Source organism: Loxodonta africana, unplaced genomic scaffold, assembly GCF_030014295.1.
Source record: "Loxodonta africana isolate mLoxAfr1 unplaced genomic scaffold, mLoxAfr1.hap2 scaffold_185, whole genome shotgun sequence".
In the NCBI taxonomy this organism is placed as follows: Eukaryota; Metazoa; Chordata; class Mammalia; order Proboscidea; family Elephantidae; genus Loxodonta; species Loxodonta africana.
Window position 1 is genome coordinate 161,293 of NW_026974929.1, and position 288,358 is coordinate 449,650.

A 288,358-nucleotide genomic window follows, 5' to 3' on the forward strand; every position below is an offset into this window, starting at 1 on the left:
ATTTTTTCTTATGTGCTGTTGAGTCAATTCTGACTCATAGTGGCTATAGGATGGAGTAGAACTTCTCCAAAGGGTTTCTAAGGCTGTAATCTTTATGGAAGGAAACGGTCATATCTTTCTCCTGTGGAGTAGTTGGTGGATCAAATCAAAAGGTTTAACAGCTGAGTGCTTAACCACTGCACTACTGGGGCTCCTTTTGACATCATGCATCATAATAGATTTTTAACACACCCCCCAGAAACGTAGAAGTCCATAAATTATCAAGGATACAGAAGATTTAACATGTATAAAAATACCAAATTGATATATGTGTATGTGTGTGTATTATCTAACCATGAAAGAATATACATTCATCTCATGCAGAAAATACATAGTGTTTATAAAAATTGACTATATACTGTGTTATAAAGCAAGTCTCAACAAATTTCAAGAGTCTGCAATAATATAGAGGATACTATGTAAGTACACCATAATTTAAAAAAAACCATCTTAGAAAAAGAAAATACAAAATCTCCAAGTCCTTGTATATTTTAAAATACTATGAGTCAAAAAAGACATCATAACGAAAATTAGAATATATTTTGAAGTGAACAATTATGAACATAGTGCATATAAAAATTTGTGCAGTACAGACAATATAATACAGGAAACTTATAGCCTTAAAAATATAATTGGAAAGAAGAAATCTTGAAAAATAGGTGAGTTAAACATCCATTCAAAATGTTGGGAAAAAACCAGAAACAAACATTCATAGGAATTTTTGTTTCTATTAATGATTGAATACATGCAACAGACGATCAACAAAGACTAAAGTTGATTCTTAGAAAATGCTAGTAAAATTGACAAACTTCAGGCAAGATTGATTAAGTGAAAAAGAACGAAGGTATAAATAACAAATATCAGGAATTAGAAAGAAAATGACTAAAGATCTTGCAGAACAAAGATAATGTGAGAATGTTATGAACCATATTAGCCAATAAATTTGCAAATTTAGGTAAAGTAGGCAAACGTATCATACCATGTAGGTTAATAACAACGATTCAAGAAGAAACAGGAAGCAAAAGTAATTCCACAACTGTTCATAGAATTGAATTAGAGCTCAAACTATTTGCAAAAAGGAAACTTCATGTCAGATGGCTTTTCCTGCAAATTCTGCCAAATATTCAAGAAATATTTCACAAATTCTTCAATATAAAATGAAATATATACCCAAACTCATTTTATAAAGCTTGTAGAATGAATATTGATACCAAAACCTGACAAGAGCAGCACAAGATGGGAAAATTACAGGCCAATGTCACTGATGAACATAGATGCAAAATATAAAAGTAAATAGGCAAAAGAAATCCAGCAATACTATAAAGAAGAATATATTATGACCAAGTTGGGTCTATCCCAAGAATTCAAGGTTAGTTTAACATTCAAAAATGAATCAGTATAATTTGCTATATGTACAGGAAAAATAAATGTGATTATATTAATAAAAAAAATAAAATAAGTATTTGATAACCTTCAGCATCCACTCATGTTTTTTAAAAGAACATCTAGCATGCCATGAGACCAGAAGAACCAGAAGGTTCCCGGCTGCTGTCGCTGAACCTTTTGATCAAACAGTCCATAGAAAGGCCCTGATTAAAAGGGGGAAAATGCAGAACAGAATTTCTAATTCTCATGAACCCTGGACTTTTTGGAGCCGTTGAGGGTGAATGAACTCCTGAAACTATTGCCGTGAGATAATCTTTAAACATTACACCAAAAGCATTCCCTTGAATCATCTTAAAACCGAAGTATAAAAAAGAAAAAACCAAACTGTTGCTGTTGAGTTGATTCCGACTCAGAGACCCTGTAGGACAGAATAGCACTGCCCCATAGGGTTTCCAAGGTGCAGGTGGTGGATTCAAACTGCTCTTCTTTTGCTTGGCTACCGTATCACTTAACCACTGTGCCACGAGGGCTCCAGAACATTGGCTTACTTAACTAATACAAATGGTCTACCTTAAGCATATGCTCTTTTAAGAACTCTCTATGTGGCATCAGATTGACAACAGCTACTGAAAAGATTAGATAGGAACCTTAAGGAGCAGTGGGTTTATGTTAATGACAGAGGAACAACTCAGAAAAGGAGGGTAAGAATAGTTGCACAACTTGAATGTAATCGATGTCATTAAATTGTACAGGTAGGAACTGTTGAGTTGGTGTATGTTTTGCTGCATATATTCTCAACCACAAAAAATAAATTTACAGGTAATAATTAAACAAATGTCAAGGAGAGCTAAATATTTTGAAAATAAGAGTTGCATGTGAGGGAATGAGTGGGGTGAGCTCTTTTAGATTAATAGTCAGTAAAGGCTTATGGGAGTAGGATATTTGAGGAGATAACTGACCGATATCAAAGGAGAGAATAGCTGTATGAAGTTCTGGAGGGAGGATATTGCCAATAAAGGAAAGAGTTGTTTCTGAGGCCCTTAAATAACCAAGTGTTTTGGCATGTTTGAGGAAGCTCAGGAAATAAGTCATGGCTAGTGTGGAGTGAACTGAGGGAAGACTGTTAGGAAATGAGGTTAGTATGGTGGGCAAGCCCCGCATCATGAAAGACCATGGGAAGGATTTGGGAATTTTTCCTAATCGCCATGAGAAGCCACTGAGATGATGCTGTTATGTAGATTGTAAGAGAGAAGATTGGTGGCATGGAGTCCAGTTATAACCAAGAGATGATGGTGGCTGTAAGGTGGAGGTAGTGAGAAGTGGATAGAGTCGGGATTTATTTTAAAGTAGAGCCAAGAGTCCAGACTATGTATCAATGGATTGAATGCAAGATTTGAATAAAGGAGAGGAATCAAGGATGATTCCTAGGTTTTTGTCCTGAACAACCCAGAGGATAGTGAGAACACTTGCTGAGATAAGGAAGACTGGAAGGTAAATAAGACGCTTGGACCAAGAATTTTATTTGAACCACATTAAGTTTGAGATGCCTAGTAGACATTCAAGGGGAGATGTAGTCAGCCATGGGTAAACGAACAATAGGGCAGAGTATGTAAATGAGGGTATCCTAGGGCTCAGGTGGAATTGACTGCCCTGAATTAGCTCAAATAACCTAGGCAGTGAGAAGTGATGAGTGATGTTACTTAAGCAGGGCATGGAAATCAATGAAAAAGGTGTGGGAGTGGCAGGGAGGCTAAGGTAGAGAAGTTTCTCTCTTCCTAAACCTGATTGGCTGGATTTGAAGACATCATAAGTTCCTGTATGAGGAATATCCAGCAAATTACCAGTTGATTTAATAAATTGATAACAAAGTCCACCTTTCAGCCAAAGATTGAAAAACAAACAAACCAATTGCCATCTAGTGGATTCTGAATCTTAGCAACCCTATAGGACGGAGTAGAACTACCCCATAGAGTTTCTAAGGAGCAACTGGTGGATTCAAAAAGCAGAGCTTTTGTTTAGCAGCGGAGCTCTTAATCACTGCACCACTAGGGCTCAAACCAAGAATAACACATGTGAGGAACTTACTCCTTAGTTCAATCAAGTATGTAGAAATTCAAATTTGTAATTTTGGAGATTCCCCCTCTTTTTTTTCAAAATGGGGGGCATTGAGATGGAGGATTTTCCCATGCCCACCATCCTAAGGGATTTAATTAACCCATAGTTGAGACATTGTAAACATCTGAAGAAATTATTACCTTTGAGAAACTTGAGGGTGAGTAGGCATATCACCTGGCTCCTCTTAAACTCCTTTTAAAAACCTGACTTGAAGACTCACCTGCCTTTTTGAATAAGTGCCAGCTTGAATAGGCAGGGTTCAGGGAATTGCCAACCAAAGGTATGGTTTCTCCAGAGGCCTCCAAGGGGTGTACAAGAAGAGCGGAGCCAGACCCCGTGCTTGGGACACACCGTTGGTAGGAAATATTTGAGTGTGTGTGTGGTGAGGGGAGCACTGGGTGTGGGAGAGTGGGGTGGGTGGGTAATAGGGAAATGCCTGTTTGTTTTTTTTTTTTTCTGGTTTTAAGAAACAGTTTTTTACTTTTTTTTTTTTTTAATTACAATGAACAGTTCAGTGGAGACACATTCCTTATCTGCAGGGGCTAGTGCAAGTGCTGATAGCTGAGAATGTAGCCTGCTCCCCAAGTGCGAGTTGGCATTTTGGAGAGAAAACTTGATGTTTGGAGCACTGACTGGCCCTGCCTTTTCTAAATAATTAAGGGTGGTGGGGTGGTGGTAAGAGAAAGAGGATGGTCTATGAACACTGACCCTGGAAAATTAACTCCCGAGTGTGTGGGTTGTGGATAGCAGGAAAAGAACATCACCCGCAAATGACAGCAGTGCCTTTATTTATTTATTTATGCTTCTTTTTAGTTCTGAGTTGTTTTTAAGCCACAAATTAATGGGGCCACCATGAGTTTTCAGAGAATGAGTTTTACAAAAATCCAAGTGTTTTAAATATTGCAAGGATTTACTTATATATGCTGTATATGAGAAAAGTCCTTCCAGTTATAGGGAGGAGAAAGAAAGTATATTCAGGAATTAAATTTTCACAGTTCTCTGAATTCTTATATTTCTCCTGTTGTCCATTTTTCTTTTTTTGTCCTTCATCCACCCCTTCCACCTTGACCCACTGTCTTCATCATCTAGTGCAGCCATAACAGAAATACCATGAGTGGATGGCTTTAACCAAGAGAAATTTAATGCCTCACATTAAAGTAGGCTAATAGTCCACATTCAAGGCATCAGCTCTAAGGGAAAGCTTTCTCTCTCTTTCGGCTCTGGAAGAAGGTCCTTGTCCTTAGCCTTCCCATGGTCAAGGAGCTTCTCAGGTGCAGGGACCCTGGGTCCAGGAGACATGCTCTGCTCCTGGTGCTGCTTTCTTGATGGTATGAAGCCCCCAACTCTCCGCTTGCTTCCCTTTGGTTTTATCTCTGGAGAGATAAAAGGTGGTGCAGGCCACACCCCAGGGAAAGGTGACCTGAGTGAGGGTGGTGTTACAATCCCACCCTAATCCTCTTAAAGTAAAATTACAATCACAAAATGAAGGACAACTACACAATAGTGGGAATCATGACCTAACCAAGTTGAGACACACATTTTTTAGGGTCATAATTCAATCCATGACACCCACCAAACCAAACTTGTCACCATCAAGTTGATTCCAACCCCTAGAGACCCTAGGTGATTTGAACTCACAGAGACCCTATAGCATAGAGTAGAACTACCCCATAGAGTTTCCAAGGACTAGTTGGTGGATTCGAACTGCTGACCTTTTGGTTAGCAGCTGAGCTCTTAAGCACTATACCACCAGGGCTCTTCTTGATCCACAGTCCACCCTAATTCACCACTGTGTTAGAAAAAGGTTTTGCTACTCTGAAATAAGAACCTTTTACTATATTTTTGTGTTAGTGGTTGCTTTGGGTATGTCTTTAAGAACTGAACAGTTACCTCATACCCGTTAAAAACCCATTGCCACTGAGTCTATTCCAACTCATAGCAGCCCTACAGGGCAGAGCAGAACTGTGCCATAGACTTTCCAAGGAGCGCCTGGTGGATTTGAACTGATGACCTTTTGGTTAGCAGCCATAGCCCTTAAACAGTACACCACCAGTGTGGGAGGGGTTTAATTGATAACATGATGTCTGGGCTCCAAGGGAGATGGAATGGATGTGCAGGAGAAGGGCATGCAGAGTCTGCCTGTATAGTCCCCAGAACTCTGTTCAAGATCATAACACACCTCAGTAATCACTTGAATCTAAACATACAACTTTAACAGTTGATGTAAATGAGTTTAGACATGAATTTTGGAACTCAACTCTTTCTCAATGGAAGTTCCTTCAACCTAGTCGTTTGTTTGTATTCCCTTAATAATTATGAAAGCTAACATTTATTGTGTTCATTCTGTGTGTAAGGCCTTTTTCTAAGTGCCTTGTGTGTTTTATTTAACTTGCGTAACAACCTTTTGAATAAGATCCGTTTTAGAAATGGGAAACTGAGGCAGTGAGAGGTAATGTTCCCAGATCACCCAGGTGTTAAATTGAGTTAGGATTTAAACCCAGGCAGTTTGTTTCAGAATTTGCTTATGTAATCGCTGTGCATGACAGTAGTGAGCCCTAGTGGCTCTGTGGTTAAAGAACTTGGCTGCTAACTGGAAGGTCAGTGGTTCGAACCCACCGGCCTCTCTGTAGGAGACAGATGTGGCAGTCTGCTTCAGTGAAAACTTACAGCCTTGGAAACCCTATGGGGCAGTTTTACTCTGTCCTTTGGGGTCACTATGAGTTAGAATCGACTTGATGACAGTGGGTTTTGGCACATAATACTAATGTACAGTGTATTCTATATGCCGTATATATGTTCAGAAACTAATTTTCCGAAGATTTATGCCATATATAGATTACCAATCCAGTTCTCGTTGAGTAGATTTTCACTCATGACGACCCCGTGAGTTTTCAGAGTAGGACTGCCCTCCATACGGTTTTCAATAGCTGTGACCATTTGGAGGTAGATTGCCAGGCCTTTATTCCAAGGCAACTCTGAGTGGATTTAAACTGCCAACTTTTCAGTTAGTAGCTGAGCACTTAACTCTTTGTGCCACCTCATACATATATATACTAGGAGGTTTTCCTCCTTATTTGTACTTTAACATTTTTTAGACTGTTATGAATACGTGTTCCTGGCAGTTAACTAGATGCTAAAGAACAGAATAGGCACATGTAACCCTCTCTCACCTTCTCCCACCCCTCTTTCACAGAGATGAAATGAAAAGGAATTAATGAGGACAGATTATTGGATTAGGGCCCATACTCAGGGCTCTAACAGCATGGGGAGTTTCTCCTGTCACTTCAGTTCTTGTTCAGAAATTGGTACCTGCTTTTTGTGAATCACAAAGACCAGTGCTTTATATCAAGCCATTTAGATTTGGGGTATGGAGCAGTGATTTAAAAAAATTAAATTTTATTTTCAGAGATTTTTTTCTAATAATTGTTTACATTTATTTTAATTGTATATTCTAAAACCCCTAAAAAAGGCTGAATGAAGTTCTTCCCTGAAGGGTGCATATTTTGCAGTCCAGACATCCTGCTCCTCTCAGTTTAAGAGTCCTAGCACGTCTTCAGGCGCTTTCTCCTTTGACCTTGAGGCCATGCCTGCACCCTCTGCAGCCAGGTCTCCCACATGTGTAGCAGCACCAGTAGGTGTGGTAGCCTCTTCAGCCCCCGTCTCCTCCTCCAGATGCTCCTGGAGGTGCCTGGCTCTTCTTGCCAGGACTCCAGGATGCTGACCAGGAACTCAGTGTTGGTTAGACTGAGGGCAGACCTGATGGCACTCACTTTCTTCAAAAACTCAGCCTCAAGATCAGGGGCCTTTTGCTGACAGGGGTGCGAGATGTTTTGGTCTGGTCTGCCAGACCATGGCTAACCCCTTGACCTTACACACTTGGCTAAAATACTCAGACTTGACCTATTGATCTCTGGAGTAATTAGATGAGTGGGAATTCTGCCTAGTGGAAGCTGATGAAAAAGGCCTCGCTGATACTTGGGGAATCCTCCTGGGCTTGGAACTTGGGCTTTTTGTTCTCATGTTCTACCCTGAGTGACACTTTCCTCTTGGGTTGAGACTTGCACTAGTGGAGAGTTAATTTACATGAGCCGTCTGGGCTCTGGTGTCTCAACTGTGACCTAAGTCTCTGGTCTAGGGATCCCTGGAGACCTCTCCATCACCACCATCCTCCACTTCCACAGTCCCCATGGTTTCTTTCTTCTTCCCCAGGCACCGACCATACTTTAGGGAATTTACTCTGGGCAATAAAGTCTCCTCCAGAAAATTTCAGCGATGGTACTACCTTATAGCAAAAGTCTATCGTTTTTCAAAAAATTATAATACATTGATTTAAAAAAAAAAACTCCCAGTTTTCTTTTAGTAGATTCCAATTCATAGCAACCGTATAGGACAGAGTAGGACTCCCCATAGGGTTTCCAAGGAGCGGCTGGTGGATTCCAACTGCCAACCTTTTAGTTAGCAGCCAAAGGTTTATCCAGTGATAGTTTATAATATAAACAGAGGATCGCCACATTAAAAAAAAAATTTTTTTTTTTTTTTTTTTTTTTGCATTTGTTGGATGGAAGTGAATTTGCTCCTGTGGAATATGGAAATCACCTCATCCTCTGCACCTTCATGATAATACATGATTTCTCTAAAAGCTGTTTTCTATGAAAGTTATTTTTTTTAGTAAATTTAGAGTGTAAACATTGAAACAGGAGAATCGGTCTCCTCTTTGTAACTTGGTTTCATCCTACTTTTAAGGGAAGGCTTTTATAGAAGGAATTATACTTAAAGAGACAGCGTTATTTGTACTTTTCTGTATAATTGAAAACTTCTCCTCGTACCCTTAACTAGCCTACACCAGGAGATTAAAATTGCCTTTCTCTGAACACAAGCCCATTACCATGTCCTTCAGGGTGAGGCAGAAACAGATGTCCATATATGAGAGTCTGATGGCACAAACCTTAGTAGCCAAATCACAACCATGCCTCCTGTGGGGGGGGTCAGGGCTTGAATCTGTCAGCATAAGGCTCAGTATTTTTCTGAGTATGAGGGAAGGATTGGCGAGTTAAGGAAGAAAGAGAAGGAGTTTGGGAGGGGAGTGTAAACTCCAGTGACAGACAGAAGATGGGGTGGGGGATCTCTCAAAGGGTATTAGAGGCCAGTCAGAAAAGCAGGAAGCAGCAGGAAGCAGGGCCAGTGGAGGGCAGCACTGGGTGGAGGAGGACAGCAGAGGTAATAGTAGTGGGGAGGGCAACAAAACTGGCCTGAAAAGAGTGATACATGACAGGTCCTAGATGAAACTCAGGTTAAGAAAAGTAGGAAAATAAAAAATTCTGTCCATCTTTGTGGTTAGGGGTTGTTAGGCTCTTGAGGGAGGTGGGCAGGAGACACAGGAGGGGAAGGGGAGTTCCTGGATCTAGGAAGGAGTCTACAACCCTTCTGCCCTCAATGATGTGCATTCTGGGCTCTTCAACCTACCACTCCCAGAACCTCCTGAGAAATTTCCTTAGTTCTTCACATGGTATATTAATTCCATCTCATTAGAAAATATAATAATTAAGTACACTTCTTGCAACCCACCCTTTCCAGCATCCTATACTCTCTGCCCCAGTTGCCCACTGGCTTCCTTCCCTTCCATCATGTTCAGATCCAGAACAATAGAGTGCCTTGTCTGCAGCTATTCTGGAAAGCTCTGAAACTTACAATTGGATTCTTTCGTTTCATCCCTCATTTATTCCTACATTTCTTATTGACAAAATAAACTTCGGTTAATTATCTACTAAATGACAGAAAGTGCTTTCTCAGGAGAATCTTCCTTATGACCTTATCCATTCACCCCAAACCCTTCATCTTGTCCTACCATGGCTCTCTTTTCTGGTGGAAGTCAGACCTTTTGTTCTGTAGCTCTTATCAATCTGGGACAATTTTTCCTCATCTTTATCTAGAGTCTTAGAGAAAGGCCTTTTCCTCCTGTATCACTGTTTCATCCTGCCTGGGTGAAGATGTCCAAACATAATGGTCTTCTGAAGGACTTTTATCCCTTCTCCCAGCAGGAACCTTTGATAACCTGGGGACCCTGGCTTGCTCCTGAATTTCCTTGATTCAGTAGCTACGGTTTCTCTCCCACGAGACCTGAGGTTGGCACCCTTTTCAAAAAGCAGCTGAGATCTGAGTTAGCACCAAGGCTTCCGTAATCCTGTGTGACATCGTTGCTGACACTGCTGAGTTCCATGGGCCCAGTTTGAAGCTAAACACGGCAACCAGAAAAACATGAAACTGTCAGGTAGGTGCTTGAGAAGTGCTAGGGCCAATGTGGGAAGAAGGAGATTAGATATCAAAAATGAATTGCAACGTTTCCGTGCCCTGTAAGGGGTTACTATCCCTTGGTGGGTAATGAGAGCACAGGGAATGATAACAGTATCATGGGCAGCTGCTTTCTCCCAATCCTCTCATTTGACTCTGTTGGAATCATGTCTCTCCAGCTCTGGTTATAAAATGTCCAGTCTGAGCCCGACTTAGGTCTCCTTAGCCTCTGAGTCTTCACACAGGCTCTGCTCTCTGACTAGGAGATGTTCTCTCCCTTCCCATCTGCTGGCCTACTCTCCCTGGTGAAGCGTGGAGGTGAAGAAAACTGACCCCATTGAAACAGATTAGGCTTATGACTTACCAAAAAGCCCTAAGACTCAGGAGTTTTGTGGTCAGCCAGAATGGGAAGTTTGGGAGTTGACTTGGGGAAAGCCCATGACAGACTCTGCTTTTGTTTAGGATGCCATTTAGAAGAGAAACCAGCAAATGGGGAGACCATTTGAGGAAGAAATTAAGAAGGTTGGGGTGGTGATGTGGAAGGAGCAGACTTCTCCAAGGAAAATAAAAGTTTCCACATGGGGATGGTAGGGGCTTGTTTTGTGTGACCCCAAAGGACAGAAGAGGCAGGAATGGTAGGGAAACAATAGAACAAAAGATAATCTGTGCCTGTTCACAAATATAACAAATGTCCCAGTGTTTTCACCCTGTTTCCTCAGACTTTTCTCATCAAGACATCCTTCCCCTTTTACTGAAGCCTGTGGAAAATACCTGGGGCTTCCTGGATGCTCGGCCTTTTTTCACCCCTTAACTATTCAGTCATATTCCCAACTTGGTTCAGGCATGACTTCCTGGTTGTAGTCTTCCCTGAATCTTCTCCTGGTAGATGAGTCCACTTCTTGCTCTGTACTCCATTGTACCCAGGAAACCCTTTACCACAGCATAAAACACAATTGTATTTACTACACATTCTTCCCCTCTCTGTGCCCATGCCTTCTATGAGACTCCGGAGCACCTTTCATTAGCAGGAGGAGTCTTCTTCTACCTGTTGAAGGCCGACCTTACGGTTGCTTCAGCCATTGAAATAGTAGCAGAGATGATAGAAGGAGAGAATTGAAAAGATTTTACATTGAGTCTTGCCCCTTTGTTGCTCTTAAACCCTGAGAACCTGTGGGAATGACCCCAGGCCAGCCTGCTGAATGATGAGGGACCATTGGAAAGAGGATCCAGCGGTTTCACTGAGTTGATTTTATGCAACTGGCTCGCAGGTGACCTGGAATCAAACTGTAGACACATGAGTAAGCCCTGCTGCGAGCCACTGAGGCTGGGCCAGATCAGAAGAACCCCAAATTGACAACCTGAAAAATTGTGAGCTTAGTAAATGGTTGTTTTTTTAAGACACTACCTTTTGGAGTCATTTGTTACACAGCAATACGTGACTGATACACCTGTTAACTTGGCCGTTTCTCTTACCAGGCAGTGAGGCAACTTCTCTAAGTCATTTCATCACCAAGAGCATCTGGCCTAGGGTCTGACATGTAGCTGTTTATACAGGAAATCTTTGTTGACTTAATGCATGAATTAGTAATACGAATTGTATGTGCGAGTCTGCACAAAATCATGTATGAAAAAAAGCATGATTTTTTAAAAAATAAAATAAATTGAGGCTCAGAACTACCTGCTTACAAAATTGAGGGGAGTTTTTAACCTCACTTACTTTTAGGGTACTCCCTCGTCCAGATATGCAGTAATTCCCAGGGTCTAATGAAGGACCAGTGCTTGGAGAAGACCTTCAACACACCCATTGCCTCAGCCTATGTGGGTGATCTCTCTAGAAGCATTCGTTCTGCTGTTTCCATTCTCAGCTGGAGCATGAGAAGCTTGGTGGGGCTGTCAACAGCATAACAGGGTTTGTCTACTTATGTGCCTGCATCAGCCTTTGAGGTGCTGTAACCTACTCCAGGGCACTGTCAAGAAGGAGGTCCTACCCCTTCCCAATGTCTAGGACCCTACTATCTGACTGTCACTCTTCCCCTGGGCTCCAGTTCCCTCAGTGTGATCACCCCAGTGAGCTGAGGCTTTTACCACAGACTCTTCAGAGTCTTGAAGTTTCAGGGCTTCAACACTGTGAGTCCAGCTATCTCCTTGAAATGAGGTAGGGAAGGAGGAAAAATGTAGAAAGACTTTATTTTCCATTTAATGTTGCAATAAAATTTCTTGCCCTGCATTTTCGAAGGGTCCTGCCTAACAATTCCCTCTGTTCTCTTCCAAGATGTAGGACGATGAAGAGTGAATGTTTGTTGTGTCATAATCTGCAGAAGGCTGCAAAGTACACATGGGGTCCATTCCCCCGATGCTCACACTAGAGCACCCCACCCATGTGGAAATCTCTGCAAGTGTTACTGAGTCCCTCGCACATCCACAGTGAACAGCTTTCAGATTCTTATAAGAGGGAATTGTGTCCTAACACCAGCTGCTCCCTGGAAACCCTATGGGGCAGTTCTACTCTGTCGTATAGGGTCTCTGAGTCAGAATTGACTAGATGGCTACAGGTTTGGTTTTTTCTTTCAGGCGGGTGGTGAGAGTTTGATGTCAGCTCCATAATCGTGTTATTAAAAAGTAATGACAAGGTACCAGGTGAGAAAGTAACAAAACAAAACTGAAATGTAATGGCTTTTTCACATTTATTGGCCCCACAGAGTTCCTTCGAGGTGTTTACTTTTCACTAGATTCGGAGAAATGTTTGTGAGAGAGACACAGCTTGAGATAGCTCCAAAATTACGTTTCCCTCCTTAATGTTAGGTTACGTTAAGAGCTGGTTGGCTGGTTTATGATCTGCCTGCTTCAAAAAAATAGAAGGCCCATGCAGGCAGGAACTTGTCTGTTGTGTTTGTCAGAGCATCCTGGTACCTGGCGCCTAAGAAGTGCTAAAAAATGATTTGAGTGAATGTGGGTGGGTTTTTATAAAAAAACACTGTGTTGCTGTCTTTATTTAGTTAAATAGTGAAAACAGGGATAAGGAAAATGGAGACAATTATTTGTATAATTTAGAGTTACATAAGATGAGAATAGAACTTGAATAATGAAGAGATAAAAAAATAAGCTGTACGGATGGAATGTACCCCCTTCCCTTTGCTCTGGAGGGAGACATTTTAAAATTGGATTGTTTTTTCCCTACTGATTTATAGGTTCTATATGTGAATTGAAAAGTTAGTCTTTTAGGAATCACAAATACATCTATTGAGATACAATTCACCTGCCGTAACACTGCCTTTGAAAATATGCACAATACCTTGGCTTTTAGTATATGGGCAGACTTGGCACAACAGTCACCACTGTCTAGCTTCAGAATATTTTCAGTGCCCCGTAAATAAAGGCCCTTGTTAATAAAGGCGTATTAACAGTCACCCTCATTACTCCTTTCCTCCAAGCCATAGCAACCACTAATCTACTTCTGTCTGTGTTGGTTTGTCTGTTCTGGACATTTCATGTAAATGGAATCATACACGATGCGGTCATTTGTGTTTGGCTTCTTTCATTTAGCGTAATATTCTCAAGGTTCGTCCATGTTGTGGCATGTATCAGTACTTGGTGCCTTTTTGTGGCTGAGTAATATTCCAGTCTATGAATATACCACATCCTGTCTATCAGGTCATGACATTTGGGTTCTCTCCACAGTTTGGCTGTTACGAATAACACTACTAGGAATCCTCTGTGTAAGTTGTATGTGAACATGCTTTTGATTCTCCGGGTGCAGACCTAGGAGTGCAATTGCAGTGTTGTGTGGTAATTCTGTGTTTAACTTTCTGCAGAATAGCCAAACCATTTTCCAAAACAATTGGATCATTTTACATTTCCACCAGCGGTATTCCAGCTTCTCCACATCGTCGCCGACACTTGTTGTCCATCCTGTTGAGTTTAGCCATCTTACTGCTTTTGAAATAATAGTGCACTTTAGTTTAGATTTGCATTTCCCTGATAACTAATGAGGTTACGCTTCTTTTCCTGTGCTTGTTGAGAGTTTCTGTATCTGCTTTCGAGAAATCTCTATTCAAATCCTTAGCCTGCAAACTTTTTTCAGCTTTTTGCCTGTATTTTTACTCTCTTCATGTACTTTTTGATATGCCAAAGATCTATAGATCTTAACAGTTTTAGCCTTCATATTTTGGGATTTTTAAAAAGTCTTTCTCTTTTATCAATAAAAAGAAAATAAAAACTTCTAAAATTTTTATGGTTGCATATTTTAATTTTAAATATTCGATCCATCTGGAATTTTGTTTTGTGTAAGGTATGAGAAAAAGGATGAAAACGTTTTTACAGGTGGTCTGAGTGATTACCAAATTGCTACAAACGCGCCTTTTTCCATGACCCATATCTTAACTGCATTTTCCCGTAGTCTGTACAGAGAAGCCTTTTTACAAAGGGAGGCCCACCATTCCCAGCCATTTCATTTTAAGGTTTGTTTTCTGCAATTAAATCCCTTGTGTATCTTATCTACACACCTTTTCTTTTAAGCTAATACAAATTTTGTGTGAGTAGGACCTTGGCGAGTGTAAGATGGGCTTGAATTTCATAACTGGTTCCGTGTGGTGCACCCCAGCAGACGGACAGACAGAAGCAGGGGCTGCAGAGGCGACAGAAGCTATGAGAACATGAGCCTCTGGAGATATGCTGTGGAATTTCAGATAAAGATTCCATGTGCCAGGAATAGTCTACATCATGTGGACGCAGTGGTGAAAGTACACATTGTCCCTGCCATTGTGAAGGGGACACCCAGTGCGGGTGGGAGGGGGACTGGTAAAATGCAGTCCAAAGAAAGGACGGACCATGCTCCAGGAACCACACTGGACTTCAGAGAGCTTTGTTGGCTGCCGTTCATCTGTCCGGCTTCTAGATGTCAGAGTGCCCCCAGGCTCAGTGCTTAGTCCTCTCTCTCTATTGACACCCTCTCTCTAGGATGCTTCAGGGAGTCGGTTGCTGTCTGTCTGTAGCTGAGGATGTGATGTTTACACCTCCATCCATTTCAACTCCTCCTGGTTCATGACTTCTATTCAAATGTCAGCGTAACTCTCTGTACCGAGTTCTTCATCTGTAAAATGTGCCTTATAATGATAATTCCTCACATGGGTATCATGCAGAGCAAGTATCTTAAGAAAGGAGAAGCCCTCACAGGAGTCCTGGCACCAGTAAGTGTTAGCTGTCAGTATTATTACCTGCCATCTCCACGTAGATGTCTAACAGCTGTGCCATGTTATCAACGCCATGAAACAATTCTTGGTCCCAACCCCATTCCACCCTTATCGATGAATTTCTCAGGGCTTCAGTGATGGGAATGTGTGCGTTTTTCCACCTAATGGACATGGCTAATAAAGGTTGGCCTGGTCCTTCATAATAAGTTGCTCCAAAGTTTATATGGGTGGACTCAGACAAGTGATAGCCAACTAATATAGACAAAAAAATAGAACTCTCAGCTGCTCATATTTGTACTCTCAGCCTAGAATATCTGGTGAGGGTACTATATGGACTGAATTGTGTAACCCCAAAGGTACGTTGAAATCCTAACTACTGTACCTATAAAGGTGACCTGATTTGCAAATAGGGGATTTTTAAAATTACTTTAATGAGGCCATACCAGTGTAGGGTGGGTCCTAAACCTAATCCCTTCTGAGTTACAAAAAGAACAGAATAGACACAGACACAAACAGGGGAAGAGGGAGACAGACAAAGGGGAAGATAATCTACAAGGCCAGGAAGGCAAAGGGTGGCTGGAAGCTGCTAGAAGCTGAAGTAGACATGAGCCATGCCCTGAATTCCTACTTCTAGCCTCCCGAACTGTGAGAAAATAAATATCTGTTCTTTAAAGCCACCCAATTGTGTTATTTTTTTCTTATGGCAGCACTAGATGACTAACACATACCCATGGTTATACATGAAGCCTGGTGTAAAATAGTGTTCTCCCCTCCTTGTCTAGCCCACCCGAATCCTGCTATTTCCTTATCAGTGTCCTCTGCCTTCACTAAGAGCTACAACAGAGTTGGCTTGATGCTGATGCATAGAAATGCAGTTTATTTTTTAGTTTATATTTATGATTGACTAGCATTAATTTCAATGGTTTGTTAATTTTTCTGTGGAGGCATTTCTGTAATCTATGGGTAATAGCAGTTGCAGCTTTTCCTTCTTTTTGTTGTCATTTTGTTCTAGCTTGGGCCTCCAGTGTTAAATATTTAATATAAATAATGATAGAAAGCATCCTTATTTTTTAAATATTTTTTTGTGTGCTTTAAGTGAAAGTTTTCAAATCACACAAAAACGCATATACACCTTGCTACACACTCCCAATTACTCTCCCCCGAATGAGGCAGCCTGCTCTCTCCCTCCACTCTCTCTTTTCGTGTCCTTTTCGCCAGCTTCTAAACCCCCTCCACCCGCTCATCTCCCTTCCAGGCAGGAGATGCCAACACAGTCTCAAGTGTCCACCTGATCCAAGAAGCTCACTCCTCACCAGCATCCCTCTCCAACCCATTGTCCAGTCCAATCTATGTCTGAAGAGTTGGCTTCGGGAATGGTTCCTGTCCTGGGGCAACGGAAGGTCTGGGGGCCATGACCACTGGGATCCTTCCAGTCTCAGTAAGACCATTAAGTATGGTCTTATGAGAATTTGGGGTCTGCATCCCACTGTTCTCCTGCTCCCTCAGGGTTTCTCTGTTGTGTTCCCTGTCAGGGCAGTCATCAGTTGTAGCCGGGCACCATCTAGTTCTTCTGGTCTCAGGATGATGTAGTAGCTGATTCATGTGGCCCTTTCTGCCTCTTGGGCTCGTGATCACCTCGTGTCCTTGGTGTTCTTCATTCTCCTTTGATCCAGGTGGGTTGAGACCAATGGATGCACCTAAGATGGCTGCTTTCTAATGTTTAAGACGCCAGATGCCAGTCTTCAAATTGGGAAAGCATCCTTATTTTAATGCTAATTAATTTTAAAGAGAATGTCCCACATTTCACCATGAACTATCATGCCAGTTGTATTTTTCCAACTTAAGGAACTCCTTTTCTGGTCCATGATTGCTCAGAGTCCTTATCTCTCAGTGTGATTGGATTTTATCAACTGCCTTGTCCCCATCTCTTGAGGTGAGCATGTCTTTTCTTCTTCCATCTATGCTTATGGTGAATTAAATTATTCAATCTTTAATGTTCACTCAAGCTTGCATGCTGACGATAAACCCCCTTGATGATGGCGTATTACCTGGTTTATACTTTGCTGGATTTCCTTTGCCAGTATTTTATGTAGGTTTTTGCATCTCAGTTACTTGGTGTGCTTGCCCTGTAACTCTTCTTCTACGATCCTTGTCTAATTTGGTGTCAATATTAAACTAGCCTTAGGGATGAAGTAGAGGAGCATCTCATCTTTTTCTCTTCTTTTCTGACTTTGCACAAGATGAAAATGCTCTGTTTCTTGCCTGTTTGCTGCAACCTGAATGAAAGTGGTCTCGGCCTCCTATTTTCTTAGGGAGATCTTGAACTACTGACCCATTTTGTGTAGTGATTAAAGGTCTTTTCTGGTGCTACTTTGAAAAATTTCCACTGCATGTTCTAGGCTGCTAGGATTTCATCTTTGAATGTTATGTTGTTATCACGATTTTCAGTCTCATCCACGTCAATTAATCAATCCCAGATTTTCCCTCATTTTTCCAAAGTCAAACTCTACATCTATTCCTGGTACCAATTCCCTTATCTAAGACTTGTTTGCAAACAAAAATACAACCCAGCATCTTTGAGTCCATGATGTGAGAATACAGTCCCACATAAGTTTTTTTGTAACTGTTTTTCTTGTTAAGTGTTTCTCCCCTTTTTTTTTTTTTTTTTTTTGTTCATTTCCCACGTATCTAGCAGTTTCAAAGTTGTGCCCTTCAGGTTGAGGTCATTAGCTTGATTGACTCTGTGCAGGGCCATGGGGTGCCAGTTGCAAATGCGCATCAAAAGAGCACTCCTCTAGAACTAGGAGGCAGGAGGAGGTGGTTGGGCGGTTGTGGGGGGGGGGAGGGAACTGGGCAGGGCTGTGTGGAGAGGGGCGCCCAGGGGAGGTGCCAGGTCGGAGGCTGCCCCACCACAATCTCACGTGCATCAGGAAGGAGCTGGCTGCAGGAGCCTTTCGCGAGAGTCCCAGCCCACCCAGCCTTGCCCTGAACTCAGACCTGCTAGGCTCACAGGTCCCACCAGAACTAGGGGAAGCCTGAGGCTACCGATGTCAAGTCCCAGGGTACACCCCTGAGCCCAGTCACAGTGCTTATGCTGGAATAGGAGGGCAGAGGAGGCGTATGGGGACTTGGGTCCAGAGGGTGAACCAGAAAGGGTGGGAGAGTTGTGGTCACCCTCGGACTCTGGCTCCGCACGTGAAGGGCCCCAGGTTGCACTTCCAGGAGGAGAAGGTGAAGCCACAGAGGCCACACTGCTCACACAAACAATCCCCCACCCCCCTCTGCCCTTTCTCCAGGCGGGACGCCCCTCCTGTGCTGCACTCAGAAGGGCTCTCCAGGGACCGCACCCCTAGTTTGCGGAGCAGCAGAGCCTGCCCCAGTCTGGACTAGGGACTTTATTTCTTCCACTCTCACCACTGGCTGAAGGCAGACTCCTGTCTCCACAGACTAAAGAGGAATTATCAAAATGAGCTCAAAACTCTAGATTTGAGTTAAGGATCATAAATTAACACAGAGAAATACAACTTTAACAACAAAGACCTGTTTGGAGCCCCAGTTGGAATTAAAAAAAAAAAAACTTGAACAGAGGGAGTGATAAAGTCTTCCTTCTTTTGCCACCCTCTCTCGGTGGTCCCAAGCTTTCTCATCTCCCACCTCACAAGACTGTATCAACTGCTTTGAGACTTTTAGAATAAAGATCCCCAGGCATATCACTGCTGTCACCCTGTGAGGATTTCCCCAGTGCTGGGTTAGACTAAGACAGAATCCTTCCAAGGCTTCCAGGGCCTGTGTACTGGATGGTCAACACACGGAGCCTCAGAGCCCACTTTGTTTTTCCTGCAGTTGGGCACGACCCCAGGGACATGACCCTTGAGAGTGCTGACACTTCCTGAAGCCAGTGACCCTCCCCCTGGGCTTCTCCCTCCCTGGGTCTCAGAATCTTTGAGGCCAACTTGTACCCTCAGAAGTGTTTCTGCTGAAGGACACGTAAACAGCACTGTGGATTTGTGTCCCGCAGTCTGCAAAACTGCCTCCCCTGAGTGGGGTGAGGAGCTACTGAAATACTGAAATCATTGAAACTAACAGAAGCCACAGCTCATGGTGCTGGGAGAAAACTGGGAAGGACGGAGAGGTGAAGAGGCTATAAAGGCCCAGTCGTGAAGGCGACCATGAGCCAGGATGTCCTGAAGTCGCAAAGCTGACCAATGCTGAGTGCCCTAAAACCTGCCACTCCTGTGCCCATCTTTTCTTTCAATGGACAAAGTCTTCCCCTGCTCTTATGTGCCTGGCCTGGAAGGGCCTTTGACTTATAACATGAAGCAGCCTCCAGAGCCTCTTGGGGCAAGTGATGGTCAAGGAGGCTCTGCCTAACCCCACCCTGCCCTTCCCACTTGTCAGAGGACCAGGAATTTCAGTCTTCCAGCTCCTGGGCTGATCTAGTGACTTGTAACAGGATTTCGCTGGAACTGGAAGGTGTTGAAGACAGGAAGTACTCCTGGGTTTCTTCACCCAGCTGAATGCCTAGTTCCTGGTCTTATTACACGGCTTACATTCAGGATAAGAAGAGGCGTTTGGAGCTTTACGCATGACCTCTTAGCAGAGGTTTCTGTTCAGGAGCGAAGAGGTAAAAAGAAAGCAGTGTCTACTAAGTCCTTTTCCAAGAGTCTCAGGAAATTCTCATGAAGACCCTCTCAGGTAAGGACTGAGGGGAAATGCCTTGGTTTAATATTGAACTTTGCCCTTGACACTTTTCGTTTATGGAGGGCATATACATATTGTCTGCTCAAGGAAACACTGTAGTTCTTATCTAGACTTTATGTAGAATGAGTATATATAAAACCTAAACTTGGTCCTTAAGCAAGGGGTTACCTCTCAGAGAAGGCCTATGGGAAGGTTTCTACCAAATTCTGTGGTGCTGCCATTGCTCCAAGGATCCCAGGTGGTGCCAAGTTTGAGTACTCGGCTGTTAACCGAAGGTTAGTTTTTTGAACCCACCAACCTGGCGAACTGCTTCTGTTAAGATTACAAACCAGGAAACCCTATCGGGGCAGTTCTCCTTTTACACTGGGCCACAATGACTCAGAAACCCACTCAATGGCACCTAGCAATAACAACAGGAAGCCGTTGCCCCCCATGTGCTTGAAGTGCCTCTCTGGGGAAGGTTGGCCTTCAGAGCCAGCTCTTGGCCACACAGGAACTGAGGCTCATGTTTTGTTACCACACCTTAGTTTCAGTCAATAAATTTATTTTCCAGTTTATTCACGAGACTTAACTGCAGACATCTCTCAGGTATTGTCAAAATTAATTCCATTCTCTAATAATGATTTGCCAGGACATATTTCCAAGCGTTTCCAAGAGACTGGAAAAACTTTCCAAAGAGGCTTGTCCAGCGCCATGTTGTGCAGTAACTACAGTGTTGACGCAGTATATTAACCACATAGTTTCCACGTTTTCTGCTTTCCTTAAATAACAACTGAAGTTCCAAGTCTACCACCTGAAGTACTTCCCTTAGTGTTTCACTTAGAAGTCTGGTGGTGATGAATTCTCTCAGTTTTCTTTCCCCTAAGAATGGCATTATTTGTGCTTTACTCCTGAAGGTAATGATTGGACATAGAATTCTGGGTTAGTATTTCCATCTTTCAGCGCTGAAAAAATGTTGTTTCACAATTTATTTTTTTGGCTTCCTTGGCTTCTGATAGTGAATACAGAGTCATTCAAATTGTTTTTCTCAGGTGAAATGTGTTTTCTGTCTACCTCCTTCCTGAGTATTTTCTTGACCTTTGTTATTCCACAGTTGATTATGATGTATAGTATTTTTATGCAAGTAACCCATGTTCTATATATATATCTGTGTGTCAACACTTTTTCCCCTCCCGGGTATGTCTGTAACTACAGTATACTGTTTCTTTTCTTTTTACACGCTGCTGTTAAAAAAAAAAAAAAATTAGAGTAATGTACTTACAAATATACTTGGGATGTGGGGTAAGGCCCACTGGGTTGGCAAAAAACCCATAACCCGCAGAATATTTTTGTGCAAATTCAGTATTGGGGCATGGAATTCTTTAACTTGCTGTGCTTTGCTGAACTTCTTGAATCTGTAAGTTTATGTCTTTCACCACATTTGGAAAGTGTTCAGCCAGTATTTTTTCAAATACTATTTTCTTCACCACACATTTTGTCCACTTCTTCTGGAGTTCCAATAAATAGGCTTTTTGTCTAGTTCTTGAGGCACTGTCCATTTTTTTCCATATTTTCCTCTCTGTTTGCAGAATGGATATTTTCTACTGATCTATTTCAACTATTTAGTTTTTTTCTCTGTCATCACCATTCTGCTATTGTGAAAATATCAACTGAATTTTTGATTTCTACGGTTGTACTTTTAACATGTAAAATTTTCATTTGCAAATAGCACCTATTATCTTTCCATTTATTTAAAAAGTGTCCCTGTTATTTCTTGGATTAGAATAGCATTTTAAAATCTGTTTCTTACGATTTTGAGAGTACAAGTCCTGCTTAAATTTTATGGAGAATTTTTTTTGTTTTTAGCAGTCAATTGACCCAGTTATGTTCAGGCTCCAAGTTCTGTCCCATCTTCTGTATTCTGTGGTTCAAATGTTAGTTCAATTTTTGAAGGCTTTGCAGGTGTATTTAGGTCTAACCTATGTGAGCGCCACTCAGTATGGAACCTTGATGGCATTCTAACCCATAGTGCGGGTCTTAAAGGATTTGATAATGCTTCTTAGGGTCAGGGCAATGGATACGCACCTGGGGGGTGAACCAGGAGTTCATAGCAAGTCTGCAGAATCTCTTTCTTGCACAGCCTCCTCTTTCTCTTTCTCTTCTGCTCTCTGAGTTCAGAAGGAGTGCTTTCCTGGCCCACTGGCGGGAATGCTGGGGCTTTAATCTCCTCATTCTGTTGTGCACATCAGTGACTGGTTCTGCCTATGGGGCCAAAGCACTGGACAACCAGCCAAAAGGCTGGCACTTTGAACGTGTCAAGAAGCGCCTCAGAAGATAAGCCTGGCGATCAGCTTTTGAAAAGTCTCAGCCTTTGAGGTAGAATTGACTAGGTGTCAGTTAACAGCAGAGAGAGAAAATGTAATGGAGCTTTCTCTACAATATTTGGTTCTTCCATACTCTGGTCAGAGAGAAGGATTCTCCTCTGCCAGAGTTTCAGGTGTCTGCCCACCTGCCCAGCTGCCTGTTTCTCTCCTTTACGGACCTTCTATCCCATTTATATGAGAGAGGGCTTCTCTCGGGGCTGTTTCTGTCCACAATGGGTGTGCAGCTGTGAGATTTGGGCTCATTTAATTTCAGCCTCTAGAATGTTCATACTTTATGTTCTGGTTCCGCCCCGCCCCCATCCACCTTCAACACTTTCCTTTGCAGAGTCCTGAGATAGTGTCCCATGCATTTGTCCAGATACTTAGTTGTCAGATACCAGCATAGCCACCGGGGGCAGTGCTGTTGTGGTTGAGGGGGGAGGGACTGTACACTGAAGGAGCTGCAAGACCTGGCTGCCTTGTGTGAGCAGGACAGGGGTGTGCTGAGGAGTGTGTGCTGAAGGTGCTGAGTCAAGGGGCATTTAGTATAAAGTTGGGTCAAGGAGAGTTTGTTGACAAGGATTTATTGCTGTAGCAAGGGTTCTGGAAATGGGTTTAATATGCTGTGGGATTGCTTTTGGAAGCTTAGAAAAGGCAATGGCCCACATTCTCTGAAATCGAAATGCCAGACCTGCTGTGTCAGATGTTGGAAGAGGGATTAAAAGCCTCCAATATGTGGGCATGTCTGAGTTAGTCTTCTATAAGACCATTTCTTGGAGGTCCTGAAGGACACCCATTTCATCAAAAGAATAAGGAATGCGGACATGAGGGAGCACCAGCAACACAGAGCTTACCAATATGTATACTTTGTAGGGAGTCCCTGGGCGCCACAAACAGTTAAGTGCTTGACTATTATCTGAAAGTCTGGCAGTTTGAACATACTCAGAGGGTCCTTGGAAGACAGTCCTGGCCATCAACTACTAAAGGATGAAAGCCTTAAAAACACTATTGAACAGTTAGTTCTACTATGCCCACATGGGGTGGTCATGAGTCAGAAATGACTTGATGACAACTAACAGCAACAATCGTCTATAGGCTCAGGTTGTTAGTGGGAGCTGGGCTGCCTAGTAGCAATGCAAATCATGGGATCCCAGCTCCACAGAGGCCAGGTGGAAGTACTTAACCGTCAGAAACAAGTTGTGTGTGATTCCAATAATGGTCAGCAGGTCAGAGTTGTAGTTATCTATTGGGGCATAATAGATTTCCCCAAACTTAGCAGGTGTGAGATAAATGGAAAATTAATATTCAACTCATTCTGATAAATTTGGAACTAGACAAAAATTTTGGTATCACTCAACACTGTTTTAAGGTGAAGGAATAAACTAGAAAATTTAAATAACTAGTATAAGTATAATAAGAGATTTTTCAAAGAATGATGATATAATTGCATACCTGAATAAAAGACAAATACATCAAAATCAATGGTTTGTCTCCAGTATAGACATGAGGGTCTCAAATTGGCAAGGGTGAGAAGGGCAGACCGTTCTCTTTCCCCTACTACTTGACTGGATCAAACTGTGTTCAAAACTGTAAAATATTTAGGAAAACATTGTTTTGACCAGAGCAGCAAAGGACCTCTATGATGAAAACTAATGTACTAAAATACATAAAATGAAACCTGAATATATGCAAAAAATATGCCATATTTTCAAATGAGAAGTCTTGTCAATTAAATGGAGGTCCCTAAAACTAATATATAAGTGGAATGTATTTCCAGTCAGAATATTAAGATAGTTGTTTTTGAATTGTATACAGTAATCGTATGCTACAAATAGTACAGTAGATAGCAGAGGATGTTGCTGGTGTTAGGAGACTTGGAGTCCATTTCTGACTCATAGTGATCCCATTTCACTGCCCCATAGGGTTTTCTAGGCTGTGATCATTATGGGAGGAGAACAATAGGTCTTTCCCCTCAGTGCCCCCTGGTGGGTTCGACCTGCCAAACCTTCTTTGGATTAGCAGATGAGCACTTAATCACTGCAACACCACGGCTGCTTTAAAAGGTATAGAGAAGAAAAACATGAAAAAGCAGGATACTGACAGGTGTCTACCTCTTCAGGTAACAGAACAAATTGATATTACATAGCATAGAAACTGACAAGTCGACCAATGAAACAAAATCTGCTAAGAAGTCACAATAACCATTGATACAAAGGTGGTATTTTGAGAAAATTATATTTATTTAATAAACAGTGCTGACTCAAGTGATCGTTCTGGGGGACAAAGCTTGCAAAAATGTGATACACAAATGATAGATTTGGAAAATCATGTGAAATGGAGATGACAAGACTTAATAACAATTTCCATTTTACACAGAAGGATAAAAGTTAAGCACTTGAAAAATGAGCAGTGAATTCAAACAGATCGTTCACAGCAAATCCACATGCCCAATAAACATAGTCCAAGTTGCTCAAAAACACTGGTAGTTAAGAAAATATCAAAGTCCCAGTGAAACTGGCACAATTTAAAAATCAACACCATCTATGGCTGGCTGGGCTGTGGGGAGAAGGATACCCTGAGACATGGCTGGAAAGGTGCTTTAGGACAGCCTCTAGGGGAAAGACATGGCCATGGCTCTGTACTTTAAAAACATACTTTGAGCTGGAAATCTCACTCTATGGAGTCTATTCCACAGAAACAGATCCTGTAGTATACAACTGATAGTTATTATTAGTGTTGACCAAACATTAACTGTACATTGATAGTTGAATGATAGATAACTTATGGTAAAGCTACATCATCAATAAATGAGTTGTAGTAGTTGAGTGGGAGAAATCTCTGTGAAGTATTATTGAAGTATTACTGAAAAAATCAAGGTGCATGCAGAGAAGTGTATATAAAATGATCACATCTGGGTTAAACAATATCAATTGTTTGAATATGCTTGAATACCTGTTTATGTTTATGAGTGTGTATAAGTCCGTGTGCTTGTTTAAGCAAGGATAAGAGAGACTACTTACCACATTGTTAACCTGAATTATCTTGGATTCACTTGCAGGAAAGAACAGGGGGAGGAGAGGTAGAACACGCAGGAAGAATGGACTTAAAAAGCATGGATGATCATGTTTCCATTTTAGTAGTGTTATGTATGGATGAACAAATCTGTCTTAAAGGGAGAAAGCCAGAATGTTCCTTAGAAGCAAGGATGGCTTTGGCCATGTTATCAAGAGGGAGGGGCCAGTCCCTGGAAAAGGACATCATGCTTGGTAAAGCAGAGGTCCAGTGAAAAAGAGGAAGACCCTCAATGAGATTGATACAGTGGCTGCAACAGTGTGCTCAAATAGAGCAAAGATTATTAGGATTGCACGTGACCGGGTGGTGTTTTGTTCTGTGGTGCAAAGGGCCACTGTGAGTCAGAACTGACTTGATAGCTTCTGACAACAACATGTAGAAGTCCAGATAAAGTGTACTGAATTGATATCATCTATTTAAATTATTCATGTAAGTTAAAAGATCAAAAAATATAGTGTCAGTGCCATATCTAATGACTTAAAGAGAATCAAGGTAGAATATTAAGTGAAATAAGGGGCGAGAGCATTGTGGGTGGAGTGTGACCAGGCTTTCATAAAAGTAAACACCCCAGCAGATGTACTTGTGTACCTGTGACTGTGTGTATGCGTCCCTGCAGAGAGGTGTAGGGAAGGATACACGTGTGTCTATTACCATTGGATACCTTGTGGGAGCGGGACCAAATTACATATGAGGGTGGGACCCTGACATAAATTTTTTTGTCATACAAATCTGTGATCTTGCAAATGTGATAAAAAACAATTTCAGAGCTTTGGAAATTCATAAACATCATAGATATATGTATATTTTAACGTGTTTTGTTAGATATTTAAAATAGGTGAAAATTCTCCAGAATGACAGACAAAAGATTTGAATCACTGGAAGGACAGCACACCACAGAGAGTAATAATCAGATCCAGTGGATTTCTTGTTGTTCTTGGAGGCAGTGAGTTCTTCTGGTCTCTATAACTGGAAATGACCAAAAATAATTTTGGGAAGTCAGTAGAGTTACCCCTCAAACACGTCTTGCAAGCACACGTCTACAGCTAAATGTAGAAGGCTGGACGCCATGTGCAATTCACTAGGTAACTCATGCACCTCTAGAAGATTCTCTTTCCCGGATATGCTGCTTCCACCTCCTCCCTGCCTAGCCCCACTGGATAACCCGCCTTTGTGCATTCTAGGCCCCATTCAGGTCTGAGCCTAGATCATAGAGGACATCAACTGGGAAGGTAGCTTTTAAGAAGAAAGATGTTGATGAAAAGATTTCAGAAAGCAGCACCTCCCCAGCCAGCCTCTCCCCAGCCTGGGAATACCAACCCCTCCCACCCTGATACCTCTGAGAATCTCTGATTTTTCGTTTTGGATCCTTAGGAGACTGCAGAATTTACCTGGTCTGAACACCTTGGTTCTTCTCTGCCTGTGACCCTCTGCCTCGCAGGAGCCGTCTCTGTCACTCTGAGGAATACACACAGGACAGACTGTGGATGGAGGTGCCCATCCTAGAGGCCCTGCCCTCCATTCCTCTGCCCCTGGGGGGTTCCCTGTGATACTTGTGGTCTCATTTCCCAGAGAGATGGATACACCCCTATCATGTCCAGGGCTTCCCCAGACTTGGGATTTGATGTCGCGACTGAGACTGGGGCTTTGTTGTCCACTGTTGAGTCTGGCCCTGAATCTGCCCCTTCCCACCATTACCTCTGATCACCTGTGTTCTCGCTGTTCTCCCTGGGTTTGAAGCCTGTCCTCTCTTTTGGTTCTTTCACCTCAGAGGGCCTTTTTCTTCCAGTTCTTTGACCTCGCGACAGGTCAGATTTGACCACAGGAAAACAAAAAGAAAATTAGCAAGTTTGTTTGACATGTCAAGAACCGGAATGTACAGCTTGATTTAGGCGAAGAAAAAGTTCCAAAGCTCTACCCCTTCCCCTAGGACATGCTCTACAGGAAATATCCTGCAAGCCCTGGATCAACTCTTATCCAGAAACAGTTAACACCCAGGAGGATTTTTCTACACCACCTCCCATTTACATTCCCCTAATGTGGCAAAAAGGATGCATCCCAATCATAAACCCAAATTCACCCTAGGAGACCAGAAGACATGGCTGGGGTGAGTTCATTTTCCTTCAACCTGCCCTCCTCTCCTCCTACCAAGCCCTGCCTCTTTCTCTGCCTCTATAGTGCTGGGAAGGGACCCAGAGTTGTTTGTTTAGGGCTTTATGTCCACTGCTCACCTGCAGACATGTTTCCCACCAGCCTGACATCTCTCTTATTCCTTCTCCTCCAAAGAACTCAGTGACACCCCCTTCACCATCACACCTCAGCAGGGCCCCCCCCCAATCCTCCCAAGTCCCACTGAAATCCCATTTCCCTTTCCCTATTTATGCTGCGCTCATCCTTAGGGTCCCAAGATCTCACCATCCAGATGAGGCCTGTCCTGTCCTCTCCTGGGTCAGGGGAGCCTCTGAGGGGACCTGGTGTCTGTGGTCAGCTATCTGGGGCTTCTTCCATCCGGATCCCCCTTAGGGCTGGAGTTCTCTGTGCACTTGGGTTGGGAGGGTTGGGGTCACAGTGGAAGGAGGGTATGATCTTCCAGGGCGGCTGGGTTAAACGAACCTGAATGGAGGTCTCTCCTGAAGGGCCCACGTTTCCAGCCCAAAGGCCCTGCTCCTCCTATTCCTGGGGTTCTAGAACGTCTTCAGGCGCTTCCCCCTCTGGCCTCGGTGGTGTGCCTGCTCCTTCTGCAGCCTGGTCTCCTGCCTCTTCAGCCTGTCCAGCTGGTGCCTCAGCCTCTTCAGTTCTTCTCTCTGCTTCTCCAGCTGCTCCTCCAGGCGTCTGCAGACCGCTCTCTTCTCCCTCACCTCCCTCTTCTTGGCCGCCATCAGGCAACGCCTGGCCAGCTGGTGGCAGCGTCTGGGCCTGCGCTGCACTGAGCCTGGCAGCCGCCTCTCCAGCAGCTCTTCAAAGAAGACCCGGCAGCTGAAGCCCTGAGTCACACCATGCTCCACATGGGCCACGAGGGCCTCCCCGGACTCGAACACGCGGCAGCAGGCCATGCAGCGGAAGCCGCGCTCACGGGTCACCAGCCACTCCGGGGTGGTTGCGCGGGGTCTCTCCCCATGCTCCTCCCCTTGGTCGGTGGGCTCCTGGGTACAGGTCTGGGGCCCCTCCTGCCAGGGCTCCAGGGTGCTGACCAGGGACTCAGTGTTGGCCAGACTGGGGGCAGAGCCGATGGTGCTCTCCTCAGAGAGCTCGGCTTCAAAGACCTGGGGCATCTTGCCCACGGGGGCAAAGGAGGTTTTGGTCTGCCAGGAGACCGCCACCCCCTTGACCGTGCGCACCTTGGTGAAATATGCACACCTGACCCATGGCTTTCCTGGGGCTGCCCCGTAGCTGGAGGAGTGAGAGGTCTGCTCGGTGGAAGATGACAGAAAAGAGTTCTCAGATTGTTTTGGAATCTTCCTGGGCCTGGAGCTTCGACTTTTTTCATGGCATGTTGTTGACTGTTGCACATTTTCCTCTTGGATAGAGACCTCTGAGAATAGAGAGTCAATTTACTTGAGCTTTCAGGGTCCTTATTCTCACCTGTGACCTCAAATCTTTGGTCATAGGGACCCCTGGAGGCCTTTCCATCACCACATCCTCCACCTCTACAGACCCCATGGTTTCTTTCTTCTTCCCCAGAGACCCACCACCCTTGGGGGCACTGCTGTGGAAGACAAAGTCTCCATTGTAAAGTGGCACTGTTTATGGTAGTTCATTTTTTAAGAAGTTATTTTTCTTTAATTCCACATTTATTGAATTCCAATGAATTTGTTCCTTTGGAACTTAGAAATGACCTCATTCCCATGAAGCTTCATAATAAATGTGTGACTTGATGTTTTGTATGCGGGTGATATTCTTAGTAAATTTGGAGGGTAAACACTCCAGAGCAATGGTCACCTCTTTTCATCCTCTTTTTACTGAAAGGCTTTTTATAGAGGAGGTATACGTAAAGAGAAGAATGTGTATATTTAGTTATGATTCTTACATGTATACCTCTTCCTTGCACCCTTCTTAACCCAGCCACAGTAGAAGATGAAAATTGTTTTTCTCAGAATAGAAGCCCAGTCCTTAGTAGATGAAGTGAGGCAGAAAGAGATGGCCGTATCTGAGAACCTTGATGCGAGAACTTCAGATGGAGAACACACAGCCTTCTCCGCTGTGTATGTCTCAGTGGGTTGTCTGTGTCAACCTAAAGGTCTGTGTATGTTTCTGAATCTGTGGGAAGGACTGCAGAGTTCAGGATGCAGAAAGAGATGGAGCTAGGTCGGGTGCGTTGGATGGAGGGAAAGCTCGAGAGAGAGACAAGATTCAGAGATGGAACATGCCAGCAGTTGGTTAGAAGGATACAGAGATCAAGGAGGGAGCAGAAAGCAGGGCTCAGCCACTGAAGGGCAGAATGGGGCAGCAACCAAGAAGACAAAGGGGGGGCAGACTAGTCGGAGAAAGAATGGATAACTAAGAATGATAGCAGAAACTGAGGTTAGCTATAGTTGGAATTTTAAAATTCTTTCCTGCTAGACTTTGGAAATATAATGCTAAATGGAATAAGTTAGTATTTGCCCTAAGTATAGGGCAAATACGGTACGATCTGACTTACATGAAATAAGCAAATATATAGAAAGCAAGGATTATTGGTCGTTGCCAGGTGTGGGCAGGGGGAAGGGGAAGTTTTTCCACTGGGGCATTGAGGTTATGTTAATGGTTGTAGAAAAGTTTGGAGAAGGATATTGAGAATGGTTATATGACTTGAAGAATGTAATAAGTATCACTGACTCATACATTAGAAATTATTCAGTTATGTTTTATGTATATTTTCAAGACAATTTAAAAAAATAAAACTTTGCAGTTACAAGAGAAAAAAAAATGATCTATACTATAGCTGTCTTTACCTAGAAGAAATGTTAAACCCTTAGGTAAAGATGGTCAGGAGACCTTGGAGGAGAAGGGAAATCCCTAGAGCTAGAGGGGCAGGGCCTTCCTGGACCTTCTTCCGCCTGAGTCCAGGCTGAGGACTGTGGCAGCTTACATTGACTGGGAACTCTGAATGAACGTGTCGTACTGTGCTCCATCACACCACCCACTCCCAAAACCTCCTGATAAATTTGATATATTTTTTTAATTCGCATGATATATTAATTCATTCTCATGAAAAAATTAAGTAGAAGTCTCTGTAACCACCCTTCTCCCTGGTTCTATACCCACTGCCCCAGTTGCCCACCTGCGTTCTTTCCACTAACAAAGCAGGAGAGTTCACAAATCTGACTTGTCTGCTACTGTTACGGAAAGCCCCTCAGATGACAGTAGAATTCTATACTTCACTTACATATTTATTCCTTCGTTTATTTATTCACACTATAATTTCTTACTGTTTACTAATGGACAGGAAGTTTTTTCAGGTGAAAGCCTCGGTGATCCCTTGTGGTCCTTGTCTCCGGGGTGAATCAAACCCCTTGCTGCCCAACACCCATCGCACAGACTGAATTTTCCTCCAACCCTTACCTCGGGCCTTAGAGAAAGGCCTCTTCCTCACGTATTGCCGCTCCATTCTGGCTGGGTGAAGATGAACCACGAAGGATGGTCACTGGCAAGACGTTTCTCCTCCTCCCACGTAGAGATGATGTCCCAAACTCTCACAAGTTGGGGACCTTGATTTAGGCAGAACCGTTTGTAATTTGGTATCCAAAGTCGCTCTCCCACAGGAGACCTCAGAGCCACAACCTCTCCAAAGAGCAGTTGGGATCTGAGTGAGCACCAAGGTTTCCAGTAACTCTTGTGTGACATCATCGCTGACATCGCTCAGTTCCAAGGGCCCAGTTTGAATCTAAACAGCGCACTAGGAAAAAATATGGCAACTGTTGTGGGAGAGGCTAGGAGGCTGGGAGGAGGGAAATTATATCTTAAAAATGAATTGAAATGTTCACTTAAAGAAGTCAACATCTAAGAGGAAGGAAACTGTGAGTTGAGGAAATAGAAGAGTATAATGAGTCGCTATTTCTCCCAAACCTCTTCTCTGGCCCTGAATCAAATCTCTCCAGCCCTAGAAACACAATGTCCACTCTGAACACCTCTCAGGCCCCCTTTGCCACTTAGGCTTCACACAGGCTGTTCCCTCTGACTAGTAGACGTTCTCTCCCTTCCTGTTGACTGGTTCCTCCTCCAAGGTACCCAGTCTGTGCTTCTGGTTTATGTATTCAGAGGACCTAGTAATCTTTTAGTAATCCTCCATCATAGCACTGAGTCATAGGAGATGCTCAATTTCCCATTTGTGTCTTCCAAATGTGTTGTAAATAACTTGGGCACAAAGATGAGGTCTGCCTCATATTTGGCAGTCCCAGAAAGTGAGACAGAACCCCACCCATAGGAGATACCCAATATATATCTATTGATTAAATAAAAGAAAACTCTTCCAAAAGACTCACCCTTCGTAGCCATCCATGTACAATGGAGTTTTTGGTCTGTTGCCTGGAGGTACCATCACTCAGTGGTGGTGTCTAGGCCACTCTCTCTTGACCTCCTGACTCTAAACCCTGTGAAGCCTCTTGGCCTGTCCACACGCTTCTCCCTTGGAGCCACTAAAAAGGGTAGGATTACATCATCACAGAAAAGCACGGAGACTCCGGACGTCTATGGTCAACCTGCCTGGGAGGCTTAGGAGAGCCCTCGGGGAAAGGTCCACTGTCCTCTGCTTGATCTCCTTTTTTGTCCAGGGGGCAATTAGAAAAGGAACAAGCAAATTGTTGAAACATTTTAAGGCAGGGTTTGGGAAGTTGTGCTTGGTAGGTAGAGGAGAGCCTGAGGATTTGAAGGAAAATGAAAGATGTCAACATGGGAGCAGAGGGCTCGCTTTGTGTGACGACAGATGGTAGAATGTGGGCAAGTGGTTGGAAATATATAAAAAAAGAAAATCTCCTAACCATCCACTCGTATTTCAAAATTTAGGTCAAGCATCACTTCCTGGTGGAGCCTTTCCGACCGTACACCTGGTAGAATTTCCCAACCGTGCTCCCCACTCTATTGTATTTAAGAAACGCTTCTGCCACAACTAGGGACAAACTTGATTGCATTTACATGTTGTGATGGATAGCAAAAATGGCCACATGTTCTAATATGTATGTATCCATACATATTATATGACCTACAGCTCCCTTTCTGAAGAGCAAGATTCCTCCTCCAGTCCTTGAATTTGGACTGATCTATGATTCTTTTGGCCTTTGGGACAGTGTAAAGACCAATAGAAGCAGAGACCGAATATAATTAGACACATCGTGACTTGCTCTCTTACCAAAAATGAAACCCATCACTCTCAAGTATATTCTAACTCATAGTGACCCTGAAGGACAGAGTAGAACTGCCCCATAGGGTTTCCAAGGCTGTAATCTTTACAGAAGGAGAGTGCCATGTCTTTCTTCCGCAGAGCAGCTGGTGGGTACAAACTGATTACCTTTCCTTTAGCAACTGAGCCCTTAACCACTGCACCACCAGGGCTCCTCCTTGCCCTCTTGCTGCTCTTCAAACACTGAGAACCCATGGGAACAGCCCAGGCCACCCTAATAAATGACAAGAGACCATTAGAGAGAGAATCCAGCTGAGAAGATTTCAGGCCCTCTGCCCGCCAGCTGACATGGTGGCTGATTCCAGATACATGAGGGCGCCCAGCCGAGAGCGGCTGAGTCTGCGCCAGACCAGAAGAACCCCAAACTGCCAACCTGCAAAACTGTGAGCGAAGTAACTGCTTGTTCTTTTAAGGCACTTCATTTTTGGGTCATTTGTTATACAGCAATTGATAACTGATTTGTTAACTGGGCTGTTTCTCTCACCAGACTGCAAGGAATCTTTTCTTAATCATTTCTGTATCAACAGTATCTGGCAGAGGGTTGTTCAAGTGGTCATTAGACAGTAGAAATTTCTTCATTTACATAATTTAAAAGTTTCTATCATTATGTTTTAACTTTTATAAATAAGATATGGCTGGATTTGCAAGTCTAAGCTGAGTGTACATGTTTTTTCCTTAGGTATTAATCCCTTTTTCTTGCTATTACTCATACATTTAGACATAATTCCAATATTATACTTCATATTCACTGTTCTTTTTTATTATTATTATTATTCTGCCTTTCCTGTTTTTTTTTTTTATTGGAATGATGAAATTTCTCTTACTTTCTTTTTCCTTCTAGCGATTTGAAACTTGTATTTTCAATTCCTATTCTTTTATAGCAAACATGAGATCTTTGAACATTTTAATATTTGGTATATTGTATCAAGTTCATATCTCAGTTCTCCTCTCAAACAGTAATTTTTTGCTATCTGCCATTGAGGTGACTCCGACTAATGGTGAACTTAGGTAACACAGAACTAAAGTTTGCCAGGTCCTGTGTCATCCTCACAAGCGCCAGCAATTTAGATTCCATCATTATGGCTAATGTGCCAGTCCATCTCACCAAGGGTCTCCTACAGCCTTGTTGGCCTTCTTCTTCACCAACCACGATATTCTCCTCTAGGACTGATTAATCTGTCCTGATGACATGTCCAAAGCAAGTGAATTGGACAGTATTCTCTTGTGATCTGTAAGGGTTTAATTGTCCAAATTTCAGAAGTAAATCTCCAGGTCTTTCTTCCTAGTGTGTCTTAGTCTTGAAGCTCCACTGAAACCTGTCCACCATGGATAACCCTGTTGGTATTTAAAATACTGGTGGCCTAGCTTCCAGCATCATAGCAACATCCAAACCACCACAGTACAGCAAACTAAGAGACAGGCAGTGAGCCGAACAGGGTATTGTTGTTGTTAGGTGTCATCAGGTCAGTTCTAATTTATCGTGACACTATATACAGCAGAACAAAACACTAGCCAGTCTTGTGCCATTCTCACACTTGTTATTATGCTAGAGCCCATTGTTGCAGCCACTGTGTCAATCCATCTCACTGAGGGTCTTCCTCTTTTGCACTTTCTACTTTATCAAGCATAATGTCCTTCTCCAGCGCCTGGTCACCGCTGATAACATGTCCAAAGTATGTGAGACAAACACTCACCATCTGTGCTTGTAAGGAATATTCTGGCTGTACTTCTTCCAAGACAGATTTGTTTGTTCTTCTTGCAGTCTGTGGTATATTCAATATTGTTCACCAACACCATAATTCAAAGGCAGCATTTCTTCTTCGGTTTCCCTTATTCATTGTCCAGCTTTCACATGCGTATGAGGCATTTGAAAATGTCATGGCTTGTGTCAGGCACACCTTAGCCTTCCGAGTGACATCTGTGCTTGTCACCAGCTTAAAGAGTTCTTTTGCAGCAGATTTGCAATACATCATTTGATTCCTTGATTGATGCTTCCATGAGCGTGGACTGGGGAACCAAATAAAATGAGATCCTTGATAACTTCAATCTTTTCTCTGTTTATCATGATGTTGCTTATTGGTCCAGTTGTGAAGATTTTTGTTTTCTTTATGTTGAGGTGCAACCCATACTGAAGGTTGTAGTCTTTGATATTCACCACTAAGTGCTTCAGGTCCTCTTCACTTTCACCAAGTTTGTGTTATCTGCATATCGTAGGTTGTTAATGAATCTTCCTGTAAGCCTAATGCCACGTTCTTCTTCATAGAGTGCAGCTTTTTGGATTATTTGCTCAGCATACAGATTGAATAAATGTAATGAAAGGATAGAACCCTGACACAAACTATTCCTGATCTTAAACCACATAGTGCCCCTTGTTCTCTCTGAAAAACTGCCTCGTGGTCTATGTACAGGTTTCAAATGAGCAAACTTAAGTGTTCTAGAATTTCCATTCTTTGAAGAGTTACCCATAATTTGTTATGATTCACACAGTATAATGCCATTTCATAGTCAATAAAACACATGGAAACATCTTTCTGGTATTCTGGTATTCTCTGCTTTCAGCCCAGATCCATCAGACATCAGCAATGATATTCCTCATTCCATACCCTCTTCTGAATCTGACTTGAATTTCTGTTGCAACTTCTTTTTTTTTTTTTTAATAACTTTTATTAAGCTTCAAGTGAACGTTTACAAATCCAATCAGTCTGTCACATATAAGTTTACATACATCTCCCTACTCCCACTTGCTCTCCCCCTCTTGAGTCAGCCCTTTCAGTCTCTCCTTTCTTGACAATTTTTGCCTGCTTCCCTCTCTCTCTATCCTCCCATCCCCCCTCCAGACAAGTGTTGCCAACACAATCTCAAGTGTCCACCTGATATAATTAGCTCACTCTTCATCAACGTCTCTCTCCCACCCACTGACCAGTCCCTTTCATTTCTGATGAGTTGTCTTCAGGGATGGTTCCTGTCCTGTGTCAACAGAAGGTCTGGGGAGCATGGCCACCGGGATTCCTCCAGTCTCAGTCAGACCATTAAGTTTGGTCTTTTTATGAGAATTTGGAGTCTGTATCCCACTGATCTCCTGCTCCCTCAGGGGTCCTCTGCTGTGCTCCCTGTCAGGGCAGTCATCGATTGTGGCCGGGCAGCAACTAGTTCTTCTGGTCTCAGGATGATGTAGGTCTCTGGTTCATGTGGCCCTTTCTGTCTCTTGGGCTCTTAGTTGTCGTGTGGCCTTGGTGTTCTTCATTTTCCTTTGCTCCAGGTGGGTTGAGACCAATTGCTGCATCTTAGATGGCCGCTTGTTAGCATTTAAGTCCCCAGACGCCACATTTCAAAGTGGGATGCAGAATGATTTCATAATAGAATTATTTTGCCAATTGACTGCAACTTCTTTTTAATGATCTTCAGCAAAATATTACTGGGTTTTGATATTAATGATATTGTTTGATAGTTTCTTAATTTTGTTGAATCACTTTCTTTGGAATGTGCACAAACATGGATCTCTTCCAATCGGTTGGCTAAATTATTCGGCATAGACGATTGAGCACCTCCAGTGCTGCATCTGTTTGTTGAAACATCTCAACTGGTACCTGTCAGTTCTTGGAGTCTTGTTTTTTGCCAATGCCTTCAGTCAAGCTTGGACTTCTTCCTTCAATACCATCAGTTCTTGATGACATGCTACCTCCTGAAATGGTTGAACATCGACCCATGCTTTTGTGTGTGTGTGTGTGTTTGTGTGTGTGTGTCTGTGCAGTGACCCTGTGTATTCTTTCCATCTTATTTTGATGCTTCCTGTGTTGTTCAATATTTTGCCCGTACAATCCTTCACTATTGCATCTCGAGGCTTGGATTTTTTCTTCAGTTCCTTTAGCTTGAGAGATGCCAAGCATGTTCTTCCCTTTTGTTTTTCTAACGCCAAGTCTTTGCGCATGTCATTATCATACTTTGTCTTCTCGAGCCGCCCTTTGTAAATCTTCTCTTCAGCTCTTCTACTTCATCATTTCTTTCATTTCCTTTAGCTACTTTACGTTCAAGAGCAAGTTTCAGAGTATCTCTGACATTCATATTGGTCTTTTCTTTCAGTATAAGGGCTGTATTTGAGGGTACCATCATTTTTATAACTTGCAAGTATCCTCTGTCAGTGCAGTTATTGACTGTAGCTGCGCACCACCTAGTTCTTCTGGTTTCAGGCTGATGGCGTCTCTGGTTTATGTGGCCATTAAGGGAAGACCTGTTATTCAAGGAATTATACTTAGAGCAAAATTTGTATATTTATGTATAATTTAAAGCTTCTCCTTTAAGATTGCCTTTCCCTGAACAGAAAGCTCTCACCATGTCATTATGAGAAATACTCTTTCAGTGTGAGGCAGAAAGAGATGTCCATATTTGAAAGTCCGATGGTACAAATCTCAGTAGCCAAGACACAATCACATCAACTGTGTGTGTGGGTGGGTTGTATATGTCAACATAAGGGTCTGTATTTTTCTGAGTATGAAGGTAGGATTGGCGAGTTAAGGAAGAAAGATATGAAAGCATCTTGGGAGTGGAGTGCAAGCTCCGTGACAGAAGCTGCAGCAGGGGATCTCTCAAGAGGGTTTTAGAGGCCAGTTAGAAACCTAGGAAGCAAAAGGAAATAGGGCCAGTGGAGGGCAGCACTAGAGTAGTGGTGGGGGGTAGCAAAAATAATGGTAGTGAAGAGGGCAACAAAACTGCCCTGAAAGGAGTGGCAAATTAAAGATCCTAGACAAAATTCAGGTTAAGAAAAGTTGGAATGTAAAAAAATTCTATCCTTTAGCTCTCTTTGCTGTGAGGGTTTTTTAGGCCCTTCGGGAGATGTGGGGAGAAGACATAGGAGGAGAAGAGGAGTTCCTGAATCTAGGGGAGGAGTCTGCAAGCCATCTTCTGCCCTCAATGATGTGGGCTCTGGGCTCCTTCAACTTCTCACTCCCAGAACCTCCTGAAATATTTTCTTAATTCTTCACATAGTACATTAATATCATGTCATTAGAAAATATAATAAGTACGCTTCTCTCTAACCACCCTTTCCCCCATCGTATACTCTCTGCACTAGTTGTCCACTGGCTTCCTTCCTTTCCACCAGGTACAGAGCCTAAACAACAGAGTGCCTGGAAAGCTCTCGAACTCCCAGTGAATTCTGTAGCTTGATCCCTCACTTATTCCTACATTTCTTATTGATATAAAAATTTGGTTAATTGCCTACCAAATGACAGGAAATGCTTTCTCAGGGCGCTCCTCCTTATGACCTTATCCGTTCCCAATTCCTTCATCTTGTCCTATCATGGCTCTCTTTTCTGGTGGAAACCAGACCCTTTGTTCCGTAACACACATCAATCTGGGACAATTTTTCCTCTCACCCTTATCTAGAGTCTTAGAGAAAGGCCTCTTCCTTGTGTATCACTGTTTCATCCTCTCTGGGTGAAGATGTCCAATCATAATGATGTTCTGAAGGATCTTTATCCCTTTTCCCAGTTCTTCATGATGCATGACCGTTTGATGACTTGGGGACCCCGGTTTAGTCCAGAATTTCTGTGATAGAGTAGTTCCAGGTGCTCTCCCACAGGATCTCAGATCGACACCCTCTCCAAAAGAGTAGGTGAGATCAGCATGAACGGCATGGCTTCCATAACCCTGTGTGACATCATTCCTGACATTGCTCAGTTCCATGGGCCCACTTTAAATAGAAACACAGCAAAAAGAAAAATATGAAACAGTTCAAGTAGGAGCTTGAATACTGCCAGTCCCAGACTGGGAAAAGGGGGCTTAGATATAAAAAAGGAATTGCAACTTTTCTCTGCACTCCATTCGTTACTATCCCTTGGTGGGGAGAGAGAGAGTACAGGGAATCGTTACACTGTGACCAGGAGTTGATTTGTCCAAAACTTCTCATTTGACTCTCTTGGAATCATGTCTCTCCGGCCCTGGTCATACAATGTCCGCTCTGAACACCTCTCAGGTCTCCTTAGCCTCTGAGGCTTCACACAGGCTCTTCCCCGTGACTAGATTTTCTCTCCCATCACATCTGATGGCCTACTCTCTGGTGAAGCATGGTGGTTAAGAGAACTGACCCCATTGGAACAGATTGGGCTTCTGAGCTCACCATAAAATGCTAAGACTCAGGAATTTGTGGTCAGCCAGAATGGGAGGTTTAGGAGTTGACTTGGGGAAAGTCCATGACCTGTGCATCTTCCAGGCTCTGCTTTCACTCTGGAGCCCATTTAGAAAAGGAGCTGGTAAATGGAGACAGCATTTGAGGAAGCAATGAAGAACGTTGGGGTGGTGATGACTTCTCAGAGGAAAATAAAAGTTTCAACAGGGAAATGCTAGGGTCTACTCTTGTATGACTCCAAACTATAAATAGGGACGAGTGGTTGGAAAACAGTAGAACAAAAGATGATCTGCATCTGGTCACAAATGTTTCAAATGCCTCAGTGGCTTCAGCCTGTCTCCTCAGACTTCTCTCTGGAGAAGACATGGGGCTTCCTGGACCCGGGCCTTTTTTCACGCCTTAACTATCCAATCATATTCTCAACTTGGTTCAGACATCACTTCCCTAAATATCCTCCTGGTAGATTTGTTCACTTCTTGCTCCCTACTCCATTGTACCTGCAAAACCCTTTACCACAGCATAAAACACAATTGCATTTACTTTTTGTGGTTGATGTAAGAAATGTCTACACATTTATCCTCTCTCTGTGCCCATGCCTTCTATGAGACTCTGGAGCGCCTTTCATTAGCAGTAGGAGTCTTTCTCCATCCCTCAGTTGGGGCTGACGTTATTGTTTTGGACATTGGGATGGTAGAAAACCTGATAAAATGAGAGAGTTGGAAGACTTTACATTGAGACTTTCCCTTTTGTTGCTCTTAAACCCTGAGAACTCATGGGAACATCCTCAGGCCAGCCTGCTAGATGATGGAAGACCAATGGAGGGAGGATCTAGCGGTTTCACTGACTTGATGTTATGAACTGGCTCCCAGCTACCTGGAAGCAAATTGTAGACACATGAGGAAGCCGTGTTGTGAGCCACTGAGGCTGGCCCAGATCAGAAGAGCTCCAAACTGACAACTTGAAAAATTGTGAGCTGGTAAATTGTCGCTCTTTTAAGACACGACAATTTGGGGTCATTTGTAACACAGCAATACATGACTGATACAACTGTTAACTTGGCTGTTTCTCTCACCAGGCATTGAGGGAAATTCTCTGAGTCATTTCATCATCAAGAGCAACTGCCATAGGGTCTCACATATAGCTGTTATAGTGTAAATGTTTGCTGACTTCGTGGATAAATGAATAATATGAATTGTAAGTGAATCAGCACAAATTCATGTGTGCAAGAAAACTTGATATTTCTTTAAATAAACTGAATTCCAACTCAGAGCTCTCGGCTTACAAAATTGGGGTAAAATTTTAACCTTACTTCTTTGTAGGGGTATATTTGGTGTTGGTTTATTTTCTAGGTACCCCGGGGTCTAAAGAAGGACCAAGGTTTGGAGATCTTTAACACACCCATCGCCTCAGCCTATGTGGGTGATCTCTCTAGAAGCATTGTCTCTGCTGCTTCCATTCTCAGATGGAGCATGAGAACCTTGGCAGGGCTGGGAACACTGTAACGTGGTTTGTCTACTTGTGTGCCTGTATTACCCTTTGAAGTGCTGCCACCTACCCCAGGGCATTATCAAGAAGCAGGCCTCACCCCTTCCCAATGTGTAGGTGTCTGCTGTCTGACTCCCACTCTTCCCCTGGGTTCCAGTTCACTCAGTGTGATTACTCCAATGAGCTGAGACTCTTACAACAGACTCTTCAGAGTCTCGAAGTTTCAGGACTTTAACTGTGTGTCCAATTACCTCTTGAAATGAGGTAGGGAAGGTTGAAAAACATAGGAAGATTTTATTTTGAATTTAATGTTTCAATAAAATTTCTTGCCATGCATTTTCAAATGGTTCTGCCTAACAATTCCCTCTGTTCTCTTACAAGATGCAGGGCAATGAAGAGGGAATGTTTGTTGTGTCATAATCTCCAGAAGGATGCAAAGTGCACATGGGGTCCATTCCCCCCAGTGCTCACACTTGAGCACCACACCCACATGGACTCTCTGCAAGTGTTACTGAGTCCCTCACACATCCACAGTGAACAACTTTCAGATTCTCATAAGCAGGAATTATTTGTGTCCTAAGAGGAGGAACTCCTTGGAGACCCTACTGTGTCCTACAGGGTCACTGTGAGTCGGAATCGACTGCATGGCATCGGGTTTTGTTTTTGCTTTTTGGGGGGTTGGTTGATGTCAGCTGCAGGATAGAGTTTAAAAAAATGTTGACAGCATAGCAGGTAAAACCAACCAAATGAAACTGAAATGAAATGTCTTTTTCACACTTACTGACCTCACAGTTCCTTCAAAGTGTTTACTTTCCACTGGGTTCAGAGGCGAGAGACACAGCTTGGGACACCTCCAAAATGATACGTCTCCCTCCTGATGTTAGGTAACATTACATACTGTTTGGCTGGTTTATCATCTGACTGTTCCACAAAAATAGAAGGCCCATGCAGGCAGGACCTTTCTGCTGTGTTGGTCAGAGTATCCTGGTTCCTGGCACCTAAGAAGCTTCCAAAAATGATATGTCTGATTGAATGAGCGGGTGGGTTTTTATAAAAACCATGGAAGTGCTCTGTTTATGTAGTTACAATAGTGAAAACAGGCATAAGGAAATGGAGACTAGGACTCGTATAACTCAAAGTTATGTATAATGAAAACAGAACTTGTTAATGAAGAGATAAAAAAATAAGATGTATTAGTGGAATGTACCCCTTCACTTTGGCTGGAGAGAGATATGGTAAAATGGGTTCTTTTCGCCTACTGATTCATAGGTTGTATATATTTAATTGAAATGTTAGTCTTTCGGGAGTCACAAATATTTCTATTGAGATATAATTCACCGGCCATAACATTGCCTTTTATAATGTGCACAATTCTGTGGTTTCTAGTATATGGACAGAGTTGTGCAACAATCACCACTGTCTAGCTTCAGGATATTTTCAGTACCCTGTAAATAAACGCCCTGCATATTAGTAGTCATCTCATTACTCCTTTCCTCCAAGACGTACCAACTGCTAATCTACTTTCTGTCTGTGTTGGTTTGTCTGTTCTGGGTATTTCATGTAAATGGAATCATGCACCATGCGGTCATTTCTGTTTGGCTTCTTTCACTTAGCATAACGTTCTCAAGGTTTGTCCATGTTGTGCCATGTATTAGTACGTGATGCCTTTTAATGGCTGAGTAATATTCCATTTTACGAGTATACCACAGTTTATCTGTCAGTTCATGACTTGGGGATTCTCTCCACATTTTGGCTATTTATAAATAATTCTGCTATGAAAATTCTTTTGTAAGTTATTATGTGAACGTGCTTCAGTTGTCCTGGATGCATACCTAGGAGTGGGATTGCTATGTTGCATGCTAACTCTATATTTAACTTTCTGAGCAAGTACCTAACTGTTTTCCAAAGCGATTGGATCATGTTACATGTCCACCAGCAATGTATGAGGGTTCCAGTTTCTCCACATCCTCACCACTTGTGTTGTCCATCCTATTGATTTGAGCCATCTTAGTGGTTTTGAAATAATAGTGCGTTTTGGTTTTGATTCGCATTTCCCTAATGACTAATGAGGTTGAGCTTCTTTTCATGTGATTATTGACCATTTCTCTATCTTCTTTCGAGAAATGTCAATTCAAATCCTTAGCCTACGAATTTTTCTTCAGATTTTTACCTGTATTTTTGCTTTCTTCATATAGTTTTTGATATGCCTAACATCTATATCTGTATCTTACCAGTTTTAACCTTCACACCTTTGGGATTTTTAGAAAATCTTTCTCTTTTACCAATAAAAAGCAAAACAAAATCTCTCATAGTTTCTTCTGAAATTTCTATGGTGGCATATTTTACTTTTGAATATGTGATCCTTTTGGAATTTCGTTTCCTGAAAGCTGTGAGAAAAAGGATGAAAATATTTTTACAGGTGATCTAAATGATTACCAAATTGCTGCAAGCACTCCTTTTTGCCTTTTTGCATAAGCCATATCTTAACTGCATTTTCCCATATTCCATGTAGAAAAGCATTTTTACAGAAGGAGGCCCGCCATTTCCAGCCATTTCATTTTAAGGTTTTGCTTTGCTGGAATAGAAATCCCTTCGATACCTTTTCTACACACCTGTTCTCATAGCCAATAAAAATTTTGTGTGAGTAGGACTCCTGTGAATTTATAAGATGAAGTTGAATTTTATAACTGGTTCCATGTGGTGCAGCCCAGCAGAAGGACAGACAGAAGCAGTAGCTCCAGAGGGAACAGAAGCTATAAGAACATGAGCCTCTAGAGATTTGCTGCTGCATTTCACAGAAAGCTCTAGACTTTTCTTTATAAGCTTATCATTATATGTGAACATCACCTTAGAACAGATGAGAATAATGCTTTTTAAGTGAGGCATTCAGGACAGGACTGGAGAAAAATGTAGAACAAAATCCTAATTCAAAAAAAAAAAAAAAAAAACCAGAATTGCTAGCTTGACAGAGACTGGAGAAACCCTGAGAATATGACCCCCAGACATCCTTTTTTAGCTCAATAATGAAGTCACTCCTGAGGTTCACCCTTAACCAAAGATTAGACAGTCCCATAAAACAAAATGAGACTCCTGGGGCATACCAGCCCAGGAACAAGGACTAGAAGGCAGGAGAGGACAGGAAAGCTGGTAATAGGGAACCCAAGTTTAAGAAGAGAGGGTATTGACATATCTTGAAGTTGGTAAACAGTGTCGTAAAACAATATATGTCCTAACTGTTTAATGAGAAGCTACTTTGCTCAGTAAACCTTCATCCAAAGAACCCTTAAAAACAAAAGTTAGGCATTCAGAAGGAGGGTGTTCATTCCCTAGGAAATAGTTAGACTTATGTGTTCTGGTGAACATATGTACCCATTTCTATTGGGTATGTATCTAGAAGTAGAATTGCTTGGTCATAGAATATATGGATGTTCACAGCTTTAGTAGATATGGCCAAAGCATTTTTAAAGTGGTTGTACCAAATTACACTTTCACTAGCAGTAGAATAGAATTCCAGTTGCTCCATGTTCTACCAAATAGTTGGTGTTTCCATTTTTTTTTTTATTTTAGCCATTCTGGTGTGCAGGGTTAAGATCACATTGTGAGTTTTTATTAGAATTCCTCTGATAACTGATGTAGTCCCTTTCCGTATGTATGCTGGCCATACAGAAATCTTTTATAGAGCGTTCAAGTATTTACTTGGCTTTCTATTGAATTCTTTTTTTTTTTTCTTTATGAATCATCCTTTGTATATTCTAGAACCAAGTTTGTAGTAGGATGTATGTATTGCAAATAACTTCTGCTTCCACATGAATTCACCCTTGTAGCTTGTCATCATCTTTCAAATTAAAAAGCATGCCTTTTACAAAAACAGGCAAATGTATAGAGACGAAAGTTTATAAGGGTTCCCAGGGGCAGGAGGGAGGGAATAAAGGGGTGTTATTGCATATGGAAACTGAGTTTCTGTTTACAATGATTGAAAAATCACACTGATTAAGGGTAGGGTTGCACAACCGATTAATTCCTTTCAATAGTGTGTACACCTGTACAACTCGTTCACTTGGCAAAGGTTTGTGTTATATTTACATCAACAACAAAAATGTATAGCTGCTGAGGCAAAATGATAGTACTGAATTGATGAGATGTATTCTTTTATTATACTCTTCTCTATTTTCTCATTTGTTTTTATAAGAAGTTACTGTTAAAATCAAAGGAAATAAAACGTTTGCATGATGAAAGTGGACAGCAATGACTATTCCACCCATTGTGTCCCTCTGAAGTTTAAATGAGGAGCTACATGCCTCTAGCAGACGCCCAGCCTTACTTAGCACTCAGGAAATATTCATTTCTCCCTCTCCTCTGACTCATGGTCTTCTCCCCTTGTTTATTTGCTCTTTTCTGTTTCCAACTGGCTGCATATGACCACCAGGCTTCCTGACTCCATCATTCTGCTTTCCATACCAATGTTATTGTAACCTTGGGATCTTGGGCAGTGGTGAAAGTTACACACTGTCCCTGCTATTATGAAGCGGACAAGGCAGTGCAGGTGGGAGGGGCAGTGGGGAAATTCGGCCTAGAGAAAGGACAGACCACCTTCCAGGAACCACACTGACCTTCAGAGAGCTTTGTTGGCTGTGGTTCACCTGGCCAGCTTGTAGGCGTCAGGGTGCCCTAGGGCTCAGTGTTTAGTCCTCTCTCTCTATTGACACCCTCTGTCTGGAATGCCTCAGTGTGTCCACAGCCATTGGTCTGTAGCTGAGGACGTGAGATTTACACCTCCAGCCATTTCAGCTCCTCCTGGGTGCAGACTTATAGTGAAATATCAGCTTAAATCTCTGTATCGGCCTCTTCATGTATAAAATGTGCATTATAATGGTACATTCCTCATAGGGCTATCGTGCAGAACAAATATCTTAGGAAAGGAGAAGCCCTTACAAGAATCCCGGCACCAGCGCATGTACTCAGTAAGTGTTAGCTGTTAGTATTATTACCTGACATCTCCATGTGGATATCTAACAGCTATGCCATGTTATCAAGGCCACGAAACAATTCTGGTCCCAACTCCATTCCACACTTATCAATGAATTTCCCAAGGCTTCAGTGATGGGAGTCTGTGTGTTTTTCCACACAATGGACATGGGTGTGAAAGGTTGGCCAGGGTCTTCATAATAAGCTGCTCCAAAGTTCATATGAGTGGCCATTGAGACAAGTTACAACCAACTAATGCGGGAAAAAAATAGAACCACTCTCAGCTGCTCATGCTAGTATTCTCAGTCCAGAATATCTGGTGAGGGCACTATTATGGACTGAATTGTATAACCCCAAAAGGTATGTTGAAATCCTAACCGCCGTACCCGTAAATGTGACCTGATTTGGATATAGAGGATTTTAAAATTATATTAATGAGGCCATACCAGTGTAGGGTGGGTCCTAAACCTAGTCCCTTCTGAGTTATAAAAACAGCAGAATAGACACAGACACACTCAGTAGGAGAGGAAGACAGACAACGGAGCAGATGCACCATACGAGACCAGGAACACAAAGGGTGGCTGGAAGCTGCTAGAAGCTAGAGTAGACATGAGCCATACCCTGAACTGAGGCAGGTAGCCTCCTGAACTGCGAGAAAATAAATTTTTATTCTCTAAAGCCACCCAACTGTGTTATCTTTTTTTTGCCTACGGCAGCACTAGGTAACTAACACACATACCTGTGCTTATAAATCCAGCCCAGTGTAAAATAGTGCTCTCCCCTCCGTGGTCTAGCCCACCTGGATCCCGCTGTTTCCCTGTCAGTGTCCTCTGCTTTCACTGAGAGCTGTGACAGAGTTGTCTTGATGCCGCTGCATAGACATTAACTTTATTTTTTACTTGATTAACTAATATTAATTCTAATATTTTCTATGGTTTTTAAATTTTTCTGTGGAGACATTCCTATAATCTATGAATAATAAGAGTTATACGTTTTCTTTTTGTACTCCAGGGTTAAATATTTAATAGAAATAATGAGAGAAAGCATCCTTATTGCTAAGGAATATTAAAGAGAATGTCCCATATTTCACCAGGAACTATCATGCGAGTTGTAGTTTTCCACATTCGGGAACTCCTTTTCTGTTCCGTGTTTGCTCAGAGTTCTTATGTCTCAGTGTGGTTGGATTTTATCACTGCCTTTTCACCGTCTCTTGAGGTGAACCTATGTCTTTTCTTCCTTAACCTACACATGTGGTGAATTAAATTGTTAAACCTTTAATGTTCACTCAAGCTTGCATCCTTTAAATAAACCCCTTTGATCATGGCGTATTACCCGCTTTATACCTTGCTGGATTTCTTTGCCAGCATTTTATGTAGGTTTTTGCATCTCAGTTGCTTAGTGTGCTTGTCCTGTAACTCCTCTTACACCTTCCTTTTCTAATTTGGTATCAATATTAAAGTGGCCTTAGGGAACAAGTTGGGAAGCATCTCATAGTTTTCTCTTCTTTAATGACTGTGTACAAGATTGAAATGATCTGTTTTTTGCATGTTTGCTGGAACCTGCCTGAAAGTGATCTACCAAACCCAAAACCAGTTGGCCATTGAGTTGATTCCATCTTTGTAGGGAGATCTTGAACTACTGACCCATTTTGTGTAGTGATTAAAGGCCTCTTCTGATGCTACTTTACTTAGAAAATTTTCCACTGCATGTTTTAGGCTGTTAGGATTTCATCTTTAAATATTATGTGGTTATCACTGTTTTCCGCCTTATCCAGGTCAATTAATCCCAGATTTTCCGTTTTTCTGAAGTGAGAGTGTGTATCTACTCCTGGTACCAATTCCCTAATCTAAGACTTATTTGCAAAGAAAGATACAACCCAGTCTTGAGTCCATAATGTGAGGTTACAGTCTCATATTATGTGATTTTTTTTGTAGTTGTTTTTTTGTTTTATTTTTTTTTCTTTTACATATTCCGTAATTGTTCTTTTTCTTAAAATTTTTTTATTTACTTTTTTTTTCTTTTTTCATTTCCCACCTATCTAGCAGTTTTAGGAAACCTGGTGGAGTAGTGGTTAAAAGCTACAGCTGCTAACTAAAAGGTTGGCAGTTCAAGTCCACCGGGCGCTCCTTGGGAACCCTATAGGGCAGTTCTACTCTGTCCTTTATGGTCCCTATGAGTCGGAATGGATTAGACAACAATGAGTTATTGGTTCTAGTGCTTTTAAGGTTGTGCATTTCAGGTTCAGATCTTTAATCTAGCTGAGAACCGACTCCGGGTTCAGTGTGGTGAGGTGCTCAGTTGCATCTGTGCATCAAGAGAAGGCGCTTCAAGAACTAGGGGAGGGGGCGGCAGGGATGCTCAGAGAGGGGCACCCGGGAGAGGTGCGGGGTCCTGGGCAGCCCTACCACAAGCTGGCGGGGAGCAGGAAAGAGCTGGCTTCAGGAGCCTTTTGTGACAGTCCCAGCCCACCCATCCCCACCCACACCTAAGACTGGCCAGACTGGCAGGTCCCAACAGAACTCGGGGACCCTAAGGCCATAGAGGGCGAGACCCAGGGTACATACCTGAGCCTGATCACAGCGCATATGATGGGATAGGAGGGCAGAGGAGGCATATGGGGACTTGGGTCCAGACAGTGGACACAGAAGGGTGAGAACTTGTGGTTAGCGTCAGGATCTGAACGTGGAGGCCTTCGAGATGCACTTCCTGGAGGAGAAGGTGAAGCCACAGAGGCCACACTGCCTGGCACCCACCCTGTCCCCTTCCCAGGGCCCCAGACTGGACTCACCGCCTGCGCTGCCCTAGGAGAGCTCCCCACGTGTGGTACTCTTAGTTTGAGGAGCAAGAGAGCCCTCCCTGGTATAGGCTAGGGAATTTATTTCCTTTGCTCTCATCATGGGTGTGAGTGGACTCTTGTCTGCACAGACTAAAGACGAATTATCAAAATCAGCTCAAGACTCCAGATTTGACTTAGATATCATAAATTAAAACAGAGAAATACAACTTTAGCAATAAGTGCCTGCCTGGAGCCCAAGTTGCATTAAAAAACAAAAAAACCTGAACAAGATCCCAGAAGGAGTGAGTGATAGGACCCTCCTTCTTTTGCCGCCCTCCTGTGGTCCCAAGCTTTCTCTTTTCCCACCTCCCAAGACTGTATCAACTGCTCTGAGATTTTTAGAATAAAGATACCCAGGAATATCACTGCTCCCACCCTGTGAGGATTTCCCCAGTGCTGGGTTAGACTAAGACTGAGAATCCTCCAGAGGCTTCCGGGTCCTGTGTACTGGACGATCAACACACCGAGGTTCAGAGCCACTTCATTTTTCCTGCAATTGGGCATGACCCCAGGACATGTCTCTGAGAGTGCTGACACTTCCAGAAGCCAATGACCCCCTCACTGAGTTTCTCTGTCTTGGTCTCAGGATCAGTCAGGACAGCTTGTCACCTCAGGAGTGTTTCTGTTGAAGGAAACCTAAGCAGAACTATGGGTTTGTCCCTCACACCCTGCAAATCTGCCTCCTCTGAGTGGGGCGAGGAGCTACTGAAACATTGAAATCATTAAAACTAGCAGAAGCCACAGCCCATGGTACTGGGAGAAAACTGGGAGGGAGAGAGAGGTGGAGAGGTATAAAGACCCAGTTGTGAAGGCAACCAGCGGCCAAGATGTCCGAAGCCACAAAGCTGACAGAAGCTGAATGGCCTCAAACCTGGTGCTCCTGAGCCCATTTCTTCTTTCAATGGAAAAAGCCTTCCCCTGCTCTTATGCGACTGGGCTGGAAGGGCCTTTGACTTATAACATGAAGCAGCCTCCAGAGCCTCTTGGGGCAAGTGATGGTCAAGGAGGCTCTGCCCAATCCCACCCTGCCCTTCCCACTTGTCAGAGGACCAGGAATTTCAGTCTTCCAGCTCCTGGGCTGATCTAGTGACTTGTAACAGGATTTCACTGGACCTCGAAACTTTGGAAGATGGGAAACACTGCCTGGGTCCTGGTCTCATTACAGAACTTACATACAGGATAAGAAGAGGAGTTTGGGGCTTGACACCTGACATCTTAGCAAAGGTTTCAGTTTGTTTAGGAGGGAAGAGGTAAAAGAAGGCAGTGTCTACTATGTTCTTTTCCATGTGTTTAGGAAATCCTCACGAAGAGCCTCTCAGGTAAGGAGTGATGGGAAATGCCTTGGTTTACTCTTAAACTTTGCCCTTGAGGCATTTTCTTCATGGAGGGCATGTAAAATGTTGTCTATTCAAGGAAACACTCTAATTCTTATGTAGACTTTGTACAGAATGACTATGTATGAAAACTAAACTTGGTACTTCAGCAAAGAGGTTACTTCTCAGGGAAGGCCCATGGGGAAGTTTGTACCAAATTCTGTGGTGCTGCCATTATTCCAAGGAGCCCTGGTGGTGCAAAGTTTAAATGCTTGACTGCTAACCGAAAGGTCAATGGTTTGAACCCACCCAAAGGCTCAAAGGAGTAAACATCTGGCAATCCTCTCCCATTAAGATTAAAACTCAGGAAACCCTGTTGGGACAGTATTGCCTTCACTCTGGGCCTCAATGACTCAGAAATCCACTCGATGGCACCTAGCAACAAGAACAACAAGCCATTGCTCCCAATGTGCCTGAAACGCCTGTCTGGGGAAGGCCGGCCTTCAGAGCCAGCTCATGGCCACATCGGAATTGAGACTCATTTTTTGTTACCACACCTTATTTTGGGTCCCAAAATTTAGTTTCCATTTTATTCACCAGACTTGACTACAGACATCTTTTAGATATTGTGAAAATTAATTCTATTCTCTAGTAATGATTTTCTGTCAAGAGTATGTTCCCAAGCGTTTCCAAGAGACTGGAAAAACTTTCCAAAGAGTCATGTCCAGCGCCATGTTGTGCAGTGACTACAGTATTAACACAGTATATTTACCCACATACTTCCCATGTTTTCTGCTTTCCTGAAATACGGCTGAAATTCCAAGTCTACCTCCTGAAGCACTTCCATTAGCGTCTCATTTGGGAGAAGTCTGGTGGCGATGAATTCTCTCAGTTTTCCTTCCCTAAGAATGGCACTGTTTTTTCTTTACTCCTGAAGGTAAGGATTGGATATAGAAATCTGGGGTAATGTTTCTGATCTTTCAGTGTTGAAAAAATGTTTTTTCACAACATTTCAGCCTCTGTGGTTTTCTGATAATGAAGAAAGAGTCAGTGAAATTATTTTTCCCATGTGAAATCTATTGTTTTCTCTCTAGCTTCTTCCTGGGTATTTTGTTGATCTTTGTTATTCTGCAGTTGATTATGATGTACTGTATTTTTGTGCAAATAATGCATACATTATAGATATTCTTTGCCAACTGAGCCTTCCCCTTCCCGGGTACTCTTATGAGAATGGTGCCTAATTTTATTTATTTTTTTTATATGTTGGTGTAAAAAACTAGCACAGCATACTTGCAAATATGCCGGTTTGGGGGGAGGGGAGCATGTGATTTGCAAAAAACACGTAACACAATATTTGCATAAAAATATATTTTCACATAGAATTCTTTAGGATTAACCTGTTGGGGTTTGCTGACCTTCTGAAGCTGTAAGTTTACGTCTTTCATCAAATTTGGAAAGTGTTTGCCCAGTATTTCATCAAATATGTTTTCCTACAGCACACATTTTCTCCACTTCTTCTGGAGTTCTAATAAATAAACAGACTTTTTCTCTAATTCTTGAGGCTCTGTTCATTTTTTTCCATATTTTTTCTCTCTTTTCAGAGTAAATATTTTAAACTCATCTTTTTTTCTCAGTCATCACCATTCTGCTCTTGAAACTATCAAATGAATTTTATTTCTACCATGTATTTTTACCATGTAAAATTTTCCTTTGCAAATAGCACCTATTATCTTTCCATTTATTTAAAAAGTGTCCGTGTTATTTCTTGGAGAATGATTAGAATAGCATTTTAAAATCTGTGTCTTATGATTTCAAGACTACAAGTCTGGCTTAATTTTATGAGAATTTTTTTCTTTTTTGTTTTTTGTTTTTAGCAGTCTATTGACCCAGTTATGTTCAGGCTCCAAGTTCTGTCCCATCTTCTGTATTCTATGGTTCAAATGTAAGTTCAATTTTTGAAGGCTTTGCAGCTGTATTCAGATCTAATCTACGTGAGCCCCACTCAGTCTGGAACCTTGATGGCGTTCTAACCCATAGGGCGCCTCGTAAAGGATTTGATAATGCTTCTTAGGGTCAGGGCAATGCAGATGCATCTGGGGGGTGAACCAGGAGTTCATAGCAAGTCTGCAGAATCTCTTTCTTGCACAGTCTCCTCTCTTTATTTCTCTGCTGCTGTCTGAGTTCTGAAGGAGTGCTTTCCTGGCCCACTGGCAGGAATGCTGGGGCTTTAATCTCTTCATTCTGTTGTACACATAAGTGACTGGTTCTACCTATGGGGCCAAAGCACTGGATGGACAACCAGCCAAAAGGCTGGTAGTTGGAACCTGTCAAGAAGCACCTCAAAAGACAAGCCTGGTGATCTGCTTTTGAAAAGTCTCAGCCTTTGAGGTAGAATTCACTAGGTGCCAGTTAACAGCAGAGAGAGAGAAAATGTAATGGAGCTTTCTCTACAATATTTGTTTCTTCCATACTCTGGTCAGAGAGAAGGATTCTCCTCTGCCAGAGTTTCAGGTGTCTGCCCACCTGCCCACCTGCCCGTCTCTCTCCTTTACGGACCCTCTATCCCATTTATATGAGAGAGGGCTTCTCTTGGAGCTGTTTCTGTCCACAACGGATGTGCAGCTCTGGGATTTGGGCTCATTTAATTTCAACCTCTGGAATGTTCATACTCTTTGTTCCGGTTTCCCGCCACCTCCCCAATCCACCTTCAACAGTTTCCCTTGCAGAATCCTCAGATAGTGTCCCATGCATTTGTCCAGATACTTAGCTGTCAGATACCAGCATAGCCACCGGGGAAGTGCTGGTTGTGGTTGAGGGGGAGGGACTGTACACTGAAGGAGCTGCAAGATCTGGCTGCCTTGTGTGAGCAGGACGGGGGTGTGCTGAGGGACGAGTGCTGAAGGTGCTGAGTCAAGGGGAGTTTAATATAAAGTTGGGTCAAGGAGAGTTTGTTGAGAAGGATTTATTGCCGTAGCAAGGGTTCTGGAAATGGGTTTAATATGCTGTGGGATTGCTTTTGGAAGGTTGGAAAAGGCAACGGCCCAAATTCTATGAAATTGAAATGCCAGACCTACTGTGTCGGGTGTTGGAAGAAGAAATAAAAGCCTCCAATATGTGGGCATTTCTTGGAGGTCCTGAAGGACACCCATTTCATCAAAAGAATAAGGAACGTGGAGATGAGGGGAGCACCAGCAACATGGAGCTTACCCAATATGTATCCTTTGCAGGGGGTCCCTGGGTGCCACAAACAGTTAAGTGTTCTATACTAGCTGAAAGTTTGGAGGTTTGAACCTAACCAAAAGAACCTCAGAAGACAGTCCTGACGATCTGCTTTTAAAGGATCACAGCCTTGAAAACCCTATTGAACACTTGTACTATGCCCACATGGGGTGGTCATGAGTCAGAAAGGACTTGATGACAGCTAACAAGAACAATTCTCTATAGGCTCAGGTTTTAGTGGGAGCTGGGCAGCCTAGTAGCAATGTAAATCATGGTATCCCAGCTGAACAGAGGCCAGGTGGAAGTACTTAACTGTCAGAAACAAGTCGTGTGTAGATTACCATAAAGGTCAGTAGCTCAGAGTATTAGTTATCTCTTGGTGCATAACAAATTCTCCCCAAACTTATCAGGTGTGAGATAAATGGAAAAATATTAAACCCATTCCGATAAATTTGGAACTAGACAAAAATTTTGCTATCACTCAACATAGTTTTTAGGTGAAGGAATAAACTAGGAAATTTAAATAACTAGTACAAGTATTAAAAGAGATATTTAAAATAATGATGATATAATTATATACCTGCATAAAAGACAAATGCATCAAAATCAATGGTTTCTCTCCAGTATAGAATAAGGGTCTAAAATTGGCAAGGGTGGGAAGGGCAGACCGTTCTCTTTCCCCTACTACTTGACTGTACCACACTGTGTCCAAAACTGTAAAATATTTAGCAAAACATTGTTTTAACCAGAGCAGCAAAGGACCTCTATGAGGGAAAACAGTGTATTAAAGTACATAAAATGAAACCTGAATATATGCAAAAATATGCCATATTTTCAAATGGAACGTCTTGTCGATTAAATGGAGGTCCTTAAAACTAATATATAAGTGGAATGCATTTCTAGCCAGAATATTAAGATAGTTGTTTTTGAACTGTATACAGTAATCATATGCTACAAATACTACAGTAGATAACAAAGAATAGATAACAAAGAATATTCCTGTTGTTACGAGACTTGGAGGCAATTTTTGACTCAAAGCCATCCCATTTGACTGCCCCATAGGGTTTTCTAGGTTGTAATCATTATGGGAGCAGAACACCAGGTCTTTCTCCCTTGGGGACACCTGGTGGGTTCGACCTGCCACACTTTCTTTGGACTAGCAGTTGAGCACTTAATCGCTGCAAAACCAGGGCGGTTTTACCAAAGTAAAACATGAAAAAGCAGGATAGTGACAGGTGTCTACCTCTTCGGGTAACAGAACAAATTGATATTACATAGCATAGAAGCTGACAAGTCGACCAATGAAACAAAATCTGTTAAGAAGTCACAATAACTTACAAAGGTCGTATTTCAAGAAAATTATATTTATTTAATAAATGGTGCTGACTCAAGTGATCGTTCTGGGGCACAAAGCTTGCAAAAATGTGATACACAAATCATAGATTTGGGAAATCATGTGAAATGGAGATGACAAGCCTTAATAACAATTTCCATTTTACACAGAAGGATAAAAGTTACGCACTTGAACAATGAGCAGTGAATTCAAACAGTTCATTCAGAGTAAATCCACATGCCCAGTAAACATAGTCCAAGTTCAGAAAATATCAAACTGCCAGTGAAACTGGCACAATTTGAAAATCAGCACCACCTATAGCTGGCTGGGCTGTGGGGAGAAGGATGCCCTGAGAGGTGGCTGGAGAGGTGCATTATGGCAGCCTCTAGGGGAAAGATATGGCCATGACTCTTTACTTTTAACATTCTTTGAATTGGAAATCTCACTCTGTGGAGTCTATTCCACAGAAACAAATCCTGTAGTACACAAAGGATAGTTATTATTAATATGACCAAACTTTGACTGTCCATTGATGGTGGAATGATAGATAACTTATGGTAAAGCTACATCCTCAATAAAACAGGGAGTCATTAGAATGAAAAAGAGTTGTAGTAGTTGAGTGGGAGAAATCTCTATGAAGTATTATGGAAGTATTACTGAAACAATCAAGGTGCAGAGAAATGTATATAAAATGAGCACATCTGGGTTAAACAATATCAATTGTTTGAATATGCTTGAATACCTGTTTATGTTTATGTGTGTGTATAAATGAGAAGACGAGGGTACATGCAAGTCTGTGTGGGCTTGTTTAAGAAGGATAAGAGAGACTACTTACCACATTGTTAACCTGAATTACCTTGGATTCACTTGTGGGAAAGAACAGGGGGAGGAGAGTTAGAACATGCAGGAAGAGTGGACTTAGAAAGCATGGATGATAATGTTTCCATTTTAGTGGTGTTATGTATGGACAAATAAATCTGTCTTGAGCAGAGAAAGCCAGAATATTCCTTAGAAGTAAGGATGGCTTTGGACATCTTATCAAGAGGGACCAGTCCCTGGAAGAGGACATCATGCTTAGTAAAGCAGAGGTCCAGGGAAAAAGAGGAAGACCCTCAATGAGATTGATACAATGGCTGCAACAGTGTGCTCAAATATAGCAACGATTATTAGGATTGCAGTGACCGGCCGAGTTTTGTTCTGTGGTGCCTAGGGTCACTGTGAGTCAGAACTGACTTGATAGCTTCTAACAACAACATGTACAAGTCCCGATAAAGTGTACTGAATTGATATCATCTATTTAAATTATTCATGTAAGTTAAAGACCCAAAAATATAGTGTTAGTGCCATATCTAATGACTTACAGAGAATCAAGGTAGAATGTCAAGTGAAAGAAGGGGCAAGAGCAATGTGGATAGAGTGAGACCAAGTTTCCATAAAAGCAAACATCCCAGCAGATGTACTTGTGTACCTGTGACTGTGTATATGTGTCCCTGCAGAGAAGTGTAGGGAAGGACACATATGTGTCTATTAACATTGGATACCTTGTGGGAGTGGGAGCAAATTACATACGAGGGTGGGACCCTGATGTAACTTTTTTGTCATACAAATCTGTAATCTTGAAAATGTAATAAAAAACAATTTCAGAACTTCGGAAATTGATAAACATCATAGATACATGTATATTTTAATGTGTTTCGTTAGATATTTTAAATAGGTGAAAATTTTCTATAATGACAGACAAAAGATTTGAATCACTTGAAGGAGAGCACACCACAGACAGTAATAATCAGATCCAGTGCATTTCTTCTTGTTCTTGGAACCAGTGAGCTCTTCTGGTCTCTATAACTGGAAATGACCAAAAATAATTTTGGGAAGTCAGTAGAGTTACCCCTCAAACACGTTTGCAAGCACATGTCTACAGCTAAATGTAGAAGGCTGGACACCATGTGCGATTCACTAGGTAACTCATGAGGCTCCGGAAAATTCTCTTTCCTGGATGTGCTGGTACCACCTCCTCCCTGCCTTGACCCACTGTATAACCCGCCTTTGTGCATTCGAGGCCCTTTTCAGGTCTGAGCCTAGAGCATAGAGGACATCAACTGGGAAAGTAGCTTTTAAGAAGAAAGATGTTGATCAAAAGACTTCAGAAAGCAGTACCTCCCCAGCCAGCCTCTCCCCAGCCTGGGAATGCCAACCCCTCCCACCCTGATACCTCTGAGAATCTCTGATTTTTTGTTCTGGATCCTTAGGAGACTGCAGAATTTACCTGGTCTGAACACCTTGGCTCTTCTCTGCCTGTGGCCCTCTCCCTCACAGGAGCTGTCTCTGTCACTCTGAGGCATACACACAGGACAGCCTGTGGATGGAGGTGCCCATCCTAGAGGCCCTGCCCTCCTTTCCTCTGCCCTCTGTGGTCTCATCTCCCAGAGAGATGGATGCATCCCTGTCATGTCCAGGGCTTCCCCACACCTGAGATTTGATGTTGTGACTGAGACTTGGTCTTTTTTGTCCACTGTTGAGCCTGGGCCTGAATTTCCCTCTTCACATCCATACCTGTGTTCTCGCTGTTCTCCCCAGGTTAAGAACCCTCTCCTCTCTTTTGCTTCTTTCATCTCAGACGGCCTTTTTCTTCCAGTTCTTTGACCTCGGGACAGAACAGATTTGACCACGGGGGGGGGGGTAGATTAACGAGATTTATTGACGTGTCAAGAACTGGAATGTACAGCTTTATTTAAAGGAGAAGAAAAAGTTCCAAAGCTCTACCCCTTACCCGAGGACATACTCTACAAGAAATACCCTGTAAGCACTGGATCAACTCTTATCCAGAAATGGTTAACACCCAGGGGGATTTTTCTACACCACCTCCCAGTTACATTCCCCTAATGAGGCAACAACAATGCATCCTAATCAGAACCCCAAATTCACCCTAGGAGACCAGAAGACATGGCTGGGGTGAATTCATTTTCCTTCACCGGGCCCTCCTCTCCTCCTGCCAAGCCCTACCTCTTTCTCTGCCTGTATGCTGCTGGGAAGGGACCCAGAGTCCTTGGTTTAGGGCTTTATGCCCACTGCTCACCTGCAGGCAGGTTTCCTGACACCCTGCCATCTCTCTGATTCCTTCTCCTCCAAAGAACTCAGTGATACCCCCTTCACCATCACACCTCACCAGGGTCCCCCTTAGCCTCCCAAGTCCCACTGAAATCCCATTCCCCTTTCCCTACTTACGCTGTGCTCATCCTTAAGGGTCCCAAGACCTCACCATGAAGATGAGGCCTGTCCTGTCCTCTCCTGGGCCAGGGGAGCCTCTGAGGGGACCTGGTGTCTGTGTTCAGCTATCTGGGGCTTCTTCCTTAGGGCTGGAGGTCTTTGTGCCCTTAGGGTGGAAGGCTGGTGGTCACAGGGGAAGGAGGTTAAGATCTTCCAGGGGAGCTGGGTTAAACGAACCTGAATGGAGGTCTCTCCTGAAGGGCCCACGTTTCCAGCCCAAAGGCCCTGCTCCTCCTAGTCCCAGGGTGCTAGCAGGTCTTTAGGTCCTTCCCCCTCTGGCCTTGGTGCTGCACCTTCTGCGGCCTGGCCTGCCTCTGCAGCCTGTCCAGCTGGTGCCTCAGCCTCTTCAATTCTTCTCTCTGCTTCTCCAGCTGCTCCTACAGGCGCCTGCAGACTGCTCTCATCTCCCTCACCTCCCTCTTCTTGGAGGCCATCAGGTAACGCCTGGCCAGCAGGTGGCAGCGTTGGGGCCTCCCCTGGACTGAGCCTGGCAGCGGCCTCTCCAGCAGCTCTTGAAAGAAGACCCGGCAGCTGAAGCTCTGGCTCACACCATGCGCCGCGTGCGCAACCAGGGCCTCCCCGGATTGGAACAGGCGGCCGCAGGCCACGCAGCGGAAGCCGCGCTCACGGGTCACCAGCCACTCCGGGGTGGCTGCGCGGGGGCTCTCCCCATGCTTCTCCCCTTGGTCGGTGAGGTCCGAAGTACAGGTCTGGGTCCCCTCCTGCCAGGGCTCCAGGGTGCTGACCAGGGACTCAGTGTTGGCCAGACTAGGGGCAGAGCCGATGGTGCTCTCCTCAGAGAGCTCGGCCTCAAAGACCTGGGGCATCTTGCCCACGGGGGCAAAGGAGGTTTTGGTCTGCCAAGCGACCGCCGCCCCCTTGACTGTGCGCACCTGGGTGAAATATGCGCACCTGACCCATTGTTTCTCTGAAGTAGCCCTGTAGCTGGAGGAGTGAGAGGTCTGCTCGGTAGAAGATGAAGGAAAAGAGCTCTCTGATGCTTTTGGAATCTTCCTGGGCCTGGAACTTGGGCTTTTTGCTTGGGATGTTGTTGATTCTTGGGCATTTTCCTCTTGGATAGAGACCTCTGAGAATAGTAGATTTAGTTGAGCTTTCAGGGTCCTTATCCTCACCTGTGACCCCAAAGCTTTGGTCATAGGGACCCCTGGAGGCCTTTCCATTACCACATCCTCCACCTCTGCAGACCCCATGCTTTCTTTCTTCTTCCCCAGAGACCCACCACCCTTTGGGGGCACTGCTGTGGAAGACAAAGTCTCCATTGTAAAGTGGCACTGTTTATGGTAGTTCATTTTTTAAGAAATTATTTTTCTTTAATTCCACATTTATTGAATTCCAATGAATTTGTTCGTTTGGAACTTAGAAATGACCTCATTCCCCTGAAACTTCATAATAAATGTGTGACGTCATTGAAAGAAGTTTTCTATGATGGTTTTTTTCTTAGTAAATTTGGGGTGTAAGCGCTCAAAGGAGAGCAATGCTCACCTCTTTTCAACCTCTTTTACTGAAAGGCTGTTTTACGGAGAAGTTATACTTAAAGAGAAGAATGCGTATATTTAGTTAAGACTCTTACGTGTATACCTCTTTCTTGTACCCTTCTTAACCAAGCTACAGTAGGGGATTAAAGTTGCTTTTCTCGGAATAGAAGCCCTTGTCCTTATTAGAGGAACTCCTTCAGCGTGAGGCAGAAAGAGATGTCCTTATCTGAGAACCTGATGCCAGAAACCTCAGACAGACAGCACACAACCACCTTAACTGGGTGTGTCTGGGTGGGTTGCCTATGTCAACCTAAAGGTCTGTGTATGTTTGTGAATATGTGGGAAAGACTGTAGACTTCAGGATCCAGAAAGAGATAGAGCTAGGTCATGTGTGTTGGATGGAGGGAAAGCTCCAGAGACAAGATCCAGAGACGGAACCTGCCAGCAGTGTGTTAGAGGGATACAGAGACCAAGGAGGGAGCAGGAAGCAGGGCTCAGCTACCAAAGGGCAGAATGGGGCAGCAACAGAAAAGACAAAGGTGGTACACTAGTTGGAGAAAGGATGGAGAACTGGGAATGATAGCAGAAACTGAGGTTAGCTATAGTTGGAATTTGAAAATTCTTTCTTGCTAGGCTTTGAAAACATCATGCTGATTGAAGAAAGTTAGTCATAAAAGGACAACTACTGTATGATCTTACTTATATGAAATAAGCAAATATATAGAAACCGAAGATTATTGGGGGTTGCCAGCTGTGACAGGGAGGCGGGAAGGGCCTGAAATCTTTCACTGTCTCATCTCATGCTGTCATTCTTAATCTCTTTATACTCTCAATACTTTTTCTTTTTAAATTTATAACATTTCTATTACTTAATCATCATATAACTTGAGTTTTAAATTCAAAAAAAGAGAAATGAGTAAGAGAAGGTGCCACTGTGCAATACTTTGTGTCAGCCAGGCATCAGGGAACCAGAGTGACAGAATGCACTTCTTCTTTGCGGAAAGCTTGAGGAGAGTCACGGCAGCTACAATGACCATGTCATATAGACACTCCAGTAAAAGGTCTGGTTAACTAGAACTTTGGAAATTGGGTGAGTGGGTAGAAAGGAATGCATTGCAGAGAAACTGAAGATATATATGTATGTACATATATGTGAATTAAAATAACTTTGTGTAGCTAGTAATTGGCAATGATAATTCATCATGGATTTCTGAGCAGAAGATCCAGGTAATGATACCTGACTTCAGGACAGTTTGCTTTGGCATTATTGTGCACAGAACACCCAAGGAAGAAATACAGCTCCTCAACGGGAGCTGATGCACTGCTTCAGCAAATCTTAGGATATAAGTTTAGAAGAAAAGCATCATCTCCCGAAGGTCATAAAAGTTGTTTGTGAGTATATACTAGATTTTCTTTTATTTTTTTTTATTGTGCTTTAAGTGAAAAGTTACAATCCACGTCAGTTTCTCATACAAAAACTTATGTACACATTGTTATGTGACCCTAGTTGCTCTCACTACAATGTGACAGCACACTCCTTCTCTCCACCTGTGTTCCCTGTGTCCATTCAACCAGCTCCTGTTCTCCTCTCCCTCCTCACCTTGACTCCAGATAGGAGCTGCCCATATAGTCTCATGTGTCTACTTAAGCTAAGAATCACACTCCTCACCAGTATCATTTTAGGTCCTATAGTCTAATCTTTGTCTGAAGAGTTGGTTTCAAGAATGGGTTTAGTTTTGACAGACAGTCTGGGGGTCATGACCTCTGGGGTACCTCCATCTCAGTCAGACCATTATGTCTGGTCTTTTTACTGGAATTTGAGGTCTGCATCCCACTTTTCTCCTGCTTCATCAGGGATTCTCTGCTATGTTCCCCTTCAGTGCAGTTATTGGTGGTAGCCAGGCACCATCTGGTTCTTCTGGTCTCAGGCTGATGGAGTCTCTGCTTTATGTAGCCCTTTCTGTCTCTTGGGCACCCCTTGGACACAGTCCCCTGGAGGGACAGTGGCAGGGCTGACAGTAGCATTCAGGATGCAGTTTCCTCAGGGGGAGACAGCAAGTCTCACAGTCTACTCACAACTCCAGAACCAGAGAAGAGCAGTGCTGTTGGCAAAAGCTAAGTACTTGCATTCGTTTTACTGTGCGCTCAGCCCCCAAGACGGCTTCAGTAGCTGTAGATTTCCCTGCACCTGAGATAGGTGTTGCTGTGCAGCCTGAGCCATTCTCCTGGCCTTGGAGAAGGAATAAATTAACAATTGGGGGAAAAGAGAATCTGCCAGCTCCGCTAAGCTGGGGAGCTCAGGACAGAAGAAGCTCCTTTCCAGGCACAAATGGTCCACGGACTTTGAATACCTTTCACCCCTGCACGGACCTGTGTAGGCCCATTTCAGGAGATTAGGCCCTTGTTGTTGCAATGGTGTATGTGCTGGGTATCCAACTTCAACTGTTTCACCTTGCAGTGGAAAGGTGTGTTTTTGATGTTTGACACTGCTCTGCCTATTAAACAGGGTCCTCACCTACCTACGTTGGGGGCCTGAGGACTGGTGGCTCCACCCACATCATCTAGACACCCACAACAGGGGTCCAAGGATAACAGGTGCCTCCCAGTCCTTACAAACAAAAGCGTAGGGTGCCTGTGGTCTGACTGCAGAACCCACCTACCTGTGCACTATAGAAACAGAGGTGCACTTTCCTCACAGATACTTGGGAGATGGTTCTCAGCCCCCGTCTTTGTTCAGAGTGTGACCCCCTGCTGCAACCAGATACCTGTGTCTACAACAATCACCCCTCCCCATATAAGACTATAGGACGTGAGGACCTACAATTGATGACCAACTACCTAGACACCTGAACTGAATCTATACAAGAAAAGTGAATGGACTCCTAGGCTCATATACCTGGTAACAGCCCTAGCCATCTGGTGACAGGATGTTAAATCTTGAAAGTTGCAAATGATCAAGCAAGCTCACTCAAGCAGCCTATTTGGGCATATCAAAACAAAACAAAGCAAAAAGCTAGGATACAGTTGGCAAAAGTAAAAAAATAAAATAACTTATAGATGGCTCAGAGACAGCAGTCAATATCAAATCACATAAAGAAGCAGACCATGATCACTTCAACAGTCTCTCAAAACAAAGAATCAAGGAATCTTCCAGATGAAGGTGTTTTCCTGGAATTACCAGATGTAGAATACAAAAGGTTAATATACAGAACTTTCAAGAGATCAGGGAGATCAGGCAAAATGCAGAACAAGCCAAAGAACACACAGATAAAGTAGCTGAAGAAACTAAAAAGTTTACTCAAGAACATAAAGAAAAATTTAATAGGCTGCAACAATCCATAGAAAGAAAGCAATCAGGAATTCAGGAGATTAACAATAAAATTACAGAATTAGACAACTCAGTAGACAGAGGAACAGTATTGAGGAAATGGAAAGCAGAATTGGTGAGATTGAAGATAAATAACGTGGCACCAATATATTTGAAGAAAAATCAGATAAAATTATTTTTAAAAAACATGAAGAAACCCTAAGAATCATGTGGGGCTCTATCAAGAGAAATAACCTATGAGTGATTGAAGTATCAGATTAGGGAGGGATAACAGAAAAGACAGAGAGAATTGTTGAAGATTTGTTGGCAGAAAACTTCCTTGATACCATGAAAGATGAGCAGCAGATATCTATCCAAAATGCTCATTGAACCCCACATAAGGTAGATCTCAAAAGAAAGTCACCCAGACATATTATAAAGAAACTTGCCAAAACCAAAGACAAAGAGAGAATTTTAAGAGTGGCTAGGAATAAATGAAAAGTCACCTACAAAGGAGACTCAATAAGAATAAGCTCAGCCTACTTGAGAGAAACCATGCAGGGAAGAAGGCAATGGGATGACTTATATAAAGTGATGAAGGAAAAAAATTGCCAGCCAGCATCATATTATATCCAGCAAAACCGTCTCTCAAATATGAAGGTGAAATTAGGACATTTCCAGATAAACAGAAGATTAAGGAATTTGTTAAAAAAAAAAAAAAAAAAAACTACAAGAAGTACTAAAGAGGGTTTTCTGGTAGAAAATCAACAATATCAGATATCAACCCAAGACTAGAATGCAGAACAGAGCAACCAGATATCAACCCAGGCAGGGAAATTACAAAAATAAATCAAGATAAAAAAATGCTCAGAACAGGGAAACAGTGATGTTATTATGTAAAGGATGACAATACTAAAATAATAAAGAGGGAGTGAAAAATGTAGTCATAGATCTTTCACACAGAGAGATAGTCAAGGGGATAGAAAGAAGTAAAAGTTAGGTTTAAACTTAGAAAAATAATGGCAAATATTAAGGTAACCAAAAAGGAGACTAACAATCCTACACATCGAAATAAAATACAAGAAAAACATAACAACTCGGGAAAAAAAAAATCAACAATGAATAAGAGGAAAAGGCAATATACAAAGAATAACTACTCAGTACAAAAAATTAAGCAGAAAAAAGAAACTCGACAACATACAAAAAAAGATATCAAAATGATGGCAGAAAACTCATAACTACCATAATTACGCTGAATGTAAATAGACTAAATGCACCAATAGAGACAGAGAGTGAAAGAATGGATTAAAAAACACGATCCATCTATATGCTGCCTACAAGAGACACTCCTTAAAGACACAAACAAACTAAAACCAAAGGATGGCAAAAATATATCTCAAGCAAACAACAATCGAAAAAGAGCAAGAATGGCAATATCAATTTCTGACAAAATAGACTTTAAAGTTAAATTCACCAAAAAGGATAAGGAAGGACACTATATAATGATTAAACAGACAACATACCAGGAGGATATCACCATATTAAATATATACACACCCAATGACAGGGCTTCAAGATACATAAAACAAACTCTAACAGCATTGTAAAGTGAGATACACAGCTCCACAATAATATTAGCTGACTTCGACATATCACTTTGGTGAAGAACAGAACATTCAGAAAGAAGCTCAGTAAAGACATGGAAGATCTAAATGCCACAATCAACCAACTTGACTTCACATACATATACAGAACACTCCACCCAACAGCAGCCAAGTATACTTTCTTTTCCAATGCATATGGAACATTCTCTGGGAGAGACCACATATTAGGCCATAAAGCACACCTTAACAGAATCCAAAACATCAAAATATTGCAAAGCATCTTCTCTGACCATGAAGCTATAAAAGTAGAAATCAAAAACAAAAAAAAAAAAGCAGGGAAATGAAATCAACCACTCAGAACCTGAGCATACCTTGCTTAAAAACGACTGGGTTATAGAAGAAATTAAGGATGGAATAAAGAAATTCACAGTATCCAATGAGAATGAAAACACTTCCTACCAGAACCTTTGAGACACAGGTAAAGCATGCTCAGAGGTCAATTTATGGCAATACATGCACACATTCAAAAAGGAGAAAGGGCCAAAATCAAAGAATTATCCCTACAACTTGAACAAATAGAAAGAGAGCAACAAAAGAAACCCTCAGGCATCAGAAGAAATTAAATAATAAAAAGTAGAGCAGAATTAAATGAAATAGAGAACAGAAAAAAAAGTTGAAAGAGTTAACAAGACCAAAAGCTGGTTCTTTGAAAAAATTAACAAAATTGCTAAAACATTGGCCAAACTGACAGAAGAAAAAAAGGAGAAGAAGCAAATTACCCAACATCACAACAGACCCAACTGAAATTAAAAGAATCATATCAGATTAGTATGAAAAATCATACTCTAACAGCTTTGAAAACCTAGAAGAAATGGATGAATTTCTAGAAACACATTGCCTACCTAAACTAACAGAAACAGAGGTAGAACAATTAAATAAACCCATAACAGAAGGAGAGGTTGAAAAAGGTAATTAAAAAAATTAAAAATCTCCCAACAACAACAACAACAAAGCCCTGGCCCTGACAGCTTCCCCGGTGAGTTCTACCAAACTTTCAGGGAAGAGTTAACAGTACTACTAGTAAAGGTATTTTAGAGCATTGAAAAAGATGGAATACTCCCAAACTCATTCTATGAAGCCAGCATATCCCTGATACCAAAACCAGGTAAAGACACCACACACACACACACAAAATTACAGACCTATATTCCTCATGAACTTAGATGCAAAAAACCTCCACAAAATTCTATCCAATAGAATTCAATAACATATCAAAAAAATAATTCACCATGACCACATGGGATTCATACTAGGTATGCAGGGATGGTTCAACATTAGAAGAACAATCAAAGTAATCCACCATATAGGTAAAACAAAGGACAAGAACCACATGATCTTATCAATTGATGCAGAAAAGGCATTTGACAAAGTCCAACACCCATTCATGAGAAAAACTCTCAGAAAATAGGAATAGAAGGAAAATTCCTCAACACAATAAAGGGCATTTATATAAAGCCAACAGCCAACATCACCCTAAATGGAGAGACTCTGAAAGCATTCCCTTGAGATGGGGAACCAGACAAGGATGCCCTTTATCACGACTCTTATTCAACAGTGTGCTGGAGCTCCTAGCCAGAGCAATTGGGCCACATAAAGAAATAAAGGGCATCCAGATTGGTAAAGAAGAAATAAAAGTATTTCTATTTGCAGATGACTTGATCTTATACAGAGAAAACCCAAAAGAATCCTCAAGAAAACTACTGAAACTAATATAAGAGTTCAGCAGAATATCAGGATACAAGATAAACATACAAAAATCAGTTGGATTCCTCTACACCAACAAAAAGAACATCAAAGAGAGAAATCACCAAATCAATGCCATTTACAGTAGCCCCCAAGAAGATAAAATACTAGGAATAATATTGTAACCAGAGACATAAAAGACCTATACAAACAAAACTACAAGACACTACTAAAAGAAATCAAAAGAGACTTACTTAAGTGGACAAGCATACCTTGATCATAGATAGGAACTCTGAACATTGTAAAAATGTCTCTTCTACTGAAAGCGATCTATAGATATGCTGCAATTCCAATCCAAATTCCAAGGACATTTTTTAATGTGATGGAGAAACAAATCACCAACTTCATATGGAAGGGAAAGAGGCCCCAGATAAATAAAGCATTACTGAAAAAGAAGAACAAAGTGGGAAGCATCACACTACCTGATTTTAGAACTTATTATACCACCATAGTAGTCAAAACAGCCTGGTACCGGTACAGCAGCAGACACATAGACCAATGGAACAGAATTGAGAATCCAGACATAAATCCATTCACTTATTAGCTGATATTTGATAAAGGCTCAAAGTCAGTTAAACGGGGGAAAGACAGCCTCTTTAACAAATGGTGCTGGCATAACTGGATATCCCTCCACAAAAAAATGAAACAAGATCCATACCTCACACCATGCACAAAAACTAACTGAAAATGGATCAAAGACCTAAATATGAAATCTAAAACGATAAAAATCATGCAAGAAAAAACAGGGACAACACTAGGAGCCCTAATACATAGCATAAACAGTACAAAAACATTACTAACAATGTACAAGCACCCAAAGAAAAATTAGATAACTCCTAATAATCAAACACTTATGCTCATCCAAAGTCTTCCCCAGAAGAGTGAACTGATTACCGACAGACTGGGAAACAGTTTTTAGCTATAACATTTCCGATCAGCATCTGATCTCTAAAATCTACATGATAATGCAAAAACTCAACAACAAAAAGACAAATAACCCATTTTAAAAATGGGCAAAGGATAGGAACAGGCACTTCAACGAAGAAGACATTCAGGCAGGTAACAGATACATGAGGAAATGCTCACAATCATTAGCCATTAAAAAAAAAAATGCCATTAGAGAAATGTAAATCACAACTAGAATGAGATACCATGTCACTCCAGCAAAAAAAGGCTGCCATTAATCCCAAATCACAAAATAATAAATGTTGGAGAGGTTGTAGAGAGCCTGGAACATTTATTCACCACTGGTGGGAATTTAAAATGGTACAGCCACTTTGGAAATCAATCTGGCACTCCCTTAAAAAGCTAGAAATAGAACTACCATAGGATATGGCAATCCCACTCCTTGGAATATATCTTAGAGAAATAAGAGCCTTTATACGAACAGATATATGCACAACGATGTTCATTGCAGCACTGTTTACAATAGCAAAAAGATGGAAGTAACCAAGGTGCCCATCAACAGATGAATGGATAAATAAATTGTGGTACATTCACACGATGGAATACTTCACATAGATCAAGAAGAATGATGAATCCGTGAAATATTTCATAGCTTGGAGGAATCTGGAGGGCATTATGCTGAGTGAAATTAGTCAGTTGCAAAAGGACGAATATTGTATGAGACCACTATTATAAGAACTCAAGAAATAGTTTAAACAGAGAAGAAAATATTCTTTGATGGGTATGAGGGTGGGGAGAAAGGGAGGGAGAAAGATATTTGCAAATTTAGATAGTAGACAAGAACTATTTTAGGTGAAGGGAAAGACAACATACAATAAAGGAGAGGTCAGCATAACTGGACTAAATCAAAAGCAGTTTCCTGAATAAACCAAATGCTCCGAAGGCCAGAGTAGCAGGGGCAGCATTTGGGGGACCATGTTTTCAGGGGACATCTAGGTCAATTGACATAATAAAATCTATTAAGAAAACATTCTGCATCCCACTTTGGTGAGTGGCGTCTGCAGTCTTAAAAACACTATCAAGCGGCCATCTAAGATGCATCAATTGGTCTCAACCCAGCTGGAGCAAAGGAGAATGAAGAACACCAAAAATACAAGGTAATTATGAGTCCAAAAGACAGAAATGGCCCCGTAAATCCGAGACTACATCAGCCTGAGACCAGAAGAACTAGATGGTAACCATCTACAACCGAAGACTGCCCCGACAGGGAACGAAACAGAGCATCCCTGATGGAGCACAAGAGCAGTGAGATTGCAGACCTCAAAGTCCCATAAAAAAATCAGACTTAATAATCTGACTGAGACTAGAGGAACCCTGGAGGTCACGGTCCCCAGACCTTCTGTTGGCCCAAGGCTGGAACCATTCCCAAAGCCAACTCTTCAGACAGGGATTGGACTGGATTATAGGATAGAATATAATAGTGGTGAGGAGTGACCTTCTTGTCTCAAGTGGACACATGAGACTATGTGGGCAGCTCCCGTTTGGAGGGGAGGTGAGAAGGCAGAGGGGGACAGAAAGTGGCTGAATGGACACAGGGAATACAGGGCTGAGAGAAGGAGTGTGCTCTCTCATTACTGGGAGAGGAACTAGGAGTACATAGCAAGCTGTATACAAATTTTTATATGAGAGACTGACTTGATTTGTAAAGTTTCACTTAAAGCACACACACACAAAAGATGGAAAGAATACACAGAGTCACAGCACCAAAAGAAATGGTCGACTTTCAGTCGTTTCATGAGGTGGCATATGATGAAGAACTGGTAGTAGTGAAGCAAGAAGTCCAAGCTACACTGAAGGCACTGGCGAAAAACAAGGCTCCAGGAGCTGACAGAATACCCACTGAGTTGGTTCAACAAACAGATGCAGCCCTGTACATGCTCACTCCACCATGCAAAGAAATTTGGAAGCTAGCTACCTGGCCAACAGGCTGCAAGAGATGCACGTTTGTGTCCATTCCAAAGAAAAGCGATCCAACAGATTGTGGAAGTTATCAAATGTAAATCATAGTATTAGTAAATATGGTAAACAAACAAACAAAGAAACTCTATCTACTCTACAGTGAATATGACATTCTATCCCCAGGAGATCTAGTGAGTTTATGATGTTGTTGTTAGGTGCTGTTGAGTCAGTTCCAACTCATAGCGACCCTGTGTACAACAGAACGGAACAGTGCCCAGCCCTGGGCCTTTCTCATTGCTATGTCTGAGCCCACTGTTGCAGCCACCGTCTCAATCTGTCTCATTGAGGCTCTTTGTCTTTTTCACTGACCCTCTACTTTACCAAGCACGATGTCTTTTTCCAGGGGCTGATTCCTCCTGATAATATGTCCAGAGTACATGAGACCAAGTCTTGCCACCCACCTTTCTAAGGAGCATTCTGGCTGTACTTCTTCCAAGACAGGTGTGTTCATTCTTCTAGCAGTCCATGGTATATTCATCATTCTTCACCAACAACATAATTCAAGTTTCTGTTCTTTTGTCTTCCTTATTCATTGTCCAGCTTTAGGATGCATATGAGACGACTGAAAATATCATGGCTTGGTTCAGGCACACCTTAGTCCTCAAAGGGACATCTTCGATTTTTAACACTTTAAAGAGGTCTTTTGTAGCAGATTTGCCCAATAAAATATGTCATTTGATTTCTCGAAGTGTGCTTCCATGGGTGTTGATTGTGGATCCAAGTAAAATGAAATCCTTGACGACTTCAGTATTTTCTCTGTTTATCGTGATTTTTTTATTGTTCCAGTTGTGAGGATTTTTGTTTACTTTATGTTGAAGTGTAATCCATACTGAAGGCTGAAGTCTTTGATCCTCATCTTCAAATCCTCTTCACTTTCAGTAAGCAAGTTTGTGTCATCTGCATGTCTAGGCTGTTAATGAGTCTTCCTCCAATCCTGGTGCCCCTTCTTCTTCATATAGTCCAGCTTCTTGGACTGTATGGATTATATGTTTTTTTAAAGACACTGAGTTTTTGGTAATTTACTACGGCAGCCCTAGAAAATGAATACAGAGCCCTTCACCAAGGACAAGTCAAGTTAGCACCAAAAATGCTCCTGTAAGGGTAGCCACGTAACATGAGACATGGCAGTTTTTAAAAGTATGAACTAAAACTTTCAGCTTTGACAAAGGAAGGGCTCCTCTAAGTCCAAGTTCTAAGTCCATTGCTGTTGGGTCAATTCTATCTCATAGCGACCCTAAACGACAGAGTAGAATTGACCCATAGGGTTTCCAAGGAGTGGCTGGTAGATTCGAACTGCTTGGATAAGTATTGTGAAAAAATACAACCCTGACACACAACTTTTCTGAGCTTAGTATTAAAACAAAACAAAACAAAAAAAAGTTGGTATCGAGTGGATTCTCACTCATAGGGACCCTACAGGACAGAGTAGAGCCTCCCCACAGGGTTTCCAAGGAGCGACTGGTAGATTCAAACTGCAGACCTTTTGGTAGCAGCCAAATGCATAACCACTGCACCACCAGTGGCTTTCAAATCAGCTATAGGCTGATGATCTTCAAATTCTTAGAACCTGGAAAACCTCACAGTGGTATCCACAGCTGGGAACTGTTCTCCACACTTGGATGACCTCAGACATCCAAATCTAACATGTCCGGAAAAAAATCTTTTGGTCATTTTCTCAAGTTTGTTCCTCCATGATTTTCCACATGGTAGAGAATGGCTCTGGTGACCATGCGCTCATGGTAGCCTGAATTCTAGAAGTCACCTTTGATTCTCCATTCCCCTCATCCCATACATCTGATCCACCAGCAATTCTTGGCAGCTCAAGCTCCAAAGTTCACCTCAAGCCTGCCCACTGTTCCCACCTGCACTACCACCATCACTCCTCACCCTGACCACTGCAGAAGCATCCTCACCAGTCCTCTGTATTTGCTGTCTTCAAGTTCTCCTGGGCTACAGTTAATTCCTGGGACACATTCTTTCTGAAGACCATTGAACAATAGAAGGAGAAGGGCATTTAGTTGTATGCTACCTCCTCCGCTTGAGCTGCATGCCCCTCAGAAATCACTTTTCACTGTCCACTCTATAATGTCTCTATTCCAATTTCCTGTCTTTGGCCGCACTGCTTTGATAGCGTGCATGCATGTGTGCTTCAGGGGTCATGTAGACAGCTGCTTGGAGGAATTTTTCTTAGTACAATCATGGTCGTGTGCCATCAAGAGATTCTGACTCATATCAACCTTGTATGACAACTTAGAATTGCCTCACAAGGTTTCCTAGGTTGCAGTCTTTATGGCGCAGCCCTGGTGGCCCCGTGGTTAAGACCTCGGCTGCTAACCAAAGGGTGGACAGTTTGAATCCACCAGTTGGTTCTTTGCGGAAAGACATGGCAGTCTGCTTCTGTAAAGACTTATAGCCTCAGAAACCCTATGGGGCAGTTCTGCTCTGCCCTATAGGGTCACTATGAGTCGGAATTGATTCAACAGCAACTGGTTTGGATTTTGTTTGGTTAGAATCTTTACGGGAGCCCATCTCCAGATCTTTTCAACCCCTGAGCTGGTGGGTTCCAACGGCCCACCTTTCAGTTAGCCAAGCACTTAACCGTTGCACCTCCAATACTTAACTCTGCGCCGGAGAGGGCCCTCTCCTGACGTCTCCCGTCTCCTCACCCCACACACCTTGGCGTTGTCCTTGCTTCTAGACCCCACCCTCCCCTCTGGAGGCCCAACCCCCCCACGCCCGCCCCACACCCGGGCCGCTGGGCGGGGCCGGCAGCCATGTTCCACGCCGTCCAGCCAGTTACTCCCGGAAGCGCTGGGACGGGCGGTGAGGGGCCCGGGCCTGATGGCGCGCCTTAGAGAGGATGCTGTTCATGCTGCGTTCCCTGCCGTGTTCTCTGAAAGGTATGAAACTCCGACACCTGGCTGGAGGGACCGGCTCCCAGACTGAACAAGCCCGGCCCCTCGAAGGTGTGGAGGGAAGGCACCAGGAGGGTGGGTCCCAGTCCCAGCATCCCGGGGGCTCCAGAGGTTGGAGAGTCCGGACGTTGGGTTAGCAGCTGGCATCGCCCCCTCCGGCGTACCCCGTCCCGAGTGATCCCCAGGGGCGGACGCGGTGCGGGCCCGGGCGGACGCAGCCACTGTAAGGGCTGCGAGAGGGAGCCTCTGGCCCGGGAGACGCAGCTGGTCTGCGAAATTTGCATCCCCGTGGATTTGTGGCGGGGGGGGGTCCAGCCGCGGGATCCAGCTGCGGAGTGCCCTCGGGCCTGGGGGCTTGAAGGGCTTGGGGAGAAAGGCCATGTCCAGGGCTGCGCCCAGGTCCCTACTCTGCCCGGGGCGGGTTTGCGGGCCAAGCTGGGGGGTGGGCACCTGCCCCCCCGCCCCCCACCTGCTCCCTGTGCCAGAGGGGAAACCAAGGCCCAGAGTTCGCCCGGGGGGGTGAGATTCCAGACTGAGGGAGGGGCACTCGCCCCCATTCGTCATCCCACCCCCACCAGACTCCGTAGGGTGCCAGGGACGGGGAGAGAGGGATCCCCCGCCCAAGGCCCTGCTGCCCCTTACTGTTTTGGGCACTGTGCCTGGGAGGCTGAGGCACCCTGTGCCCGCGCCCGCGCCCGGCTGGTCTACTCTCGGGGCTGGGGCGTCGGCGGGGCCCCACCGGGAAAGGAAGGGGTCCTGGGAATCTGTGGAGCAGCGCGGGGATCCTACTCCTTGTGGATGCAGCAGCGATTCAGTGTCTGTTAACAGTGTGGAGGCCGGGTCCGCTCCCCCTCTGGGTGGCGGGGGTGCGGGTAGCATGAAGGGGTCCTGAGCGCCCATGTTGTTTGTTAACTTAAACGTTTGTGCGGCGCTGTGTAGCAGTCGCTGTGGACGCGGTCTCTGGTGCTGAGGGGATTTGAGGGTTCCTCACACTGGCGGGATTTGGAGCCTCTACCCTGGTGGCAGTAGGTTTAGTGGGTTACCCTGGTGGCGTAGTGGTTACGTGCTAAGGCTGCTAGCCAAACGGTTGGCAGTTTGAATCCACCAGGCGCTCCCTGGAAACTGTGGGGCAGTTCTACTCTGTCCTATAGCGTCGCTATGAGTCAGAATTGACTCGATGGCAACGGGTGTGTTTTGTTTTTTTTTTTTAGGTTGGAGATTAGGTGTCTCTCAGGCTGACATTTGAAAGTCTGGAGCTGACGGTTTATGAGGGTTTCTAAGGGTTTTAAGCGCTCCGGCCATGGGCACCAACCCGATCTTCCAGCACCTGCGGACGGACCGCCCCCCCCTCCCCCCCCGGGGGATTGGCTGCTCTGGGACCCGGAGCCCAGAGGGCGGTGAGAAGCTGACAAACGTGAGTGATGTCCTGCAGGCTCCAGTTGGTGGGGCAGCCCTGCTCACATGGTCTCAATACCGGCAATCGGGCAGTCGGCTTCGTGCCTGGGGGTGGTTTCCGAATGTTCCCTCGTGTCCCCCGACCCGTGCGGGGCGACAACTCTCCCCTGGGCGGGTACCTAGTAGAGGCCTGCAGGGCATCAGGGTATGGAGGGGCAGAGCTTGGGCGGGGAGGGCGCGGCCCTGCAGGTTCCTGTACATGACCACGGCGGGGGGGTGCGGGTCGTGAAGGCTGGGCCTGGTAGGGGACCCACTAGGTCGCACAGAAGGAGTGGGTTAGGATAATCATAGCATTAATGGGAGTATTGAGAGAGCGCCCTGGGGCGTTGGGTCCCTCGGGAAGAAAAGCTTCTGCTGTCGCCACTGGAGCGGTACCCAGTTCGTCCCATCTTAGGTCCAGGAGGTTCCCATGCTCGGAGGGTCTGGTGGGCAGAACAGAACCGGCGGTGCGCGCGCCCTCTCGCCCCCTTGCGCCGAATCGCTGAAGTTCAGTGTCAGGCTATTCTAAGCCATGGTTTTGGAACTGAATAGTGAAGCAAAGCAAAGAAATGATGCAGTGCCTTGATGGGACCGGTGGAGACAACAAGAAGCAAAGCACAGCTCAAACTTCAAAATTCCACTGAGTGTTAGTAGGATTTGGAGGAAGAAAATAGACGGAGACTCGAGAGGCCCAGAGATGCAGAAGGGTTAGAGGATTAGGGTTAGGGGTTAGGGTTTGGTGTTAGGGGTTCAGGTTTGGGGGTTAGAGGTTTGGGAGTTAGGTTTAGGGGTATAGGTTTTAGGTGGTTGGGGGTTGGGGTTAGGGCTGGGGTTACTAGGCTCAGGCACAAGTGGTTTAGGGTTAGGGTTAGAGTGAGGCTGAGATTGATTCCCCAGTCTTGTGTACCGTCTTTCCTTCGCCAGAGTTACCACCGATCTGTTGTTTGGTTGGAAACCCTGGTGGCGTAGTGGTTAAGAGCCACCGGTGCTAACCAAAGGTCTGCAGTTCGAATCCACCAAGCACTCCTTGGAAACTCTATGGGGCAGTTCTAATCTGTCCTGTAGGGTCGCTATGAGCTGGAATTGACTCGACAGCAGTGGGTTTGGTTTTTTTGGTTATTGTTTAGTTGGCTTTTCTCTACCCGCTCTTCGTCTCCCTGGTGAACATCAAGGATTGTTTCTGTGCGTAAATGTTTTCATGAGTTTTTATGATAGTGGTCTCTTACTGTATATGTCGTTTTGTGATTGACTTAGTGTGATGCGCCCCAGATTCATCCATGGTGTGAGATGTTTCGGAGATTCATCATTGGTCTTTATTGTCGTGTAGTGTTCCACTGTGTGTATGTACTGTAGTTTGTTTATCCATTCCTCTGTGGATGAGCACTTAGGTTGTTTTCATCTTTTTGCAACTGTGAATAATGTTGCAGTGAACACGGGTGTGCATGTGTCTATTCCTGTGACTGCTCATGGAAACCCTGGTGGCTAGTGGTTAAGTGCTATGGCTGCTAACAAAAAGGGTTAGGGTTTGGGCTTAGGGATGTTAGGGTTAGGGTTGTTAGAGTTAGGGTCGTTAGGGTTTGGGGTTAGAGTTTAGGGTTAGGGTTTTTTGGTTGGGGTTAGGTGTTAGGGTTAGGTTTAGGGTTTGAGGTTAGAGTTTGGAGTTACAGGTTAGGTGTTAGGGGTTGCAGTTTGGGGTTTAGTCATTAGGGTTTGGGTTAGGTTTTAGGGGTTAGGGTTTAGGTTTAGGGTTGGGGTTGGTGTTGGGTCTGTTTGGGATATGTGGTTTGGGGTTAGAGAGTGGGTGTTAGAGGGTTGGGGTCTAGAGGGTTGGGGTTAGAAATTGAGGGAGTTAGAGGGTGAGGGGTTAGAGGGTGAGGGGGTTAGAAGTTGAGAAGATTATAGAGTGAGGGAGTGAGAAGGTGAGGGTGTGAGGGGGTGAAGGTTAGGATTTAGGGTTAGAGGGTTTAGGCTTAGGGTTCAGAAGCTTGGGGTTAGGGGGTTAGGGTTTCAGGATTCAGAGGTTGGGGTTGGTGTTGTGGTTAGGGTTAGTTAGGGTTAGAGGGTTAGGGTTAGAGGATTAGGGTTAGGGGTTAGGGCTAGGGCTTAGGGGTTCAGGTTTATGGGTTTGGGGTAAGGTTTTAGGGTTTAGGATTAGAGGGTTAGGCTTAGGGCTTAGAGTTTAGGGTTTTAGGATTTAGAGTTTAGGGCTTAGGGCTTAGAGCCTAGGGTTTAGGGCCTAAGGTTTAAGGCTTAGAGTGAGCGTTAAGGCTGGGGGCTGGGGTTAGGGTTTAGGGTATTAGGGTTAGACGGTTTAGTGTTTAAGTTTAGGGTTTAGGGGTTAGGGGTTGGGGTTAAGGGTGTTAGTGTTTAGGGTTTTGGCATTTAGGGTGTTAGGGTTAAATGTGTTAGGGCTAAGGGTGTTAGGGTTTTGTGTGTTAGGGTTTTAACTGTTATGGTTTAGGGTTTAGAGTTAAGTGATAGGGTTAGGCTTAGGCTCATTCTTAGGTTTAGGGCTAGGGATTTGAGGTTTAGGGTTTGGGTTAGGTTTGGAGGTTGGGGTTAGGATTAGGGCTAGGGTTAGAGGGTTAGAGGTTAGAGTTAGAGGGTTAGGGTTTCGGATTAGGGTTTCATGTTAGCGTTAGAGGGTTAGGGTTCGAGGGTTAGGGTCATTAGGGTTAGGGTGGTTAGGGGTTAGGGTTTGGGGTTTGGGATTTGAGGTTTGGGTTTAGGGTTTGAGGCTTAGAGTATAGGGTTTAGTGTGTAGGGTTTTGATGTGTAGTGTTTTGGGGTGTAGGTGTTTAGGTTGTAGAGTTTAGGGAATAGGGGTTAGGGTTTGGATTAGGGTTAGAGTTTAGGGCCTTGGGGGTTAGGACCTAAGGGCTTAGGGTCTTAGGGGCTTTGGGGCTCAGGGCTTAGGGGCTAGAGTTAGAGGGCTAAGGCCAGAGGGCCCGAAGGCCAGAGGGCCACGGTTATGGTTTGATTCCTGGCTGGCAATTTTTTTCCTTCAATATTTTGTGTAAGTCATCCCTTTGCCTTCTTGCCTGCATGATTTCTGCTGAGTAGTCCAAGTTTTTTATTATTTACTCTCCTTTGTTGGTGACTTCCTTTATCCCTAGCCTCTCTTAAAATTCTCTTTATATTTGATTTTGGCAAGTTTGATTATTATGTGTCTCGGTCACTTTCTTTTGAGATCTACCTTATGTGGAATTCGATGAGCATCTTTCATGATATCAGGGAAGTTCTGCCAACAAATCTTCAACAGTTCCCTGTGTATTTTCTGTTAGCCCTCCCTGTTCTGGTACTGAAATCACTCATAGTTATTTCTCTTGATAAAGTCCCACATGATTCTTTGGATTTCTTCATTTAAAATTCTTTTATCTGCTTTCTCTTCAAATATATTAGTCCCAAGAGTTTGATCTTCAATCTCAGTAATTCTGCCTTCCAATTCCTCAATTGTGCTCTTATTACTTTCTATTGAGTTTTCTGACTCTGTAATTTTATTGTTAATCTTCTGAATCTCTGATTGCAGTCTCTCTATGGTTTCTTGCAGCTTATTAAATTTTTAACTCTGTTCTTGAGTAACCTTTTTAATTTCTTCAGCTGCTTTATCTTTGTGTTCCTTGGCTTGATCTGCATTTTGCCTCATTGGAGAAATCCTTGGGCCCTTCACTGGCATGCCATGCAGATCCACGACGTCCACTCCTGGCCCTGGCATTTGGCCGGTGCCCCACTGAACATGTGCTCGGGAGCCATGTTTCTCCACCCATCACTATCATTCCCCCACCAGGGGATATGTGAGTGTGGGAGTCACCATTTCTCACTGGCAGCAGCATCACAAGTCACTAGACTTCCAGGTACCCGCAGACGTAGGCTGCCTTCTGCCTCAGGAAAGGTCCCGAATCCTTTATACCAGATGCTGACACCGGGCCACTGGTGGACATTCATTTTCATCCACACAGAGGTCTGGGTGAGGGTCAGCAGGCCAGGTAGGTGAAGTCAAGGCCAGGTGGGCGGGACTAAGGTTTCTTTGCCATCACCATGGAGAGAGTCTCCCCACCGGAAGAGTGGGCAGAGCTTATGATGGGCCTGGTGACAAGACTTAGCCAATGGCAGAGATCCAGTCCGCCAGGCAGATGACACAGGGTCCTCCATTGTGACCTAGGACACCTAGTGGCCAAAGGATTTGAGCACACCCTGGGAAAGGCTATGCAGGCACAAGGGAGCCCCTGGTGCAGACTGCTTCACGGCATTGGCAGAGCAGGCCAGGGTCCAATTTTCCCACTTTCCTCAGGATATCAGTACGCAAGACATCCCCACTCACCATCTCTTGCCTCTCTCTCTGTATGTGTTCATTCTCTGAAATCTCTTCCTTCTCTCCCTGAGTCACTTCACAGCTTGGAGTGCCTGACAGAGTGCCTAGAGATGAAAGAGCAAAGGGGGAAGGCCTCTGGCTCTACTGATTGCCCATGGGCAGAGAAGATCTGCTAGTCTATCTGGAAGGTCTAGACAGTAGTGACTGATTGCGGAGCTACACCACGGGTGGACTCTGGCCAGGTGAAGCTTGTTGACATGTGGCAGCCTCTGCGGAGACTACTAATTCCGCTGATGACATTGTATGCAAATACCCGGGTGAGTGCCATGGGCAGAAAACATTGACACATACCTGCCAGAGGTCTATCCTGGGTCTGAAGCGTCCACCCTGGTCTCCAGGGTCTCATCATGTCAGCACACACTTTGCCTGCACACATGGAATCTGCCTCTCTCCACGAATGCCTTCTCCTCCTAGGAAACACAGGATGGCACTCAGCCAAGGGAGAGAACAGGCAAAGTCAACTGAAGCCCCCATTTTCAAGATTTTGCTTCTGCTGGGCCACAGCCCCCAGTGGCACACTGCATGCACGTCACTTCTCCAAAGACAAGGCCGAAATCCGGGCAACCAGGGCCCCAGCAGTCCAGAGTCTGCAGAAGGCGGCACATGGATCGCTTCTTTGCCACATACAGGAGGGAGGCCTGTGCCCTAGACTGGCTCCGCTAGAGCTCCACGACCTCAGCTATTTTCCCTGACCTTTGGCCCGTGCCCTCATGATTGTGTGATCTCTAGTTACACTTCACCTCTGACCACTCTGAGTCGGCCACCTGCGGATACCTGAGTATGGAAATTAACATCTATCACTCGCTGCAGTGTCACAGGTCGGTCACTATGTGTCTAGGCTCAGACTGACCTTGGCTGTCTTCTGCTCAGGCAAGGAGCCTAAGCCTTCAAAGGAAATGAGGACACGTGGTCACTGGCCGACATCCTTTAACCAACACTGAGTCCCTGGTCAGCATCCTGGAGTCCTGGCAAGAAGAGCCAGGCACCTCCAGGAGCATCTGGAGGAGGAGACAGGGGCTGAAGAGGCTACCACACCTACTGGTGCTGCTACACATGTGGGAGACCTGGCTGCAGAGGGTGCAGGCATGGCCTCAAGGTCAAAGGAGAAAGCACCTGAAGACGTGCTAGGACTCTTAGACTGAGAGAAGCAGGATGTCTGGACTGCAAAATATGCACCCTTCAGGGAAGAAGTTCATTCAAGCTTCTTAAACCCACCTCACCTGGAAAATCCATCCTCTTTTAGCCTTGTGCCCCTTCCACGCCCCTTCTAGTACAAAGAGAGATGCAACCCTACGGCACCAGGGTGGAAGAAGCCCCAGGATAGCTGTCTGAAGACATGAGGTCCACTCAAAAGCTTCCCCCGCCAAGGAGAGAAGAGGACAAGACTCATCTGCAGATGAGGTCTCAGGGCCCTGAGAATGAGCATAATGTTTGTAAGGAAAGAGAAATAGGATTTCAGTGGGACATGGAAGTCTGACAAAGAGCCTCTGCAAAGATAGCTCTAAGGGAGGTGTGATTGTGAAGGTTGGCTGGTCACTGAGTTCTTTGTAGTACAAGATACTAGACAGAAGCCAGACTCTGGGGGGAACCTGCCTGCCGGTGAGCAGTGGGCATAAAACCCTAAACCAATGAGAATCGAATCCCTTCCCAGCAGCTTCTGCACAGATCAGTGATGTTTGCTTGCTCTTTCTCTTTTCTGTGGTCTAACCTGATCTGTTCTGAGATCAGAGAGTTGGAATAGAAAAGCCTGACTGAGATGAAACGAGCAAAGAGAAGACAAGGCCTCCTAAATCTGGTGAAGACAGAACACAGATAACCAAAGGTGAGGATGGGAAGAAAGAGATTGAGTTCCAAGTCCCATCCACAGTATCCCAGGGCCTGGGAATCCCTGGAAGTGCCAGAGGTGTGTACTCCCTGGGAGATGTGACCCCAAGTGCCAGAGGAATCCCTATGGAGCAAGGAAGGGAGGGCAGGGCCTCTAGGATGGGCACTTCCATACAGGCTGCCCATGTGAATTTCTCAGAGTGACCGTGACAGATCCTGAGAGGGACAGTTTGAGGCAAAGGAAAGTAAGTTTTCTGAAGAGGGGTGAATTCCACAGTCTCCTGATAATGAAACAGAAATCCCGTCCTGCTCAGAGGTACTGAGTAGGAGGGATTGTGAATTCCCATCCTGCACAGAGGTTGGCTGGGAAGTTCGACTGTCTAAAGACAATGTGGCCAAAGTCTTCTTTATCTTTCAAAGATATATCTTTAACTTCCTGCAAATTCAATCCTGAAAAAAAGCCTAGAATATACAAGTGTGGGTTTTTCAGGAGAGCAACAAGGTTAGAAGGTGATAGTGGCATATCAGAGAAGGAGAACAATAGTCTAAGGGTCCCTGTGTTACTTAATGAATCACACATGGTGTCCAGCATTCTTCCTTACCTGTAGACATGCAAATTCAGTAGATGTTTTAGCAATAACTGAATTAATCCTCACAGAATTCTTTTTGGCCATTTCGAGGCATAGAGACCAGAAGAAGTCATTAGTTACAAGAGCAAGCAATAATTCGCTGGTCTGAATTTTGTTCAATTTCTGTGTTTGCCCTTCATAGATGGATAAAAGTCTCTGAATCTGGCATTGAAGACAGTATTTTCTCTATTGTTATGGATTGAATAGTGTCCCCCAAAATGTGTGTCAACCTGGCCAGGCCATGATTCCCAGTATTGTGTGGTTGTCCTGCATTTTGTGATCTGATGTGATTACTTATGTGTTGTAAATTCTAACCTCTGTAATGTTAATGAGGCGGGATTAGAGGCAGTTAGGTTAATGAGGGAGGACACAATCTACAGGATAAGGGTGAGTCTTGAGTCAGTCTCTTTTGAGATACAAAGAGAAAAGTGAGCAGAAATGAGAGGGACCTCATACCACCAAGGAAGAAGTGCCTGGAGTGGAGCATGTCCTTTTGACCCAGCGTCCAGGTGCTGAGAATTTCCTAGGCCAGGGGAAGATGGATGACAAGGACTTTCCCCCAGAGCCACAAAGAGAGAAAGCTTTCTCCTAGAGCTGGTGCCCTGACTTCAAACTTCTTGCTTCTTAAACTGTGAGAGAATAAGTTTCTGTTTGTTAAAGGCATCCACTTGTGGAATCTCTGCTATAGCCACACTAGATAACGAAAAAACACATATATAAAACAGTCAAAAAAAAAAAAGTTTCAAATACACACACATACACGTATGATGTTATTAAACTTTAAAAAGTTTTACATTCTTATAACACATTTAACAACAGAGATTTGTATACAGAAGTTATAATAAGAGCCATCCCCACATAAGTATATTGTACCTGCTCCCCCAAAGTGTCCAGTGTCCAAAGATATATATGTACGCTTTTACACACTTCTTTTTGCCGGGACACATGTAAGTACATTCATTTGTTTGTTTTTATGGAAATTAGGTCACACTCTACCCATGTTTTTCTCTGAATCACTCTTCACTTGACAATTTCTCATGGTTCCTCTAAATCAGCAGACATGGAAGAAGCACTGTTTTTGGTTCTTCCTATTTTTAACTCCCACCACTCTTCTGTCAGTTTCTTGTAGTGTGGTGGCTTGCATGTTGCTGTGATGTTAGAAGCTATGCCACCGGTATTTGAAATACCACCAGGTTCACCCATGGTAGACTGGTTTGAGTGGAGCTCTGGATTTAGACAGACTAGGAAAAAGGACCTAGTGACCTATTTCTAAAAACAACTGGCCAGTGAAATCTTACAAATAGTACTGGAACACTGTCTGATTGAATGACAGAGGATAACCCCTTAGGTTGGAAGGCACTCAAAATACAAGTGGGGAAGAGCTACCTTCTCAAAGTAGATCCCACTTTAATGACGTTTCCTTATGGGGCACAACTCATAATGAGAAGAAACTGATGCAAATATCCTTTAATAATCAGAACGTGGAATGAAGGAAGTATGAATCTAGGGAAATTGGAAGTCATCAAAAATGAAATGGAATGCATAAAGGTCAGTAATCCAAGGCATTAGTGAGCTGAAATAGCTTGGTTTTGGACATTTTAAACTAGACAATGATATGTTCTACTACGCCAGGATTGAGATACTGAAGAGAACGGCATCATATTCATCGATAAAAAGAACATTTCAAGATCTTTTCTGAAGTAGAACACTACGAACAATAGGATAATATTCACAGGCCTACCAGGAAGACCAGTTAATAAGACTATTATTCAAATTTACACACAAATTATGAATGTGAAAGATGAAGAAGTTGAAGGTTTTTACCAAGTTCCGCAGTTTGAAACTGATCAAACGTGATGCATTCATCAATCAAGATGTACTGATAATTACGTAATTAGAATGCGAAGTTGAAAACAAAGCAGACAAATCAGCAGTTGGAAAATAAGGTATTGATGATAGAAATGACAATGAAGCTTACATGATAGAATTTGGCAAGACCAATGACTTATTCATTGCACATACCTTTCGTCAGGAACATAAATGGTGACTATACTCGTGAACCATTCCAGGCAGAATAGATAGGAATCAAATTTGTGGAAGGTGATGATGGAGAAGGTCAATACCATGAGTCAGAATCAGGCCAGGGGCTGACTTCAGAACAGATGATCAGTTGCTCATATTCACGTTCAAGTAGAAGCTGAAGAAAATTAAAACAAGTCCATGAGTCAAAGTATGCCCTTGAGTATATCAAACCTGAATTTAGAGACCATCTCAAGAATAGATTTGATGCACTGCACACTAATGATCGAAGACAGATTAGTTGTGGGATGATAGCAAGGACATCATATATGAAAAAAACAAAAAGTCATTAGAAAGACAGGAAAGAAAGCAAACACCAAAGAGGATGTCACAAGAGACTCTGAATCTTGCTCTTGAATGTACAGTAGCTAAAGAGAATGGAAGGAAAAATAAAGTAAAAGAGCTCAACAGAATACCTGAAAGGGAAGCTGGAGAAGACAAAGTATGATAATAATAATGTGAACAGATCTGGAGTTAGAAAACCAAAAGGGAAGAAAACACCTGGCATTTCTCAAACTGAAAGAACTGAAGGAAATATTCAAGCCTCTAGGTGCAATACTGAAGGAAGGATTCTATGGGCAAAATATCGAACAACACAGGAAACATCAAAAGAAGACGGAAGGAATACACAGACTCAATACACCAAAAAGAATTGGTCGACGTTCAACCATTTCAGGAGGTAGCATTGGATCAAGAGCTGATGGTACTGAAGGAAGAACTCCAAGCTGCACTGAAGGCATTGGCAAAAAACACGGCTCCAGGAACTGATGGAGTACCAAATGAGATGTTTCAACACAGGGACGCAGTGCTGGAGGCGCTCACTTGACTATTCCAATATATTTGGAAGACAGCTACCTGACCAAATGACTGAAAGAGATCTATATGTGTGCCCATTCCAAAGAGAGGTGGTCCAACGCAATGCGGAAATTATCGAGCAATGTCATTAACATCCCACGCAAGAAAAATTTTGCTGAATATAATTTAAAAACAGTTGCAGCAGTACACAGACAGGCAACTACCAAAAATTCAAGCTGGATTCAGAGGAAGACATGGAACGTGGGATATCATTTCTGATGTCTGATGGATCTTGGCTGAAAGTAGAGAATATCAGTAAGATGTTTACCTATTTTTGTTTCCTATACAAGCACACTCAACTGTGTGGCTCATGACAAATTATGGATAGCTTAGCAAAGAATGGGAATTCCAGAACACTTAACTGTATTCATGCGGAATATCTACGTAGACCAAGAGGCAGTCATTTGAGTAGGGCAAGGGGATACCGTGTGGTTTAAAATCAGAAAGTTATGTGTCATGGTGGTATCCTTTCACCATACTTACTCAATCTGTATGCTGAGCAAACATTCTGAGAAGCTGGTCTCGAAGAACAAGAACATGGCATTAGTTTTGGAGAAAGATTCACTAACAACCTATGATATGCAGCTGATACGACCTTGCTTGCTGAAAGTAAAGAGGACTTGAAGCAGTTACTGATGAAGAGCAACCACTACACCCTTCAGTATGGATTACACCTCAACATAAAGAAAACAAAAATTCTCACAACTGGACCAGTAAGCAACACCATGATAAACAGAGAAAATACTGAAGTCATCAAGCATTTCATTTAACTTGAATCCATAATCAATGCCCACAGAAGCAGCAGTCAAGAATTCAAACAATGTATTGCATTGGGCAAATCTGTTGCAAAAGACCTCCTTGAAGTGTTGAGAAAGAAAGATGTCACTTTGAGGACTAAGGTGTGCCTGAGCAAAGCCATGATATTTTCTATCACCTCACATGCTTGAGCAAGTTAGACAATGAATACGGAAAACCGAAGAACTGATTCATTTAAAATACGGTGTTGGCAAAGAATACTGAATATACCATGGACTGCCAGAAGAATAAACAAAACCATCTTGGAAGAAGTACACCAAGAATGCACCTTAGAAGCAAGGATGGCGAGACTTCGTCTCACGTGCCTTGGACATATTTTCAGGAGGGACCTGTCCCAGGAGAGGCTCATCATGCTTGGAAAAGCTGAGGGTCAGAAAAAAAGAGGAAGGTGCTCAACAACATGAACTGACACAATGGCTGCAAGAATGGGCTCAAACATAGCAATGATTGTGAGGATGGTTCAGGATCAGGTGGTGTTTCATTCTGTTTTACACAGGATCGATGGCCTCTAACAGCAGCAACTAACATATGTATGCATATATATATGTATGTGTGTATGTGTGTGTGTGTATATATATATATATACCCATTGCCATCGAGTCGGTTCCAACTCATAGTGACCCTACAGGACAAAGTAGAACTGCCCCACAGAGTTCCCAAGGAGCGCCTGGTGGATTCGAACTGCTAACCTTTTGGTTAGCAGCTATAGCTATTAACCATTATGCGACTAGGTTTTCCATATATATATATTCTCTTCACTAGTTTTGCATCTCTAGAGATCCCAGTTAAGACATTTGGTACCTACTGTGGTTCTAGAGGAACCAAATCTTAAGGATGAGTTTTCTGAATTTATTCTCAAGTCTGGCTAGTCTTAAAGGCACTGATGACTGTCTCCAGTAGTAAACAGGCTATTGCTAATCCATGGTGGGAGGTGACAATAGAAATACGCAAAATACTACTACCACTGGATCAAATATTTGTGAGAGACAAGGCTCTGCCTGATTACATATTTGATACTTTTCTATAATTTTGTCAGAATAAGAATAATAAGGAAGCTGCTTGGTTGGTCCTGCTTTTGCTAGCCACACTGGTGAATGAAAGAAATGGACTCAAAGCTCAAGCACCACATACAAGATCTGAAAGCTGCCACTTGTGCCCAGAAAGAAAACCATATTTCTTATAGTAACAAGGCTAATGCTGCCAAAAATAAACTCAGATTCTTATCATAAGAGTGACTGAATTAAAGCGCCAGTTGAATATCCAGCCTCAAATGGTGTCTGAAGTTAGAGTGAGGGCACTGATTGGGAAGAAATGGGATCCTGAAACTTGGGATGAGGACATATGGGCAGACAGTCAGGAAGCGGGGGACAATGAACCTCCAATTTCTGTTGAATCGCTCTTCCTAACAGAACCAGACCTCTTACTCCCATCTGAAGAGATTCTCTAACTTTGCCTGCTAAGGCACCCTTCCCAGTAAAACAATTATCCCTTCCACCTCCATCTAATGAGATTACCCTCAGCTGTGCCTGAAGTGTCTTGTTTGAGTTATCTCCTAGGGTGGTATCTGGGGCATTGCCTGGGGCATCACCTTAGGCAGATGTCTTATAGGACACGGCTGAACATCCCACTGCCACTGCCCATTTTTGCTTCTAGACCTATACCTAGACTTCAGTCCCAACAAGCCCCAAAAGGTGAACTATGAAGTGTGACCCAGGAGACGGTATGCTAAACTCCAAAAGAACTGCTTGATTTTTCTAATATATACATACATACAGAAACCTGGTGAATATGTCTGGGAATGGCTATTATGGGTGTGGGATAATGGTGCAAGCAACATAAAGGTGGATTAGTCTGAGTTTATTGATATAGACCCAGGAAGCATAGATTCTTCATTCAGTGTTTCAGCTTGAGAGGTTAGAAAAGGATCTCATAGTTTATTTGGTTGGTTTACTGAAGCATGGATTAAGTGGTGGCCTACAATAAATCAAGTGGAAATGGCAGATCTGCCATTGTATACTGTAGGAGAAGGTAACCAAAGGCTGAGGGAAACTGGCAGGTTAGAATGGATTTATTAGGCTGGACCCACAGACCCACACACAGAGTGCCCAGAGGGCTTTCTTTGTACCATAGCGGTGAGGTACAAATTTGTGCAGCAAGCCCCAGCATTATTGAAGACTTCTGTGGTTGCTATTTTATGTAAGTAAGAGTCCACAGTGAGAACTGCCCTAACTGAATTAAGACACATAACTACAATGCAGTTGACTGGACCCTGTGGTGGTAGCAGCCAAGTGGTGGCACTCAATCAACAAAGACAAGGTGGGTGTGGTTACCATAACAGACAGTAGAGTCAAAGCAGTAATCAGAATAGTCTGCTCACATGGATTTATGGCAATGGCTACTTAGTCATAGTGGCCCTGGGAGTGAAAGAGCTGGGAAATGTACATCTCCTGGTACCTAGTGTCTTAGATATCTAGTGCTCCTGTAACAGAAATACCACAAACGGATGACTTTAACAAAGAAAATTATTCCCTCACAGTCCAGGAGGCTCTATAAGTCCAAATTCAGGGTGCCAATTCCAGGGGAAGACTTTCTCTCTGTCACTCCTAGGGGAAGGTCTTTGTCACCAATCTTCCCCTGGACAAGAAGGTTCTCAGCACAGGGATCCTAGGTCCAAAGGATGCACTGCTCCTGACACTTCTTTCTTGGTGGTACTGAGGTCCCCCTGTCTCTCTGCTCTTTTCTCTTTTATATCTCAAAAGAGACTGACTTAAAACACAACTTAATCTTGTAGATTGAGCCCTGCCTCCTTAACATAACTGCTTCAAATCTTCGCTCATTAGCATCATAGAGGTAGGATTTACAATACATTGGAAAATCACACCAGCTGACAAAATGGTGGATAATCGCACAATACTGGGAAGCATGGCCTAGTCAAGCTGATATATACATTTTGGGAAGACAGAGTTTAATCCTTAACACCTAGTATGCAGCTATCGACCTGTTAATGCCTTTTTCTCCATACCTGTTTGGAAGTATCACCAGAAACAGTGTGCCTTCTCTCTGACCTAAGTATATAAGGACCAAATAATATAGAGGAATCTCTGTTACATTTTCTCCATCTTACCATTATTTGGCCTCATAGGCAGACCCAGTCACTTAATTGCACAGCAGAATGAAGAGATTAAAGCCCCAACATTCTTGCCAGTGGACCAGGAAGGTAGCTGCTCAGACATCAGAGAGCCTCAGAGAGACAGAGACCAGGTGGCTCAAGAGAGGGATACCATAAAGTTGTTTTTCATACCCCTCCCCACTCCCACAGTTGCATATGCTTTGCTCTGACCCTAAGAAGTAGATCAATCCTTTGAGAACTGCATTATGGGTTAGAACACCAACAAGGTCCCAGACTGAGTGACACTCCCATAGATTACATCCAAATATCATCGCAAAGTCTTCAAAATCTGAACTGACATCTGAGCCACAGCATCCAGAAGTTGGGAAAGAACCTGCAGCCTGAACATAACTGGGTCAAGTGATTGCTAAAACAAACAACATCGACATTTTCTGTAAGATTGAAGTAAGACATAGTCTTGGAATCGTAGACAAAAACTTTAAAAAGCTACTTTAACCACGCTCAAAGAAGTAACGGGCACACCTTAGAAAAATAGAAAAATACATAGAAACCATTCACGAATGAAAATTTTAGACAGGAAAAATAGAGATAAAAAATTCACTTGATCAGCAGAATGCTGTTGACAGACAAAAGGATCAATGAGATGAAAATAGTTCAATTGAAAATATCCAATGTGAAAACAGAGGACAAATATTGAAAAAAAAATGAACAGAGCCTCAAAAAAATCCAAAAATATCTAACATTTATTTACTGGAATTCCATACGGTGTAGAGAAAATATGTGGTGTAGAAAAAAGTATCTGAAGAAATACTGGCTCAACACTTTCCCAATTTGTTGAAAGACGTAAACTTACAGATTCAAGAAGCTATGCAAACTCCAACAAGTTAAACTCACATAATTTTACGCCCAAATGCCTCACTGTCAATTGTGGAATAACAAGGACCAAGAAAATATCTTCAAAGAAGCTAGAGAGAAAACAACTCATCTCACACAGGAGAAACAATTGGAATGACTCTGTATTCATCATCAGAAGCCATGGAGGCCAAAAGGCTGTGAAAACAACATTTTTTCAACACTGAAAGAAAAGAAACATTAACCCAGTGTTCTATAGGCTGTTATTTCCTTCATGAGTAAAGGAAAAATATTGACATTCTCAGGTGAAGGACGCTTAAGAGAATTCATCGCCACCAGACTTGCTCTAAATGAAACACTAAAGGAAGTTCTTCAGGTGGTAGACTTGGAATTTCAGGAATTATGGAAAGCAACAAAGTCGAAAGTACCTTCTGAAGTTTGCCGTTCAGCCAAAGATTAGACAGGTCTATAAAACAAACAATAACACACGTGAAGAAAGTGTTTCTTAGTTCAATCGTGTGTATGAGACCAAAAGTGCAAAACCTGCCCAAAAGCACAGAAAAGAGGGCAGGACGGAACAGGAATCATGGCGGATGGAAACGGGGAACTGGAGCATAGAAGAGAATACTGACACATCATGAATATTGCCACCAATGTCACAAAACAATTGTGTATAAATGGCTGAGCAAGAAAGTAATTTGCTCTGTAAAGTTTCAAATAAAGCACAATAAAAAATTTTTAAAAAGTGGTAGGTATCTGGGTAAACATATTATGCCAACCCTGATGTCACTGCACAACATGGCGCAGGACTCCCCTCTTTGGAAAGACTTTCTAGCCTATTGGAAACACTTTGGAATATACTCTTGGTGGCAAATTAGTATTAGAGAATGGGATTATTTTGAAAATATGAGATGTCTGTACTCATGTCTGGTGAATAAACTGGATAATAACATTTTCAGAGCGAAATGAGATGTTCTAACAGAAAAATAGGCCTGAATTCCCACGTGGGCCATGAGCCTAATCTGAAGGCCTTTCCCAGAGAGGCATTTCAGGCACTTCTAGAGCAGCAGGAGCGCTGGGGAATGCATGTATCAACCTCCCCCAGGGCCTTCTCTGAGGAGTAAGTACCTGCTTTAGTACTAAGCTTAGGGGTTCATAAATAGTCATTCTGCATAAGGTCTTCAGGTTCAAGTCTGTAATCCAGCTGGGATTCTGTGTGTGCTGCATCTCTGCATCAAAAGAACATGCTTCTAGAAGCAGAATGCCAGGAGAGAGGCGGTTGGGCAGTTGGGGGTGGGGGGTGCTGCGCAGACAGGGGTGCCCAAGGGAGGCACAATATAGTCATTCTGCAGCAGGTCTAGTCATTCTGCATAAGAATTAGAATGCTTCTGTCAATGCATAATAGTTTACATACAGGACATAAACAAAGTGACTGAAGGACAAAGTCGAATAGTAAACCAAGCCACTCCCTGTCAATCCTTACCTGAGAGGGTCTTCATCAGGACTTCCGGGGATGGAGAAGGACACAGTAAACGCTGATTTATTTTACCTCTTCCTTCCTCAAGAAACAGGAACTGGTGTTAAGATGTCAGGTGTCAAGCCCCAAACTCCTCTTCTGCTCTGTATTTAAGCTGTATAATAAAACTGGGATCAGGCAATCAGCCGTGAGCAGACAGACCCAGAGTATTCCCAGTGCCCCACATCTTTGAGCTCCAGTGAGATCCTGTTCTTAGTCACTAGATTAGCAGAGGAGCTGAAAGACTGAAATTCCGTGTTTTAAGGCAACTTGGGCTTCAAACAGTCACTTATTGCTAAAGTCGTATTTCTCTGTGTTAATTTATGATCCTTAACTCAAATCCGGAGTTTGGAGCTCATTTTGATAACTCCTCATTAGTCTGCATAGACTAGATTCTGCTCACAGTCAGTGATGACAATGGAGGAAACAAAGTCCCTAGCCCAGAGGAGGGACTGCTCCCCATATTTGGGGAAATGCCCCTGGGAAGCATCGGCGAGGTGCACTTTGGCCTCTGTGGCTTTGCCTTCTGCTCCTGGAATTGCACCCTGGGGGCCTCCATATGCAGACCCAGAGTCCGTGGGTGACCACAACTCCCCCGTTTTGGGTCATCGTCCGGACACACGTTGCGATATGCTTCCTGCCCTCCTTTCCAGCATAAGCGCTGCGATCACAAGTGGCAGAACCAGTTCTCAGGTCCAGACCCTAGACCTTGCCCTCCTCGGCCTTAGGCTTCCCCTAGTCCTGGTGGAACCTGCAAGCCTGGCGGATGCGAGGTTAGCACCCGGCTGGGTGGGCTTGGGCCTGTCTCAAAAGGCTCATGGCGAACGCAGGTTCCTCCTCCTTGGAGCCTGTGGGCTTGTGGTGGGCAGCCCGGCATCTCCTGCCTCCCTCGGGCGCCCTCTCTGAGCAGCACCTCCCCTCCCCCTACCCCACCAACCGCCCAGCAGTCGCACTGCCTGCTTTCTGCTTCTAGAAGCGCGTTCTTTTGATGCACACATGCAGCACACACAGAAGCTCAGTTGGATTACAGACTTGAACCTGAAACGCACAACTTTAAAACTACTAGACTGGGGGGGGGGCTATTGGCAGTGAAAAAAGGAAAAAAAAAATAAGAAAGAGAACAATTACAAAAAAAGTATTAGAAGACTGTATCCTCACGTTATGGACTCAAGAAGGTTGCGGATAAACAACTGCGTAGATAGCATACTGTTGTCTCTTTGCAAATAAGTCTTAAATGAGGGAATTTGGTACCGGGAAGAGTTGCAGAGCCTGACTTTGGGGAAATCTGGGATTGATGAATTGCCTTGCATGAGGCTACAAGCCCTGATAATCAATATTTGAAGATGAGATTCGAGCAACCTAGAACATGCATCAGAATTTTTTCTAAGTAAATTAGCACCAGAAGATGCCTTTAACCACTAAATAAAATGGGTCAGTAGTTCAAGATCTCCCTACAAAGAAAACGGCAGACCTAGATCGTTTCCAGTCAGGTTCCAGCAAACATGCAAGAAACAGTCATTTTAATCTTGTACATAGTCAACAGAGATTAGAAAACCATGAGATACTCCCGTAACTTGATCCTTAAGCCTAGTTTAAAAATGATAACAAATTTTAGAGAAGGATGGTAGAAGAAGAGTTAGAGGACAAGCACACTCAGTAACTGAGATGCAAAACCCTACGTAAGATGCCAGCAAAGGAAATCCAGCAAAGGGTAAACCACGTAACATGCCATGATCAAGGCGGTTTATTGTAGGCATACAAATTTGAGTGAACGTTAAAGATTTAGTAATTTCATTCACCACATGCATAGGTGAAAGAAGAGAAGACATATGCTCACCTCAAGAGATGGGGGCAAAGCAGGTTGATAAAATCCAATCACACGGAGAGATAAGGACTAGGAGCAAATATGGAACAGAAAAGGAGTTCCCGAACGTGGAAAACTACAACTAGCATGATAGTTCATGGTGACGTGTGGGACATTCTCTTTAAAATTAATAAACAATAAAATAAGGGTGCTTCTATCATTACTTTTATTAAACATTGAACACCGGAAGTGTAAGCTAGTACAAAAAGAGAAAAAGTATAACTGCTATTCATAGATTATAGGACTGTCTCCTTTGAAAACTGTAGAAAATACTGGAATTAATAGTAATCATAAATAAAAAATAAATTGAAATTTCAGTGCATCAGCATCAAGCTGACTCTGTCATAGCTCTTAGGTGAAAGCAAAGGACACTGATAGGGAAAGAGCAGGTTCGGGTGGTCTAGACCAAGGAGGGAAGAAAATTATTCTGCACTGGGCTGAACTTATAAGAACGGGTATGTGTCTTAGTTACCTAGTCCCTCCATAACAAAAAATAACACAACTGGATGGCTTTAAAGAACAGAAATTTATTTTCTCACAGTTTAGCAGGTAGTCGTTCGAATTCAGGGCATGGCTGTAGTGGGAGGTCCTTCCTTGTCTACCTCAGCTTCTAGTAGATGCCAGCAATCATTTGTGTTCCTGGCCTTCTAGAAGCATCTGTCTTCTTTGTCTATCTTCCTTTTCACCTGTTTCTGTCTGTGTGCATTCTGCTCCTTTTATAACTAAGAAGAGTTAGGCTTAGGACCCACCCTACATTGGTATGACCTCATTCACATAATAAAAGCAGGCCCCCTCTTTCCTAACAAGGTCAGATTTACAGGTACAGGGGTTAGGATTTCCACATACATTTTGGAGGGACACAATTCAATCCCTAACAGTCGACTTACCAGATATTCTGGATTGAGAGTACTCGCATGAACAGCTGAGAGTGGTTCCAATTCTTTGCTACATTCGTTGGCTGAAACTTGTCTCAATGGTCACCCAAAGGAATGCTGGAGCAATTTATTGTGTAGGACCTGGCCAACCATTCCTAATCACATCCATTGTGTGGAAAAACACACAATCCCATCACCAAAGCCTTGAGAAATTCATGGATAAGAAAAGAATGGTGGTTGGAACCAAGAATTGTTTCATAGCCTAGATAACATGGTGTAGGTGTTAGATATTCACATGGAGATGTCAGGTAATAAAACTTCACCCCACATGGGGATGTCAAGGATAATACCAACGGCTAATGTTCATTGAGTACCTACACTGGTGTCAGGCACTCCTGTGCTTTTCCTTTCATGTTTGCTTTCATGATGGCCATATGAGGAATGTATCATTATAATGCATAAAGAGGTCAATACAGAGAGTTAGGCTCACATTTGAATATATGAGTCTGGACCCAGGAGGAGTTTGAATGGATGGAGGTATAAACCTCACGTCCTTAGCTACAAATAGATAGCAGTAAACTCACTGAGGCATCCTAGAGGGAGGGTGTCAACAGAGAGAGGAGCAGGCACCAAGCCCAAGGGTACTCGGGTATCTAGAAGCCTGCCAGGTGAACAGCAGCCAACAAGCCTCTCTGAAGTCCAGTGTGGTTCCTGGAGGGTTGTCTGTCCTTGCTCTCAGCTGCATTTCCCCAGTGCTCCTCCCACCTGCACTGGGTTGTCCCCTTCATGAGGACAGGGACAGTGTGTACCTTTCACCACTGTATCTGCATAACATAGACTATTTCTGGCCCATGGAATATACTGACTGAAAGAAAAATAAACAAACGATAAGTACGTAAAATCCTTCGTAGTTGATACCTTGGGATACATTAAGGGGCTTCATGAGTAAGAGGGAGAAAAACTGATCAGGGCTGCTTCTGAGACCATCTCTTAGGCGTAAAGAGTGTTAAACAATAATTAAACAAAGAGATTTAATGGCAGAGATGTATGTTAAAAAGATGTAAGTATACGTTGAAGATTACTAGAAACATGCACATTTATTATTGCAACTATAGTCAAATCGTTAAAAAACATATACTACATGCACACAGAATATTATAAAGTGATTTAATGCCCTCATTAAAAAAAAAAAAATTTATCATGAGAAAAGACTAATGATGAATGAAAATATCAGGATATAATATCCGTGTTAATATACATAAATGTGTGCGCTAATACACACATGAAACCAGTTGCCACTGAGTCAGTTCTGATTCATGATGACACCACTGTGCCAGAGTAGAACTGTACTCCATAGGGGTTTCAGTGGCTGAGTTTTCGGAAGTAGGCTGCCAGACCTCTCTTTCACAGCAATTCTGGGTGGACCTGAACTCCAACTTTCTGTCAGCAGCTCAAGATATTAACCATTTGCATCAACCAGAGACTCTAATACGCATACATGCCAATGTAAGTAAGATAACAGACATATCGGAACGTTAATAATTTATTCTATGCATTACGTATGTTTTCTTGTTATTTATTGCATACTTTCCCATTGCTTCCAATTTTTTGAGGAATAGAATGTACTTCTGGAAAAATTCATGAGAGATTTTTAAATAATGAAATAATTAACAGAAACAGAATGAGTAAATCTGTGGCAAGGCAGCCCATGAACCCAAGATTACAGTAACACTGGTATGAAAAGGAGAATTGTGGAGTCCTGAAGCTCAGTGGTTCCATGCATGCATCAGGAAAGAGGGAAGAGCAAATAAACAAGGAGAAAATACAGTGAGCCAGAGGAGTGGGAGCCCTCTGTTGTGGGCACAGTTTTCTCATGAAACTTTAGATGGACACAATGGGTGGGATTATCCACTTCCATCACACAAACATTTTTATTACCCTTGATTTTAACGGAACTATGTTATAAAAACAAATGATAAAGTATAATAAAAGAATAAATCTCATAGTGGACTACTATCATTTTCCCCAGCCACTGAGGAGGGCAGGAGACACACACAGGAAAGAAGATGGAGCAGTGTGAAGAATCATGCTTAGTGAGGAGGGGAGTGTTTCTGAGACAGGCCTTACCTGCTACCACCTAGGGAAGTAGGCAGCCGTGCAGGACCAACTGGAAGAAATTGCACATTATTTCTGAGACCTACTCCAGCTCATAACAAATTATGGATAACATGGGGAAGAATGAGATTTCCAGGACACTTAATTGTTCTCATGAGAAACCTGTACATAGAAAAAGAGGCAGTCATCTAAACAGAACAAGGAATACTGCATGGTTTAAAGTCAAGAAAGGTGTGCATCTCCATTGTATCCTTTCACCATACCTATTCGACCTGTATGATGAGCAAATAATCCGAGAAGCTGGACTGTCTGAAGAAGAATAAGGCGTCAGGATTGGAGGAAGACTCATTAATAACCTGAGATATGCAGATGATACAATCTCGCTTGTTGAAAGTGAAGAGGCCTTAAAGCATTTACTGAAGAAAATCAAAGACTACAGACTAACAGCCTAACAACAGGACCAATAAGCAACATCATGACAACGGAGAAAATGTTGACATCACTAAGGGCTTCATTTTACTTGGATCCACAATAAACACCCACGGAAGCAGCAGTCAAGAAATCAAACGACACATTGCATTGGGCAAATCTGCTACCAGAGACCTCTTTAAAGTGTTCAAATGCACAGATGTCACCTTGAAAACTAATGTGCGCCTGACTCAAGCCATGGTGTTTTCAGTCACCTCATACGCACACGAAAGGTGGGCAATGAATAAGGAAGACTAAAGAAAAATTGAAGGCACTGAATTACGGTATTTGCAAAGAATATTGAATATACCACGGACTGCCAAAAGAATGAACAAATCTGTCTTGAAAGAAGTACAGCCAGAATATCCCTTAGAAGCAAGAATGGCGAGGCTTCATCTCACATATTTTGGACATGTTGTCAGGAGAGATCGGTCCCTGGAGAAGCAGGTCATACTTGGTAACAAGTGGCCACAACAACCGGCTCAAACATAACAACGACTGTGAAGGCGACAATAGGTAGTTTAACATACATTTTGACCCATACGAATTAAAATTTAAACAATTATTTCAAGCCCTTTTGTAGCGGTTTCAGAATATACAATTAAAATAAATGTAAACAATTAATAGAAAAAATCTCTGAAAATAAAATTTAATTTTTTTAAGTCACTGCTCCATAGCCCAAATCTAAATGGCTTGATATAAAGCACTGGTATTTGTGATTCACAAAAAGCAGGTGCCAATTCCTGAACAAGAACTGAAGTGACAGGAGAAACTCCCCATGCTGTTAGAGCCCTGAGTATGGGCCCTAATCCAATAATCTGTCCTCATTAATTCCTTTTCATTTCATCTCTGTGAAAGGGGAGGGAGAAGGTGAGAGAGCGTTACATGTGCCTATTCTGTTCTTTAGCATCTAGTTCACTGCCAGGAACAACTATTCATAAGAGTCTACAAAACATTAAAGTACAAATAAGGAGGAAAACCTCCTAGTATATATATGTATTAGGTGGCACAAAGAGTTAAGTGCTCAGCTACTAACTGAAAGGTTGGCAGTTTAAATCCACTCAGTTGCCTTGGAAGAAAGGCCTGGCAATCTAACTCCAAATGGTCACAGCTATTGAAAACCGTATGGAGGGCAGTCCTACTCTGAAAACTCACGGGGTCGTCAGGAGTGAAAATCTCAACGACAACTGGATTGGTAATCTATATATGGCATAAATGTTCGGAAAATTAGTTTCTGAACATATACACGGCATACAGAATACACTGCACATTAGTATTATGTGCCAAAACCCACTGTCATCAAGTCGATTCTAACTCACAGTGACCCCAAAGGACAGAGTAAAACTGCCCCATAGGGTTTTCACTGAAGCAGACTGCCACATCTGTCTCCTGCAGAGAGGCTGGTGGGTTCAAACCACTGACCTTTCAGTTAGCAGCCAAGTTCTTTAGCCACACAGCCACTAGGGCTCACTGCTGTCATGTACAGTGATTACATAAGCAAATTCTGAAACAAACTGCCTGGGTTTAAATCCTAACTCAATCTATCAGCTGGGTGATCTGGGCACGTTACTTTACCTCTCACTGCTTCAGTTTCCCATTTCTAAAATGGGTCTTATTCAAAAGGTTGTTACGCAGGTTAAATAAAACACACAAGGCACTTAGAAAAAGGCCTTACACACAGAATGAACACAATAAATGTTAGCTTTCATAATTATTAAGGGAATACAAACAGCTTAGTTGAAGAAACTTCCATTGAGAAATAGTTGCGTTCCAAAATTCATGTGTAAAGTCATTTACATCAACTGTTAAAGTTGTATGTTTAGATTCAAGTGATTACTGAGGTGTGTTATGATCTTGAACAGAGTTCAGGGGACTATACAGGCTGACTCTGCATGCCCTTCTCCTGCACATCCATTCCATCTCCCCTGGAGCCCAGACATCCTGTTATCAATTAAACCCCTCCCACGCTGGTGGTGTACTGTTTAAGAGCTACAGCTGCTAACCAAAAGGTCATCAGTTCAAATCCACCAGGCGCTCCTTGGAAAGTCTATGGCACAGTTCTGCTCTGCCCTATTGGGCCGCTATGAGTTGGAATAGACTCAGTGGCAATGGGTTTTTAATGGGTATGAGTTAACTGTTCAGTGCTTAAAGACATACCCAAAGCAACCACGAACACAAAAGTATAGTAAAAAGTTCTTATTTCAGAATAGCAAAACCTTTTTCTAACACAGTGGTGAATTAGGGTGGACTGTGTATCAAGAGGAGGCCTGGTGGCATAGTGGTTAAGAGCTCAGCTGCTAACCAAAAGATCAGCAGTTCGAATGCACCAACTAGTCCTTGGAAACTCTATGAGGTAGTTCTACTCTATGCTATAGGGTCTCTATGAGTTAATATCAACTAGGGTCTGTACGGGTTGGAATCAACTTGATGGTGACAAGTTTGATTTGGTTTGGATTAAATTATGACCCTAAAAAACGTGTGTTTCAACTTGGTTAGGCCATGATTCCCACTATTGCCTAGTTGTCCTTCATTTTGTGATTGTAATTTTACTGTAAGAGGATTAGGGTGGGATTGTAACACCACCCTCACTCAGGTCACCTTTCCCTGAGGTGTGGCCTGCACCACCTTATATCTGGCAAGAGGTAAAAGGAAAGGGAAGCAAGCGGAGAGTTGGGGTCCTCAGACTATCAAGAAAGCAGCACCAGGAGCAGAGCGTGTCCTCTGGACCCAGGGTCCCTGCACCTGAGAAGCTCCTTGACCATGGGAAGGCTAAGGACAAGGACCTTCTTCCGGAGCCGAAAGAGAGAGAAAACTTTCCCTTAGAGCTGATGCCTTGGACTATTAGCCTACTTTAATGCGAGGTATTAAATTTCTCTTGGTTAAAGCCATCCACTCATGGTATTTCTGTTACGGCAGCACTAGATGATGAAGACAGTGGGTAAAGGTGGAAGGGGTGGATGAAGGACAAAAAAAGAAAAATGGACAACAAGAGAAATATAAGAATTCAGAGAACTGTGAAAATTTAATTCCTGAATATACTTTCTTTCTCCTCCCTGTAACTGTAAGGACTTTTCTCATATACAGCATATATAAGTAAATCCTTGCAATATTTAAAACACTTAGATTTTTGTAAAACTCATTCTCTGAAAACTCATGGTGGCCCCATTAATTTGTGGCTTAAAAACAACTCAGAACTAAAAAGAAGCATAAATAAATAAATAAAGGCACTGCTGTCATTTGCGGGTGATGTTCTTTTCCTGCTATCCACAACCCACACACTTGGGAGTTAATTTTCCAGGGTCAGTGTTCACAGACCATCCTCTTTCTCTCACCACCACCCCACCACCCTTAATTATTTAGAAAAGGCAGGGCCAGTCAGTGCTCCAAACATCAAGATTTCTCTCTAAAATGCCAACTCGCACTTGGGGAGCAGGCTACATTCTCAGCTATCAGCAATTCCACTAGCCCCTGCACATAAGGAACATGTCTCCACTGAACTGTTCGTTGTAATTAAAAAAAAAAAAAAGTAAAAAACTGTTTCTTAAAACCAGAAAAAAAAAACAAACAGGCATTTCCCTATTACCCACCCACCCCACTCTCCCACACCCAGTGCTCCCCTCACCACACACACACTCAAATATTTCCTACCAAGGGTGTGTCCCAAGCACGGGGTCTGGCTCCGCTCTTCTTTTACACCCCTTGGAGGCCTCTGGAGAAACCATACCTTTGGTTGGCAATTCCCTGAACCCTGCCTATTCAAGCTGGCACTTATTCAAAAAGGCAGGTGAGTCTTCAAGTCAGGTTTTTAAAAGGAGTTTAAGAGGAGCCAGGTGATATTCCTACTCACCCTCAAGTTTCTCAAAGGTAATAATTTCTTGAGATGTTTACAATGTCTCAACTATGGGTTAATTAAATCCCTTAGGATGGTGGGCATAGGAAAATCCTGCATCTCAATGCCCCCCACTTTGAAAAAAAAGAGGGGGAATCTCCAAAATTACAAATTTGAATTTCTACATACTTGATTGAACTAAGGAGTAAGTTCCTCATGTGTGTTATTCTTGGTTTGAGCCCTAGTGGTGCAGTGGTTAAGAGCTCAGCTGCTAACCAAAAGGTCTGCTGTTTGAATCCAACAGCTGCTCCTTAGAAACCGTATGGGGTAGTTCTACTCCATCCTATAGGGTTGCTAAGAGTCAGAATTCACTGGATGGCAATTGGTTTGTTTGTTTTTCAATTTTTGGCTGAAAGGTAGACTTTGTTATCAATTTATTAAATCAACTGGTAATTTGCTGGATATTTCTCATACAGGAACTTATGATGTCTTCAAATCCAGCCAATCAGGTTTAGGAAGAGAGAAACTTCTCTACCTTAGCCTCCCTGCCACTCCCACACCTTTTTCATTGATTTCCATGCCCTGTTTAAGTAACATCACTCATCATTTCTCACTGTCTAGGTTATCTGAGCCAATTCATGGCAGTCAATTCCACCTGAGCCCTAGGATACCCTCATTTACATACTCTGCCCTGTTCCTTCACCAATGGCTGACCTCACATCTCCCCTTGAATGTCTACTAGGCATCTCAAACTTAATGTGGTTCAAATAAAATTCTTCGTCCAAGTGTCTTACCTACCTCCCAGTCTTCCTTATCTCAGCAAATGTTCTCACTATCCTCTGGATTGTTCAGGACAAAAACCTAGAAATCATCCTTGATTTCTCTCCTTTATTCAAATCTTGCATCCAATCCATTGACACATATTCTGGACTCTTGGCTCTACCTTAAAATAAATCCTGACTCTATCCACTTCTCACTACCTCCACCTTACAGCCACCATCATCTCTTGGTTAAAACTGGACTCCGTGCACCGATCTTCCCTCTTACAGTCTACATAACAGCATCACCTCAGTGGCTTCTCATGGCAATTAGGAAAAATTCCCAAATCCTTCCCATGGTCTTTCATGATGCGGGGCTTGCCCACCATACTAACCTCATTTCCTAACAGTCTTCCCTCAGTTCACTCCACACTAGCCATGACTTATTTCCTGAGCTTCCTCAAAACATGCCAGAACACTTGGTTATTAAAGGGCCTCAGAAACAACTCTTTCCTTTATTGGCAATATCCTCCCTCCAGAACTTCATACAGCTATTCTCTCCTTTGATATAGGTCAGTTATCTCCTCAAATATCCTGATCCCATAAGCCTTTACTAACTATTAATCTAAAACAGCTCACCCCACTCATTCCCTCACATGCAACTCTGTCTTATTTTCAAAATATTTAGCTCTCCTTGACATTTTTTGTTAATTATTACCTGTAAATGTATTTTTTGTGGTTGAGAATATATGCAGCAAAACATACACCAACTCAACAGTTTCTACCTGTACAATTTAACGACATCGGTTACATTCAAGTTGTGCAACCATTCTTACCCTCCTTTTCTGAGTAGTTCCTCTGTCATTAGCATAAACCCACTGCTCCTTAAGGTTCCTATCTAATCTTTTCAGTAGCTGTTGGCAATCTGATGCCATATAGACAGTTCTTAAAAGAGCATATGCTCAAGGTAGACCATTTTTATTAGTTAAGTAGCTAATGTTCTGGAGCCCTCGTGGCACAGTGGTTAAGTGATACGGTAGCCAAGCAAAAGAAGAGCAGTTTGAATCCACCACCTGCACCTTGGAAACTCTATGGGGCAGTGCTATTCTGTCCTACAGGGTCTCTGAGTCGGAATCAACTCAATGGCAACAGTATGGTGTTTTCTTTTTTATACTTCAGTTTTAAGATGATTCAAGGGAAGGCTTTTGGTGTAATGTTTAAAGATTATCTCATGGCAATAGTTTCAGGAGTTCATTCACCCTCAATGGCTCCAAAAAGTCTAGGGTTCATGAGAATCTGAAATTCTGTTCTGCATTTTCCCCCTTTTGATCAGGGCTTTGCTAGGGACTCTTTGATCAAAATGTTCAGCGACAGTAGCCGGGAACCTTCTGGTTCTTCTGGTCTCATGGCATGCTAGATGTTCTTTTAAAAAACATGAGTGGATGCTGGAGGTTATCAAATACTTATTTTATTACACCTATTAGTATAACCACATTTATTTTTCCTGTACATATGGAAAATTATACTGATTCATTTTTGAATGTTAAACTAACCTTGAATTCTTGGGATAGACCCAACTTGGTCATAATATATTCTTCTTTAGAGTATTGCTGGATTTGTTTTGCCTATTTCTTTTTATATTTTGCATCTATGTTCATCAGTGACATTGGCCTGTAATTTTCCCATCTTGTGCTGCTCTTGTCAGGTTTTGGTATCAATATTCATTCTACAAGCTTTATAAAATGAGTTTGGGTATATATTTCATTTTATATTGAAGAATTTGTGAAGTATTTCTTGAATATTTGGCAGAATTTGCAGGAAAAGCCATCTGACATGAAGTTTTCTTCTTGAGAATAGTTTGAGCTCCAATTCAGTTCTATTAACAATTGTGGAATTACTTTTGCTTCCTGTTTCTTCTTGCTGGATTTGTTTTGCCTATTTCTTTTTATATTTTGCATCTATGTTCATCAGTGACATTGGCCTGTAATTTTCCCATCTTGTGCTGCTCTTGTCAGGTTTTGGTATCAATATTCATTCTACAAGCTTTATAAAATGAGTTTGGGTATATATTTCATTTTATATTGAAGAATTTGTGAAGTATTTCTTGAATATTTGGCAGAATTTGCAGGAAAAGCCATCTGACATGAAGTTTTCTTTTTGAGAATAGTTTGAGCTCCAATTCAGTTCTATTAACAATTGTGGAATTACTTTTGCTTCCTGTTTCTTCTTGAATCGTTGTTATTAACTTACATGGTATGATACGTTTGCCTACTTTACCTAAATTTGCAAATTTATTAGCTAATATGGTTCATAACATTCTCACATTATCTTTAAGTTCTGCAAGATCTGCAGTCATTTTCTTTCTAATTCCTGATATTCGTTATTTATACCTTCATTCTTTTTCACTTGATCAATCTTGCCTAAAGTTTGTAAATTTTACTAGCATTTTCTAAGAATTAACTTTAGTCTTCGTTGATCGTCTGTTGCATGTATCCAATCATTAATAGAAACAAAAATTCCTATGAATGTTTGTTTCTGTTTTTTTCCCAACATTTTGAATGGATGTTTAACTCACTTATTTTTCAAAATTTGTTCTTTCCAATTATATTTTTAAGGCTATAAGTTTCCTATATTATATTGTCTGTACTGCACCAATTTTTATATGTACTATGTTCATAATTGTTCACTTCAAAATATATTCTAATTTTCATTATGATGTCTTTTTTAATGCCTAGTATTTTAAAATATCCAAGCACATGGAGATTTTGTATTTTCTTTTTCTAAGATGGTTTTTTTTTTTAAATTATGCTGTACTTACACAGTATCCTCTATATTATTGCAGACTCTTGAAATTTGTTGAGACTTGCTTTATAACACAGTATACAGTTAATTTTTATAAACACTATGTATGTGCATGAGATGAATGTATACTCTTTAGTGGTTAGATAATGCACACACATACACATATATCAATTTGGTATTTTTATACATGTTAAATCTTCTGTATCCTTGACAATTTATGGACTTCTATGTTTCTGAGGGGTGTGTTAAAAATCTATTATGATGCATGATGTCAAAAGGAGCCCCAGTAGTGCAGTGGTTAAGCACTCAGCTGTTAAACCTTTTGATTTGATCCACCAACTATTCCACAGGAGAAAGATATGACAGTTTCCTTCCATAAAGATTACAGCCTTAGAAACCCTTTGGAGAAGTTCTACTCCATCCTATAGTCACTATGAGTCAGAACTGACTCAACAGCACATAAGAAAAAATGTATGATGTGATGGAAACTGAGCAGTACGAAGGTATAAGAATTGAACCTACATCCAGGGTCAAAGGATGAAGGACAGAGAAAACAGCAGAGACATCCAAAAGCTTGGAAAAAAGGGGGCTGAGAGGACAATGGTTGGTGGTTTAAGGGCTTTGAAGGGCTACCACATATACTGAGGAATCTGAAGTGCAATATTCTTGCCTAAGGATGAAGACATGCTCATAAAGATCCTGACAAAGCTTTAGGCTTGCACCTCTGGCTGATCTTTGGGCTCCACGGGGGCAGGAAGTGAAGGCTAAGGCAGAGTTTTAGGTGCTCTTGCTTAGCACTGAAAGAACACCCCAGTTCAGAGCCAATCTGCAAAGACTGGGATAATGTTACTTTTTCTTTTTGGCTACAAGCATTTAAAGAAATCACTGTCAGGTCATGAACTGACTGCTGTCATAACAGAACAGAACTTCAGTGTCCACACATGAGAAGACATACAATCTTTGCCGAACTAGTTTGGAAACATCACTAAGCAAATGGATGACTGGCCCTCAACAATTAAAAAAAAAAAAGCAAACCCTAATGACTGGAGGGAATCTGATTTCCAGAGTTACATTATAATATTTAAGATATCCAGTTTTCAACACACTATTTTAAGTCATAAAAGGAAAAAGAAAAGGATGGTTCATTTGTTAAGAAGAAAGAAAGAAGAGAATGAACAGAAAGCATCCCTAAGGAAACACAGATATTGGGATTACTAGACAAAGATTTTAAACCAATTGTCTTAAATTTCCTCAAAGAGCTAAAGAAACCATAGACCAAAAAAAAAAAAGGAAACCAAGAGAAGAATGTATGAACAAGTAGAAAATATTAATAAAGAAATATTATACAAAAGAACCAAATAGAAATTATAGAGCTGAAAAGTAGAATAGCTGAAATAAAATTTTCATTAGAGGAGCTCAACAGCAGATTTGAGCAAGAAAGCAGGAAAATGTAAACTTGAAAAAGCACAACTGAAATTGTTCTAACTGAGGAGCGTAAAGGAAAAAGAATGAAGAAAATGAACAGAGCCTAAGGGACCTGCGGGACAACATCAAGCATACCAATATACTCATTAAGGAGTCCCAGAAAGGAAAGAAAGATGAAAGGACAGAAAGAATATTTGAAAACGTAATGACTGGAAGTCTCCCAAATGTCATCTAGATATCCAAGAAGCTCAATAAACTCAAAGGACAATAAATACATAGATATCCACAGAGAGATATAATCAAAATGTCAAAAGACGAAGACAGAAACTTGAAAGTAGCAAGAGATAAGTGACCCCTAATGTACAAGAAGAGAGTCTCAACAAGTTTAACTGTTGATTTTTCATCAGACACCATTGAGATGAGAAAATAGTGGGATGATGTATTTAAGATACTGGAAAAAAAATACAGAAACAAAACTATGAACCAAGATGTCAGTATCTAGCAAAACTATCTTTCAAAAATAAAGGGGAAATTAAGACATGCCCAGATACACAAAACCTGAGGGAGTGTGTTAGCAGCAGAACTGCCTTATGAGAAATGCTACAGGGAATCATTCTGGCTGGCATGGAAGGACACTAGACAGTAACTGGAAGCCATAAAAAGAAACAAAGACTCCGTAAAAGTAACTACTTAGATAAAACAAAGTCAGTAATATTTTTATATCACGCCTCTCTTTTTTTCATATATGATTTAAAGCACGAATGCATAAAAATACTTACACTTCTCTCTTAATGGACACACAATGTATAAAGATGCAATTTTTGTACCAGCAACGTAAGTAGGGGAGGTAACTGAGCTGAATAAAAGCAGAATTTTGTATACTGTTGAGGCTAAATTTGTATTAATTAAAAGAAGATTGTTATAAATATAAGATATTAATTGTAATCCTCATGCTCACCACTAAGAAGTTAAAAAATATAAGGAAAGGAAACAAGGAGAGGATCAAAATTGTACACTTGAAAAAAAATCAAACACAAAAGTGGACAGTAATGAAGAAAATGAGAAACAAAATACGTATATGACCTACTATTACAAAGTAGAAGATATAAGTCCTTCCTTATCATGAATTGCTTTAAATATAAATAGATTAAATTCACAATTGGGATCATTAAAGTTGTGTGTTAACTTTGTTGGACCATGATTGTCAGTGCTTTGGCAGTTATGATGTAGTTTAGCAGTCGTAAAACGATGCAATCACTTCCATGATGAGATGTGATATAATGTGATTACCTCCATGATGGGATCTGCTGTGAGTAGCCAATCAGATGTAAGGGAGTTTCCTCAGGGGTGTGGACTGCATCCAATATAGGTGGACTTTCTGGCAAGGCTCTTGAGCTTTTGCTCACTCTGAATCCTGCAGCTGGCTCCTCTTCATCTGATCTCAAGTTTTTGGGACTTGAACTCTCAGCTTACCTTCCAATTTTGGGATTCATCAGCCTCCGCAGTCTGTGAGCCGCGGGCTGCCAGCTTACCTGCCGATCTTGAGATCTGTCAGCCTTTGCAGCCTGTGAGCCACAGACCTGTTGTATGACCTGCAGATCTTCAGTTCTGCAGTCCCTGCATCTATGTGAGTCAGGAGAAGCCACCAGGCTGACCCATGGACTTGAGACTTACCAGCCTCTACAGCCTCGGGAGCCATTTCCTTGATATAAATCTATTTATATATAAATACATACATATATATATATATCACTGGTTTAGCTTCTCTAGAGAACCCAGCCTAAGATACCAATTAAAAGACAAACACTGGCAGAATGAATAAAAAAATCATTCAATTGCTATCAAGCTGATCTGACTCATGGTGACCCCTCGCCCCATGTGTGTCAGAGTAGTAGTGACACACAAGTGTGTCAGTTCAACGGCTAATTTTTCAAAAGTAGATCGCCAAGCCTTTCCTCCGAAGTGCCTGTGGGTGGACTCAAACCTTCAACATTTTGGTTAGCAGCTGAATGCATTAACCGTTTGCACCTCCCAAGGACTCTATGTTTATTTCTGTATTACTTGTCTTTATACTATATACATACATATACACATACACACACACATAGACATCCATGAGTGGTTCATACAGATGCTTTGGACTTCGACTAGCAGGGCTCTATTAATTATTGATAGAAAAGTACTGATACCAATTACAAATGCGTATTTGTCCATTTCCCCTTTCAGATTTATTAGTTTTTGTATTTTGGAGCCCTGTTGTTAAATATGTACTCATTTAGGATGGTTGTATCTTTTTGGAGAAATGAACCTTTATTATGTTATGTCCCTACCTATTCCCAATAATACTCCTTTTTCTGAAGTATAATTTGTCTGATATTAATATAGTACTGCAGTAGAACTGGATAATTTTCAACCATTTCAAGAGGTAGCATAAGATCAAGAACTGATGGTATAAAAGGAAGAAATCGAAGCTGCATTGAAGGCATTGGTGAAAAAACTATCCTCTCTCCACCATCTTCACTAACCCTGACACCAACTGTCCCTCACACAGCACTCCCTACTTCTCTGCTGGGTTCAATAATTCATTGCAACGGCCACACAGAGCTCACAGTCCATATTCATGATTATGGGGTTTATTGGGGAAGTAACAGTTACAACTCAGGCTCAAAGACACTCAGAATACAGTTCTTCTATCAGGACAGCCTCTTCCCTCCTGTGCTCATAGGCGTGCCTCTGCCTGGCCTTGGGCCTCTCTCCAAAGGCACTCAGCTTTCCTTCTCCCTGGGCCATCATCTCCTATAGCCGGGTCCCTGTTGCTTGGTCTCTCCTGCCATGGCATCTTACCGTCTTCAGGGTTACAGCTTCCTCTCTCTATCTCAGTCTCCTGCTTCTAGGATCTTCTCAGTGCAGGGATCTCAGGTCCACAATATATGCTCAGCTCCTGGCTGTTCTTCCTTGATGGGAGTTGAATCCTCCTGTTTGCTGTGGAACTGGTGCTCTTTGAAGGGAAAACTAAACAATCCCCTTGGTGAGCCACAACTACCCTATCACACAAGTCCTGCCCAAGCACCAGGGTGGATGTTATAAGACTATGGCTAGAAAGGCCACACAAAATAAACAATCACATCACAGTACCTTGGACTCATTTTTCAAGTGAAGTATCAAAAATCCCATACGAACAAATTGGTAAAGAACATAATCAACAGCAAGAACATTTTCATACTTATGTTTTCCGTATTTGGAAGAAATCTATAGCACTATTCTTATTTTGCCAATTCACAGGGATCACAGAGATTAGTGGTAGATATTGCAGTACCAGAAAACTCTCTGGTGAAACAGTCTGTGAGCAGTCTTACAAACATGGATATTCCACCAGAGTCAAAAGAATGACATTACATTAGTCATCAAAGAGAACATTTCAAGATCTAGCCTGAAGTACAATGTTGTCACTGATAGGCTAATATCTATACACTTACAAGGAAGACTAGTTTATATGACTATTCAAATTTATGCACCAACCACTAATGCCAAAGATAAAGAAATTGAAGATTTTAAACAACGTCTGCAGCCTGAAATTGATCAAATATGCAATCAAGATGTATTGATAATTACTGGTCTTTAGAATGTTAAAGTTGGAAACAAAGAAGGAAAAGTAGTTGGAAAATACAGCATTGGTGATAGAAATGATGCCAGAAATCTCAAGAAAGAATTTTGCAAGACCAGTGACTCATCCACTGCAAATATTTTTTTTCACCAACATAAACGGCAGCTATACACGTGGACTTTACCAGATGGAATACACAGGAATCAAACTGACTACATCTGTGGAAAGAGAAGATGGGAAAACTCATATCATCAGTCAGAACAAGGCCAGGGATCGATTGTGAAACAGACTGTCAATTGCTCATATGGGAGTTCAAGTTGAAACTGAAGAAAATGAGAATAAGTCAAAAAGGGCCAAAGTATGACCTTGAGTACATCTCACCTGTATTTAGAGACCACCTCGAGAATACATTTTACGTGTTAAACTTAACAACTGAAGACCAGGTGAGTTGTGGAATGACATCAAGGACATCACACATGAAGAAAGCAAGAGGTCCTTTAAAAGACGGGAAAGAAAGAAAAGACCAAAACGGATGTCAGAAGAGACTCTGAACCTTGCTCTTGAATGTCGGGTAGCTAAAGTGAAAGGAAGAAATGACGAAGTAATAGAGCTGAACAGAAGATTTCAAAGGGTGGCTTGAGAAGAAAAAGTATTATAATGACATGTGTAAAGATCTGGAGATGGATAACCAAAACGGAAGAACACTCAGCATTTCTCAAGCTGAAAGAACTGAAGAAAAAACTCAACCCTTGAGTTGCAATACTGAAGGATTCTAAGGGTATAATATTAAATGACGCAGGAAGCATCAAAAGAAGATGAAAGTAATACCCACAGTCACTATACCAAAAAGGATTGGTCGACCTTCAACCATTTCAGGAAGTAGCATATGATCAGAAACCGATGATACTGAAGGAAGAAGTTCATGCTGCCCTGAAGGAATTGGTGAGAAAAAAAAGCCTCCGAGAATTGACGGAATACCAACTGAGATGTTTCACCAAATGGATGCAGCACTGGAATCGCTCACTTGTCTAATCCCAAGAAATATGGCCTACGAACTGGCAAGGATCCATATTTACGCCTATTCCTAAGAAAGGTGATCCAACCAAATGTGGAAATTATCAAACAATATCATTAATATCACATGCAAGTAATATTCTGCTAAAAATCATTCAAAAGCAGCTGTAGCAGTACATTGACAGGGAACTGCCAGAAATTTAAGCAGGATTCAGAAGAGGACATGGAAGAAGGGATATCACAGCTGATGTCATATCTATTCTGGCTGAAAGCAGAGAATACCAGAAAGATGTTTACCTGTGTATTATTGACTATGCAAAGGCATTTGACTGCTTGGGTCATAACAAATTATGGATAACATTGCGAAGAGTGGGAATCCCAGAACACTCAATTGTGCTGATGAGGAACCTGATCAAGAGGTAGACGTTCAAACAGAAAAAGGTGATACTGCGTGGTTTAAAGTCAGGAAAGGTGTGTGTCAGGGTTGTATCCTTTCACAATACTTATTTAATCTGCAAATAATCTGAGAAGCTGGACTATACGAAGAACACCTCAGGATTGGAGGAAGACTCATTAACAACCTGCATTTTGCAGATGACTCAACCCCGCTTGCTAAAAGATAAGAGGTCTTGAAGCACTTACTGATGAAGATCAAAGACCGCGGCCTTCAGTAGAGATTGCACCTCAACATGAAGAAAACAAAAATCCTCACAACTGGGCCAATGAGCAACATCGTGATCAACGGAGAAAAGATTGAAGTTGTCAAGGATTTCATTTTATTTGGATCCACAATCAACACCCATGGACACAGCAGTTAAGAAATCAAAAGATGCATTGCATTAGGGAAACTGGCTGCAAAAGACCTCTAAAGTGTTGAAAAGCAAAGACATCACCTTGAAAACTAAGATGCAACTGATCCAAGCCACAGTGTTTTCAGTGGCCTCGTATGTGTGGGAAAGCTGGCTGATGAATAAGGAAGACTGTAGAAGAACTGATGCCTTTTAATTGTCGTGTTGGTGAAGAATTCTGAATACACCATGAATTGCCAAAAGAATGAAAAAATCTATCTTGAAAGAAGTATAACCAGAACGTACACTAGCCTAGAAGCAAAGAAGGCTAGACTACATCCTACATACTTTGGACCTGTTTTCAGGAGGAATTAGTCCATGGAGAAGGATATCATGTACTATTTCTTTGGACTATCTAAGACCTGAAGAACAAAATCTCATGGTCCAAATTAACGTTTTTACTTACTAATTTTCAAATGTAGCCCTGGTGGAAGAGTGGTTAAGAGCTTGGCTGAAACTAAAAGGTTTCAACCAGCCTCTCCTTAGAAGCCCTGCTGTGCAGTTCTATTCTGTCCAATAGGGTCACTGTTAGTTAAAATTTAATCCACAGCAATGAGTTATTTAATTTTCAAATACAAATTTGTTGTGTTAATGTCTAAATTCTAAATTAAATTTTATTTTATAAACTACCTGTTTTATAAATTTACTTTCTATTATTCAAATTTATTGTAATGGTAGAATCAAATTTAAAAAGTGACATAATTTTATATCCAGGCAAAATGAAATGGCAATAACTAAGTGGAGTGCAAAAATGGAAGCCTGCAGGAGATAAAAAGAAAATGATTTGTGAATCCCTAAAGACAATCCCCAAATTCCTTTTTAGAATGTAATAAATCAGAAGAGACTTCTTCCATTAAAGGTACGTGCTTATGGGTGGGAATCATCCTACTAGTACCACTAGTGCTGAAATTAAGGATGGCAATACAAATATAACAGGATTTTTTCCAAATTCTGCATCCATTTCTTGCTGTAGTAAAAAAAAAAAAAAAATTAGTAATGATCTAGAAAGTGAAACTAAGAATATTAAATTGTCACATCTGCAGACTCCATAAATAACAGAAATGCAGATCCTGCCTTGTGGAATAATTTTCTTTCAATGAAATAAATTACTGGATCAAAAGAGGCCCAAGTGATTGTCAACATCACAGTTGTCCACTTGTAAATTTGTGTGGAAAATTCCTGGACGGTAAACAAAGTTCTGTAGCCAGAATTTTTTCTAGAGTGCAAAGTTAATGATGAAAATTATAAGAGGGAGTGGCTACTGCAATCTCCATCAGTCAGCTCAGTGTATTGTTTTGTTTGCAAACCTACTAACCAAACAAACCCGTCATCCTCACTTAATTCTCGAATTGTTACAGATGAATTTAGCAATTGGTGCAAACTGAATAGGATCAGTAAACATGAAAATAGTTCAATTCACAGAGATCATGTTATCATATTTAAACCAAACACATTGTTCTGGCTTAACTTATGAACTGGAATCACAAATTAATGAACATCAGTATTGAAAAGCCATTTTGTAATGTGTCATTGTTGTCATAACAATCACTGAATGGGGACTATCTTCGTGAAAAAGAAATGAAGTCTTTGGGTCCCCACGAAATGGAAAATTTTAAAGTTGACTTCAACTTGTTGCTCATTTGATCTATTTTTAGCAAGTCACATCTCAAAATATGGTAACACAGGAAAGGGCAATCCATCCTATAATTCTAAAATAATGTGTAAAAAATTTATAATCTTGATAAGTGATGAAGTTCAATCAACTACTGTCAGTGAAATAAGCATAGCTCGATATTTCATTTTGTCTGTGGATTCCACTTCTGAGGCTTCTCATACAGGCCAGCTAAGGATTGTTTAAAGATCCGTATCTCCAACAGATAGAAAACCTGTGTGGTGATTTATCACATTTCCTAGCTTAAGAAATCATACTGGTAAAGACATTGCAAAGCAAGTGTTTCACTGATAATGTGAAGCTTGCAAAATTGATTTTTCTAAGTGCAGAGACCAATCCTATAACAATGCTGCCATTACAGCATACAACAGAAAATTCTGGAATGAAATTAATATGCCATTTTCATACCAAGGTGCTGCACATTCACTTAATTTTGTAGGATGTATCACAATGGATTTTTGTCAAAAAAATGATTTTTTTCTTCTATTCAGATATTTTACAAATTTTTTGCCATCTCTATTCACCGATGAGCTGTTCATAGGCGGTGATCAGCATTAAAAGGTCTTTCTAATAACCACTGGGAAGCACATGCTATAGCAACGAGTGCAAACCTGGAATCACACACCCAGATTCTAGGTTCCATAGAGAATATTGCTGAAGACCAGTCACAAAAAGGCGATACCAGAACAGAAGCTTAAAACGTCGCCAACGAAATGGAAACACAGACCATGTATTTATGTTTGTTATGTATAATAATATATTCCATCATTTTCATTTGATGAGTCAATTCTTCGAGATTCAGAAGTAAATTTATAGACACGCATAGATCTCTACCAGCTATTAACAAGATATTTACATAAGAGAATATTTTGAAAACACAATAAAACAAATACTGCCAAATACTGATTATCAAGCAATTTATTGTTGCAGAAGCATTAGAAGAAACAAGTAAATGACAGAAATGCTCCAGAAGTATTGAGTGCCAGGAATCAATTTTACATAACCACCATCACTGACACACTTGAATCTTGCATGAAATGAAGGGTAAGGATGTATGAAGTTCCTTCTGATATTTTTTTCCTTCTTAATGTGAATATAACTGATGAAGAATTCCTGAAGGTATCCAATAAATTAGCACAGGCTTATCCTGATGAGGAAACCCTGGTGGCATAGTGGGTAAGTGCTACGACTGCTAACCGAGAGAACGGTAGTTCAAATCCACCAGGCGCTCCTTGGAAACTCTATTGGGCAGTTCTACTCTGTCCTATAGGGTCAGGATGAGTCAGAATCGACTCGACGGCAGTGGGTTTGGATTTATCCTGATGACTTAAGACAAACCTTTACGGAGAAGTGCTACAATATCATTCTTACGTTAGAATTAAGTTCAGAGATTCAAGTCAAATTTTACTCATGTAGGCATGTAAATCAAAAAACCAAACCCATTGCTGGTGAATTGATTTCAACACACAGCAACGCTATAGGACAGAGTAGAATTGCCCCCATAGGGTTTCCATGGAGCAGCTAATGTATTCGAACTGCCAAGCTTTTGGTTAGCAGCTGAGTTCTTAACCACTGCACCCCCAGTGCTCCAAATATACTCTGGCCCAGTAGTTCAAATGCAACAGCCGCTCCTTGAAAACCCTATGAGGCAGTTCTACTCTGACCTATAGGGTCATTATGCATCAGAATTGACTCCAACCCAACGGGTTTGTTCTGCCTACTGCCTCATCCCTATTTCATTTTCTCAGAGATAAGTTTCTCTGATAGTGTCAGATTCAGGAATGTGATGAAAAATGTCTCTTGTAGGGGGTGGGGCCAAGATGGCAGAGTAGTCAGATGCTTTATGTAGCCCCTCTTATAACAAAGACCCAGAGAAGTAAGTCGATTATATATGACAATCTAGGAGCCCTGAACATCAAAGGTGAAGTTACAGAATTGGACTTAGTGGCGGGGGAGGGGAATATGGTTCAGAAGCAGTGAGAGTTTGACAGACCGGACCCGGCAGAAACCAGCACCCTGCAGGCTGGATCGGATGGCATGTGCGGTGACGCAAGCAGTGATGCTCGGGACATGTTTTCCACATCTGAAGAGACCGAGTGGTGGAAAGCCTACACAAGCCTCCATAAGCAGTGAAAAGCAGTGCTAAGTTGGCAAAAGATAAGTACATGCATTTAAAATGCCACACAAATCAAAAATCATCCCCTTTGGGAAGAACATCTCTCCCATTTACCTGCTTCCTCCCTCTCTGTTTTCAGTCTTGGACCAGCTTTGGCTATTTCTGGGTCCCCTGGGCCAGAAGTAGGAACTATCACATGCCCTGGAGCAGGAACAAACAACAAAAAATAATCTGCCAGCTTCCCTAAGCCAGGAACTTAGGGAAGGCACAGACATAAGGGGTCCAAGGACTTTGAATGCCTTTCACCCTTGCATAGATCTGTGTGGGCCCATTTCAACAGCATAGGCTCTCATTAGCACACTACGACAGGGTATATACCTGAAGCCTATTTTCAACTGTATCAGCTATAAGTAGAGGGGCAGATTTCTGATATTTGACAAAGTTCTGCCAATTAAGCAGGGTCCTCACCTACCCACATCAGTGACCTGAGGGTTGGTGGCTCCACCCATGCCACCTAGCACCCAATTCAGGAGTCCAAGAGTAAGTGGTGAATCCCAGTCCTTACAACCAACAGCATTGGGTGACCATGGTCTGGCTGCAAAACCCACCCACCTATGTGCTCTAGGGAACAGGGACATGCTTTCCTCCCAGACACTCAGGGGCAGTCATCCCCCCCACAGTAGCCAGACACCTGTACCTACACCAATCAACCCTGTCTATGTAGGACTGTAGGTAAGAGCCTACACCACACACTTGGTGACCAACTACCTGGACACCTGAGCTGAATCCATACAAGAATGTAAAAGGGCTCCTAGGCTCACATACCTAGTAACAGCTCTGATCACCTGGTGACAGGACGTAAGAGCTTCAAAAGGTGCCAATAATCAAACTAGCTTACCCAAGCAGCCTATTTGGGCATATCAAAATAAAACAAGAAGCTAGGACACAGTACACCAAAAAAAAAAAAAAAAACCCAGTGCCATCAAGTAGATTCCGACTCAGCAAGCAAACATAAAATAAATGAATATAATAACTCACTAATGGCTCAGAGACAAGTGTAAATATCAAATAACATAAAGAGGCACACCATGATGGATTCAGGAAGCTCCCAAAACAACAAATCAAGAAATCTTCCAAATGAAGAGAAATTCCAGGAATTGCCGGAGGTAGAATTTAAAAGATTAAGAGACCAAGCTCTTCAAGAGATCCAGGAGGAGATCAGGCAAAACGAAGAACAAGCCAAGGAACACACAGATAAAACAAAAGAGGAACTTAAGAAGGTTATACAAGAGTATAATGACAAATGTAACAGGCTGCAAGAATCCATAGAAAGATAGCAAGCAAATCCAAAAGAGTAACAATAAAATTTCAGAATTAGACAACTCAATAGAAAACAAGAGGAGCAGAATTGAGGCATTGGAAGTCAGAATTAGTGAGACTGAAGATAAAGCAATTGACGCCAAGTTATTTGAGGAAAAATCAGATAAAATAATTTTTTAAAATTGAAGAAACTCTAAGAATTATGCAGGACTCTATCAAGAGTGATTGGAACACCAGAATCGGGGTGGGGGTTGGAGGATAACAGAAAACACAGTGAGAATTGTTCAAGACTTCTTGGCTAAAAACTTCACTGATCTTGTGAAAGATAAGAAGATATGTATCCAAGATGCTTACTGAACCCCACACAAGGTAGATGCCAAGATAAAGTCACCAGGACATATTATAATCTTGCTTGTCAAAACCAAATATAAAGAGAGAATTTTAAGAGTAGCTAGGGATAAACAAAAAGTCACCTATAAAGAAGGGTCAGTAAGACTAAGCTTGGACTACTCAGCAGAAACCATGCAGGCAAGAAGGACATATACAAAGCCCTGAAGGAAAAAAAAAAATTGCCTGCCAAGAATTATATATCCAGCAAAACTGTCTCTCAAATATGATGGTGAAATTAGGACATTTCCAGACAAGCAGAAGTTTAAGGAATTTTTAAAAACCTAACCAATATGACAAGAAATAATAAAGGGAGTTCTCCAGTTAGAAAATCAATAACATCAGCTAACAACCCAAAACTAGAACACGGGACAGAACAACCAGATATCAACCCACATAGGGACGTCACAAATAAATGAAAGCTAAAACACTGAAAATGTAGAAACAGAGACATTGATCTGTAAAAGATGACAACATTAACACAAAAAAGAGGGACTAAGTAATGTAGTCATAGATTTTTCATATGGAGAGGAAGTCAAGACGATATAAAGAAATAAAAGACTGGTTTAAATTTAGAAAAACAGAGGTAAATGTTAAGGTAACCCAAAGGAAACTAACAATCCTACACATTAAAATTTAAAAAAAAGCAAGGAAAACATAAATTTTCAGCAAATACAAAAGCAACAACAAGGAAGAAGATGAAAGACTAAAAAGAAAAACGATTCAGCACAGAAAAAAATAAATTAGCAGTAAATACAAAGGCAACAAAAATGAAGAGGATGGAAAGAAAATGCACAAAGAAAAACGACTCAACAGAGAAAATTAAATGGAATAAGGAAAATGCCAACAAGACATACACAAAAAAGATGAAAATGACAGCACTAAACTCATAAAAAAACTCGTTAACTATGAATAATTACGATAAATGTAAATGGTTTAATTGCACCCATAAGGAGACAGAGAGTAGCAGAATGGATTAGAAAACATGATCTGTCTGTATGCAGACTCCAAGAGACACACCATAGACTCAAAGACATAAACTAAATCTCAAAGAATGAAACAGAAAATATATATATATATATACATACATGAAGCACACAACAATAAAAAATAAGAGTGGCAATATTAATCTCTGATAAAACAGGCTTTAAAGTAAAATCCTCCACAAAGGAAAAGGAAATACACTATATAATGATTAAAGGGTCAATATACCAGGAGGTCAAAATCATAATCAGTACTTATACACCCAATGACAGGGCTCCAAAATACATAAAACAAACTCAAACAGCATTGAAAAGAGAAATAGCTCCACAATAATAGTAGAAGACTTCAACATACCACTTCTGATGACAGACAGGATATCCATAAAGAAGCTCAATAAAGACACGGAAGATCTAAATACCACAATCAGCCAACTTGGTCTCATAGACTTAAACACAACACTTTACCCAACGGTAGTCAAGGAAACTTTCTTTTCTAACGCTCATGGAGCATTCTTGAGAATAGACCACGTATTAGGCCACAAAGCAAGCATTAACAGAATCTAAAACATCAAAATATTACACAGCATGTTTCCTGACCATAAAGCCATAAAAGTCAAAAGGCTGTAGTTAGCATACATTCTAATTTCTTACATATTTTAAACCCAATAATATCTATTCTTATTATGTCATGCAGTCAGTAATCCTCTATTTTTACTCGTTTCATTAACTTTCATTCCTTCTTGCATCTTAAGCCTTTCTCCTTATTTTCTTTCTGCTTGAAGAATACCTTTGGAATTTTCTTTAATGTGGGCATGCTGATGTTAACTTATCCACGTTTTGTTTGTCTGAAAACAAAAGGTCTTTGCTCATTCATGATGTTTTTCCTCAGCATAGAGTTCTGGGTTGCCATGTATTTTCTCTCTATAATTTAAATATATCATCTTATTGTCTTTTTTTTTATTATCTTAGGGTTGTCACTATTTCTGTAGAGAAGTCATCAGTCAGTTTTTTTGTTTGTCCTTTAAAGATAATCTCTTCCATTCTTTAAGTAGTTTTAAATTATTTGTTTTTTGTGGGGTTTTTTGTCTTTAGCTTCAGCAGTTCTACTATGATGTACCTAGATACGAATTTCTTTGTATTTACCCTACATGGGTCTTATAAGGAAACCCTGGTGGCGTAGCGGTTAAGTGTTATGGCTGCTAAGCAAAACGTCAGCAGTTCGAATCCACCAGGCGATCCTTGGAAACTCTACGGAGCAGTTCTACTCTGTCCTGTAGGGTCGCTTTGAGTCAGAATCGACTCGACGGCAGTGGGTTTTTTGGTTTTTTTTTTTTTGGTTTGGGTTTTGTAAGTCTTCTAGGATCTGTGACTTGATATCATTAATCATTTGAAGAAAATTCTCAGCCATAATCTCAGTTTTTCTGCCTCATTCTTTTTCTTCCTTCTTAAAGTATCTTACGCTAGATATTCTCATTGTATTCTCTATATCTTATTCCTTTTTATATTTTATATATTTTTTCTTTGGTCTATGCCTCTATTTTCTTCCAACATATCTTCCAGTTCACTAAATCTCTCTTCAGCATTTTTAATCTGCTGTTATACACATGCATTAAGATTTTAACTTCAGCTATAGTTTTCAGTTGACTTTCTAAGTTGAATTTTTTCTTAGTTTCTAGTTTTTTGCCAAATTTCTAAGTCTTGCCTTTATTTCTTTGAACATAATAGAGTTATCTCAGTGTCTTTGTCTGATAGCTCAAATATCTAGTTTTTCTGTGGATCTCATTCTGTTATTTGTTGTTTCTACAGGTTTCACTCTTTTTTTTCTTTTTTTAAAAAATTGTTGATTATATTAGAGAGGCGAGGCCAAGATGGCAGAGTAGTGAGACGCCGCCAGTCATCCCTCTTACAAAAAAGACCAGAAAAAACAAGCGAAGCAAGTATATTTATGACAAGCTAGGAGCCCTGAGCATCAAAGGCAAAGTTAGAAAACGGAGTCAGCGGCGGAGGGAGGGAGAGACTATTCAGAAGTGGAGAGGAGTTACTGGACCTGAACAGCCAGGATGCCTCAGGCACCGTTCCCTGGAGCAACTGCAGTGGGGCTGGCAGTGGCGTTCCACAGGCGTTTAGCTCAGGGAAAGACAGCAAGTTGCACAGACTACTCACACCTCCAGAACAAGAGAAGAACGGCACTCTCAGCAAAAGCTAATTAGTTGTGTTTATTTTACCACGCCCCCAGCCCCCAAGCTGGCTTCAGTGGCTGTCAACTTCCCTGGGCCTGAGATAGGCCCTGGTACACTCTGAGCCATTTTTCCATCCTTGAAGAAGGTATAAGTTCACAACTGAGGGAAAGGTAATCTGCCAGCTCAATTAAGCTGGGGAGCTCAGGACAGAAGCAGCTTTTGTTCAGGCACAAACGGTCCATGGGCTTTGAATACCTTTCACCCCAGCATGGACCTGTGTGGGCCCATTTCAGGAGAATAGGCCCTTGTTGCCAGACTGCAATGGTTTCAGCTGGACGGTGGAAAGATGGGTGTTTGATGTTTGACACTGCTTTGCCTATTAAACAGGGTCTTCACCTCCCCACATCAGGGGCCTAAGGACTGGTGGCCCCACCCACAATACCTAGCCACCTGTGACAGGGTTCCAAGGATAAGTAGTACTGCCCAGAACTTACAACCAAAAGCATTGGGTACCCATCGCCCTTCTGCAGAACCCACCCGTGTGCCCTACAGAACAGGGATGCACTTTCCTCACAGACACTCAGAGGACAGCTGTCAGACCCCTGCCTTGATCAGACTCTGACCCCCTACTGCAGCCAGATACTTCTGCCTACACCAATAACCCCTGCCCCTCTAAGACTGTAGGACAGAGCCCGTACCACACACTTTATGACCAACTACCTGGGCACCTGAGTTGAATCCATACAAGAAAAGTAAATGAACTCCTAGGCTCATATACCTGGTAACAGTGCTAGCCATCTGGTGATAGTACATTAGAGCTTCAAAGGTGAAAATAATCAACCTAGCGCATTCAAGCAGCTTATTTGGGTATACCAAAACTAAACAAAGCAAGAAGCTAGGATACAAAAAGCAAGCATAAAATAAACTGATACAATAACTTACAGATTGCTCAGAGACAACAGTCAATATCAAATCACATAAAGAGGCAGACACGGGGGCAGGACCAAGATGGCTGACTAGGTAGAAGATTCCGCTTATCCCTCTTGAAACAAAGACTCGAAAAAACAAGTGAATCAATTACATAAAGGACAATCTACAAACCCTGACCATCAAACACAGAACTAAGGAGTTGACCTGAGTGACAGGGGAGCAAAAAGCCACACTGCAGCAGGGACCGCTTCCAGAGCCAGTGTCCCACGCCGCAGCCTTGAGCCCTTGTGGTTCCCTGGTGTCAGAGTGGTGGGGCTGATTGTGGCTTACTGAGACAGGGAAGCACGGATGTAGGCCTAACCCTCAGGAAGAACCTCGGAGGAGACCCAGGCAGCACATGCAGGCTCCACACAGACGCAGCTGACAAGGAAACGAAAAACCATGGGGAAGCAGCGACTGGTTTTGGAGCCTGGAGTGCAGCGTCCCAGAAAGGAAACCTTGGTGCTGGGCTTGGGACTAAGTGTGGGGGAGCTGATTGCGGCTTCCTGAGACGGTGTGAGCATGGACGCAGCCCTAACCCTCTGGGACAGTCTCAGCAGGGATCCAGCCACCACACACAAGCTACACAATGCTCTGGAATCTCAGAAAAAACAGTCCTCACCAAACAACATAAGTAAACTTTGTATATTTTGCCAGGCTACTCTCTTCTATATATCTGATTCCACCCCTCATTGCCCCAGCCAGCTTCATTAACATTGGAATTCTCTGTGCCAGACAGTGAAGTGCACTGCTGGATTTTTTTTTCTTCTTTCTTTTCTAACCCATTCCCCTGGCCTGAGCAAAGCAGCATTTAACAATCAAAGAAAAAATCCTTCCCTGACTTCCCTAAACTGGAATAACAATACAGAATCAGCTCCATCCAGGCATTAACAGACCCATAGTCTTTGGCTTTCACCCTACAGGTAACTAGGTGGCTATTATACTGCAAAGGCAATTCAGATAGAGATCTCACCATAATTATTTTAGCTCAGCAGTGGAAAGGCAAGTTTTGGAGGTCAGATACCTCTCTACCTATTAAACAGAGCCCTCGCTGATCCACACCAGCGAACTGAGGGCTGAGACTCCACCCACACCACCTAGCCACCTGCTAGAGGGGTCTGACAATAGTGACATCTCCCAAGCATTGGGTGCCTAAGATACAGCTGCAAAGCCCACCCACCAGAGTGCTCTAGAGAATAGAGCCACACGTACCTCACTGACACTTGAAGGAAGGCTGTCAGCATCCTGCCCTCCTCGAAATGTGACCCCATGCCACTAATAGAAACTGGTGCATACAACCATCACCACTACTCCTCTAAGATAATAGATGAGAGCCTACACCACACACTAGGTGACCAGCTATCAGGACACCTGAGCTGATTCTATTCAAGAATAGTGAATGGACTCATACACTTATATACCTGGTAACAGTTCAGGCAAGCTGGTAACAGGATGTAAGTGATTCAAAAGCTACAGCAATCACCATACCACAACCGAGTAGCCCATCTGGGTGTATTGTAACAAAACAAAACAACAAGATAAGACTCAGTGAGCAAATATAAAAGAAAATGTTACAAAATCTTATAGATGGCTCAGAGACAGCAGTCGACATCAAATCACATGAAGAAGCAGACCATGATTGCTTCTACAAACCCCCAAATCAAAGAATCAAAATCATTCTTGGATGTGGATACATTCCTAGAATTGCCAAATATAGAATATAAAACAATTGTATACAGAATGCTTGAAGACATCAAGAATGACCTCACAAATGAAATAAGGCAATCTACAGAAAAAGCCAAGGAATACATGGGTAAAGCAGTTGAAGAAATCCAAAAGATTAATCAAGAACATAGTGAAAAAATTAATAAGCTGTAAGAATCCATAGAGAGACAGCATTCAGAAATCCAAAAGATTAACAATAAAGTCACACAGACAACTCAATAGGAAGTCAGAGGAGCAGACTCGAGGAACTGGAATGCAGAGTGGGGGAGCTGGAGGATAAGACAATTGACACAAATATAGTTGAAGAAAAATCAGATAATAGAATTTAAAACTATGAAGAAACCCTAAGAATCATGGGGGACTCTATCAAGAATAATTTGCGTGTGACTGGAGTTCCAGACAGGGAGGGATAACAGAAAATACAGAGAGAATAGTGGAAGATCTGATGGCAGAAAAATTCCCTGGCATCGTGAAAGATGAAAAAATATCCACCCAAGATGCTCATCGAACCTCATACAAGATAGATCCCAAAAGAAAATCACCAAGACATATCATCAAACCTGCCAAAACCAAAGATAAAGAGAAAAATTTAAAAGCACCCAAGGATAAACGAAAAGTTACCTACAAAGGAGAATCAATAAGTTTGCACTATTTGGCAGAAACCATGCAGGCAAGAAGGCAATGGAATAACATATATAGAACACTCAAAGAAGAAAAACTGTCAGCCAAGAATCATATATCCAGCAAAACTCTAAAACATGAAGGTGAAATTAAGATATTTACAGATAAACACAAGCTTAGAGAATTTGCAAAAACCAAACCAAAACTGCAAGAATTACTAAAGGAAATTCTTTGGTCAGAAAATCAATAATATCAGATTCCAACACAACACAAGGTCACAGAACAAAACATCCTGATATCAACTCAGATAGGGAAATCACAAAAACAAAATAAGATTAATTAAAAAAAAACTGCTCAAAACAGGGAATCATTGATGTGATTATGTAAAAGATTACAATAGACAAAAAAAGAGGGACTAAATACAGGAGGCATAGATCTTACATATGGAGAGGAAACCAAGGCGATACAGGACAAAACAACTTAGGTTTTTACTTAGTCAAACCGGGGTAAATATTAAGGTAACCACAACGAGGTCTAACAATTCCATACTTCAAAATAAAAACCAAGATAAACATAATGACTCACCAACATAAACTCAGACACTATAAAAAGGAGGAACACACATTCTACAAAGAAAAACTCAGCACAAAAAAGTAAATGGAAAAATGAAATTGTCAAAAACAGGCATCAAAATGACAGCACTAAACTCATACTTATCTATAATTATATTTAATGTAAATAGACTAAATTCACCAATAATGAGACAGAAAGTTGCAGACTGGATAAAAAAACACGATCAGTCCCTATGCTGCCTAAAAGAGACATGCCATAGACGTAGAGACACAAATAAACTAAAACTGAAAGGATGGATAAAAATATATCAAGCAAACAACAATCAAAAAAGACCAGGAGAGGCAATATCAATTTCCAACAAAATAGACTTTAAAGTTAAATCCACCACAAAGGATAAACAAGGACACTACATAATGATTAAAGGGACAATTTACCAGGAAGATATAACTGTATTAAATATTTATGCACCCAATGATAGGGCCGCAACATTCATAAAACAAACGTTAACAGAATTAAAAAGTGAGATAGACACCTCCACAATTATAGTAGCAGACTTCAACACAACACTCTCAGTGAAGGATAGGAAATGCAGTAAGAAGCTCAATACAGACATGGAAGATCTAATTGCTACAATTAAACAACTTCACTTCATAGACTTATACAGAACACTCCACCCAACAGCTGCAAACTATAATTTCTTTTCTAGTGCACATGAAACATTCTCTAGAATAGATCACATATTAGGTCATAAACCAAGCCTTTACAGAACCCAAAACACTGAAATATTACAAAACATCTTCTCTGAACGAAAGACCATAAAAGTAAAAATCAATAACAGAAAAACCAGGGAAAAGAAATCAAATGCTTGGAAACTGCACAATACCCTGCTCAAAAAAGACTGGGTTATGGAAGACCTTAAGGAGGGAATAAAGAAATTCACAGAATTCAATAAGACTGAAAGCACTTCCTGTGAAAACCTTTGGGACATGGTGAAAGCAGTGCTCAGAGGTCAATTTATATCAATAAAGGCACACATATTAAAGAAGAGCCAAAATGAAAGAACTGTCCCTACAACTTGAACAAACAGAAAGAGAGCAACAAAAGAAACTGTCAGGCACCAGAAGAAAGCAAAAAATAAAAAGTACAGCAAAATTAAATGAATTAGAGAATAGAAAAACAATCGAAAGAGTTAACAAGGCCAAAAACTGCTTCTCTGAAAAAATTAACAAAATTGATAAACCATTGGCCAGACTGACTAAAGAAACACAGGAAAAGAAACCAATAATCCGAGTAAGAAATGGGATGGGCCATATCACAACAGATCCAACTGAAATTAAAACAATCATAACAGATTACTACAAAAAATTGTACTCTAACAAATTTGAAAACCTAGAAAAAATGGATGAATTCCTAGAAACATACTACCTACCTAAACTAACACAAACTGAAGTACAACAACTAAATAAACCCATAACAAAAAAAGAGATTGAAAAGGTAATCAAAACACTCCCAACAAAAAAAGCCTTGGCCCTGACGGCTTCACTGCAAAGTTCTACCAAACTTTAAGGGAAGACTTATCACTACTGTTGAAGGTATTTCAAAGCATAGAAAAGGACGGAATACTACCTAACTCCTTCTATGAAGCCAGCATAACCCTGATACCAAAACCAGCTAAAGACAACACAAAAAAAGAAAATTACAGACCTATATCCCTCATGAACATAGATGCAAAAATCCTCAAGAAAATTCTAGCCAACAGAATTCAACAACATATGAAAAAAAAAATCCACCATAACCAAGTAGGATTTATACCAGGTATGCAAGGTTGCTTCAATATTAGAAAAACAATTAATGCAATCCAGCACATAAAAAAAAGACAAGAACCACATAATTTTATCAATTGATGCAGAAAAGGCATTTGACAAAGTCCAACACCCACTCATGATAAAAACTCACAGCAAAATAGTAATAGAAGGAAAATTCCTCAATATAATAAAGGGTATTGATACAAAGCCAATACCCAGCATCATCCTAAATGGAGAGAGCCCGAAAGCATTTCCCTTGAGAACGGGAAACAGACAAGGATCCCCTTTATCACTGCTCTTATTCAACATTGAGCTAGAGGTCCTAGCCAGAGCAACTGGGCTAGACAAAGAAATAAAGGGCATCCAGATTGGTAAGGAAGAAATAAAATTATCTCTATTTTCCAACGACATTATCTTATACACAGAAAACCCTGAGGAATCCTCAAGAAAACTATTAAAACTAATAGAAGGATTCAGCAAAGTTTCCGATTACGATATAAACATACAAAATCAGTTGGATTCCTCTATATCAACAAAAAGAACATTGAAGAGGAAATCACCAAATGAATACCATTCACAGCAGCCCCCAAGAAGATAAAATACTTAGGAATAAACCTTACCAAAAATGTAAAAGAGCTATACCAAGAAAACTACAAGGTACTACTGCAAAAAAACAAAAGGGACCTACGTAATTGAAAAAACATACCTTGCTCATGGATAGGAAGACAACATTGTAAAATTGTCCGTTCTACTAAAAGCCATCTATAGATACAATGTACTTCCGATCCAAATTCCAATGACATTTTTTAAAAAGATGGAGAAACAAATCACCAACTTCATATGGAAGGGAAAGAAGTCGCGGAGAAGTAAAGCATTACTAAAAAAGAACAAAGTGGGAGGACTCACTCTTCCTCATATTACAACCAATTATACTGCCACAGTAGTCAAAACAGCCTGGTACTGGTACAACAACAGACACACAGACCAATGGAACAGAATTGAGAATCCAGATATAAATCCATCCACGTATGAGCAGCTGATATTTGACAAAGGCCCAGTGTCAGTTAATTGGGGAAAAGATAGTCTTTTTAACAAATGGTGCTGCCGTAACTGTATATCCATCTGCAAAAAATGAAACAGGACCCATACCAGGACCCATACCACACACCATGCACAAAAACTAACTCCAAATGAATCAAAGACCTAAACATAAAATCTAAAACGATAAAGATCATGGAAGAAAAAATAGGGACAACATTAGGAGACCTAATACATGGCATAAACAGAATACAAAACATTACTAAAAATGACGAAGAGAAACCAGATAACTGGAATCTCCTAAAAATCAAACACCTATGCTCATCTAAACACTTCACCAAAAGAGTAAAAAGACCACCCACAGACTGGGAAAAAGTTTTCAGCTAAGACATCTCTGCCCGGTGCCTGATCTCTAAAATCTACATGACTCTGCTAAAACTCAACCACAAAAAGACAAACAACCCAATTAAAAAATGGGCAAAGGATATGAACAGGCACTTCACTAAAGAAGACATTCAGGCCGCTAACAGATACATGAGGAAATGCTCTCAATCATTAGCCATTAGAGAAATGCAAATCAAAAAACTACAATGAGATTCCATCTCACTCCAACAAGGCTGGCATTAATCCAAAACACACAAAATAATAAATGTTGGAGAGGCTGTGGAGAGACTGGAACACTTATACACTGCTGGTGGGAATGTAAAATGGTATACAACCACTTTGGAAGTCAATTTGGCGCTTCCTTAAAAAGTTAGAAATAGAAATACCATACAACCCAGCAATCCCACTCCTCGGAATATATCCTAGAGAAATAAGAGCCTTTACACAAACACATATATGCACATCTATGTTTATTGCAGCACTGTTTACAACAGCAAAAAGATGGAACCAACCAAGGTACCCATCAATGGATGAATGGATAAATAAGGTATATTCACACAATGGAGTATTACACATCAATAAAGAACAGTGATGAATCTGTGAAACACTTCATAACATGGAGAAACCTGGAAGGCATTATACTGAGTGAAATTAGTTGCAAAAGGTCAAAACGTGTATAACACCACTATTATAAGATCTTGAGAAATAGTTTAAACTGAGAAGAACATATTCCTTTGTTGTTACGAGAGGGGGGAGGGAGGGAGGAGAGGGGAGGGGTATTTACTAAAGAGATAGACAAGAACTACTTTGGGTGAATGGAAGGACAACACTCAACACAGTGGAGGTCAGCACAACTGGACTAAACCAAAGCAAAGAAGTTTCCTGAATAAACTGAATGCTTTGAAGTTCAGCAAAGCAGGGACAGGGGTTTGGGGACCATGGTTTCAGGGGACATCTAAGTCAACTGGAAAAATAAAATCTATTAAGAAAACATTCTGCATCCCACTTTAAAGAGTGGCATCTGGGATCTTAAATGCTAGCAAGCAGCCATCTCAGATGCATCAATGATTCTCAACCCACCTGGATCAAGGGAGAATGGAGAACACCAAGAACATAAGATAATAATGAGCCCAAGAGACAGAAAAGACTACCTGAACTAGAGACTACATCATCCTGAGACCAGAAGAACTAGATAGTGCCGGGCCACAACCAATAACTGCCCTGACAGGGAATATAACAGAGATCCCTTGAGGGAGCAGGAGAACAGTGGGATGCAGACCCCAAATTCTCATAAAAAGACCAGACTTAATGGTCTGACTGAGACTGGAAGGACCCCAGTGATCATGGCCCCCACACCTTCCGTTTACCCACTACGGGAACCATCCCCAAAGCCAGTTCATCAGACATGGATTGGACTAGACAATGGGTTGGAGAGGGATGCTGGTGAGGCGTGAGCTACTTGGTTTGGGTGGACACTTGAGACAATGTTGGCATCTCCTGCCTGGAAGGGAGATGGGTGGGTAGAGGGGCTTAGAAACTGGCAAAATGGTCACGAAAAGAAAGAGTGGAAGGAGGGAGTGGGCTGTCCCATTAGGGGGAAAGTAATTGGGAATATGTAACAAATTGTGTATAAGTTTTTATGTGAGAGACTGGCTTGATTTGTAAACTTTCACTTAAAACACACTAAAAATTATGAAAGTAAAAAAAAAAAAAGAAGCTGACCCATGATTGCTTCAACAAGCTCTCAGAACAAAGACTCAAGCAATCTTCTGGATGAAGGTGCAATCCTGGAATTACCAGATGCAGAATACAAAAGATTAATATACAGAACTCTTAAAGACATCAGGAAGGAAATGAGGCAAAATGCAGAACAAGCCAAGGAACACAAAGATAAAGCAGCTGAAGAAATTAAAAGGGTTACTCAAGAACATAATTAAAAATTTAATAAGCTGCAAAAAACCATAGAGAGACTGCAATCAGAAATTTAGAAGATTAACAATAAAATTACAGAATTAGAAAACTCAATAGAAAGTAAGAAGAGCACAATTGAAGAACTGGAAGGCAGAATTACTGAGATTGAAGATCAAACTCTTGGGACTAATATATTTGAAGAGAAAGCAGATAAAAGAATTTTAAATGAAGAAATCCAAAGAATCATGTAGGACTTTATCAAGAGAAATAACTATGAGTGATTGCAGTACCAGAACAGGGAGGGGTAACAGAAAATACAGAGGGAACTGTTGAAGATTTGTTGGCAGAAAACTTCCCTGATATCATGAAAGATGCTCATCAAAATCCATATAAGGTATATCTCAAAAGAAAGTGACCGAGACATATAATAATCAAACTTGCCAAAATCAAATATAAAGAGAATTTTAAGAGAGGCTAGGGATAAAGGAAGTCACCAACAAAGGAGAGTAAATAATAATAAACTTGGACTACTCAGCAGAAATCATGGAGGCAAGAAGGCAATGGGATGACTTATACAAAATATTGAAGGAAAAAAATTGCCAGCCAGGAATCAAACCATAACCCTGGCCCTCTAACTCTAGCCCCTAAGCCCCAAAGCCCCTAAGACCCTAAGCCCTTAGGTCCTAACCCCCAAGGCCCTAAACTCTAAATCTAACCCAAACCCTAACCCCTATACCCTAAAACCTACAACCTAAACACCTACACCCCAAAACACTACACACCAAAACCCTACACTCTAAACCCTATACTCTAAGCCCCAAACCCTAAACCCAAACCTCAAACCCCAAAGCCCAAACCCTAAACCTAACCGTAAACCCTAAACCCTAACACCTAACCCTAACCCCTAACCACCCTAACCCTAATGACCCTAACCCTAACCCTCGAACCCTAACCCTCTAACGCTAACCTGAAACCCTAACCCAAAACCCTAACCCTCTAACTCTAACCCTCTAACCATAGCCCTAAACCTAACCCCAACCCCCAAACCCAACTCCAAACCCTAAACCTCAAATCCCTAGCCCTAAACCTAAGAATGAGCCTAAGCCTAACCCTATCACTTAACCCTAAACCATAACACTTAAAACCCTAACACCCTTAGCCCTAACACATTTAACCCGAACACCCTAAACGCCAAAACCCTAAACACTAACACGCGTAACCCCAACCTCTAACCCTAACCCCTAAACTTAAACGCTAAACCATCGAACCCTCTAACCCTAATACCCTAACCCTAAACCCTAACCCCAGCCCCCAGCCCAAACCCTCACTCTAAGCCTTAAACCCTAAACCTTAAGCCCTAAACCCTAGGCTCTAAGCCCTAAGCCCTAAACCCTAAGTCCTAAAACCCTAAACTCTAAGCCCTAAGCCCCAAACCTAACCCTCTAACCCTAAACCCTGAAACCTAACCCCAAACCCATCCCAAACCCCTAAACCTGAACCCCTAAACCCTAGCCCTAACCCCAACCCTAAACCTCTAAACCATACGCCTAATCCTCTAACCCTAAACCTCAAACCCTATCCCTCTAACCCTAAGTCTCTAACCCTAACCACAACACCAACCCCAACTTCTGAACCCTGAAACCCTAACCCCCAACCCACTAACCCTAAGCCTCTGAACCCAAAGCCTAAACCCTCTAACCCTAAACCCTAACCTTCACCCCCTCACACCCTCACCTTCTCACTCCCTCACTCTATAATCTTCTCAACCTCTAACCCCCTCACCCTCTAACCCCTCACCCTCTAACTCCCTCAATCTCTAACCCCCAATCCCCTAACACCCACCCTCTAACCCAAACCACATATCCCAAACAAACCCAACACCAATCCCAACCCTAAACCTAAACCCTAACCCCTAAAACCTAACCCAAACCCTAACGACTAAACCCCAAAACACCAAACCCCAAACTGCAACCCCTAACACCTAACCTATAACTCCAAACTCTAAACTCAAACCCTAAACCTAACCCTAACACCTAACCCCAACCCAAAAACCCTAACCGAAAAACCCTAACCCTAAACTCTAACCCCAAACCCTAACTCTAACAACCCTAACTCTAACATCCCTAACCCCAAACCCTAACCCTTTTTGTTAGCGGCCGTAGCACTTATCCACTAGCCACCAGGGTTTCCATGAGCAGTCACAGGAATAGACATATGCACACCCGTGTTCACTGCAACATTATTCACAGTAGCAAAAAGATGGAAACAACCTAAGTGCTCATCCACAGAGGAACGGATAAACAAACTACGGTACATACACACAGTGGAACACTACACGACAATAAAGACCAATGATGAATCTCCGAAACATCTCACGCCATGGATGAATCTGGAGCGCATCATACTGACTAAGTCAATCACAAAACGACATATACAGTGAGAGACCACTATCATAAAAACTCATGAAAACATTTACGCACAGAAACAATCCTTGATGTTCACCAGGGAGACGGAGTGGGTAGAGAAAAGCTAACTAAACAATAACCAAAACAACGAAACTCACTGCCGTCGACTCGATTCCAGCTCATAGAGACCCTATAGAACAGATTAGAACTGCCCCACAGAGTTTCCAAGGAGCGCCTGGTGGATTCGAACTGCAGACCTTTGGTTAGCACTGGTGGCTCTTAACCACCACACCCTCAGGGTTTCCAACCAAACAACAGATATGTGGTAACTCTGGTGAAGGACGAGACGGTACACAAGACTGGGGAATCAACCTCAGCCTCACTCTAACCCTAACCATAACCCTAAACCACTTGTGCCCAAGCCTAGTAACCCCAGCCCTAACCCCAACCCCCAACCACCTAAAACCTATACCCCTAAACCTAACTCCCAAACCTCTAACCCCCAAACCTGAACCCCTAACACCAAACCCTAACCCCTAACCCTAATCCTCTAACCCTTCTGCATCTCTGGGCCTCTCGAGTCTCCGTCTATTTTCTCCCTCCAAATCCTACTAACACTCAGTGGAATTTTGAAGTTTCAGCTGTGCTTTGCTTCTTGTTGTCTCCACCGGTCCCATCAAGGCACTGCATCATTTGCTCTGCTTCACTATTGAGTTCCAGAACCATGGCTTAGAATCGCCTTACACTGAACTTCAGCGATTCGGCGCAAGGGCGCGAGAGGGCACGCGCACCGCCGGTTCTGTTCTGCCCACCAGACCCTCCGAGCATGGGAACCTCCTGGACCTAAGCCGGGACGACCTGGGTACCGCTCCAGTGGGGATAGCAGAAGCTTTTCTTCCCGAGGGACCCAACGCCCCAGGGCGCTCTCTCAATACTCCCATTAATGCTATGATTATCCTAACCCACTCCTCCTGCAAGACCTAGTGGGTCCTCGACCAGGCCCAGCCTTCACGACCCACACCCCCCCGCCGTGGTCACGTAGAGAACCTGCAGGGCCGCGCCCTCCCCGCCCAAGCTCTGCCCCTCCATACCCTGATGCCCTGCAGGCCTCTACTAGGTCCCCGCCCAGGGAAGAGTTGTCGCCCCGCACGAGGGGGGGGGCCACGAGGAAACATTTGGAAACCACCCGCCAGGCACGAAGCCCACTGCCCCTATTGAGACCATGTGAGCAGGGCTGCCCTGCCGACTGGAGCCTGCACAGCATCACTCACGTTTGTCAGCTTCTCACCGCCCTCTGGGCTCAGGGTCCCAGAGCAGCCAATCCCCCCGGGGCGGGGGAGGCGGTCCGTCCGCAGGGGCTGGAAGATCGGGTTGGTGCCCATGGCCCAAGCACTTAAAACCCTTATAAACCCTCATAAACGGCCAGCTCCAGACCTTCAAATGTCAGCCCAAGAGACACCTAATCTCCTCCAACCTAAAAAAAAAAAAAAAAAACCCACACCTGTGGCCATCGAGTCAATTCTGACTCATAGCGAACCTATAGGACAGAGTAGAACTGCCCCACAGAGTTTCCAAGGAGCGCCTGGTGGATTCAAACTGCCAACCTTTTGGCTAGCAGCCTTAGCACTTAACCACTAGCCACCAGGGTAACCCACTAAACCCACTGCCACCAGGGTAGAGGCTCCAAATCCCACCAGTTTGAGGAACCCTCATATCCCCTCAGCACCAGAGACCGCGTCCACAGCCACCGGTACACAGCGCCGCACAAATGCTCAAGTTAACAAACAACATGGTTGCTCAGGACCCCTTCCTGCTACCCCCACCCCCGCCACCCAGAGGGGGAGCGGGACCCGGCATCCACACTGTTAACACACACTGAATCGCTGCTTCCACAAGGAGTAGGGTCCCCGCGCTGCTCCACAGATTCCCAGGACCCCTTCCTTTCCAGGTGGGGCCGGGGCCGCGCCGACGCCCCAGCCCTGAGAGTAGACCAGCCGGGCGCGGGCGCGGGCGCGGGGTGCCTCAGCCTCCCAGGCACAGCGCCCAAAACAGTAAGGGGCAGTGGGGCCTTGGGCGGGGGATCGCTCTCTCCCCGTCCCTGGCACCCTACGGAGTCTGGTGGGGGTGGGACGACGAACGGGGGCGAGTGCCCCGTCCTCAGTCTGGAATGTCACCGCCCCCGGGCGAACTCTGGGCCTTGGTTTCCCCCCTGGCACAGGGAGCAGGTGGGGGGCGGAGGGGGCAGGCGCCCATCCCCCAGCTTGGCCCGCAAACCCGCCCCAGGCAGAGGAGGGACCTTGGCGCAGCCCTGGACACGGCCTTTCTTCCCAAGCCCTTCAAGCCCCCAGGCCCGAGGGCACTCCGCAGCTGGATCCCGCGGCTGGACTCCCCCCACCGCCCCGCAAATCCATGGGGATGCAAATTTCGCAGACCCCTAGAGTGGCTGCGTCTGCCCGCCCCCGTGCTGCGTCCGCCCCTGGGGATCACTCGGGATGGGGTACGCCTGAGGGGGCGATGCGAGCTGCTAAACCAACGTCCGGACTCCCCAACCTCTGGAGCCCACAGGATGCTGGCACTGGAAACCGCCCTCCTGGCGCCTTCCCTCCACACCTTCGAGGGGCCGGGCTTGTTCAGTCTGGGAGCGGGTCCCTCCACCCACCTGCCGGAGTTTCACACCTTTCAGAAAACACGGCAGGGAAAGCAGCAGGAACACTATCCTCTCTACGGCGCGCCATCCGGCCCAGGCCTCTCACCACCCGTCCGGGCGCTTCCGTGAGTAACTGGCTGGAGGGCGAGGAACATGGCTGCCGGCCCGCCCAGCGGCCCAGGTGTGGGGCGGGCGTGGGGGGGTTGGGCCTCCAGAGGGGAGGGCGGGGTCTAGAAGCAAGGACTACGCCAAGGTGTGTGGGGTGAGGAGACGGGAGACGTCAGGAGAGGGCCCTCTCCGGCGCAGAGTTAAGTATTGGAGGTGCAACGGTTAAGTGCTTGGCTAACTGAAAGGTGGGCCGTTGGAACCCACCAGCTCAGGGGTTGAAAAGATCTGGAGATGGGCTCCCATAAAGATTCTAACCAAACAAAATCCAAACCAGTTGCTGTTGAATCAACTCAGACTCATAGTGACCCTATAGGGCAGAGTAGAACTGCCCCATAGGGTTTCTAAGACTATAAGTCTTTACAGAAGCAGACTGCCATGTATTTCCGCCAAGAAGCAACTGGTGGATTTGAACTGTCCACCCTTTGGTTAGCAGCCGAGCTCTTAACCACCGTGCCACCGGGGCTGCACCATAAAAAGCTGCAACCTAGGAAACCTTGTGAAGCAGTTCTAAGTTGTCATACAGGGTTGATATGAGTCAGAATCTCTTGATGGCACACAACCATGATTGTACTAAGAAAAATTCCTGCAAGCATCTGTCTACATGACTCCTGAAGCAAACATGCATGCACGCTATCAAAGCAGTGCGGCCAAAGACAGGAAATTGGGATAGAGACATTATAGACTGCACACTGAAAAGTGATTTCTGAGGGGCATGCAGCTCAAGCGGAGGAGGTAGCATACAACTAAATGCCCTTCTCCTTCTATTGTTCAATGGTCTTGAGAAAGAATGTGTCCCAGGAATTAACTGTAGCCCAGGAGAACTTGAAGACAGCAAATACAGAGGACCGGTCAGGATGCTTCTGCAGTGGTCAGGGTGAGGAGTGATGGTGGTAGTGCAGGTGGGAACAGTGGGCAGGCCTGAGGTGTACTTTGGAGCTTGAGCTGCCAAGAATTGCTGGTCGATCAGACGTATGGGATGAGGGGAATGGAGAATGAAAGGTGACTTCTGGAATTCAGGCTACCATGAGAGCATGGTCACCAGAGCCATTCTCTACCACGTGGAAAACCATGGAGGAACAAACTTGAGAAAATGACCAAAAGATTTTTTCTGGACATGTTAGATTTGGATGTCTGAGGTCATCCAAGTGTGGAGAACAGTTTACAGCTGTGGATACCACTCTGAGGTAGAATAGTTTTCCAGGTTCTAAGAATTTGGAGATCATCAGCCTATAGCTGATTTGAAAGCCACTGGTGGTGCAGTGGTTATGCATTTGGGTGCTACCAAAAGGTCTGCAGTTTGAATCTACCAGTCCCTCCTTGGAAACCCTGTGGGGAAGCTCTACTCTGTCCTGTACGGTCCCTATGAGTCAGAATCCACTCGATAGCGACTTCTTTTTGTTTTGTTTTGTTTTAATACTAAGCTCAGAAAAGTTGTGTGTCAGGGTTGTATTTTTTCACAATACTTATTCAGGCAGTTCGAATCTACCAGCCACTCCTTGGAAACCCTATGGGTCAATTCTACTCTGTCGTTTAGGGTCGCTATGAGATAGAATTGACCCAACAGCAATGGACTTAGAACTTGGACTTAGAGGAGCCCTTTCTTTGTCAAAGCTGAAAGTTTTACTTCATACTTTTTAAAAACTGCCATGTCTCATGCTATGCGGCTACCCTTACAGGAGCATTTTTGGTGCTAACTTGACTTGTTCTTGGTGAAGGGCTCTGTATTCATTTTCTAGGGCTGCCGTAGTAAATTACCAAAAACTCAGTGTCTTTAAAAAAACGTATAATCCATACAGTCCAAGAAGCTGGATCATATGAAGAAGAAGGGGCACGAGGATTGGAGGAAGACTCATTAACAGCCTAGACATGCAGATGACACAACCTTGCTTACTGAAAGTGAAGAGGACTTGAAGCACTTCCTGATGAGGATCAAAGACTTCAGCCTTCAGTATGGATTACACTTCAACATAAAGAAAACAAAAATCCTCGCAACTGGAACAATAAAAAAATCACGATAAACAGAGAAAATACTGAAGTCGTCAAGGATTTCATTTTACTTGGATCCACAGTCAACACCCATGGAAGCAGACTTCGAGAATCAAATGACATATTTTATTGGGCAAATCTGCTACAAAAGACCTCTTTAAAGTGTTAAAAATCGAAGATGTCACTTTGAGGACTAAGGTGTGCCTGAACCAAGCCATGATATTTTCAGTCGCCTCATATGTATGCTAAAGCTGGACAATGAATAAGGAAGACAAAAGAACTGAAACTTGAATTATGTTGTTGGTGAAGAATAATGAATATGCCATGGACTGCTAGAAGAATGAACACACCTGTCTTGGAAGAAGTACAGCCAGAATGCTCCTTAGAAAGGTGGGTGGCAAGACTTGGTCTCACGTCCTCTGGACATATTATCAGGAGGAATCAGTCCCTGGAAAAAGACATCGTGCTTGGTAAAGTAGAGGGTCAGTGAAAAAGACAAAGATGCTCAATGAGACAGATTGAGACGGCGGCTGCAACAGTGGGCTCAGACACAGCAATGACAAAGCAGGGCTGGGCACTGTTCCATTCTGTTGTACACAGGGTCGCTATGTGTTGGAACTGACTCAACAGCACCTAACAACAACATCATAAACTCACTGGATCTCCTGGGGATAGAATGTCATATTCAGTGTAGAATAGATAGAGTTTCTTTGTCTGTTTACCATATTTACTAATTTACATTTGATAACTTCCACAGTCTGTTGGATCGCCTTTCTTTGAATGGACACAAACGTGCATCTCTTGCAGTCTGTTGGCCAGGTAGCTAGCTTCCAAATTTCTTTGCATGGTGGAGTGAGCTTCTGCAGTGCTGCATCTGTTTGTTGAAACAACTCAGTGGGTGTTCTGTCAGTTCCTGGAGCCTTGTTTTTCGCCAGTGCCTTCAGTGTAGCTTGGACTTCTTGCTTCACTACTACCAGTTCTTCATCATATGCCACCTCATGAAACGACTGAAAGTCGACCATTTCTTTTGGTGCTGTGACTCTGTGTATTCTTTCTGTCTTCTGTGTGTGTGTGCTTTAAGTGAAACTTTACAAATCAAGTCAGTCTCTCATACAAAAATTTGTATACAGCTTGCTATGTACTCCTAGTTCCTCTCCCACTAATGAGACAGCACACTCCTTCTCTCAGCCCTGTATTCCCTGTGTCCATTCAGCCACTTTCTGTCCCCCTCTGCCTTCTCATCTCCCCTCCAAACGGGAGCTGCCCACATAGTCTCATGTGTCCACTTGAGACAAGAAGGTCACTCCTCACCACTATAATTTTCTATCCTATAATCCAGTCCAATCCCTGTCTGAAGAGTTGGCTTTGGGAATGGTTCCAGTCTTGGGCCAACAGAAGGTCTGGGGACCGTGACCTCCAGGGTTCCTCTAGTCTCAGTCAGATCATTAAGTCTGATTTTTTTTATGAGACTTTGAGGTCTGCATCTCACTGCTCTCATGCTCCGTCAGGGATGCTCTGTTTCGTTCCCTGTCGGGGCAGTCTTCGGTTGTAGACGGGCACCATCTAGTTCTTCTGGTCTCAGGCTGATATAGTCTTGGATTTATGTGGCCATTTCTGTCTTCTGGACTCATAATTACCTTGTATCTTTGGTGTTCTTCATTCTCCTTTGCTCCAGCTGGGTTGAGACCAATGGATACATCTTAGATGGCTGCTTGATAGTGTTTTTAAGACTGCAGATGCCACTCACCAAAGTGGGATGCAGAATGTTTTCTTGATAGATTTTATTATGCCAATTGACCTAGATGTCCCCTGAAAACATGGTCCCCCAACTGTTGCCCCTGCTACTCTGGCCTTTGGAGCATTTGGTTTATTCAGGAAACTGCTTTTCATTTAGTCCAGTTATGCTGACCTCTCCTTTATTGTATGTTGTCTTTCCCTTCACCTAAAATAGTTCTTGTCTACTATCTAAATTTGCGAATATCCTTCTCCCTTCCTTTCTCCCCACCCTCATAACCATCAAAGAATATTTTCTTCTCTGTTTAAACTATTTCTTGAGTTCTTATAATAGTGGTCTCATACAATATTCGTCCTTTTGCAACTGACTAATTTCACTCAGCATAATGCCCTCCAGATTCCTCCAAGCTATGAAATATTTCACGGATTCATCATTCTTCTTGATCTGTGTGAAGTATTCCATCGTGTGAATGCACCACAATTTATTTATCCATTCATCTGTTGATGGGCACCTTGGTTACTTCCATCTTTCTGCTATTGTAAACAGTGCTGCAATGAACATGGTTGTGCATATATCTGTTCATATAAAGGCTCTTATTTCTCTAAGATATATTCCAAGGAGTGGGACTGGCATATCCTATTGTAGTTCTATTTCTAGCTTTTTAAGGAAGTGCCAGATTGATTTTCAAAGTGGCTGCACCATTTTAAATTCCCACCAGCAGTGAATAAGTGTTCCAGTCTCTCTACAACCTCTCCAACATTTATTATTTTGTGATTTGGGATTAATGGCAGCCTTGCTGGAGTGAGATGGTATCTCATTGTAGTTTTGATTTACATTTCTCTAACGGCTAATGATTGTGTGCATTTCCTCATGTATCTGTTACCTGCCTGAATGTCTTCTTCGTTGAAGTGCCTGTTCCTATCCTTTGCCCATTTTTAAAATGGATTATTTGTCTTTTTGTTATTGAGTTTTTGCAATATCATGTAGATTTTAGAGATCAGAGGCTGATCGGAAATGTTATAGCTACAAACTGTTTCCCAGTCTGTAGGTAATCAGTTTACTCTTCTGGTGAAGGCTTGGGATGAGCATAAGTGTTTGATTTTTAGGCGTTCTCTTTTCTCTTTGGTGCTTGCACATTGTTAGCAATGTTTTTTGTACTGTTTATGCTATGTATTAGGGCTCCTAGTGTTGTCCCTGTTTTTTCTTCCATGATTTTTATCATTTTAGATTTCATATTTAGGTCCTTGATCCATTTTCAGTTAGTTTTTGTGCCTGGTGTGAGGTATGGATCTTGTTTCATTTTTTTGTGGAGGGATATCCAGTTATGCCAGCACCATTTGTTAAAGAGGCTATCTTTCCCTCATTTAACTGACTTTGAGCCTTTATCAAATATCAGCTAATAAGTGAATGGATTTATGTCTGATTTCTCAATTCTGTTCCATTGGTCTATGTGTCTGCTGCTGTACCGGTACCAGGCTGTTTTGACTACTATGGTGGTATAACAAGTTCTAAAATTAGGTAACGTGATGCCTCCCACTTTGTTCTTCTTTTTCAGTAATGCTTTATGTATCTGGGGCCTCTTTCCCTCCCATATGAAGTTGGTGATTTGCTTCTCCATCACATTAAAAAATGTCCTTGGAATTTGGATTGGAATTGCAGCATATCTATAGATCACTTTCAGTAGAAGAGATATTTTTACAATGTTCAGTGTTCCTGTCTATTATCAAGGTATACTTGTTCACTTACATAAGTCTCTTTTGGTTTCTTTTAGTAGTGTCTTGTAGTTTTGTTTGTATGGGTCTTTTATGTCTCTGGTTACAATTATTCCTAGTATTTTATCTTCTTGGGGGCTACCGTAAATGGCATTGATTTGGTGATTTCCTCTTTGATGTTCTTTTTGTTGGTATAGAGGAATCCAACTGATTTTTGTAGGTTTATCTTGTATCCTGATACTCTGCTGAACTCTTCTATTAGTTTCAGTAGTTTTCTTGAGGATTCTTTAGGGTTTTCTCTGTATAAGATCATGTCATCTGCAAATAGAGATACTTTTACTTCTTGTTTACCAATCTGGATGCCCTTTATTTCTTTATCTGGTGTAATTGCTCTGGCTAGGACCTCCAGCACACTGTTGAACAAGAGTCGTGATAAAGGGCATCCTTGTCTGGTTCCCCATCTCAAGGGAATGCTTTCAGACTCTCTCCATTAAGGGTGATGTTGGCTGTTGGCTTTATATAAATGCCCTTTATTGTGTTGAGGAATTTTCCTTCTATTCCTATTTTCTGAGAGTTTTTATCATGAATGGGTGTTGGGCTTTGTCAAATGCCTTTTCTGCATCAATTGATAAGATCATGTCCTTTGTTTTACCTATATGGTGGATTACTTTGATTGTTCTTCTAATGTTGAACCATCCCTGCATACCTAGTATGAATCCCACGTGGTCATGGTGAATTATTTTTTTGATATGTTATTGAATTCTATTGGGTAGAATTTTGTTGAGGATTTTTGCATCTAAGTTCGTGAGGAATATAGGTCTGTAATTTTTTTGTGTGTGTGGTGTCTTTACCTGGTTTTGATATCAGGGATATGCTGGCTTCATAGAATGAGTTTGGGAGTATTCCATCTTTTTCAATGCTCTAAAATACCTTTACTAGTAGTAGTGTTAACTCTTCCCCGAAAGTTTGGTAGAACTCACCAGGGAAGCTGTCAGGGCCAGGGCTTTTTTGTTGTTGTTGTTGGGAGATTTTTTATTTTTTTAATTACCTTTTTCAACCTCTCCTTCCGTTATGGGTTTATTTAATTGTTCTACCTCTGTTTCTGTTAGTTAGGTAGGCAATGTGTTTGTAGAAATGTATCCATTTCTTCTAGGTTGTCAAAGCTGTTAGAGTATGATTTTTCATACTAATCTGATATGATTCTTTTAATTTCAGTTGGGTCTGTTGTGATGTTGGGTAATTTGCTTCTTCTGTTTTTCTTTTGTCAGTTTGGCCAGTGTTTCAGCAATTTTGTTAATTTTTTCAAAGAACCAGCTTTTGGTCTTGTTAACTCTTTCAATTTTTTTTTCTGTTCTCTATTTCATTTAATTCTGCTCTACTTTTTATTATTTAATTTCTTCTGATGCCTGAGGGTTTCTTTTGTTGCTCTCTTTCTATTTGTTTAAGTTGTAGGGATAATTCTTTGATTTTGGCCCTTCCTTCTTTTTGGATGTGTGCATGTATTGCTATAAATTGACCTCTGGGCACTGCTTTACCTGTGTCTCAAAGGTTCTGGTAGGAAGTGTTTTCATTCTCATTGGATACTTTGAATTTCATTATTCCATCCTTAATGTCTTCTATAACCCAGTCGTTTTTGAGCAAGATATTGCTCAGTTTCTGAGTGTTTGATTTCTTTTCCCCGCTTTTTTTTGTTTGTTTGTTTTTGATATCTACTTTTATAGCTTCATGGTCAGAGAAGATGCTTTGCAATATTTTGATGTATTGGGTTCTGTTAAGGTGTGCTTCATGGCCTAATATGTGGTCTCTCCCAGAGAATGTTCCATATGCATTGGAAAAGAAAGTATACTTGGCTGCTCTTGGGTGGAGTGTTCTGTATATGTATGTGAAGTCAAGTTGGTTGATTGTGGCATTTAGATCTTCAGTGTCTTTACTGAGCTTCTTTCTGAATGTTCTGTTCTTCACCAAAGTGGTATGTTGGAGTCAGCTAATATTATTGTGGCGCTGTCTATCTCACTTTACAATGCTGTTAGAGTTTGTTTTATGTATCTTGAAGCCCTGTCACTGGGTGTGTAAATATTTAATATGGTGATATCCTCCTGGTATGTTGTCTGTTTAATCATTATATAGTGTCCTTCCTTATCCTTTTTGGTGAATTTAACTTTAAAGTCTATTTTGTCAGAAATTATTGCCACTCTTGCTCTTTTTTGATTGTTGTTTGCTTGATATATATTTTTGCCATCCTTTGAGTTTTAGTTTGTTTGTGTCTTTAAGGAGTGTCTCTTGTAGGCAGCATATAGATGGATCGTGTTTTTTGATCCATTCTTTCACTCTCTTTCTCTATTGGTACATTTAGTCCATTTACATTCAGCGTAATTATGGTAGTTATGAGTTTTGTGCCATCATTTTGATATCTTTTTTTGTATGTTGTCGAGTTTCTTTTTTCTGCTTATTTTTTTTACTGAGTAGATTTTCTTTGTATATTGCCTTTTCCTCTTATTCATTGTTGATTTTTTTTTTCTGAGTTATGTTTTTCTTGTATTTTATTTCGATGTGTAGCATTGTTAGTCTCCTTTTTGGTTACCTTAATATTTGCCATTATTTTTCTAAGTTTAAACCTAACTTTTATTTCTATCCCCTTGACTATCTCTCTGTATGAAAGATCTATGACTACATTTTTCAGGCCCTCTTTATTATTTTAGTATTGTCATCCTTTACATAATAACATCACTGTTTCCCTGTTCTGAGCATTTTTTTATCTTGATTTATTTTTGTGATTTCCCTACCTGGGTTGATATCTGGTTGCTCTGCCCTGCATTCTAGTCTTGTGTTGATATCTGATATTGTTGATTTTCTAACCAGAAAACCCTCTTTAGTATTTCTTGTAGGTTTTTTTTTTTTTTTTACAAATTCCCTAATCTTCTGTTTATCTGGAAATGTCCTAATTTCACCTTCATATTTGAGAGACAGTTTTGCTGTGTATATGATTCTTGGCTGGCAATTCTTTTTCTTCATCACTTTATATAACTCATCACATTGCCTTCTTCCCTGCATGGTTTCTCTCGAGTAGTCTGAGCTTATTCTTATTGAGTCTCCTTTGTAGGTGACTTTTCATTTATTCCTAGCCGCTCTTAAAATTCTCTCTATGTCTTTGGTTTTGGCAAGTTTGTTTATAATATGTCTGGGTGACTTTCTTTTGAGATCTACCTTATGTGGGGTTCAATGAGCATTTTGGATAGATATCTGCTGCTCATCTTTCATGGTATGAAGGAAGTTTTCTGCCAACAAATCTTCAACAATTCTGTTTTTTCTGTTATCCCTCCCTAATCTGATACTTCAATCACTCATAGGTTATTTCTCCTGATAGAGTCCCACATGATTCTTAGGATTTCTTCATGTTTTTTTAAAATAATTTGCTCTGATTTTTCTTCAAATATATCGGTGCCACGTTATTTATCTTCAATCTCATTAATTCTGCTTTCCATTTCCTCAGTACCGTTCCTCTGTCTACTGAGTTGTCTAATTCTGTAATTTTATTGTTAATCTTCTAAATTCCTGATTGCTTTCTTTCTATGGATTGTTGCAGCCTATTAAATTTTTCTTTATGTTCTTGAGTCACCTTTTTAATTTCTTCAGCTACTTTATCTGTATGTTCTTTGGCTTGTTCTGCATTTTGCCTGATCTCCCTGATCTCTTGAAAGTTCTGTATATTAACCTTTTGTATTCTACATCTGGTAATTCCAGGAAAACACCTTCATCTGGAAGATTCCTTGATTCTTTGTATTGAGAGATTGTTGAAGTGATCATGGTCTGCTTATGTGATTTGATATTGACTGATGTCTCTGAGCCATCTATAAGTTATTTTATTTTACTTTTTACTTTTGCCTACTGTATCCTAGCTTTTTGCTTTGTTTTGTTTTGATATGCCCAAATAGGGTGCTTGAGTGAGCTCGCTTGATCATTTGCAACTTTCAAGATTTAACATCCTGTCACCAGATGGCTAGAGCTGTTACCAGGTATATGAGCCTAGGAGTCCATTCACTTTTCTTGTATAATTCAGTTCAGGTGTCTAGGTAGCTGGTCATCAATTGTAGGTCATCAAGTCCTATAGTCTTAGATGGGGAGGGGTGATTGTTGGAGACACAGGTATCTGGTTGCAGCAGGGGGTCACACTCTGAACAAAAGGCAGGGGGCTGACAACCATCTCCCAAGTGTCTGTGAGGAAAGTGCACCCCTGTTTTCTATAGTGCACGGGTAGGTGGGTTCTGCAGTCAGACCACAGGCACCCTATGCTTTTGTTTGTAAGTACTGGGAGGCACCTGTTATCCTTGGACCCCTGTTGTGGGTGTCTAGATGATGTGGGTGGAGCCACCAGTTCTCAGGCCCCCAGTGTAGGTAGGTAAGGACCCTGTTTAATAGGCAGAGCAGTGTCAAACATCAAAAACACACCTCTCCACTGCAAGGTAAAACAGTTGAAGTTGGATACCCAGCACATACACCATTGCAGTAACAAGGGCCTAATCTCCCAAGATGGGCCTACACAGGTCCATGCAGGGGGGAAAGGTATTCAAAGTCCGTGGACCATTTGTGCCTGGAAAGGAGCTTCTTCTGTCCTGAGCTCCCCAGCTTAGTGGAGCTGGCAGATTCTCTTTTCCCCCAATTGTTAATTTATTCCTTCTCCAAGGCCAGGAGAATGGCTCAGTCTGCACAGCAACACCTATCTCAGGTGCAGGGAAATCTACAGCTACTGAAGCCGTCTTGGGGGCTAAGCGCACAGTAAAACAAATGCAAGTACTTAGCTTTTGCCAACAGCACTGTTCTTCTCTGGTTCCAGAGTTGTGAGTAGACTGTGAGACTTGCTATCTCCCCCTGAGGAGACTGCATCCTGAATGCTACTGTCAGCCCTACCACTGTCCCTCCAGGGGACTGTGTCCAAGGGGTGCCATTTCTCACCAAGTCAGGTCCGGCAACTGCTCCCCACTTCTGAACCGTGTCTCCCTCCCCCAGCCACTCAGTCTGATTTCCTAACTTTGCCTTTGATGTTCAGGGCCCTTATCTTGTCATGTATAAAATTGTTCCACTTGTTTTTTCAGGTCTTTGTTTATTTATTTATTTTTTTTGGTTTTTGTTGTAAGAGGAATCACTGGAAGTGTCTGACTACTGTGCAATCTTGACTCCACCTCTCTCTATCTTCTTTTGATGCTTTCTGCATCATTTAATATTTTCCCTGTAGAATCCTTCAATATTGCAACACAAGGCTTGAATTTTTTCTTCAGTTCTTTCAGTTTGAGAAATGCCGAACATGTGCTTCCCTTTTGATTTTCTAACTCCAGGTCTTTGCACGTTTCATGATAATATTTTACTTTGTCTTCTTGAGGTGCCCTTTGAAATTTTCTGTTCATCTCTTTTACTTCGTCATTTTCTTTTTGCTTTAGCTACTCTACATTCAAGAGTAAATTTCAGAGTCTTTTCTGACATCCATTTTGGTCTTCTTTTTTTCTTTCCTGGCTTTTTAATGACCTCTTGCTTTCTTTTTTTTCTGACAGATATACATATATATTTTATTTCATATCTTTATTGTCATACTTTAGATGAACGTTTACAGAACAAACTAGGTTCCCATTAAACAATTAGTACACATATTGTTTTGTGACACTAATTACCAACCCCACAATATGTCAACACTCTCCCCTTCTTGACCCTGGGTTCCCTATTACCAGCTTTTCTGTCCCCTCCTGCCTTCTAGCCCTTGCCCCTGGGCTGGTGTGCCCCTTCAGTTTTGCTTTATGGGTCTGTCTAATCTTTGTCTGAAGGGTGAACCTCAGGGGTGACTTTATTACTGAGCTAAAAGTGTGTCCAGGGGACGTATTCAGCATTTCTCCAGTCTCTGTCAGGCGAGTAATCTGGTCTTTTTTGTGAGTTAGAATTTTGTTCCACATTTTTCTCCAGCTCTCAGACCCTCTATTGTGATCCCTGTCAGAGCAATGACCTCTTACTTTCTTCATGTATGATGTCCTTGATGTCATTCCACAACTCATCTGGCCTTCAATCATTAGCCTTCAATTCATCAAATCTATTCTTGAGATAGTCTCTAAATTCAGGTGAGATATAATCAAGGTTGTACTTTGGCTCTCGTAGACTTGCATATGAGAAATTGATGGTCTGTTCCACAGTCAGCCCCTGGTCTTGTTCTGACTGATGATATTGAGCTTTTCCACTGTCTCTTTCCACAGATGTAGACATTTGATTCCTGTATATTCCATCTGGTGAAGCCCATGTGTATACTCACCATTTAAGTTGTTGAAAAAAGGTATTTACAATGAAGAAGTCATTGGTCTTGCAATATTCTATCATGCTGTCCCCAAGGCCAGATTTTCCAACTACTGTTCCTTCTTCTTTGTTTCCAACTTTCACATTGCAATCATCAGTAATTATCAATGCATCTTGATTGCATGTCTGATCAATTTCAGTCTGCAGAAGTTGGTAAAAATCTTCAGTTTCTTCATCTTTGGCATTAGCAGTTGGTGCATAAATTTGAATAATAGTCATATTAACTGCTTGTCATAGATTGAAATGTGTCCCTAAAAAATATCTGTCAAATTGGCTAGGCCATGATTCTCAGTATTGTATGATTGTCTACCATTTAGTCATCTAATGTGATTTCCCTATGTGGTGTAAATCCTATCACAATGATGTGATGAGATGGATTAGTCGCAGTTATATTGATGAGATCTATAAGATTAGATAGTGTCTTAAGCTAATACCTTTTGAGGTATAAAAGAGATAAGCAAGCAGAGAGATATGAGGACCTCATAACACCAAGAAAGCATCCCCAGTAGTAGAGCATGTCCTTCGGACCCAGGGTCCCTGCACCTGAGAAGCCCCTTGACCAGGAGAAGATTGATGATGGAGACCTTCCCACAGTGCTGACAGAGAAAGTTTCCCCTGGAGCTGACACCCTGAATTTTGAATTCTAGCCTACTAGACTGTGAGAAAATAAATTTCTCTTTGTTAAAGCCACCCATTTGTGGTATTTCTGTTATAGCATCACTATATGACTAAGACACTGGTCTTCCTTGTAGGCATATGGATATTATCCTATCACTGACAGCACTGTACTTCAGGATAGATCTTGAAATGTTCTTTTTGATGATGAACTCTCTTCGATTTGGCACAGTAGTCCATAAAAAAAAAAGTCCATATGATTGTCCAATTCAAAATGGTGAATATCAGTCCGTTTCAGCTCACTAATGCCTAAGATATTGATGTTTATGTGTTCCATTTCATTTTTTAATGATTTCTAATTTTCCTAGATTCATACTTCATACATTCTATGTTTCTATTATTAATGGATGTTTGCAGCCGTTTCTTCTCCTTTTGTGTCATGCCACATCAGCAAATGCAGGTCTCGAAAGCTTGATTCCATGCATGTCATTGAGGTCAACTCTACTTTGAGGAGTGTGTGCGGTTTTGTTCTTCTGTAACTTGTATCTTTTAAAATAAATCTTATAAAGCTTTTGTTTAATTAAATGGTTTTGAAAATTCATCTAAAATCATTGCTAAGCTTTCTGTTACAATTCTTCAATTGCATTTAATTTCTATTAGGTTTTCTGCTTAGACTATTGTATAACCTTCAATAATAATTTTTATATCAATTCACAACCATTATAATTTCTTTTTCTTTTTGGGGGGGTGTTTAAATCTGAAATATAATTATGAATAGAAGCGTTAATAGCAGATATTATTTTCTCGTTTCTTCTGTTAAATAAAGGTTTGAACTTAAAACTGTTGGATGATCTGTTTCATCTAAAAAACTCCACCTTTTTTTTTTTTAAGAAATAAACTATTAGTCTTATTTTGTTTATTTATTATATATATATAACTATATACGTCTTTCTTTACTCTCTGGTTCTTTTTAAGATTTTTATTGTATTCATGTACTGAAGTTTCACTACATTATATCTTGATTCAGATTTATTTTTACTTTGCCCTCTTGGGATATCTTTGCCTTCCCTAATCTAAGGATTGATATGTTTCATTGTTTTTAGTCACTAGTTCCCCAAATGTTTTTTCCTATCTTTTTGAAGGGATAGAATTCCTCCACGTTTTGTGAATATATGTACGTCATATTTACAATCACGTTTTTAAAATGATTTTGCCCACGAGGTAGCTAATATTTTCCTAAATTAAAGAAGTGGGGAAAACAGCACAATACAGAAATAATGAATGCCACATCAGATCAGTTATTTGATGCCATGTCTTATGACTGCCAGTGGAACATATTGTTTTTTATCCATGTCTCCCTGATTATGTGCTAGTATCCTGTCCTGTGAACTCATTTCAAGGGCTGTGTGCCTGACCTGGAAGCAGCTTTCAGCATTTTCCCCAGGTCTAAATAGAAGAGGATGTTTTTTCTTCTGTAAAAAGAAATCCAAATAGGTTTTTTTTTGTCCCTTTTATTTTTATTTTATCCATTGAAAGAGAAATAAATATTTATTTGTAGTCTATTTACAAAACTTTTTCACCTGTCTTTATTTTTAGTTTTCCCCCATAATTTTGTGATATGGGTATTAGCATTTATTACATTATACACAAAAAGAAAGGACAAGGAGAAAAAATTCTGATGATAATTTCAGAGAAGAAACAAAAGTGGGAGAAACAAGCCTTAAATCTGGACCATGACCATACATGGGAGGTAAAACTTTTATTCACCACCTTCACTGGGTGACACCTAAAATATTTCAGGATTTGTGTCAGGATTAAATTGTAGTTTATACTTCACACAACCTCTTAAGGTTGATATCACCACTGACATTTTATAGATGATAAAACTGATATGAGGAGATTTTAAGTAGTTTTCCCTAAATGTCCAGCTAAATTATATATGTATATAAAACCTTTTAAAATACATACCCTGTAAACCAAACCCATTGCCATAGAGTTGATTCCAACTCACAGCTACCCTATATTATCTCTCAACTATTTGGAACTGGTGAATCTAAAGGGTGGTACACTTTTTAATGACATAGAACAGAAAGAGAGACAGAAAGGAAAGAAGTAAAGGAAGGGAGGGAGGGAGGAAGAGAAAGAGAGAGGGAGGAAGGACGGAAGGAAGGTAGGAAGAAAGAAAAGAAAGTTATTAAAATAGAAATTCTCTGTATATAGTAGAGGATCAACAATATATACAAATGAATTTTTATTCCCAGATGAAATTGTTTTAGTTTAAAAATTTATTCGTTTTAACAAATTCTTGTGTTTATATTTCGTCATATGTCCTGGCTCTAACATATTCTCATTCAACAGTGAGTTATTCTAAAACTAATGAATGATAGAAGAAGACATATACACTATCACAGAAAAATGGCTTCTCAGAGCCTCCTAACGAACTCCAATTAAAGTATTGCTCCCAATTCAAAAGTATCTGTTCTTAGGAGATTTTGCTTACAAAGAAACACCCATGTTGTCTCCTTAGTAAGTCAGGGTGTACATATTATGTAAAGGAATATCCTCCAATGGCTTCCAAGTTTGAAATAAATTACATATCATCATGACATGTATTGCCTTGCATTGTTGTTGTTGTTAGTTCCCTCAAGTCAGTTCCAAATCATATTGGCACTATGTACAACAGAATGAAACACTGCCAGGTCCTGTGTCTTCTTAGGTCTTCCTTACTCATTGTCCAGTTTTCACGTGCATATGAGGCAATTGAAAACACCGTGGCTTGGATCAGGGACACTTTAGTCTTCAAGGTGACATCTTTGCTTTTTAATGCTTTAAAAATTTCTTTTGCAGCAGATTTTCCCAATGCAATGCATCATTTGATTTCTTGACTGATGTTTCCATGGGTGTTGACTGTGGATCCAAGTAAAATGAAATCCTTGACAATTTCAATCTTTTCTCCATTTATCATGATGTTGCTTATTGCTCCACTGATGAGAATTTTTGTTTTCTTTATGTTGAGGTGTAATTCATACCTAAGTCTTTACAGTCTTTGGTCTTTATCAGTAAGTGCTTCAAGTCCTGTTCACGTTCAGCAAGCAAGGCTGTGCCATCCGCATATCACAGGATGTTAATGAGTCTTCTTCCAATCATGATGCTCTGTTCTTCATATAGTTCAGTTTTTTGGACTATGTGGACTGCATACAGATTGAATAATTATAGTGAAAGGATGATGCACACCTTTCCTGACTTTAAACCATGCAGTAGCCCATTGTTCTGTTTGAATGACTGCCTCTTCATCTATGCAGAGGTTCCCCATGAGCACAATTAAGTGTTCTGGAATTCCTGTTTTTTGTGATGTTATCCATAATTTGTTATGATTCACAGAGTCAAATTCCTTTGCATAGTCAATAGAACACAGGTAAACATCTTTCTGATATTCTCTGCCTTCAGCCAGGATCCATCTGACATCAACAATGACTTACCTGTTCCCACGTCCTCTTTTGAATCTGGCTTGAATTTCTAACAGTTTCTGTCAATGCACTGCTGCAGCCACTGTTGAATGATCTTCAGCAAAAATTCACTTGCATGTGATATTGATGATAATTTCTGCATTTGGTTGAAACACCTTTCTTTGGAATAGGCATAAATATGGATCTCTTCCAGTCAGTTGGCCAGGTAGCTGTATTCCAAATTTCTTGGCATAGACATATGAGCACTTCCAGTATTGCATTTGTTTGTTGAAACATCTCTATTAGTATTCCATCAATTCCTGGAGCCTTGTTTTTCTCTAATGCCTTCAGTACTGCTTGGACCTCTTCCTTCGGTACCATTGCTTCCTGATCATATGCTGCCTCCCGAAATGGTTGAACATCTACCAATTCTTTTTGGTGTAGTGACTCAGTGTATTTCTTCCATCTTCTTTTGGTACATTCTGAGTTGTTCAATATTTTCTCTGTAGAATCCTTCACTATTGCAACTTGAGGCTTGAATTTTTTCTTTGGCTCTTTCAGCTTGAGAAATGCTGAGGGTGTTCTTCCCTTTCGATTTCTAACTCCAGATCTTTGTATATGTCATTATAATACTTTGCTTTGTCTTCCATAGCTGCTCTTTGAAATCTTCTGTTTAACTCTTTTACTTCATCATTTCTTCTGTTCTTTTTAGCTACTAGATGTTCAAGAGCACATTTCAGAGTCATAAATCTTATGACATCCATTTTGATCTTTTCTTTCTTCCCCTTTTAATGACCTCTTGTTTTCTTTGTATGTCTGATGTCCTTGATGTCACTCCACTACTCATCTGGTCTTTGGTCATTAGTGTTCAACATGTCAAATCTATTCTTGAGATGGTCTCTAAATTCAGGTGGGATATACTCAAGGTCATACTTTGGCTCTCATACACTTGTTCTGATTTTCTTCAGCTTCAACTGGAACTTGCATATGTGTAGTTGACTGTTCTGTAGTTGGTCCCGGCCATGTTCTGACTGATGGTATTGAGCTTTTCCATCATCTCTTTCCACACAGGTAGTCAGTTTGATTCCTGTGTATTCCATCCGGTGAGGCCCACACTTATAAAAAAAAAAAAAAAAAAACTTGCTGTTTATGTTGTGGAAAAAGTTATTTGCAATGAAGAAGTCGTTTGTCTTGCAAAATTCTATCATGTGATCTCTGGTATCATTTCTATCACCAAGGCCATATTTTCAACTACTGATCCTTCTTTGTTTCCAATTTCTCATTCCAGTAACCAGTAGTTATCAATGCATCCTGATTGCACATTCCATAAATTTCAGACTGTAGAAATTGGTAAAAATCTTCAATTTCTTCATCTTTGTCCTTAGTGGTTGGTGTGTAACTTTGAATAGATTGTATTAACTGGTATTCCTTGTAGGCGTATGAATATTATGCCATCACTGGCAGTGTTGTACTTCTGGATAGATCTTGAAATGCTCTTTTTAGTGATTAGTGCACAGCTATATTCATTGCAGCACTGTTTACAAAAGCAAAAAGATGGAAACAACCAAGATGCCCATCAACAGATGAGTGGACAAACAGATTATGGTATATTCACATAATGGAATATTACACAGTGATAAAGAACAACGATGAATCCATGAAACATCTCATAACATGGAGGAATATGGAAGGCTTTATACTGAGGGAAATTAGTCACAGAAGGACAAATATTGTATGAGACCATTTTTATAAGAACTCAGGAAAAGATTTAAACACAGTAGAAAACAATCTTCGATGGTTGCCAGTGTGGGAAGGGATGGAGAGGGTTTTCACTAATTAGATAGTAGATAGAATTATTTTAGGTGAAGGGAAGGACAACACACAATGCAGGGGAAGTCAGCACAACAGGACTTATCCAAAAGCTAAGAAGTTTCCAGGATACAACCAAACATTTTGAGGGACAGAGTAGCAGGGGCGGAGGTCTGGGGACCATGGTTTCAGTGAACATCTAGGTCAATTGGCATAACAAAGCATATAAAGAAAACGTTGTGCATCTCACTTTGTTGAGTGGCATCTGGGGTCTTAAAAGCTAGCAAACTGCCATGTGAAAAAATGCATCAATTGCTCTCAACCCATCTGGAGCAAAGGAGAATGAAAAACACCAAAGACACAAGGAAAATATTAGCCCAAGAGAAAGAAAGGGCTACATAAAGCAGAGACTCCATCTGCCTGAGACCAGAAGAACCAGATGGTGCCTGCCTACCACCAATAACTGCACTGAAAGGGAACATGGCAGAGAATCCCTGATGAAGCAGGAGAAAAGTGGGATGCAGACCTCAAATTCCAGTAAAAAGACCAGACATAATGGTCTGAGATGGAGGTACCCCAGAGGTCATGACCCCCAGACTGTCTGTCAGCCAAAACTAAAACCCATTCTTGAAACCAACTCTTCAGACAAAGATTAGACTATAGGACCTAAAATGATACTGGTGAGGAGTGTGATTCTTAGCTTAAGTAGACACATGAGACTATATGGGCAGCTCCTATCTGGAGTAAAGATGAGAAGGCAGAGGAGAACAGGAGCTGGTTGAATGGACACAGGGAACACAGGTGGAGAGAAGGAGTGTGCTGTCACATAGTAGTGAGAGCAACTAGGGTCATATAACAATGTAGATAAGTTTTTGTATGAGAAACTGACTTGGATTGTAACTTTTCACTTAAAGCACAATAAAAAAAAAAAAAGAAAAGAAAATCTAGTATAGACTCATAAACAACTTTTATGACCTTCAGGAGATGATGCTTTTCTTCTAACTTTATATCCTAAGATTTGCTGAAGCAGTGCATCAGCTCCCATTGAGGAGCTGTATTTCTTCCTTGGGTGTTCTGTGCACAATAATGCCAAAGCAAACTTTCTCGAAGTCAGGTATCATTACCTGGATCTTCTCCTCAGAAATCCACGATGAATTACCATTGCCAATTACTAGCTACACGAAGTTATTTTAATTCACATATATATACATATATACATATATCTTCAGTTTCTCTGCTATGCATTCCTTTCTACCCCCTCACCCAATTTCCAAAGTTCTAGTTAACCAGACCTTTTACTGGAGTGTCTATATGACATGGTGATTGTAGCTGCCATGACTCTGCTCAAGCTTTGCGCAAAGAAGAAGTGCATTCTGTCACTCTGGTTCCCTGATGCCCAGCTGACACAAAGTATTGCACAGTGGCGCCTTCTCTTACTCATTTCTCTTTTTTTGAATTTTTTTTTTTGTATTTAAAACTCAAGATATATGATGATTAAGTAATAGAAATGTTATAAATTTAAAAAGAAAAAGTATAGAGAGTATAAAGAGATTAAGAATGACAGCATGAGATGAGACAGTGAAAGATTTCAGGCCCTTCCCGCCTCCCTGTCACAGCTGGCAACCCCCAATAATCTTCGGTTTCTATAAATTTGCTTATTTCATATAAGTAAGATCATACAGTAGTTGTCTTTTTGTGACTAACTTTCTTCAATCAGCATGATGTTTTCAAAGCCTAGCAAGAAAGAATTTTCAAATTCCAACTATAGCTAACCTCAGTTTCTGCTATCATTCCCAGTTCTCCATCCTTTCTCCAACTAGTGTACCCCCTTTGTCTTTTCTGTTGCTGCCCCATTCTGCCTTTCAGTGGCTGAGCCCTGCTTTCTGCTCTCTCCTTGGTCTCTGTATCCCTCTAACACACTGCTGGCAGGTTCCGTCTCTGGATCTTGTCTCTGGAGCTTTGCCTCCATCCAACACACACGACCTAGCTCTATCTCTTTCTGGATCCTGAAGTCTACAGTCCTTCCCACATATTCACAAACATACACAGACCTTTAGGTTGACATAGGCAACCCACCCAGACACAACCAGTCAAGGTGGTTGTGTGCTGGCTATCTGAGGTTTCTGGCATCAGGTTCTCAGATACGGACATCTCTTCCTGCTTCACGCTGAAGGAGTTTCTCTAGTAAGGACAAGGGCTTCTATTCTGAGAAAAGCAATTTTAATCCCCTACTGTAGCTTGGTTAAGAAGGGTACAAGAAAGAGGTATACATGTAAGAGTCTTAACTAAATATACGCATTCTTCTCTTAAGTATAACTTCTCCGTAAAATAGCCTTTCAGTAAAAGAGGTTGAAAAGAGGTGAGCATTGCTCTCGTTTGAGTGCTTACACCCCAAATTTACTAAGAAAATCACCCTTATAGAAAACTTCTTTCAATGACGTCACACATTTATTATGAAGTTATAGGGGAATGAGGTCATTTCTAAGTTCCAAAGGAAAAAATTCATTGGAATTCAATAAATGTGGAATTAAAGAAAAATAACTTCTTAAAAAATGAACTACCATAAACAGTGCCACTTTACAATGGAGACTTTGTCTTCCACAGCAGTGCCCCCAAAGGGTGGTGGGTCTCTGGGGAAGAAGAAAGAAACCATGGGGTCTGCAGAGGTGGAGGATGTGGTGATGGAGAGGCCTCCAGGGGTCCCTATGACCAAAGCTTTGGGGTCACAGGTGAGAATAAGGACTCTGAAAGCTCAACTAAATCTACTCTCTATTCTCAGAGGTCTCTATCCAAGAGGAAAATGCCCAAGAGTCAACAACATCCCAAACAAAAAGTCAAAGCTCCAGGCACAGGAAGATTCCAAAACAATCCGAGAGCTCTTTTCCTTCATCTTCCACCAAGCAGACCTCTCACTCCTCTAGCTACGGGGCTACTTCAGAGAAGGGATGGGTCAGGTGTGCACATTTCACCCAGGTGCACACAGTCAAGGGGGTGGCGGTCGCCTGGCAGACCAAAACCTCCTTTGCACCCGTGGGCAAGATGCCCCAGGTCTTTGAGGCCGAGCTCTCTGAGGAGAGCACCATCGGCTCTGCCCCCAGACTGGCCAACACTGAGTCCCTGGTCAGCAACCTGGAGCCCTGGCAGGAGGAGCCCCAGACCTATACCCAGGAGCCCACCGACCAAGAGGAGGAGCATGGGGAGAGACCCTGCGCAGCCACCCCGGAGTGGCTGGTGACCCGTGAGCACGGCTTCCGCTGCGTGGCCTGCTGTCACGTGTTCGAGTCCCGGGAGGCCCTGGTTGCGCACGCGGCGCATGCTGTGAGCCAGGGCTTCAGTTGCGGGGTCTTCTTTGAAGAGCTGCTGGAGAGGCGGCTGCCAAGCTCAGTCCAGCGCAGGCCCCAACGCTGCCACCAGCTGGCCAGGCGTTACCTGATGGCCTCCAAGAAGAGGGAGGTGAGGGAGAAGAGAGCGGTCTGCAGGCGCCTGGAGGAGCAGCTGGAGAAGCAGAGAGAAGAACTGAAGAGGCTGAGGCACCAGCTGGACAGGCTGCAGAGGCAGGCCAGGCCGCAGAAGGCACAGCACCAAGGCCAGAGGGGGAAGCGCCTAAAGACCTGCTAGCACCCTGGGACTAGGAGGAGCAGGGCCTTTGGGCTGGAAACACGGGCCCTTCAGGAGAGACCTCCATTCAGGTTCGTTTAACCCAGCTCCCCTGGAAGATCCTACCCTCCTTCCCCTCTGACCACCAGCCTTCCACCCCAAGGGCACAAAGAGCTCCAGCCCTGAGGGGGATCTGGATGGAAGAAGCCCCAGATAGCTGACCACAGATACCAGGTCCCCTCAGAGGCTCCCCTGGCCCAGGAGAGGACAGGACAGGCCTCATCTTGATGGTGAGATCTTGGGACCCTAGGGATGAGCACAGCATAAGTAGGGAAAGGGAAATGGGATTTCAGTGGGACTTGGGAGGCTAAGGGGGACCCTGTTGAGGTGTGATGGTGAAGGGGGTATCACTGAGTTCTTTGGAGGAGAAGGAATCAGAGAGATGGCAGGGTGTCAGGAAACCTGCCTGCAGGTGAGCAGTGGGCATAAAGCCCTAAACCAAGGACTCTGGGTCCCTTCCCAGCAGCATACAGGCAGAGAAAGAGGTAGGGCTTGGCAGGAGGAGAGGAGGGCCCGGTGAAGGAAAATGAATTCACCCCAGCCATGTCTTCTGGTCTCCTAGGGTGAATTTGGGGTTCTGATTAGGATGCATTGTTGTTGCCTCATTAGGGGAATGTAACTGGGAGATGGTGTAGAAAAATCCCCCTGGTGTTAACCATTTCTGGATAAGAGTTGATCCAGCGCTTGTAGGGTATTTCTTGTAGAGTATGTCCTCGGGTAAGAGGTAGAGCTTTGGAACTTTTTCTTCTCCTTTAAATAAAGCTATGCATTCTGGTTCTTGACACGTCAATAAATCTTGTTAATTTTTTTTTTTCCCCCCTGTGGTGAAATCTGACCTGTCCCAAGGTCAAAGAACTGGAAGAAAAAGGCCCTCTGAGGTGAAAGAAGCAAAAGAGAGGAGAGGCTTCTGAACCTGGGGAGAACAGCGAGAACACATTTGACCAGAGGTATGGATGGAAGAGGCAAATTCAGGCCCAGACTCAACAGTGGACAAAAAAGACCAAGTCTCAGTCACAACATCAAATGCTAGGTGTGGGGAAGCCCTGGACATGACAGGGATGCATCCATCTCTCTGGGAGATGAGACCACAGAGGGCAGAGGAAAGGAGGGCAGGGCCTCTAGGATGGGCACCTCCATCCACAGGCTGTCCTGTGTGTATGCCTCAGAGTGACAGAGACAGCTCCTGTGAGGGAGAGGGCCACAGGCAGAGAAGAGCCAAGGTGTTCAGGCCAGGTAAATCCTGCAGTCTCCTAAGGATCCAAAACAAAAAATCAGAGATTCTCAGAGGTATCAGGGTGGGAGGGGCTGGCATTCCCAGGCTGGGGAGAGGCTGGCTGGGGAGGTGCTGCTTTCTGAAATCTTTTGATCAACGTCTTTCTTCTTAAAAGCTATCTTCCCAGTTGATGTCCTCTTTTATGCTCTAGGCTCAGACCTCAAAGGGCCTCGAATGCACAAAGGTGGGTTATACAGTGGGTCAAGGCAGGGAGGAGGTGGTACCAGCACATCCAGGAAAGAGAATTTTCTGGAGCGTCATGAGTTACCTAGCGAATCGCACATGGTGTCCAGCCTTCTACATTTAGCTGTAGACATGTGCTTGCAAGACGTGTTTGGGGGTTAATTCTACTGAGTTCCCAAAATTATTTTTGGTCATTTCCAGTTATAGAGACCAGAAGAGCTCATTGGTTCCAAGAACAAGAAGAAATGCACTGGATCTCATTATTACTGTCTGTGGTGTGCTCTCCTTCCAGTGATTAAAATCTTTTGTCTGTCATTATAGAAAATTTTCACCTATTTAAAATATCTAATGAAACACATTAAAATATACATGTATCTATGATGTTTATCAATTTCCAAAGTTCTGAAATTGTTTTTTATTACATTTGCAAGATTACAGATTTGTATGACAAAAAAGTTCCATCAGGGTCCCACCCTCATATGTAATTTGCTCCCACTCCCCCAAGGTATCCAATGTTAATAGACACATGTGTATCCTTCCCCACACCTCTCTGCGGGGACACATATACACAGTCACAGGTACACAAGTACATCTGCTGGGATGTTTGCTGTTATGGAGACTTCGTCTCACTCTACCCACATTGCTCTCGCCCCTTCTTTCACTTGACATGCTACCTTGATTCTCTGTAAGTCATTAGATATGGCACTAACACTATATTTTGGGGTCTTTAATTTACATGAATAATTTAAATAGATGGTATCAACTCAGTACACTTTATCTGGACTTCTACATGTTGTTGTTAGAAGCTATCAAGTCAGTTCTGACCCACGGTGACCCTAGGCACCACAGAACAAAACTCGGCCCCGTCATTGCAATCCTAATAATCGTTGCTATATTTAAGCACACTGTTGTAGCCACTGTATCAATCTCATTGAGGGTCTTCCTCTTTTTCCCTGGACCTCTGCTTTACCAAGCATGATGTCCTTTTCCAGGGACTGCTCCCTCTTGATAAGATGTCCAAAGCCATCCTTACTTCTAAGGAATATTCTGGCTTTCTCTGCTTAAGACAGATTTATTCGTCCATACATAACACTACTAATACGGAAGCATTATCATCCATGCTTTTTAAGTCCACTCTTCCTGCATGTTCTAATTCTCCTCCTCCTGTTCTTTCCCACAAGTGAATCCAAGGTAATTCAGGTTAACAATGTAGTAAGTCGTCTCTCCTATCCTTGCTTAAACAAGCACACACAGACATACATGTATCCTCATCTTCTCATTTATACACACACATAAACATCAACAGGTATTCAAGCATATTCAAACAATTGATATTGTTTAACCCAGATGTGCTCATTTTATATACACTTCTCTGCACCTTGATTGTTTCAGTAATACTTCCATAATACTTCATAGAGATTTCTCCCACTCAACTACTACAACTCTTTTTCATTCTAATGACTCCCTGTTTTATTGATGATGTAGCTTTACCATAAGTTCTCTATCATTCCACCATCAATGGACAAAGTTTGGTCATATTAATAATAACTATCCTTTCTATAATATAGGATTTGTTTCTGTGGAATAGACTCCACAGAGTGAGATTTCCAATTCAAAGAATGTTAAAAGTACAGAGCCACGGCCATGTCTCTCCCCTAGAGGCTGCCATAATGCACCTTTCCAGCCACGTCTCAGGGTATCCTTCTCTCCACAGCCCAGCCAGCCATAGGTGGTGCTGATTTTCCAATTCTGCCAGTTTCACTGGCAGTTTGATATTTTCTTAACTTGGGCTATGTTTACTGGGCATGTGGATTTGCTCTGAATGAACTGTTTGAATTCACTGCTCATTGTTCAAGTGCTTAACTTTTATCCTTCTGTGTAAAATGGAAATTGTTATTAAGCCTTGTCCTCTCCATTTCACATGATTTTCCAAATCTATCATTTGTGTATCACATTTTTGCAAGTTTGACCCCCAGAACAATCACTTGAGTCAGCACCATTTATTAAATAAATATAATTTTCTTGAAATACGACCTTTGTAAGTTATTGTGACTTCTTAACAGATTTTCTGTTTCATTGGTCTACTTGTCAGCTTCTATGCTATATAATATCAATTTGTTCTGTTACCCGAAGAGATAGACACCTGTTACTATCCTGCTTTTTCATGTTTTACTTTGGTAAAACCGCCCTGGTTTTGCAGCGATTAAGTGCTCAACTGCTAATCCAAAGAAAGTTTGGCAGGTCGGACCCACCAGGTGGCTCCAAGGGAGAAAGACCTGGTGTTCTGCTCCCGTAATGATTACGACCTAGAAAACCCTATGGGGCAGTCAGATGGGATCGCTTTGAGTCAAAAATCGTCTCCAAGTCTCGTAACAACAGGAATATTCTTTGTTATCTACTGTACTATTTGTAGCATATGATTACTGTATACAGTTCAAAACAACTATCTTAATATTCCGGCTAGAAATGCATTCCACTTATATATTAGTTTTAGGGACCTCCATTTAATTGACAAGACGTTCCATTTGAAAATATGGCATATTTTTGCATATATTCAGGTTTCATTTTATGTACTTTAATACATTGTCTTCTCTCATAGAGGTCCTTTGCTGCTCTGGTTAAAACAATGTTTTGCTAAATATTTTACAGTTTTGGACACAGTGTGGTACAGTCAAGTAGTAGGGGAAAGAGAACGGTCTGCCCTTCCCACCCTTGCCAATTTTAGACCCTTATTCTATACTGGAGAGAAACCATTGATTTTGATGCATTTGTCTTTTATGCAGGTATGTAATTATATCATCATTATTTTAAATATCTTTTAATACTTGTACTAGTTATTTAAATTTTCTAGTTTATTCCTTCACCTAAAAACTATGTTGAGTGATACCAAAATTTTTGTCTAGTTCCAAATTCATCAGAATGGGTTTAATATTTTTCCATTTATCTCACACCTGATAAGTTTGGGGATTTGTTATGCACCAATGGATAACTAATACTCTGAGCTACTGACCTTTATGGTAATCTACACACAACTTGTTTCTGACAGTTAAGTACTCCCACCTGGCCTCTGTTCAGCTGGGATACCATGATTTACATTGCTACTAGGCTGCCCAGCCTCCACTAAAACCTGAGCCTATAGAGAATTGTTCTTGTTAGCTGTCATCGAGTCCTTTCTGACTCATGACCACCCCATGTGGGCATAGTAGAAGTGTTCAATAGGGTTTTCAAGGCTGTGATCCTTTAAAAGCAGATCGTCAGGACTGTCTTCTGAGGTGCTTTTGAGTAGGTTCAAACCACCAAACTTTCAGCTAGTATAGAACACTTAACTGTTTGCGGCGTCCAGGGACCCCCTGCAAAGGTACATATTGGTAAGCTCCATGTTGCTGGTACTCCCCTCAGCTCTACATTCCTTATTCTTTTAGTGAAATGGGTGTCCTTCAGGACCTCCAAGAAATGGTCTTATAGAAGACTAACTCAGACATGCCCACATATTGGAGGCTTTTATTCCCTCTTCTAACACCTGACACAGTAGGTCTGGTATTTCGATTTCATAGAATGTGGGCCGCTGCCTTTTCCAAACTTTCAAAAGCAATCCCACAGCATATTAAACCCATTTCCAGAACCCTTGCTATGGCAATAAATCCTTGTCAACAAACAAAGTCTACATAAGAATTAGAGTGTTTCCTTGAATGCACAACATTTTACATGCCTCCATAAAGAAAATGCCTCAAGGGCAAAGTTTAAGAGTAAACCAAGGCATTTCCCATCACTCCTTACCTGAGAGGCTCTTCGTGAGGATTTCCTGACACACATGGCAAAGGACGTAGTAGACACTGCCTTCTTTTTTACCTCTTCCCTCCTAAACAAACAGAAACCTTTGCTAAGATGTCCGGTGTCAATTCCCAACTCCTCTTCTTATCCTGTATGTAAGTTCTGTAATGAGACCAGGACCCAGGCAGTATTTCCCATCTTTCAAAGTTTGGAGGTCCAGTGAAATCCTGTTACAAGTCACTAGATCAGCCCAGGAGCTGGAAGACTGAAATTCCTGGTCCTCTGACAAGTGGGAAGGGCAGGGTGGGATTGGGCAGAGCCTCCTTGACCATCACTTGCCCCAACAGGATCTGGAGGCTGCTTCATGTTATACGTCAAAGGCCCTTCCAGCCCAGTCGCATAAGAGCAGGGAAAGGCTTTTTCCATTGAAAGAAAAGATGGGCTCAGGAGCAGCAGGTTTGAGGCCATTCAGCTTCGGTCAGCTTTGCGGCTTCAGGACATCCTGGCCGCTGGTCACCTTCACAGCTGGGCCTTTATACCTTTTCACCTCTCTCCCTCCCATTTTTCTCCCAGTACCATGGGCTGTGGCTTCTGCTAGTTTCAAAGATTTCAGTGTTTCTGTAGCTTCTCACCCCGCTCAGAGGAGGCAGGTTTGCAGGGTGTGAAGGACAAAGCCATAGTGCTGCTTAGGTGTCCTTCAACAGAAACCCTCCTGAGGTGACAAGCTGTCCTGACTGATCCTGAGACCAAGACAGAGAGAAACTCAGTGAAAGGGTCATTGGCTTCTGCAAGTGTCAGCGCTCTCAGGGTCATGTCCTGGGGTCATGCCCAATTGCAGAAAAAATGAACTGGCTCTGAACCAGTACACAGGCCCCGGAAGCCTCAGGAGGATTCTGTCTTAGTCTAACCCAGCACTGGGGAAATCCTCACGGGGTGGGAGCAGTGATATTCCTGGGATCTTTATTCTAAATTTTCAGAGCAGTTGATACAGTCTTGAGGTAGGAAAAGAGAAAGCTTGGGACCACAGGAGGGTGGCAAAAGAAGGAGCCTCTTATCATTCACTCCCTCTGGGATCTTGTTCAGGTTTTTTTTTTTTTTTAATGCAACTTGGGCTCCAGGCAGGCACTTATTGCTAAAGTTGTATTTCTCTGTTTTAATGTATGATATCTAAGTCAAATCTGGAGTCTGGAGCTCATTTTGATAATTCGTCTTTAGTCTGTGCAGACAAGAGTCCGCTCACACCCATAATAAGAGCAGAGGAAATAAATTCCTCTTGCTCCTCAAACTAAGAGTACCACACTTGGGGAGCTCTCCTAGGGCAGCGCAGGCGGTGAGTCCAGTCTGGGGCCCTCTGAGGGGGATGGGGTGGGTGCCAGGCAGTGTGGCTTCTGTGGCTTCACCTTCTCCTCCGGGAAGTGCATCAAGAAGGCCTCCACATTCAGATCCTCACGCTAACCACAAGTTCCCACCCTTCTGTGTCCACTGTCTGGACCCAAGTCCTCATATGCCTCCTCTGCCCTCCTATCCCATCATATGCGCTGTGATCAGGCTCAAGTGTGTACCCTGGGTCTTGCCCTCTATGGCCTTATGCTTCCCCTAGTTCTGTTGGGACCTGCCAGACTGGTGGGTCTGAGGTCCAGGTGGGGCTGGGTGGGCTGGGACTGTCACAAAAGGCTCCTGAAGCCAGCTCTTTCCTGCTCCCCGCCAGCTTGTGGCAGGGCTGCCCGGGACCTCGCCCCTCCCCCAGGTGCTCCTCTCTGAGCATCCCTGCTGCCCCCTCCCCTAGTTCTTGAGGCGCCTTCTCTTGATGCACAGATGCAACTGGGCACCTCACCGCACTGAACCCGAAGTCGGTTCTCAGCTAGATTATAGACCTGAACCTGAAATGCACAACCTTAAAACCACGAGAACCAATAACTTGTTGTCATCTAATCCATTCCAACTCATAGGAACCATAAAGGGCGGGAGTAGAACTGCCCTATAGGGTTTCCAAGGAGCGCCCGGTGGACTTGAACTGCCAACCTTTTAGCTACCAGCTGTAGCTTTTAACCACTACTCCACCAGGTTTCTTAAAACTGCTAGATAGGTGTGAAATGAAAAAAGAAAAAAAAAGTAAATAAAAAAATTTAAGGAAAAAAAAACAATTACAGAATACGTAAAAGAAAAAAATAACAAAACAAAAAAACAACTACAAAAAAATCACATAATATGAGACTGTAACCTCACATTATGGACTCAAGGAGGCTGGGTTGTATCTTTCTTTGCAAATAAGTCTTAGATAAGGGAATTGGTACCAGGAGTAGATACACACTCTCACTTCAGGAAAATGGAAAATCTGGGATTAATTGACCTGGATCAGGTGGAAAACAGTGATAACCACATGATATTTAAAGATGAAATCCTAAAAGCCTAAAACATGCAGTGGAAATTTGTCTAAGTAAAGTAGCATCAGAAGGGGCCTTTAATCACTACACAAAATGGGTCAGTAGTTCAAGATCTCCCTACAAAGATGGAATCAACTCGATGGCCAACCGGTTTTGGGTTTGGTAGATCACTTTTAGGCAGGTTCCAGCAAACACGCAAAAAACAGATCATTTCAATCTTGTACACAGTCAATAAAGAAGAGAAAACTATGAGATGCTTCCCAACTTGTTCCCTAAGGCCACTTTAATATTGATACCAAATTAGAAAAGGAAGGTATAAGAAGAGTTACAGGACAAGCACACTAAGCAACTGAGATGCAAAAACCTACATAAAATGCTGGCAAAGAAATCCAGCAAGGTATAAAGCATGTAATACGCCATGATCAAAGGGGTTTATTTAAAGGATGCAAGCTTGAGTGAACATTAAAGGTTTAATAATTTAATTCACCACATGTGTAGGTTAAGGAAGAAAAGACATAGGTTCACCTCAAGAGACGGTGAAAAGGCAGTGATAAAATCCAACCACACTGAGACATAAGAACTCTGAGCAAACATGGAACAGAAAAGGAGTTCCCGAATGTGGAAAACTACAACTCGCATGATAGTTCTTGGTGAAATATGGGACATTCTCTTTAATATTAATTAGCAATAAAATAAGGATGCTTTCTCTCATTATTTCTATTAAATATTTAACACGGGAGTACAAAAAGAAAAACGTATAACTCTTATTATTCATAGATTATAGGAATGTCTCCACAGAAAAATTTAAAAACCATAGAAAATATTAGAATTAATATTAGTTAATCATAAATACAAAGTAAAAAATAAAGTGAATGTCTCTGCAGCGGCATCAAGACAACTCTGTCATAGCTCTCAGTGAAAGCAGAGGACACTGACAGGGAAACAGCGGGATCCAGGTGGGCTAGACCACGGAGGGGAGAGCACTATTTTACACTGGGCTGGATTTATAAGCACAGGTATGTGTGTTAGTTACCTAGTGCTGCCGTAAGAAAAAAAAAAAAAAAATAACACAGTTGGGTGGTTTTAGAGAATAAAAATTTATTCTCTCGCAGTTCAGGAGGCTACCTGCCTGAATTCAGGGCACGGCTCATGTCTACTCCAGCTTCTAGCAGCTTCCAGTCACCCTTTGTGTTCCTGGTCTTGTAGATGCATCTGCTCCGTTGTCTGTCTTCCTCTCCCACTGAGTGTGGCTGTGTCTATTCTGCTGTTTTTATAACTCAGAAGGGACTAGGTTTAGGACCCACCCTACACTGGTATGGCCTCATTAATATAATTTTAAAATCCCCTATATCCAAATCAGGTCACATTTACGGGTACGGTGGTTAAGATTTCAATATGCCTTTTGGGGTTATACAATTCAGTCCATAATAGTGCCCTCACCAGATATTCTGGACTGAGAATACTAGCATGAGCAGTTGAGAGTGCTTCTATTTTTTTTTTTCGCATTAGTTGATTGTAGCTTGTCTCAATGGCCACTCATATGAAATTTGGACCAGCTTATTATTTTTATTATGAAAGCCCTGGCCAACCTTTCGTAACCATGTCCGTTGTGTGGAAAAACACACAGACTCCCATCACTGAAGCCTTGGGAAATTCATTTATAAGTGTGGAATGGAGTTGGGACCAAATTGTTTCGTGGCCTTGATAACATGGAATAGCTGTTAGATATCCACATGGAGATGTCAGGTAATAATACTAACAGCTAACACTTACTGAGTACATGCACTGGTGCCAGGATTCTTGTAAGGGCTTCTCCTTTCCTAAGATATTTGTTCTGTATGATAGCCCTATGAGGAATGTACCATTATAATGCACATTTTATACATGAAGAGGCCGATACAGAGATTTAAGCTTCTATTTGAGTATAAGTCTGGACCCAGGAGGAGTTGAAATGGCTGAAGGTGTAAATCTCACGACCTCAGCTACAGACCGATGGCTGTGGACACACTGAGGCATTCCAGACAAAGGGTGGCAATAGAGAGAGAGGACTAAACACCGAGCCCTAGGGCACCCTGACGCCTACAAGCTGGCCGGGTGAACCTCAGCCAACAAAGCTCTCTGAAGGTCAGTGTGGTTCCTGGAAGGTGGTCTGTCCTTTCTCTAGGCCGAATTTCCCCACTGCCCCTCCCACCTGCACTGCCTTGTCCCCTTCCTAATGGCAGGGACAGTGAGTAACTTTCACCACTGCCCAAGATCCCAAGGTTACAATAACATTGGTATGGAAAGCAGAATGATGGAGTCAGGAAGCCTGGTGGTCACATGCAACCAGTTGGAAACAGAAAAGAGCAAATAAAGAAGGGGAGAAGACTGTGAGCCAGAGGGGTAGGAGAAATGAATATTTCCTGAGTGCTAAGTAAGGCTGGGCGTCTGCTAGTGGCATGTAGTTCCTCATTTAAACTTCAGAGGGACACAATGAGTGGAATAGACATTGCTATCCACTTTCATCATGCAAACGTTTTATTATCTTTGATTTTAACAGTAACTTCTTATAAAAACAAATGAGAACATAGAGAAGAGTAAAAAATACATCTCATCAATTCAGTACTATCATTTTGCCTCAGCAGCTACACATTTTTGTTGTTGATGTAAATATAACACACAACCTTTGCCAAGTGAACGAGTTGTACAGGTGTACACATTATTGACAGGAATTATATTAATCGGCTGTGCAACCCTACCCTTAATCTGTGTGATTTTTCCATCACTGTAAACAGAAACTCAGTTTCCATATGCAATAAAAAAAAAAAATATGCAAAAAAAAAAAAAATGCAATAGCACCTCTTTATTCCCTCCCTCCTGCCCCTGGGAACCCCTATAAACTTTCGTCTCTATACATTTGCCTGTTTTTGTAAAAGGCATGCTTTTTAATTTGAACGTTCATGACAAGCTACAAGGGAGAATTCATGTGGAACCAGAAGTTATTTGCAATACATACATCCTACTACAAACTTGGTTCTAGAATATACAAAGGATGATTCATAAAGAAAAAAAAAGAGAATTCAATAGAAAGACAATACTTGAACGCTCTATAAAAGATTTCTGTATGGCCAACATACATATGGAAAGGGACTACATCAGTTATCAGAGGAATTCTAATAAAAACTCACAATGTGATCCTAACCCTGCACACCGGAATGGCTAAAATAAAAAAAAAAATGGAAATACCAACTATTTCGTAGAACACGGAGCAACTGGAATTCTAATCTACTGCTAGTGAAAGTGTAATTTGGTACAACCACTTTAAAAATGCTTTGGCCATATCTACTAAAGCTGTGAACATCCATATATTCTATGACCCAGCAATTCTACTTCTAGATACATACCCAGTAGAAATGGGTACATATGTTCACCGAAACACATAAGTCTAACCATCTGCTAAGGAATGAACACCCTCCTTCTGAATGCCTAACTTTTGTTTTTAATTGTTCTTTAGATGAAGGTTTACAGAGCAAAGTAGCTTCTCCTTAAACAGTTAGGACATATATTGTTTTAAGACATTGGTTACCAATTCTAAGACATGTCAACACTCTCTCTTCTTGACCTTGGGTCCCCTATTACCAGCTTTCCTGTCCTCTCCTGCCTTCTAGTCCTTCTTCCTGGGCTGGTATGCCCCAGGAGTCTCATTTTGATTTATGGGCCTGTCTAATCTTTGGTTAAGGGTGAACCTCAGGAGTGACTTCATTATTGAGCTAAAAGGATGTCTGGGGGTCATATTCTCAGGGTTTCTCCAGTCTCTGTCAAGCTAGAATTCTGTTTTTTTTTTTTTTTTAATTAGGATTTTGTTCTACATTTTTCTCCAGTTCTGTCCTGAATGCCTCACTTAAAAAGCACTATTCTGTCTGTTCTAAGGTGATGGCCATATATAATGATAAGCTTATAAAGAAAAGTCTAGAGCTTTCTGTGAAATGCAGCAGCAAATCTCTAGAGGCTCATGTTCTTATAGCTTCTGTTCCCTCTGGAGCTTCTCCTTCTGTCTGTCCTTCTGCTGGGCTGCACCACATGGAACCAGTTATAAAATTCAACTTCATCTTATAAATTCACAGGAGTCCTACTCACACAAAATTTTTATTGGCGAACAGGTGTGTAGATAAGGTATAGAAGGGATTTCTATTGCAGCAAAGCAAAACCTTAAAATGAAATGGCTGGGAATGGCGGGCCTCCTTCTTTAAAAATGCTTTTCTACATGGAATATGGAAAATGCAGTTAAGATATGGCTTATGCAAAAAGGCAAAAAGGAGTGCTTGCAGCAATTTGGTAATCATTTAGATCACCTGTAAAAATATTTTCATCCTTTTTCTCATAGCTTGCAGGAAACAAAATTCCAAAAGGATCGCATATTTAAAAGTAAAATATGCCACCATACAAATTTCAGAAGAAACTATGAGAGATTTTGTTTTGCTTTTTGTTGGTAAAAGAGAAAGATTATCTAAAAATCCCAAAGCTGTGAAGACTCAAACTGGTAAGATACAGACATAGATGTTTGGCATATGAAAAACTATATGAAGAAAGCAAAAATACAGGCAAAAATCTGAAGAAAAATTCGTAGGCTAAGGATTTGAATAGACATTTCTCCAAAGAAGGTATAGAAATGGTCAATAATCACATGAAAAGAAGCTCAACCTCATTAGTCATTAGGGAAATGAGAATCAAAACCAAAACTCACTATTATTTCAAAACCACTAAGATGGCTCAAATCAACAGGATGGACAACACAAGTGGTGAGGATGTGGAGAAACTGGAACCCTCATACATTGCTGGTGGACATGTAACATGATCCAATCGCTTTGGAAAACAGTTAGGTACTTGCTCAGAAAGGTAAACATAGAGTTAACATGCAACATAGCAATTCCATTCCCAGGTATATGCATCCAGGACAACTGAAGCACGTTCACATAATAACTTACAAAAGAATTTTCATAGCAGAATTATTTATAAATAGCCAAAATGTGGAGAGAATCCAAAAGTCATGAATTGACAGATAAACTGTGCTATACTCGTAAAATGGAATATTACTCAGCCATTAAAAGGCATCAGGTACTAATACATGGCACAATATGGACAAACCTTGAGAACGTTATGCTAAGTGAAAGAAGCCAAACAGAAATGACCGTATGGTGCATGATTCCATTTACATGAAATACCCAGAACAGACAAACCAACACAGACAGAAAGTAGATTAGCAGTTGCTACGTCTTCGAGGAAAGGAGTAATGAGATGACTACTAATATGTAGGGCGTTTATTTACAGGGTACTGAAAATATCCTGAAGCTAGACAGTGGTGATTGTTGCACAACTCTGTCCATATACTAGAAACCACAGAATTGTGCACATTATAAAAGGCAATGTTATGGCCGGTGAATTATATCTCAATAGAAATATTTGTGACCCCCAAAAGACTAACATTTCAATTAAATATACAGAAACTATAAATCAGAAGGCAAAAACAACCCAATTTTACCATCTCTCTCTCCAGCCAAAGTGAAGGGGGTACATTCTATTAATACATCTTATTTTTTTATCTCTTCATTAACAAGTTCTGTTCTCATTATACAAAACTGGTCTCCATTTCTAATCACACAAAACTAGTCTCCATTTCCTTATGTCAGTTTTCACTATTGTAACTACATAAACAGAGCACTTCCATGGCTTTTATAAAAACCCACCCACTCATACAATCAGACATATCATTTTTGGAAGCTTCTTATGTGCCAGGAACTAGGATACTCTGACCAACACAGCAGACAAGGTCCTGCCTGCATGGGCCTTCTATTTTTGTGGAGCAGTCAGATGATAAACCAGCCAAACAGTATGTAATGTTACCTAACATCAGGAGGGAGACGTATAATTTTGGAGGTGTCCCAAGCTGTGTCTCTCTCATGAAGAGTTCCCTCTTGCCTCTGAACCCAGTGGAAAGTAAACACTTTGAAGGAACTGTGAGGTCAGTAAGTGTGAAAAAAGACATTTCATTTCAGTTTCATTTGGTTGGTTTTACCTGCTACGTTGTCAACATTTTTTTAAACACTCTCCTGCAGCTGACATCAACCACCCCCACAAAAAGCAAAAACAAAACTCGATGCCATGGAGTCGATTCCGACTCACAGCGACCCTGTAGGACACAGTAGGGTCTCCAAGGAGTTCCTCGTCTTAGGACACAAATAATTCCTGCTTATGAGAATCTGAAAGTTGTTCACTGTGGATGTGTGAAGGACTCAGTAACACTTGCAAAGATTTCCATGTGGGTGTGGTGCTCAAGTGTGAGCACTGGGGGGAATGGACCCCATGTGCACTTTGCATCCTTCTGGAGATTATGACACAGCAAACATTCCCTCCTCATCGGCCTGCATCTTGGAAGAGGACAGAGGGAATTGTTAGGCAGAACCATTTGAAAATGCATGGCAAGAAATTTTATTGAAACATTAAATTCAAAATAAAATCTTCCTATGTTTTTCAACCTTCCCTACCTCATTTCAAAGAGGTAATTGGACTCACAGAGTTAAAGCCCTGAAACTTCGAGACTCTGAAGAGTCTGTTTTAAGAGTCTCAGCTCATTGGAGTAATCACACTGAGTGAACTGGAACCCAGGGGAAGAGTGGGAGTCAGACAGCAGAGACCTACACATTGGGAAGGGGTGAGGCCTGCTTCTTGATAATGCCCTGGGCTAGGTGGCAGCACCTCAAAGGGTAATGCAGGCACACAAGTAGACAAACCACGTTACGGTGTTCCCAGCCCTGCCAAGGTTCTCATGCTCCATCTGGGAATGGAAGCAGCAGAGACAATGATTCTAGAGAGATCACCCACATAGGCTGAGGCGATGGGTGTGTTAAAGATCTTCAAACCTTGGTCCTTCTTTGGACCCCGGGGTACCCAGAAAATAAACCAACACCAAACATACCCCTACAAAGAAGTAAGGTTAAAATTTTACCCCAATTTTGTAAGCCGAGAGCTCTGAGTTGGAATTCAGTTTATTTAAAGAAATATCAAGTTTTCTTGCACACATGAATTTGTGCTGATTCACACTTACAATTCATATTATTCATTCATCCATGAAGTCAGCAAACATTTACACTATAACAGCTACATGTGAGACCCTATGGCAGTTGCTCTTGATGATGAAATGACTCAGAGAATTTCCCTCAATGCCTGGTGAGAGAAACAGCCAAGTTAACAGTTGTATCAGTCACGTATTGCTCTGTAACAAATGACCCCAAATTCTCGTGTCTTAAAAGAGCAATAATTTACCAGCTCACAATTTTTCAAGTTGTCAGTTTGGAGCTCTTCTGATCTGGGCCAGCCTCAGTGGCTCACAACACGGCTTCCTCACGTGTCCACAATTTGCTTCCAGGTAGCTGGGAGCCAGTTCATAACATCAAGTCAGTGAAACCGCTAGATCCTCCCTCCATTGGTCTTCCATCATCTAGCAGGCTGGCCTGAGGATGTTCCCATGAGTTCTCAGGGTTTAAGAGCAACAAAAGGGAAGTCTCAATGTAAAGTCTTCCAACTCTCTCATTTTATCAGGTTTTCTACCATCCCAATGTTCAAAACAATAATGTCAGCCCCAACTGAGGGATGGAGAAAGACTCCTGCTGCTAATGAAAGGCGCTCCAGAGTCTCATAGAAGGCATGGGCACAGAGAGAGGATAAATGTGTAGACATTTCTTACATCAACCACAACAGGTAAATGCAATTGTGTTTTATGCTGTGGTAAAGGGTTTTGCAGGTACAATGGAGTAGGGAACAAGAAGTGAACAAATCTACCAGGAGGATATTTAGGGAAGTGATGTCTGAACCAAGTTGAGAATATGATTGGATAGTTAAGGCGTGAAAAAAGGCCCGGGTCCAGGAAGCCCCATGTCTTCTCCAGAGAGAAGTCTGAGGAGACAGGCTGAAGCCACTGAGGCATTTGAAACATTTGTGACCAGATGCAGATCATCTTTTGTTCTACTGTTTTCCAACCACTCGTCCCTATTTATAGTTTGGAGTCATACAAGAGTAGACCCTAGCATTTCCCTGTTGAAACTTTTATTTTCCTCTGAGAAGTCATCACCACCCCAATGTTCTTAATTGCTTCCTCAAATGCTGTCTCCATTTACCACCTCCTTTTCTATATGGGCTCCAGAGTGAAAGCAGAGCCTGAAAGATGCAGAGGTCATGGACTTTCCCCAAGTCAACTCCTAAACCTCCCATTCTGGCTGACCACAAATTCCTGAGTCTTAGCATTTTATGGTGAGCTCAGAAGCCCAATCTGTTCCAATGGGGTCAGTTCTCTTAACCACCATGCTTCACCAGAGAGTAGGCCATCAGATGGGATGGGAGAGAAAATCTTCTAGTCACAGGGAAGAGCCTGTGTGAAGCCTCACAGGCTAAGGAGACCTGATAGGTGTTCAGAGCGGACATTGTATGACCAGGGCTGGAGAGACATGATTCCAAGAGAGTCAAATGAGAAGTTTTGGAGAAATCAACTGCTGGTCACACTGTAACGATTCCATGTACTCTCTCTCTCCCCACCAAGGGATAGGAATGACATGGAGTGCAGAGAAAAGTTGCAATTCCTTTTTTATATCCAAGCCCCCTTTTCCCAGTCTGGGACTGGCAGTATTCAAGCTCCTACTTGAACAGTTTCATATTTTTCTTTTTGCTGTGTTTCTGTTTAAAGTGGGCCCATGGAACTGAGCAATGTCAGGAATGATGTCACACAGGGTTATGGAAGCCATGCCATTCATGCTGATCTCTTTTGGTGAGGATGTCGATCTGAGATCCTGTGGGAGAGCACCTGGAACTACTCTATCACGGAAATTCCGGACTAAACCCGGGTCCCCAAGTCACCAAACGGTCATGCATCATGAAGAACTGGAAAAAGGGATAAAGATCCTTCAGAACATCATTATGATTGGACATCTTCACCCAGAGAGGATGAAACAGTGATACAGAAGGAAGAGGCCTTTCTCTAAGACTCTAGATAAGGGTGAGAGGAAAAATTGTCCCAGACTGATGTGTGTTACGGAACAAAGGGTCTGGTTTCCACCAGAAAAGAGAGCCATGATAGGACAAGATGAAGGAATTGGGAACGGATAAGGTCATAAGGAGGAGCGTCCTGAGAAAGCATTTCCTGTCATTTGGTGGACAATTAACCAAATTCTTATATCAACAAGAAATGTACGAATAAGTGAGGGATCAAGCTACAGAATTCATTGGGAGTTTGAGAGCTTTCCAGAACAGATTCAGACGAGGCACTCTGCTGTTTAAGATCTGTACCTGGTGGAAAGGAAGGAAGCCAGTGGACAACTAGGGCAGAGAGTATAGGATGGGGAAAAGGGTGGTTAGAGAGAAGCGTACTTTATTATATTTTCTAATGACATGATATTAATGTACTATGTGAAGAATTAAGAAAATATCTCAGGAGGTTCTGGCAGTGAGAAGTTGAAGGAGCCCAGAGCCCACATCATTGAGGGCAGAAGATGGCTTGCAGACTCCTCCCCTAGATTCAGGAACTCCCCTTCTCCTCCTATGTCTTCTCCCCACATCTCTCGAAGGGCCTAAAAAACCCTCACAGCAAAGAGAGCTATAGGATAGAATTTTTTTTACATTCCTACTTTCTTAACCTGAATTTTGTCTAGGATCTTTAATTTGCCACTCCTTTCAGGGCAGTTTTGTTGCCCTCTCCACTACCATTATTTTGCTGCCCCCCACCACTACTCCAGTGCTGCCCTCCACTGGCCCTATTTCCTTTTGCTTCCTAGGTTTCTAACTGGCCTCTAAAACCCTCTTGAGAGATCCCCTGCTGCAACTTCTGTCACGGAACTTGCACTCCACTCCCAAGACGCTTCCATCTCTTTCTTTCTTAACTCGCCAATCCTACCTTCATACTCAGAAAAATACAGACCCTTATGTTGACATATACAACCCACCCACACACTCAGTTGATGTGGTTGTGTCTTGGCTACTGAGATTTGTACCATCGGACTCTCAAATATGGACATCTCTTTCTGCCTCACACTGAAAGAGTATTTCTCATAATGACCTGGTGAGAGCTTTCTGTTCAGGGAAAGGCAATTTTAAAGGAGAAGCTTTAAATTATACATAAATGTACAAATTTTGCTCCAAGTATAATTCCTTGAATAACAGGTCTTCCCTTAATGGCCACATAAACCAGGGACTCCATCAGCCTGAAACCAGAAGAACTAGGTGGTGTGCAGCTACAGTCAATAACTGCCCTGACAGAGGATACTTGCAAGTTATAAAAATGATGGTACCCTCAAATACAGCCCTTATACTGAAAGAAAAGACCAATATGAATGTCAGAGATACTCTGAAACTTGCTCTTGAATGTAAAGTAATGAAAGAAATGATGAAGTAGAAGAGCTGAAGAGAAGATTTCAAAGGGCGGCTTGAGAAGACAAAGTATGATAATGACATGTGCAAAGACTTGGCGTTAGAAAAACAAAAGGGAAGAACATGCTTGGCATCTCTCAAGCTAAAGGAACTGAAGAAAAAATCCAAGCCTCGACATGCAATAGTGAAGGATTGTACTTGTACGGGCAAAATATTGAACAACACAGGAAGCATCAAAATAAGATGGAAAGAATACACAGGGTCACTGCACACACACACACACACACAAAAGCATGGGTCGATGTTCAACCATTTCAGGAGGAAGCATATCATCAAGAACTGATGGTACTGAAGGAAGAAGTCCAAGCTTCACTGAAGGCATTGGCAAAAAACAAGACTCCAAGAACTGACAGGTACCAATTGAGATGTTTCAACAAACAGATGCAGCACTGGCTGAATAATTTAGCCATCCGATTGGAAGAGATCCATGTTTGTGCACATTCCAAAGAAAGTGATTCAACAAAATTCAGAAACTATCAACAATATCATTAATATCAAAACCCAGTACAATTTTGCTGAAGATCATTAAAAAGAAGTTGCAACAGGAATTCAAGTCAGATTCAGAAGAGGATATGGAATGAAGAATATCATTGCTGATGTCTGATGGATCTGGGCTGAAAGCAGAGAATACCAGAATACCAGAAAGATGTTTCCATGCGTTTTATTGACTATGAAATGGCATTATACTGTGTGAATCATAACAAATTATGGGTAACACTTCAAAGAACGGAAATTCCAGAACACTTAAGTTTGCTCATGTGAAACCTGTACATAGACCACGAGGCAGTTCTTCAGAGAGAACAAGGGGTACTATGTGGTTTAAAATCAGGAATAGTTTGTGTCAGGGTTCTATCCTTTCATCACATTTATTCAATCTGTATGCTGAGCAAATAATCCAAAAAGCTGCACGATATGAAGAAGAACGTGGCATTAGGTTTAGAGGAAGATTCATTAACAACCTACGATATGCAGATAACACAAACTTGGTGAAAAGTGAAGAGGACCTGAAGCACTTAGCGGTGAATAAAAAAGACTACAACCTTCAGTATGGGTTGCACCTCAACATAAAGAAAACAAAAATCTTCACAACTGGACCAATAAACAACATCATGATAAACAGAGAAAAGATTGAAGTTATCAAGGATCTCATTTTATTCAGTTCCCCAGTCCACGCTCATGAAGCAGCAATCAAGGAATCAAATGATGTATTGCAAATCTGCTGCAAAAGAACTCTTTAAGCTGGTGACAAGCACAGATGTCACTCTGAAGGCTAAGGTGTGCCTGCCAAAAGCCATGACGTTTTCAAACACCTCATACGCATGTGAAAGCTGGACAATGAATAAGGGAAACCGAAGAAGAAATGCTGCCTTTGAGTTATGGTGTTGGTGAACAATATTGAGTATACCACAGACTGCCAGAAGAACAAACAAGTCTGTCTTGGAAGAAGTACAGCCAGAATATTCCTTACAAGCACAGATGGTGAGTGTTTGTCTCACACACTTTGGACATGTTATCAGGGGAGACCAGGCCCTGGAGAAGAACATTATGCTTGGTAAAGTAGAAAGTGAAAAAGAGGAAGACCCTCAGTGAGATGGATTGACACAGTGGCTGCAACAATGGGCTCTAGCATAATAACAAGTGTGAGGATGGCACAAGACTGGCCAGTGTTTTGTTCTGCTGTATATAGGGTCACTATAAATTAGAACTGACCTGATGACACCTAACAACAACAATACGCTGTTCAGCTCACTGCCTGTCTCTTAGTTTGCTGTACTGTGGTGGTTTGGATGTTGCTATGATGCTGGAAGCTAGGCCACCAGTATTTTAAATACCAACAGGGTTATCCATGGTGGACAGGTTTCAGTGGAGCTTCAAGACTAAGACACACTAGGAAGAAAGACCTGGAGATTTACTTCTGAAAATTGGACAATTAAACCCTTACAGATCACAAGAGAATACTGTCCAATTCACTTGCTTTGGACATGTCATCAGGACAGATTAATCAGTCCTAGAGGAGAATATCATGGTTGGTGAAGAAGAAGGCCAACAAGGCTGTAGGAGACCCTTGGTGAGATGGACTGGCACATTAGCCATAATGATGGAATCTAAATTGCTGGCACTTGTGAGGATGACACAGGACCTGGCAACCTTTAGTTCTGTGGTACCTAAGTTCACCATTAGTCGGAGTCACCTCAATGGCAGCTAGCAAAAAATTACTGTTTGAGAGGAGAACTGAGATATGAACTTGATACAATATACCAAATGTTAAAATGTTCAAAGATCTCATGTTTACTATGAAAGAATAGGAATTGAAAATACAACTTTCAAATAGCTAGAAGGAAAAGGAAAGTAAGAGAAATTTTATCATTCCAATAAAAAAATAAACAGGAAAGGCAGAATAAAAAAAAAAAAAAAAAGAACAGTGAATATGAAGTATAATACGGGAATTATGTCTAAATGTATGAGTAATAGCAAGAAAAAGGGATTAATACCTAAGGAAAAAACATGTACACTCAGCTTAGACTTGCAAATCCAGCCATATCTTATTTATAAAACAAAATTAAAACATAATGACAGAAACTTTTAAATGATGTAAATGAAGAAATTTCTACTTTTTAAAAAAAAAAATTTTTTTTTTTAATGACTACAGGAATAACCCTCTGCCAGATACTGCTGATACAGAAAGGATTAAGAAAAGATTCCTTGCAGTCTGGTGAGAGAAACAGCCCAGTTAACAGATCAGTTATCAATTGCTCTATAACAAATGACCCAAAAATGAAGTGCCTTAAAAGAACAAGCAGTTACTTCGCTCACAGTTTTGCAGGTTGGCAGTTTGGGGTTCTTCTGGTCTGGGGCAGACTCAGCCGCTCTCGGATGGGCTCCCTCATGTATCTGGAATCAGCCACCATGTCAGCTGGCGGGCAGAGGGTGTGAAATCTTCTCAGCTGGATTCTCTCTCTAATGGTCTCTTGTCATTTATTAGGGTGGCCTGGGCTGTTCCCATGGATTCTCAGTGTTTGAAGAGCAGCAAGAGGGCAAGGAGGAGCCCTGGTGGTGCAGTGGTTAAGGGCTCAGCTGCTGAAGGAAAGGTAATCAGTTCGTACTCACCAGCTGCTCTGTGGAAGAAAGACATGGCACTCTCCTCCTGTAAAGATGACAGCCTTGGAAATCCTATGGGGCAGTTCTACTCTGTCTTTCAGGGTCACTATGAGTTAGAATATACTTGAGAGTGATGGGTTTGGTTTTTGGTAAGAGAGCAAGCCACGATGTGTCTAATTATATCCGGTCTCTGCTTCTATTAGTCTTTGTACTGTCCCAAAGGCCAAAGCAATCATAGATCAGTCCAAATTCAAGGAGTGGAGGAAGAATCTTGCTCTTGAGAAAGGGAGCTGTAAGTCATATAATATGTATGGATACATACATATTAGAACATGTGGCCATTTTTGCTATCCATCACAACATGTAAATACAATCAAGTTTGTCCCTAGTTGTGGCAGAAGCATTTCTTAAATACAATAGAGTACGCAGCAGGGTGGGAAATTCTACCAGGTGTAGGGTTGGAAAGGCTTCCACCACGAAGTGATGTTTGACCTAAATTTTGAAACACGAGTGGATGGTTAGGAGATTTTCTTTTTTATATATTTCCAACCACTTGCCCACATTCTACCATCTGTCGTCACACAAAACGAGCCCTCTGCTCCCATGTTGACATCTTTCATTTTCCTTCAAATCCTCAGGCTCTCCTCTACCTACCAAGCACAACTTCCCAAACCCTGCCTTAAAATGTTTCAACAATTTGCTTCTTCCTTTCCTAATTGCCCCCTGGACAAAAAAGGAGATCAAGCAGAGGACAGTGGACCTTTCCCCGAGGGCTCTCCTAAGCCTCCCAAGCAGGTTTACCATAGACGTCCGGAGTCTCAGTGCTTTTCTGTGATGATGTAATCCTACCCTTTTTAGTGGCTCCAAGGGAGAAGCATGTGGACAGGCCAAGAGGCTTCACAGGGTTTAGAGTCAGGAGGTCAAGAGAGAGTGGCCTAGACACCACCACTGAGTGATGGTACCTCCAGGCAACAGACCAAAAACTCCATTCTGCACAGATGGCTACGAAGGGTGAGTCTTTTGGAAGAGTCTTCTGTTATTTAATCAATAGATATATATTGAGTATCTCCTATGGGTGGGGCTCTGTCTCACTTTCTGGGACTGCCAAAAATAAGGCAGATCCCATCTTTGTCCCCAAGTTATTTACAACCCATTTGGAAGACAAAAATTGGAAAATGAGCACCTCCTATGACTCAGTGCTATGATGGAGGATTACTAGGTGCTCTGAATACATAAAGCAGGAGCACAGACTGGGTACCTTGGAGGAGGAACCAGTCAACAGGAAGGGAGAGAACGTCTACTAGTCAGAGGGAACAGCCTGTGTGAAGCCTAAGTGGCAAAGGAGGCCTGAGAGGTGTTCAGAGTGGACATTGTGTTTCTAGAGCTGGAGAGATTTGATTCAGGCCAGAGAAGAGGTTTGGGAGAAACAGCGACTCATTATACTCTTCTATTCCCTCAACTCACAGTTTCCTTCCTCTTGGATATTGACTTAAGTGAACATTGCAATTCATTTTTAAGATATAATTTCCCTCCTCCCAGCCTCCTAGCCTCTCCCACAACAGTTGCCATATTTTTTCCTAGTGCGCTGTTTAGATTCAAACTGGGCCCTCGGAACTGAGCGATGTCAGCGATGATGTCACACAAGGGTTACTGGAAGCCTTGGTGCTCACTCAGATCCTAACTGCTCTTTGGAGAGGTTGTGGCTCTGAGGTCTCCTGTGGGAGAGCGACTTTGGATACCAAATTACAAACGGTTCTGCCTAAATCAAGGTCCGCAACTTGTGAGAATTTGGGACATCATCTCTACGTGGGAGGAGGAGAAACATCTTGCCGGTGACCATCCTTCGTGGTTCATCTTCACCCAGCCAGAATGGAGCGGCAATACATGAGGAAGAGGCCTTTCTCTAAGGCCCGAGGTAAGGGTGGGAGAAAAATTCAGTCTGTGCGATGGGTGCTGGGCAGCAAGGGGTTTGATTCACCCCGGAAACAAGGACCACAAGGGATCACCGAGGCTTTCACCTGAAAAAACTTCCTGTCAATTAGTAAACAGTAAGAAATTATACTGTGAATAAATAAACGAAGGAATAACTATGTGAGTGAAGTATAGAATTCTACTGTCATCTGAGGGGCTTTCCGTAACAGTAGCAGACAAGTCAGATTTGTGAACTCTCCTGCTTTGTTAGCGGAAAGAACGCAGGTGGGCAAGTGGGGCAGTGGGTATAGAACCAGGTAGAAGGGTGGTTACAGAGATTTGTGCTTAATTTTTTCATGAGACTGAATTAATATATCACGCGAATTAAAAAAATATATCAAATTTATCAGGAGGTTTTGGGAGTGGGTGGTGTGATGGAGCACAGTACGACACGTTCGTTCAGAGTTCCCAGTCAATGTAAGCTGCCACAGTCCTCAGCCTGGACTCAGGCAGAAGACGGTCCAGGAAGGCCCTGCCCCTCTAGCTCTAGGGATTTCTCTTCTCCTCCAAGGTCTCCTGACCATCTTTACCTAAGGGTTTAACAATTCTTCTACGTAAAGACACCTATAGTATAGATCATTTTTTTTTCTCCTGTAATTGCAAAGTTTAATTTTTTTAATTGTGTTGAAAATATACATAAAACATAACTGAATAATTTCTAATGTATGAGTCAGTGATACTCATTACATTCTTCAAGTCATGTAACCATTCTCAATATCCTTCTCCAAACTTTTCTACAACCATTAACATAACCTCAATGCCCCAGTGGAAAAACTTCCCCTTCCCCCTGCCCACAACTGGCAACGACCAATAATCTTTGCTTTCTATATATTTGCTTATTTCATGTAAGTCAGATCGTACAGTATTTGCCCTATACTTAGGGCAAATACTAACTTATTCCATTTAGCATGATGTTTTCCAAGTCTAGCAGGAAAGAATTTTAAAATTCCAACTATAGCTAACCTCAGTTTCTGCTATCATTCTTGGTTATCCATTCTTTCTCCGACTAGTCTGCCCCCACCTTGTCTTCTTTGTTGCTGCCCCATTCTGCCTTTCAGTGGCTGAGCCCTGCTTTCTGCTCCCTCCTTGATCTCTGTATCCTTCTAACCAACTGCTGGCATGTTCCCTCTCTGAATCTTGTCTCTCTCTAGAGCTTTCCCTCCATCCAACGCACCCGACCTAGCTCCATCTCTTTCTGCATCCTGAACTCTGCAGTCCTTCCCACAGATTCAGAAACATACACAGACCTTTAGGTTGACACAGACAACCCACTGAGACATACACAGCGGAGAAGGCTGTGTGTTCTCCATCTGAAGTTCTCGCATCAAGGTTCTCAGATACGGCCATCTCTTTCTGCCTCACTTCATCTACTAAGGACTGGGCTTCTACTCTGAGAAAAACAATTTTCATCTTTTACTGTGGCTGGGTTAAGAAGGGTGCAAGGAAGAGCTATACATGTAAGAATCATAACTAAATATACACATTCTTCTGTTTTACGTATAACTCTATAAAAAGCCTTTCAGTAAAAAGAGGATGAAAAGAGGTGACCATTGCTCTGGAGTGTTTACCCTCCAAATTTACTAAGAATATCACCCACATACAAAACGTCAAGTCACACATTTATTATGAAGCTTCATGGGAATGAGGTCATTTCTAAGTTCCAAACGAACAAATTCATTGGAATTCAATAAATGTGGAATTAAAGAAAAATAACTTCTTAAAAAATGAACTACCATAAACAGTGCCACTTTACAATGGAGACTTTGTCTTCCACAGCAGTGCCCCCAAAGGGTGGTAGGTCTCTGGGGAAGAAGAAAGAAACCATGGGGTCTGCAGAGGTGGAGGATGTGGTGATGGAAAGGCCTCCAGGGGTCCCTATGACCAAAGCTTTGGGGTCACAGGTGAGAATAAGGGCCCTGAAAGCTCAAGTAAATTAACTCTCTATTCTCAGAGGTCTCTATCCAAGAGGAAAATGCCCAAGAGTCAACAACATCCCAAGAAAAAAGTCAAAGCTCCAGGCACAGGAAGATTCCAAAACAATCTGAGAACTCTTCTCCTTTATCTTCCACCGAGCAGACCTCTCATTCCTCCAGTTACGGGGCTGCCCCAGGAAAGCGATGGGTCAGGTGCGCATATTTCACCAAGGTGCGCACGGTCAAGGGGGTAGCGGTCGCCTGGCAGACCAAAACCTCCTTTGCACCCGTGGGCAAGATGCCCCAGGTCTTTGAGGCCGAGCTCTCTGAGGAGAGCACCATCGGCTCTGCCCCCAGTCTGGCCAACACTGAGTCCCTGGTCAGCAACCTGGAGCCCTGGCAGGAGGGGCCTCAGACCTGTACCCAGAAGCCCACTGATCAAGGGGAGGAGCATGGGGAGAGACCCCGCCCAACCACCCCGGAGTGGCTGGTGACCCGTGAGTGCGGCTTCCGCTGCGTGGCCTGCTGCCGTGTGTTCGAGTCCCGTGACGCCCTCGTGGCCCACGCGGAGCATGGTGTGACTCAGGGCTTCAGCTGCCGGGTCTTCTTTGAAGAGCTGCTGGAGAGGCGGCTGCCACGCTCAGTCCAGCGAAGGCCCAGACGCTGCCACCAGCTGGCCAGGCGTTGCCTGATGGCCACCAAGAAGAGGGAGGTGAGGGAGAAGACAGCAGTCTGCAGGCGCCTCGAGGAACAGCTGGAGAAGCAGAGAGAAGAACTGAAGAGGCTGAGGCACCAGCTGGACAGGCTGCAGAGGCAGGAGACCAGGCTGCAGAAGGCGCAGGCGCACCACCGAGGCCAGAGGGGAAAGCGCCTGAAGACGTGCTAGAACCCCGGGACTAGGAGGAGCAGGGCCTTTGGGCTGGAAACGTGGGCCCTTCAGGAGAGACCTCCATTCAGGTTTGTTTAACCCAGCTCCCCTGGAAGATCATACCCTCCTTCCACTGTGACCCCAACCCTCCCAACCCAAGCGCACAGAGAACTCCAGCCCTAAGGGGGATCTGGATGGAAGAAGCCCCAGATACCTGACCACAGACACCAGGTCCCCTCAGAGGCTCCCCTGGCCCAGGAGAGGACAGGACAGGCCTCATCTGGATGGTGAGATCTTGGGACCCTAAGGATGAGCGCAGCATAAATAGGGAAAGGGAAAGGGGATTTCAGTGGGACCTGGGAGGATTGGGGGGGGCCCTGCTGAGGCGTGATGGTGAAGGGGGTGTCACTGAGTTCTTTGGAGGAGAAGGAATCAGAGAGATGGCAGGCTGTTGGGAAACATGTCTGCAGGTGAGCAGTGGACATAAAGCCCTAAACAAACAACTCTGGGTCCCTTCCCAGCAGTATAGAGGCAGAGAAAGAGGCAGGGCTTGGTAGGAGGAGAGGAGGGCAGGTTGAAGGAAAATGAACTCACCCAAGCCATGTCTTCTGGTCTCCTAGGGTGAATTTGGGTTTATGATTGGGATGCATCCTTTTTGCCACATTAGGGGAATGTAAGTGGGAGGTGGTGTAGAAAAATCCCCCTGGGTGTTAACCATTTCTGGATAAGAGTTGATCCAGGGCTTGCAGGATATTTCCTGTAGAGCATGTCCTAGGGGAAGGGGTAGAGCTTTGGAACTTTTTCTTCTCCTAAATCAAGCTGTACATTCCGGTTCTTGACATGTCAAACAAACTTGCTAATTTTTTTTTGTTTTCCTGTGGTCAAATCTGACCTGTCGCGAGGTCAAAGAACTGGAAGAAAAAGGCCCTCTGAGGTGAAAGAACCAAAGGAGAGGAAAGGCTTCAAACCCAGGGAGAACAGCAAGAACACAGGTGATCAGAGGTAATGGTGGGAAGGGGCAGATTCAGGCCCAGACTCAACAGTGGACAACAAAGCCCCAGTCTCAGTCGCGACATCAAATCCCAAGTCTGGGGAAGCCCTGGACATGACAGGGGTGTATCCATCTCTCTAGGAAATGAGACCACAAGTATCACAGGGAACCCCCCAGGGGCAGAGGAATGGAGGGCAGGGCCTCTAGGATGGGCACCTCCGTCCACAGTCTGTCCTGTGTGTATTCCTCAGAGTGACAGAGACAGCTCCTGTGAGGGAGAGGGTCACAGGCAGAGAAGAACCAAGGTGTTCAGACCAGGTAAATTCTGCAGTCTCCTAAGGATCCAAAACGAAAAATCAGAGATTCTCAGAGGTATCAGGGTGGGAGGGGTTGGTATTCCCAGGCTGGGGAGAGGCTGGCTGGGGAGGTGCTGCTTTCTGAAATCTTTTCATCAACATCTTTCTTCTTAAAAGCTACCTTCCCAGTTGATGTCCTCTATGATCTAGGCTCAGACCTGAATGGGGCCTAGAATGCACAAAGGTGGGTTATCCAGTGGGGCTACACAGGGAGGAGGTGGAAGCAGCATATCCAGGAAAGAGAATCTTCTAGAGGCGCATGAGTTACCTAGTGAATCGCACATGGCGTCCAGCCTTCTACATTTAGCTGTAGACGTGTGCTTGCAAGATGTGTTTGAGGGGTAACTCTACTGACTTCCCAAAATTATTTTTGGTCATTTCCAGTTATAGAGACCAGAAGAACTCACTGGCTCCAAGAACAACAAGAAATCCACTGGATCTTATTATTACTTTCTGCGGTGTGCTCTCCTGCCAGTGATTCAAATCTTTTGTCTGTCATTCTGGAGAATTTTCACCTATTTTAAATATTTAACAAAACACGTTAAAATATACATGTATCTATGATGTTTATGAATTTCCAAAGCTCTGAAATTGTTTTTTTATCACATTTGCAAGATCACAGATTTGTGTGGCAAAAAAATTTATGTCAGGGTCCCACCCTCCTATGTAATTTGGTCCTGCTCCCCCAGGGTATCCAATGTTAATAGACACACGTGTATCCTTCCCTACACCTCTCTGCAGGGACACATATACACAGTCACAGGTACACAAGTACATCTGCTGGGGTGTTGGCTTTTATGAAAGCCTGGTCACACTCCACCCACATTGCTCTCGCCCCTTATTTCACTTGATATTCTACCTTGATTCTCTGTAAGTCATTAGATATGGCACTGACACTATATTTTTTGATCTTTTAACTTACATGAATAATTTAAATAGATGATCTCAATTCAGTACACTTTATCTGTACTTCTACATGTTCTTGTCAGAAGCTATCAAGTCAGTTCTGACTCACAGTGGCCCTTTGCACCACAGAACAAAACACCACCTGGTCACGGGCAATCCTAATAATCGTTGCTATATTTGAGCACACTGTTGCAGCCACTGTATCAATCTCATTGAGGGTCTTCCTCTGTTTCACTGGACCTCTGCTTTACCAAGCATGATGTCCTTTTCCAGGGACTGGTCCCTCCCTCTTGATAACATGGCCAAAGCCATCCTTGCTTCTAAGGAATATTCTGGCTTTCTCCCTTTAAGACAGATTTGTTCGTCCATACATAACACTACTAAAATGTAAACATTATCATCCATGCTTTTTAAGTCCACTCTTCCTGCGTGTTCTAGCTCTCCTCCCCCTGTTCTTTCCCGCAAGTGGATCCAAGATAATTCAGGTTAACAATGTGGTAAGTAGTCTCTCTTATCCTTGCTTAAACAAGCACACGGACTTATACACACTCATAAACATAAACAGGTATTCAAGCATATTCAAACAATTGATATTGTTTAACCCAGATGTGCTCATTTTATATACACTTCTCTGCATGCACCTAGATTTTTTCAGTAATAAATAATACTTCACAGATATTTTTCCCACTCAACTACTACAACTCATTTATTGATGATGTAGCTTTACCATAAGTTATCTATCATTCAACTATCAATGTACAGTCAATGTTTGGTCAACACTAATAATAACTATCCGTTGTGTACTACAGGATCTGTTTCTGTGGAATAGACTCCATAGAGTGAGATTTCCAGCTCAAAGTATGTTTTAAAAGTACAGAGCCATGGCCGTGTCTTTCCCCTATAGGCTGTCCTAAAGCACCTTTCCAGCCATGTCTCAGGGTATCCTTCTCCCCACAGCCCAGCCAGCCATAGATGGTGTTGATTTTTAAATTGTGCCAGTTTCACTGGGACTTTGATATTTTCTTAACTACCAGTGTTTTTGAGCAACTTGGACTATGTTTATTGGGCATGTGGATTTGCTGTGAACGATCTGTTTGAATTCACTGCTCATTTTTCAAGTGCTTAACTTTTATCCTTCTGTGTAAAATGGAAATTGTTATTAAGTCTTATCATCTCCATTTCACATGATTTTCCAAATCTATCATTTGTGTATCACATTTTCTCAAGCTTTGTCCCCCAGAACGATCACTTGAGTCAGCACCGTTTATTAAATAAATATAATTTTCTCAAAATACCGCCTTTGTATCAATGGTTATCGTGACTTCTTAGCAGATTTTGTTTCATTGGCCAACTTGTCAGTTTCTATGCTGTGTAATATCAATTTTTTCTGTTACCTGAGGAGGTAGACACCTGTCAGTATCCTGCTTTTTCATGTTTTTCTTCTCTATACCTTTTAAAGCAGCCTTGGTGTTGCAGTGATTAAGTGCTCATCTGCTAATGCAAAGAAGGTTTGGCAGGTCGAACCCACCAGGGGGCACTGAGGGGAAAGACCTATTGTTCTCCTCCCATAATGATCACAGCCTAGAAAACCCTATGGGGCAGTGAAATGGGATCACTATGAGTCAGAAATGGACTCCAAGTCTCCTAACACCAGCAACATCCTCTGCTATCTACTGTACTATTTGTAGCATACGATTACTGTATACAATTCAAAAACAACTATCTTAATATTCTGACTGGAAATACATTCCACTTATATATTAGTTTTAGGGACCTCCATTTGATTGACAAGACTTCTCATTTGAAAATATGGCATATTTTTTGCATATATTCAGGTTTCATTTTATGTATTTTAGTACATTAGTTTTCGTCATAGAAGTCCTTTGCTGCTCTGGTCAAAACAATGTTTTCCTAAATATTTTACAGTTTTGAACACAGTTTGATCCAGTCAAGTAGTAGGGGAAAGAGAACGGTCTGCCCTTCTCACCCTTGCCAATTTGAGACCCTCGTGTCTATACTGGAGACAAACCATTGATTTTGATGTATTTGTCTTTTATTCAGGTATGCAATTATATCATCATTATTTGAAAAATCTCTTATTATACTTATACTAGTTATTTAAATTTTCTAGTTTATTCCTTCACCTTAAAACTATGTTGAGTGTTACAAAAATTTTTGTCTAGTTCCAAATTTATCAGAATGAGTTGAATATTAATTTTCCATTTATCTCACACCTGCTAAGTTTGGGGAAATCTATTATGCCCCAATAGATAACTACTACTCTGACCTGCTGACCATTATTGGAATCACACACAACTTGTTTCTGACGGTTAAGTACTTCCACCTGGCCTCTGTGGAGCTGGGATCCCATGATTTGCATTGCTACTAGGCAGCCCAGCTCCCACTAACAACCTGAGCCTATAGACGATTGTTGCTGTTAGTTGTCAGCAAGTCATTTCTGACTCATGACCACCCCATGTGGGCATAGTAGAACTAACTGTTCAATAGTGTTTTTAAGGCTTTCATCCTTTAGTAGCAGATGGCCAGGACTGTCTTCCAAGGACCCTCTGAGTACGTTCAAACTGCCAAACTGCCAGACTTTCGGATAATAGTCAAGCACTTAACTGTTTGTGGCGCCCAGGGACTCCCTACAAAGTATACATATTGGTAAGCTCTGTGTTGCTGGTGCTCCCCTCATCTCCGCATTCCTTATTCTTTTGATGAAATGGGTATCCTTCAGGACTTCCAAGAAATGGTCTTATAGAAGACTAACTCAGACATGCCCACATATTGGAGGCTTTTAATCCCTCTTCCAACATCTGACACAGCAGGTCTGGCATTTCGATTTCAGAGAATGTGGGCCATTGCCTTTTCTAAGCTTCCAAAAGCAATCCCACAGCATATTAAACCCATTTCCAGAACCCTTGCTACGGCAATAAATCCTTGTCAACAAACTATCCTTGACCCAACTTTATATTAAACGCCCCTTGACTCAGCACCTTCAGCACCCACTCCTCAGCACACCCCTGTCCTGCTCACACAAGGCAGCCAGGTCTTGCAGCTCCTTCAGTGTACAGTCCCTCCCCCCCCAACCACAACAGCACTGCCCCCAGTGGCTATGCTGGTATCTGACAACTAAGTATCTGGACAAATGCATGGGACACTATCTCAGGACTCTGCAAAGGAAAGTGTTGAAGGTGGATGGGGAAGGGGCGGAACCAGAACATAAAGTATGAACATTCCAGAGGCTGAAATTAAATGAGCCCAAATCTCACAGCTGCACACCCGTTGTGGACAGAAATAGCTCCAAGAGAAGCCCTCTCTCATATAAATGGGATAGAAGGTCCGCAAAGGAGAGAGACAGGCAGCTGGGCAGGTGGGCAGACACCTGAAACTCTGGCAGAGGAGAATCCTTCTCTCTGACCAGAGTATGGAAGAACCAAATATTGTAGAGAAAGCTCCATTACATTTTCTCTCTCTCTGCTGTTAACTGACACCTAGTCAATTCTACCTCAAAGGGTGAGACTTTTCAAAAGCTGATTGCCAGGCTTGTCTTCTGAGGTGCTTCTTGACACGTTCAAACTGCCAGCCTTTTGGCTGGTTGTCCAGTGCTTTGGCCCCATAGGCAGAACCAGTCACTGATGTGCACAACAGAATGAGGAGATTAAAGCCCCAGCATTCCCGCCAGTGGGCCAGGAAAGCACTCCTTCTGAACTCAGAGAGAAGAAGAGAAAGAGAGAGAGGAGGCTGTGCAAGAAAGAGATTCTGCAGACTTGCTATGAACTCCTGGTTCACCCCCCAGGTGCGTATCCATTGCCCTGACCCAAAGAAGCATTATCAAATCCTTTAAGAGCCGCACTATGGGTTAGAATGCCATCAAGGTTCCATACTGAGTGGCGCTCACATAGGTTAGACTTTAATACAGCTGCAAAGCCTTCAAAAATTGAACTCACATTTGAACCATAGAATACAGAAGATGGGACAGAACTTGGAGCCTGAACATAACTGGGTCAATTGACTGCTAAAAACAAAAAAATTCTCCATAAAATTTAAGCAGGACTTGTACTCTCAAAATCATAAGAAACAGATTTTAAAATGCTATTCTAATCCAAGAAATAACAGGGACACTTTTTAAATAAATGGAAAGATAATAGGTGCTATTTGCAAATGAAAATTTTACATGTTAAAAGTACAATTGTAGAAATCAAAAATTCAGTTGATATTTTCACAATAGCAGAATGGTGATGACAGAGAAAAAAACTAAATACTTGAAATAAGATCAGTAGAAAATATCCATTCTGCAAACAGAGAGGAAAATATGGAAAAAAAATGGACAGTGCCTCAAGAACTAGACAAAAAGCTTATTTATTGGAACTCCAGAAGAAGTGGACAAAATGTGTGGTGAAGAAAATAGTATTTGAAAAAATACTGGCTGAACACTTTCCAAATGTGGTGAAAGACATAAACTTACAGATTCAAAAAGTTCAGCAAACCACAGCAAGTTAAAGAATTCCATGCCCCAATACCGTATTTGCACAAAAATATTCTGCGGGTTATGGGTTTTTTGCCAACCCAGTGGGCCTTACCCCACATCCCAAGTATATTTGTAAGTACATTACTCTAATTTTTTTTTTCTTTTTTTTAACAGCAGCATGTAAAAAGAAAAAAACAGTATACTGTACTCACAGACACACCCGGGAGGGGAAAAACAGTTGACACACATATATATATAGAGAACATGGGTTACTTCCATAAAAATACCATACATCATAATCAAATGCAGAATAACAAAGGTCAAGAAAATACTCAGGAAGGAGGTAGAGAGAAAACAACACATTTCACCTGAGAAAAATAATTTGAATGACTCTGTATTCACTATCAGAAGCCATGGAAGCCAAAAAAATAGATTGTGAAACATCATTTTTTCAACCCTGAAAGATGGAAATATTAACCCAGAATTCTATGTATCATGTATCTATGTATCATTACCTTCAGGAGTAAAGCACAAATAATGCCATTCTTAGGGGAAAGAAACCTGAGAGAATTCATCACCACCAGACTTCTAAGTGAAACACTAAAGGAAGTACTTCAGGTGGTAGACTTGGAATTTCAGTTGTATTTATGGAAAGCAGAAAACGTGGAAACTATGTGGTTAATATAATAATATGTGGTTAATACTACGTCAACACTGTAGTTACTGCACAACATGGCGCTGGACAAGGCTCTTTGGAAAGTTTTTCCAGTCTCTTGGAAACGCTTGGAAATACGTCCTGGCAAATCATTATTAGAGAATGGAATTAATTTTGACAATACCTGAGAGATGTCTGCAGTCAAGTCTCGTGAATAAACTGGAAAATAAATTTACTGACTGAAACTAAGGTGTGGTAACAAAACATGAGCCTCAGTTCTCGTGTGGCCATGAGCTGGCTCTGAAGGCCAACCTTCCCCAGAGAGGCACTTCAAGCACATGGGAGGCAACGGCTTCCTGTTGTTATTGCTAGGTGCCATCGAGTGGGTTTCTGCGTCATTGTGGCCCAGTGTAAAAGGAGAACTGCCCCGATAGGGTTTCCTGGTTTGTAATCTTAACGGAAGCAGTTCGCCAGGTCTTTACTCCTTAGAGCCTTTTGGTGGGTTCAAAAAACTAACCTTCGGTTAACAGCCGAGTGCTCAAATTTGGCACCACCTGGGCTCCTTGGAGCAATGGCAGCACCACAGAATTTGGTAGAAACCTTCCCATAGGCCTTCTCTAAGAGGTAACCCCTTGCTTAAGGACCAAGTTTAGGTTTTATATATACTCATTCTACATAAAGTCTAGATAAGAACTACAGTGCTTCCTTGAGCAGACAATATGTATACGCCCTCCATAAACAAAATGTGTCAAGGGCAAAGTTTAATATTAAACCAAGGCATTTCCCGTCAGTCCTTACCTGAGAGGGTCTTCGTGAGAATTTCCTGAGACTCTTGGAAAAGGACTTAGTAGATACTGCTTCTTTTTACCTCTTCGTTCCTGAACAGAAACCTCTGCTAAGAGGTCATGCGTAAAGCTCCAAACGCCTCTTCTTATCCTGAATGTAAGCCGTGTAATAAGACCAGGAACTAGGCATTCAGCTGGGTGAAGAAACCCAGGAGTACTTCCTGTCTTCAACACCTTCCAGTTCCAGCGAAATCCTGTTACAAGTCACTAGATCAGCCCAGGAGCTGGAAGACTGAAATTCCTGGTCCTCTGACAAGTGGGAAGGGCAGGGTGGGGTTAGGCAGAGCCTCCTTGACCATCACTTGCCCCAAGAGGCTCTGGAGGCTGCTTCATGTTATAAGTCAAAGGCCCTTCCAGCCCAGGCACATAAGAGCAGGGGAAGACTTTGTCCATTGAAAGAAAAGATGGGTACAGGAGTGGCAGGTTTTAGGGCACTCAGCATTGGTCAGCTTTGCTACTTCAGGACATCCTGGCCCATGGTCGCCTTCACGACTGGGCCTTTATAGCCTCTTCACCTCTCCGTCCTTCCCAGTTTTCTCCCAGCACCATGAGCTGTGGCTTCTGCTAGTTTCAATGATTTCAGTATTTCACTAGCTCCTCACCCCACTCAGGGGAGGCAGTTTTGCAGACTGCAGGACACAAATCCACAGTGCTGTTTACGTGTCCTTCAGCAGAAACACTTCCGAGGGTACAAGTTGGCCTCAGAGATTCTGAGACCCAGGCAGAGAGAAGCCCAGGGGGAGGGTCACTGCCTTCAGGAAGTGTCAGCACTCTCAAGGGTCATGTCCCTGGGGTCGTGCCCAACTGCAGGAAAAACAAAGTGGGCTCTGAGGCTCCGTGTGCTGACCGTCCAGTACACAGGCCCTGGAAGCCTTGGAAGGATTCTGTCTTAGTCTAACCCAGCACTGGGGAAATCCTCACAGGGTAACAGCAGTGATATGCCTGGGGATCTTTATTCTAAAAGTCTCAAAGCAGTTGATACAGTCTTGTGAGGTGGGAGATGAGAAAGCTTGGGACCACCGAGAGAGGGTGGCAAAAGAAGGAAGACTTTATCACTCCCTCTGTTCAAATTTTTTTTTTTTTTAATTGCAACTGGGACTCCAAACAGGTCTTTGTTGTTAAAGTTGTATTTCTCTGTGTTAATTTATGATCCTTAACTCAAATCTAGAGTTTTGAGCTCATTTTGATAATTCCTCTTTAGTCTGTGGAGACAGGAGTCTGCCTTCAGCCAGTGGTGAGAGTGGAAGAAATAAAGTCCCTAGTCCAGACTGGGGCAGGCTCTGCTGCTCCGCAAACTAGGGGTGCGGTCCCTGAAGAGCCCTTCTGAGGACAGCACAGGAGGGGCGTCCAGCCTGGAGAAAGGGCAGAGGGGGGTGGGGGATTGTTTGTGTGAGCAGTGTGGCCTCTGTGGCTTCGCCTTCTCCTCCTGGAAGTGCAACCTGGGGCCCTTCACGTGCGGAGCCAGAGTCCTAGGGTGACCACAACTCTCCCACCCTTTCTGGGTCACCCTCTGGACCCAAGTCCCCATACGCCTCCTCTGCCCTACTATCCCAGCATAAGCACTGTGACTGGGCTCAGGGGTGTACCCTGGGACTTGACATCGATAGCCTCAGGCTTCCCCTAGTTCTGGTGGGACCTGTGAGCCTAGCGGGTCTGAGTTCAGGGCAAGGCTGGGTGGGCTGGGACTCTCGCGAAAGGCTCCTGCAGCCAGCTCCTTCCTGATGCACGTGAGATTGTGGTGGGGCAGCCTCCGACCTGGCACCTCCCCTGGGCGCCCCTCTCCACACAGCCCTGCCCAGTTCCCTCCCCCCCCAACAACCGCCCAACCACCTCCTCCTGCCTCCTAGTTCTAGAGGAGTGCTCTTTTGATGCCCATTTGCAACTAGCACCCCATGGCCCTGCACGGAGTCAATCCAGCTAATGACCTCAACCTTAAATGCACAACTTTGAAACTGCTAGATAGGTGGGAAATGAACAAAAAAAAAAAAAGAGGAGAAACACTTAACAACAGTTACAAAAAAGTTATATGGGACTGTATTCTCACATCATGGACTCAAAGATGCTGGGTTGTATTTTTGTTTGCAAACAAGTCTTAGATAAGGGAATTGGTGCCAGGAATAGATGTAGAGTATGACTTTGGAAAAATGAGGGAAAATCTGGGATTGAGTAATTGACGTGGATGAGACTGAAAATCGTGATAACAACATAACATTTAAAGAGGAAATCCTAGCAGCCTAGAACATGCAGTGGAAATTTTTCTACGTAGCACCAGAAAAGACCTTTAATCACTACACAAAATGGGTCAGTAGTTCAAGATCTCCCTAAGAAAATAGGAGGCCGAGACCACTTTCATTCAGGTTGCAGCAAACAGGCAAGAAACAGAGCATTTTAATCTTGTGCAAAGTCAGAAAAGAAGAGAAAAAGATGAGATGCTCCTCTACTTCATCCCTAAGGCTAGTTTAATATTGACACCAAATTAGACAGGGATGGTAGAAGAAGAGTTACAGGGCAAGCACACTAAGTAACTGAAATGCAAAAACCTACATAAAATACTGGCAAAGGAAATCCAGCAAAGTATAAACCAGGTAATACGCCATCATCAAGGGGGTTTATCATCAGCATGCAAGCTTGAGTGAACATTAAAGATTGAATAATTTAATTCACCATAAGCATAGATGGAAGAAGAAAAGACATGTTCACCTCAAGAGATGGGGACAAAGCAGTTGATAAAATCCAATCACACTGAGAGATAAGGACTCTGAGCAATCATGGACCAGAAAAGGAGTTCCTTAAGTTGGAAAAATACAACTGGCATGATAGTTCATGGTGAAATGTGGGACATTCTCTTTAAAATTAATTAGCATTAAAATAAGGATGCTTTCCCAATTTGAAGACTGGCGTCTGGCGTCTTAAACATTAGAAAGCAGCCATCTAAGGTGCATCCATTGGTCTCAACCCACCTGGATCAAAGGAGAATGAAGAACACCAAGGACACGAGGTGATCACGAGCCCAAGAGACAGAAAGTGCCACGTGAATCAGCTACTACATCATCCTGAGACCAGAAGAACTAGATGGTGCCCGGCTACAACCAATGACTGCCCTGACAGGGAACACAACAGAGAAACCCTAAGGGAGCAGGAGAACAGTGGGATGCAGACCCCAAATTCTCATAAATTCATACTTAATGGTCTTACTGAGACTGGAAGGATCCCAGTGGTCATGGCCCCCAGACCTTCCGTTGCCCCAGGACAGGAAACATTCCCAAAGCCAACTCTTCAGACATGGATTGGACTGGACAATGGGTTGGAGAGGGATGCTGGTGAGGAGTGAGCTTCTTGGATCAGGTGGACACTTGAGACTATGTTGGCATCTCCTGCCTGGAAGGGAGATGAGAGGGTGGAGGGGGTCTAGAAGCTGGCGAAAAGGACACGAAAAGAGAGAGTGGAGGGAGAGAGCAGGCTGCCTCATTCGGGGGAGAGTAATTGGGAGTGTGTAGCAAGGTGTATATGCGTTTTTGTGTGAGAGACTGACTTGATTTGAAAACTTTCACTTAAAGCACACAAAAAAATATTAAAAAAATAAGGATGCTTTCTATCATTATTTATATTAAATATTTAACACTGGAGGTCCAAGCTAGAACAAAATGACAACAAAAAGAAGGAAAAGCTGCAACTGCTATTATTCATAGATTTCAGAAATGCCTCCACAGAAAAATTAACAAACCATTAAAATTAATGCTAGTCAATCATAAATATAAACTAAAAAATAAACTGCATTTCTATGCATCAGCATCAAGCCGACTCTGTTGTAGCTCTTAGTGAAGGCAGAGGACACTGATAAGGAAATAGCAGGATTCGGGTGGGCTAGACAAGGAGGGGAGAACACTATTTTACACCAGGCTTCATGTATAACCATGGGTATGTGTTAGTCATCTAGTGCTGCCATAAGAAAAAAATAACACAATTGGGTGGCTTTAAAGAACAGATATTTATTTTCTCACAGTTCGGGAGGCTAGAAGTAGGAATTCAGGGCATGGCTCATGTCTACTTCAGCTTCTAGCAGCTTCCAGCCACCCTTTGCGTTCCTGGCCTTGTAGATTATCTTCCCCTTTGTCTGTCTCCCTCTTCCCCTGTTTGTGTCTGTGTCTATTCTGTTCTTTTTGTAACTCAGAAGGGATTAGGTTTAGGACCCACCCTACACTGGTATGGCCTCATTAAAATAATTTTAAAAATCCCCTATATCCAAATCAGGTCACATTTATAGGTACAGTAGTTAGGATTTCAACGTACCTTTGGGGTTACACAATTCAGTCCATATAGTACCCTCACCAGATATTCTAGGCTGAGAGTACAAATATGAGCAGCTGAGAGTTCTATTTTTTGTCTATATTAGTTGGCTATCACTTGTCTGAGTCCACCCATATAAACTTTGGAGCAACTTATTATGAAGGACCAGGCCAACCTTTATTAGCCATGTCCATTATGTGGAAAAACGCACACATTCCCATCACTGAAGCCCCGAGAAATTCATCGATAAGGGTGGAACGCGGTTGGGACCAAGAATTGTTTCATGGCGTTGGTAACATGGCATAGCTGTCAGACATCTACGTAAAGATGTCAGGTAATAATACTGACAGCTAACACTTACTGGTGCCAGGACTCTTGTGAGGGCTTCTCCTTTCTTAAGATACTTGCTCTGCATGATACCCATGTGAGGAATGTATCATTATAAGGCACATTTTACAGATGAAGAACTCGGTACAGAGAGTTACGCTGACATTTGAATAGAAGTCATGAACCAGGAGGAGTTGAAATGGATGGAGGTGTAAACATCACATCCTCAGCTACAGACAGACAGCAACCGACTCCCTGAGGCATCCTAGAGAGAGGGTGTCAATAGAGAGAGAGGACTAAGCACTGAGCCTGGGGGCACTCTGACATCTAGAAGCCGGACAGATGAACGGCAGCCAACAAAGCTCTCTGAAGTCCAGTGTGGTTCCTGGAGCATGGTCCGTCCTTTCTTTGGACTGCATTTTACCAGTCCCCCTCCCACCCGCACTGGGTGTCCCCTTCACAATGGCAGGGACAATGTGTACTTTCACCACTGCGTCCACATGATGTAGACTATTCCTGGCACATGGAATCTTTATCTGAAATTCCACAGCATATCTCCAGAGGCTCATGTTCTCATAGCTTCTGTCGCCTCTGCAGCCCCTGCTTCTGTCTGTCCGTCTGCTGGGGTGCACCACACGGAACCAGTTATGAAATTCAAGCCCATCTTACACTCGCCAAGGTCCTACTCACACAAAATTTGTATTAGCTTAAAAGAAAAGGTGTGTAGATAAGATACACAAGGGATTTAATTGCAGAAAACAAACCTTAAAATGAAATGGCTGGGAATGGTGGGCCTCCCTTTGTAAAAAGGCATCTCTGTACGGACTACGGGAAAATGCAGTGAAGATATGGGTCATGGGAAAAGGAGCGTTTGTAGCAATTTGGTAATCACTCAGACCACCTGTAAAAATGTTTTCATCCTTTTTCTCATACCTTACACAAAACAAAATTCCAGATGGATTGAATATTTAAAATTAAAATATGCAACCATAAAAATTTTAGAAGTTTTTATTTTCTTTTTATTGATAAAAGAGAAAGACTTTTTAAAAATCCCAAAATATGAAGGCTAAAACTGTTAAGATCTATAGATCTTTGGCATATCGAAAAGTATATGAAGAGAGTAAAAATACAGGCAAAAAGCTGAAAAAAAGCTTGCAGGCTAAGGATTTGAATAGAGATTTCTCAAAAGCAGATACAGAAACTCTCAACAAGCACAGGAAAAGAAGCATAACCTCATTAGTCATCAGGGAAATGCAAATCTAAACTAACGTGCACTATTATTTCAAAACCACTAAGATGGCTAAACTCAACAGGATGGACAACAAGTGTCGGCGACGATGTGGAGAAGCTGGAATACCGCTGGTGGAAATGTAAAATGATCCAATTGTTTTGGAAAATGGTTTGGCAATTCTGCAGACAGTTAAACAGAGAATTCCCATACAACACTGCAGTTGCACTCCTAGGTCTGCACCCGGAGAATCAAAAGCATGTTCACATACAACTTACACAGAGGATTCCTAGTAGTGTTATTCGTAACAGCCAAAATGTGGAGAGAACCCACATGTCATGACCTGATAGACAGGATGTGGTATATTCATAGACTGGAATATTACTCAGCCACAAAAAGGCACCAAGTACTGATACATGCCACAACACAGACGAACCTCGAGAACATTACGCTAAATGAAAAAAGCCAAACACAAATGACCGCATCGTGTATGATTCCATTTACATGAAATGTCCAGAACAAACCAACACAGACAGAAGTAGATTAGTGGTTGCTACGGCTTGGAGGAAAGGAGTAATGAGGATGACTGTTAATACGCCTTTATTAACAAGGGCCTTTATTTACTGGGCACTGAAAATATTCTGAAGCTAGACAGTGGTGACTGTTGTGCCAAGTCTGCCCATATACTAAAAGCCACGGTATTGTGCATATTTTCAAAGGCAGTGTTACGGCAGGTGAATTGTATCTCAATAGAAGTATTCGTGATTCCTAAAAGACTAACTTTTCAATTCACATATAGAACCTATAAATCAGTAGGGAAAAAACAATCCAATTTTAAAATGTCTCCCTCCAGAGCAAAGGGAAGGGGGTACATTCCATCCACACAGCTTATTTTTTTATCTCTTCATTATTCAAGTTCTATTCTCATCTTATGTAACTCTAAATTATACAAATAATTGTCTCCATTTTCCTTATCCCTGTTTTCACTATTTAACTAAATAAAGACAGCAACACAGTGTTTTTTTATAAAAACCCACCCACATTCACTCAAATCATTTTTTAGCACTTCTTAGGCACCAGGTACCAGGATACTCTGACAAACACAACAGACAAGTTCCTGCCTGCATGGGCCTTCTATTTTTGTGAAGCAGGCAGATCATAAACCAGCCAACCAGCTCTTAATGTAACCTAACATTAAGGAGGGAAACGTAATTTTGGAGCTGTCTCAAGCTGTTGTCTCTCTCACAAAGATTTCTCCAAATCTAGTGAAAAGTAAACACCTCGAAGGAACTCTGTGGGGCCAATAAATGTGAAAAAGCCATTACATTTCAGTTTTGTTTTGTTACTTTCACCTGGTACTTTGTCATCATTTTTTAATAACACGATTATGGAGCTGACATCAAACTCTCACCACTTGGCTGAAAGAAAAAACCAAACCTGTAGCCATCTAGTCAATTCTGACTCAGAGACCCTATACGACAGAGTAGAACTGCCCCATAGGGTTTCCAGGGAGCAGCTGGTGTTAGGACACAATTCCCTCTTATAAGAATCTGAAAGCTGTTCACTGTGGATGTGGGAGGGACTCAGTAACACTTGCAGAGATTTCCACATGGGTGGGGTGCTCTAGTGTGAGCATCGGGGGAATGGACCCCATGTGCACTTTGCAGCCTTCTGCAGATTATGACACAACAAACATTCACTCTTCATCGTCCTACATCTTGGAAGAGAGCAGAGGGAATTGTTAGGCAGGACCCTTCGAAAATGCAGGGCAAGAAATTTTATCGCAACATTAAATGGAAAATAAAGTCTTCCTACATTTTTCCTCCTTCCCTACCTCATTTCAAGGAGATAGCTGGACTCACAGTGTTGAAGCCCTGAAACTTCAAGACTCTGAAGAGTCTGTGGTAAAAGCCTCAGCTCACTGGGGTGATCACACTGAGGGAACTGGAGCCCAGGGGAAGAGTGACAGTCAGATAGTAGGGTCCTAGACGTTGGGAGGAGTAGGAGCTCCTTCTTGATAGTGCCCTGGAGTAGGTTACAGCACCTCAAAGGCTGATGCAGGCATATAAGTAGACAAACCCTGTTATGCTGTTGACAGCCCCACCAAGCTTCTCATGCTCCAGCTGAGAATGGAAACAGCAGACCGAATGCTTCTAGAGAGATCACCCACATAGGCTGAGGCAATGGGTGTGTTCAAGGTCTTCTCCAAGCACTGGTCCTTCATTAGACCCTGGGAATTATTGCATATCTGCAGGAGGGAGTACCCTAAAAGTAAGTGAGGTTAAAAACTCCCCTCAATTTTGTAAGCAGGTAGTTCTGAGCCTCAATTCATTTTATTTTTTAAAAAATCATGCTTTTTTTCATACATGATTTTGTGCAGACTCGCACATAAAATTCGTATTACCCATTCATGCATTAAGTCAACAACGATTTCCTGTATAAACAGCTACATGTCAGACCCTAGGCCAGATGCTCTTGGTGATGAAATGACTTAGAGAAGTTGCCTCACTGCCTGGTAAGAGAAACGGCCAAGTTAACAGGTGTATCAGTCACGTATTGCTGTGTAACAAATGACTCCAAAAGGTAGTGTCTTAAAAAAACAACCATTTACTAAGCTCACAATTTTTCAGGTTGTCAATTTGGGGTTCTTCTGATCTGGGCCAGCCACAGTGGCTCGCAGCAGGGCTTATTCATGTGTCTACAATTTGATTCCAGGTCACCTGCGAGCCAGTTTCATAAAATCAACTCAGGGAAACCGCTGGATCCTCTTTCCAATGGTCCCTCATCATTCAGCAGGCTGGCCTGGGGTCATTCCCACAGGTTCTCAGGGTTTAAGAGCAACACAAGGGCAAGACTCAATGTAAAATCTTTTCAATTCTCTCCTTGTATCATCTCTGCTACTATTTCAATGGCTGAAGCAACCGTAAGGTCGGCCTTCAACAGGTAGAAGAAGACTCCTACTGCTAATGAAAGGTGCTCCGGAGTCTCATAGAAGGCATGGGCACAGAGAGGGGAAGAATGTGTAGTAAATGCAATTGTGTTTTATGCTGTGGTAAAGGGTTTCCTGGGTACAATGGAGTACAGAGCAAGAAGTGGACTCATCTACCAGGAGAAGATTCAGGGAAGACTACAACCAGGAAGTCATGCCTGAACCAAGTTGGGAATATGACTGAATAGTTAAGGGATGAAAAAAGGCCGAGCCTCCAGGAAGCCCCAGGTATTTTCCACAGGCTTCAGTAAAAGGGGAAGGATGGCTTGATGAGAAAAGTCTGAGGAAACAGGGTAAAAGCACTGGGGGATTTGTTACATTTGTGAACAGGCACAGATTATCTTTTGTTCTATTGTTTCCCTACCATTCCTGCCTCTTCTGTCCTTTGGGGTCACACAAAACAAGCCCCTACCATCCCCATGTTGGAACTTTATTTTCCTTGGAGAAGTCTCCTCCTTCCTCATCACCACCCCAACCTTCTTAATTTCTTCCTCAAATGGTCTCCCCATTTGCTGGTTTCTCTTCTAAATGGCCTCCTAAACAAAAACAGAGTCTGTCATGGGATTTCCCCAAGTCAACTCCCAAACTTCCCATTCTGGCTGACCACAAAATTCCTGAGTCTTAGGGCTTTTTGGTAAGTCATAAACCTCATCTGTTCCAGTGGGGTCAGTTTTCTTCACCTCCACGCTTCACCAGGGAGAGTAGGCCAGCAGATGGGAAGGGAGAGAACATCTCCTAGTCAGAGAGCAGAGCCTGTGTGAAGACTCAGAGGCTAAGGAGACCTAAGAGGGGCTCAGAGTGGACATTTTATAACCAGAGCTGGAGAGATATGATTCCAACAGAGTCAAATGAGAGGACTGGGAGAAAGCAGCTGCCCATGATACTGTTATCATTCCCTGTGCTCTCTTTACCCACCAAGGGATAGTAACCCCTTACACGGCACGGAAAAGTTTCAATTCATTTTTAGTATCTAATCTCCTTCTTCCCACATTGGCACTAGCACTTCTCAAGTGCCTACCTGACAGTTTCATGTTTTTCTGGTTGCCGTGTTTAGCTTCAAACTGGGCCCATGGAACTCAGCACTGTCAGCAATGATGTCACACAGGATTACGGAAGCCTTGGTGCTAACTCAGATCTCAGCTGCTTTTTGAAAAGGGTGCCAACCTCAGGTCTTGTGGGAGAGAAACCGTAGCTACTGAATCAAGGAAATTCAGGAGCAAGCCAGAGTCCCCAGGTTATTAAAGCTTCCTGCTGGGAGAAGGGATAAAGGTCCCTCAGACCATTATGTTTGGACATCTTCACCCAAGCAGGATGAAACAGTGACACACGAGGAAAAGGCCTTTCTCTAAGACTCCAGATAAAGGTGAGGAAAAGTTGTCCCAGATTGATGAGTGCTACAGAACAAAAGGTCTGACTTCCACCAGAAAAGAGAGCCATGGTAGGACAAGATGAAGGATTTGGGATGAATGGATAAGGTCATAAGGAAGATTCTCCTGAGAAAGCACATTCTGTCATTTAGTAGATAATTAACCAAAGTTTATTTTGTCAATAAGAAATGTAGGAATAAATGAGGGATGAAATGAAAGAATTCAATTGTAAGTTTGAGAGCTTTCCAGAATACCTGCAGACAAGGCACTCTTTTGTTCTGGATCTGAACATGGTGGAAAGGAAGGAAGCCAGTGGGCAACTGGGGCAGAGAGTATAGGATGGTGGAAAGGCTGGGTTGTAAGAAGCGTACTTCATTATTATATTTTCTAATGAGATGGAATTAATATACCATGTGAAGAACTAAGGAAATTTCTCAGGAGGTTCTGGGAGTGGTAGGTTGAAGAGGCCAGAACCCACATCATTGAGGGCAGAAGAAGGGCTGTAGACTCCTCCCTAGATCCAGGAACTCCCCTTCCCCTCCTGTGTCTCCTGCCCACCTCCCTCAAGAGCCTAACAACCCCTAACCACAAAGATGGATAGAATTTTTTATTTTCCTACTTTTCTTAACCTGAGTTTCATCTAGGACCCGTCATGTATCACTCTTTTCAGGCCAGTTTTGTTGCCCTCCCCACTACTATTACCTCTGCTGTCCTCCTCCACCCAGTGCTGCCCTCCACTGGCCCTGCTTCCTGCTGCTTCCTGCTTTTCTGACTGGCCTCTAATACCCTTTGAGAGATCCCCCACCCCATCTTCTGTCTGTCACTGGAGCTTACACTCCCCTCCCAAACTCCTTCTCTTTCTTCCTTAACTCGCCAATCCTTCCCTCAAACTCAGAAAAAAACTGACCCTTAAGCTGACATATACAAGCCCCGCTCGCCCACACAGGAGGCATGGTTGTGATTCAGCTACTAAGGTTTGTGCCATCAGACTCTCAAATACGGACATCTGTTTCTGCCTCACGCTGAAGGACATGGTAATGGGCTTGTGTTCAGAGAAAGGCAATTTTAATCTCCTGGTGTAGGCTAGTTAAGGGTACGAGGAGAAGTTTTAAATCACACAGAAAAGTACAAATTACGCTGTCTCTTTCAGTATAATTCCTTCTGTGAAAATCCTTCCCTTAAAAGGAGGATGAAAACAAGTTACAAAGAGGAGACCGATTCTCCTGTTTCAATGTTTACACTCTATATTTACTAAAAAAAATAACTTTCATAGAAAACAGTTTTTAGAGAAACCATGTATTATCATGAAGGTACAGAGGATGAGGTAACTTCCATATTCCACAGGAGCAAATTCACTTCCATCCAACAAACGCAAAAAAAAAAAAAAAAAATTTTTTTTAATGTGGCGATCCTCTGTTTATATTATAAACTATCACAGGATAAACCTTCGGCTGCTAACTAAAAGGTTTGGCAGTTGGAATCCACCAGCTGCTCCTTGGAAACCCTAAGGGGAGTTCTACTCCGTCGTATAGGGTTGCTATGAATTGGAATCTACTAAAAGAAAACTGGGAGTTTTATTTTTAAATCAATGTATTATAATTTTTTGAAAAACGATAGACTTTTGCTATAAGGTAGTACCATCACTGAAATTTTCTGGAGGAGACTTTATTGCCCAGAGTAAATTCCCTAAAGTATGGTCGGTGCCTGGGGAAGAAGAAAGAAACCATGGGGACTGTGGAAGTGGAGGATGGTGGTGATGGAGAGGCCTCCAGGGATCCCTAGACCAGAGACTTAGGTCACAGTTGAGACACCAGAGCCCAGAGGGCTCATGTAAATTAACTCTCCATTATTGCAAGTCTCAACCCAAGAGGAAAGTGTCACTCAGGGTAGAACATGAGAACAAAAAGCCCAAGTTCCAAGCCCAGGAGGATTCCCCAAGTATCAGCGAGGCCTTTTGCATCAGCTTCCACTAGGCAGAATTCCCACTCATCAAATTACTCCAGAGATCAATAGGTCAAGTATGAGTATTCTACCCAAGTGTGTAAGGTCAAGGGCTTAGCCATGGTCTGGCAGACCAGACCAAAACATCTCACACCCCTGTGGGCAAAAGGCCCCTGGTCTTGAGGCTGAGTTTTTGAAGAAAGTGAGTGCCATCAGGTCTGCCCTCAGTCTAACCAACACTGAGTCTCTGGTCAGCATCCTGGAGTCCTGGCAAGAAGAGCAGGCACCTCCAGGAGCATCTGGAGGAGGAGACAGGGGCTGAACAGGCTACCACACCTACTGGTGCTGCTACACATGTCGGAGACCTGGCTGCAGAGGGTGCAGGCATGGCCTCAAGGTCAAAGGAGAAAGCGCCTGAAGACGTGCTAGGACTCTTAGACTGAGAGGAGCAGGATGTCTGGACTGCAAAATATGCACCCTTCAGGGAAGAACTTCATTCAGGCTTCTTAAACCCACCTCACCTGGAAGATCCACTCTTTTAGCCTTGTGCCCCTTCCACGACCCCTCAAGTACATGGAGAGATCCAGCCCTAGAGCACCAGGGTGGAAGAAGCCCCAGGATAGCTGTCTGAAGACATGAGGTCCACTCCAAAGCTCCCCCCGCCAAGGAGAGAAGAGGACAAGACTCACCTGCAGATGAGGTCTCAGGGCCCTGAGAATGAGCACAATGTTTGTAAGGAAAGAGAAATGGGATTTCAGTGGGACATGGAAGTCTGAGAAAGAGCCTCTGCAAAGATAGCTCTAAGGGAGGTGTGATTGTGAAGGTGGGCTGGTCACTGAGTTCTTTGTAGTACAAGGTACCAGACAGAAGCCAGACTCTGGGGGGAACCTGCCTGCCGGTGAGCAGTGGGCTTAAAACCCTAAACCAATGAGAATCGAATCCCTTCCCAGCAGCTTCTGCACAGATCAGTGATGTTTGCTTGGTCTTTCTCTTTTCTGTGGTCTAACCTGATCTGTCCTAAGATCAGAGAGTTGGAATAGAAAAACCTGACTGAAATGAAATGAGCAAAGAGAAGACAAGGCCTCCTAAATCTGGTGAAGACAGAACACAGATAACCAAAGGTGAGGATGGGAAGAAAGAGATTGAGTTCCAAGTCCCATCCACAGTATCCCAGGGCCTGGGAATCCCTGGAAGTGCCAGAGGTGTGTACTCCCAGGGAGATGTGACCCCAAGTGTCAGAGGAAGCCCTACGGAGCAAGGAAGGGAGGGCAGGGACTCTAGGATGGGCACTTCCATACAGGCTGCCCATGTGAATTTCTCAGAGTGACCGTGACAGATCCTGAGAGGGACAGTTTGAGGCAAAGGAAAGTAAGTTTTCTGAAGAGAGGTGAATTCCACAGTCTCCTGATAATGAAACAGAAATCCCGTCTTGCTCAGAGGTACTGAGTAGGAGAGACTGTGAATTCCCATCCTGCACAGAGGCTGGCTGGGAAGTTCGACTGTCTAAAGACAATGTGGCCAAAGTCTTTTTTATCTTTCAAAGATATATCTTCAACTTCCTGCAAATTCAATCCTGGAAAAAAGCCTAGAATATACAAGTGTGGGTTTTTCAGGAGAGCAACAAGGGGAGAAGGTGATAGTGGCATATCAGAGAAGGAGAACAACAGTCTAATAGTCCCTGTGTTACTTAATGAATCACACATGGTGTCCAGCATTCTTCCTTATCTGTAGACATGTAAATGCAGTAGATGTTTTAGCAATAACTGAATTAATCCTCACAGAATTCTTTTTGGCCATTTCCAGGTACAGAGACCAGAAGAAGTCATTAGTTACAAGAGCAAGCAATAATTCGCTGGTCTGAATTTTGTTCAATTTCTGTGTTTGCCCTTCCTAGATGGATAAAAGTCTCTGAATCTGGCATTGAAGACAGTGTTTTCTCTGTTGTTATGGACTGAATAGTGTCCCCCAAAATGTGTGCCAACCTGGCCAGACCATGATTCCCAGTATTGTGTGGTTGTCCTGCATTTTGTGATCTGATGTGATTACTTATGTGTTGTAAATTGTAACCTCTGTGATGTTAATAAGGTGGGATTAGAGGCAGTTAGGTTAATGAGGGAGGACACAATCTACAGGATTAGGGTGAGTCTTGAGTCAGTCTCTTTTGAGATACAAAGAGAAGAGTGAGCAGAAATGAGAGGGACCTCATACCACCAAGGAAGAAGTGCCTGGAGTGGAGCACGTCTTTTTGACCCAGTGTCCACGCGCTGAGAATTTCCTAGGCCAGGGGAAGATAGATGACAAGGACCTTCCCCCAGAGCCACAAAGAGAGAAAGCTTTCTCCTAGACCTGGTGCCCTGACTTCAAACTTGTTGCTTCTTAAACTGTGAGAGAATAAGTTTCTGTTTGTTAAAGCCATCCACTTGTGGTATCTCTGCTATAGCCACACTAAAAAAAAAACTAGATAACTAAAAAACACATATATAAAATAGTCAAAAGAAAAAAAGTTTCAAATACACACACATACACGTATGATGTTATTAAACTTTAAAAGCTTTTACATTCTTATAACACATTTAACAATAGAGATTTGTATATAGAAGTTATAATAAGAGCCATCCCCACATAAGTATATTGTACCTGCTCCCCTGAAGTGTCCAGTGTCCAAAGATACATATGTACCCTTTTACACACTTCTTTTTGCCGGGACACATGTAAGTACATTCATTTGTTTGTTTTTATGGAAATTAGGTCACACTCTACCCATGTTTTTCTCTGAATCACTCTTCACTTGGTCAATATCATGAGTCAGAATCAGGCTAGGGGCTGACTGCAGAACAGATGATCAGTTGCTCATATTCACGTTCAAGGTGAAGCTGAAGAAAATTCAAACAAGTCCATGAGTCAAAGTATGCCCTTGAGTATATCAAACCTGAATTTAGAGACCATCTCAAGAATAGATTTGATGCATTGCACACTAATGATCGAAGACCAGATTAGTTGTGGGATGATAGCAAGGACATCATATATGAAAAAAACAAAAAGTCATTAGAAAGACAGGAAAGAAAGCAAACACCAAAGAGGATGTCACAAGAGACTCTGAATCTTGCTCTTGAATGTACAGTAGCTAAAGAGAATGGAAGGAAAAATAAAGTAAAAGAGCTCAATAGAATACCTGAAAGGGAAGCTGGAGAAGACAAAGTATGATAACATAATGTGAACAGATCTGGAGTTAAAAAACCAAAAGGGAAGAAAACACCTGGCATTTCTCAAGCTAAAAGAACTGAAGGAAATATTCAAGCCTCTAGGTGCAATACTGAAGGATTCTATGGGCAAAATATCGAACAACAGAGGAAACATCAAAAGTAGATGGAAGGAATACAAAGACTCAATACACCAAAAACAATTGGTCGACGTTCAACCATATCAGGAGGTAGCATAGGATCAAGAGCTGATGGTACTGAAGGAAGAACTCCAAGCTGCACTGAAGGCATTGGCAAAAAACATGGCTCCAGGAATTGATGGCGTACCAAATGAGATGTTTCAACACAGGGACGCAGTGCTGGAGGTGCTCACTTGTCTATTCCAATATATTTGGAAGACAGCTACCTGACCAAATGACTGAAAGAGATCTATATGTGTGCCCATTCCAAAGAGAGGTGGTCCAACGCAATGCGGAAATTATCGAGCAATGTCATTAACATCCCACGCAAGAAAAATTTTGCTGAATATAATTTAAAAACAGTTGCAGCAGTACACAGACAGGCAACTACCAAAAATTCAAGCTGGATTCAGAGGAAGACATGGAACGTGCGATATCATTTCTGATGTCTGATGGATCTTGGCTGAAAGTAGAGACTATCACTAAGATGTTTACCTATTTTTGTTTACTATACAAGCACACTCAACTGTGTGGCTCATGACAAATTATGGATAGCTTAGCAAAGAATGGGAATTCCAGAACACTTAACTGTAGTCATGCGGAATATCTACGTAGACCAAGAGGCAGTCATTTGAGTAGGGCAAGGGGATACCGTGTGGTTTAAAATCAGAAAGTTATGTGTCATGGTGGTATCCTTTCACCATACTTACTCAATCTGTATGCTGAGCAAATAATCTGAGAGGCTGGTCTGTAAGAAGAAGAACATGGCATCAGTTTTGGAGAAAGATTCACTAACAACCTATGATATGCAGCTGATACGACCTTGCTTGCTGAAAGTAAAGAGGACTTGAAGCAGTTACTGATGAAGAGCAACCACTACAGCCTTCAGTATGGATTACACCTCAACATAAAGAAAACAAAAATTCTCACAACTGGACCAGTAAGCAACACCATGATAAACAGAGAAAATACTGAAGTCATCAAGCATTTCATTTAACTTGAATCCATAATCAATGCCCACAGAAGCAGAAGTCAAGAATTCAAACAATGTATTGCATTGGGCAAATCTGTTGCAAAAGACCTCCTTAAAGTGTTGTGAAGGAAAGATGTCACTTTGAGGACTAAGGTGTGCCTGAGCAAAGCCATGATATTTTCTATCACCTCACATGCTTGAGCAAGTTAGACAATGAATACGGAAAACCGAAGAACTGATTCATTTAAAATATGGTGTTGGCAAAGAATACTGAATATACCATGGACTGCCAGAAGAATAAACAAATCCATCTGGGAAGAAGTACACCAAGAATGCACCTTAGAAGCAAGGATGGCGAGACTTCGTCTCACGTGCCTTGGACATATTTTCAGGAGGGACCTGTCCCAGGAAAGGCTCATCATGCTTGGAAAAGCTGAGGGTCAGAAAAAAAGAGGAAGGCGCTCAACAACATGAACTGACACAATGGCTGCAAGAATGGGCTCAAACACAGCAATGATTGTGAGGATGGTTCAGGATCAGGCGGTGTTTCATTCTGTTTTACACAGGATCGATGGCCTCTAACAGCCACAACTAACATATGTAAGCATATATGGGTGGGTGTGTGTGTGTGTGTGTATACCCATTGCCGTCGAGTCGGTTCCAACTCATAGTGACCCTACAGGACAGAGCAGAACTGCCCCACAGAGTTCCCAAGGAGCGCCTGGTGGATTCGAAATGCTAACCTTTTGGTTAGCAGCTATAGCTATTAACCATTATGCGACTAGGGTTTCCATATAAAAAAAAAAAAAAATTTTTATATATATATATATACACACACGTATATATACACACACTCTTTTTTTTTTTTTCATATATATGTGTGTATATTCTGTTCACCAGTTTTGCATCTCTAGAGATCCCAGGCTAAGACATTTGGTACCTACAGTGGTTCCAGAGGAACCAAATCTTAAGGACGAGTTTTCTGAATTGATTCTCAAGTCTGGCTAATCTTAAAGGCACTGATGACTGTCTCCAGTAGTAAATAGGCTATTGCTAATCCATGGTGGGAGGTGACAATAGAAATACGCAAAATACTACTACCACTGGATCAAATATTTGTGAGAGACAAGGCTCTGCCTGATTACATATTTGATACTTTTCTATAATTTTGTCAGAATAAGAATAATAAGGAAGCTGCTTGGTTGGTCCTGCTTTTGCTAGCCACACTGGTGAATGAAAGAAATGGACTCAAAGCTCAAGCACCACATACAAGATCTGAAAGCTGCCACTTGTGCCCAGAAAGAAAACCATATTTCTTATAGTAACAAGGCTAATGCTGCCAAAAATAAACTCAGATTCTTATCATAAGAGTGACTGAATTAAAGCGCCAGTTGAATATCCAACCTCAAATGCTTTCTGAAGTTAAAGTAAGGGCACTGATTGGGAAGAAATGGGATCCTGAAACTTGGGATGAGGACATATGGGCAGATAGTCAGGAAGCGGGGCACAATGAACCTCCAATTTCTGTTGAATCGCTCTTCCTAACAGAACCAGACCTCTTACTCCCATCTGAAGAGATTCTCTAACTTTGCCAGCTAAGCCACCCTTCCCAGTAAAACAATTATCCCTTCCACCTCCATCTGATGAGATTACCCCAGCTGTGCCTGAAGTGTCTTGTTTGAGTTGTCTCCTGGGGTGGTGTCTGGGGCATTGCCTGGGGCATCACCTTAGGCAGATGCCTTATAAGACACGGCTGAACATCCCACTGCCACTGCCCATTTTTGCTTCTAGACCTATACCTAGACTTCAGTCCCAACAAGCCCCAAAAGGTGAGCTATGAAGTGTGACCCAGGAAAAGCTATGCTAAACTCCAAAAGAACTGCTTGATTTTTCTAATATATACATACAGAAACCTGGTGAATATGTGTGGGAATGGCTATTATGGGTGTGGGATAACGGTGCAAGCAACATAAAGGTGGATTAGTCTGAGTTTATTGATATAGGCCCAGGAAGCATAGATTCTTCATTCAGTGTTTCAGCTTGAGAGGTTAGAAAAGGATCTCATAGTTTATTTGGCTGGTTTACTGAAGCATGGATTAAGTGGTGGCCTAAAATAAATCAAGTGGAAATGGCAGATCTGCCATTGTATACTGTAGGAGAAGGTATCCAAAGGCTGAGGGAAATTGGAATGTTAGAATGGATTTATTAGGCTGGACCCACAGACCCACACACGGAGTGCCCAGAGGGCTCTCTTTTTACCATAGCAGTGAGGTACAAATTTGGGAAGCAAGCCCCAGCATTATTGAAGACTTCTGTGGTTGCTATTTTATGTAAGTAAGAGTCCACAGTGAGAACTGCCCTAACTGAATGAAGACACCTGACTACAATGCAGTTGACTGGACCCCATGGTGGTAGCAGCCAAGTGGTGGCACTCAATCAACAAAGACAAGGTGGGTGCGGTTACCATAACAGACAGTAGACTCAAAGCAGTAATCAGAACAGTCTGCTCGCATGGATTTATGGCATTGGCTACTTAGTCATAGTGTCCCTGGGAGTGAAAGAGCTGGGAAATGTACATCTCCTGGTACCTAGCGTCTTAGATATCTAGTGCTCCTGTAACAGAAATACCACAAACGGATGACTTTAACAAAGAAAATTATTCCTTCACAGTCTAGGAGGCTATAAGTCCAAATTCAGGGTGCCAACTCCAGGGGAAGGCTTTTTCTCTCTGTCACTCCTACGAGAAGGTCTTTGTCACCAATCTTCCCCTGGACAAGAAGGTTCTGAGCACAGGGATCCTAGGTCCAAAGGATGCACTGCTCCTGACACTTCTTTCTTGGTGGTACTGAGGTCCCCCTGTCTCTCTGCTCTTTTCTCTTTTATATCTTAAAAGAGATTGACTTAAAACACAACTTAATCTTGTAGACTGAGCCCTGCCTCCTTAACATAACTGCTTCAAATCCTCGATCATTAACATCATAGAGGTAGGATTTACAATACATTGGAAAATCACATCAGCTGACAAAATGGTGGATAATCGCACAATACTGAGAAGCATGGCCTAGTCAAGCTGATATATACATTTTGGGAAGACAGAATTTAATCCGTAACACGTAGTATGCAGCTATCGACCTGTTAATGCCTTTTTCTCCATACCTGTTTCGAAGTATCACCCGAAACAGTGTGCCTTCTCTCTGACCTAAATATATAAGGACCAAATAATGTACAGGAATCTCTGTTACATTTTCTCCATCTTACCATTATTTGGCCTCATACGCAGACCCAGTCACTTAATTGCGCAGCAGAATGAAGAGATTAAAGCCCCAACATTCTTGCCAGTGGACCAGGAAGGTAGCTGCTCAGACATCAGAGAGCCTCAGAGAGACAGAGACCAGGCAGTTCAAGAGAGGGATACCATAAAGTTGTTTTTCACATCCCCCACCCCACTCCCACAGTTGCATATGCTTTGCTCTGACCCTAAGAAGTAGATCAATCCTTTGAGAACTGCATTATGGGTTAGAACACCAACAAGGTCTCAGACTGAGTGACACTCCCATAGATTACATCCAAATATCACTGCAAAGTCTTCAAAATCTGAACTGACATCTGAGCCACAGCACACAGAAGTTGGGAAAGAACCTGCAGCCTGAACATAACTGGGTCAAGTGATTCCTAAAACAAACAACATCGACATTTTCTGTAAGATTGAAGTAAGACACAGTCTTGGAATCACAGACAAAAACTTTAAAAAGCTACTTTAACCATGCTCAAAGAAGTAACAGGCACAACTTAGAAAAATAGAAAAATACATAGAAACCATTCACAAATGAAAATTTTAGACAGGAAAAACAGAAAAATAGAGATAAAAAATTCACTTGATCAGCTCTACAGCGGAATGCTGTTGACAGACAAAAGGATCAATGAGATGAAAACAGTTCAATTGAAAATATCCAATCTGAAAACAGAGAACAAATATTGAAAAAAAATGAACAGAGCCTCAAAAAAATTCAAAAATATCTAACATTTATTTATTGGAATTCCATACGGTGTAGAGAAAATATGTGGTGTAGAAAAAAGTATCTGAAGAAATACTGGCTCAACACTTTCCCAATTTGTTGAAAGACGTAAACTTACAGATTCAAGAAGCTATGCAAACTCCAACAAGTTAAACTCACATAATTTTACGCCCAAATGCCTCACTGTCAATTGTGGAATAACAAGGACCAAGAAAATATCTTCAAAGAAGCTAGAGAGAAAACAACTCATCTCACACAGGAGAAACAATTGGAATGACTCTGTGTTCATCATCAGAAGCCATGGAGGCCAAAAGGCTGTGAAAACAACATTTTTTCAACACTGAAAGAAAAGAAACATTAACCCAGTGTTCTATAGGCTGTTATTTCCTTCATGAGCAAAGGAAAAATATTGACATTCTCAGGTGAAAGATGCTTAAGAGAATTCATCGCCACTAGACTTGCTCTAAATGAAACACTAAAGGAAGTTCTTCAGGTGGCAGGCTTGGAATTTCAGGAATTATGGAAAGCAACAAAGTGGAAAGTATCTTCGGAAGTTCGCCCTCCACCAAAGATTAGACAGGTCTATAAAACAAACAACAACACACGTGAAGAAAGTGTTTCTTAGTTCAATCATGTGTATGAGACCAGAAGTACAAAACCAGCCCAAAAGCACTGAAAAGAGGGCAGGACAGAACAGGAATCATGGCGGATGGAAACGGGGAACTGGAGCATAGGAGAGGACAATATTGACACATCATGAATATTGCAACCAATGTCACAAAACAATTGTGTATAAATGGTTGAACAAGAAAGTAATTTGCTCTGTAAAGTTTCAAATAAAGCACAATAAAAAATAAAAAAAAGTGGTAGGTATCTCGGTAAACATATTATGCCAACCCTGTTGTCACTGCACAACATGGCGCAGGACTCCCCTCTTTGCAAAGACTTTCTAGCCTATTGGAAAAACTTTGGAATATACTCTTGGTGGCACATTAGTATTAGAGAATGGGGTTAATTTTGAAAATATGAGATGTCTGTACTCATGCCTGGTGAATAAACTGGATAATAATATTTTCAGAGCGAAATGAGATGTTCTAACAGAAAAATAGGCCTGAATTCCCACGTGGGCCATGAGCCTACTACTCTGAAGGCCTTTCCCAGAGAGGCATTTCAGGCACTTCTAGAGCAGCAGGAGCGCTGGGGAATGCAGGTGTCAACCTCCCCCAGGGCCTTCTCTGAGGGGTAAGTACCTGCTTTAGTACTGAGCTTAGTGGTTCATAAATTGTCATTCTGCATAAGGTCTTCAGGTTCAAGTCTGTAATCCAGCTGGGATTCTGTGTGTGCTGCATCTCTGCATCAAAAGAACATGCTTCTAGAAGCAGAATGCCAGGAGAGAGGCGGTTCGGCAGTTGGGGTTGGGGGGTGCTGCGCAGACAGGGGTGCCCGAGGGAGGCACAATATAGTCATTCTGCAGGAGGTCTAGTCCTTCTGCACAAGAATTAGAATGCTTCTCAATGCACAATAGTTTACATGCAGGACATAAACAAAGTGACTGAAGGACAAAGTTGAATAGTAAACCAAGCCACTCCCTGTCAATCCTTACCTGAGAGGGTCTTCATCAGGACTTCCAGGGATGGAGAAGGACACAGTAAACGCTGATTTATTTTACCTCTTCCTTCCTCAAGAAACAGGAACTGGTGTTAAGATGTCAGGTGTCAAGCCCCAAACTCCTCTTCTGGTCTGTATTTAAGCTGTATAATAAAACTGGGAATCAGGCAATCAGCCATGAGCAGACAGACCCAGGAGTATTTCCAGTGTCCCACATCTTTGAGCTCCAGTGAGATCCTGTTCTTAGTCCCTAGATTAGCAGAGGAGCTGAAAGACTGAAATTCCGCGTTTTCAGGCAACTTGGGCTTCAAGCAGGCACTTATTGCTAATGTCGTATTTCTCTGTGTTAATTTATGATCCTTAACTCAAATCCGGACTTTGAAGCTCATTTTGATAACTCCTCATTAGTCTGCCTAGACAAGAGTCTGCTCACAGTCAGTGATGACAATGGAGGAAACAAAGTCCCTAGCCCAGAGGAGGGACTGTTCCCCAAATTTAGGGCAATGCCCCTGGGAAGCATCGGCGAGGTGCACTGTGGCCTCTGTGGCTTTGCCTTCTGCTCCTGGAATTGCACCCTGGGGGCCTCCATATGCAGACGCAGAGTCCGTGGGTGACCACAACTCCTGCCCTTCTGGGTCATCGTCCGGACGCACGTTGCGATATGCTTCCTGCCCCCCTTCCCAGCATAAGTGCTGCGATCACACGTGGCAGAACCAGTTCCCAGGTCCAGACCCTAGGTCTTGCCCTCCTTGGCCTCAGGCTTCCCCTAGTCCTGGGGGAACCCGCAAGCCTGGTGGGTGCGAGGTTAGCACCCGGCTGGGCGGGCTTGGGCCTGTCTCAAAAGGCTCATGGCGCACGCAGGTTCCGCCTCCTTGGAGTCTGCAGGCTTGCGGTGGGCAGCCCGGCATCTCCTGCCTCCCTCAGGCGCCCTCTCTGGGCAGCAGCTCCCCTCCCCCTCCCCCGCCAACCACCCAACAGTGGCACTGCCTGCTTTCTGCTTCTAGAAGCGTGTTCTTTTGATGCACACATGCACACACACAGAATCCCAGCTGGATTACAGACTTGAACCTGAAACGCACAACTTTAAAACTACTAGACTGGGGGGGGGGGCGGTATTGGCAGTGAAAAAAGGAAAAAAAAAATAAGAAAGAGAACAATTACAAAAAAAGTATTAGAAGACTGTAACCTCACGTTATGGACTCAAGAAGGCTGCGGATACACAACTGCGTAGATAGCATACTGTTGTATCTTTCTTTGCAAATAAGTCTTAGATGAGGGAATTTGGTACCGGGAATAGTTGCAGAGCCTGACTTTGGGGAAATCTGGGATTGATGAATTGGCTTGCATGAGGCTACAAGCCCTGATAATCAATATTTAAAGATGAGATTTGAGCAATCTAGAACATGCATCAGAATTTTTTACAAGTAAATTAGCACCAGAAGATGCCTTTAACCACTAAATAAAATGGGTCAGTAGTTCAAGATCTCCCTACAAAGAAAATGGCAGACCTAGATCGTTTCCAGTCAGGTTCCAGCAAACATGCAAGAAACAGTCATTTTAATCTTGTACATAGTCAACAGAGATTAGAAAACCATGAGACACTCCCCTAACTTGATCCTTATGGCTAGTTTAAAAATGATAACAAATTAGAGAAGGAAGGTAGAAGAAGAGTTAGAGGACAAGCACACTCAGTAACTGAGATGCAAAACCCTACATAAGATGCCAGCAAAGGAAATCCAGCAAAGGGTAAACCACGTAACATGCCATGATCAAGGCGGTTTATTGTAGGGATACAAATTTGAGTGAACATTAAAGATTTAGTAATTTCATTCACCACATGCATAGGTGAAAGAAGAGAAGACATATGCTCACCTCAAGAGATGGGGGCAAAGCAGGTTGATAAAATCCAATCACACGGAGAGATAAGGACTAGGTGCAAACATGGAACAGAAAAGGAGTTCCCGAACGTGGAAAACTACAACTAGCATGATAGTTCATGGTGACGTGTGGGACATTCTCTTTAAAATTAATAAAAAATAAAATAAGGATGCTTCTATCATTATTTTTATTAAACATTTAACACTGGAAGTGTAAGCTAGTACAAAAAAAGTATAACTGCTATTCATAGATTATAGGACTGTCTCCATTGAAAACCGTAGAAAATATTGGAATTAATAGTAATCATAAATAAAAAATAAATTGAAATTTCAATGCGTCAGCATCAAGCGAACGCTGTCATAGCTCTTAGGTGAAAGCAAAGGACACTGATAGGGAAAGAGCAGGTTCGGGTGGGCTAGACCAAGGAGGGAAGAAAATTATTCTGCACTGGGCTGAACTTATAAGCACGGGTATGTGTGTTAGTTACCTAGTCCCTCCATAACAAAAAATAACACAACTGGATGGCTTTTAAAGGACAGAAATTTATTTTCTCACAGTTTAGCAGGTAGTAGTTCGAATTCAGGGCATGGCTGTAGTGGGAGGTCCTTCCTTGTCTACCTCAGCTTCTAGTAGATGCCAGCAATCATTTGTGTTCCTGGCCTTCTAGAAGCATCTGTCTTCTTTGTCTGTCTTCCTTTTCACCTGTTTGTGTCTGTCTGTGTGTATTCTGCTCCTTTTATAACTAAGAAGAGTTAGGCTTAGGACCCACCCTACATTGGTATGACCTCATTCACATAATAAAAGCAGGCCCCTTATTTCCAAACAAGGTCAGAATTACAGGTACAGGGGTTAGGATTTCCACATACATTTTGGAGGGACACAATTCAATCCCTAACAGTTGATTTACCAGATATTCTGGATTGAGAGTACTCACATGAACAGCTGAGAGTAGTTCCAATTCTTTGCTACATTCAGTGGCTGAAACTTGTCTCAATGGTCACCCATAGGAATGTTGGAGCAATTTATTGTGCAGGACCTGGCCTACCATTCCTAATCATGTCCATTGTGGAAAAACACACATTCCCATCACCGAAGCCTTGAGAAATTCATCGATAAGAACGCAATGGTGGTTGGAACCAAGAATTGTTTCATAGCCTAGATAACATGGTGCAGCTGTTAGATAGCCACATGGAGATGTCCAGTAATAAAACTTCACCCCACACGGAGATGTCAAGAATAATACCAACAGCTAATGTTCATTGAGTACCTACACTGGTGCCAGGCACTCCTGTGCTTTTCCTTTCATGTTTGCTTTTCATGATGGCCATATGAGGAATGTATCATTATAATGCATAAAGAGGTCAATACAGAGAGTTAAGCTGACATTTGAATATATGAGTCTGGACCCAGGAGGAGTTTGAATGGATGGAGGTATAAACCTCACGTCCTTAGCTACAAATAGACAGCAGTAAACTCACTGAGGCATCCTAGAGGGAGGGTGTCAATAGAGAGAGGAGCAGGCACCAAGCCCAAGGGTACTCTGGTATCTAGAAGCCTGCCAGGTGAACAGCAGCCAATAAGCCTCTCTGAAGTCCAGTGTGGTTCCTGGAGGGTTGTCTGTCCTTGCTCTCAGCTGCATTTCCCCAGTGCTCCTCCCACCTGCACTGGGTTGTCCCCTTCATGACGACAGGGACAGTGTGTACCTTTCACCACTGTATCTGTATAACATAGACTACTTCTGGCCCATGGAATATACTGACTGAATGAAAAATAAACAAAGGATAAGTACGTAAAATCCTTCGTAGTTGATACCTTGAAATACATTAAGGGGCTTCATGAGTAAGAGGGAGAAAAATTGATCAGGGCTGCTTCTGAGACCATCCCTTAGGCGTAATGAGTGTTAAACAACACTTAAACAAAGAGATTTAATGGCAGAGATGTATGTTAAAAAGAGGTAGTATAGCTTAAAGATTACTAGAAACATGCACATTATTGCAACTATAGTCAAATCGCTAAAAACCATATAGTACATGCACACAGAATATTACAAAGTAATTTAATGCCCTCATTAAAAAAAAAACAAAAAAAAATTACCATGAAAAGACTAATGCTGAATGAAAATATCAGGATATAATATCTGTGTTAATATACATAAATGTGTGTGCTAATACACACATAAAACCAGTTGTCATTGAGTCAGTTCTGATTCATGATGACACCAGTGTGCCAGAGTAGAACTGTACTCCATAGGGGTTCCAATGGCTGAGTTTTCGGAAGTAGGCTGCCAGACCTCTCTTTCATAGCAATTCTGGGTGGACCTGAACTCCAACTTTCTGTCAGCAGCTCAAGATATTAACCATTTGCATCAACCAGAGACTCTAATACACATACATGCCAATATAAGCAAGAAAATAGACATATCGGAACGTTAATAATTTATTCGATGCATTACGTATGCTTTCTTGTTTTTTTTTTTGCATACTTTCCCATTGCTTCCAAGTTTTTGAGGAATAGAATGTACTTCTGGAAAAATTCATGAGAGATTTTTAAGTAATGAAATAATTAACAGAAACAGAATGAGTAAATCTGTGGCAAGGCAGCCCATGAACCCAAGATTACAGTAACACTGGTATGAAAAGCAGAATTGTGGAGTCCTGAAGCTCAGTGGTTCCATGCATCCATCAGGAAAGAGGGAAGAGCAAATAAACAAGGAGAAAATACAGTGAGCCAGAGGAGTGGGAGCCCTCTGTTGTGGGCACAGTTTTCTCATGAAACTTTAGATGGACACAGTGGGTGGGATTATCCACTTCCATCATACAAACATTTTTATTACCCTTGATTTTTAACAGAACTATGTTATAAAAACAAATAATAAAATAAAGTATAATAAAAGAATAAATCTCATCAGTGGACTACTATCATTTTCCCCAGCCACTGAGGAGGGCAGGAGACACACAAGGGAAAGAAGATGGAGCAGTGTGAAAACTCATGCTAAGTGGGGAGGAGAGTGTTTCTGAGACAGGCCTTAGCTGCTACCACCTAGGGAAGTAGGCAGCCATGCACAACCAACTGGAAGAAATGGTACATTATTTCTGAGACCTACTCCAGCTCATAACAAATTATGGATAACATGGGGAAGAATGAGATTTCCAGGACACTTAACTGTTTTTATGAGAAACCTGTACATAGAACAAGAGGCAGGCATCTAAACAGAACAAGGAATACAGCATGGTTTAAAGTCAAGAAAGGTGTGCATCACCGTTGTATCCTTTCACCATATGTATTCAACCTGTATGCTGAGCAAATAATCTGAGAAGCTGGTCTGAAGAAGAATAAGGCATCAGGATTGGAGGAAGACTCATTAATAACCTGAGATATGCAGATGATACAATCTTGCTTGCTGAAAGTGAAGAGGCCTTAAAGCATTTACTGCTGAAGATCAAAGACTACAGACTAACAGCCTAACAACTGGACCAATAAGCAACATCATGATAAACGGAGAAAATGTTCACGTCATTAAGGGCTTCATTTTTACTTGGATCCACAATAAACACCCACGGAAGCAGCAGTCAAGAAATCAAACGACACATTGCATTGGGCAAATCTGCTGCCAGAGGCCTCTTAAACTGTTCAAAAGTACAGATGTCACCTTGAAAACTAATGTGCGCCTGACTCAAGCCATGGTGCTTTCAGTCGCCTCATACGCACACGAAAGGTGGGCAATGAATGAGGAAGACCAAAGAAAAATTGAAGGCATTGAATTACGGTGTTTGCAAAGAATATTGAATATACCATGGACTGCCAAAAGAATGAACAAATCTGTCTTGAAAGAAGTACAGCCAGAATATTCCTTAGAAGCAAGAATGGCGAGGCTTCATCTCACATATTTTGGACATGTTGTCAGGAGAGATCAGTCCCTGGAGAAGCAGGTCATACTTGGTAACAAGTGGCCACAACAATCGGCTCAAACATAACGACGACTGTGAAGGTGACGATAGGTAGTTTAACATACATTTTGACCCATATTAATTAAAATTTAAACAATTATTTCATGCCTTTTTGTAGGGGTTTTAGAATATACAATTAAAATAAATGTAAACAATTAATAGAAAAAATCTCTGAAAATAAAATTTAATTTTTTTAAATCACTGCTCCATACCCCAGATCTAAATGGCTTGATATAAAGCACTGGTCTTTGTGATTCACAAAAAGGAGGTGCCAATTCCTGGAGGGGAGATGGGAGGATAGAGAGAGTTGGAAGCTGGCAAAATTGTCACGAAAGGAGAGACTGGAAGGGCTGACTCATTAGGCGGAGAGCAAGTGGGAGTACGGAGTAAGGTGTATACAAACTTATATGTGACAGACTGACTTCACTTGTAAACGTTCACTTGAAGCTCAATAAAAGTTAATATAAAAAAAAAGCCCAGCCCTGACCAATGTTTGCTTAAAAACTTTGAAAGTTTGTTCCTCTCTAAAATAAAGCAGGGTCTAACTTTAAAAATAAATAAATAAATGTAAACAATTATTAGAAAAAAATCTCTGAAAATAAAATTTAATTTTTTTAAATCACTGCTCCATACCCCAAATCTAAATGGCTTGATATACAGCACTGGTCTTTGTGATTCACAAAAAGCAGGTACCAATTCCTGAACAAGAACTGAAGTGACAGGAGAAACCCCCCATGCTGTTATAGCCCTGAGTATGGGCCCTAATCCAATGATCTGTCTTCATTAATTCCTTTTTATTTCATCTCTGTGAAAGAGGGGAGGGAGAAGGTGAGAGAGGGTTACATGTGCCTATTCTGTTCTTTAGCATCTAGTTCACTGCCAGGAACAAGTATTGGTAAGAGTCCAAAAAACGTTAAAGTACAAATAAGGAGGAAAACCTCCTAGTATATATATGTGTTAGGTGGCACAAAGAGTTAAGTGCTCAGCTACTAACTGAAAGGTTGGCAGTTTAAATACACTCAGAGTTGCCTTGGAAGAAAGGCCTGGCAATCTACCTCCAAATAGTCACAGCTATTGAAAACCGTATGGAGGGCAGTCCTACTCTGAAAACTCACGGGGTCGTCATGAGTGAAAATCTACTCAACGGCAACTGGATTGGTAATCTATATATGGCATAAATGTTCGGAAAATTAGTTTCTGAACATATACACGGCATACAGAATACACTGCACATTAGTATTATGTGCCAAAACCCACTGTCATCAAGTCGATTCTAACTCACAGTGACCCCAAAGGACAGAGTAAAACTGCCCCATAGGGTTTTCACTGAAGCAGACTGCCACATCTGTCTCCTACAGAGAGGCTGGTGGGTTCGAACCACTGACCTTTCAGTTAGCAGCCAAGGTCTTTAACCACAGAGCCACCAGGGCTCACTGCTGTCATGTACAGTGATTACATAAGCAAATTCTGAAACAAACTGCCTGGGTTTAAATCCTAACTCAATTTATCAGCTGGGTGATCTGGGCACGTTACTTTACCTCTCACTGCCTCAGTTTCCCATTTCTAAAATGGGTCTTATTCAAAAGGTTGTTACGCAGGTTAAATAAAACACACAAGGCACTTAGAAAAAGGCCTTACACACAGAATGAACACAATAATTGTTAGCTTTCATAATTATTAAGGAAATACAAACAAACAGCTAGGTTGAAGGAACTTCCATTGAGAAATAGTTGAGTTCCAAAATTCATGTGTAAAGTCATTTACATCAACTGTTAAAGTTGTATGTTTAGATTCAAGTGATTACTGAGGTGTGTTATGATCTTGAACAGAGTTCTGGGGACTATACAGGCAGACTCTGCATGCCCTTCTCCTGCACATCCATTCCATCTCCCTTGGAGCCCAGACATCATGTTATCAATTAAACCCCTCCCACGCTGGTGGTGTACTGTTTAAGAGCTACGGCTGCTAACCAAAAGGTCATCAGTTCAAATCCACCAGGCGCTCCTTGGAAAGTCTATGGCACAGTTCTGCTCTGCCCTATAGGGCCGCTATGAGTTGGAATAGACTCAGTGGCAATGGGTTTTTAACGGGTATGAGGTAACTGTTCAGTGCTTAAAGACGTACCAAAAGCAACCACGAACACAAAAGTATAGTAAAAGGTTCTTATTTCAGAGTAGCAAAACCTTAGTTTCTAACACAGTGGTGAATTAGGGTGGACTGTGGATCAAGAGGAGCTCTGGTGGCATAGTGGTTAAGAGCTCAGCTGCTAACCAAAAGGTCAGCAGTTCGAATCCACCAACTAGTCCTTGGAAACTCTATGGAATAGTTTTTTTTTTTTTATGCTATAGGGTCTCTATGAGTTCGAATCAACTAGGGTCTCTATGACTTGGAATCAACTTGATGGTGACAAGTTTGGTTTGGTGGGTGTCATGGATTGAATTATGACCCTAAAAAATGTGTGTCTCAACTTGGTTAGGCCATGATTCCCACTATTGTGTAGTTGTCCTCCATTTTGTGATTGTAATTTTACTTTAAGAGGATTAGGGTGGGATTGATTGTAACACCACCCTCACTCAGGTCACCTTTCCCTGGGGTGTGGCCTGCACCACCTTTTATCTCTCCAGAGATAAAACCAAAGGGAAGCAAGCAGAGAGTTGGGGGCCTCAGACTATCAAGAAAGCAGCACGAGGAGCAGAGCATGTCCTCTGGACCCAAGGTCCCTGCACCTGAGAAGTTCCTTGACCATGGGAAGGCTAAGGACAAGGACCTTCTTCCAGAGCCGAAAGAGAGAGAAAGCTTTCCCTTAGAGCTGATGCCTTGAATGTGGACTATTAGCCTACTTCAATGTGAGGTATTACATTTCTCTCGGTTAAAGCCATCCACTCATGGTATTTCTGTTACGGCAGCACTAGATGATGAAGACAGTGGGTCAAGGTGGAAGGGGTGGATGAAGGACAAAAAAAGAAAAATGGACAACAGGAGAAATATAAGAATTCAGAGAACTGTGAAAATTTAATTCCTGAATATACTTTCTTTCTCCTCCCTATAACTGGAAGGACTTTTCTCATATACAGCGTATATAAGTAAATCCTGGCAATATTTAAAACACTTAGATTTTTGTAAAACTCATTCTCTGAAAATTCATGGTGGCCCCATTAATTTGTGGCTTAAAAACAACTCAGAACTAAAAAGAAGCATAAATAAATAAATAAAGGCACTGCTGTCATTTGCGGGTGATGTTCTTTTCCTGCTATCCACAACCCACACACTCGGGAGTTAATTTTCCAGGGTCAGTGTTCATAGACCATCCTCTTTCTCTCACCACCACCCCACCACCCTTAATTATTTAGAAAAGGCAGGGCCAGTCAGTGCTCCAAACATCAAGTTTTCTCTCCAAAATGCCAACTGGCACTTGGGGAGCAGGCTACATTCTCAGCTATCAGCACTTGCACTAGCCCCTGCACATAAGGAATGTGTCTCCACTGAACTGTTCATTGTAATTAAAAAAAAAAAAAAAAAAGTAAAAAACTGTTTCTTAAAAAAGAAAAAAACAAAAACCAGGCATTTCCCTATTACCCACCCACCCCACTCTCCCACACCCAGTGCTCCCCTCACCACACACACACTCAAATATTTCATACCAAGGGTGTGTCCCAAGCACGGGGTCTGGCTCCGCTCTTCTTTTACACCCCTTGGAGGCCTCTGGAGAAACCATACCTTTGGTTGGCAATTCCCTGAACCCTGCCTATTCAAGCTGGCACTTATTCAAAAAGGCAGGTGAGTCTTCAAGTCAGGTTTTTAAAAGGAGTTTAAGAGGAGCCAGGTGATATGCCTACTCACCCTCAAATTTCTCAAAGGTAATAATTTCTTCAGATGTTTACAATGTCTCAACTATGGGTTAATTAAATCCCTTAGGATGGTGGGCATAGGAAAATCCTCCATCTCAATGCCCCCCATTTCGAAAAAAAAAGAGGGGAATCTCCAAAATTACAAATTTCAATTTCTACATACTTGATTGAACTAAGGAGTAAGTTCCTCACATGTGTTATTCTTGGTCTGAGTCCTGGTGGTGCAGTGGGTAAGAGCTCAGCTGCTAACCAAAAGTCTGCTGTTTGAATTCACCAGCTGCTCCTTAGAGACCGTATGGGGTAGTTCTACTCAGTCCTATAGGGTTGCTAAGAGTTAGAATTCACTGGATGACAATTGGTTTGTTTGCTTTTCAATCTTTGGCTGAAAGGTGGACTTTGTTATCAATTTATTAAATCAACTGGTAATTTGCTGGATATTTATCATACAGGAACTTATGATGTCTTCAAATCCAGCTAATCAGGTTTAGGGAGAGAGAAACTTCTCTACCTTAGCTTCCCTGCCACTCCCACACCTTTTTCATTGATTTCCATGCCCTGTTTAAGTAACATCTCTCATCACTTCTCACTGTCTAGGTTATCTGAGCCAATTCATGGCAGTCAATTCCACCTGAGCCCTAGGATACCCTCATTTACATACTCTGCCCTGTTCCTTCACCAATGGCTGACCTCACATCTCCCCTTGAATGTCTACTAGGCATCTCAAACTTAATGTGGTTCAAATAAAATTCTTCGTCCAAGTGTCTTATCTACCTCCCAGTCTTCCTTACCTCAGCAAATGTTCTCACTATCCTCTGGGTTGTTCAGGACAAAAACCTAGAAATCATCCTTGATTTCTCTCCTTTATTCAAATCTTGCATCCAATCCATTGACATATTCTGGACTCTTGGCACTACCTTAACATAAATCCTGACTCTATCCACTTCTCACTACCTCCACCTTACAGCCACCATCATCTCTTGGTTAAAACTGGACTCCGTGCACCGATCTTCCCTCTTACAGTCTACATAACAGCATCACCTCAGTGGCTTCTCATGGCAATTAGGAAAAATTCCCAAATCCTTCCCATGGTCTTTCATGATGCGGGGCTTGCTCACCATACTAACCTCATTTCCTAACAGTCTTCCCCCGGTTCACTCCACACTAGCCATGACTTATTTCCTGAGCTTCCTCAAACGTGCCAAAACACTTGGTTATTTAAGGGCCTCAGAAACAACTCTTTCCTTTATTGGCAATATCCCTCCCTTCAGAACTTCATACAGCTATTCTCTCCTTTGATATAGGTCAGTTATCTCCTCAAATATCCTGCTCCCATAAGCCTTTACTATTAATCTAAAACAGCTCACCCCACTCATTCCCTCACATGCAACTCTGTCTTATTTTCAAAATATTTAGCTCTCCTTGACATTTTTTGTTAATTATTACCTGTATTTTTTCTGGTTGAGAATATATGCAGCAAAACATACACCAACTCAACAGTTTCTACCTGTACAATTTAATAACACTGGCTACATTCTTGAAGTTGTGCAACCATTCTTACCCTCCTTTTCTGAGTTGTTCCTCTGTCATTAACATAAACCCACTGCTCCTTAAGGTTCCTATCTAATCTTTTCAGTAGCTGTTGTCAATCTGATGCCATGTAGACAGTTCTTAAAAGAGCATATGCTCAAGGTAGACCATTTTTATTAGTTAAGTAAGCTAATGTTCTGGAGCCCTCATGGCACAGTGGTTAAGTGATACGGTAGCCAAGCAAAAGAAGAGCAGTTTGAATCCACCACCTGCACCTTGGAAACTCTATGAGGCAGTGCTATTCTGTCTTACAGAGTCTCTGAGTTGGAATCAACAGCAACAGTTTGGTTTTTTCTTTTTCATACTTCGGTTTTAAGATGATTCAAGGGAATGCTTTTGGTGTAATGTTTAAAGATTATCTCACGGCAATAGTTTCAGGAGTTCATTCACCCTCAATGGCTCCAAAAAGTCTAGGGTTCATTTGAAATTCTGTTCTGCATTTTCCCCCTTTTGATCAGGGCTTTTCTATGGACTCTTTGATCAAAATGTTCAGCGACAGCAGCCGGGAACCTTCTGGTTCTTCTGGTCTCATGGCATGCTAGATGTTCTTCTAAAAAACATGAGTGGATGCTGAAGGTTATCAAATACTTATTTTATTACACCTATTAATATAATCACATTTATTTTTCCTGTACATATAGCAAATTATACTGATTCATTTTCGAATGTTAAACTAACCTTGAATTCTTGGGATAGACCCAACTTGGTCATAATATATTCTTCTTTAGAGTATTGCTGCATTTGTTTTGCCTATTTATTTTTATATTTTGCATCTATGTTCATCAGTGACATTGGCCTGTAATTTTCCCATCTTGTGCTGCTCTTGTCAGGTTTTGGTATCAATATTCATTCTACAAGCTTTATAAAATGAGTTTGGGTATATATTTCCTTTTATATTGAAGAATTTGTGAAATATTTCTTGAATATTTGGCAGAATTTGCAGGAAAAGCCATCTGATATGAAGTTTTCTTTTTGAGAATAGTTTGAGCTCTAATTCAATTGTATTAACAGTTGTGGAATTACTTTTGCTTCCTGTTTCTTCTTGAATCGTTGTTATTAACTTACATGGTATGATACGTTTGCCTACTTTACCTAAATTTGCAAATTTATTGGCTAATACGATTCATAACATTCTCACATTATCTTTATATTCTGCAAGATCTGTAGTCATTTTCTTTCTAATTCCTGATATTCGTTTTTTATATCTTCATTCTTTTTCACTTGATCAATCTTGCCTAAAGTTTGTAAATTTTACTAGCATTTTCTAAGAATCAACTTTAGTCTTTGTTGATCGTCTGTTGCATGTATTCAATCATTAATAGAAACAAAAATTCCTATGAATGTTTGTTTCTGTTTTTTTCCCAACATTTTGAATGGATGTTTAACTCACCTATTTTTCAAGATTTCTTCTTTCCAATTATATTTTTAAGGCTATAAGTTTCCTATATTATATTGTCTGTACTGCACAAATTTTTATATGCACTATGTTCATAATTGTTCACTTCAAAATGTATTCTAATTTTCATTATGATGTCTTTTTTGACTCATAGTATTTTAAAATATCCAAGCACATGGAGATTTTGTATTTTCATTTTCTAAGATGGTTTTTTTTCTTTTCTTTTTAATTACGGTGTACTTACATAAAAAAAAAAAATGGAGATTTTGTATTTTCATTTTCTAAGATGGTTTTTTTTTTTTTTAATTATGGTGTACTTACATAGTACCCTCTATATTATTGCAGACTCTGGAAATTTGTTGAGACTTGCTTTATAACACAGTATACAGTTAATTTTTATAAACACTATGTATGTGCATGAGATGAATGTATATTCTTTCATGGTTAGATAATACACACACATACACATATATCAATTTGGTATTTTTTTACATGTTAAATCTTCTGTATCCTTGATAATTTATGGACTTCTATGTTTCTGAGGGGTGTGTTAAAAATCTATTATGATGCATGATGTCAAAAGGAGCCCCAGTAGTGCAGTGGTTAAGCACTCAGCTGTTAAACCTTTTGATTTGATCCACCAACTACTCCACAGGAGAAAGATATGACCGTTCCCTTCCATAAAGATTACAGCCTTAGAAACCTTTGGAGAAGTTCTACTCCATCCTATAGTCACTACGAGTCAGAATTGACTCAACAGCACACAAGAAAAAATGTATGATGTGATGGAAACTCAGAAGTACGAAGCTAAAAAGAATTGGTCCTACCTCCAGGGTCAAAGGATGAAGGACAGAGAAAACAGCAGAGACATCCAAAAGCTTGGAAAAAGGGCTGAGAGAACAATGGTTGGTGGTTTAAGGGCTTTGAAGGGCTACCATATATACTGAGGAATCTGAAGTGCAATGTTCTTGCCTAAGGATGAAGACATGCTCATAAAGATCCTGACAAAGCTTTAGGCTTGCACCTCTGGCTGATCTTTGGGCTCCATGGGGACAGGAAGTGAAGGCTAGGGCAGAGTTTTAGGCACTCTTGCTTAGCATTGAAAGAACGCCCCAGTTCAGAGCCAATCTGCAAAGACTGGGATAATGTTACTTTTTCTTTTTGGCTACAAGCATTTAAAGAAAGCACTGTCAGGTCATGAACTGACTGCTGAGATAACAGAACAGAACTTCAGTGTCCACACATGAGAAGACATACAATCTTTGCAGAAATAGTTTGGAAACATCACTAAGCAAATGGATGACTGGCCCTCAACAATTCAAAAAAAAAAAAAAGCAAACCCTAATGACAGGAGGGAATCTGATTTCCAGAGTTACATTATAATATTTAAGATATCCAGTTTGCAACACACTATTCTAAGTCATAAAAAGAAAAAAGAAAAGGATGGTTCATTTGTTAAGAAGAAAGAAAGAAGAGAAATGAACAGAAAGCATCCCTAAGGAAACACAGATATTGGGAATACTAGACAAAGATTTTAAACCAATTGTCTTAAATTTCCTCAAAGAGCTAAACAAACCATAGACACACACACAAAAAAAGGAAACCAAGAGAAGAATGTATGAACAAGTAGAAAACATTAATAAAGAAATATTATACAAAAGAACCAAATAGAAATTATAGAGCTGAAAAGTTGAATAGCTGAAATAAAAATTTCATTAGTGGAGCTCAACAGTAGATTTGAGCAAGAAAGCAGGAAAATGTAAACTTGAAAAAGCACAACTGAAATTGTTCTAACTGAGGAGCATAAAGGAAAAAGAATGAAGAAAATGAATAGAGCCTAAGGGACCTGCGGGACAACATCAAGCATACCAATATACTCATTAAGGGAGTCCCAGAAAGGAAAGAAAGATGAAAGGACAGAAAGAATATTTAAAAACGTAATGACTGGAAGTTTCCCAAATGTCATCTAGATATCCAAGAAGCTCAATAAACTCAAAGGACAGTAAATACATAGATATCCACAGACAGACATAATCAAAATGTCAAAAGACGAAGACAGAAACTTGAAAGCAGCAACAGATAAGTGACCCCTAATGTACAAGAGAGTCTCAACAAGTTTAACTGTTGATTTTTCATCAGAAACCATTGAGACAAGAAAATAGTCGAATGATGTATTTAAGGTACTGGAAAAAAAATACAGAAACAAAACTATGAACCAAGATGTCAATATCTAGCAAAACTATCTTTCAAAAATGAAGGTGAAATTAAGACATGCCCAGATACACAAAACCTGAGGGAGTATGTTAGCAGCAGAACTGCCTTATGAGAAATGCTACAGGGAATCATCCTGGCTGGCACGGAAGGACACTGGACAGTAACTTGAAGCCATAAAAAGAAACGAAGACTCCGTAAAGGTAACTACTTAGATAAAACAAAGTCAGTAATATTTTTATATCATGCCTCTCTTTTTTTCATATATGATTTAAAGCACAAATGCATAAAAATACACATCTCTCTTAATGGACACACAATGTATAAAGATGCAATTTTTGTAACAGCAACGTAAGTAGGGGAGGTAACTGAGCTGAATAAAAGCAGAATGTTGTATACTGTTGAAGCTAAATTTGTATTCATTAAAAGAAGATTGTTATAAACATAAGATATTAATTGTAATCCTCATGGTCACCACTAAGAAGTTAAAAAATATAAGGAAAGGAAATAAGGAGAGGATCAAAATTGTACACTTGAAAAAAATCAATCAAACACAAAAGTGGACGGTAGTGAAGAAAATGAGAAACAAAATATGTATATGACCTACTACAAAGTAGAAGACATAAGTCCTTCCTTATCATTAATCGCTTTAAATTTAAATAGATTAAACTCACAATTGGGATCATTAAAGTTGTGTGTCAACTTTGTTGGACCATGATTCTCAGTGCTTTGGCAGTTATGATGTAGTTTAGCAGTCGTATAACGATGCAATCATTTCCATGATGAGATGTGATATAATGTGATTACCTCCATGATGGGATCTGCTGTGAGTAGCCAATCAGATCTAAGGGAGTTTCCTCGGGGGTGTGGACTGCATCCAATATAGGTGGACTTTCTGGCAAGGCTCTTGAGGTTTGCTCACTCTGAGTTCTGCAGCTGGCTCCTCTTCATCTGATCTCAAGTTTTTGGGACTTGAACTCTCAGCTTACCTTCCAATTTTGGGATTCACCAGCCTCCGCAGTCTGTGAGCTGCAGCCTGCCAGCTTACCTGCCGATCTTGAGATCTGTCAGCCTTTGCAGCCTGTGAGCCACAGACCTGTTGTATGACCTGCAGATCTTGAGTTCTGCAGTCCCTGCATCTATGTCAGTCAGGAGAAGCCACCAGGCTGACCCATGGACTTGAGACTTACCAGCCTCTACAGCCTCATGAGCCATTTTCTTGATATAAAGCTATTTATATAAAAATATATATATATACACCTCACTGGTTTTGTTTCTCTAGAGAACCCAGCCTAAGATACCAATTAAAAGACAAACATTGGCAGAATGCATAAAAAAATCATTCGATTGCTATTAAGCTGATCTGACTCATGGTGACCCCTCCCCTCATGTGTGTCAGAGTAGTACTGACACACAAGTGTGTCAGTTCAATGGCTAATTTTTCAAAAGTAGATCACCAAGCCTTTCTTCCAAAGTGCCTCTGGGTGGACTCAAACCTCCAACATTTTGGTTAGCAGCTGAATGCATTAACCGTTTGTACCTCCCAAGGACTACAACATGTATCTATGTTTATTTCTGTATTACTTCTCTTTATACTATATACATACATACACACATACACACACATACATACACACACACATAGACATCCATGAGTGGTTCATACAGATGCTTTGGACTTCAACTAGCAGGGCTCTATTAATTATTGATAGAAAAGTACTGATACCAGTTATAAATGCGTATTTGTCCATTTCCCCTTTCAGATTTATTAGTTTTTGTATTTTGGAGCGCTGTTGTTAGACACGTACACATTTAGGAGTGTTGTATCTTTTTGGAGAATTGAACCTTTATTATGTTATGTCCCTACTTATTCCCAATAATACTCCTTTTTCTGAAGTATAATTTGTCTGATATTAATACAGCCACTGCAGTAGAACTGGATAATTTTCAACCATTTCAATAGGTAGCATAAGATCAAGAACTGATGGTATAAAAGGAAGAAATCGAAGCTGCATTGAAGGCATTGGTGAAAAACTATCCTCTCTCCACCATCTTCACTAACCCTGACACCAACTGTCCCTCACACAGCACTCCCTACTTCTCTGCCGGGTTCAATAACTCATTGCAATGGCCACACAGAACTCATAGTCCATATTCACGATTATGGGGTTTATTAGGGAAGTAACAGTTATAGCTCAGGCTCAACGACACTCAGAATACAGTTCTTCTATCAGGACAGCCTCTTCCCTCCTGTGCTCATCGGCGTGCCTCTGCCTGGCCTTGGGCCGGCCTCTCTCCAAAGGCACTCAGCTTTCCTTCTCCATGGGCCATCATCTCCTATAGCCAGGTCCCTGTTGCTCGGTCTCTCCTGCCATGGCATCTTACCATCTTCAGGGTTACAGCTTCCTCTCTCTATCTCAGTCTCCTGCTTCTAGGAGCTTCTCAGTGCAGGGATCTCAGGTCCATAATATATGCTCGGCTCTTGGCTGTTCTTCCTTGATGGGAGTTGAATCCTCCTCTTTGCTCTGGAACTGGTTCTCTTTGAAGGGAAAATAAACAATCCCCTTGGTGAGCCACAATTACCCTATCACACAGTCCTGCCCAAGCACCAGGGTGGATGTTATAAGACCATGGCTAGAAAGGCCACACAAAGTAAACAATCACATCACAGTACCTTGGACTCATTTTTCAAGTGAAGTACCAAAAATCCCATACAAACAGATTGGTAAAGAATATAATCAACAGCAAGAACATTTTCATACTTATGTTTTCTGTATTTGGAAGAAATCTATAGCACTATTCTTATTTTGCCAATTCAAAGGGATCACAGACATTAGTGGTAGATGTTGCAGTACCAGAAAACTCTCTGGTGAAACAGTCTGTGAGCAGTCTTACAAACATGGATATTCCACCAGAGTCAAAAGAATGACGTTACATATCATCAAAGAGAACATTTCAAGATCTAGCCTGAAGTACAATGTTGTCACTGATAGGCTAAAATCCATACACATACAAGAAAGACTAGTTTATATGACTATTCAAATTTATGCACCAACCACTAATGCCAAAGATAAAGAAATTGAAGATTTTAAACAACTTCTGCAGCCTGAAATTGATCAAACATGCAATCAAGATGCATTGATAATTACTGGTCATTAGAATGTTAAAGTTGGAAACAAAGAAGGAAAAGTAGTTGGAAAATACAGCATCGCTGAAATAAATGACGCCAGAAATCTCATGAAAGAATTTTGCAAGACCAGTGACTCATCCACTGCAAATATTTTTTTTCACCAACATAAACGGCAGCTATACACGTGGACTTTACCAGATGGAATACACAGGAATCAAACTGACTACATCTGTGGAAAGAGAAGATGGGAAAACTCATATCATCAGTCAGAACAAGGCCAGGGATCGATTGTGAAACAGACTGTCAATTGCTCATATGGGAGTTCAAGTTGAAACTGAAGAAAATTAGAATAAGTCAAAAGGGGCCAAAATATGACCTTGAGTATATCTCACCTGTATTTAGAGACCACCTCAAGAACACATTTTACGTGTTGAACACTAACGACTGAAGACCAGACGAGTTGTGGAATGACATCAAGGACATCACACATGAGGAAAGCAAGAGATCCTTTAAAAGACGGGAAAGAAAGAAAAGACCAAAACGGATGTCGGAAGAGACTCTGAACGTTGCTCTTGAATGTCGAGTAGCTAAAGTGAAAGGAAGAAATGATGAAGTTTTGAGTATTGAGACGCCACCAGTGATCCCTCTTACAAAAAAGACCAGAAAAAACAAGTGAAGCGATTATATTTATGACAAGCTAGGAGCCCTGAACATCAAAGGTAAAGTTAGAAAACGGACTCAGCGGCAGGGGGAGGGAGAGACTATTCAGAAGTGGAGAGGAGTTACTGGACCTGAACAGCCAGGAACCCTCAGGCACCGTTCCCTGGAGCGACTGCAGTGGGGCTGGCAGTGGCGTTCCAGAGGCGCTTAGCTCAGGGAAGGACAGCAAGTTGCACAGACTACTCACACCTCCAGAACAAGAGAAGAACGGCACTCTCAGCAAGAGCTAATTACTTGTGTTTATTTTACTACGCCCCCAGCCCCCAAGCCGGCTTCAGTGGCTGTCAACTTCCCTGGGCCTGAGATAGGCCCTGGTACCACTCTGAGCCATTTTTCCATCCTTGAAGAAGGTATAAGTTCACAACTGGGGGAAAGATAATCTGCCAGCTCAATTAAGCTGGGGAGCTCAGGACAGAAGCAGCTCTTGTTCAGGCACAAACAGTCCATGGGCTTTGAATACCTTTCACCCCAGCATGGACCTGTGTGGGCCCATTTCAGGAGAATAGGCCCTTGTTGCCAGACTGCAACTGTTTCAGCTGGACGGTGGAAAGATGGGTGTTTGATGTTTGACACTGCTTTGCCTATTAAACAGGGTCTTCACCTACCCACATCAGGGGCCTAAGGACTGGTGGCTCCACCCACAATACCTAGCCACCTGTGACAGGGCTCCAAGGATAAGTAGTACTGCCCAGAACTTACAACCAAAAGCATTGGGTACCCATCGCCCTTCTGCAGAACCCACCCGTGTGCTCTACAGAACAGGGATACACTTTCCTCACAGACACTCAGAGGACAGCTGTCAGACCCCTGCCTTGATCAGACTCTGACCCCCTACTGCAGCCAGATACTTCTGCCTACACCAATAACCCCTGCCCCTCTAAGACTGTAGGACAGAGCCTGTACCTTACACTTTATGACCAACTACCTGGGCACCTGAGTTGAATCCATACAAGAAAACTAAATGAACTCCTAGGCTCATATACCTGGTAACAGTGCTAGCCATCTGGTGATAGTACATTAGAGCTTCAAAGGTGAAAATAATCAACCTAGTGCACTCAAGCAGCTTATTTGGGAATACCAAAACTAAACAAAGCAAGAAGCTAGGATACAAAAAGCAAGCATAAAATAAACTAATACAATAACTTATAGATTGCTCAGAGACAACAGTCAATATCAAATCACATAAAGAGGCAGACACGGGGGCAGGACCAAGATGGCTCACTAGGTAGAAGATTCCGCTTATCCCTCTTGAAACAAAGACTCGAAAAAACAAGTGAACTGATTACATAAAGGACAATCTACAAACCCTGACCATCAAACACAGAACTAAGGAGTTTACCTGAGTGACGGGGGAGTGAAAAGCCACGCTGCAGCAGGGACCGCTTCCAGAGCCAGTGTCCCACGCCGCAGCCTTGAGCCCTCGCGGTTTCCTCATGTCAGAGTGGTGGGGCTGATTGTGGCTTACTGAGACAGGGAAGAACAGATATAGGCCTAACCCTCAGGACCAACCTCAGAGGGGACCCAGGCGGCACACGCAGGCTCCACACAGACGCGGCTGACAGGGAAACGAAAAACTATAGGGAAGCAGCGACTGGTTTTGGAGCCTGGAGTGCAGCGTCCCAGAAAGGAAACCCTGGTGCTGGGCTTTGGACTAAGTGTGGGGGAGCTGATTGCGGCTTCCTGAGACGGTGTGAGCATGGATGCAGCCCTAACCCTCTGGGACAGTCTCAGCAGGGATCCAGCCAGCACACACGAGCGACACAATGCTCTGGAAACTCAGAAAAAACAGTTCTCACCAAACAACATAAGTAACTTTCTATATTTTGCCAGGCTACTCTCTTCTATACATCTGATTGCACCCCTCACTGCCCCAGGCAGCTTCATTAACATTGGAATTCTCTGTGCCAGAGAGTGAAGTGCACTGCTGGATTTTTTTTTCTTCTTTCTTTTCTAACCCATTCTCCTGGCCTGAGAAAAGCAGCATTTAACAATGAAAGAAAAAATCCTTCCCTGACTTCCCTAAACTGAAATAACAGTACAGAATCAGCTCCATCCAGGCATTAACAGACCCATAGTCTTTGGATTTCACCCTACAGGTAACTAGGTGGCTATTACAATGTAAAGGCAATTCTGATAGAGATCTGACCATAATTGTTTTAGCTCAGCAGTGGAAAGGCAAGTTTTGGAGGTCAGATACCTCTCTACCTATTAAACAGAGCCCTCGCTGATCCGCACCAGCGAACTGAGGGCTGAGACTCCACCCACATCACCTAGCCACCTGCTAGAGGGGTCTGAGAATAGTGACGCCTACCCAAGCATTGGGTGCCTAAGATACAGCTGCAAAGCCCACCCACCAGAGTGCTCTAGAGAATAGAGCCACACCTACCTCACTGACACTTGAAGGAAGGCTGTCAGCATCCTGCCCTCCTCGAAATGTGACCCCATGCCACTAATAGAAACTGGTGCATACAACCATCACCACTACTCCTCTAAGATAATAGGTGACAGCCTACACCACACACTAGGTGACCAGCTATCAGTACACCTAAGCTGATTCTATTCAAGAATAGTGAATGGACTCATACACTTATATACCTGGTAACAGCTCAGACAAGCTGGTAACAGGATGTAAGTGATTCAAAAGCTACATCAATCATGATACCACAATCTAGTAGCCCATCTGGGTGTATTGTAACAAAACAAAATAAGAAGATAAGACTCAGTGAGCAAATATAAAAGAAAATATTACAATATCTTATAGATGGCTCAGAGACAGCAGTAGACATCAAATCACATGAAGAAGCAGACCATGATTCCTTCTACAAACCCCCAAATCAAAGAATCAAAATCATTCCCAGATGTAGATACATTCCTAGAATTGCCAAATGTAGAATATAAAAAAATTATATACAGAATGTTTGAAGACATCAGGAATGACCTCACAAATGAAATAAGGCAATCTACAGAAAAAGCCAAGGAATACGCAGATAAAGCAGTTGAAGATATCCAAAAGATTATTCAACAACATAGTGAAAAAATTAATAAGCTGTAAGAATCCATAGAGAGACAGCATTCAGAAATCCAAAAGATTAACAATAAAGTCACAGATTCAGACAACTCAATAGGAAGTCACAGGAGCAGAATCGAGGAACTGGAATGCAGAGTGGGGGAGCTGGAGGATAAGGCAATTGACACAAATATAGTTGAAGAAAAATCAAATAGAATTTAAAACTATGAAGAAACCCTAAGAATCATGGGGGACTCTATCAAGAATAACTTGCGTGTGATTCGAGTTCCAGAACAGGGAGGGATAACAGAAAATACAGAGAGAACAGTGGAAGATCTGATGGCAGAAAAATTCCCTGGCATTGTGAAAGATGAAAAGATATCTACCCAAGATGCTCATCGAACCTCATACAAAATAGATCCCAAAAGAAAATCACCAAGACATATCATCAAACCTGCCAAAACCAAAGATAAAGAGAAATTTCAAAAGCACCCAAGGATAAACAAAAAGTTACCTACAAAGGAGAATCAATAAGTTTGCACTACTCGGCAGAAACCATGCAGGCAAGAAGACAATGGGATAACATATATAGAGCACTGAAAGAGGAAAAACTGTCAGCGAACAATCATATATCCAGCAAAATTCTAAAACATGAAGGTGAAATTAAGATATTTACAGATGAACACAAGCTTAGAGAATTTGCAAAAACCAAACCAAAACTGCAAGAATTACTGAAGGAAATTCTTTGGTCAGAAAATTAATAATATCAGATACCAACACAACACAAGGTCACAGAACAAAACATCCTGATATCAACCCAGATAGGGAAATCACAAAAACAAAATAAGATTAATTAAAAAATTGCTCAAAACAGGGAATCATTGATGTGATTATGTAAAAGATTATGATAGTGAAAAAAGAGGGACTAAATACAGGAGGCTTAGAAATTACACATGGAGAGGAAACCAAGGCGATACAGGGCGAAACAACTTAGGTTTTTACTTACTCAAACCAGGGTAAATATTAAGGTAACCACAACAAGGTCTAACAATTCCATACTTCAAAATAAAAACCAAGATAAACATAACGACTCACCAAAATAAATTCAACTACTATAAAAAGGAGGAACACACATTCTACAAAGAAAAACTCAGCACAAAAAAGTAAATGCAAAATGAAATTGTCAAAAACAGGCATCAAAATGACAGCACTAAACTCATACTTGTCTATAATTACACTTAATGTAAATGGACTAAATTCACCAATAAAGAGACAGAAAGTTGCAGACTGGATAAAAAAACACGATCAGTCTGTATGCTTCCTAAAAGAGACACGCTTTAGAGTTAAGAGACACAAATAAACCAAAACTGAAAGGATGGATAAAAATATATCAAGCAAACAACAATCAAAAAAGAGCAGGAGAGGCAATATTAATTTCCAACAAAATAGGATTTAAAGTTAAATCCACCACAAAGGATAAAGAAGGACACTACATAATGATTAAAGGGACAATTTACCAGGTACATATAACCGTATTAAATATTTATGCACCCAATGATAGGGCCGCAACATTCATAAAACAAATGTTAACAGAATTAAAAAGTGAGATAGACACCTCCACAATTATAGCAGGAGACTTCAACACAACACTCTCGGTGAAGGATAGGAAATGCAGTAAGAAGCTCAATAGAGACACGGAAGATCTAAGTGCTACAATTAAACAACTTCACTTCATAGACTTATACAGAACACTCCACACAACAGCTGCAAACTATAATTTCTTTTCTAGTGCACATGAAACATTCTCTAGAATAGATCACATATTAGGTCATAAACCAAGCCTTTACAGAACCCAAAACACTGAAATATTACAAAACATCTTCTCTGAACGAAAGACCATAAAAGTAAAAATCAATAACAGAAAAACTAGGGAAAAGAAATCAAATGCTTGGAAACTGCACAATACCCTGCTCAAAAAAGACTGGGTTATGGAAGACCTTAAGGAGGGAATAAAGAAATTCACAGAATTCAAAAAGACTGAAAACACTTCCTATGAAAACCTTTGGGACATGGTGAAAGCAGTGCTCAGAGGTCAATTTATATCAATAAAGGCACACATATTAAAGAAGAGCCAAAATGAAAGAACTGTCCCTACAACTTGAACAAACAGAAAGAGAGCAACAAAAGGAACTGTCAGGCACCAAAAGAAAGCAAAAAATAAAAAGTACAGCAAAATTAAATGAATTAGAGAATAGAAAAACAATTGAAAGAGTTAACAAGGCCAAAAACTGCTTCTTTGAAAAAATTAACAAAATTGATAAACCATTGGCCAGACTGACTAAAGAAATACAGGAAAAGAAACCAATAATCCGAATAAGAAATGGGATGGGCCATATCACAACAGATCCAACTGAAATTAAAACAATCATATCAGATTACTACAAAAAATTGTATTCTAACAAATTTGAAAACCTAGAAAAAATGGATGAATTCCTAGAAATACACTACCTACCTAAACTAACACAAACTGAAGTAGAACAACTAAATAGACCCATAACAAAAAAAGAGATTGAAAAGGTAATCAAAACACTCCCAACAAAAAAAAAGCCCTGGCCCTGATGGCTTCACTGCAAAGTTCTACCAAACCTTCAGGGAAGACTTACCACTACTACTGAAGGTATTTCAAAGCATAGAAAAGGACGGAATACTATCTAACTCCTTCTATGAAGCCAGCATAACCCTGATACCAAAACCAGCTAAAGACAACACAAAAAAAGAAAATTACAGACCTATATCCCTCATGAACATAGATGCAAAAATCCTCAACAAAATTCGAGCCAGTAGAATTCAACAACATATCAAAAAAATAATCCACCATAACCAAGTAGGATTTATACCAGTTATGCAAGGTTGGTTCAATATTAGAAAAACAATTAATGTAATCCACCACATAAAAAAAGGACAAGAACCACATAATTTTATCAATTGATACAGAAAAGGCATTTGACAAAGTCCAACACCCACTCATGATAAAAACTCTCAGCAAAATAGGAATAGAAGGAAAATTCCTCAACATAATAAAGGGTATTGATACAAAGCCAATACCCAGCATCATCCTAAATGGAGAGAGCCTGAAAGCATTTCCCTTGAGAACGGGAAACAGACAAGGATCCCCTTTATCACTGCTCTTATTCAGCATTGTGCTAGAGGTCCTAGCCAGAGCAACTGGGCTAGACAAAGAAATAAAGGGCATCCAGATTGGTAAGGAAGAAATAAAATTATCTCTATTTCCAAAGACATTATCTTATACACAGAAAACCCTGAGGAATCCTCAAGAAAACTAATAGAAGGGTTCAGCAAGGTTTCAGATTACAATACAAACACACAAAATCAGTTGGATTCCTCTGTATCAACAAAAAGAACATTGAAGAGGAAATCATCAAATGAATACCATTCACAGCAGCCCCCAAGAAGATAAAATACTTAGGAATAAACCTTACCAAAAATGTAAAAGAGCTATACCAAGAAAACTACAAGGTACTACTGCAAAAAAAAACAAAAGGGACCTACGTAATTGGAAAAACATATCTTGCTCGTGGATAGGAAGACAACATTGTAAAATTGTCCATTCTATCAAAAGCCATCTATAGATACAATGCACTTCCGATCCAAATTCCAATGACATTTTTTAAACAGATGGAGAAACAAATCACCAACTTCATATGGAAGGGAAAGAAGTCGCGGAGAAGTAAAGCATTACTAAAAAAGAACAAAGTGGGAGGACTCACTCTGCCTGATATTAGAACAAATTATACTGTCACAGTAGTCAAAACAGCCTGGTACTGGTACAGCAACAGACACACAGACCAATGGAACAATATTGAGAATCCAGATATAAATCCATCCACATATGAGCAGCTGATATTTGCCAAAGGCCCAGTGTCAGTTAACTGGGGAGAAGATAGTCTTTTTAACAAAAGGTGCTGGCGTAACTGTATAGCCACCTCCAAAAAATGAAACAGGACCCCTACCACACACCATGCACAAAAACTAACTCCAAATGGATCAAAGACCTAAACATAAAATCTAAAACGATAAAGATCATGGAAGAAAAAATAGGGACATTAGGAGACCTAATACATGGCATAAACAGAATACAAAACATTACCAAAAATGATGAAGAGAAACCAGATAACTGGGAGCTCCTAAAAATCAAACACCTATGCTCATCTAAAGACTTCACCAAAAGAATAAAAAGACCACCTACAGACTGGGAAAAAGTTTTCAGCTAAGACATCTCCACCCGGTGCCTGATCTCTAAAACCTACATGACTCTGCTAAAACTCAACCACAAAAAGACAAACACCCCAATTAAAAAATGGGCAAAGGATATGAACAGACACTTCACTAAAGAAGACATTCAGGCAGCTAACAGATACATAAGGAAATGCTCTCGATCATTAGCCATTAGAGAAATGCAAATCAAAACTACAATGAGATTCCATCTCACTCCAACAAGGCTGGCATTAATCCAAAACACACAAAACAAATAAATGTTGGAGAGGCTGTGGAGAGACTGGAACACTTATACTCTGCTGGTGGGAATGTAAAATGGTATACAATCACCTTGGAAATCAATTTGGTGCTTCCTTAAAAAGCTAGAAATAGAACTACCATACAACCCAGCAATCCCACTCCTCGGAATATATCCTAGAGAAATAAGAGCCTTTACACAAATAGATATATGCACTTCCACGTTTACTGCAGCACTGTTTACAATAGCAAAAAGATGGAACCAACCAAGGTGCCCATCAATGGATGAATGGATAAATAAATTATGGTATATTCACACAATGGAACACTGCACATCAACAAAGAACAGTGACGAATCTGTGAAACACTTCATAACATGGAGAAACCTGGAAGGCATTATGCTGAGTGAAATTAGTAGCAAAAGGTCAAATATTGTATAAGACCACTATTATAAGATCTTGAGAAATAGTTTAAACTGAGAAGAACATATTCCTTTGTTGTTATGAGGGGGGGAGGGAGGGAGGGTAGGAGAGGGGTATTTACTAAAGAGATAGACAAGAACTACTTTCGGTGAATGGAAGAACAACACTCAACACAGTGGAGGTCAGCACAACTGGACTAAACCAAAGCAAAGAAGTTTCCTGAATAAACTGAATGCTTCAAAGGTCAGCAAAGCAGGGGCAGGGGTTTGGGGACCATGGTTTTAGGGGACATCTAAGTCAACTGGCATAATAAAATCTATTAAGAAAACATTCCACATCCCACTTTGAAGAGTGGCATCTGGGATCTTAAATGCTAGCAAGCAGCCATCTCAGATGCATCAATGATTCTCAACCCACCTGGATCAAGGGAGAATGGAGAACGCCAAGAACATAAGATAATAACGAGCCCAAGAGGCAGAAAGGACTACATGAACTAGAGACTACATCATCCTGAGAGCAGAAGAACTAGACAGTGCCGGGCCACAACCAATGACTGCCCTGACGGGGAACATAACAGAGATCCCTTGAGGGAGCAGAACAGTGGGATGCAGACCCCAAATTCTCATAAAAAGACCAGACTTAATGGTCTGACTGAGACTGGAAGGACCCCAGTGATCATGGCCCCCACACCTTCCGTTTACCCACTACGGGAACCATCCCCAAAGCCAGTTCATCAGACATGGGTTGGACTAGACAATGGGTTGGAGAGGGATGCTGGTGAGGCGTGAGCTACTTGGTTTGGGTGGACACTTGAGACTATGTTGGCATCTCCTGCCTGGAAGGGAGATGGGTGGGTAGAGGGGCTTAGAAACTGGCAAAATGGTCACGGAAAGAAAGAGTGGAAGGAGGGAGTGGGCTGTCCCATTGGGGGGAAAGTAATTGGGAATATGTAATAAGTTGTGTATAAGTTTTTATGTGAGAGACTGGCTTGATTTGTAAACTTTCACTTAAAACACAATAAAAATTATTAAAATAAAAAAAAAAGAAGCTGACCCATGATTGCTTCAACAAGCTCTCAGAACTAAGACTCAAGGAATCTTCTCGATGAAGGTGCAATCCTGGAATTACCGGATACAGAATACAAAAGATTAATATACAGAACTCTCAAAGATATCAGGAAGGAAATGAGGCAAAATACAGAACAAGCCAAGGAACACAAAGATAAAGCAGTTGAAGAAATTAAAAAGGTTACTCAAGCACATAATTAAAAATTTAATAAGCTGCAAGAAACCATAGAGAGACTGCAATCAGAAATTCAGAAGATTAACAATAAAATTACAGAGTTAGAAAACTCGATAGAAAGTAAGAAGAGCACAACTGAAGAACTGGAAGGCAGAATTACTGAGATAGAAGATAAAACTCTTGGGACCAATATATTTGAAAAGAAACCAGATAAAAGAATTTTAAATGAAGAAATCCAAAGAATCATGTGGGACTTTATCAAGAGAAATAACTATGAGTGATTGCAGTACCAGAACAGGGAGGGCTAACAGAAAATACACAGGGAACTGTTGAAGATTTGTTGGCAGAAAACTTCCCTGATATCATGAAAGATGCTCATCAAATTCCACATAAGGTGATCTCAAAAGAAAGTGACTGAGACATATAATAATCAAACTTGCCAAAATCAAACATAAAGAGAATTTTAAGAGAGGCTAGGGATAAAGGAAGTCACCAACAAAGGAGAGTAAATAATAATAAACTTGGACTACTCAGCAGAAATCATGGAGGCAAGAAGGCAATGGGATGACTTATACAAAATATTGAAGGAAAAAAATTGCCAACCAGGAATCAAACCATAACCCTGGCCCTCTAGCCTTAGCCCTCTAACTCTAGCCCCTAAGCCCTAAGTCCCAAAGCCCCTAAGACCCTAAGCCCCTAAGACCCCCAAGGCCCTAAACTCTAACCCTAACCCAAACTCTAACCCCTATACCCTAAACCCTAAACCCTAACACCTAACCCCTAACCACCCTAACCTTAACGACCCTAACCCTAACCCTAACACTCGAACCCTAACCCTCTAACGCTAACCTGAAACCCTAACCCTCTAACTCTAACCCTCTAACCCTAGCCCTCTAATCCTAGCCCTAAACCTAACCCCAACCCCCAAACCCAACGCCAAACCCTAAACCTCAAATCCCTAGCCCTAAACCTAAGAATGAGTCTAAGCCTAACCCTAAACTGTAAACCCTAACACTTAAAACCCTAACACACAAAACCCTAACACCCTTAGCCCTAACACATTCAACCCTAACACCCTAAATGCCAAAACCCTAAACACTAACACCCTTAACCCCAACCCCTAAACCCTAAACTTAAACGCTAAACCATCTAACCCTCTAACCCTAATACCCTAACACTAAACCCTAAACCCTAACCCCAGCCCCCAGCCCTAACCCTCACTCTAAGCCTTAAACCCTAAACCTTAAGTCCTAAACCCTAGGCTCTAAGCCCTAAGCCCTAAACCCTAAGTCCTAAAACCCTAAACTCTAAGCCTTAAGCCCTAAACATAACCCTCTAACCCTAAACCCTAAAACCTTACCCCAGACCCATCCCACACCCCTAAACCTGAACCCCTAAACCCTAGCCCTAACCCCTAACCCTAAACCTCTAAACCATACCCCTAATCTTCTAACCCTAAACCTCCAACCCTAACCCTCTAACCCTAACTCTCTAACCCTAACCACAACACCAACCCCAACCTCTGAACCCTGAAACCCTAACCCCCTAACCCTAAGCCTCTGAACCCTAAGCCTAAACCCTCTAACCCTAAACCCTAACCTTCACCCCCTCACACCCTCACCTTCTCACTCCCTCACTCTATAATCTTCTCAACCTCTAACCCCCTCACCCTCTAACCCCTCACCCTCTAACTCCCTCAATCTCTAACCCCCAAACCTCTAACACCCACCCTCTTACCCCAAACCACATATCCCAAACAAACCCAACACCAACGCCAACCCTAAACCTAAATCCTGACCCCTAAAACCTAACCCAAACCCTAATGACTAAACCCCAAAACCCTAAACCCCCAAAACTGTAAACCCCAAACTGCAACCCCTAACACCTAACCTGTAAATCCAAACTCTAACCTCAAACCCTAAACCTAACCCTAACACCTAACCCCAACCGAAAAACCCTAACCCAAACCCTAACAACCCTAACCCTAACATCCCTAACCCCAAAACCCTAACCCCAACCCCTAACCCGAAACCCTAACAACCAGAACTCTAACAACCCTAACCCTAACATCCCGAACCTCAAACCCTAACCCTTTTTGTTAGCAGCCGTAGCACTTAACCACTAGCCACCAGGGTTTCCATGAGCAGTCACAGGAATAGACATATGCACACCCGTGTTCACTGTGACATTATTCACAGTAGCAAAAAGATGGAAACAACCTAAGTGCTCGTCCACAGAGGAATGGATAAACAAACTACGGTACATACACACAGTGGAACACTACACGACAATAAAGACCAATGATGAATCTCCGAAACACCTCACACCATGGATGAATCTGGAGCGCATCATGCTGACTAAGTCAATCACAAAACGACATATACACTAAGAGACCACTATCATAAAAACTCATGAAAACATTTACACACAGAAACAATCCTTGATGTTCACCAGGCAGACGGAGAGTGGGTAGAGAAAAGCTAACTAAACAATAACCAAAAAAAACAAACCCACCGCCGTCGAGTCGATTCCAGCTCATAGAGACCCTATAGGACAGATTAGAACTGCCCCATAGAGTTTCCAAGGAGCGCTTGGTGGATTCGAACTGCAGACCTTTGGTTAGCACTGGTGGCTCTTAACCACCACACCCTCAGGGTTTCCAACCAAACAACAGATATGTGGTAACTCTGGTGAAGGAGGAGACGGTACACAAGACTGGGAATCAACCTCAGCCTCACTCTAACCCTAACCATAACCCTAAACCACTTGTGCCCTAGCCTAGTAACCCCAGCCCTAACCCCAACCCCCAGCCACCTAAAACCTATACCCCTAAACCTAACTCCCAAACCTCTAACCCCCCAACCTGAACCCCTAACACCAAACCCTAACCCCTAACCCTCTAACCCTTCTGCATCTCTGGGCCTCTCGACTCTCCGTCTATTTCCTCCCTCCAAATCCTACTAACACTCAGTGGAATTTTGAAGTTTCAGCTGTGCTTTGCTTCTTGTTGTCTCCACCGGTCCCATCAAGGCACTGCATCATTTATTTGCTCTGCTTCACTATTGAGTTCCAAAACCATGGCTTAGAATCACCTGACACTGAACCTCAGCGATTCGGCGCAAGGCCGCGAGAGGGCGTGCGCACCGCCGGTTCTGTTCTGCCCACCAGACTCTCCGAGCATGGGAACCTCCTGGACCTAAGACGGGACGAACTGGGTACCGCTCCAGTGGCGGCAGCAGAAGCTTTTCTTCCCAAGGGACCCAACGCCCCAGGGCGCTCTCTCAATACTCCCATTAATGCTATGATTATCCTAACCCACTCCTTCTGCGAGACCTAGTGGGTCCTCGACCAGGCCCAGCCTTCACGACCCGCACCCCCCTGCCGTGGTCATGTACAGGAACCTGCAGGGCCGCGCCCTCCCCGCCCAAGCTCTGCCCCTCCACACCCTGATGCCCTGCAGGCCTCTACTAGGTCCCCGCCCAGGGAAGAGTTGTCGCCCCGCACGGGGGGGGGCGGGGGGGGGCACGAGGAAACATTCGGAAACCACCCCCCAAGCACGAAGCCGACTGCCCGTATTGACACCGTGTGAGCAGGGCTGCCCCGCCGACTGGAGCCTGCAGGGCATCACTCACGTTTGTCAGCTTCTCACCGTCCTCTAGGCTCAGGGTCCCAGAGCAGCCAATCCCCCCCGGGGGGGGGGGCGGTCCGTCCGCAGGGGCTGGAAGATCGGGTTGGTGCCCATGGCCGGAGCGCTTAAAACCCTTACAAACCCTCATAAACCGTCAGCTCCAGACCTTCAAATGTCAGCCCGAGAGACACCTAATCTCCAACCTAAAAAAAAAACCACACCTGTTGCCATCGAGTCAATTCTGACTCATAGCGACCCTATAGGACAGAGTAGAACTGCCCCACAGAGTTTCCAAGGAGCGCCTGGTGGATTCAAACTGCCAACCGTTTGGCTAGCAGCCTTAGCACTTAACCACTACGCCACCAGGGTAACCCACTGAACCCACTGCCACCAGGGTAGAGGCTCCAAATCCCACCAGTTTGAGGAACCCTCAAATCCCCTCAGCACCAGAGACCGCGTCCACAGCTACCGCTACACAGCGCCGCACAAACGTTTAAGTTAACAAACAACATGGGCGCTCAGGACCCCTTCCTGCTACCCCCACCCCCGCCACCCAGAGGGGGAGCGGGACCTGGCATCCACACTGTTAACACACACTGAATCACTGCTGCTTCCACAAGGAGTAGGGTCCCCGCGCTGCTCCACAGATTCCCAGGACCCCTTCCTTTCCAGGTGGGGCCGGGGCCGCGCCGACGCCCTAGCCCTGAGAGTAGACCAGCCCGGCGCGGGCGCGGGCGCGGGGTGCCTCACCCTCCCAGGCACAGCGCCCAAAACAGTAAGGGGCAGCGGGGCCTTGGGCGGGGGATCGCTCTCTCCCCGCCCCTGGCACCCTACGGAGTCTGGTGGGGGTGGGACGACGAACGGGGGCGAGTGCCCCGTCCTCAGTCTGGAGTCTCACCCCCCCGGGCGAACTCTGGGCCTTGGTTTCCCCCCCTGGCAGAGGGAGCAGGTGGGGGGCGGGGGGGCAGGAGCCCATCACCCAGCTTGGCCCGCAAACCCGCCCCGGGCAGAGGAGGGACCTTGGCGCAGCCCTGGACACGGCCTTTCTCCCCAAGCCCTTCAAGCCCCCAGGCCCGAGGGCACTCCGCAGCTGGACCCCGCGGCTGGACCCCCCCCCCCGCAAATCCATGGGGATGCAAATTTCGCAGACCAGCTGCATCTCCCGGGCCAGAGGCTCCCTCTCGCAGCCCTTACAGTGGCTGCGTCCGCCCGGCCCCGCACCGCGTCCGCCCCAGGGGATCACTCGGGACGGGGTACGCCGGAGGGGGCGATGCCAGCTGCTAACCCAACGTCCGGACTCCCCAACCTCTGGAGCCCACGGGATGCTGGGACTGGGAACCGCCCTCCTGGCGCCTTCCCTCCACACCTTCGAGGGGCCGGGCTTGTTCAGTCTGGGAGCGGGTCCCTCCACCCACCTGCCGGAGTTTCCTACCTTTCAGAAACCACGGCACGGAAAGCAGCACGAACACCGTCCGCTGTAAGGCGGCCATCCGGCCCGGACCCCTCACCACCCGTCCGGGCGCTTCCGTGAGTAACTGGCTGGACGGCGTGGAACATGGCTGCCGGCCCCGCCCAGCGGCCCGGGTGTGGGGCGGGCGTGGGGGGGTTGGGCCTCCAGAGGGGAGGGTGGGGTCTAGAAGCAAGGACAACGCCAAGGTGTGCGGGGTGAGGAGACGGGAGACGTCAGGAGAGGGCCCTCTCGCGTGCAGAGTTAAGTATTGGAGGTGCAACGGTTAAGTGCTTGGCTAACTGAAAGGTGGGCCGTTGGAACCCACCAGCTCAGGGGTTGAAAAGATCTGGAGATGGGCTCCCGTAAAGATTCTAACCAAACAAAATCCGAACCAGTTGCTATTGAATCAATTCCGACTCATAGTGACCCTATAGGGCAGAGTAGAACTGCCCCATAGGGTTTCTAAGACTATAAGTCTTTACAGAAGCAGACTGCCATGTCTTTCTGCAAATAACCAACTGGCGGATTCGAACTGTCCACCCTTTGGTTAGCAGCCGAGCTCTTAACCATGGTGCCACCAGGGCTGCGCCATAAAGACTGCAACCTAGGAAACCTTGTGAGGCAGTTCTAAGTTGTCATACAGGGTTGATATGAGTCAGAATCTCTTGATGGCACACAACCATGATTGTACTAAGAAAAATTCCTCCAAGCATCTGCCTACATGACCCCTGAAGCACACATGCATGCACGCTATCAAAGCAGTGCGGCCAAAGACAGGAAATTGGGATAGAGACATTATAGACTGCACACTGAAAAGTGATTTCTGAGGGGCATGCAGCTCAAGCGGAGGAGGTAGCATACAACTAAATGCCCTTCTCCTTCTATTGTTCAATGGTCTTCAGAAAGAATGTGTCCCAGGAATTAACTGTAGCCCAGGAGAACTTGAAGACAGCAAATACAGAGGACCGGTCAGGATGCTTCTGCAGTGGTCAGGGTGAGCAGTGATGGTGGTTGTGCAGGTGGGAACAGTGGGCAGGCTTGAGGTGTACTTTGGAGCTTGAGCTGCCAAGAATTGCTGGTCAATCAGACGTATGGGATGAGGGGAATGGAGAATCAAAGGTGACTTCTAGAATTCAGGCTACCATGAGCGCATGGTCACCAGAGCCATTCTCTACCATGTGGAAAACCACGGAGGAACAAGCTTGAGAAAATGACCAAAAGATTTTTTTCTGTACATGTTAGATTTGGATGTCTGAGGTCATCCAAGTGTGGAGAACAGTTCCCAGCTGTGGATACCACTCTGAGGTAGAGTAGTTTTCTGGGTTCTAAGAATTTGAAGATCATCAGCCTATAGCTGATTTGAAAGCCACTGGTGGTGCAGTGGTTATGCATTTGGCTGCTACCAAAAGGTCTGCAGTTTGAATCTACCAGTCGCTCCTTGGAAACCCTGTGGGGAAGCTCTACTCTGTCCTATAGGGTCCCTATGAGTGAGAATCCACTCAATAGCGACTTTTTTGTTTTGTTTTGTTTTAATACTAAGCTCAGAAAAGTTGTGTGTCAGGGTTGTATTTTTTCACAATACTTATTCAAGCAGTTCGAATCTACCAGCCACTCCTTGGAAACCCTATGGGTCAATTCTACTCTGTCCTTTAGGGTCACTATGAGATAGAATTGACCCAACAGCAATGGACTTAGAACTTGGACTTAGAGGAGCCCTTTCTTTCTCAAAGCTGAAAGTTTTACTTCATACTTTTTAAAAACTGCCATGTCTCATGTTACGTGGCTACCCTTACAGGAGCATTTTTGGTGCTAACTTGACTTGTCCTTGGTGAAGGGCTCTGTATTCATTTTCTAGGGCTGCCATAGTAAATTACCAAAAACTCAGTGTCTTTAAAAAAACATATAATCCATACAGTCCAAGAAGCTGGATCATATGAAGAAGAAGGGGCACGAGGATTGGAGGAAGACTCATTAACAGCCTAGACATGCAGATGACACAACCTTGCTTACTGAAAGTGAAGAGGACTTGAAGCACTTACTGATGAGGATCAAAGACTTCAGCCTTCAGTATGGATTACACTTCAACATAAAGAAAACAAAAATCCTCACAACTGGAACAATAAAAAAATCACAATAAAGAGAGAAAATACTGAAGTCGCCAAGGATTTCATTTTACTTGGATCCACAATCAACACCCATGGAAGCACACTTCGAGAAATCAAATGACATATTTTATTGGGCAAATCTGCTACAAAAGACCTCAAAGTGTTAAAAATCGAAGATGTCACTTTGAGGACTAAGGTGTGCCTGAACCAAGCCATGATATTTTCAGTCGCCTCATGTGCAGCTAAAGCTGGACAATGAATAAGGGAGACAAAAGAACTGAAACTTGAATTATGTTGTTGGTGAAGAATAATGAATATACCAAGGACTGCTAGAAGAATGAACACACCTGTCTTGGAAGAAGTACAGCCAGAATGCTCCTTAGAAAAGTGGGTGGCAAGACTTGGTCTCACGTACTCTGGACATATTATCAGGAGGAATCAGTCCCTGGAAAAAGACATCGTGCTTGGTAAAGTAGAGGGTCAGTGAAAAAGACAAAGATCCTCAATGAGACAGATTGAGACAGTGGCTGCACCAGTGGGCTCAGACACAGCAATGAGAAAGGCCCAGGGCTGGGCACTGTTCCGTTCTGTTGTACACAGGGTCTCTATGAGTTGGAACTGACCCAACAGCACCTAACAACAACATCATAAACTCACTAGATCTCCTGGGGATAGAATGTCATATTCACTGTGGAGTAGATAGTTTGTCTGTTTGTTTACCATATTTACTAATACTATGACTTACATTTGATAACTTCCACAATCTGTTGGATCGCTTTTCTTTGGAATGGACACAAACATGCATCTCTTGCAGTCTGTTGGCCAGGTACCTAGCTTCCAAATTTCTTTGCATAGTGGAGTGGGCATGTACAGGGCTGCATCTGTTAGTTGAAACAACTCAGTGGGTATTCTGTCAGCTCCTGGAGCCTTGTTTTTCGCCAGTGCCTTCAGTGTAGCTTGGACTTCTTGCTTCACTACTACCAGTTCTTCATCATATGCCACCTCATGAAGCGACTGAGAGTCGACCATTTCTTTTGGTACTGTGACTCTGTGTATTCTTTGCATCTTTTGTGTGTGTGTGCTTTAAGTGAAACTTTACAAATCAAGTCAATCTCTCATACAAAAATTTGTATACAGCTTGCTATGTGCTCCTAGTTCCTCTCCCACTAATGAGACAGCACACTCCTTCTCTCAGCCCTGTATTCCCCGTGTCCATTCAGCCACTTTCTGTCCCTCTCTTCCTTCTCATCTCCCCTCCAAACGGGAGCTGCCCACATAGTCTTATGTGTCCACTTGAGACCAGAAGGTCACTCCTCACCACTATCATATTCTATCCTATAATCCAGTCCAATCCCTGTCTGAAGAGTTGGCTTTGGGAATGGTTCCAGTCTTGGGCCAACAGAAGGTCTGGGGACCGTGACCTCCAGGGTTCCTCTAGTCTCAGTCAGATCATTAAGTCTGATTTTTTTATGAGACTTTGAGGTCTGCATCTCACTGTTCTCGTGCTCCGTCAGGGATGCTCTGTTTCATTCCCTGTCGGGGCAGTCTTCGGTTGTAGACGGGCACCATCTAGTTCTTCTGGTCTCAGGCTGATGTAGTCTTGGATTTACGTGGCCATTTCTGTCTTTTGGACTCATAATTACCTTGTATCTTTGGTGTTCTTCATTCTCCTTTGCTCCAGGTAGGTTGAGACCAATTGATGCATCTTAGACGGCCGCTTGATAGTGTTTTTAAGACTGCAGATGCCACTCACCAAAGTGGGATGCAGAATGTTTTCTTAATAGATTTTATTATGCCAATTGACCTAGATGTCCCCTGAAAACATGGTCCCCCAACTGCTGCCCCTGCTACTCTGGCCTTTGGAGCATTTGGTTTATTCAGGAAACTGCTTTTGGTTTAGTCCAGTTATGCTGACCTCTCCTTTATTGTATGTTGTCTTTCGCTTCACCTGAAATAGTTCTTGTCTACTATTTAATTTGCAAATATCCTTCTCCCTCCCTTTCTCCCCACCCTCATAACCATCAAAGAATATTTTCTTCTCTGTTTAAACTATTTCTTGAGTTCTTATAATAGTGGTCTCATACAATATTCGTCCTTTTGCAACTGACTAATTTCACTCAGCATAATGCCCTCCAGATTCCTCCAAGCTATGAAATATTTCACGGATTCATCATTGTTCTTGATCTGTGTGAAGTATTCCATCGTGTGAATGTACCACAATTTATTTATCCATTCATCTGTTGATGGGCACCTTGGTTACTTCCATCTTTCTGCTATTGTAAACAGTGCTGCAATGAACATGGTTGTGCATATATCTGTTCATATAAAGGCTCTTATTTCTCTAAGATATATTCCAAGGAGTGGGACTGGCATATCCTATGGTAGTTCTATTTCTAGCTTTTTAAGGAAGTGCCAGATTGATTTTCAAAGTGGCTGTACCATTTTAAATTCCCACCAGCGGTGAGTAAGTGTTCCAGTCTCTCTACAACCTCTCCAACATTTATTATTTTGTGATTTGGGATTAATGGCAGCCTTGCTGGAGTGAGATGGTATCTCATTGTAGTTTTGATTTACATTTCTCTAACGGCTAATGATTGTGAGCATTTCCTCATGTATCTGTTACCTGCCTGAATGTCTTCTTCGTTGAAGTGCCTGTTCCTATCCTTTGCCCGTTTTTTAAATGGATTATTTGTCTTTTTGTTATTGAGTTTTTGCAATATCATGTAGATTTTAGAGTTCAGATGCTGATCGGAAATGTTATAGCTACAAACTGTTTCCCAGTCTGTAGGTAATCAGTTTACTCTCCTGGTGAAGACTTTGGATGAGCATAAGTGTTTGATTTTTAGGAGTTATCTAATTTCTCTTTGGGTACTTGTACATTGTTAGTAATGTTTTTGTTACAATCGCACCCTAATCCTCTTTAACATAAAATTACAACCACAAAATGGAGGACAACTACAGAACGCTGGGAATCATGGCCTAACCAACTTGATACACACATTTCGGGGGGGACATAATACAATCCATGACATCCACCTTTTAGTATATTTTGGGGACTGGCTCTTTTAGTCAGAAACAGGTTGAATAAAAGTGCTTCCTTACCAGCAGTTTCCCAGCAGTGTTGGTGACAGATCCCCAGTTGGATACACACAATCACACTGAGTGCATTTGCGGTGCCTCAGCAAGTCCCACTTGCCTTCATAACACCGATCTCTAGAACAAAACACAGCTCTGTAAGCAAGTCAGTTAAAAATAAAGGCATTGGATATTGAACATCACTAAAGACATAAGTGCATATTGGTTCTGTGTTGGCTGCCAGAATCTAATTCTCTTAATTAATTCATATTTTTTGGAGATATTTTTCTTGCTCCATATACCCAGAGCTCTGTGTACATGTAATGAACATTCTACACGTAGTTTTCTCACAAATATTACCCAATATCATTCATTTTTTTGACCATTCACTCAATGTTCAAGAATAGATTGAAGTATAGGAAATATTCTTACGGTTATTTAACTCTAAGGATGAAGAAATTGCATAGTGGGTCTTGGCTCACTCTAGAAATTCTCTACCTGATGCAGTTCCACACAGCAACACGGACCTTCATCTCAGCACAGGAAGAAAGACAGCTTTGTCTCAATATTTGCCACTGCTCTTCACCTTCTACTAAGGTAAAAATTCTTCAGCCTGCCAAGAGCATTGTTCAAGAATTGGCTCCAAATCTCTCCTTGAAAAGTACAGTGAAAAATCTTATAAAAATGTTAAGTTTTATTATTAGGCAAACCACTATTTCATCAAATCATCGTCTCTATATAAATTTGTCACCACTATGTTTTTTTTTTATGTGGCTTAAGACAACAATCAGGTGTGTAATAATGTGTATATCATTACATTTCAAATTATAAAGTGATGTTCCAACGGTTTAAAGAGTTGGAGGGACTATTGTGGCTAGAGAATACTGAATCAAAAAATATTTTGACATGAAAGTTTCAACAACAAATATGTTCCATAACTGTAGGTGTACTTGTAGGTAAATGTTTAATGTAATAATTCGGATGGTTAAAAAAGACAAAAACGAATAAAAACACATTAAACAGCAGAATAAGTCAATAGATACCTATTGTCATGACAGATACAAACAGAAAACAAAGAATAAAAAATAAGTGCAGCAGAGGTTACCAGCGTTATGTAAAAGAGAGGAGCATCTTGACACCGAAATAAAATAGCTAGATGCTTCAAAATGTGCATCCAGCAGCTTTTCCCTTTAGCAGGTGTTGCAATTTCTGATTTATTGGAATTAAACTAGTTGTCCATGTCATTCAAGTATTATTTTAATGCAATAAATCATTTTACAAGTCCCATGCTGTAGAAAAAATGCTTAAATCATTACATAAACATAGCTTTGCTCACAACTCTTCCCATTCTGAATGCATTACTTTTCCCTTTACCACTTCCTAAATAGCTGTGAAAATCTTCACAGTGCTGTAAACCCAAGTTCTAGTCCCACCACCATTTTATGTGATACTGATCACTGTGTGTCCCTGTGAAGTCTTTTTTTTTTTTTAACATCCTATATATATATATTTTTTTTTATAGCACTATGGTCACTATTGTCGACTCAACATGTTTACTGCCTTATTGCGCTCTTTACCTGTTGTTGAAGCTTTGTTATTTACTTTTAAATGTCTTTCTTATTTCTCTACCTTAACACTTAAAACAGTGTTTCATTTTATTTGCTGTTGTTTTTTTCTTTTATTATATTCTTGTCCACTCAGAGTTCAGGCATGATTAAAAAGTAATTACATTTTTGTGGAGACAGAATGGGATTTAGAATCAAGTTTCAGTTACCTGGGTTTTACTTCCTTCATTGACTAGCTGTATATCGGCAATACTTACTGACTATGAAACTTAATTTCAACATTTGTAAAACAGGTTACAATCTATCTATGCTTTTTTTAGATATATACATTTCTTTTTAATTTCAAAATATAAATTCACCAAAAATGATGTTAACATTTAGATTTTTCTTGTGTTAAAAAAAACTAAACCAAACCTGTTGTCATCAAGTTGATTCCAACTCATACCGACTCTATAGGACAGAGGAGAGCTGCCCCATAAGGGCTTCCAAGGAGTGGCTGGTGGATTTGAACTGTAGGCCTTTTGGTTAGCAGCCAGGTTGGAATCCGCTACATCACCAGGATTCCTTTCTTGTAATAAGTCAGATAAATTGATAAGCTTATATTCCAGCTATGTATTTAGTGCATGAAATATGTCAAAGAGAATTATGTAATGTTTAAAATTTTAAATGTAAATTGATCAAAAATTATAATAAATTCCAAATAAGTAAGATCAAATGATTAGCTCCAGTTCTCAGTAGGGGTTTAAATGCCTTTGAGACCAGTCGGTGCTCCTGTTTTCACCCATTCTCAATGGCACAAACTCAGCATCAGTCTCTGAATAGTGATTATGATACTAACACAGTAGACAGTCAGGAGTGGTTGGGCTACTATTTTCACATGTTTTGCTGGCTAATAGATTTAAATTATCTTTACTGTCTAATATTTCTTATCTTTTACTTTTGGAGAACGAAGTCAATTGTTCATGTTGTATTATGTATGGTACAGCCCAGAGTGTTTGTAGTGTTCAATACTTTAAATTTCTCACCACTTTCATCATTACTTTTTTGTATAGGAAACTCAGGAATCAAATAGGTATTTTATACTGTCCAGCAATGCTTACATTGTAAGTATAAAGTGGGAGCCATTATAACGTTAAGGGAAATATCATTGATACAATGTTGGCTTTTTAATTACGCAGATTTGTATTTGTAATCCCACTCTGCCCTTAACTGGCTGATGACTTTAAGTATGCTTCTTTACTTTCCGTAGCCTTGATTTACTCACCCACAAAATGGGATGATGACCCTCATCTGGAAAGAATATACATATATATATATATATATACATACGTATGACACTTACTTCTGACAATGGATGAAACAAAGCCAATACTAACAAATATTGCTATTTCTTCTACCTGCCTTCTTTACTCACTCCAAGCTTCTAGACAGTTTGCTCAGATACGTTTCCTTCCTTCCCGTCTTCTTTCTTTCTATGCTACCTCTTTTTGTTTCCCTTTCAGTTTCATTGTGAATTCACAAACACTAGGTTGAATTTCAGTGTTTATATGCTATTGGGGGTATGCATCTAAGTAAGCAATTTACCTTCCTGAAATTAAAATATAGATAATTCCTGCACTGCCTGCCTCACATGGCATGCGAAAGTTATTTAAAATAGTAAGAAAATATAAATATGTTACTTATTATCTATTGAATCCATACATCAGGCTAGATAATTTAACTGTCATGTTGAAGTGATAAATTTATAAATATAGATATTAATATTTTGTTATTAATGTAAGAAGAGTAAGTTAGAAACCTAATATGAGGAGCAGGTGAGGATTTCAAAAGGATTGGTTCTCAGAAGGGTAGGACTAGAACAGTAATAATCAAACAAAATGTAAAATATGTTCATAGCAGGAACATACAGAAGGTTGCTTCTACAATGGTGTTTAAAATAGAATAATGTATATTTGATTAGACAATCATTTATGGGAATAAAAAGATTAAGAAAATTTATCCTTACCTGCAAAATCTTAGAACCAAAAAACCAAACCAAACCCAGTGCCATCGAGGTGATTCCTACTCATGGCGACCCTATAGGACAGAGTAGAACTGCCCCATAGAGTTTCCAAGGAGCACCTGGCAGATTCAAACTGCTGACCCTTTGGTTAGCAGCCATAGCACTTAACCACTATGTCACCAGAGTTTCCACAAAATCTTAGAAGCAACAACATATTCATCATATTTCATCCAGAACATTCCTGATGTCCTGCAGTCATGCATTTGAACTCATTTGTGCAGAAACATTCATTTTTATAGCTACTTACCTTCCTGGTGGTTACATCATTGGCTCCTAAAGACCAGAAAAAGAACCAAATGCAATTTGGCTGTCTTGACTGGGTCCCAAAGAAGACTCTTAAAGTTAAACAAATGAACAGAAATATCTTAAACAAGCAATATCTTCTAGGTGCAACTGCTTGTGTGTGGCACGAGGAAAATAAACACTAATCAAGGTAACTTAATTCTCAGTGAAATGAAACCTCATATGGAAACATGGGAATTTTACTCTTCCTTGATAATTACATCATCTAGAATCATCTCATGTGAGATTTTTATCATAAAGGAAGGGTTCATGGAAAGGAGATGCCTGACTGGAGCCCTCTGTGGATTATTCTTAATTGCCTCTCCACTCTCACATTCCCAAAAGGAAGGAGGATATCAGGGCTTAATATGACTCAAGTAAAGCATGAGAAAATGGAATATGTTTACAAATGTCAACACAACTATTTGTAAAATAATTCGATATTTATTAAATCTTTTTGTGAGAAATGAAGTGGCTCTAATCAGACTTAAATAAATGGGTTGACTAATTTTTTTTTTTGTTAATATTTGAATGTACCATGCAACTAGGTTGATGGAAGTTGTATATAAAAGTTATCCAAATCACTCAGTAGGATGATTTCGAAGAATCTGAAAAAAGTTAGGAAAATAAATTTGAAATACTGTGGCACTATGAGTCAACCAGAATTACAGAGCGTTCAGTAAATTGGAGTAAAAAAGAACTGAAGGTATCATTTTCAAATTGATTGTTGTTGTTAGGTGCCATCAAGTCTGTTCTGACTCATAGCCAACCTATGTATCACAGAACAAAACACTGCCTGGTCCTGTACCATTCTTAAAATCGTTACTATCCTGGAGCCCATTGTCGCACCCACTGTGTCAATCTCTCTCTTTGAGGGTCTTCCTTTTTTTCCGCTGATCCTGTACTTTACCAAGCATGATGTCCTTCTCCAGGAACTGATCTTTCCTGACAACATGTCCAAAGTATGTAAGACACAGTATCGCCATCCTTGCTTCTAAGGAGCATTCTGGTTGTACTTCTTCCAAGACAGATTTGTTCCTTCTCTTGGCAGTGCATTCAATATTCTTTGCCAACGCCACAATTCAAAGGCGTCAATTCTTTTTTGGTCTTCCTTATTCATTGTCCAGTTTTCACATGCATATTGGGCGATTGAAAACACAATGCCTTGGGTCAGGCACACCTTAGTCTTCAAGGTGACATATTTGCTTTTCAACACTTTAAAGAAGTCCTTTGCAGCAGATTTGCCCAATGCAATGCGTCTTTTGATTTCTTTCTTTTTTAATTTTTGTTGTGCTTTAAGCGAAAGTTTACAAATCAAGTCAGTCTGTCACACAAAAACTTATATACACCTTGTTACATACTCCCAATTGCTCTTCCCCTAATGAGACAGCCTACTCCCTCCCTCCACTCTCTCTTTTCATGTCCATTCCTCCAGCTTCTAACCCTCTCTACCCTCTCCTCTTCCCTCCAGACAGGAGATGCCAACACAGTCTCAAGTGTCCACCTGATCCAAGAAGCTCACTCCTCACCAGCATCCCTCTCCAACCTATTGTCCAGTCCAATCCCTGTCTGAAGAGTTGGTTCCTGTCCTGGGCCAAGAGAAGGTCTGGGGGCCATGACCGCCAGGGTCCTTCTAGTCTCAGTCAGACCATTAAGTCTGGTCTTTTTACGAGAATTTGGAGTCTGCATCCCCCTGCTCTCCTGCTCCCTCAGGGGTTCTCTGTGTTCCCTGTCAGGGCAGTCATCAGTTGTAGCTGGGCACCATCTAGTTCTTCTGGTCTCAGGTTGATGTAGTCTCTGGTTTATGTGGCCCTTTCTGTCTCTTGGGCTCTTAATGACCTTGTGTCCTTGGTGTTCTACATTCTCCTTTGATCCAGGTGGACTGAGACCAATTGATGCATCTTAGATGGCCGCTTGCTAGGGCCGAAGACTCCAGATGCCAATCTCCAAAGTGGGATGCAGAATGTTTTCTTAATAGATTTTATTATGCCAATTGACTTAGATGTCCGTTGAAACCATGGTCCCCAAACCCCTGCCCCGGCTACTCTGGCTTTCGAAGCGTTCAGTTTCTTCAGGAAACTTCTTTGCTTTTGGTTTAGTCCAGTTGTGCTGACCTCCCCTGTATTGTGTGTTGTCTTTCCCATCACCTAAAGTAGTTCTTATCTACTACCTAATTAGTGAATATCCCTCTCCTTCCCTCCCTCCCATCTCTCTTAACCATCAAAGAATATTTTCTTCTCTGTTTAAACTATTTCTTAGTTCTTATAGTAGTGGTCTTATACAATACTTATTCTGTTGTAACTAATTTCACTCAGCATAATGCCTTCCAGGTTCCTCCATGTTATGAAATGTTTCACAGATTCATCACTGTTCTTTATCAATGCGCAGTATTCTGTCATGTGAATATACCATAGTTTATTTATTCATTCATTCATTGATGGGCACCTTGGTTGCTTCCATCTTTTTGCTATTCTAAACAGTGCTGCAATGAACATAAGGGTGCATATATCTGTTCCTGTAAAAGTTCTTATTTCTCTAGGGTATATTCCAAGGAGTGGGATTGCTGGATCTTATGGTAGTTCTATTTGTAGCTTTTTAAGGAAGCGCCAAATTGATTTCAAAAGTGGTTGTACCATTTTACATTCCCACCAACCGTGTGTAAGTGTTCCAATCTCTCCACAACTTCCCCAACATTTCTTGTTTTGTGTTTTTTTGGATTAATGCCAGCCTTGTTGGAGTGAGATGAAATGTCATTGTAGTTTTGATCTGCATTTCTCTAATGGCTAATGACCATGAATATTTCCTCATGTATCTGTTAGCTACCTGAATGTCTTCTTTAGTGAGGTGTCTGTTCATATCTTTTGACAATTTTTTAATTGTGTTATTTGTCTTTTTGTAGTTGAATTTTTGCAGTATCATGTAGATTCTAGGGATCAGGCACTGATTGGAAATGTCATACCTAAAAACTTTTCCTCAGTCTAGGTAATCTTTTAACTCTTTTGGTGAAGTCTTTGGATGAGCATAGGTGTTTGATTTTTAGGAGCTCCCAGTTACCTGGTTTTTCTTCTGCATTATTAATAATGTTTCATACACTCTTTAGGTCATGTATTAGGGCTCCGAACAGTGTCCCTATTTTTTCTTCCATGATCTTTATCATTTTAGATTTTATATTTAGGTCTTTGATCCATTTTGAGTTTGTTTTTGTGCATGGGGTGAGGTATGGGTCTTGTTTGATTTTTTTGCAGATGGATATCCAGTTATGCCAGCATCATTTGTTTAAAAAACTGTCTTTTCCCTATTTAACTGTTTTGGTGCCTTAGTCAAATATCAACTGCTCATATGTGGATGGATTTATGTCTGGATTCTCAAATCTGTTCCAGTGGTCTATGAATCTGTTGTTGTAGGAGTACCAGGCTGTTTTGACTACTGTGGCAGTATAATATGTTCTAAAATCAGGTAGAGTGAGGCCTCCCACTTGATTCTTCTTTTCCAGTAATGCTTTACTTTTCATTAAAAAATGTCATTGGACTCATTAGACATGGATTGGACTGGACAATGGATTGGAGAGAGAGATGATGAGGAGTGAGCTACTTGTATCAGGTGGACACCTGAGACTATGTTGGCATCTCCTGTTTGGAGGGAAGATGGGACGGTTAGAAGCTTACAAAATGGTCACCAAAAAAGAGACTGGAAGGAGGGAGCGGGCTGTCTCATTGTGTAGTAAGGCATATATTATAAGTTTATATGTGAGAGACTGACTTGATTTGTAAACTTTCACTTAAAGCACAATACAAATTATTTTTAAAAAGTTGGAATTTGGCTCGGAATTGCATTAAATCTATAGATTGCCTTTGGTAGAATAGACATTTTTATAATGCTAAGTCTTCCTATCCATGAGCAACGTATGTTTTTCCACATAGGTAGGTCTCTTTTGGTTTCTTGCAGTAGTGTCTTCTAGTTTTCTATGTTTAGGTATTTTACATCTCTGGTAAGATGTATTCCTAAGTATTTTATCTTCTTCGGGGCTATTGTAAATGGTATTGATTTGGTGATTTCCTCTTCGATGTTCTTTTTGTTGGTGTAGAGGAATCCAACTGATTTTTGTATGTTTGTCTTGTATCCTGATACTCTGCTGAACTCTTCTATTAGTTTCAGTAGTTTTCTGGAGGATTCCTTAGGGTTTTCTGTGTATAAGATCATGTCATCTGCAAATAGAGATACTTTTACTTTTTCCTTGCCAATCTGGATGCCCTTTATGTCTTTATCTAGCCTAATTGCTATGGGTAGGACCTCCAGCATAGTGTTCAATAAGAGTGGTGATAAAGGGCATCCTTGTCTGGTTCCCTATCTCAAGGGGAATACTTTCAGGCTCTCTCCATTTAGGATGATGTTGGCTATCGGTTTTGTATCAATGCCCTTTATTATGTTGAGGAATTTTCCTTGTATTCCTATTTTGCTGAGAGTTTTTGTCATGAATGGTGTTGAACTTTGTCAAATGCCTTTTCTGCATCAATTGATGAAATCATGTGATTCTTGTCTTTTGTTTTATTTATATGATGGATTACATTAATGGTTTTTCTAATGTTGAAACATTCCTGTATACGTGGTATGAATCCCACTTGGTCATTGTGAATTATTTTTTTTTTGATATGTTGTTGAACTCTATTGGCTAGAGTTTTTTTTGAGGATTTTGGCATTTAAGTTCATGAGGGATATAGGTCTGTAATTTTTTGTGTGTGTGTGATGTCTTTACGTGGTTTTGGTATCAGGGATATCGTGGCTTCATAGAATGAGTTTGGGAGTATTCTGTCCTTTTCTGTTCTCTGAAATACCTGTAGTAGTAGTGGTGTTATCCCTTCTCTGAAAGTTTGGTAGAACTCTTCAGTGAAACTGTCCGGGCCAGAGCTTTTTAGGGGAGGGGGGCAGTTTTTTGATTACCCTTTTCGCTTCGTCTTTTGTTATGGCTCTATTTAGTTGTACTACCTCTGTTTGTGTTAGTTTAAGTAGGTAATGTGTTTCTAGGAATTCATCCATTTCTTCTAGGTTTTCAAATTGTTAGAGTACAATTTTTCAGAGTAATCTGATATGATTCTTTTAATTTCAGTTGGGTGTGTTGTAATATCGCCCATCTCATTTCTTATTCGGGTTATTTGGTTCCTCTCCTGTTTTTCTTTTGTCAGTTTGGCCAGTAGTTTATCAATTTTGTTGATTTTTTTCAAAAAAACTAGCTTTTGGTCTTATTAATTCTTTCAATTGTTTTTCTGTTTTCTATTTCATTTAGTTCTGCTCTAATTTTTATTATTTGTTTTCTTCTAGTGTCTGTGAGTTTTTTTTTTTTGTTGCTCTGTTTCTATTTCTTCAAGTTGTAGAGATAATTCTTTCATTTTGGCCATTTTTTCTTTTTGTATGTGTGCATTTATTGATAAAAATTGGCCTCTGAGCACCGCTTTTGCTGTGTCCCAAAGGTTCTGTTAGGAAGTGTTTTCATCTTATTGGATTCTATGAATTTCTTTATTCCATCCTTATTTTTTTTTTTAATGTCTTCTATAATCCAATCTTTTTTGAGCAGGGTATTGTTTAGTTAGTGTTTGATTTCTTTTTCCTGCTTTTCCTGTTATTGATTTCCACTTTTATGGCCTTCTGGTCAGAGAAAATGCTTTGTAATATTTCAGTGTTTTGGATTGTGCTAAGGCTTGCTTTATGACCTAATATGTGGTCTATTCTACAGAATGTTCCATGTGCACTAGAAAAGAAAGTTTAGTTGGTTGCTGTTGGGTGGAGTGTTCTGTATATGTCTATGAGGTCATGTTAGTTGATTGTGGCATTTAGATCTTCCGTGTCTTTACTGAGCTTCTTTCTGGATGTCCTGTTCTTCAGCGAAAGTGGTGTGTTGAAGTATCCCAGTATTATTGTGGAGCTATCTATCTCACTATTCAATGCTGATAGAGTTTGTTTTATGTATCTTGCAGCCCTGTCATTGGGTGTGTAAATATTTAATATGGTTATAGCTTCTTGGTGTATTGTCCCTTTAATCATTATATAGTGTCCTTCCTTATCTTTTCTGATGGATTTAACTTTAAAGCCTATTTTGTCAGAAATTAATATTGCTACTCCTGCTCTTTTTTGCTTATTGTTTGCTTGATATATTTTTTTCCATCCTTTGAGTTTTAGTTTGTGTCTTTAAGTCTAAGGTGTGTCTCTTGTAGGCAGCATATAGACAGATCGTGTTTCTTTATCCAGTCTGAGTCTCTCTGACTCTTTATTGGTGCATTTAGTCCATTTACATTCAGAGTAATTATGGATAGGTGTGAATTTAGTGCTATCATTTTGATGTCTTTTTTTGTGTATTGACAGTTTCTTTTGCCCACTTGATTTTATGTGCTGAGTAGATTTTCTTTATATATTGTCCTTTCCTCATATCTGTTGTTGTTGATTTTGTTTCTGCTGAGTCTCTATTTTTTTTTTTTTTTTTAATGAGTAGGGTAGCTTGTCTCCTTTGTGGTTATCTTATTATTTACCCCTATTTTTCTAAATTTAAATGTAACTTTTATTTCTTTGTATTGCCGTATTTTCCACTCCATATGGAAGGTGTATGATAACATTTCTTACTCCCTCTTTATTATTCTAATGTTGTCTTCTTTTCTGTGATAACATTGCTGTTACCCTGTTTTGAGGGTTTTTTTTTTTTAATAATCTTGCTTTGTTTTTTTGGATTTCCCTATCTGGGTTGACTTCTGGTTGCTCTGCCCAGTGTTCTAGTCTTGGGTTGATACCTGATATTATCAATTTTCTAGCCAAAGAACTCCCTTTAGTGTTTCTTGTAGTTTTGCGTTGGTTTTTATGAATTCTCTAAACTTCTGTTTACCTGGAAATGTCTGAATTTCACCTTTATATTTGAGAGACATTTTTGCTGGCTATATGATTCTTGGCTGGCAATTTTTTCCTTCAACTTTTTATATGTCATCCCATTGCCTTCTTGCCTGTGTGGTTTCTGCCTAGTAGTCCAAGCTTATTCTTATTGGCTCTCCTTTCTAGGTGACTTTTCCTTTATCCCTAGCTGCTCTTAAAATTCTTTCTTTATCTTTGGTTTTGGCAAGTTCAAGTATAATCTGTCTTGGAGACTTTCTTTTGATATCTGCCTCATGTTCAGTTAGACGAGTATCTTGGATAGATATCTTCTCCTCTTTCATGATATCAGGGAAGTTTTCTGCTAAAAAATCTTCAACAATTTTCTCTGTATTTTGTGTTATCCCTCCCTGTTCTGATACTCCAATCATTCGTAGGTTATTTCCCTTGATACAGTCTGCCATGATTCTTAAGCTTTCTTCATTTTTTTTAAATTCTTTTATCTGATTTTTCTTCAAACATATGACTGCCAAGTGCTTTATCTTCAAGTTCAGAAATTCTGCCTTCCATTTGCTCAAATCTGCTTCTCTGGCTTTCTATTGAGTTGTCTATTTCTTTATTTTTATTGTTAATTTTCTGAATTTCTGATTGCTGTCTGTCTATGGATTTTTCCAGCTTATGAAATTTTTCATTATGTTCCTGAATAATCTTTTTAATTTTTTCAATTGCTTTATCTGTATGTTCCTTGGCTTGTTCTGCACATTGCCTTATTTCCTTCTTGATGTCTTGAAAGGTTCTGCATATTAATGTTTTGTTTTCTGCCTCTGGTAATTCCAGGAATACACTTTCATCTAGGAGATCCCTTGATTCTTTGTTTTGAGAGTTTGTTGAGGTAATTATGGTCTGTTTCTTTATGTGACTTGAAATTGACTGTTTTTTTTTTTGAGCCATCTATAAGTTACTGCATTAGTTTATTTTATGTTTGCTTACTGTGTCATAGCTTCTTGCTTTGTTTTGTTTTGATATGCCCAGATGGTTGCTTGAGTGAGATAACTTGATTATTTTCACTTTTGGAGCTCAGATGTCCTCTCACCAGATGGTTAGAGCTGTTATCAGGTAGATCAGTCTAGGAGTGCATTCAGTTTTCTTGTATGAATTCAGCTCAGGTGTCTAGGTAGCTGATCATCAAGTGTGTGGTGCAGGCTGTGTCCCACACCCTTAGAGGGGCAGGGGTGATTGGTGCAGGTACCTGTATCTGGTTGTAGCAGATGGTCATACTCTGAACAAGGCAGGGGGCTGAGAATCATCCCCCAAGTGTCTCTGAGGAAAGTGTGCCCCTATTCCCTAGAGTGTACAGTTGGGTGGGTTCTTCAGACGGACCATGGGCACCCAATATTTTTGGTTGTAAGGACTGAGAAGTACCAGTTATCCTCGGACCCCTTTTGCGGGTGGCTGGGTGACCTGAGTGGAGCCATCTGTCTTTAGGCCCCTGATATGGGTAGGTGAGGACCCTGTTTAATAGGCAAAGCAATGTCAAACATCAAACACCCACCTTTCCACCGCACAGCTGAAATAGTTGGTGTTTGCCAACAGGGGCCTATTCTCCTGAAATAGGCCCAGACAGGTCCATGCAGAGGGGAAAGGTTGTCAAAGTCCACAGACCGTTTATGTCTGATCAGGAGCTGCTTCTGTCCTGAGCTTCCCCAGTTAATGGAGCCGGTAAATTATGTTTTTCCCCAATTGCAAATTTATTCCTTCTCAAAGCCCATGAGGATAGGTCTAGGCTCTCAACAGGACCTATCTCAGGCCCAGGGAAGTCAGCCACTGAAGCCATCTTGGGAGTGGGGGGGCGGGGGGGCAGAGTGGGGGGTGCAGTGAAATATATGCAGGTAATTAGCTTTTGCTGAGAGCGCCATTCTTCTCTGGTTCCAGAGGTCTGAGTAGGCTGTATGGCTGGCTGCTTCTCCCTGAGGAAACTGTGGCCGAACACTAGTACCAACCCGCCACTGCAGCTCCTGGGAATGGGGCCTAAGGGCTCCCCATGATTCAGGTCTGGTAACTCCTCTCCACTTCTGAACCGTCTCTTCCTCCCCCTGCCCCTCAGTTCTTTTTCTAAGCTTGCCTTTGATACTCAGGGCTCCTAGCTTGTCATAAATATACTTGTTTCACTTGTTTTTTTCAGGTGTTTGTTGTAAAGAGAGCTCGCTGGAAGCGCCTGTCTATTCTGCCACCTTGGCTCTGCCTCTGGAAATAGCATCTTTTGATTTCTTGATTGCTGCTGCTATGGTATTGATTGTGGATCCAAGTAAAATGAAATCCTTGACAACTTCAATCTTTTCTCTGTTTATCGTGGTTTGGCATATTGGTCCAGTTGTGAGGATTTTTGTTTTTTTGTGTTGAAGTGTAATCCATAATGAAGGCTGTAGTCTTTGATTTTCCTCAGTAAATGCTTCAAATCCTCTTCACTTTCAGCAAGCAAGGTTGTGTCATCTGCATAATGCAGGCTGTAATGAGTCTTCCTCCAATTCTGATACCTCATTCTTCTTCATACAGTCCAGTTCCTCAGATTATTTGCTCAGCATAGAGATTGAATAGGTATGGTGAAAGGACACAACCCTGACATTCACCTTTCTTCACGATAAACTACTCAGTCTCCCCATGTTCTGTCTGAACAATTGCCTCTTGATCCATGTACAGATTCCTGATAACACAATTATGTGTTCTGGAATTCCCATTCTTCACAATGTTATCCATAATTTGTTATGATCCACACATAGTCGAATGCCTTTGCATAGCCAGTAAAACACAAGTAAACATCCTTCTGGTATTCTCTGCTTTCAGCCAGGATCCATCTGACATCAGCAATGATATCCCTGGTTCCACTCCCTCTTCTGAATCTGGCTTGAATTTTTTGCAGTTCTCTGTTGTTATACTGATATTCAAATCTATTAATGTCCCGTTTATCTTACCATTAATAAGGACCAGTTATAAAAATATATAAATGGTCACCTAATGGTATTAAAAATATGATATTCAAGTCAGCTATTATAGGGACATCTTTGGTTTAGGGTCTGTCAAAACCAATATGCCTATTGTTCATAGGAGACACCTGTGATATCTCACTGGTTTCTAGTCATGCTTGTAGAGCAAGTCAAAATTTCACCCAAGCTCCTGTCAGTATTAATTATATAAAACACATATGGGTTGGGACGGGTGTATATCATCACCATTATCATCAGCAGCAGCACTTTTTTTGCATTATCACTAAATCAGTTAAAATTTGTGTTAACTGGGTTAAAAAAAAAAAAAAAAACCTGAGTTCAAACTTGTATAATAAGTACAGGTGCATGAACCCCTTCTAGAATAAATAAACAGTTGACCTAATTAGACAACATCTGGTTTAATTCATGCTCCAGAAATAATCACGACAAATGGGATTACTGTTATTGGTGAAATGGTTGGGTTATATCCTTGGAACTGGGCTTGAGCTCTATCCTAGTTGATTGACAATCCACAAGTTCCATTGACTTAAAATGTGGGGATATTTCTCATTTATAATACCTCTTGGGTGTGAGTCAAGTGCAAATCTGCTCTGTATTATCATCTTTCCTATTTCATTTCTGGTTAGCAGCTCTTATGTTAGTCACTATCATGGCAAATGCATAGGAATATGGATGGAACCAGGTAAATGGCACTTAATTCTTCTGTTTGAATGTGGAATCTTTCACTTCATTCATATTCCATTTGCCCAGCAAGTCATATGGCAAATCCTGATGTGGAAGAGATGAGAAATACCCCGCTACTCAGGATGCACCAAGGATAACCCTTTCCCTTGTTTCTAGGTATAGTGAATTAATCATACACTTCATATACCATTAGGTCTGTATTTGGCTTCCATATCATGTTCCTATATTAGTCATGGAATCGACTCGAAGGCACTGGGTTGGGATATTAGTCAGAATTTTACTACAATAATGATGCATAAAAGACAACCACAAAATCTTAGTGACATGTAATAAAAAGTATTTCATGCAACTCTACAGATCAGCTAGGTTTTGAGTTCAGGTTGTTTCCATGCATCTCTTAATTTCCTTGGAGAAGTTGAAGGGGCGGCAGACACTTGAGGCAAGTTCATCTCATGGTAGAACTTCAAGCTTTCAGAGGAGAAGTCTCTTACAGACTAGGCTGGGAAACACCACACTCACACTCATATCCACATTCCATTAACCAAGTAACATGGCCAAGACTAGTGTCAATGGGTCAGGAAATATACTCCTCCCATGGAGACAGTGTAGGTCTGTGTGGTGGGGGGCAAGCAGGGGAATAATGTCAATATTTGGTGACTAATAATCTAATCTACACAAGTTGCATTCACTCATCCAAGAAATACTTTCTGGACACAAATATTTTTTTCAGATACCAAAGCAGGATGTCAAAGTATATGCATTCTAGTTGTTGTTAGCTGCCATCAAGTTGGTTCCGAGTTACGGTGACTTTATGCATAATAAAATGAAAGATTGCCATGTCCTGTAACATCTTCATGATCTTTGGTATTTTGAGTCCATTGTTGCAGCTATTGGGTTATTCCGTCTCACTGAGGGTTTCCCCCATTTTGGTTGGCTCTCTACTTTACCAAACATGGTACCTTTTCCTAGCAATTGGTTTTTCCTGATGACATGTTCAAAGTAAGCAATTTGAAGTCTCACCAGCTGTCATGGATTGAATTGTGTCCCCCCAAAATATCTGTCAACTTGCCTAGGCATGATTCCCTTGTGTGATTCTATGATTGCCTATCATTTTACGATCTGATGTGGTTTGGCTAAGTGTTGTACACCCTATCACTATGATGTAATAAAATGTATTAGCAGAAGTTATGTTGATGAAATCTATAAGATCAGGTAGTGTCTTAAGTGGATCTCTTTTGAGATACAAAAGAGAGAAGTGAGAAGAGAGACATGGGGGCCTCATACCACCAAGAAAGGAGTGCTGGAGCAGAGCATGTCCTTTGGGTCTGAGATTTCTGCACTGAGATGCTCCCAGACCAAGGGAAGATTGATGACAAGGGCATTCCTCCAGAGCAGACAGAGAGAGAAAGCCTTCCCCTGGAGCCGACGACCTGAATTTGGACTTGTAGCCTACTAGACAGTGACAGAATAAATTTTTCTTTGTTAAAGTCATCCTCCTGTGGTATTTCTGATATAGCAGCATTAGATGACTAAAACACCGTCCTAATTTCTAAGGTACATTTTGGTTGTATTTCTTCTAAGACTGCACGAGTAAACATTCATTCTATTGGGAGTCTATGGTATATTCAATATTCTTCATCAACACTGGAGTTTGCATGCATCAATTCTTTTTCTAGTAGTAGACAGAAATAAAAAAAAAAGACAGAAATAGATACACATAATTACATATATAGTTAGATGGTGCCTTGCTCTCTGAAGAAAAATTAAAAAAGTAGGGTAAAGGACAAGATAGTAACTGGTTCAGGGATGAAGTCTCTCTATCATTTCTAGAAGCAGACTGCTCAAAGCAAATGAACTGGCTAAAGCCCTGAAATAAGAGATGAGTTAGTATCCAAAGAAGAAACCTCAGCAAAATGTAGCTGTAATACAATGAAAGAGCCCAGTGATGTAATAGGAATTGAGGAGCACACAACAATGGAAGCCAGGTGGAGTTGGGCCCTGAGTTTAATTTTAAAAGCTTTCCATTCAACTCAGGTTTTTGTAAAATTGAATAGAACCGTAATAAAATCTAACATACTTTAAATGGATTATTCCATGTGCTTTATGGTACAAAGATGGGCACAGTAAGACAATTTAGATAGATATTACAAAAGTACAGGTGAGTAAGTATGATGACTTGAACCATCAAGTATGGAAAATAGCAAAAGTAGCAAAATCCTGAAGACAATGAGCAAATGCTGAACAATGCATTCTTTGAGAGAACAGTGGAGTCAGGGATGCTACTAAAGCTTTGGTTGAATAAAGGCATCATTTATTGATAGGATGAAGACTGAGCAGGAAAATATCTTGGAGAGCCTAATCAACCTTTAAACTTCAAATACGTCAACTTTGAATACTTAACATATATCCTCATGGAGAGATTAACTTGGAAGTTGATATTCAACCATAGATTTCAGGGAAGAGATTCTATTTGGAGATATAAATTTGGTAGTTGTAAACATAGAGATAGAAATTAAACAATGACATAAACGATTTAGTCAAATGAGAAGTCTGTTTATTTAAATAAGGACACAGCACTGTTCATTTCTTACAAAATGTCAGGTATCTGGTAGGGGCTGTTACTTATTTTTTAGTACTACTCTAGCTACTATTGGGCCTTTACATACCTACGTAAGTTTTAGAATTAGTTTGTCATTTTCTTTACAAATTTTGTTGTGATTTTTATTAGATTTGCATAGAATATATAAACAGTATTGATGGAATTTAGTCTTCTTAACCATTAACTTTCTATATCTCAAGAATTATTGAGATCTACCTTCATGTCAATATTATAATTTTATCCGTGAAATCCTTGAGTGGATATGTGTGTTCATGAGTGTAGGAGTGTGTGCATGCATGTGTGTGTTCATATACACGCGTGTAAGTCTGTTCACAGATATACATTAACAAAATATAATCAATAAAATACCAAAAAAACACTGAATAGAAAATACCTAAACTAGAAAGCTACTGAACCATTAAAATCCAAAGCAAATCACTGTCATATAATTTTTATGTTACTTTTATCAAAATAGCAAGAAACTTGCAATTCTTATACTTTGTAATATATTGCAGACACAGGGCATAGTGAGGGTAAGGAGTTTCCAGGGGCAATCTCTAAGTTCAGCCTTTCCCTATCCCAAATTTCAAGATGAATAGATGTTGATGAGTCAGCAGAAATGTCTTCCCCCTCTTGTCTGGCTTTCATATTTGCGGTGCCTAAAAGTATTCTGTACCTTGTCTGCTGCACCCTTGGACTTGGACCCTGGGGCATGTGCCCTCCTCTGCCCCCTTTTTGCGATGCTTCTGTTTAGACAATGGAGAATATAAAATAGAACAAAACCGTGTGATTAATAATAATCATACGAATTCTAGTTGCATGACCAACAACAAGTTACTTAACCTCTCTGAGCCTCAACTTTGTCATCTGTACAATGGCAGTAACAACAGTAACAGATTCAATAGAAGTAATAGGTTTTGATGTTGTGAGGATTAACTAGTTGCCATCCAACTGATTTCATCTCATGGCAAACCCATACTCTGTAGGGCTTTCAATTGCTGTGACCTTTTGGAGGTAGATCACTAGGTCTTTCTTCCGAGGTGCCTCTGGGCAGACTGAAGCCACAAATATTTTGGTTAACAGCAAAAAAAAAAAAAAAAAAAAATTTTTTTTTTTTTAGTGCAACTAGGGACTCCCTGTGAAAGTTAAGTGACTTATTATAAACAAAATGTGTAGAACACTGCTTGGTATATTGTAGTTGCTACTTAATTGTTATCAGAAATTGTTATCAATATATCATGAATATTTATGGCATTATCACTGAAACATTTGATAAAAAGAACAAAAATATAAAGTTGGACAAGCCTCACTTATGCATATTATTTAATACCATAAATCAAATCCCAGAAAATGAATGCTGTCAGTAGATAAAAAAGATACTGTATTTTAAACATACATTTGTGATTACAAAATTCCTAAGATGGCCCTACAATAGGACCAGTACGATAATCCATTCATTAAAAAATATTAAGTAAGTGCATATTGTTTGTCAACTGCTGTTTCAGGTCCCATAGAAACAGAAGTAAACCATCAGACAAATCTCTGCCCATCAGAAACTTACATTCCAATGTAGAAATACACAAAAAATGCATATACAAATAGAGATACAGTAAAATTCAAAGTAATGCTAATGCTTACAAAATGAGCAAAGCATTGAAGTAGAATGTTAATTTATAGGTTAAATTAGTTGGTCAGCAAAGTCCTTTCTTAAGAGTGGTATCTGAGCAGAGATCTGAAAGAAAGGGGAGAGACAACCAACAGGAAAATATGCAAAAAAAAGAAAAAAATGCTAGGAGAGAGAACCAACCCCAGTCCAAAGGCCTGGAGGCAAGGAAACAAAACAAGGAGGATGCACAACAGAAATCAAGGGAGAGAGGGGTGCTCTGTAGTGAGGTGAGAGATATGTCCAAAAGACTATCATGGCAGCCTAAAGGACTTGGATTTATTTAAAATCTTTGAAAAGATTTGATCAGAGAGACATGTCACCTGAGTAATGTTTTAAGAACTTCCCCCTGGTTGTTGTCTGATTAGACTCTAGAGGGAAAAATTGAAGGTTGGGAGAGCAGTTAGGAGGCCCTTGCAGTGTCTGAGCAAGCTGTAATGGCAGCCAGGCCCAGGGTGTTGGCAAGGGAGTAATTTAGAAGTGGGCAGATATGGAATCTATTCTGAAGATACAACCAACAGAAAGTGTTGTATATAAGATGTTAGAGAAAGAGAGAAGTCAATGATGACTCCAAATTAGAGAAAAACCCTGACATCACATCAGTGGGGGATAAAAATTTTTGGTAAAAAATAATGCAAATTCCCATAGAACACTAAATACAAACATACTAATTTTTTTTTGATAGTCTAGAAGAGGCAGAAAAAAATCTGTAATATCATAAAATGCATACATAGTTTAAATGGAAAATAAAACACTGTTAATGTTTTCCATCAATGTTACAATCAAACATTAAGGATCAAATACTCAACATTTTTCTTGGAAATTGTATACCTGGATATCATGGCAAACAACACTGGAACCAAAAATATCTTACCTTTGAAAAGCTAGCAAAAACTAATGGTATTTACATATGATATAATCAACCTGAAACACTATTAGACTCAACTGAAAAATCATATGAACTAAAAAGAATGCTCAGAAAGTATAATTGGCACCCCATTAATATAGATAAAGTATAACCCTGAAGAGTTACAAATTTGATTTTCTCATAAATAAAAAATGCAACAAAATTTATACATTTCCTAAATATAAATTATCAGTTTAGATTTAGGAAATGTATTTTGTGATATTTATATAAAACATTTTTTCCTTGAACTCCACTTAAACCAAATGAAACCCATTGTTACTGAGTTGATTCCAACTTACAGCAACCCTATAAGAGAGATGTAACTGCTCAGTAGGATATTCTTGCTGTACTTCTTCCAAGACAGATTTTTTTTCTCCTTTTGGCAGTCCACGGTACATTAAATATTCTTCACTAAAACCATTATTCAAAGGCACCAACTCTTCTTTGATCTTCCTTACTCCTTGTCCAGCTTTCACACGCATATAAGGCAGTTGAAAACACCATGGCTTGGATCAGGCACTCCGTGGTCCTTAAAATGACATCTTTGCTTTTTAACACTTTAAGGAAGTCTTTTGCAGCAGATTTGCCTAAAGTAACACGTCATTTGATTTTTTGAATGCTCCTTTGATTGTCACTCCAAGTAAAATGAAATCCTTGACAAGTTCAATATTTTCTCCTTTTATCATGACGTTTCTTAGTGGTCTGGTTGTGAGGATTTCTGTTCTCTTTATGTTGAGGTGTAATCTATAATGAAGGCTGTGGTTTTTGATCTTTATCACTAAGTACTTCAAGTCCTCTTCACTTTCAGTAAGCATGGTCTTGTCATCTGCATATCACAGGTTGTTAATGAGTCTTCCTCTAATCCTGATGCCAAATTCTTCTATACAGTCTGGCTTCTCAGGTTACTTGGTCAGCATACAGATTGAATAAGTATGGTGAAAAGATACAAACCTGATGCACATCTTTCTTAACTTTAAACCATGAAGTATCCCCTTGTTCTGTTGGAACGATTGCCTCTTGATCTATGTCCAAGTTTCTCATGAGCAAAATTAAGTGCTCTAAATTCCCATTCTTTGCTATGTTATCCGTAATTGGTTATGATCCACACAGTCGAATGTCTTTGCATAGTCAATAAAACACAGGTAAACATCTTTCTGGTATTCTCTGCTTTCAGCCAGGATCCATCTGACATCAGCAATGATATCCCTCATTCCATATCCTCTCCTGAATTCATCTTGAACTTCTGGCAGTTCCCTGTCAATACACTGCTACAGCCACTTTTGAATGATCTTCAGCAAAATTTTGCTTGTATGTGATATTAATGATATTGTTCAAGAATTTCTGCATTTGATTGGACCTCCTTTCTTGGGAATAGGCATATATATTGGCTCTCTTCCAGTTGGTTGGCCAGGTAGCTCTCTTCCAAATTTCTTGGCATAGACAAGTGAGCACTTCCAGTGCTGCATTTGTTTGTTGAAACATCTCAGTTGGTATTCTATCAGTTCCTGGACCCTTGTTTTTTGCCTTGCCTTTCAGCATAGCATGGACTTCTTCCTGCAGTACCATTGGATCTTGATCATATGCTACATCCTGAAATGTTGAACATTGGCCAATTAGTTTTGGTATAATGACTCTGCGTATTCCTTCCATCTTTCTCTCGATGTTTCCTGAGCTGTTCAATATTTTGCCCATAGAATCCTTCGATATTGCAACTTGCAGCTTGAATTTTTCTTCAGTTCTTTTGGCTTGAGAAATACTGAGAGTTTTCTTCCCTTTTGATTTTCTAGCTCCAGATCTTTGCACAGTTCATTATAATATTTTATTTTGTCTTTCAAGCTGCCCTTTGAATCTTCTGTTCAGCTCTTCTACTTCTTAATTTCTTCTATTCCCTTTAGCTACCGGATATTTTAGAGAAAGTTTCGAAGTCTCTTTTGACATCCATTTTGGTCTCTTCTTTCTTTCCTGTCTTTATGATACATATAAACCAAGTCATTGAGTCAATTTTGACAGAGTGGAACTGCCCCATAGGGTTTCCAAGGAGCACCTGGTGGATTCAAACTGCTGACCTTTTGACTGGCAGTCATAGCTCTTAACCACTATGCCACCATTGCACTCCTCAAATCAACATAAAAGTATAAAAATGAGCAAAATATATGTCAGGAGAGTCCAGTAGAAGATAAGAAGGCACTAATATATTCATGGAAATTTATCTAATTTCACTAAAAAATAAATTTAAATTAAAATGGCAGGTGGAATTCATCATTTTTCCAAATGGTTTATCAGCTATTGGAAGACTTAAAAATAGTAATAGAAATGGTCCAAGGGAAAGCAGGTGCCCTCAACCATTGTTGCAAATATGGATTGTGAAACTTTGTGATGATATATTTGCAGTTGTTTTCAATATTTATATTTATGCTAGAAATAATCCAAGTTAGGAATTCATAAAATGCAAATAAACAATTTTACATACTTTTCCTCATTACATTTTATAAGAGGATTTTTTGAATCAAAAAAAAAAAGGAAAGAATTCCCATGACTGTGAATTTCCATCAGTCAGGCATGAGAACATAATGTCTACTTTGAAAGCATGAGGAAAACTTATGTTCTAACCTAGAAAAGTATCTATCAAATATAGCTAGACAAGAATGCATCAGATGCAGGCAGGGCCAAGATAGTGGAGTAGTCAGATGCTTCTGATAGTCCCTCTTACAACAAAGACCTGAAAAAACAAGTAAATTGATTATATATATGACAAGCTAGGAGCCCTGAACATCAAAGGCAAAGTTAAGAAATTGGACTTAGCAACAGAGGGAGGGAGATACGGTTCAGAAGCGGCAAGAAGTTGCCGGACCTAACTCAGTGGGAACCAGCGCCCCTCATCCCTGATCTGCTGGTGTGACTGCAGAAGGGCTGGCAGTAGCTTTCTGTACACGGTTTCCCTAGCCACAGAGAGCCAGTGGCACAGAGTCTACTCATGCCTCCAGAATCAGAGAAGAACAGCGCTCTCGGCATAAGTGCTAGCATTTAATTCACTGCACGGATCAAATACCTCCCCTTTCAAAAGAACTCTCTCCCATTTATCTGATCCCTCACCCTCTGTCCCAGGCCCCCAAGCTGGCTTCAGTGACATTCGATTTCCCTGGGCCTGAGATAGGTCCTGGCATGCAACCAGAGCCATTGGAGAAGGAGCAAATTAACAAACAGGGAAAAAATAATCTGATGGCTCCTCTAAGCTGGAAACTCAGGGCAGAAGCAGCTCCTGTCCAGGCACAAGTGGACCATAGACTTTGAATGGCTTTCACCCCTGCATAGAACTGTGTGGCCCATTTCAGGAGCTGGGTTCTTGTTACAGTGCAAGGGTGTGTGGCCTAAGGTCTGACTTTAACGGTTTCAGCTGTGCGGTGGCGAGGTGGGTTCTTGATGCTTGACACTGCTCTAATAAGCAGGGTCCTCACCTACCCAAATCAGGGGCCTGAGGACTGGTGGCTCCACCTGCACCACCTAGCCACCCATGTCAGGGGTACAAGGATAAGTGGTGTCTCCCAGTCCTTACAGTTAAAAGTATCGGGTGTCAATGGTATGGCTGCAGAGCCCACCCACTTGTGCACTCTAGAGAACAGGGACATGTCTTCCTCACAAACACTCAGGGAAAGGTTGTCAACCCCCTACCTTGCTCAGAGTGTGACCACCTGATGCAACAAGAGACCTGTGCATACACCAATCACCACTGCTCCTCAAAGACAGTAGGTGAGAGCCTACACCACACACTTGGTGACTAACTACCTGGAAATATGAGCTGAATCCTTACAAGAAAACAGAATGGACTTCTAGGCTCATATATCTGATAACAGCTCTGGCCATCCGGTGACAGGACGTTAGAGCTTCAAAGGCTCCATTAATCAAACCAACTAATTTGAGCAGCCTATTAAGTATTTCAAAACAAAACAAAGCAAGAAGCTAGGACACAGTATGCAAACATACAGAGACAACAATCAATATCAAATCACATAAAGAAGCAGACGATGATCATGTCAGCAAGCTTCCAAAGCAAAGAATTGAGGAATCTTCCAGATGAAGATATATTCCTAGAATTGCCAGAGATAGAATACAAAATAATAATATACAGAACTCTTCAAGATATCAGGAAAGAAAAAAAAGAGCTCAGGCAAAATGCAGAACAAGCCAAGGAACACACAGATAAAGCAGTTGAGGGAATTAAGAAGGTTATTCAAGAGAATAACGAAAAATTTAATAGGCTTCAAGAATCCTTAGAGAGAGAGCAGTCAGAAACTCAGAAGATCAACAATAAAATTTCAGAATTAGACAACTCAGTAGAAAGTCAAAGGAGCAGAATTCAGGAAAGTGAAGTCAGAATTAGTGAGACTGAAAATAAAATACTTGGCACCAATATATTCAAAGAAAAATCAGATAAAAGAATTTTAAGAAATGAAGAAACCCTAAGAATCATGTGGGACTCTATCAAGAGAAATAGCCTACAAGTAATCAGAGTACCAGAACAGGGAGGAAAAACAGAAAATCCAGAGAAAATTGTGGAAAATTTGTTGGCAGAAAACCTCTCAGATATCATGAAAGACGAGATATCTTTCCAAGATGCTCATCTAACCCCACAGAAGGTAGATCTCAAGAGAAAGATATCAAGACATATTATAGTCAATCTTGCCAAAACCAAAGATAAAGAGAATTTTAAGAGCAGCTAGGGATAAACAAAAAGTCACCTGTGAAGGACAGTCAGTAAGACTAATCTCGGACTACTCAGCAGAAACCATGCAGGCAAGAAGGCAATGGGAGGACATATATAAAGACTTAAAGGGAAAATAATTGCCAGCCGAGAATTATATATCCAGCAAAACTGTCTCAGATATGAAGGTGAATTATGGCATTTCCAGATAAACAAAAGTTGAGGGACATTGCCAAAAACAAACCAAAATTACAAGAAATTCTAAAGGAAATCCTCCAGTTAGAAACTCAATAACATCAGATCACAATCCAAGACAAGAACAGAGGACAGGAAAACCAGATATCATTCAAGACAGAGAAATCACAAAACTAAATCAAAGCTAAAATGCTCAGAACAGGGAAACAGACATCATGAAGTAAAAGATGACAACATTAACTCAAAAAAGAAGAACTAAAAGATATAGTCATAGATCTTTCATATGGAGTATGAAAATAGGGGTAAATTTATCAAGGTAATCACAAAGGAAAATAACAATCCTGCACATCAAAATAATAATAAAAAAGAAAAACATGAAGACAGCAAAAACAAAAGCAACAACACTGGAAAAGAGGAAAAGATAATACATAAAGAGAAATTACTCAGCACAGAAAATTCAGTGGAAAAAAGAAACTGTCAACAACCAAAAAAAAAGGCATCAAAATGACAGCACTAAACTCATACCTAGACATAATTACGCTGAATGTAAATGTACTAAATGCACCAATAAAGAGACAGAGAGTGGCAGAATGGATTAAAAAAACAAGATCTGCCTATATGTTGCCTACAAGAGACATACCTTAGACATAAAGATACAAACAAACTAAAACTCAAAGGATGGAAAAGAGATACCAAACAAACAACAACCAAAAAAAGAAGAGTGGCAATATTAATTTCTAACAAAATAGACTTTAAAGTAAAATCTACCACAAAGGATAAGGAAGGACCCTTTTGTGCAGCCAATGACAGGGCTCCAAAATACATAAAATGAACTCTAAAAGCACTGAAAACAGAGATGGGCAGCTCTACAATAATAGTAGGAGGCTCCAACACACTACTTTTGGTGAAGGACAGAACATCCAGAAAGAAGCTAAATAAAGACAGTGAAAGTCTAAATGCCGCAATCAACCAACTTGATCTCATAGGCACATACAGAACACCCCACCCAACGGCAGACAAGCATATTTTCTTTTCCAGTGCACATGGAACGTTCTCCAGAATAGACCACATATTAGGTCATAAAGCAAGTCTTAACAGAATCCAAAACATCAAAATATTTCAAAGCATCTTTTCTGACCATAAAGCTGTAAAAGTAGAAGCCAATAACATAAAGCAAGTGAAAAAAAAACCAAACGCACAGAAACTGAACAACAGCTTGCTGAAATACTACTGGGTTATAGAAGAAATTAAGGGTGGAATAAAGAAATTCGTAGAATCAAATGAGAATGAAAACACTTCCTACCAGGACCTGTGGGACACAGCAAAACAGTGCTCAGAGGTCAATTTATAGCAATAAATGCACACATCCAAAAGAAGAAAAGGCCAAAATCAAAGAATTATCCCTACAACTCAAAGAAATAGAAAGAAAGCAGCAAAAGAAGTCCTAGGGTACCAGTAGAAACAAAATAATAAAAATTAGAGCAGAATTAAATGAAATAGAGAAAAGAAAAACAATTGAAAGAGTTAACAAGACCAACAGCTGGTTCTATGAAAAGATCAACAAAATCGATAAACCATTGGCCAAATGGACAAAAGAAAAATAGGAGAGAAAGCAAATAACCAGAATAAGAAATGAGATCGGCAATATTACAACAGACCCAACTGAAATTAAAAGAATCATAACAGAATATTATGAAAAATTGTACTCCAACAAATTTGAAAACTAGAAGAATTGGATAAATTTCTAGAAACACACTACCTACCTAATCTAACACAAACAGATGTAGAACAGCTAAATAAACCTATAACAAAAGAAGAAATTGAAAAGATAATTAAAAATTCCCAATAAATTAAAGCCCTGGCCCTGATGACTTCACTGGAGAATTCTACCAAACTTTCAGAGAAGTGTTAACACCACTACCACTAAAGGTATTTCAGAACATACAAAAGGATGGAATACTCCCAATCTCATTCTATGAAGCCAGCATAACCGTCATAACAAATCCAGGTGAAGACACCACAAAAAAAGAAAATTACAGACCAATATTCCCCATGAACTTAGACACAAAAACCCTCAGCAAAATTCTAGCCAACAACATATTGAAAAAGTAAGTCACCTTGACCAAGTAGGATTCATACTAGGTATGCTGGGATGGTTTAACATTTGAAAAACAATCAATGTAATCCATCATATAAATAAAAGACAAGAACCACATGATCTTATGGGTTGATGCAGAAAAGGCATTTGACAAAGTCCAACATCCATTCATGATAAAGACTCTCAGCAAAATAGGAGTAGAAGGAAAATTCCTCCACGTAATAAAGGACATTTATGTAAAGCCAACAGCCAACAGCACCCTAAATGGAGTGAGTCTGAAATCATTCCCCTTGAGAACGGGAACCAGACAAGGATGCCCTTTATCATCACTTTTATTCAACATTGTTCTGGAGGTCCTAGCCAGAGCAATTAGTCTAGGGAAAAAAAAAAAAGCAACCAAATTGGTAAGGAAGAAATAAACTATCTCTATTTGCAGATGATGTGATTTTATACACGGAAAACCCTAAAGAATCCACAAGAAAACTCCTGGAACTAATAGAAGATTTCAGCAAAGTATCAGGATACAAGATAAACATGCAAAAACCAGTTGGATTCCTCTATATGAGCAAAGAGAAAGTCGAAGAGGAAATCATGAAATGAATACCATTTACAATAGCCCCAAGAAGATTAAATACTTAGGAACATATCTAACCAGAGACATAAAAGACCTATACAAAGAAAACTATGAGACACTACTGCAAGAAACCGAAAGAGACTTACGTAAGTGAAAAAACATACCTTGTTCTTCAATGGGAAGACTCAAGATTGTGAAAATGTTTATTCTACTCCAAGCAATCTATAGATAAATGCAAGCCTGATCCAAACTCCAATGGCATTTTTTAATGAGATGGAGAAACAAATCACCAAGTTCATATGGAAAGGGAAGAGGCCCTAAATAAGTAAAACAGTACTGAAAAATTAGAACAAAGTGGGAGGCCTCACACTGCCTGATTTTAGTACATATTACAACACCAGGGTAGTCAAAACAGCCTGGTACTGGCACAACAGCAGGTACATAGACCAATGGAACAGAATTGAGAATTCAGACATAAATTCATCCACGTATGAGCAGCTTGTATTTAACAAAGGCCCAAAGTCCATTAAATGGAGAAAAGACAGTCTCTTTAACAAATGGTGCTGGAATAACTGGATACCCATCTGCAAAAAAATGAAACAAGACCCATACCTCTCACACCATGCAGACAAACTAACTCAAAATGGATCAAAGACCTAAATATAAAATCTAAAATGATAAAGATCATGGAAGAAAAAATAGGAAGAACTCTAGTAGCCCTCAAACATAGCATAAACAGTATACAAAACATTGCCAGCAATGCACAAACACTGGAAGGTAAAGTCGATAACTGGGAGCTTCTAAAAATGAAACACTTATCCTCATCCAAAGGCCTCACCAAAAGAGTAAAAAGACTACCTATAGACTGGGAAAAAAAATTTGGCTACAACAAATCCGATCAGTGTCTAAATCTTTAAAATCTACAAGATACTGCCAAACTTCAACAACAAAAAGACAAATAAACCAATTAAAAAATGGGCAAAGGGTATGAACAGGAACTTCACCAAATAAGACGTTCAGGCAGCTAACAGCTACGTTAGGAAACGCTCATGATCAATAGCCTTTAGAGAAATGCAAATCAAAACTACAATCAGATACCATCTTACCACAACGAAGCTGGCTCTAATCTAAAAAACACAAAATAATAAATGTTGGAGAGGTTGTGGAGAGACTGGAACACTTATACATTGCTGGTGGGAGTGTAAAATGGCACAACCACTTAGGAAATCGATTTGGCGTTTCCTTAAAAAGATAGGAGTACCATACGATCCAGCAATCCCAGTCCTTGGAATATAGTGTAGAGAAATAAGAGCCCTACAAGAGTAGATATATGCACACCCATGTTCACTGCAGCACTGTTACAATAGCAAAGAGATGGAAACAATCAAGGTGCCCACCAATGGATAAATGGATAAACAAATTATGGTATATTCACACAATGGAATACGGTGCAACAATAGAGAAAAACAATGAATCCATGAAACATCTCATAACATGTAGGAATCTGGAAGGCATTATGCTGATTGAAATTAGTCAGTTGCAGGAAAAATATTGCATGAGACCACTATTATAAGAACTCAGGAAAAGGTTTAAACACAGAAGAAAACATTCTATGATGATTATGAGAATGGGGAAGGAGGAAGAGGGATATTCACTAATTACGGAGTAGACAAGAATTATTTTAGGTGAAGGGAAGGACAACACCATACAGGGGAAGTCAGCACAACTGGATTAATCCAAAAGCTAAGCAGTTTCCTGAATACAACGAAACACTTTGAGGGACAGAGTAGCAAGGGTGGGGGTCTGGGGACCGTGGTTCAGGGGACATCTAGGTCAACTGACATAACAAATTGTGTTAAGAAATTATTCCACATCCCACTTTGATGAGTGGTGTCCGGGGTCTTGAAAGTTAGCAAGCGGCCATATAAGATGCATCAATTGATCTCAATCTGCCCGGAGCAAAGGAGAATGAAGAACACCAAAGACTCAAGGAAATAACTAGATGGTGCCCGGTTACCACCAATGACTGCACTCTAAGGGAACACAACAGAGAATCTCTGATGGAGCAGGAGAAAAGTGGAATGCAGACCTCAAATTCTAGTAAAAGAGACCAGGCTAAACGGTCTGACTGAACACTGGAAGGGCTCCAGAGGTCATGGCCCTTGGACTCTCTGTTAGCCCAAAACTAAAACCATTCTGAAGCCACTTCTGCAGACAAAGATTAGACTGGACTATAAGACATAAAATGAAACTGGTGAGGATTGTGCTTCTTAGCTCAAGTAGACACATTGTGACTGTGTGGGTAAAGCCTCTCTGGAGGCGAGATGAGAAGGCAGAGGGGGACAGGAACTGGATGAATGGACACAGGAAATACACAGGGGAGAAAGAAGGAGAGTGCTGTCACATTGTAGGGAGAGCAACTAGGATCACCTTAACCATGTCTGTATAAGTTTTTGTATGAGAAACTTACTAGAATTGTAAACTTTCACTTAAAGCACAATAAAAAGAATACTTAATATTAAAAAAAAGAATTGTTATCCATACACATTTGCTAAATATTTACTTCTGAAAAGCTTCCATATACCATAACTTCCCCATTACCCTCACTCTGTTTATGATTTTTAAAATAAGCTTGAAAATTTCAATTTAGAACAATTTTATATCTTGCTATTATGATTTCACTTAAAGTAAATTTATTGCCAATCATAGCTTTTATAACAAAATATTAATTCTTTTTCCCTTGCAAATAATTCATTTGATTGGACTATATATATATACATTTTTTCTCAATGAGTCCATTTTTCAATTTCTTGTTTATAATTTCTTTTCTTATCCACTCCAAGCCTGTAAATACAATTTACAGAATGTAGTAGCAAGTTTTGATATAAGATTCACTTTGGAAACCCTGGTAACATAGCAGTTAAGAGCTACAGCTACAAACCAAAAGGTTAGCAGTTCAAATCCACCAGGTGCTCCTTGGAAACCCTATGGAGCAGTTCTACTCTGTCGTGTACGGTTGGTAGGAGTCAGAACCCACTCGATGGCAACGGGTTTTAGGGAACTTACTTTATGCTACATAAAAAAAGAAAATATAGCCACCAATTTACATATTATTTAGGTCAACAGTTAGGTTATCAAACACTTAGCATTTCTTAGTCACTGTGCAGGTCATGGTGCCACGAATAGTGATGTTTATGGTCTCCAGATACCAAAAGTAAAATGAGTAGTGATGGTGAACATTTAGAAATTTATTTCATCTAATAAAAAGTAAATACTTTTTTTCTGATTTTTGATGCTCTACCCACTATCATCTGATGCCTACAGCCACGTTTTCTTAGCATTAGAAATATTTCTTTTTCTGTGAAAGTAATTTACAAGTGAGAGCACCTTTCGTGAGGAAAGGGGTCATGAGCATCCTCTGAGGGAGGCTGAGGAATATACTCAGCATCGCATAATCCAGTATGTTGGCTGATGCCTTATTGTTTTCCTTGGCAATTTTATTGCATACTGACAGAAACAAAACAAATTAAGAGAACAGTTTATTGTGATACACTCAGTGATTATTTTTGAAAGCTGGAAGAATATATTTATTTTTACCTTTCAAATATTTTTGATATGAAAATAAAATGGCAGAAATCTTAATGAAAAGTATAATTTCTGGGATTATTTCCTTGTCTTTGGGACTCCTAATTAATTCTATAAAACATGAGAAGAACAAAAGAATTTATTTTGTATTCTCCTATGTAATTTCCATCTATCCTGTATCAGTATTTTTGAAGATGGGGTTACTTCAGAGTTTATGTCTTATTTTGTTAGAAAAAATTTTAAAAACTACCAAATTGTTTTAACAATGGTCTTTACCACTTACACAAATCTAATTCCCCTTCAACATTGAAATTTTACCCTCTGTGTACTTAGCTACATTCCCAAATTTCTCACTGGAATGACAAGATTTTGTTAATTTTAGATGAGTGGAATCACAAACATGAATTTTTGTCTAGAATGTGGGCAATTAGTTATAATATTCTAGTTTATGCTGTAGTATAACGAGTTTTTTTTTTTTTATAACACCAGTGATTTAAAAAAATCTCTGTCATAAAACGACAATAGTGGATTTCTGGATCACGCTGCACGTTATCTTGGGATTTGTCCTCCCTCAGGGACACAGGCTGATGGTGCTTCCCTCATTGTGAAGCAACAGCAATTTATGGAAGATGTAAAACCCAATACCCAGTGCCGTCGAGTCGATTCTGACTCATAGCGACCCTATAGGACAGAGTAGAACTGCCCCATAGTTTCCGAGACGTAAAGAACATGGAATTTCACTCGCTGGCTCTTAATTCTTGCCATGGGTTACACATGTCACTTGCACTGATGTTTCACAGTCCACACCTAACTTCAAAGAAAAGGGAAGTGCAATCTAAACTTGAGCCAGGAAGGATGAAGATCAGATGACTAACCCACATTCCTAATCAAGTAGTTCACCCTTCTGGGTCCCAACTCCTCTCCAAAGGAGACAACCAAATGTCCCATTCAGTCATGGAATAAGCTCAAAGCCCAGGATCTCTTGGTGATAAGCAGTCACCAGTAAGGTCCATCTTTTATCTGATGACCTGTGAATTATCTAAATTTCCCAGTTATCCAAATATCCAGCATGTCTTGGTTGGACAGGGACAGGATAACAGAAATAAACACTGGTATTAGGAAAGAATGAGATATCCACAGGAATCATGAGCCCCCAGAAGTTCTGAAATTCCATTTGGCAGACATTTAAAGGCCTACTATATTTCAGATGAGGAATAGTCACTGATAAGGCCACTTTTCTGCCTCCTTGGAGTAGTTTTCTCATTTATTTTTTATAGCATTGCCCCGGGTCTTCTCTCTGAGATATGCTTTTTAAAAGATTCATATTACCTTATCTGCCGTGACGAAAAACCCAACAAAAAACCCACTGCCATTGAGTCGCTTCTGACTCATAGTCACCCTGGAACTGCCCCATAAAGTTTCCAAGGAGCGCCTGGTAGACTCGAACTGCCAAGCTTTTGGTTAGCAGCCGTAGCACTTAACCACCACACCACCAGGGTTTCCTATCTACCATGATAATTGTGGAATATGCTCTTATGGTTGCTAAAGAGTGTTTTCAACTAACTTTCTGCCCGTGGTGATTGGAGTCTGTGATAAAGAGACTACCATTTGACAAATATTTACTGCCTTCTGCTGATCACATGAGGAGCACACTTCTTCACTCCATCACGCATTAACCTAGTTATGTGATAAAGTTTGCTCAATAGCATGTGGCTGAAAGTGTCTGTATACCACTTCCAAGCCTAGAGTTTCAGTGATATTATATTTTCACTTTTCTCTATTCATCATCATGAGAAGAAAATGTCTCCAGTAGGTTGTCTCTTTCAAAAACTTATTTAAGTTTTCTAAGCCTAATTTCCTCATCTAAAAACCAGTTATCAGGAGAAAGATCACTAGCTATTTCAAAAGAGAGAACGCAATTCAGATAAGTACTTCAATAGGAGATGAAGGAATCAAGGAACCAAACAAGGGAAGCTGAATCAACCTAGAGACTCCCATCAGTATGTTGCTCCCAACACCCAGGAAACCGTCAAACAGCAGGACAAGATGGCTTCCAGGACCCCATGGGTGGGGCCCTCATGCAGAACCCAGAACCAAGGTGAGGACCAGCAGACAATATTTGAAACCATGGAGAGTGTGGCTATCTCATTGGAAGTGAAATCATGGCGAGCCATGGTTACTTCCAGGAACTATAGTTGAAGTGGGGAAAGAGAGAAGGAGAAATTTGCTGACTTCTGTCCTATAGCCTTTCTAATCTTCTGACAGTCTTACATTGTGATTTCCTACAAGAAATATGCTGGCAAAGGATCTTGGGAAATGTAGTTCTCCTTGGTATAGAGTCAAATAAAGTCAGTGAAAGTATCTGAAAACCAAGGAGCATTATAAAACATGCTGGCTAGTATGAAAAAATAAAAACCAATCATGTTGAGTCAATTACAACTCATAGCAACCCTATAGGGCAAAGTAGAACTGCCTTGTAGGGTTTTCAAGGAGCAGCTGGTGGATTTGAACTGCCAACCTTTTGGTAAGTGTCAGCTTTTAACCACTGCACCACCAGGACTCCAAGCTAATAATCCAAAAAATAGAGCCTGTCTTATATGGTGTGTGTGAGCATCTTCATATCTAGAGATTTTTTTCTTTAGAATCTGCTTTGTTTAATATTTTATAGCTAAACCATCTTTCCTTTTAATTAATATTTGTCTTACGTATCTTTTTGACCTTTTAAATTTCATATATTCTTTGTCTTTATATTTAAATATGCCTCCTTAAAATTTCACTCAAGTAAAATTTTGCTGAAGATAATTAAAAAATGGCTGTGGCAGTACATCAACAGGAAACTTCCAGAAATTCAAACTGATTCAGAAAAGGATGTGGAAACTAATGGGCTGCGCAGCTACCACAGCCTCCACCAGACTGAGTCCAGCACAACTGGATGGTGCCCAGCTACCAACACCGACTGCTCTGACAAGGATCACAGTAGAGGGTCCAGGACATAACTGGAGAAAAATGCAGAACAAAACTATAACTTACAAAAAAGACCATACTTACTGGTCTGACAGAGACTGGAGAAACCTCAAGAGTATGGCCCCTAAGCGTCCTTTTAAATCAGTACTGAAGTCACTCCTGAGGTTCACCCTTCAGCCAAAGGTTAGACAGACCCGTAAAACATATCAAGACTAAATGGGCACAACAACCCAGGGGCAAGGATGAGAAGGCTGGAGGGAACAGGAAAGCTGATAATGGGGAACCCAAGATTGACAAGGGTAGAATGTTGACATGGTGTAGGGTTGGCAACCAATGTCACAAAACAACATGTGTATTTATTGCTTAATGAGATATTAATTTGCTCTGTAAATCTTCATCTAAAGCATAATTTAAAAAAAAGAGAGAAAAATCAAAATATCCACCTGATAGCATTTGGGAATTACTATTATTTCCATCATTGCTATCACATAATAACAAAGACCTGTGCATTGTTAATTATAATTACAACATTTATTGTGCACTGTCAGGAACAGTGCCAAGTACTTTTCATACATTGTTCATTCCATGCCCGTATTAACCCCACGAAGTAGGTGCTATTATCACATCCAGAGTCCTGTGGATAGTAATGGGTAGGAATGTAAACCTATGTTGAAATTCTTAACCACTGTTACATTAACTTCAGTTCTACTTCTGGCCACGGTGGTTCTGTTTTTGTATATTAATTGATTAAATGTATTGAGGAAGACTGAAACTATAAACCCAGAAAGAAAAATATGAATATGTAAGTATATAGCCATGGAAGGATTTCAAAGGATAATGGAATCAGGGTATTATAATGAAGAAAGATCTGGATCATTAGGATGGCCGACCAAAGAGTAAGAAACACCAACTCTTCAGATGAACTATGTGAGCACTACCCAACTGGCACAATGGTAAGTTCCATCACTTGTCTTGTCAAAGAAGATATGACATAATGAAGCCATATACAGCTGTATTTCTGTATGACTTGATTCTGATCCATTGGGCAGACAATCATGTATAATGACTCTGATCTACAAGAAATATGTGCTCTGTGTACTAGGCTTTGGGTACACAGATATATGTTCCCTTTCTTTTCTTTGCTTTTTAAAATAAGTTGTGGTTAAATAAATATTAAAATAAAAAAATCCTGATTTAAAAGAAAAAAAATAAAGTGACATGGAAAGAGGGATATAATTGCTGATGTCCAGTGGATCTTGGCTAAAAGCTGAGAATACCAGAAAGATGTTTATTGTTGTTGTTATTAGGTGCAGTGGAGTCGCTTCCAACTCATAGCGATCCTATGTACCACAGAAAGAAGCACTGTCCGGCCCCGTGCCATACTTACAATCGTTGTTATGCTTGAGCCCATTGTTGCAGACACTGTGTCAATCCATCTCATTGAGGGTCTTCCTCTTTTAAGCTGACCCTGTACTTTACCAGGCAAGATGTCCTTCTCCAGGGACTGATCTCTTCTGACAACACGGCCAAAGTATGTAAGATGCAGTATCACCATCCTGGCTTCTAAGGAGCATTCTGGCTGTACTACTTCCAAGACAGATTTGTTTGTTCTTTTTTTTGGTATATTAAATATTCTTTGCCAACACCACAATTCAAAGGCATCAGTTCTTCTTCAGTCTTCCTTATTCATTGTCCATCTTTCACATGCATATGAGGCAATTGAAAATACCACTAATGCTTGGAACCTGAAATATACGAAGTATGAATCTAGGAAAAACGGAAATCTTCAAAAATGAAATGGAGCACATAAGCATCGATATCCTAGGCATTAGTGAGCTGAAATGGACTGATATTGGCCATTTTGAATTGGATAACACATAGCCTACAATGCCAGAAATGACAACTTGAAGAGGAATGGTGTTACATTTATCGTCAAAAAGAACAATTCAAGGTCTATCCTGAAGTACAGTGCTGTCAGTGATAGGATAATATCCATAGGCCTATAAGGAAGACCAGTTAAGATGACTATCATTCAAATTTAGGCAGTAACCACTAAGAACAAAGTTGAAGAAATTGAAGATTTTTTCAGCTTCTGTAGTCTGAAATTGAGTGAACGTACAATCAGGATGCATTGGTAATTACTGGTGATTGGAATGTGAAGGTTGGAAACAAAGAAGAACAATTGGTAGTTGGAAAATATGGCCTTGGTGATAGAAACAATGCCGGAGATTGAATGATAGAGTTTTGTGAGACCAATGACTTCTTCATTAAAAATACCTTTTTTCACCAACATAAACAGCGACTATGCACATGGACCTTGCCAGATGGAATACACAGTAACCAAAACGACTACATCTACGGAAAGAGACAAAGGAAAAGCTCAATATCATCAGTCAGAACAAGGCCAGGGGCTGTCTGTGGAACAGAAAGATTTTTATGTGTTAATTATTGACTATTCAAAGGCATTTGACTGAGTAGATCATAAGAAATTTTGGATAACATTACAAAGAGTGGGAATTCCAGGACAGTTAATTTTGCTCATGCGGATTCTCTACATAGACCAAGAGGCAACAACTGGAACACAACAATGGGACACTGCTTAGTTTGAAATCAGAAAAGATGTGCGTCAGGATTGTATCCTTTCACCATACTTATTCAATCTGTATGCTGAGCAAATGATCTGAGATGGACTATATGAAGAAGGCAGCATCAGGATTAGAGAAAAACTCATTAACAACCTGCAATATGCAGAACACACAGCCTTGCCTGTTGAAAGTGAAGAGGACTTGAAGCACTTGCTGATGAAGATCAAAGACTACAGCCTTCAGTATGAATTACACCTCAAGATAAAGAAAACAAAAATCCTCACAACTGGACCAGTAACCAACCTCATGATAAACTGAGAAAATACTGACGTTGTCAAGGATTTAATTTTACTTTGATCTACAATTAACTCCAATGGAAGCAGCAGTCAAAAAATCAAAGGATGTATTGCATTTGGCAAATTGGCTGCAAAAGCCCTCTTTAAAGTGTTAAAAAGCAAAAATGTCGCTTTGAGGACTAAGGTGCACCTGACCCAAGCTATTGTATTTTCAGTTGCCTCTTATGCATGTGAAAGATGGACAATGAGTAAGGAAGACCAAAGAAGAATCGATGCCTTAGAATCACGGTGCTGGTGGAAAATATTGAATATAAAATGGACTGTCAAAAGAATGATCAAATTTGTCTTGGAAGAAGTACAGCAAGAATGCTCCTTAGAAGCGAGGATGGCAACATTTTGTCCCATGTAATTTGGACATATTATAAGGAGGAACCAGTCCCTGGAGAAGGACATCATGCTTAGTGAAGTAGAGGGTCAGCAAAAATGATGGATTAACACAGTGGCCGCAATAATGGACTCAAACATAGAAATGATAGTTAGGTTGGGCAAAATGGGGCAGTGTTTCATTACGATGCACATAGGGTCACTCTGAGTAGGAACCGACATGAAGGAACCTAAGGACAACAATTTAAAATACTAAAAGATTTTCTCCAGTCTAGATTCTTTGCTTGGAACATTTCTATTTACATTTGCTGAAAAACTTGTGTTTTTCAGCTTATTGGTGTTTTTATTTTAAATTAAAAAAATCTTTATATTATTCAATGTAGTGATTTTTAGTTACCTATCTTCTCCGTGTCCCCCCTTCATCTCATTCTTGTCTTCTTTGGATTGATTATTTTTTGCATTTCACGATTTCTTTGTATCATTTAAGGCAATATTCACTTTACTTTTTTATGTTTAGTGATAATCTAGGATAATGTACCATACACTTAATTAATCAAAAACTAATTTTATTACAACTTCATCTACTCAAACAATAAAAGATATTATATATTTTAACTCATATCTTCACAGCTATTGCTGTCTAAGAAACCACCACGAAACTTGGCAGTTTAAAACAATAAGTTATTATCTCCCCAGGATTCTGGGTTGAGTGGTTGGTTCTCTGCTAGAATGTCCATTTTGAAGTTGCAATCAGATACTGGCTGGAGTCATCTGAAAGCCTATTGGGCTGGATGTCCAAGAATACTTCTTCACTCCCATGTCTAGTGCCGCAATGCTGCTCCATGGGACCTCTCTCTCCAGCAGACAGTTATGGGCTTTTTACGTGACCTACAAGTTCTTGACTGAGTTCTCAGCCACTCTACTTGGTGCCATTCACTGAGAAAGAATTTTCTGCAGATTTCCTGGACCTACTTGAGGAGCTGGGAGGTTAATTTCTAGCTAACTCAGACAGAATTGTGTTGTCCCTTACATTCCCTGGTTTGTTCAGAGTTCTTCTGAATCCTCACCTTTAGGGGCCTTGTAGTTTATCTCCTGTTGTCCATGAAACACAGAGCCATGAAAGTTGATACAGCATTGTTTTTTTATTTCCTTTGACTAATATTCTGGTAAAGAAGCTACTTCCTTCTGCCTTATTTTTCTAATTACTGTTTTTATTTGTGTATGTGTGTGTCTGTGGTATATATATGCAGTTCTTTAATGCGTGAAAGAAAAACTTAGATCCACATACCTGTAATCTGTTTCCAAGTCTGTCTATCTATCTATTCAACTAGCTCTGTGTGTTGGTTATGATACCTCATCTGCCATGTTTCCAGGCACTGAAGTCTCTGTCATGTTATTTTCACATTACTAACTTAAATTTAATCTTGATTATATATATATTTTTAATTTTAGGAATGCTGTTTTTACAGACAGAATAGCTGTATATCAGAGAAGCTAACTTACCCAAGGTACATGTTCTTAGTTGACTGATCCCAGACGGCAACCCCGGCCTTCTCACAGAAAAATCTAAGTGGTTTTTCCTCAACCACATTGTTTTTGATTTTTCACTTCTAGAACATCTTAAAACTTTAATCAAAGCCGAAGTGGTAAGACTTCTCTGTAATATAAAATAATTCTAAACAGATAATAATATTATTTTCAGAACAATGGTTCCAGATTATATGAAGCAGGGAAAGAGAATTATAACCCCTTTTATTCAAATGTAGTTGATATCTTTATTTTGGGTTTTAGGTAACACATATATTCACCTAAGCACTATTCCAGTGTGTGTATATGTGTGTATGTGTGTGTGTGTGTGTGTGTGTATCCACAAAGCACAGCAGTTTAAAATAACAATTATTTATTTTGCAAATGAATTTGCAATTTCAGCAGGTTTCATCAGGGACAGCTCATCTCTACTCCATGCAACATCAGTGGAAGTGGCTCAACTGGGAGGTGAAAGATACACTTGCATGATGTGCCACCAAGGACTGAAAAAAATGGCTTTGAATTTGGCTGGGCTCTCAGCTGGGGATGTGCACTAGAAGTCTTGGTTTCTCTCTTTGTCACAGCATGGGGATTATATAATTGCACCAACACAATTACTCTTAAGACATTTCTTAAAATAGGGAATGGGGTAGCATACAGTCACTTGCAATTCTAAAATTCTGGTAGAAATTGTTGCCAGCTCCTTAACTAAGATTCAGTGTGATTCTCTGGGAATTATTCTACATGATTTTTGCCTCTGCTTTCTGAGTCACCCTTGCTCTACCATGAGAAAACTGAGTAGTCAACTCAATCAGCTTACTCCTTAGACCAAACTAGTGATATTTCTGTCAGAAAAACATGCTTACAAACATTGTGAGTTTTCCATGAATCTTACTGGAATTTACTCCATTAGACAAAACCCACAACTACCAACCTTGGGCTTCCTGTGACTCTGCTGCACTACAGTGCCCTAAAACATTTTAGTAGTCCTGTATATTTTTAACTAAAGAGAATCTACAAGACTCTCAAGATTTATAGAAGGTCTTTTGTCTCTTTGGATGTTTATTTAAGGCACTGTGTCTTAAATCGTCCTGAAGCCTTAATAAATGATTTTAGAGTCACAACTTGTGTTGGATCTTTGGCCTGAGGCCCTTTCTTAATTTGAGACTTCTTCGCTGAAAGTTTTATTTTTGAATCCACTGTGTACTGACTCCTTTGTACACAATATATTTTTTTTCTTCAGCTCATCTCTCTACTCTTACGTTTTAACATAGGTCATGAAAAGCCAATTAGCATTTTTATATTCTGTCTGGAAGTTTCTTTAACAAATCTTCCCACGGTAACATTTTGCAAATATTTCTTGATATCTTCTTACGTATTTTATGTTTGATGGTCACATTGGGTCCTTATTTCATGTGAATTTATTTTATCTTTATTATGTGATTTATGATCTATGTTTTATTTTCAAAAGGTATTATCCCCATCAAAATTAATGATTTCCATTATTTATCAAAAAATACAAATTATACACATATCATATGCTATTTATAAACTCAATCACTCGTACTTATTGTCAGAGCCCTAATTTCAGAGTAAAAACACCACTGCAAGTTATGACAGGAGGACAAATATAATTTTTAATTAATTTACCATATATAAAAAATAATTAGATAGGAACAATGCAGCCAGATTGGCAAAGTAAGAGCAAAATAACTTGATACAACACAAAAGAAGAATTTAAATGGGATGAACAAAATAACAAAACAATATTTTAGAAACGTAACCTGTAACCAGTTTAGTTGCTGCCATTTTGGCAAATTATGCTCAGTATTAATATCACATAAAATGTTTTTCCAGCCACCTCCTCAAGGCCCCCTTGACTTCTTTGTTTCTCACACTGTATATAAGGGGGTTCAAGACAGGTGTGAAGATGGTATAAAAAGCTGAGACCACCTTATCATGGTCCTCTGAACCGTTAGATTTGGGCCTCATGTAGATGAACATGATGGTGCCATAGAAGAGTCCCACAACCACCAGGTGAGAGGAGCAGGTCTTAAAGGCTTTTTTCTGCACTCCAGCTGACTGCATGCGGAGCACTGCAGCCAGGATAAGGCTGTATGAGGCCAAAATGAGAGACAAAGGGATCAAGAGCATCAGAATGCAGCAGACATACATGAAAAACTCAAAAATCGTGGTGTCAGCACAGGCAAGGCATACCAGTGATGGTGCTTCACAAAAAAAGTGATTGATTTCCCGTGAGTGACAGTAAGGGAAGCTCAAGGTGGCACCAGCCTGCGTCAGCCCATCGATCCCTACGAGGAGCCAGGAACCTGATGTCATGAGTAAACAGAGCTTCTGACTCATGAGAATGGGGTAGCGCAGTGGGTGACATATGGCCACATAGCGGTCATAGGACATGGCTTTTAAGAGGAAGAATTCACTCCCTCCCAGAGTGAGAAGAAGGAAGATTTGGACTCCACAGCCAGTGGGAGAGATAGACCTAGTGTCCATCAGGTAGTTGGCTGCCATTTTGGGAACGATGGTGGAGACCAGCATCATGTCCATGAAAGAAAGCTGGCTAAGCAGGAAGTACATGGGCATGTGGAGTTGAGGGTCCACATGAATGAGAATGATCATAAAGGTGTTGCCCATCAGTGAGGTGATGAAGATCATAAGCACCATGGCAAACAGGAATAGGTGGATCTGTGTGTGGTTAGAGAGCCCTAGAAGAATGAAGTTTATTCCTGTGGTGCCGTTGGCATTGACCATGGCTCTACTGGTGCCTGAAAGATGTAAGAATGATGCAGAAATGAGATTTGTTTACAAGGAAGCTTGTACATATCTTTATGAAAACTTGATCAAATGACTTGGGAAATCTCAGACTTGGAGGACTAATTACTACTTTAATCTTTCACTTACAAACAAGATTTTTGCCATAGCATACTACTATCCATCTCTGCTGTTACTATACATTATTTTTTATTCACACAAAATTAGATAACATACATATACA

At 41.6% G+C, this 288,358-nt stretch overlaps 3 protein-coding genes and 1 long non-coding RNA gene across 7 annotated transcripts; 2 read left to right on the forward strand and 2 right to left on the reverse strand.

Moving 5' to 3' along the window:
- Nucleotides 1-18,822: 18,822 nt before the first annotated feature.
- LOC135229306 (protein FAM170B-like) lies at nucleotides 18,823-155,283 on the forward strand. 3 transcript variants are annotated; one of them, XR_010320088.1, is made up of 3 exons: nucleotides 18,823-19,712; nucleotides 151,519-153,343; nucleotides 154,054-155,283. XR_010320088.1 is itself a non-coding variant. In XM_064278949.1 (2 exons), exons 1-2 carry the CDS (start codon nucleotides 19,697-19,699, stop codon nucleotides 152,355-152,357), a joined length of 855 nt encoding a protein of 284 aa, XP_064135019.1. In that variant the 5' UTR covers nucleotides 18,823-19,696; the 3' UTR covers nucleotides 152,358-155,283. The 3 variants fall into 3 exon arrangements, 1 of the variants encoding a protein (XP_064135019.1); XR_010320089.1 differs by lacking the exons at nucleotides 151,519-153,343; nucleotides 154,054-155,283 and adding an exon at nucleotides 26,504-33,734; XM_064278949.1 differs by having other exon boundaries at nucleotides 151,519-155,283.
- On the reverse strand, nucleotides 49,034-58,752 carry LOC135229305 (protein FAM170A-like). Its single transcript, XM_064278948.1, has 2 exons — nucleotides 56,333-58,752; nucleotides 49,034-55,624 (listed from the first exon to the last, which is right to left on the reverse strand). The coding sequence occupies exon 1, from the start codon at nucleotides 58,354-58,356 to the stop codon at nucleotides 57,424-57,426; it is 933 nt and encodes a 310-aa protein (XP_064135018.1). The 5' UTR covers nucleotides 58,357-58,752; the 3' UTR covers nucleotides 49,034-55,624; nucleotides 56,333-57,423.
- LOC135229308 (uncharacterized) lies at nucleotides 80,278-131,039 on the reverse strand. Its single transcript, XR_010320095.1, has 3 exons — nucleotides 130,954-131,039; nucleotides 88,571-88,718; nucleotides 80,278-81,552 (listed from the first exon to the last, which is right to left on the reverse strand). It is a non-coding gene; the product is annotated as an uncharacterized LOC135229308 (long non-coding RNA).
- An 8,890-nt stretch (nucleotides 155,284-164,173) lies between the features above and the next one.
- On the forward strand, nucleotides 164,174-181,862 carry LOC135229304 (protein FAM170B-like). 2 transcript variants are annotated; one of them, XM_064278947.1, is made up of 3 exons: nucleotides 164,174-173,545; nucleotides 174,414-175,470; nucleotides 177,478-181,862. In XM_064278947.1, exons 2-3 carry the CDS (start codon nucleotides 175,425-175,427, stop codon nucleotides 178,323-178,325), a joined length of 894 nt encoding a protein of 297 aa, XP_064135017.1. In that variant the 5' UTR covers nucleotides 164,174-173,545; nucleotides 174,414-175,424; the 3' UTR covers nucleotides 178,326-181,862. The 2 variants fall into 2 exon arrangements, with proteins under 2 accessions (XP_064135017.1, XP_064135016.1); XM_064278946.1 differs by lacking the exon at nucleotides 164,174-173,545 and having other exon boundaries at nucleotides 173,938-175,470.
- The last annotated feature ends 106,496 nt before the right edge of the window (nucleotides 181,863-288,358 follow it).

Excerpts from the sequence above, each read along its gene's own strand:
- LOC135229305 (XM_064278948.1), bottom strand. The coding sequence starts at position 58,356 with ATGAACTACCATAAACAGTGCCACTTTACAATGGAGACTTTGTCTTCC.
- LOC135229304 (XM_064278947.1), top strand. The coding sequence starts at position 175,425 with ATGGAGCGGCAATACATGAGGAAGAGGCCTTTCTCTAAGGCCCGAG. Across the intron at positions 175,471-177,477 it reads GCCTTTCTCTAAGGCCCGAG|AGGTCTCTATCCAAGAGGAA; the intron begins GTAAGGGTGGGA and ends CTCTATTCTCAG.